The sequence below is a fragment of the Cupressus sempervirens genome, chromosome 1 (genome assembly GCF_028749045.1).
Source record: "Cupressus sempervirens isolate cs-2001-9-10 chromosome 1, ASM2874904v1, whole genome shotgun sequence".
Taxonomy (NCBI): domain Eukaryota; kingdom Viridiplantae; phylum Streptophyta; class Pinopsida; order Cupressales; family Cupressaceae; genus Cupressus; species Cupressus sempervirens.
In genome coordinates this window covers 321,945,295-322,233,652 of record NC_143118.1, presented here as the reverse complement: position 1 = coordinate 322,233,652, position 288,358 = coordinate 321,945,295, and the positions used below count along the sequence as shown (strand labels likewise).

The following is a 288,358-nucleotide window of genomic DNA, read 5'->3' as shown; positions in this document are numbered from 1 at the left end:
AAGTGTTTTGATTTTATAATCCAAGATGGTCTGTTATTCAAAGGAAGTTAGTTACTCATTCTGAGTAGTTCTATATGAGAGAATCTTATCAAGGAGAAGCATAGTGGAAGGTTGGTTGGACACTTTGGTAGAGATAAGACCATTCCTTTGGTTGCTAAGAATGATTACTAGCCATAGTTGTAGCAAGATGTGAAGAAGTTTGTTTAGAGTTGCAAAGTATGTCTGATGGAAAAAGGAGTGAAGTAGAATACTGGTTGTATCAACCATTACCTATACTAGAAAAGTCATGGGAGGATGCCAACATGGATTTCATTATTGTTTTAACAAGGACACAACATGGCCATGATTCCATCTTTCTAATGGTTGATAGATTTTTAAAAATGACATGTTTCATTCCATGCAAAAAGACTAGCGACATTGTTAGTGTCATGCCCAAAAATTGGGGCAAAAACACAACAACAATTTTTTTAAAAGGTAATAACAACTATGTTGAAAACATACTAACATCAAAAACATTACAGAAAGATGAAAAAAAGATAAAGTTATTTCAAGTCACAAGGTTTAGGTAATGATTGAATTCCGACTAAATTTCATAAGGATGTAGAGTTGATATCCAATAGACTACATTGGTTCAAAACATAAATTAAAGTGCTACATGAGCCCTTAGTTTGGGTTGATTAAGTTGGTTAATTAAAGAATATTTTCATATTTACTAAGGTATGATATCATGTTCAAGAAATGTTTTAGGTTTCCAAGTTCTAAGTTAAATTTGAGTTAGATAGGTTTAGTTTTAGCAAGGTTTGATTCACCGGCTCCACTTTCTGATATTAGGGTAGAAAAAACCTCAACATTGACCCATTTAGGTTTTATCCCTAATTAAAGGTTAATTCAACCTTACTTAAGTATATTTCATTTCACATTATTATTATATTCAATCAATTACATCATTTACATTAGGTTTTATCCAATATTGAACACTTCTTACATTTTACTAGGTCAATCCCCTTGCAAGACCAATTCTAAACTTATGAGGTTGACCTAAAAATTAATAATACTCAAGTCTAATTAAGAACATAACCCATAAGAACTTATTTAAACATTAAATATTTACCATTAAACTAATTATGCTATACAATTTATCTTCGAACATAATCCAAAACAACTATCAAGTTCTCTAGTCAATTCTAACCTATAACACATCTCAACCTAAAAAATAAACTACCCATTAACAACCTTCCAATTATAAATTATAGTTAAATTTAAATGCTTACTATCCTAATACTAAATTCATCACATAAATATTTAAAAATCCAAAACAAAACTACTAAACATCAAATTCCTAATCTAACCATTTCATTCCTACCCATTGCTTAACTACTAAGATAATGCTATCTATTAACCACTATTATTATTATCCCCTAACATAAAATTTTAATTCCCTAAATACAATTATAAATATTACAAATGACCCTAAACCCCTTTTCATTATATCTTATACATATACATTAACTTACAAAGAAATACTAATCCTCGTTAAGCACTAATATAAATACTCTTAAATCCCCACCTATCTACTCATTATAACTATAACAAATTACAAACTATATACAATTCTCCTACTATATATATTTAAAACAATCCTATTATCAAACATATAATGAAATTAAATCCTCTAATAAACAATTTCTAATATATACCACGCTATTTTATGCACCCAATAAAAAATACTAAACACTAAAATAAATCAACTAATACTAACCTAAATCAATAATAATCTCACACTATCCCATAAACCTTTACACAAGACAAGTGGGCCACTTGGCCACTAGAAAATCCAACTCCTAAACCATGCATGCTTCCCCAATGGTCTAAGTATGTTGCCCAAGGTTTGCAACCCATCCTCCAAGTAGTATGCATGTGGGGAATTAAATAAAGAGGTAAGTTATAACAAAAGATGGAAGGGGGTTTGCAGGTATAAAACATATGCTTCCCTAAGATGGAAGGACAATCAACCCTCACACCTCCCCATGTCCCAACATGGATAAGGGTGAAGTTACATTAATTGATCATTCCATGTTGAGAGAGAGAAGGGTGGTATTAGGAAGGAGGAAGAGTGTTGGGGGGTGTTAGGTGGAAAATGGGTTGGGTAGGTGGGGATTTAGAAAAGTGGGTATCTTAGGATATAGTTTATTTTTTTATTTTTTTGTGTTAATATTTCTTCTTCTTTTTCAAACAGCATTAAAGCTTGTGTTGGTTTTAGGGTGATTTGAGGGTGATGGGTGGGGTGGGACCCACACATCCCTATATTAAATTGACTGTGTAACATTGGAAATTTGTATGGGAAGGGTTTAGTATGCTCCCATACATTTTCTAGAGTCTTGAAGTGGCTCTTGGGTAGGATGTTTTTGGGAAAAATTATAAATGTTCTAATGGATTATAGGGATCTTTTCATTTTTTTAATAGTGGTATTGTTAGGAGTAAATAAAATTTTTTAGGGTGAATTAATAGGTAGTATGCAATAGTTTCAACTTGAATATTAACATATTGATTTACAATTCAATCTACTATGTCAAATTAAGGTGCAATTATAGAGAACTATATTAATTTAGAGAATTTGAACTTAATTAAGAACATTAAGGAAATCTATACATTTTTCATTTTGATTTCTCAATGAAATACTATAACTTTACAATAATTCAAATTCCTTTTCATCCATGATTGAATCCCAAATTTCATAAGAATGAATTATGAATTGAATTAACATTTGATACTTTTCTATTCAGATGTATTTCAAATTAGGAATTGAAGGTAAAACAATCTGAATCTTATTACAATCCTATACACCTTGTTCATAAAACAATCTTGAAAGTGAAATATACAATATTGAATATACTTCCATAGACCACAATGAGATAAAATTATTTCTTCAAGTAAAAGTATACAAGTTTCAACAAGAAAGATGAACAATAGAGAAGTCTCCAACACAAGGTGACACAAGAACTGCACCAAGAAACCCATTCCAAGTTTACTCCCTTATTTGAATCCATTAGAAAATTTGTAAATACACACAAGGAATACCATAGAGAGCTCACCACCTATTCTAGGCCTCAAGGAGGCCACCCACCAAGCTAGGAGAACCGGTAACCAACATGTGACAACCAATTCAAATCTCAGAACATGAAACACAACAAAAAAACACCCATCCAAGGCTTGTACAATTGGGTTCACATCGTACCCATAACATAGGGGTGAAGATGGACACCAAGTAGGAGACTGCTCAATGTAAAACATGCAATATACATGTCTTTTTGAGGCTAGAAATTCACATAAACTTTCATACTTTCTCCTCCTTATCCCCCCAAAGTAAGATCAATGTCATTGGCATGCAAGAACCCATACACCTTGTATTTCTTCCCTCTTATCACCACAAGAAGAGACTCTACACTATCATGGTGTCCAACTAACCCCTTCCCCCATATTGGTCACTTCTTCCATTACCCAAAAGGGTGAGTAATGCCATGCACCCTTTACAAAACTCCCTCATTCAATCAAGAAGAACACAATAACATGAAATCAAAACAAACCCCATCTCCTTACATAGAACAACACAAAACAAAATTATCATATTTATGTACGAGAATGAAAATACATAATAAGCTATTTGCAACAAGAAACAAGATTTTCCATGACAATGGGGAGACCAACCTTCACATGTGTTATGGTCTAATATTTCTTGAGAAGAGCTTAATCCTTCCTTTGCTTCTTTAGTCCAAAACCCTAATGTCTCTAAAAGTAGAGAGTGGGTGAACACCCTCCAAATCCTCAAAGAGCCTCTAAATAGGTTCTAAACCTCAACCACCTACAATGGCAAAAAATTCATCACTGACCCTAAGCCTCTTGGTTCCCAACTTAATCCTACCATAAATGCAAATCTTTTGGAAAGAGTAAGGATTTGGGAAGGATCATGAAGTGGCTCGATTTTCACAACCAAAGGAAAATGAGATATTTTGAGGGTCATAAAAGTGAATAGGAGGTTCTAGAAGGGGTAAAAAGGTGCCCAACCCATACCCTGACTAGATGGGTACTTGGTTTTCACTAAAATTGGTTTCTAGGACTCCTTTTTGGCCTCTACAAGTGACTAGAATTTTTTTAATTCAATTAACCTAATTGGTGGGACTATTTAATTACCTTAATCAAGGGGGTTTAATTAGGTTCCTAATTAGGTTAGATAGGTTTGGGGTTACATTACCAACCTTAGTAAACATGTCATTACATATACACATGACAACTGTCAAGTGATACTGTAAAATAACATTACACAACATTGACATGTCACTAATTAACAATGAAATCACCTAATACATACATACAATTTACAAATATGAAATAAGTCACTTAACAATGAGGTTCACATCTCTTCATTAGATTCAACGTTGGCTTTTACAATTTACACATATGGTTGGTTATTGATTCTCTAAAAATTTCCATGGTAACTTCGTGCACACTTAGTTTGAATATTAGTAGCTCAATAAAATCATGTGTGTGTGTACATATACATATACATATACATATACATATACATATACATATACATATACATATACATACATACATACATACATACATATACATGAAAATTTCTCATAACTTCACATTGTCATGCTCATATATCCATTAAAATCTCCTATAAAAGGTTTTAAAAATAAATTCATATTTAAATAAATAAATATGAGGAGTGGTCTTACATCCTTCCCCACTAGCCTTTGACTTCCTCTTGGAAGTCACACAAACTAAGATGTTCATCCCATGCTAGACCTTGTCTAGACTTATTCCAAAATTTAGTTTGATACAAGAGAATGATTTATAATTCACATATACACTCTAAGATGATAATGTATTTACCTAATTACCCTTACTAAAAGTGAAGTTCAACCCATAACTCTGACATGGGTGTGTTTCCTTAGGGTTGAACACTCCTAAACACATATAGGTCACATATATATAACATTATATATCGATATGAATATACTTATAGAGTCTCCTTTAACAATAATACCATAAGGTGTTCCAAACTTCCATATACTCACTCAATAGGGTAATAGTTGTATGAGACTCCCTCAAATAGGGTTTCCTTGAAATGAAACTTGGATCTTTATTAAAGGTTAGTCATTATTACTCTAGAGTTTTGATTATGTACTACTTTCTTGATAGGACACTTAAACAAGTCCATTTCTACACATGCACCTTTTGCATCTAAAAGTCTATTAGGTTAACTCGTAACATTAACTAGTCTTATGTTGGAGTGCAACTCATTACGCAATATAGTCAACAAATATTCACTAGTCCTATTATTGAAGTTCTAGGAGAGGGTGGGGCACAAATACTTTCACTAAGAACCCCATATCCTAATGCTATACCTCCACTTGATTGTTAGGAATCCCTTTGGTAGGCCTATCATATGTCACTTTGCCAACACAATTCACAAGAAGGTGCCTCAAAATTTAAATTCAAAATCAAAGATGAAATATTCAATGCAAAAGTATGAAACAAAAGAAATCAAGAGTGGCCACAATAGTAATTATTTTTAATCAAGAAATAAAAGCATTTCTTAGAGGCAAAATAGAACCATCAATAATAAATTTGGCTAAGAATCCCAATATGATATTGTTGGCAAGAAGGAATAATATATAAAAAAAAGTTGAAATCAGACAAATAAGGAAATAAATCCAATTGCTTACAAAATTTACATTACTGCCATACTGTGGCCATAGCAAGGTCACTGAGGGAAAGAAGGAATCTTAAATCTTCCAAATACATTGTAGGGATCTTGCATTGAAATTAGATGGTGGTCTAAAGGCCATATTTCTCAAATTATTTTTGATCCCACATACTAACTACGTAACTACCTTTATCACCATTACCCTATGGTTAGAGTTTATTGTACCAAGGGGTGTGTCTAGACTAGAAACCATATTATAGGATACAATTGTGAGGATAACCACAATGAGTTTCCTTCCATCCTCTTTTTGTTATAGGGGTCTCCTTTTGAAGAATCTAAAAATGTGGGGACATTATTGAGAGTAGAGTTATACTCCAAGTTGTATCTATAAGACCAAGTCCCTTATCCTCAATTGACCTTAATTACATGTTAAGGCATCTACCCATGATCTTTCTTAGGTCAAATTCACCATGATATATGAGTTGAAGTTCAAATCTACCAAATTTGGTAAGATCCTGTACACATATATAAGTATGTTCTATATTACTTCATTGGTTACAAAAATTCTAATTATAATTAGATAATGCAATGAATATTTCTTCTCTTATCAATAATCCATATTTCATGTCCCTTAGTCATAAATGATTTATGAATTCATCCTTAGATTGTAGGTTTGCAACTAGGTAGGTAAAAATCATTAGAATGATGTTGTTGATGTTTAGTTATCCACTCGTATAACTATCTCCCTACCAAGGTATAGGTCATCATCACTTTTCCTATCATGCATCATGGCTCGAATCCTCCTATCACTTAATTCTAAAACTTGAACCTTAATTTCATATTAGGTTGATAATCTCATCGTGACTTTAATTTCTCTATATTATAGGGTTAAAGTTGATCCAAGAATTTCAATACTAGGGTTTAAGAGTATACACTTGGTAGTTATAATTTAGTATCACTCATGCTTGTACGATAAGCCTACTAACATAAATAGATACACATAGACCTAACTTTGAAGTTTGTGTTTTCTATCTTACCAGTTTAATACTATATGATACCTAATTCTCACTATTTAGTTACATTTTTACCATCATATTTGGATAAATTGATTACCCAATTAGGGTTCTATTCCTCATAGTAGATTGAGATACTTCTATTATTTGCATGTTCATAACTAAATCGGATTTCAAAATAGCTTCTTGGATTTATCATCACATCATTCAGGTTTCCAATGGTTACTTGTAAACTTTCATTGAGTTCTTGTTTACTTTCCAAGGAATATCGAAATAATACATTTTAACACTATAATAGGTTGGAAGTATACTCATATCTTGATAACATTGTATATTTTTATAGTGTTACATTCTTATTCACTCACCATTTTATTTTATCTATCCAATATTTTAATCATAACAAACAAAATTAAATTATGAAGATCATAGATTTCCTTTATTTATGATAAAATATCCAATTCAATACTATTCTACTTGATCACCTCCATACTTGATATGAACTACAATAATTTTACGAGTGGCATGGTCAGGCATAATATGACTCCTTCTAAAGATGATGCTACACACTTTTTCTCTGATTACTAGGTTATTTACTCATTTCCAGACACATGATTGAAAGATGTTTTAGGGTTCTTAACTTAGTTTCCCCCCAAGATGATAGTTTTCAATATAATGTTGAATACTATATGAGATCATAATATACCTTAATACAAATACAATACTATTTCATTTAATCATTTGTTTCAAGTTATTAAGACTAGGTTATCTAATATGGTTGACCATTTACAATTGCTAATACCAATACCAAGTTTTATTTAGGTTTACTCATCAATTTCATAATTTAGAAAGATTACATTAGCTTCTTAAAATTTTGCAATGAGAAATCCTTACTTTGTATACTAACATTTAAACTTCCACACTTAACATGGACTCATTATTGCCAAAGTGTTACAAACTTAGGCTCTGATACCAAAATGTCATGCACAAAAATTAGGGAAAAAATATAACAATATTTAAAAACAAAGGTAATAACAACTATGTTGAACAAATACTAACATTTGAATACATTGTGGAAAGATGATGAAAAGATAAAGTGAGTTCAAGTCACAAGGTTTAGGTAATGATCGAATTCAAATTACATTTTATAAGGATGCAAAGTCAAAATCCAATAGACTATATTGGTTCAAAACCATAAATTAAAGTTTTACACAAGCCCTTCATTTGGGTTGACTAAGTTAGTTGATTAAACCATAGTTTCATGTTAACTAAGGTATGCTATCATGTTCGAGAAATGTTTTAGGGTTTCCAAGTTCAAAGTTAAATTTTAGTTAGATAGGTTTAGTTTTAGCAAGGTTTGATTCACCGGCTCCACTTTTCGACATGAGGGCAAAAAATACCTCAACATTGACCCATTCAGGTTTTAACCCTAATTAGAGCTTAATTCAACCTTAGTTAAGTATATTGTATTTAAAATTATTATGTTCAATCAATTACATCATTTACATTAGGTTTTATTTGATACTAAACACTTCTTACATTTTACTAGGTCAATCCCCTTGCGGGACTAAATATGAACTTATGATGTTGACCTAATAATTAATAATACTTAGTTCTATTAAGAGCATCACCCATAAGGACTTATTTAAACATTAAATTTTTATCATTAAAATAATTATGACATACAATTTATCTTCGAACATAATCTGAAACAACTATCAAATTGTCTAGTCAATTCTAACCTATAACACATCTCAACTTTAAAATTGAACTACCCATTAACAACCTTCCAATTAGAAATTCTAGTTAAATTTAAATGCGTAATATCCTAATACTAAATTCATTACATAACTATTTAAAAATCCAAAACAAAACTACTAAACATTAAATTCCTAACTAGACCATTTCATTCCTACCCATTACTTAACTACTAAGATACTGCTATCTATTATCAACTATTATTATCCCCTAACATAAAATTTTAATTCCCTAAATACAATTATAAATCCCTAAACCCCCTTTCATTATATCTTATATGTATATATTCACTTACAAAGAAATACTAATCCCCATTAAGAACTAACCTAAACACTTAAAAATCCTTACCTAACAACTCATTATAACTAGAACGGATTACAAACTATACACAACCTACCTACTGTATAGCTTTAAAACAATCCTATTATAAAACATAAAATGAAACTAAATCCTCTAATTAAAAATTTCTAATATATCCCATGCTGCTTTATACACCCAATAAAAAATACTAAACACTAAAATCAATAAACTAATACTAACCTAAATTAATACTAATAATCTCACAGTATCCCATAAACCTCTACACAAGACAAGTGGGCCACTTGGCCACTAGGCAGTCTAACTCCCAAGCCATGCATGCTTCCCTAAGGGTCTAAGTATGATGCCTAAGGTCAACGACCCATCCTCCAAGTAGTATGCATGTGGGGAATTTAACAAAAAGGTAAGTTATAAAAAAATATGGAAGGGGATTTGTAGGTATAAAACATATGCTTCCCCAAGATGGAAGGATAGTCAACCCTCACACCTCCCCATGTCCCAATGTGGATAAGGGAGAGAGAGAGAGAGAGAGAGAGAGAGAGAGAGAGAGAGAGAGAGAGAGAGAGAGAGAAGGAGAGGTGGTGTTAGGAAGGAGGAAGAGTGTTGGGAGGTGTTAGGTGGCAAGTGGGGTAGGTAGGTGGGAATTTAGAAAGTGGGTAGCTTAGGATATAGTTAAAAAATATAATTTGTATTAAAATTTCTTCTTCCTTTTCAACCAACATTAAAGATATCATGGGTTTTAGGGTGATTTGAGGGTGATGGGTGGTGTGGGACCTACTCATACCCTCCACTCTCATTTTATTAAATATATTTGCTCCCAATTGCCATAAAGGCATGATTTTGAAAATTTGACTTTATAAAGGGGTATATGAAAAGTGTCATTATATCCCTATATTAAATTGAGTATGTAAGTGTTGGAAATGATTGATATGATCATAAGAAAAGTTGTTGGAATAATATTTGGAACTGGTAAAAAATGTCCTCAATCATTGTTTTGTCATTGATGTCAAACTTGCTACTTGCAAGGATGACAATTTCTTTAGTGATCCAAATACTATTAATTAGTTGATTGTCAAGGTGGAGGCAATCAATAAGATGTAACTAGAACACCTAGAGAAAGGTTGAAGTTATGATGTTGCAATGAAGTACAAGGATCAGTTAAGCCATTGATGAAACAATGTATTGGATGACATATTAAAAGATACAAAGAATGAGCACATTGAAACATATCAAAGATCTAAGGTTTTAGCTAAGTCTTTTGTAAAGCTCAAACTAAGTTCATTAGAGAGAAGGAGCCAAGCAAGCTAGTAAGAGCCGAGAAAATTCCTAGTTAAAGTGCCGAGCAAGTTCAGGTGTCGAGCAAAATCAAGTGCCGAGCAGAATCAAGTGCCGAGTAGAATCAAGTGCCAAGAAAAATCAAGTGCCGAGAAGAACCAAGTGCCGAGTAGGTATAGGTGCTGAGTAACACAGAGGTGCCGAGCACCAGTAACTCAATAATGCCGAGTTGCTGCATTATTTTGGAAATCAAAGATTCGTCAAATCTAAGCCGACAAAGTTGTTATCTAAAAATATGTGAATTAAAAGGAAGATAAGAATGATGAGTTGGTGGCACAGAACACCATGTAGAATGTTTTTAAGATACAACTGGCGAAGTTTCTAGAAGAGAACAAGATATGGGGTAGATACATTGTATCCTACCTAATCCATTTTGAAACCCTAAGATTGGAAAGGAAAAATTGAGCGGCAAAAGGCAAATCAGACTTCTATATAAGAAGACATAAGTTAATAAAAAAAAAAGTGGAAAAGAGGGGGATAGTGAGAGAGAGAGCTGTGGTCAAGCATAAAAGCATGAAGTGCTGTAGAATGTGCTAAAGAGAAGAAAGAACAGGAACTCTGTTTAAATAGACGACCACAAGAATGATTGCATTGGAAAAATGAGTAATAAGACTCAAGGAGACGAAGCTTGAGAGGGAAACAAGCAGTTAGAGCTGAAGTGATTGAAGCCAAGCATAAGGATTGAACAGAAAGAGTGATATGAAATCTGCAAAGTATGTTGTAAGTTATGTCAGATCAAAAGACCAATATCATTACTTTCTAGAAATTGTAATAGTAAGATAAATCCTATGGACTTAGGTTGGTTTAACAGCCATTAGATAAATCCTTTAACAAGGTGACATTCCTAGTGGATGTTCTAAAGACCTTTAATCAGGCCCATTCCTAACAGTTTTGTAAAATCCTCTAACAAGGTCACATTTAACAGTGTGTTGTAAGCCTTTAACAGGGCACCACTTTAGAAGATTGAGAATCAAGTAGCACGTTACTGGTGGTTTTTCCCAAATTGGGTTTCCACGTAAATCATTGTGTTATGTATTGATCTTGAATGTTTTATCTTTGCATGTTGATTTATAGTAATTTGCTTATATGAATGATTTAAGTTTGAACAGATGAAAAGGGTATGGATTCATTAAAAAGGTATTAATAAGGCATTTGGACCTTGAATAACTGATTCACCCCCCTCTCAGTTATTCTAAAAGAATTCTAACAATTGGTATCAGAGCTGACTGCTGATTCAGTTTAAAGGGACTACTAGCAGAAAAGATCAAAATGCCAAAGAGAGAAGTTCCCAAGCTCAACAAAGACAACTTTGTTGCATGGCAAAGTTTGATGAAGCTACATCTTGGATCCATAGGAGATTATGCCCAAAATTCAATTGTCACTGAACATGTAGATCCAACAGGTGTTCCTACTGCTGAAGACATAAAAAACAAGCAAGAACACAACCAGACAATGCTGGAAATTGCCTCTACACTCAGCTACGCTGAATTTGATGATATCAAAGGATGTGACACTACATTCAAAATGTGGAAAGCCCTATTAGACATCTATGGAGGAGATCAGAATGTACAAAGAGCAAAAAGAGAAAGTCTCAAAGGAAAATTTGATGACATGAAAATGGAAGAAAATGAGAAGGCTGCTTAGTATGGTGCAAGAATAAAGGAAGTGGTAAGTGCAATAAGATGCTTGAATGGTCAACTGGATGAAGATACTGTTAGTAGTAAGTTCTTAAGAACCTTTCTCCCTATCTATGCTATTAGAGTATCAGCAATACAAGAGCTACGATGTATACCAGTAAATGATCTAAGCTTTGAAGGTATAATAGGTAGACTCATTGCATTTGAGTTATCTAACTTTGACAACTACAAACCTGAAAATGTTCAATCTGCTTTTAAGGCCAAGTTATCACTGAAAGATGACGAACAAGTGAAATCAAGGAAAGAAAGAAAAATGAAGTATGTATCTAGTGACAGTAGCACTGATGAGGAAGATGTGGAACAATTGGAAGCATTGCTCGCTAGAAGATTTCACAAGGGAAAAGGAAAATTCAAAGGTAAGATGCCTATCATTTGTTTCAATTGCAATGAAGTAGGTCATATTGCTGCAAGATGTCCACAGAAAAAGGATTCCAAGGAAGGCAACAAATACAAGAACAAAAGAGATGATGACAAAAGAGATTATAAAGAAAAAGGTAAGAAGTGTTATATTGTTGAAGAAAATTCTGATGACAATGATGATGAAGTTGTTTATGTAGCCATGAAAGACCAATTTGATGAAGAAGAAGCCACAACACTGTTGACATGTATAAACAAGAATGACAGATGGATCATAGACAGTGGATGCTCACATCATATGACAGGAGACAAAAGTAAGTTTGTTAACTTTACTCAGTATGATGGAAATAGTGTTAGATTTGGTAATGATGCTCCATGTCAAATCAAAGGAAAAGGTTCCATTAAGCTCACGGAACAAATTTCATGTGACAATGCATACTATGTTGAAGGATTAAACTACAATTTACTGAGTGTCTCACAATTAGGCAATGTAGGTTGCAAAGTGGAATTTGAAAACAAAACTACAAAAATCTATGACAATGATGGTAAACTGATAGGAAAAGGAGAACAAACAAAGAGTAATTTGTTTTACCTTGATATGGATGATGTTTCTTGTCTACTTGCAAAATTTGATGACGAATGGTTATGGCATAGAAGATTATGTGATGTCAACTTTTACAATCTAGTCAACATCAGTAGAATGAAGAAAGTCAGAGGTTCACCAAAATTAAAGAAGCCTGATAATATCATGTGCAAACAATGTCAGCTAGGAAAGATGACAAAATCAAGTTTCAAAAGCAAAAACTATACATCTAAAGAGATACTTGAGTTAGTTCACAGTGACTTATGTGGTCCAATGGAAATACAAAGCTATAGCGAAGATAAATACATAATGTTATTTGTTGATGACTATTCCAGGATGATGACTGTTATGTTCTTAAAACAAAAATCTGATGCTTTTCAAATGTTTAAGTGGTATGTGGCTAGAGTTGAAAAGGAAACTGGAAAAAGCTTGAAATGCCTAAGATTAGATAGAGGTGGTGAATTTACATTAAATGAATTCGAGATATTCTGTAATGACAATGGAATCAAAAGACAAACATCAACTCCTAGAACTCCCCCACAGAATGGAATTGCTGAAAGAAGAAATAGATCTATAATTGATTGTGCCAGAACATTAATGATGGAAAAGAATGTTGCTCTAAAATACTAGAGAGAAGCTGTAAGCGTAGCTATTCATACACTAAATCGAGTACAAGTCAAGAAAGCTACAAATACAACACCTTTTGAATTATGGTATGGTTAATCACCAAATGTAAAACATTTTAAAGTGTTTGGTTGCAAATGTTTTATCCTTAAAGATGTTAGAAATGAAAAATTTGATGCAAAAAGTGATGAAGGTATATTTCTTCGTTACTCCACTAGAAGTAAGGCATATAAGTGTTTGAATATCAACACTAACAAAATTGTGGAAAGTGCAAATGTAAATTTTGATGAGCACACAGAAGTCCAAGCTGAAATACCAAAGAAATGGAAGAATACAAAACCTTTGTATATTCTTATGAAGGAATGACTGCTGATGAGGATGATGTTAATCAAATTGAAAATCAACAACAAGTGTCAGTTTCAGCTAATTCACAACCAGTGAATGCTGAGTTGCATTCAGAAGCCGAGTTATAGAATGAAGAAAATGCACAATCTGAAGACAACATACATGATGAAGAACAACTTGACAATGAAGTACATAGTGATCCTAAATCCGAAAGATCAAACATGGAAACAAGGATAGAGCCAAGATTATCCAAATATGTGAAAAGACATCACCCTGCTGAACAAATAATTGGTGACAAAGATGCAAGACCAATGACAAGGAACAAACTAAGACATGAATCATGTCTAATTAGCCAATCTAAACCCAAGAAAGTACATGGTGCATTACAAGATGATGACTGGTATAAAGCTATGGAAGAAGAAATTGATCAAATAAGAAAAACTAAAACCTGGAGTTTGGTTCCCAGACCAAATGACAAAAATGTGATTAGCACCAAATGGGTATTCAGAAAAAAACTAGATGAAAATGGTGAGATTACTAGAAACAAAGCCAAATTAGTATGCAAGGGTTATGCTCAAGAAGAAGGAATAGACTATGGAGAAAAATTTGCTCTTGTTGCTAGAATGGAAGGAGTAAGAACTTTACTTGCATATGCTGCCTACAAAGATTTTAAAGTCTATCAGATGGATGTAAAATCTGCCTTCTTAAATGGTATATTAGAAGAAGAAGTCTACATTGAACAACTAGAAGGATTTGTTGATGAAAACAACAGGGATATGGTGTGTAAGTTACACAAAGAACTCTATGGTTTGAAACAAGCACCTAGAGCATGGTATGAGAGACTTCACAAGTATCTATTGCAAATTGGATTTGAAAGAACTGATGATAACAACAACATGTACATCAAAGCTAAAGAAGGTAAAGACATTATTGTATCTAAAATTTTTGTGGATGACATAGTATTTGGTGGTAAGGAAGTACTCTGCAAAGGCTTTGCTGACAAAATGAAACATGAATTTGAAATGTCTATGTTTGGAGAAATCAAATTTTTTGTTGGATTGCAAGTACATCAACTCAAACATGGAATATTTATTACACAATCAAAATACATCAAAGCAATTCTTAAAACATTTGGATTGGAGGAATCCAAAACAATCAGCACACCAATGGCCACAGGCAATAAGCTATCCAAAAATGATGAGTCAGCTAAAGTCAATCAAACAATGTATAGATCCATGATTGGAAAACTACAATATGTTGTACATAGTAGACCAGACATAGCATTAGCAGTTGGAATAGTGGCTAGGTTCTCTGCTAATCCTAAAGAAAATCATCTCATAGCAGTAAAAAGAATAATGAGATATCTCAAAGGGACTGATGACTTTGGTCTATACTACAAAAAGAATGGAAAATTTGAACTTAATTCATATATAGATGTAGACTGGGGAGGAAACATTGATGACAGAAAAAGCACAAGTGGAGGTGCATTATTTCTAGGCAAAAGGCTGGTTACATGGACTAGCAAGAAACAAACATGTATATCCCAGTCCACTGCAGAATCAGAATATGTGGTTGCTGCAGTCAATTGTACAAACATTGTATGGCTCACACATCTATTGAATGGAATGAAAGAAGAAGTAATGAAACTGGTGATATTGTATTGTGATAATAAAAGTGCTATAAATATATCCAAAAATCTAGTAATGCATGCAAAAACCAAGCATATTGCAATCAAGTATCATTATGTTAGAGAATTGGTAGAGGACAAACAAGTGAAGTTGGAATACATTCACACAAAGGAACAAACTGCAATATCTTCACCAAACCATTGCCCAAGGATGCCTATGAATATCTTAGAGGCAAGTTAGGGTTATACCCCTAAGTCAAGTAGTTTAAGGCAACAAGGAAGCTGCCTTAAATCAACAGGAATAAATCATTGAAATATTAATAGGTTGATGCAAAGGATGATAGCAGGAACAAAAACTCCAAATCAGTCACAAGCATGGTGACAGAGGGAGAAAAACAACAAGAAGCCAAAGCTTATATTTTGCATGATAAAGATGCTACATCTTTGGCATTTATGTCAAAGAGGGAGAAATATGCAGAAAACTGATCAATGCAAAGAAAGAGGGAGATATATGTGATCAATAGTGAAAATGCAGCAAACCAATACAATCTTGGTGGTAACTGAATTGATTAATTGATCAGTTTGGTTTGCCATCAATGCCAAAGAGGGAGATTGTTGGAAATGATTGAAATGATCATAAGAAAAGTTGTTGAAATAATATATGGAACTGGTAAAGAATGTCCTCAATCATTGTTTTGTCATTGATGTCAAACTTGCTACTTGCAAGGATGACAATTGCTTTAGTGATCCAAATACTATCAATTAGTTGATTGTCAAGGTGGAGGCAATCAATAAGATGTAACTAGAACACCTAGAGAAAGGTTGAAGTTATGATGTTGTAATGAAGTACAAGGATCAGTTAAACCATTGATGAAATAGTGTATTGGATGACATATTAAAAGATACAAAGAATGAGCACACTGAAACATATCAAAGATCTAAGGTTTTAGCTAAGTCTTTTGTAAAGCTCAAACTAAGTTCATTAGAGAGAAGGATCTGAGCAAGCTAGTAAGAGCCAATCAAATTCCTAGTTAAAGTGCCGAGTAAGTTCAGGTGCCGAGCAAAATCAAGTGCCGAGCAGAATCAAGTGCTGAGCAAAACTAAGTGCCGAGCAGAATCAAGTGCTGAGTAGAATCAAGTGCCAAGTAGAACCAAGTGCCGAGCAGGTATAGGTGCTGAGTAACACAGAGGTGCCGAGCACCAGTAACTCAATAATGCCGAGTTGCTGCATTATTTTGGAAATCAAAGATTCGTCAGATCTAAGCCGACAAAGTTGTTATCTAGAAATCTGTGAATTAAAAGGAAGATAAGAATGATGAGTTGGTGGCACAGAACACCATGTAGAACATTTTTAAGATACAACTGGCAAAGTTTCTAGAAGAGAACAAGATATGGGGTAGATACATTGTATCCTACCTAATCCATTTTGAAACCCTAAGATTGGAAAGGAAAAATTGAGTGGCAAAAGGCAAATCAGACTTCTATATAAGAAGACATAAGTTAATAAAAAAAAATGTGGAAAAGAGGGGGATAGTGAGAGAGAGAGCTGTGGTCAAGCATAAAAGCATGAAGTGCTGTAGAATGTGCTAAGGAGAAGAAAGCACAAGAAATCTATTTAAATAGACGACCACAAGAATGATTGCATTGGTAGAATGAGTAATAAGACTCAAGGAGACGAAGCTTGAGAGGGAAACACGTAGTCAGAGCTGAAGTGATTGAAGCCAAGCATAAGGATTGAACTGAAAGAGTGATCTGAAATCTGCAAAGTATGTTGTAAGTTATGTCAAATCAAAAGACTAATATCGTTACTTTCTAGCAATCGTAACAGTAAGATAAATCCTATGGACTTAGGTTGGTTTAACATCCATTAGATAAATCCTTTAACAGGGTGACATTCCTAGTGGATGTTCTAAAGACCTTTAATCAGGCCCATTCCTAATAGTTTGGTAAAATCCTCTAACAAGGTCACATTTAATAGTGTGTTGTAAGCCTTTAACAGGGCATCACTTTAGAAGAGTGAGAATCAAGTAGCATGTTACTGGTGGTTTTTCCCAAATTGGGTTTCCATGTAAATCATTGTGTTATGTATTGATCTTGAATGTTTTATCTTTGCATGTTGATTTACAGTAATTTGCTTATATGACTGATTTAAGTTTGAATAGATGAAAAGGGTATGGATTCATTAAAAAGGTATTAGTAAGGCATTTGGAACTTGAATAACTGATTCACCCCCCCTCTTAGTTATTCTAAAAGAATTCTAATAGTAAGGTTGGAAATTTGTATGGGAAGGGTTTAATTTGCTCCCATACATTTTCCAAAGTCCTAAAGGGCTCTTGGGAGGGATTTTTTGTGAAAAATTATAAATGTTCTAATGCATTATAGGGATCTTTTCATTTTTCTAATAGTGGTATTGTTAGGAGTAAATAAAATGTTTTAGGGCTGAATTAATAGGTAGTATGCAATAGTTTCAACTTGAATATTAACATATTGATTTACCATTTCATCCACTATGTTAAATTAAGCTGCAATTATAGAGAACTATATCAATTTAAAGCATTTGAACTTAGCCAAGATCGTTAAGGAAATCTATACGTCTTTGATTTTGATTTCTCAATGAAATACTATAACTTTAATATAATTTAAATTCCTTTTCATTCATGATTGAATCCTAAATTTGATAAGAATGAATTATGAATTGAACTAACATTTGATACTTTTTTATTTAGATGCATTTCAAAGTAGGAATTGAAGGTAAAACAATATGAATCTTATTACAATCCTATGCACCTTGTTCATAAAACAATCCCTTTTCCTATTATTGAAAGTGGAATATACACTATTGAATATACTTCCATATAACACAATGAGATACAATTATTTCTTCAAGTACAAGTACACAAGTTTCAACAAGAAATGTGAACAATGGAGAAGTCTCCAACACAAGGTGAACAAGAACTGTAGCAAGAAACCCATTCCAAGTTTGCTCCCTTACTTGAACCCATTGGAAAATCTACAAATACACACAAGGCATACCATGGAGAGCTTACCTCCCAACCTAAGCCTCAAGGAAGCCACCCATAGAGGTAGAAGAACTGACAACCAACGAATGACAACCAATTCAAATCTAACAACATGAAACACCACACAAAAAAACCCATCCAAGGCTTGTATAATTGGGTCACCTCAAACCCATAATATAGGGGTGAAGGTGGACCACCAAGTAGGAGATTGCTCAATGTAAAACATAAAATATACATGCCTTTTCGAGGCTAGAAATGCACATAAAATTTCATACTTTCACCTCCTTAGCCCCCCCCCAAAGTAAGATCAATGACATTAGCATGCAAGGGCCCATACACCTTACATTTCTTCCCTCTTCTCACCACGAGAAGAGACTCTACAATATCATGGTGTCAATCTAACCCCTTCCCCCATATTGGCCACTTCTTCTATTACCAAAAAGGGTGAGTAATGCCATACACCCTTTACAAAACCCCCTCATTCAATCAAGAATAGCACAATAACATGAAATTAAATCAAATCCCATCCTCTTACATAGAATGACACAAAATACAATGATCATAAATGAAAGAGAATGAAAATACATAATAATCTATTTGCAACAATAAACAAGAACTTCCATGGAAATAGGGAGACCAACCTTTACAAGTGTTGTAGTCTAATGGTGCTTGAGAAGAGTCTAGTCCTTCCTTTGCTTCTTCAATCCAAAACCCTAATGTCTCCAAAAGTAGAGAGTGGACCGTGAACATCCTCCAACTCCTCAAAGGGCCTCTAATTAGCTTCTAAAACTCAACTGCCTACAATGGAAATGAATTCATCATTGACCCTAAGCCTCTTGGTTCCCAACTTGATCCTACCATAAATGCAAATCTTTTGGCAAGAGTAAGGATTTGGGAAGGGTCATGAAGTTTCTCAATTTTTGCAATCAAAATAAAATTGGATATTTTGAGGGTCGTAAAAGTCAATAGGAGGTTCTAGAAGGTTAAAAAGTGCCCAACCCATACCCCTACCACATGGGTACTTGGTTTTCATGAAAATTGGCTTATAGGACCCTTTTTTGGCCTCTACATGTGACTAGCCAAATTTTAATTCAATTAACTGAATTGTTGAGACTATTCAATTACCTTAATCAAGCAGGTTTAATTAGGTGAGATATGTTTAGGGTTACATTGCCAACCTTAATAGACATGTCATTGCATACACACATGATAGGTGTCAAGTGATACTGTAAAATAATATTACACAACATTGACATGTCACTAATTAAGAATGAAATCACCTAGTACATACATACACTTTATGATTACAAAATAAGTTACTTAACAATGAGGTTCAAATATCTTCATTAGATTCAACCTTGACATTTACAGTTTGCACATATGGTTGGTTATTGACTCTCCAAAAATTTCCATGGTAATTTCTTGCACACTTAATTTGAACATCATTAGATCAATAAAATCACATGTGTATATATATTCAAATTGCATAATCAATTGACTAAACACTCTACATTCTCATTTTAATAAACATTTCTAGTTCTACACCTAATAACACATAATTGATTGCATGATTGAAATGCCATATCATATTCGTCAATTCAAATTAAAATAATGAAATAATCATCATCATGCATGCATATCCTAAACATCATAAAAGTCATAAATGGAGCATACTGAAATATTTGAATGCATATAGCCTAATCATCAAGGTACTATAAATAACATCATTGTCATAAGGTAAAACACTTCATAGCATCGTTAGTAAAAATTGATGTTTAAACAGTTAAACAATGTAGTAAGTCTCAAATCATAGGGTATCAAAACATGAACATATCAACTAATCTCAATTTCCATTAGGACACCTAAACCATAAAACCTTAATTCATATCCATTAGCATAATCATCTAAGTCCATAACTTTCTATCACCTAGTTATGCAGATCTATCCTAGAGAATACACATAGTGCTTATGATTTAAACCACAATTTTGAGTAATTGAATAACTCATCCAGATACAAAAGTATAACCTCTTGTACATGATAACCTAACAACCTTAACACATCATAATGTACTTATTGTACACTAGAAATGTGTCACGCTCTAAACCATTCTATCCAAACGATTCCATGAGTTGGAATGCTTAGATGCCGGCTTAGAGCTCCCTATCCACAGAGTGCAAGAAGTTAGTATTCAAGCATGAAGGCTCTCAACCAAGTCTTAGAAATGTACTTCTTGCTAGTAAACCATGCAACAGGAGGTTCTTTGAGACAAGAGCAAGAGTGCCAATATCTTTAAGGAATCCCTCAAGAATGCAATGCAAGTATGGAAACTAAGCTAAGATGATAATGCAAAATGCAACTATGCTAAGCATAGAGTATTACAAAACCAAATATTGAGCTATGTGAGATTATTGCAAGAATGAAAACTAAACTAACATGCAACTATACTAAGAATTCCATATGATCCTATGTTAATATGATGGAATGAGAGAATGTAGACAAAGAGTGAGAAGTTCTCCACACAGCTCCCAAGAAACCTGTTAGAAAACCTGCAGCATAACAATATTCAAAAGATGGATGGATCCTTTGAGGGAGAAAGCTCTCTCCCTTTTAAAGATGTACAGATGGTGGAGATCAAGATGAGGATGGTGGATGATCAACGGTTGAATTCAAAAATAGGAGTGATCCATGTGCACACACAAGTCAACCAATAGAATATAAGTTGACTTGTCACATAAGACAAAAGTCTCACAAGCCTTTTCTTTTAATTGTAAAATAGAGAAAGGAATTTATGTGTGCACTTTAAGTGGGTTAGAAGAATGGGGTGCTTTGTTTAATTAAAATGGGACATGTTCTTTTAATCAAATAATGAACTTAGGATAGCATAGTCAAATTATAGGTTATAATCAAATAAATTGATTATTAGTAATTTGGTCTAGATAAATGATTAAATTAATTTAGCCAAAATGTTGAGAAGGGGGCTAATACTCTAGATGACCATTTTTAGGTGATTACATTTGCCCCTCTTTGACTAATGCATGATTGATCTAGGAGCACATTATGTCAAAGAAAATCGAAGCCAAGTAGGCGATGATAGATATAGATATCTGATTCCAAAGAATGAAATGCAAAAATAGATAGCAAGTCCTGAATGCAAAGCCTGATAGCAGTAGTACTGAACATTAGGAAGATGATGTTAGGATCCAAAAACAATTCTAACATCTAGCAAAGCAAATAGATCGAGAGCAAGTGATAAGGTCAAACAAATGCTCCTAAGAAATAGATAGCTGTAACAATCATCAATAGAGTATTTCTACCCCCTTGGGATCGAAATCAAAATGAGGTAAGAGGAAGTAGAAAGTAGCTAGACATAAGAAAATCGAGAATATAGCAATGTCCAAGATGATAGATAGATGATTAGAGCCCAAGAATGACTATAAAAAAATTGATAAAATGCCCCTATTTGACTAGAGTTGACCTTGAAGGATATAACATAAAAATTAGGTCAAAATGAGTAGAAAGGTGATTTTAGACATGAAACAGTGAAAAGAAGTAGATGTGAAGTATGGAAATGATGAAGACATGAAGAAATGAAGATGCCCTAGTGATGACTCAAAGATTAGACCTCAAAAGATCAGCTAACTACTCAGAAGAAAGTAGAATTTTAAAAGACAATTTTGACCATCAAGATGAACTCAAATTTGGATTTTGATCCTGAAAATGAATCTAGGATGTTGAAATTATTTAAGAGGTCAAAAATTTATATAATGTGATGATAAGATAGAAAAGAGATGAAGTGAAAGATTAAGAAGTAAAGAAATATATGAAAGGAGTTAGCTGCTATGTCCACAAAAAGATGAAGAGAGAGCTCTCCCCATATGCAAGAATGCAAGACTAAGCTAGAAAATGAACCTAAAATGCAAGCTAATATGAAAAGTGGTTTACCAACAAGAAGTGTATAGCGTTTAGACTCTTAATTTCATCATTGAGAATTTATTAGGGACATCATGAGATCATACAACCATCACTAGTATAACAATGAGGATATGAATATTATCGATATCAGATAGGTATGTGGAAATCCAATCTAAGCATCAGAGACATGTAAGTCAAGATAACTACGTGATTAGATTCCCTAAGTTTAATTTAGCAAGATTACACCTGTATCAAGGCATAAGCGCCAGGATAAACCCTGAGTGTGGTCTTGCGAAACAGTCAAGGATGATACATTTGTAAGTCATAATGTTGAATAGGTCAAGCATAAATGCTTACAACACTATAGACAAACAAAGTATACCCACAAGCAGAAATCAAGAAAACATGCCCCATGCCCCCAGTCTTCTAGTCAATGACATCCTTGAAAGACTATTAGGGATGGAACATATAGTAAAGAAATCATCATAGAAATCACACAAAGTAGATAAAGATCAGCATAGCTTAGTCATTTAAGTGTTAAAGTGTGTGTGTGTAAGTCACTTGGCCATTTCTTCAAGACTTTATCCCGATAGTGAGAAATATCGTGACATCGAAGACCATAGGTAAACTCTCTAAGAAGTGTTGAGAAGCACTTGATGTCAAGGTGGGGGAAGTGTTGAGAAACACTATTTTGTGAGTGCTAAAGAGACCCTAATGCACAAGAATACCTCAATAGGCTAAGTAGCTATGCCCCTGAGATGAGGACAAGAAACAATTCCAAGCCAGGAAATGTGTAGCGAAGTGGATGATTGAGACTGATAGACATAAGTGTGAGGGTTTCAAGTAGCGCCTGTTTCCAGGTTTTCACCACTTGACAGATTTTTTCAGGACTTTTTATTTTTATTTATTTTTTATTTTTTTTGGTGATACATCAAAGTGCCTATTGCTAGGTTTTCACTAAGAAGATCTTTTTTTTTTAGGACATTTTTTGATTTTTAGGATTTTTTTCAGGATCGTAGATATATACAAGATAGCTGAGCGACAAGCCTCTAAGTATAGAACTTCTTCAAGTGTAGGATGTTGATAGGCTCTGCAAGTTCTTCTCCCTCTAAAGTAGACAACTGGTAAGCACTAGACCCAAATGCTGCTGTGATAATGTAAGGACCCAACCAGTTAGGTTCAAATTTCCCTTTCTGTTCTCAATTTTGCTGATTTTTGGGATTCTCTCTAAGCACGAGTTCACCAACTTGGAACTCACAGGGGTGAAACTTCTTGTTATATTGTGTAGACATGCACTTCTGATAAGCTCTCATGTGATCAAAAGTAGCCTTGCGACGTTCATCCAGAGTCTCTAATTCCTGTACTCGCATAGCTCTATGGTCTTCATCAGTTATTAACCCATGTAAGGAGATGCGCAAGAAAGGTATCTTGACTTCTAACGGGAGAACAGCCTCAGATCCATAGACTAGAGAAAAGGGTGTAGCCCATGTAGGAGTATGAATAGAGGTTCTATAGGCCCAAAGTGCTGGAATTATTTGCAAGTGCCAATCTTTCCTAGACTTGTGAACTGTGTGGTGTAAGATTTTCAGTAGTGTTTTATTAGAGGCCTCAGCTTGGCCATTCCCTTGGGGATAGTAAATGGAGGACCAATATTGCTTAATTCGAAACTTTTTGCATAGCCGTTTTAAGTCCTTATTCTTGAACTGCCCTTCATTATCCGTAACAATAGAGGATGGGATACCATATCAGCAAATGATGTGATTCAATATAAATAGGGCAACATGTTTTCCTGTAGCAGCAGATAATGGTACAACTTCAACCCATTTAGTGAAATACTCCGTTGCTGTGATGATGAATTTATGACCGCTGGATGAGCTTGGATGAATCTTTCCTACCAAGTCAAAGGCCCATTGCTGAAATGGCCAATATGTCACAGAAGGGATTAACTCTCACCCGGGTATCAAGTTGCCATGGAGCTGACATTTTTGACAGGACTTTGCATAGCACACAGCATTAGCTTGCATGGTGGGCCAGTAATAACCCGTCCTAAGTAGTTCTTGGGCAAGTGCAAGGCCATTAGAATGTGCCCCACAAATGCCATCGTGGACTTCGGCAAGTGCCTTCTCGGACTCTTCTAGCTCTAAACATCTAAGCAACGTTTCGTCTAGACCTTTCCTATACAAGTCACTAGAGACCAAAGTGTAGTGTGAGGTATTACGAAGGAGTTGGCATTTTTGGTTGCACGTGAGGGTTTCAAAATTAACCTGATCATGTAGGTAGGAGAAAATAGCCACATAGCAGGAGGAATCATGACCTACAATAGTGTAGATCACCTGGTTATCTGAGGAATCATAGGCTAGATGACACAATTCTTCCACCAGGAACTCAAATCGCGATTCATGTTCTTGTAATTGGAGGATAGATGCTAAGGTGGCCATAGCATCAGCAACCTTGTTTTCTGCTCTAGGAATATGTTGGAATGTTACAAAGGTAAAATAATTCCTTAGAGCGTCTATCAAATTTTTATAAGGGATCAACTTGTCATCCTTTGTTTGATATTCATTATTCACTTGGTTCACAACCAGTTGAGAATCTCCATAGATGTGTAGCTTAGTTATTTGCCATTCAAGGGCCATTTTGATCCCATTTGTTAATGCTTCATACTCTACAATGTTGTTTGTACATGGGAACAATAGTTTGTAGGACTTTGGATTTGTATAACCATGAGAGGAAACAAACAAAATCCCTGCTCCAACTCCATTCTGTGTGTAGGATCCATCAAAAATCATCTTCCATGTTTTGTCAATAATGTACATGATCGAGGTATCTGGAAACTCAATTTGCATAGGTGCTAAATCTTCAAGTGGGAAGTCAGCCAACTGGTCAACTATGGCCTATCCTTTGATTGCCTTATGTTCAACATACTAAATGTCAAATTCGAAAAGAATCATCATCCATTTAGCAAGGCGACCAGTAAGTGCAGCTTTACTTAATAGATATTTTAAAGGGTCTATCTTGCCAATCAAGTGAACTGTATGGGTCAACATATAATGCCAAAGTTTTTGGGAGGCAAAAACTACAGCAAGGCATGCCTTCTCTATACTTGTATAATTTAGTTCATAAGCCACCAAAGTTTGGCTGATATAGTATATGGCTTTTTCTTTACCCTTGTCATCACTTTGGGCTAAGAGTGCTCCTAGAGAAGAATCCATAGCTGAAATGTATAGAATCAAAGGTTTTCCTAGAATGGGTGGAATCAAAACTGGCAGTTTTTCTAAGTAGCCTTTGATTTGATCTAAGTTTTGTTGACAGTCACTGTTCCAAATATGGGTAGATCCTTTATGTAGATTTTTATTGAAAGGTTGAGCCTTATCAGCTAATTGAGATATAAATCTTCTTATGGATTGTAGCCGTCCATGCAGACCTCTAAGCTGACTGATAGTCTTTGGTGGAGGCATATCCATGATAGCTTGGACCTTTTCAGGGTCAACCTCAATGCCTTTTGCTGAAATGATATAACCTAGCAATTTTCCAGAAGTGACACCAAAGGCACATTTTTTTGGATTCAGCCTAAGTTGGAATTGTTCCATATGGTCCAATATCAAACTAAGGTCTTTGAGATGTGTGTCTTGTTTCTTTGATTTTTCCAATGTGTCATCAACATAGTCTTCCATGTTTTTATGCATCATATCATGAAAGATGGTTGTCATTTCTCTTTGATATGTAGCCCCAGCATTTTTGAGCCCAAAAGGCATGACATTCCAGCAAAAGGTACCCATGCACATGTAAAGGCTATCTTTTCTTGGTCTACTGGAGCTATCTTTATTTGGTTGTACCCAAAAAATCCATCCATGAGCAAGTACATCTCATAACCCGCAGTCATGTCCACTATCATATCGATGTTTGGTAGTGGAAAGTCATCCTTGGGGCACACTTTATTGAGATCTCTAAAATTAGTACAAACTCGTATGGATTTGTCATGCTTGGAGATAGGTACAATGTTGGAAATCCACTCGGCATAATCAATGGCCCTAATAAAGTTTGTATTCAATAGTTTTTCTAACTCTATCTTGACCAGTAGGGCCACATGTGGATGCATTTTTCTCAACTTCTGTTTGACAGGCTTGACATCTGGTGAGATTGATAAGTGATGCATGATGAGATCTGTATCAAGCCCTGGCATGTCTGAGTATGTCCATGTGAAGTTGACCTTCTTGTCTTGAAAGAATTGAGCAAACTGTGTCTTTTCTTCATTTGACAAAGATTGAGCTACATGGATAATCTGAGGACATTCTTCTGTTCCCAAGTTGATAGGCTGTGTAGGTTCAACTAGAACCAAAGATCTATCCTAGAAATAGCTTGGCAGACTACCAAGTACCTCATTTGTAGGTGCCTCAGAGAGGTTTTCACCATTAGATACACCTTTATTTTTACTTTTTTGAGGATCAGACACTGCCACAATGTGGTTTTCGCCATCTGATCGCTTATTTTTCCTTTTATTTTTTTGATTGAGGTACTTGATATTTGATTTTTTCATGTTAACCGTGGGTTTTCTGGTGGAAGAAATGACAGGTTCAATTGCGTTTAGATAACAACCAATCTCATAGTCATTTTGGAAAGATTGTATTTCAGGTCTTTGATTTTGGATAGAACAATCTATGAGATCTGGGTAAATTAGCAAGAGTGAGGGAGAAGTTTCAATGTGATTGATATGGAAGGAGTCGTCTCTAGTGACCTGTGAAGTTGAGCCTATAGAAAATGTCGCAAAAGAGTCCAACTCAGGAATAGTCCTGGAGGAACTAGCATGATCCATTGAGACATGTTGTGAGTCAAACTCATCCGACCCCATACTAGACCATTTGACTACATCGGGTTGGGTTGCATAGGCATGAATGACATCCACCCCTAGCTCACAAGATGCATCAGAGAGGCTTTCCCACTCATACTCATGAGAATCTATACTTTGACCCATAACTATGAGATGAGCAATAGTTTTCCTAATTCGTCCTCTATTTATGTCCTCAGAAGTAGACCCTTCTTGTTCTTGTTGTTTGGAGGTAGAAGCTTCTTCATTATTAGTAGTCACTATTTCTTCTCCCCAAAGGAGGGAAGTGAGAGGAAAAAAGTCTTCATCTTGTGCAGTAGTAGCAATTACAGGAGAGTCATCATCTTTTGATTCACTAGACATGAGCAATCTTCGATCACAGTTTGGTGTATTATTGTTTAGCCCAAAGCCTAGACCAGCGGTGTCTTGAGCATCACGACCTTGAGTCTGACTTAAAGGTTCAACTAGAGCATTCTTACAACCAGTTAAGGACCTGTGGCCCTAGTAGCCCATTTTTATCAAAAATTTATAGCCTTTTCCATATTTTTTGGGAGAAATAGGGGTAGTCCTTGTAACCTCCTCGTCTTCCTCTTCTTTGTAGATCTAGTCCCTAATGGCTTGTTCTTCCTTCTCTGCTTCCAATGGTATGGAAGATTGCACAAAAGTGCCAAAAAGTGTCATAGCAGAAGTAGAAGACTTCTTTGCAATAGTTGGTTTCCCATAGGACTGAGGGGAAATTGGTAAGGCAACAATAAAGTCCAAAGTGTACTCACCCATACCAAGGCTCATCATTTTTAGTTTTTGTTCACATTTTGTGAAAGATGGTGCTAGCTCATGAGAAGAGCGATTGTGCGGGACTAGCATTTCAGCAACAGGTAATGTGTTGATAGACATGGAGTTGTCACCGGGGACAACCACTTCAGTACCATTAAAAGGGAACTTAATGCACTAATGGTATGTAGAGGGTACTGCTTGCATATCGTGAATCCATGGTCATCCCAACAACAAGTTGTATGCAAGTGGTATGTCTAAGACTTGGAAAACGACATTCTTCTCAACTGGACCAACTCTGATTGGAAGTACAATTAGACCTTTAGAAGGCCTTTTGACCTCATCATAGGCCTTTATAGTGATCTTGCACTTAGGATCGATGGCAAATTTAGACATGCCCAATTGTTGGATTACATTAAACGAAATGATATTTAACCTTGCACCATTGTCTATCAGGACTCGGCGGACGCGGGTACGAAAGATTTGAACTTCGACATGAAGAGCAATGTTATGGGGATGACTGAGAGCTCAATCATCTTCTTCAAAAAAGGTGAGATAGTGAGGTCAGGAGATGTGGTTCACCATAGCTTGGAATTTTTTTGCATCAATAACTATGGGAACATTTGCAGAATGTAAAGCTTTCTCAAGGATATCCCTGTGCAAAGGAGATAACTCTAGCAATTCAAAAATGGAGATTTGTGCTTGTGTGCATTGCAGTTGGCTAACAAGATCATAGTTGGAGATCTTGGAAGTAATTGGTTGCTTAGATGATGAAGCATTTTTAGGATCATTAGCAACTTTTAGGACAACCTTAGATTGCCCCCTAGTGACAGCGTTAAGTGGTTCACCCTGAGAAGATGAAGACTCAGCCACTCGGAGTACCACCTTGGGTCTAGTATCAGTATTATCTTGAGGAGTGGATCACATCCTTAAGACCACTCTTGGTTGTTCATTTTTAGTATCATAATTTGGCCAGTTGTCATTGTTGGAGCTTGCCATACATATGTATTCAATGGGCTCAAGCATGCTTATAACATTATCAGTGTTAGCGTAAGCATAACTGATTTTAGTGTCATGATTCTTTTTGGTAGCTACCCTTGAGGTCTCACCCTTTTCGTATTCAAGTAATGGTTTTTGGAAAGCCTTATGATCAATATTCTTAACAAGGCCATCTATAACAACTTTTCTAGCTTCGATGAGGTCTTGAATTACATCTTTGAGTTTGAAGCAATTCTCTGTGTTATGTCCTTTACTTCGGTGATAGCTGCAAGTATGATCTTCTCTCCACCATGGGGGTCTAACGAGTGGGTCGTAAGGACATGAGTTGTCTGGCAAGGTAACCAATTTTTTTGCAATTAAGGTTTTTAAAACCACTTCATAAGATTCGATCATAGGTTTGTAAACACGTTGCTTTTTTGCAAATTTAGAGCATTTGTCAAAGGGTTGTGGTTTTGAACCTTCTTGTTGCTTTGCTACATGGATGGCATTGGAAAGGTTAAATGCCAGTTCCTTAGTCTTAGGAGTGTCCACTACCACATCATTGACAACATACTTGTTTTTGTTCCAAGGTTTGCCTTTGTCTTTACCGTTTCCACTGTTAACTCTATCCTTGTTTATGGCAATGTCACCTCTTTTGATAGCAACATCCTCAATGCGATATGCACTTTCTACCATGGCATTGAAGGATGTGAATAACTATTTTCTTAGATCAAAGTATAATTTGGGTACAAGCGTATTGACAAAAATGTCAATTTTTTCAGCCTCAGGCACTTGCCAAGGATACCGAGAGTATAAAGATCTCCATCGTTGAAGGTATATTGCAAAAGATTCTCCTGGTTTTTGTTTGATGTTGCATAAGTCTAGCATAGTCACAGGATGTTGAATGTTGTATGAATATTGATGGATGAAGCGTTGCACAAGTTTGTCAAATGTTTTAAGAGGAGGACTTAATTTTGTGAACCATTCCATAGCTTGTCCTCTTAGACTTCTAGGAAAAAAATGCATAAGAAAGGTGTCTTCATGCATAAAGTCCATGCTAATAGCATAGAAATGTCTCACATGGTCGTGAGGGTCACCATTCCCATCGTATTTGTCATACTTAGGAACCTCTATATCCTTAGGAAATGGCAACATGTATAGACTCCTATCAAATGGAAGAGTGCAAATTGATTCAACAAATGATGTCTTAGGTGGCTCTTTTGAAGTTTGCAGTTGTGCAAATTGTTTCCTTGGTTCCCGTATTTCTTCCCTTAAGATTTCAGTCTCAATGGGCTCTCGCTTTGGAATAATATGTTCAACATTAAAACCTTGAGGGAGTTTCCATCCCCTAGCTGTCATGTATCAGAAGTATTGGTCTCCATTTTCCTCTAAAGCTCTGAGCATTAGTTTTTGGGCGAAGCCATCTTGTTGAAATTTGATCACGTCTTCGCTAGTTACTTCTTCATCACTATCATGATGAGATGGTTTAGGTGAAGGACATGCGCCAGCGACAACTCTAGGAGTCCTTGGAGGCATTTGATTACCATCATTGTTCTCAAAAGGATTTCGAGGACAAGTTCCTTTATATCCTTCATAGCGTACCTGATTTTTAGTTTCAGCTTGTTGATTTTCTCTCTCCATAGCGTATATAGCCTCCAAAGTCTTTTGGGTTTCACGTGCTTGTTCTTCTAAGCGATGTTTAATTTCATCAGGGTGCACCATAGTGACTATACCACTCATATCCTCGAGTGTCTCAAAGGGTGTACCAAATGGATTTTCAAAACTATAAAGTGGATTGTGCTGAACATTAGCTGTTTGTGTTTGAGCAAATTCAAGATTCTTATCACAAGGTTGTTTGTGAGGACATTTGGGTGGTGTTTCCAATTGCTTGAAAATGAAAGGTGTGTGGCTACCGTTACCAACTTGATATCTAGTTGTGACCGGCATGTAAAGAGTTGTCTTTGTTTAGTAGGACAAGAAAAGTGAGCCGAATTTGAAGCTTTTACAATCAGGACTAGTCACTTGTCAAAATGTGATAGATGGCTTGTCAAACAGTGCTCAAGATCTTACAGCATGGGTGACTCGAGCAGAGCGAACGAGCAAGAAGCTCAATAGCGGATAGCTAGAATAAAATAATAGCTAAATTTTGACAAGTGATTCATCAAGAAATTTCAAGACTTACATTCGACAGACTAAACCCATCTTTTCAACCTAGGACAAATTCTTCACACACTGATACGTAGCCAGGATCAAGGGTGACCAGCGTGACGCTCCTTAGACCAAATAAATGCAACTGCAAACTCTGTTTTTGACCCAAAATGACTCTAGGCGATACTTTCTCAAAAGGAGGGTGACATAAGTTCAACAAATAGTGTCATGTGATAGAATTTCAGGAACAGTACGACATATTTTGTTCAAGCGACAGATATTTGAACTGAGTGCGATTGAATATTCCACACAATGTGACAGAATTTACACTGACATGCGACATAATTTTTTTGAAAAAATGTCATGCGATATTTCTCCTAAAAGCATGCGATAGAATGTTAGTTTTGTGCAAAAAAAAGTCAATTTTTGGTTTGAATATCGTTTTAATTTGTCAATCAGACAGTCGTTTCAATCAGACAGCCTTTTGTTTCAGTTTGTATCAGTAAACAACAAGGTTTGCAAATAGTAAGTGTTGTAACATGTCTCAAAAAAATTGATCAAGGGAAAAAACAACCTTATCAATATGCATTTGGGATATCAAAATGACCTTCCTAACAACTTTTTATCAGAATTTTTATGTTGCAAGAACATTAACACTAGTCAAAACATAAAAAATAATAGCCAAGCAATCTATCTTAGAGTCACAGTTCATTACTCAACAACTTGGCCCACGCTTGATGCTCCTTTGCCTCACACCAAGTGGTTTCCCACAAGAGATATTGGCTTTTTCATGGAAATGCCATAAACACAACCAAGGGAACACATATGGTGAGTGTAAATCTTGGGGTGATCCGGGTAGTCCACTAGGATCGATCCTTGCACCAAGAAATTGAGCGGCTAAAAAGGGTAGTTACTAACTTAGGGTTTTTAGATCGGGCTTCCGTTCATAGTGTTCCTCTTGCTCTCAATTATGGGACACCTCACCTTGCGATGAGTAACCGATCTCACAACCACAAGAGTACCTTAAGCATTCTTGCCTAGTGATCTCCCTATGGTCAAAATCCCATAAGTGATCACACTAGGAGAAGACAAACACTATGTCTACCAAGGTTTTGTGTCCTTGATAGCCTTGAGTTTATAGTGGGTTGGAAGAGCCGGGTAATCTGCTTGTCCCCACTTGGGTCGTTCCTCTCAGGTTGTCCAAGAGCAAGCCCTCTAAAAGATTCTAAACTACACAAAGTAGAGCAACTTTCGAAAGTTAAGATTTCTGGTTCACCACAAGGGTGAAGAGCATACTCTCCTATTCCAATTGTTTCCTCCCAAACACGCTAGGAAGATTCAATTACCCCTTGCTTTTGAAACCAAATGGCAAGTCAAGATTTTTTATTCACCACAAGGGTGAAGAGCATACTCTCCTATCACCAAAAGATCCCAATCACAAGTTTTATGTGCCTATAAAAATGAACAATTATTCAATGCCACACATAGAAACAAAAAATCAAGCAAGTTTGGGTTTTTATGCTTTGGGTAGCCCTGTAAACAATGTTAGTAGACCTTGTGTATTTGAAGCTTTGACATGCATTCTTTTGTATGCAAGGTTTCAATTTTTTTCTTCACAAAGAGGGTAACTTACAATCACAACTCGTTAGCCCACAAGTTAGCATGAAATAATCACAAAAACTATGAATTAAACCTCTGTAAAATAGCCTAGAACTCTACTTAAAAACAATAGTCATCCAACTAAGAAGAAATTTTATCAAAACCCTCAAGGAACGAGCAAAAAAAAAGTTAGGCGATACTTTTTGCTGAACAAATGTTGCGCGATACTTCACAGTATAGCGGGGCGACAGTTTTTGTTTAGGCGATACAATTCCTTCAGCCGTGCGACATAATTTTACAAAGAGGGTGACAGTATGTAGGCTACAAGTGCGACACTTTTTCCAAAAAAGTGTCGCACGACAGTATTGTGAACTATCACGCGATACTGGAAAAATGTCACCCAACACTGCGATTGTAAAAAAAAAAAAATGCAGAGCAGTAAGGGAAATGCAAGCGAAAATAAGAAAATGTAGGGCGAAACGTACAGTCCAGCCCCACGGTGGGTGCCAAAAATGTACACTAGAAATGTGTCATGCTCTAAACCATTCTATCCAAACGATTCCATGAGTTGGAATGCTTGGATGCCGGCTTAGAGCTCCCTATCCACGGAGTGCAAGAAGTTAGTATTCAAGCATGAAGGCTCTCAGCCAAGCCTTAGAAATGTACTTCTTGCTAGTAAACCATGCAACGGGAGGTTCTTTGAGACAAGAGCAAGAGTGCCAATATCTTCAAGGAATCCCTCAAGAATGCAATGCAAGTATGGAAACTAAGCTAAGATGATAATGCAAAATGTAGCTATGCTAAGCATGAATGAGAGTATTACAAAACCAAATATTGAGCTATGTGAGATTATTGCAAGAATGAAAACTAAACTAACATGCAACTATGCTAAGAATTCCATATGATCCTATGTTAATATGATGGAATGAGAGAATGTAGACAAGGAGTGAGAAGTTCTCCACAAAGCTCCCAAGAAACCTGTTAGAAAACCTGCAGCATAACAATATTCAAAAGATGGATGGATCCTTTGAGGGGGAAAGCTCTCTCCCTTTTAAAGATGTACGGACGGTGGAGATCAAGATGAAGATGGTGGATGATCAACGGTTGAATTCAAAAATAGGAGTGATCCATGTGCACACACAAGTCAACCAATAGAATATAAGTTGACATGTCACATAAGACAAAAGTCTCACAAGCCTTTTCTTTTAATTGTAAAATAGAAAAAGGACTTTATGTGTGCACTTTAAGTGGGTTAGAAGAATGGGGTGCTTTGTTTAATTAAAAGGGGACATGTTCTTTTAATCAAATAATGAACTTAGGATAGCATAGTTAAACTATAGGTTATAATCAAATAAATTGGTTATTAGCAATTTGGTCTAGATAAATGATTAAATTAATTTAACCAAAATGTTGAGAAGGGGGCTAATAGTCTAGATGACCATTTTTAGGTGATTACACTTATAATATTTAAAATTAAGCTGCTTTATGGTACTTATAGTGAGTTGATAATATTTTTCTTCAAATTTATAAAGATTTAGAAGAGGGTATGTATTAAATAATATCATTGCAACAATCATCAAATCATTATATGTAAGATAGTCAGAATTATCATAATGTCCTCTACATGGTTTCAAGTAATAACCATGACAATCTCTCATAATATTGCATTGTCATACTCATATATACATTCAAGTATCCTATAAAGGGTTTAACAAGAAATTCATATTTAAACAAGTACATTCGACGAGGGGTCTTACATAATGTGGCATAGTTGTTTTTTTAAAGAAGTGATGAAACTACACTATCTACCAAAGGGTATAGTTTATGATCAAGATACCAAGTTTGTTGGGTATTTTTGGAAAATATTGTGGAAGAAATGGAAGACAAATTTGAAGTTTAGTTCATGACATCATCCACAGGTTGACTAACAAAATGAAGTTGTAAACTAGAGTTTGGGGAATTTGATGAGATGCTTAGTTGGAGATAAAGTAAAGGGTTGGGATTTGATTTTACCATAGGAAAAATTTGTATACAATAATTCTATCAATAGTAGTACTAGTAAATCAACATTCCATATTGTATATGGGAGTGCTCCTATAAATTCTTCTGAATTGTGGTAGTTGGATAATATAGAAATAAGTAGTGCTGAAGTGGAAGATTTTACTAAACATTTGAAGAACATCCATGAGGAGGTGAGGAGGGACATTATTAAGATGAATACATAGTACAAAACTAAGATAGATGTGAAAAAAAGGTATAAGGAATTTCATATTGGTGATGAAGTCATGGTTCATTTAAGAAAGTAGCATTTTCTAGTGGGTACATATAATAAGTTGAAAATGAAGAAGTTTGAACCATGCATGATAGTGAAAAGGCATGATTCTAGAAATTCCTATGAGGTAGAGTTGTCTATTAAATTAAATATTTTATCATTATTTAGCATTTTAGATATGACATAGTATAAAGAAGGAGGTGATGGAGATAAAGTTGTAGAAGCATACTTGAGTATTCTAGTAGCTATTTTTTCTACAAAGGAGATTAAAGAGATATTAGACAACCATGTTAAAAAAGTACAAGGAAACAATTTATGAAGAGTGCATTGTGAAATTTAAAGGGAGAATAGTAGGATATTTATCATGGATAGCAAGGGAGAAGGTTAACCATCTTGGTTTTCCTTTAAATACTTGAGACGTGACAAGGTCATTTCTCAAATTACCTTGGGTTTCTAATGTAAGAGCATCCTTGTAATGCCCCACTTAGAGATCCTTGGAACAAGGATAAATAAAATTCAAGATTTAAAAAAAAAAACAAGTATGGATGCATACAACATTCAACATACGAGGATCACAAAGATCACAACAAAAGACTTAAGCAACAACCTAACAACCAATGAATCTCTAAAGGCCACTACTGACAGACACACTCAAACTAAAGGACAAAAACAAAGGATGACAATAGAATGTAAAATCTTTGATCTTTTGAAGCCTAGTAATTCAAGCAATCCCAAAGGGTACTTAAAGCACCAAATTGCGTTCTCTGAAAAATGACAGAGATGCCCCCTATTTTTCGTGCAAGAAATCACAATAGATAGTTTCGTGCAAGGAAGTAATCCTTCGCACGAGGAAGTACAAAATGCTACATAAGAAACTACCCTTTCATGTGAAGGAATGTCTAGCCTAGTAGCTAAAAACCACTACACTAATGCTGATGTTCATGCAAGGAAGTACTAAGAGCCACAAGAAGAAATGCAAGCTTGTGCATGAGAAAACACCAAGTCTTGTGCCCGAGAGAGTAAACTCTTGCACAAGGATTCACAAAAAAATGCAAGAAAAAACAAGATGAGAAGATAGGGAAAACAACTCCTTCACACTGGGGAGTATTGGATCCACAAATCAAGGCTTAAACACTTGAACACAACAACTGCAAGACAAAAATTGCATCTAACCATCTGAAACATAGCAGTAAAGGAAAAGCACTAAAAGAAACATTGCAATGAATGGACATAACAAAAGTTATATGTGGTTCCTCCCAACCATAATAGCATCATGAGACCTCAAAGGCCCTAGCCATTCCTATGCATAACATCCCAAACAACCAATTAGATAGTCAAAGTTGTCTTATGAGGGCATCACTACTAAAACATAATAACATCATAAGAACAAGAAATATAACATGCTAAATCAATAAGCAATAGACACTCCAACTAAGCCAATCACATCATCTAGTCTTATGCTAAACATCATAATACAGGAATTCATAAAATAACTAACATCATCTAAACATGATATCCAAACATTCCAATGAAAGCATAAATCACAAGGAAACATGCTCTAGATAAACCAAAATACCAAGTAAACATCAAGCACCAGTCGCACTAGAATAATAGACCGTCTCTATACGCTAGTCCCCAGTAGTGGTATAGGTAGATACACCTCCCAACCATGTGAAACCTATAGGTCCACTCCTATCGTGCTGATGTAGATAATGATCTAATCACAAACACACATAAAATAGACATCCATGGCTAACACTCATGCAAGACAATAAGATGACTAAAACCAAGATCATGAGACAATGCAAGTACTGTAAGTCCTAGTTAGGTACTCAATGGATAACTATGTAGGGACTTGCTGCATGGAGAGTCGCTTGGCATCGAAAAGCCCAAGCTAGATATTATGTGGTTCCACTTTTGAATGGAAGCATTTCACACTTGTACTTTTATTATCTTAAATTTATTACCACCCAATATTTTATTTAGTTATCAATTATTTAAAACTTCCTTTTCCAACCCTCGAGGCACAATGATCACTAGGTTGTGAGATAGAAGCCTCCTCCATGGTGCTACCCTATCCTACCCATGCTCATTCAATGATGAGTGCTCATAAGCATGCATATTCTGAACCCAACCCCAAGTGATCATAACTCCTATAAATACCATGATAGATCAAACCTCACAAACAACCTGACAAATGCGCACACACATGCTTTTGTGTAGTGCACCACCATCATGAAGATCATAACACAAGGACTAGATGAGAACCTAAGAAAAATATAACACTCAACCAAATAACAACTCAGGAGTATAGATGTGGCACACATCCAATGCAAAATAAAAGTGAAATAATGGTCTGACTAGCATCCTATGAATGATCCAAGTCCACAACCAACATCATGCCAAGAAAACCCAAGAAAACTGAGCGACACAAATTGAGTTAAAAACCCCAAAACTTGAAATCTTAGAAAATAAAACTCATTTGGTCCTTGGGAAAAAAAGCCACAAAAATCCAATAAAATTTAGGTTTGGACATTGTATGCAAAAATGACTAACATAACAATGTGAAACCAAAAACCCTCATCCTAAAAATAGGGAAAATGTTCAAACCCATTCAATTAGGCAAAACTAGTAATTAGAAATAGAGGGGAACACTAGTTCTCAGCCTCCTAACATACAAATACTAGAAACAAAAATAGAAATGAACCTGAGATAAAAATATGAGAGAGCCCTGCCTAACAGCCAAAAGGGCTAAAATGAAAAACAATAGGATAAAATAAATATCTCACAGAAATTTCCGAAATTTGTTGCAAAGCAAGGTCTCCCCAAGTTGGATCCAATGAAACCAATCTCACGAAGATCACACACCTGTAGCTCTTACAACGAACATAAACATAATCCTTTAGAAGAGGATTTTGGAAAAAGCTCTCAAATTTGTAATTTGCAAAAGTGAGAAGTCAAGAATTAATTTCCTCTTTGGATACTTATTCACTTTTTGAGTGAATAATTGATTAGAGTAAATAACCAAGAAACCTAGTTCGATCACGAATCAACACAAACAAAAATAGGCTATTCCAAGTAATTGGAATTCATCTATGAAAAAGCTACCATAAATTAAAATCACTTAAAATAATTTTGAAAACCCAAAATCACAGAAATTCCTTAACAACCTTCACAACAATGCAAACCTCTAAATACACAAACATGTTCATAGGTCTAATCACATAATGCAAATGAGTCTGGATTTAATAAAATCATTGGAAGGTTTAATTTGAATAATTAAATAAAATATGTCGACCATATAGGGGTGCCATTAGTAAAATATGGACCGAATCACTAACTCCACGTGCCATTGCCAAGGATATAAATCCTACACATTAAAACACATGATCAAGTGCAATTGCATATAGTAACATAGCCAAGGAAATAAATTTATTAAATAACCTAAGTTAAACATTTGTTTGACTCTACCAAATTAATCGATTTACATCACTCATGTTTGCATAAAGCATCACAAAGAAGAATGAAGTAAACAACCATAGAATTAAATCTACATATAACATAATTAGACATATGTCCAAATACTAGATAACTAGATATCATCATAAAACATAGTGTCATCTCAAAATGGCATCATCATGCAAATATGATCAACTGGACAACATAAAGATCTAACATCTATGATACTAAAATCGAAGTATAATATTTGACCCTCAGGTCCTCTCAAATGTAAAAATAGCATGAGTGCAAGTATCTCTCAGATCAAAATATAACAGGGTACAAACTACCAACACGAGAGGCACTACATCCTTCCCCACTAGGCATAAGCTTACTCCTAGAAGCTTGCAAAAAATAGGGGTACAAAACTCTCAATTGTGTAGCATCTTCCCAAGTAGTAGAGGTCTCATTGCTTGGGTCCTACTGGACCCTTACCTCCTCTATGTCCTAACCTCTCAAAGTTAGTCTCCAATGTTGAAGGATATGAACGGGCTCCAAACAAAGTAGCCCATCCTCCACTTGCAAAGTATCCAAATCAAGAACATGGGTCACATTGAGAATATACTATCTTAAAAAAAAAACATGAAAAACATCATGGATGCATGATAGGCTAGGTGGAGACACCAGTTGATAAGAAACATGACTGATCCTCTCAAAGATTTCAAATGGTGTGACAAAACGTTGTGCCAACTTAGAGCCTTTCCCATAATAGATGAGGCTCTACCTCAGATACACTCTCAAAAACACTCTATCACCAATAGAAAAGTGTGATCCAACCTATGGGCATCTACATACTTCTTCTGCTTGTCCTGAGCAATAACCAAATGCTCTCTAATATGACTAACCTACTGCTCCATATCTTGAAACATCTCTAGACCTAGAAGAACTCGGTCCTCCAAATGATCCCAATTCAAAGGAGTATAACACAGTCTACCATAAAAGGCCTAAAAAGGTGAACTCAAGAGAACTCTAATACCTGTTGTTATAAGAAAATTCAACAAGGTATAAATAATCCTCCCACTTCACCTGCCTATTCATCACATACATGCAAAGCATATCTTCTAGAACATGGTTCACTCTCTTAGTCTGACCATCAGTCTTTGGGAGATAAGCCAAACTAAAAGTTAGTTGCACACCCAAAGCATGCTGGAGAGACATCCACAATGTTGAAGTAAACATTAGATCTTTATCCAAAATAATCTGATTAGGGATCCCATGCAAACAAACAATATCGTCCAAGAAAACATGTGCTATAGAAGAAGTCATGTAGGATGTTCTCATGGGTGAGAAATATGCTATCTTGGACAAATTTTCTATTGTCACCATAATACAATCATGTCATCATGATTACATAGGAAACCATGTGATAAAATCAATAGATAGTGTATCCCATTTCCAATCTGGAATGGAATGTGGCTGCAAATGAGCTGTTGGATGATGATGCTTTGCCTTCACTCTCTAGCACTCAAGACATCGAGAAAAATAATCAACAACATCACTCCTCAGCCTTGCCCAAAAAGTAAAACATCTTAAGATTAACATACATCTTCTTGACGCTGGGATGTGTGGAATATAGTGCACAATGTGCTTCTGAAAAAACTAGGGTGGGAAGATCACCTAACACTAGTACATAGATATGCCTTGGTTGTTGTAGTAGTCCATCAAACTCAAGAAAATGATGGAAAAAACCTCCCCTCAAGGGTACATCTAAACTCAATCTTCATCCTCACCTCCTAATACTAGGTGTCACTAGGAAAATCCTCCAAGATACAGCCTCTTAAATCCACTCCCAATGAAAAAATTGATATCTCATGTCACCTTCAACTCAAGGCATTCATGATTACATTCTCTTTCCATTTAATGTATTAAACATCAAATTCATATTCATATAGGAACTCCATCCAGTGGCACTATCATGCATTTAGGTTTGGCTAAGTAAAGATATACTGCAAGCTCCTATGATCATTATGCAACTCAAACCTATGTCCCAAAAGGAAATGCCCCTAATGAACAAGAGCATGCACTACAATTGCAAGTTCCAAATCAAGAGTGGGGTAGTTAAGCTCATGGTCCTTGAGTTTTCTAGACTCATATGAAATCATTCAATCATCTTGCATCAATATTGCACCCACACCTTCCAACAAAGCATTTGTGCAAACCACAAAATCACCTATAGGATTAGGCACCACAAGGATTGGTGTACTGGTCAAACACTCCTTAAGAGAATTAAATGCTACCTTACACTGATATGGGCAAACATACTTCTTTCCTTTCCACTAAAGAGAAGTTATGTGATGAGCTACATGTGAAAAATCCTTTACGAAGCAATAGTAATAACCCACCAATCAGATGAAACTATGAACCTCGAAAGCATTAGTGGGTATGAACAATCCATGATAGCTCAAATTTTCTCTAGATCCACCACAATGCCATCACCAGTGATGATGTGCCCCAAATACTTTACCTCTAATTGGAAGAATCTACATTTACCCAAGCTTTCGTACAACTGATGGTCTCTCAAGAACTATAATACCTTGCATAAATGTACCTCACATTCCTCAATAGTCTTTGAATAGATCAATATGTCATCTAAGAATATAATGACACAATAATCAAGGTACATGCAAAATGCTCCATTCATCAGAATCATAAACACAGATGGTGCATTGGTTAACCCAAAGGGTACAATTGTGAACTCATAATGCCCATATCGTATACAAAAAGTTGTCTGATGAATGTTAGCCTCCTAAATATGAAGTTGATGGTATCCTGACTTAAGATAAATCTTGAGGACACTTATGCTCCCTTCATCTGATTGAACAAGTTATCTATCCTCAACAAAGGATACCATTTTTTCATCGTCACCTTATTCAACTGCTAGTAGTCAATGCATAAACACAATGATCCATCTTTCTTCTTCACAAATATGATTGGTGCACCCCACAAAGATACACTAGGATAAATGTGGCCCTTGGCCAATAATTCCTCAAACTATAATTTGAGCTCACTCAACTCCTAAGTATTCATGTGGTATGGAGCTCATAAAATTAGCTCCATTCCTGGTATGAGATCAATCCAAAAATCAATGTCATGCTACAGTGGCATACTAGGTATCTCAACAAGAAATACATTTGCATACTCATGAAGGAGTCAGTAACCATCTAGTGTCACCATATGACTCTTGACATCCTCAAGATCACTGACAAAAATAATAAATATTCAAAAAAATTTCTGCATACTCTACTTTAGCTGATTAGTTGAGATCATCCAAAGTGAGATTGGTCTCTTGACTCCTAACAACTCTACTTGCCCACCTATGTCATCAACACACTATACTAGCTTATGGTAGAAATCTATATTTTTCTAATGGGCAACTAACCAATCCATGCCCAACACAATGTCATACAATCATAGAGGTAGGATATGAAGATCCAATATGGTGATGAAGGTACTCAAGTTCAAACTACAACCAGTGACCAAGGAGTCTACAACCACTTTGGATCTTGTGGCTAAAGCAACCTACCACCTATCGACCTGATGTGTTACAACCAGCCCAAATTGTTGAATAAGAGATGGTGAAATAAAAGAACCTGAAGCACTTGAGTCAAATAGCACTGAAGATAAAATACCATGCAACGTACTTTTAGCCTTGAGTATGGTACCTTGATGCTTAGCTTGATGATTATCAAACCAGTGCAAAGACTTGATCATTCCTTCCTACATCTCCCATAGTAAGCTTTGATCTAGCTACACTTCTACCAGGTTTTGAAGATGATTTAATAGGACAACACAAAGCCTTATGGATGGGTTGGCCACAAGAATAATAGTTTCCTATAATTATGGAAGCACTTCCACAACCACCTTGAGCAACACTAGAATATGGTGCACTTCCCTTGCTAGAATTCTGTTGACTACTCTAAGAAGGGTGATCTAGCTGAGACTTCTGTCCAAGGCTCTAGTAATCCCCTTTCTTCCCTGAGGCACTAGAATTCTATGCACCCTTGGGCTAATATCCATGTTGATGATTCTTATGACGATGACCACCCTAAGAGGGTGTTGACTAGGTCTCGCCCTTTCTTGAGGACTGAGGGGCCTGAACATCTTGCCTTGAAGTTTGTACACTCTGGCTCTGAGAGCCTAATTTTCTACTGAACCCCCTAGCCACATTACTCTCAAGAATTTTTTCCTTCTCCATGAAAAGTGGAAGTTTCCTCAACTAGTGAACACAAACATATTAAATGATTGAGTCTCTAAGGCACCTAACAAAATGTTGGGTGAGGAGTGCTTCATCATGAGGGTAACTCAAATACTATCTCAACCCAAGAAACTGCTTCTCATATTGATCCATCATCATATTCCCTTGCTTGATCTCATGAAATTCATCAACATGGGCCTTACAGTAGTGTAGAGAAAAGAATTTCTCACTGAACCTCTCCTCAAAGATCTCCCAAGTGAGATTTGCCACATTGATATGGAGCTTCTTGCTCTCCATATCCCACCATATTGATCCATTGTTTCTCAATTGTGTAATAACATAATGTCCTTTTATGTTGCTCTTGTAGGATGATAAGGAAAAGAAACATCCCATATCTAGTAGCCAGGTCTCAACCTTGAGCCCTACCCTTGGCCATCAAACAGTGGTGGTTTAGACCTTTGAAGTTCCTGTATCATCTCCACTTGGATGAAGTCATCATCATCCTAATGATGACCCCTCCATCAGTGTCCTCTACCACCAGGTGGTGTACGATAATGTTCATGCTCACAACCACTTTCCTCTTCTCTATGCTCAAACCTATAGGAATCTCCATGATGATATTCCTCTTCCTAACCATTATTGTGTTGGTTTTCTTCTACCCAAGGTTCCAACCGAGCTATGATCTCTTGAAGGAAAGGAATCAGTGCCCCAATGCCACCTTGATCATTTTTACCTTGTTCTACCTCTCCTTTGTGACATCTCTCCTCTTGGTGCTTTTCTTCATAGTTATTGCATTGGTGGGTACCTCGATCACTAGGTCTACATGCAGGAGGCATCACTATGTAAGCAACAAGGTAGGTTTAGAATCAACATGACAAGAATATAGTGAAAAGCATGAACTGTAACAAGATATCAAAATAAGAAACATAATATAACAATACACATACTGATAACAATAACATAGTGGAAGCATAACACAAAAATCCTAATGTTGCAACATGGGCTCTGATACTAGATGTAATGCCCCACCTAGATATCCTTGGAACAAGGATAAATAAAAGCCAAGATATTAAAAAAAAACAAGTATGGATGCACATGAAAATCAACATACGAGGATCACAAATATTACAATGGAAGACTTAACCAACAACCCAACAACCAACAAATCTCTGAATGCCACTATTGATTGACAAACTCAAATTGAAGGACAAAAACCAAGGACAACAACAAAACATAAAATCTTTGATCTGTTGAAGCCTATTAATTCAAGCAATCCCAAAGGGTACTTGAAAAACCAAATTGTGTTCTTCAAAAAATAACAAAGATGCCCCCTATTTTTCGTGTGAGAAATCACAACAAAAAATTTTGTGCAAGAAAGTAACCCTTCGCATGAGGAAGTACAACATGCTAAATGAGAAACTACCCTTTCCAGGGAAGGAATTTCTTGCCCAATAGCCAAAAACCACTGCCTTGATGCTAAGGTTAGCATGAGGAAACACCATCAGCCACACAAAGAAATGTAAGCTTGTGTGCAAGGAAATGCCAAGTCTTGTGCCAGAAAGAGTACAATCTTGTGTGAGGATTCATAATAGCACACAAGAAAAACACAAGACAAGAAAATAGGGAAAAAACTAACATGCTAAATTAATAAGCAATAGATACTCCAATTAAGCCAATCACATCATCTAGTCATATGCTCAACATCATAATATAGGAATTCATAAAATAACTAACATCATCTAAACATGATATCCAAGCATTCCAATGAAAGCATAAGTCAAAATGAAACATACTCTGGATAAACTAAAATACCAAGTGAACATCAAGCACCAGTTGCACTAGAATAATAGACCATCTCTATACACTAGTCCCCAGCAATGGTGTAGGTAGCTATGCCTCTCAACCACGTAAAACCCATAGGCCCACTTCTATTGTGTTGATGGAGATAATGATCCAACTAGAAACACACATAAAATAGATGTCCATAGCTAACACTCATGCTAGACAGTAAGATGACTGAAACCAAGATCATGAGACAATGCAAGTACTATAGGTCTTGGTCAGACACTTAATGGATAACTATGTGGGGACTCACTGCATGAAGAGTCACTTGGCATTGAGAAGTGCAAGCTAGATATCATGTGGTTCCACTTCCCAATGGAAGGCTCTCACACTTGTAATTTTATTATCTTAGATTTATTACCACCAATATTTTATATAGTTATCACTTATTTAAAACTTCCTCTGCCAACCCTCGAGGCACAATGATCACTAGACTACGAGACAAAAACCCCTTCCATGGTGTTGCCCTACCCTACCCATGCTCATCCAATGATGAGCTCCCATAGGCATGCATATTCCCAACCCAACCCCAAATGATCATAACTCCTAGAAATACCATGGAAGATCGAGCCTCACAACTCATCCGAAAAATGCACGTGCAAACATTTGAATGTGGTGCACCACCATCATGAAGATCATGACACAAGGATTGGATGAGAACACAAGAAAAATATAACATTCAACCAAATAACAACTTGAGAGGACGGATGCGACACACATCCTAATGCAACATAAAATTGCAAAAATGCCCTAACTGACATCCTATGGGTGATCTAAGTCCATGACCAACATCATGCCAAGAAAACCTGAGAAAAATGGGCAGCACACAAATGAAGGTAAAAACCTCAAAACTCAAAAAATTTGAAAATAAAACCCATTTGGTCTTTGGGCACAAAAGCCACAAAAATCCAATTAAATTTAGGTTTGGATACCGTAGGCAAAAATGGTTTGTACTTGTCCAATTGGGCATATCTAGCAATCAAAAATGGAGGGGAACACTAGTTCTCAACCTCCTAACATACAACTACTAGAAATAGAAGTAAAAATAGAGCTGAAATACAAAAATGGGAGAGCCCTACCTAATAGCCAAAAGGGCTAAAATGGAAAACATCTAGATAAAATAAATATCTCACAGAGCCTACCGAAAGTCATGGCAAAGCAAGGTTTCCTTGAGCTAGATCTAATGAGATTGATCTTGCAAAGATCCCATGCCCGTAGCTCTCACAACAAATAGAAACACAATACTCCAGAAGAGGATTTTGGAAAAAACTCTCAAATCTATAATTTGTAAAAGTGAGAAATAATTAATTTCCTCTTTGGATACTTATTCACTTTTTGAGTGATTAATCAATTAGGATAAATACCCAAGAAATGTAGTTAGATCCTTAATCAACCCAAACAAAAATAGGCTATTCCAAGTAATTAAAATTCATGTATGGAAAAGCTGCTAGAAATTAAAATCAATTAAAATAAAGCTCAAAAACCCAAAATCACATAAATTCCTTTACAACTTTCACGACAATACAAACTTCTAAATGTATAGACACATTCACAGGTCTAATCACATAATGCAGATGAGTTTTGTTTTAATCAAATCACCGAAAGGTTTAATTTAAACAATTAAATAAGATATCTCGACCATATAGGGATGAATTAGAATGGTTGGATCACTAACTCCATGTGTCACTGCCAGGGATATAATTCTTACACACTAAAACACATGGTAAAGTGCAATTGCATATAATAATATAGCCAAAAAAGAAGAAGCATTAAATAACCTAAGTTAACCATTTAATTGATCATACCAAATTAATCCATTTACATCACTCACATTTGCATAAAGCATTACAAAGCAAGAATGAAGTAAATAACCATAGCATAAATTCACATATAACATAATTAGAGATATGTCCAAATACCAGATAACAATATATCATCATAAAACATACTATCATCTCAAAATGGCATCATCATGTAAATATGATCACATCTATGATATTGAAATCAAAGTATAATATTTGACCCTCAGGTCCTCTCAAATGTAAAACAACATGAGTGCAAGTATCTCTCAGATCAAAATATAACAAGGTACAAAATGCAAACACAAGAGGCACTACAATCCTAGGTGTAAGAGAAATATCATGACACCCAAAAATATTTTCTTTTTATTTCTTGAATAAGGGTTACCTTAGTGCATAGTTTCTTTTCGAGGAGGCTTTCTACTTAGTAAGTTAGTCATACAAGCTCAGAATGTCCTAATTTTAGAGGTGGATGTTTGTCTTGGATATATCATCCTACTAGTTGAGTTGCAATACCATATCATGAGTATTCATGAAGTTATTACAAATTTTTGGTGTGCAAATTTGGTATAAAAACTTTAGGCTTAGTTTTGTGTAGTGCCTACCCCTAGTTCACATTTTGTTTTAATTGCCAAACTCTTTTAGGCCAGTTTTATACTTGATGTTTAGTAGCATTACTTTCAGATTATCAGATGTTGTTTTACACTCAATTTATTATATGATGAGATTACTTGGTACTCTATATTTCATGCATGTATGATGATTATTCAACGTTTTCAATTATCGATGATGATTAGTTAGATGGTTTATTATCACATGTGCTTTCTTATGGATACTTACCCCATACTGCATGTGTATGGTGTGCGTGTTTGTTTTCTTTATGTATGGTGTTTCTGATGTGGTTAAGGAAGGGAGTCGTAGTCACCTGCTAGTCGGGATCTACACGATGCACCACTTCCTGCCATTTTCTATTTAGCTTAGAATATTGTGTCTGCACATGCGTGGATTTTATGCAGGTTGCAGGTACCGGGTATCGACTTCCCTGAATTGCCAGGATGAGCGTACCCTATCGCATTATCTCAATGGTAAGAGAGGGGAGATAAACTCTTAAGTCCAACTCCTAAACCCTTTAGCCAATTGTCCTAATTGATAATTAGGGCAAGTATCTGAGTTAAGTACCCTCCGAATACATCAAATGATGTTATTTCGTGATTATAACCCTTTTTGTTTGATTTAGTATGTATTTTTCTATGATGGATTTTCGTATGTTGCTTTATGAGTCCTTGATGTATTTTCTATTAATTAAGTTTAATTAAAAGGATTAATTAATGATTTAATTTAATAGAAAATTATTATGATATTGTAATATTTAATTATATTTAATTAATTGAGAAATTAATTAAATAAAAAGAATTAAATTTGGAAATAAAAATTTTAAGTATAATTTTAAAATGTGATAATATTTATTTAATTTAATAATAATATATATTTAGAGTTCATTTTTAAATAAATGCTAAATATTATTATTAATTGAATTAATCAATATTTTATCAATTAAAGTTTCTTAAATAAATTAAAAGTGGAAAAGATATTAAATTATTAAAGGTTTCTAGATGGCATGATCTAAGCATGAGTTTAAATATAAAAGAAATTAATTAAAATGATTAATTAATGATTTAATTTAATAGAAGATTATTATGATATTTTAATATTTGATTATATTTAATTAATTGAGAAATTAATTAAATAAAAAGAATTAAATTTGGAGATAAAAGTTTAAGGATAATTTAGAACATTATAATATTTATTTAATTTAATAATAATATATTTAGAGTTCATTTTTAAATAAATGCTAAATATTATTGTTATTTAAGTTAATTAAATATTTTATCAATTAAGTTCTAAAATAAATTAAAAAGTGAAAATATATTAATTATTAAAAGTTGTAAGATTGCATGATGCGAGCATGTGTTGAAAATAAAGAAATTAATTAAAAAGCTAAAATAAGAGGAAATTATAATGTTATTTTAATTTCATAAAGTGCGCATGGGATTAAAAGTAATAAAGATTAAAAATAGAAGTCAAGTGGAAAAATTAAATAAAGTTATTTAATGATTCATTTAATATGCATTAAAAAGATAAAGCAAAGATTAATAAAAGATAATTGGGAGTTAACTCAGTTGAGCAAAGAGTCCTCTCGGGTGAACGCACAATTAGTGCCCCGATTTGAGGAGAAAACTCCTTATCACAACTTTGGGGTTCATTTTTGGGGGACACGAATTTGAACCGTGAATTTTGGAGATAGGAATTTTGGAGAGAGTTTTTGGAAGCAAATTTGAGAAGGAGAATTCTAGGAAGGATTTTCAAAAGAAAGTTATTGAAGAGAAGCGAGTCTTCTTACAGTTTTGGGGATTGCATGTTAGCATCAGGTTCAGGTAGGGTCTGGTATTTTGACCCCTAAATGATTTAAGAAATTTAATATGATTTGTCTACTTCGTGATTGTAAGATCTTGTCTTCTCGTATGTGTGAATTATTCGTTCTAGATCTGTTGCTATTCGATTTCATCTGTAAACCTAGATTAGAAAAACTATTCAGAAAACCTCATTCGTAGGTAAAAAGGGAAATTGGATTAAATCGGGTTTTGGGTTGAATTAAATAGAATTGAGAAATTTAAATTTGGAAGGAGTTTGAATCTTTGGAAATGAAAATTTTAAGATGAAATTCGGATGGTAAATCGAATTTAGATAGTAAATTCGATTGGTTGATTGTTTTCTTCCTATCAGAGATTTGCTAGGTTTTCACAAAAGAAAATATGTTTATATAAAAATTAAAAATAAAAATAAAAAAAAATTATTTTTTTATTAATATTTTTCTTGAATTTATAAAAAACTCATTTAATAAAATGTTTTGTAAAAATATTCATTACAAGAAAAAAAAATTATTTTTAAAAAAGAAAATAATATTAAAAAAAAAATTATTTTTGGGTGGGGGCTATTCCACGCACCCCACCTACCTTTTTACTATCGCCGGCAGTCTGCTGGCGCAGGCCTTGCGTCAGCAGGCCTGCCGCGCTGGCCTGTTTGAAAGGCCGATGGCCTATAGTATTATATAAAGTATTATTTATTTATTTTTAATTTGATTTTAATTATTATTTTTAATAATATTTTAATAATTCTTAATTATTATTTAAATTATAATTATTAGCAAAGTTTTAATATTGTTTAATTAATTTAAATAATAATATATTTAAAATAAGTTTATTTTATTTAATAAAATTATTAGTAATTATATTATTATTAATAATTGATAATGCTAGAGTTGGTAATATAAGAACTTAGTTGAATTATCATTTGTTAATTTAATTAAACATTAGTTTAATTAAAATTAACCATTGATGAATATAGTTAAATGAAAATTGTAAATCTATAAATTACTTATTTATTTTGATAAGTATCTTGTCTTTAGATCATTTTAGAAATTTTTTAAAAAACCAAATTAGGGTTTTAGCTTGATCCTAATTAAATATAAGAATAGGTTAAGGGATATATTGTAAATCATAAGTACCTAGATTATACACTGGAAACGAGAATAGAAACCCGTACATTTGAATTAACATTATATTATTAAGATTAATTCAAATTGTGAGACTATTCTATATTTCTATGTGTTATCTGTATTATGGGGTGTTTAGGTTTTGTCCTAGTGTTGACCAGTCCTAGGTTGTTATCAGAGGCTCGGGGATTATGTGAATGTGATGTAATGTTGGTTTGATCTCGATCTTTTAAACCCAACCCTGGTGATGTGTTGATATGCTTTATGACATGTTTGTGATTATTGTTTGTTATTTCTTTCCAGTTTCCTCGTGTGAAGCTGAAGTGTATGTATATAAGATGCCTGACTTAACCATTTTTGAGTCTCGATCAGTTATATTTGATAACCATTTTTGAGTCTCGATCAGTTATATTTGGATTGCTTTTCGGTCGCTTGAGAGGACTGAAGTGTTTGTTATGTTCTTGATGATGTCATGTGTTGACTTCACCATTTTGGAGTCTTTGATCAGTATTGTGAATTATCATTGATGCCTTCAGTTGCTGATAGAGAACTATTGTGATCATATGATTATTATTTGATGCTTACCTGTTGCTCATGAAGAACTGATGTAATTTTGTGGCTTATCTTTTATGATGTTTTTCAGTTGCTTGTATAGGACTGAGGTGATTTTATTATGATGCTTTCATTTGTGATTTCATGAGCCTAGGGTAGGTTATCTATGTGTAGTGTCGGGAAGTGGCTTGCAATGGGGATCAGGGCCCTAAGAGGCTGCCTAGAGTAACCCATTGTAAGTTGTTTTAACAAGTGAAAACATCTCACCTAAATACTGACTTAAATGAACCTAATAAGATAATTGTATGTTCTCTCCCATGCCTTGAGTGCTAGTACAGGCTAGGATGGGGTAGAGAGAACGCTTGGTTACGACCTTGCATTCCGCAGTATGCCTCGTCAGTACGAGAGAATACTAGTGGCCACAGGAATCACTAGGGACCCAAGATTCCTAAGGGATTACTCGAGTAACTTCTACGTGACTTTTGTGATGACACTTTCCCACTTGCATAGCAGGTTTCCTACGTGTCTTTGTGGTGCCTCTGGGTCTAGATGTCTATCTATGTTGGAACCTTTGCGTTAGTGTACTTTTAGGATTTCCTAGACTTAGAGAGTACTTGTGTTTTGTGTTTTGATACCTTGTTTGGGACTTGAGACTATCTCCTCAGCGCGGTGGGAGTGGACCATCTAGGTTCCACGCGATCGGGTGGTAGTGCTTTTACTCTTACCATTGAGATCCATCCGAGACACCGTGGCTAGAGTATTACTATTAGCTTTTACCTTCACTATGTTCTTGGATTATTAGGATGGATGGTTAGATTTTATGATAGATGTTTTATCATTATGGATGTATGGATGTATCAGGTATGTTATTAGTTTCATTTATTCTACTGTACTTTGTATCATGGATTTGAGGATGATGTATCTTTATCTTTACATATGTATATTCTTTTAAGCCTTTCATACCCTGTGACATGTATAGTGGATGATTGAGCATTCCAAATTAATTTGCCAAGAGGCATTCAGAGCAAATGTATATTATGGACATTGGACTTTCTGATTATTCTTTCATATGTATGTGGTAGTTGTTAGACTTAGAATTAATTAAATTTAAATGTGACTCAACGTCTTGGGATCCTTAAAGAATGTAACTTGTGATGTATGTTTGTTGATGATTACATGTTATTTCTTCCGCTACTATGTGTTTGATGTGTATGTTATACATTCTTACTTTTAAAAAAAAAAAATGTTTAGCAAACTTAGTGAAACTCTAGGTTAATTCTTTTGGATCCCTTGGCGGGGCGTTACATCTCCAAATTTAATTCTTTTTATTTAATTAATTTCTCAATTAATTAAATATAATTAAATATTAAAATATCATAATAATTTTCTATTAAATTAAATCATTAATTAATCCTTTTAATTAAACTTAATTAATAGAAAATACATCAAGGACTCATAAAGCAACATACGAAAACCCATCATAGAAAAATACATACTAAATCAAACAAAAAGGGTTATAATCACGAAATTACATCATTTGATGCATTCGGAGGGTACTTAACTCAGATACTTGCCCTAATTATCAATTAGGACAATTGGCTAAAGGGTTTAGGAATTGGACTTAAGAGTTTATCTCCCCTCTCTTACCATTGAGATAATGCGATAGGGTACGCTCATCTTGGCAATTCAGGGAAGTCGATACCTGGTACCTGCAACCTGCATAAAATCCACGCATGTACAGACACAATATTCTAAGCTAAACAGAAAATGGCAGGAAGTGGTGCATCGTGTAGATCCCGACTAGCAGGTGACTACGACTCCCTTCCTTAACCACATCAGAAACACCATACATAAAGAAAACAAACACGCACACCATACACATGCAGTATGGGGTAAGTATCCATAAGAAAGCACATGTGATAATAAACCATCTAACTAATCATCATCGATAATTGAAAACGTTGAATAATCATCATACATGCATGAAATATAGAGTACCAAGTAATCTCATCATATAATAAATTGAGTGTAAAACAACATCTGATAATATGAAAGTAATGCTACTAAACATCAAGTATAAAATTGAACTAAAAGAGTTTGGCAATTAAAACAAAATGTGAACTAGGGGTAGGCACTACATCCACCCCCCCTAGACTTAAGCTTACTCCTGGAAGTGTACATGAATGATAAAACTAAGGGTCTCACTGTGTTGGTCAAATGGGAACCTTTCCCCTACAGGAGGATATGTCTCCATTGATAACACTCTTTGGGATCTATCCATATCACCAACCGTAGGTTCTGAAGTTGCGGGTCTCGGATCCAAGGGTTGAGGTTTCCTTTGAGGACAATGAGACACCTTGTGTCCACGTTGTCTACATATGAAACACTCTCCCTCGAAGCTCCTCTGAACTTTAGGTGCACTAGACTGCAAGAAACTACCCCCACTAGGATAAGGCTGAACACTCTGAGACTGTCGATCATACTGGTTGGGCTTGTTGTGATGAACGTTGTGATAGTTCCTAGCATTGGAACCATCGCCACCATACTGTGCTGGAGGATAAGTACCTTTTTGCCGTTGGTTACCCTTAGAAGGAGGTTTCCTATTGCCACCTACACCTTGATTACCTAGATATGGCTGGTAACGCTGGTGGCACTTATTACGCCATGCATTATGAGCTTGACGAGAGTTCATGCTCTTAGGTCTATGCTCAAGTCCTGCCCGAGGTGCTCTATCATGGTCATGAACAGGAGGTAGGCGATCAATGATGGTCTGCAACATTTGCCTCAGATCATCCTCCTCAGAGACAACTTGTTGCTCTCTACAGTGCTCTTCCTGATGCTCACTGACATGCTCTTCCCTATTCCCATCTTGGATAGGTTCTTCATGGATAGACTCATGGACACTGATAGCTCTGTCTCGTCCATTGCCTTCACCATGGTCTGGGCTATGGCTTATAATAGAAGATCTCACGCCAGATATCATCCTACAATAATATCCAGATACAAGATGGTATCATAAGCATACATATATAACTTTAAATCACTTAGAGCAATATAATTGTGGTTTAATAATAAACCGAAAACCATATTGATCCAACATGCATCCTTCCTAACAAATATTGAAATCGATCACCTAAACCCTCTAAACAAAATCAACATAATACTCCCAAGGATAATCAAAAGAACACTACTTTAAAACATAGACAACAGATACATGTTTTACAAACAAGCTAGTTTCAATTTTCAGTTTGCCTATAATTTTGGTTTAAGTATAATTTCAGTTTGAAGTCTAAGTGTTGAAGTATGAAAAATATGCAACTAACAATTTAAGTTATGTTTTAGTTCAACTAGTTTCAAGTTTTAGTTTGAAAGAGATACACATAATAGTTTAAAGTTTTCATTTTTGTTCAACTAGTTAACACTAGTGGCGTTCCAATATACCCAGAGCTCCCAATGTAGAAACTGGGCTCTGATACCAGATGTAACGCCCTGCCAAGGGATCCAAAAGAATTAACCTAGAGTTTCACTAAGTTTGCTAAACATTTTTTTTTTTTTAAAAGTAAGAATGTATAACATACACATCAGACACATAGTAGCGGAAGCAATAACATGTAATCATCAACAAACATACATCACAAGTTACATTCCTTAAGAATCCCAAGACGTTGAGTCACATTTAAATTTAATTAATTCTAAGTCTAACAACTACCACATACATATGAAAGAATAATCAGAAAGTCCAATGTCCATAATATACATTTGCTCTGAATGCCTCTTGGAAAATTAATTCGGAATACTCAATCATCCACTGTACATGTCACAGGGTATGAAAGGCTTAAAAGAATATACATATGTAAAGATAAAGATACATCATCCTCAAATCCATGATACAAAGTACAGTAGAATAAATGAAACTAATAACATACCTGATACATCCATACATCCATAATGATAAAACATCTATCATAAAATCTAACCATCCATCCTAATAATCCAAGAATATAGTGAAGGTAAAAGCCAATAGTAACACTCCAGCCACGGTGTCTCGGATGGATCTCAATGGTAAGAGTAAAAGAACTACCACCCGACCGCGTGGAACCTAGATGGTCCACTCCCACCGCGCTGAGGAGATAGTCTCAAGTACCAAACAAGGTATCAAAACACAAAACACAAGTACTCTCTAAGTCTAGGAAATCCTAAAAGTACACTAACGCAAAGGTTCCAACATAGATAGACATCTAGACCCAGAGGCACCACAAAGACACGTAGGAAACTTGCTATGCAAGTGGGAAAGTGTCATCACAAAAGTCACGTAGAAGTTACCCAAGCAATCCCTTAGGAATCCTGGGTCCCTAGTGATTCCTGCGGCCACTAGTATCCTCTCGTACTGACGAGACATACTGCGGAATGCAAGGTCGTAACCAAGCGTTCTCTCTACCCCATCCTAGCCTGTACTAGCACTCAAGGTATGGGAGAGAACATACAATTATCTTATTAGGTTCATTTAAGTCAGTATTTAGGTGAGATGTTTTCACTTGTTAAAACAACTTACAATGCGTTACTCTAGGTAGCCTCTTAGGGCCCCGATCCCCATTGCAAGCCACTTCCCGACACTACACATAGATAACCTACCCTAGGCTCATGAAATCACAAATCAAAGAATCATAATAAAATCACCTCAGTCCTATACAAGAAACTAAAAAATATCATAAAAGATAAGCCACAAAATTACATAAGTTCTTCATGAGCAACAGGTAAGCATCAAATAATAATCATATGATCACAACAGTTCTCTATCAGCAACTGAAGGCATCAATGATAATTCACAATACTGATCAAAGACTCCAAAATGGTGAAGTCAACACATGACATCATCAAGAACATAACAAACACTTCAGTCCTCTCAAGTGACCGAAAAGCAATCCAAGTATAACTGATCGAGACTCAAAAATGGTTATCAAATATAACTGATCGAGACTCAAAAATGGTTAAGTCAGGCATCTTATATACATACACTTCAGCTTCACACCAAGAAACTAGAAAGAAATAACAAACAATAATCACAAACATGTCATAGAGCATATCAACACATCACCAGGGTTGGGTTTAAAAGATCGAGATCAAAACAACATTACATCACATTCACATAATCCTCGAGCCTCTGATAACAACCTAGGACTGGTCAACACTAGGACAAAACCTAAACACCCCATAATACAGATAACACATAGAAATATAGAATAGTCTCACAATTTGATTTAATCTTAATAATATAATGTTAATTCAAATGTACGGGTTTCTATTCTCGTTTCCAGTGTATAATCTAGGTACTTATGATTTACAATATATCCCTTAACCTATTCTTATATTTAATTAGGATCAAGCTAAAACCCTAATTTGGTTTTAAAACAATTTTCTAAAATGATCTAAAGACAAGATACTTATCAAAATAAATAAGTAATTTATAGATTTACAATTTTCATTTATTCTACTGTACTTTGTATCATGGATTTGAGGATGATGTATCTTTATCTTTACATATGTATATTCTTTTAAGCCTTTCATACCCTGTGACATGTACAGTGGATGATTGAGCATTTCGAATTAATTTGCCAAGAGGCATTCAGAGCAAATGTATATTATGGACATTGGACTTTCTGATTATTCTTTCATATGTATGTGGTAGTTGTTAGACTTAGAATTAATTAAATTTAAATGTGACTCAACGTCTTGGGATCCTTAAGGAATGTAACTTGTGATGTATGTTTGTTGATGATTACATGTTATTGCTTCGGCTACTATGTGTTTGATGTGTATGTTATACATTCTTACTTTAAAATAAAAAAAAATGTTTAGCAAACTTAGTGAAACTCTAGGTTAATTCTTTTGGATCCCTTGGCGGGGCGTTACATTTTGAAGGCCTTAGAGGCCCCAGATGGGCTCTAAAATAGGGTCGACTGGAGCTTGCACATGGTGGGCCCTATAGGTTAAAAGAAAGAGGATTATAGAAAGGGGCTATAATAACCAATCAAAGAAATGGTTCCAAAGTTATGACCTTCCAAATTTGGGCCAACCAAAATTTCTCAAACAAGTGTCAAAGATGCATCAAGCCTACTCTATGTAATTTACATGCTACTGATGTGGATTCACTTGTTGTTGATGTAGTTGAAAAATCTACATGCTATTGATATGGATTTGGATGTTGTTGATTTCCTAGTGATTGACATGGCTAAGGATTTATATGTTGCTCTTATTATGGATTTGAGCTTACATGTTCTAGAGATACATGATGTTGCTGACATAGATTTCATGTTTGTAGATGTTACTATTGTTGGATATGATAAGTTGTAGGAATTGTTGGTCTAGAACTATGTTCACTTTGTTCCTAGGAGTGAGCATGTTGATTGGGTTGTTGAGATTCTTTTGATTTTGATGTTTAAATGGATGAAGAAGAGATGGTTGATGTAAAAATTTGTTCTTTTTTTCTGGGATGAATTAGAAGCCTTTGGTGAAGATGAAGTTGGATGCAGATATTTATTTTGGCATCAAAGTATGGGGCATACTTTTCTATCTACCTATTGAGTCTAATCCATGAACATCGAGCTTTGGTTTTGTCACCCTTCTAGTTCACATAGTTGGGAATGTGCTCAAGGAATATTGGTGGACCTCATCCTAAGTGTACATAATGATTGGAGTTATTATCTTGAAGTTAGAGCCATTTTGGTGGTTGTTAGTAATGTGTTCCTGATTTACTGGTAGACTTTGGAGATTATTTCTATGAGCTTTGATCCATGGGAGTTAGCTTATGTACTCTTGGATTTAGATTTTTGGATGGAACATGTACCTATGTCTAAGAGTGCACACTCTTATTTGGTCTTATGAGTTAGTTATGCATTGTAAACTTGGGGCTTATCCTAAGTATTTAGTTATTTCATGTATTTAATGTCTAGTGTCAAACTGACTTGTGGCTTGAGGGTTTATTTAATGTAACTTTTTAGGCCAACTTGTGGCTTGGTTTTGTATAAGTAGAGGGTCTTTTCTTGTCTAGAGTCATTCATTCAACATTGAGAAGATGGAGTAGCTGAGAGGGGAAAAGTTTAGCAAAGCTAGTAGCTATGTGTTGGCTTGGGAAATAAAAAGGTTTCTTGGTGGCTTGCGAGCACAATTTTAGATTCTTCTTGGGGTTTCTACTATATTGTAGGCTTGGGCTAGCTAGGGGTTTGGATCTTGTGAGGTCTAGTAGAACTGTTATTGTACTTGTTGGTAGATTTGGCCATACCCCAAAAGGCCTTAAAGCTAGGCAAGTTGGATGTAAATATTATGATTCCATTATGATAATTGGTGTTGTTTTAGATTTGGATATCTGTGGTATTGTTTATATTCCACTATGTGGTTATTTTTTGGGGGGTAGGACATCTCCGTTGGGGATTCTCTTGCCTTGTGCTTCATCACACTATCTTTTCCTTTTAGCCTTTTTAATTTAGTACTATTGCAACCAAGGCCAGTCTTATCACATTTGGGCTTTTGTTGTTGTGAATTCCCTTCAAGTTTATCATTGCTTGAATAGAGTTTCTCAAAATGCTTCTTTTCCTCAACAATGTCACCCTTGATTATATTGTTATACCTTTCAAGTTCTTAATAGGTAGATATTGAATCCTCAAGATCTATCTTCATTTTTTTAGGCTAGATATTCAAATCATGAAATTAGTTAGATTTGATCTTCAAAGATGCATCAATATTCTCTCTATCTTCTTCTCCCTTCTCAATCTCTTTGGCTATATGAATAGTAGTTATTTCATATTCATGTTGAAAAGATTCCTTTTCCTTTTGAAGTTTCTCAACTAGACCCAATGGTGGTTCAATATCAACTACCTTAGGCCCACCCTTCATCTTCCTAGAAAATTCCTTTCTTTTGATCTTTGAAATATCATTTTACTCTTTGAGTCTTCTACTATATTTTTTTGTGTTCCTAATCTTATTTTTCAACTTATCTTTGTCTGCATTTTCTTTATTGAAATCTTCAAGTACCCCTTCAAATTTCCTTTATAATCTTCTTGCATCCATTAAGATCCTCCTCAAGCTATACAAATTCTTCTAAGGAACTAGGTGATGATAGCAATTCTTAGGGTCAAGAAAAATTGGAAGGAAGGGTGGTTGAAGGGGGGGGAGGGCGAAGGGGGTCAATGTTGAATTTTTTATTATCAAATTAAACCTTTTATCATAGTACCATAAGATAACTAAAATGATAAAGCATAATAATAAAATATTCACCATAAAAGAACTTATAACACCATGATTTATTCTTGAGGAAACCTTGGCCAAGGGAAACCCCAATGGGGATTAACTCTACAACCTAAAGCACTAGTATAAATGTGTCCCTATTAGGAGACTAACCATGTTAGGAGTCAATACAAATCATTTAGTACATTAGTGCATGTTAAAGGACAAGTCCCCACTAGGAGACTGGACCCTAGTAAAGGTCCTCAACCCTGTTAGGAGTAGTGAGAAGAAAAATGAGCTCATTGCTTGAAGATGAAAGTTTAAAACACCTTCAAGGAATCTCATTGTTTATTACAATAGAATAATACATCAAAAGTTGGGTTGTGACCAATGAGTTGTACATAGCATCACAATGCTTGATTAGTTCCAATGAAGCCCACATCTAGTTTATTCTAACATCCACCATCAAGGTTCCCACATCACACCATCATATCATAATTTTCCATATCCTTGCATACCAAAGTACTTTCCTTTATACCACTTTAATTCTTTATCCAATCATCCTTATACCAAAAAAAGATCATGCTATCCAAGAATTAAGACCCTAGATGTTGTCCCTTTAATACTAAGTAAGTGAATTGGTAAACCAATTCAATTGCTAAGCAAACTTTTGCTTATCAAAACTATCTTATATCATTTCCTTCTTGGACTTGTATCACTTCACACCACTATATCTTATGTTACATCACATATTAACATTGATCATCATAATAGAAAACCATATACATCCCATATAACATAATCCTAGAGTTAGACCCGTCTGATAAATCCTTTGTTATCGCTTACCAAGATTGTCCAACTGTATCATGTGTACCCTCCTTGGACTTAATCATTTTTTTACTAAATTGACTCATCAAATCTTGTCATCAAGACTAGAAGCCATACTAGAGAGATATATTTTCATCAATGACAACACCTGTGTAGTCACTTGCCAACAACTCCATATTTTATCTTTTGATTCAAGATTTTTCACTTCTTAATGAATTTCCTCTTTTCAATTTGCCTTTGGTTTCTTAAGCATTTGGACATTTTATTTTCACCTTTCATTGTTTAAATATGTCTCTTAAATCTAGTGGTACTAAACATAACTTTATACTTACTTTGCTAGGCCATCATCCACACTTTATGGAAATGCCACATATGATAGAGCCCCATGTAATTTCTAGGCTATTGAGGTTTTTTCTTAGTAAATCCTTCATGTTTATTTTTATGATTTATTATATAGCCACTTTTAATGTATATATTGACTAAGAAGAATAAAATAAAGTCTCTAAAGAATATGCCAATTCTTTGATGTTAAACCTTGAGAGAAGCTCGTATGACAATCATAGTGACTTAAAGAACAATAAGTGACTCAAATTCAAAGTACTCCAAGATTTTCAAACCCTTACCAAAAATATTTTGATATTTGAAATGAAATCCATTAATCACAAATAAGAATACTATATACAAATTTATCTTTTAACAAAATATTTATTGAAAATACAAGATTGAACAAAAAACACAACTTAATACTTTGATTATACATTTTATATTATATGTTAACATTTTAATGAATAACCTTGCATATTTGTTCAACACCCAAGTTTAATGCACTAATATAATTTCAAACAAACAAGTACTATTTATAGATTAAAAAAATTAAGTACTCTATTTACTAAAACTTCTAACTTCACTAAATAATAAATGTGATTACTATACTTTAATTGATTTTTAAAAAAATGTTTATATTTCATAAAAGACCTTAATAAATATTTTATTAATTAAAAGGCCCCCAAAAAAATTCAACAATACTATTATTTCTCAATAAAATTTAGTAACGGTTATCAAAATGTTTATCATATAATTAGCTCAATCTTATTTTCAATTTATAAAAATCACAAAAGAATTCCTACCCTCGCCAAAACTAAGAAAATGTAGGAAATAGATTGTTATGAGTTGTCTTTCTCGTTATTTGTTGGAACGCTTCAAGTGGGATATAAAGTGAATGACACCCTCTTTACAACTACTTGAGTTGGTGTGATGGAGTTTTCAGCCGACTTGCACACTCTTTGCAGCCACAAACGTCAAAGACCAACAACAATGTTTGGTGAATAAAGCAAAAAGGTAATAGCATCGTGATACATGTCCCACTCTTTACTCAATGCTATATTTATCTAATATGAGCTATACATTGTTATTCTTCTATTTGTCAATGAAGTCATGTTAATGTCTACAAAATAGTTATCTATATTGTTGACATATTGATTCTATGATTATAGATAACGTTTGTTTCCCAATACTCTCTTGATGCAATCATTTGTTCAAATTTGCATAAGGTCTAAGTTTAATGAAAAAATAAATTTAAAGTATTACTTCAAAGTATTATTGGTCCTTGTAGTTAAGGCATGGGACTATAAGTTTTGATTGTCATTTCAATATTAGTTTGTTTTTGATAATTGTATAAAATCTATTAAAATTATAGTCTTATATAAAATTTATATTAAAGTAAATTTTCTTATCAACTAATTTCTAGTTTCTTGTTGGTTATCTCATTTTATCCCTATAGTCTTTTCTATTTTTTTGAGAAAAGATAGCTATAAATTTTGACATTCTATTAGCACTGGTAAGGTTTCATGATTCTTCTAGTTGTAAACATGTTTGTTCCATTTGTTAATGTGGCTTCTACATGTGAAAATAAGGTTTACAAAGGTAAGCAGTCTACAAATAGATGATATGAAAGTTGACCTGGATAGGAATGATGAGCAAATAGATGAATCCTAGCGGAAACTCTCGTATATGATAAGGCCAACATCCATGGAAACCTATGGTGTGGAGCTACAACCTAGAATGTGCAGTGTTGAAGAAGATTTAGAAGAGAGAACAATGGACATAGAAATAAGTAGAGATGAGGGGCTTGGTATGCTATTAAAAACCCTAGCTCAGTGACCCTAAGTAGCACCAAATTCTCCTAGATGAAATGTTATTACAGTTTAAAGTTACTTAATTTTTTTTTACCTATCTCACACTTCAAGATTTGTCTATATTATTTTTAGCTTGATTCAGTTTCTCCCCAACATCTAGAATGCTAATGCCTATGCAGACATTATGTACAAATGATTTTTTTAGCTGGTGAAGTCTAAATGCTAGTCACCACTTGTTAAACTTTAGTTGCAATAACAACTTCTCTCTAGTCACTCGATCAACTCCCACGACCAACACAAATCCTACTACCATCCTTGTTGGTCATTGATCATTTCAACAACAAGTTGTTGAACAAAAATACCTCCCCGAACAAGCCCCCTACAATGCATCATCACACAATAGAGTGAGTGTAGTGAACCAAGCCAACTGGAAGTAGAAAGACCTTGTTTGGAGACAAAGTGTATGTGCCGAATGAGCACACATGGAAATGCCATAACTAGTTGTGTTTGGAAAAACATTATTATCCCTCTCTTAATTCTCTACCTTACATTCAATTTGAAGGAAGTCAATGAAGAAGTCATCATTTAGGAAAATGACAACTTTTAACTAGATGTCCAAATAGCCTTACCAGGGAGGAGGCTTAGCAGGCTATTGTGTAGTTCCTTAACCAATAGAAGATAGTAAGACTACCTATGATTCTCTTGTCTTTGGACTACAATTTTTAAACATGATTCTATTTTCCAAATATTAAAATATCATTGCTAAGCTGGGACAAAAACTTTGTTAAAACAATGGTCGTATGCATGTGAAATCAATTTTTTTAAACAATACTTTTCACACACTCTAGGTGGCATAAAATAACGATATACAATAGAATAACATTATTAGTCAACGTTTTTTGAAGCCATGCGTCTAAGATTTTGATTTATGTTTACAATTTTGTGGCCAACATCCCTTTCCACCTACACATTTATGAGCTACTTTTACATTATCCATTTCTTAATACTTGGTTAGAGTTAACAAATAGGGAGATTTTTTTTGCCTATTAAGTTTGAGATTTTGGAGTTAGATTTCATTCAAGGAAGAGTAATTTATCAGAATACAAGTGAGGAGGTGACATTTCTCTTGTCTGTAAAATTCACTTATTGTATATGTTCAAATTGTAATGATTATTTTAAATTAACAAGTGTTTAGGACTCTGATTTGAGGCATTTCTTCTTCTAAATAAAGGTGATGTCAAAGTAACTTGGAATGTGCATGATTAAGTCCACACCATTTTCATTAATTTAGGTAAGAAGACCTATTTTTAAAAAATCTTCTAAAAATTATAGCTTAAATTATGTGCATCTTTTGAATTTTTTCTATTTTTTAAGACGTGATTTTTAATTTTAGTTTTTTCTAACATTATAAAGCTAATATCACATGACAATGTAAATCATTCTCCTAGTCTAGAATGGTTTTCTAGTTCAACTTTAGTGATTATTTAGGACGATTTGGTCCAAGGAAGCCTCAATTACGTAAACAAGGCGAGATTTATTTTAGAAACTTTCTTGTAAGTTTTTCTTCTTTTGACCAAAAAATCATGTGAATTTATTGAAGCAACTATCACTCTTTCTCATTATTACTATTATTTAATGATGGTACTATTGGGTTGGCTGCAGAAGTAGTAAAAATGGTGGTAGGGTTTCTACCAATTGTGTGGTCGTAACTAGTTCTAGTGGTGTGATGGCTTCTAAATCTGGCAAGGGCGCTGGCTGTGGAAGCAATAAAAATGGTACTAGGGCTTCTAGCAATGGTGCTGTCATAACTAGTTCTAATGGTGTGATGGCTTCTAAATCTACCAAGGGCGAATGGTGCTAGGGCTTCTAGCAATGGTACGATGGTTGCTAGATCTAGTGGTGTGATCAAGACTAGTGTAATGGATTTTGAATCTCATAAGGGTGTTGGTTGTGAAAGCAGTAACAATGGTACAAGGGTTTTTGGCAATGGTGTGGTGGTAACAGGCTCTGGTGGTGTGATCAAGACTGGTGTGATGGTTTTTGAATCTAGAAAGGGCATTGGTGATGGTGCTAGGGTTTCTATAAATGGTGCATTGGGTGCTAGTTTTGGTACTATGGCTTCTATATCTAGCAAGGGCACTAGTGTTGGTGTCAGGGCTTCTAGTAATGGTGAGGTGGCTTCTGACACTAGTTCTAGTGTGGTGGTTATCGATTCTAGTTTAGAATCTGCTAAGGATACTTGTACTAATGCTAGGATTTCTAGCATTGGTGTGGCGATTGCTGGTTCTAGTAGTGTCATCAAAACTAGTGTGTTGGCTTCTAATTCTAGGAAGAACGTTGGTGTTGGTGCCAAGGTTTCTAGTAATGGTGTGTTGGGCACTAGTTTTGGTTCTATGGCTTATGAATCTAGAAAGGGCACTGGCATTGATACTAAGGTTTTTGGTAATAATGTGGTGGCTACACGTGCATTAGATGTTAAGAAAGGCTTTTCATATGCCGAGTCCTTATGCAAGGGTAGGGGTTTGGAAAAGGCCACTAAACCTTTTGTCTCTTCTTCAATCCCTACTTGTAAGCCAATTTTTCTTAATCTGGGGGATGAGTCACTTTTAGAAATTGAGGAATGTACTAGGGATCTTTCCAAGGATTCTATTATTTGTCGCTTTAAAGGTTTTTGGCATGCTCTCTCGAAGCTCCATGCATGGATTTCAAAGCATTGGGACCCATTTATTATGGCTACTACTGTGATCTTCACTTTGGTCAAAGGTTTCTTCATTGTTACTTTTGTCAATTCTAAGGATAGGAAAACTATTCTTTGTGATCAAGTCTTTTCTTGGGAGAATCACTTTTTTTAAATTGTTAAACCATGGCATCTAGATTTTAACCCTCAAACCAAGTCTTTCAAAATCCCAACTTGGGTAAGGCTTCCTAATCTTCCTCTTCATTTTTGGGTGAATTCTATTTTTATGGAAATTGGCAAGGCTTTAGGGGATTTCTGTATGGTTGACTCCCAATCTTTTGAGCATTTCCGTTCTACTTGTGCTAGGATTCTAGTGGATATTGATGTTTCAAAGGGTCTCCCAGATGAGATTATTTTAAGTTATTCAAAGGGTTCTCGGACTCAGTCGCTTGATTATGAGGACCTCCTTTTTAGGTGTAAAAAATGTTTCAATACTAGACATATGGCTGCTAAGTGCGAGATTGGAAAATCTAGAAATAAATGACCCTCCTCTTGGTGGAAGGGTGTATTGCAACAACACTATTCAGTAGTCAAAACATCTGCTCTAGTGGATGAGGTTTCTAGATATGTAGAGATGGGGGCTCGATCCTCTATATTGGAAGTTATTCCTTCTGGTTCTTCTAAGATGGTGAATGCTTTTGATTCCAATATGGATGCCAAGGTTTCTTATAGGGTTGGTCCTTTTGTTGTTGGTAGTCTTAGATCCTTTCAAAAGGAGGTTAAGACTATTTCTAGTCAAGGTGTTAAATCTAGTGTTCTTGGTGTAGACTCTGGTCGAGATAAATCTAGTGGTTTTTTGTGTTGAGACTACTAATTCTAGACAAGGTAAGTTGCCTTGTGCTATGATTTTTTGATCTGGTCATTGTATATCTGCTAGCTTTAGTAATATTTCTTCTTCTAGTTCTGCTTTTGCTACTATTGGAATTGGTAATTAGACTGCTGCTATTAGTTCCAATCTGATGGAAGAAGTGATGGTAGATGGTCCTTGTCAAAAGGATGAGTTTCCCTCTATTGCTACTACTAGAATTGGTAATCAGATTGTTGGTATTAGTTCCAGTATGATGGAAGAAGTGATGACAGATGGTCCTTGTCAAAATTTGGATGAGTTTCCATCTATTTTGAATTCTTAAAATTGGCAGTCTAAGGCTATGATGGTTGAGGAAGGGTGGACACTTGTGACTAGGAAAGGATCTAAAAGGCCCTTCCTCAATTTGATATGAATTTACGCTCCCACAAAAAGGGAGTAAAAAGGAATTCTTAGTCCCCTTGTTGGTTGGCTGGTTAAGAGTTCTTGTTGGTTTCTTTTTTGGGTTCTTTTGTTGGTACTGCTAGACATATAATGTTTCTCTATTGCAACATGCTTCTAGTTTATAGATCTTACTTGGGGTATCTAGTCCCTGTATAACCTTTTTTTGGATCCCTTTGGGATGTTTAGACTTTCTTTCAATATCTTTTGGGTCTATGATGTAAAAGGGTTTTGGGTCCCCTCAAAACCTATTTTTACCTTAATCTAAAACTATCACTCTTTCTCTATATGTTGTGTTACAAAACCATCAAATTATATTTTCCTTTTAATTTAGAGTTAAGCTATATGTTATCGATCGTTGCCTACATAAAAGCATCTTGGTCATAATTGTTGAAAACTAATGTTTGAAGTCCTATTTCACAACCAAAGCTTATAGTTTTAATTTAGTCTATTTTGGTGTTTAATAAAGAACATGATGGCCTTTATTGCATGCATTAGATTTTAGTCAATTTCATTGCACTTTACTTTTAGTTTATAAAACTATTGTTACACCCCTTCTCCAATATGGAGGATTATGCATGTAGAATACATGTTGTATTGTTTAATTATATTCCACTCTTAATAATGTGTATGTTGTGGTTATGGGCATGAATAATCATCTTTCTTTAGAAAAATAGAAATAAACTTTTCATTTTAGTTTTCTATTACAAATAATATAGTTATTCATGTCTCTCTGACTCTTAAAATTTTATGTTTCATTCTTGTTGTTTATTTTTTTTCGTTGGGAGGGTTGTGAGAGGAGAGCTAAATTTTACAAGAATCTAGCATTTTGTCTAACTCAAGCTCAATCCATTGTGGGTCTTTTGATTTACACTTGTACACGGTAAGAATGTGTATTCATGAAACTTTACTATAGAAAAGAAAATGGACTGGTGACAAACTATACTAGACCCAAGACATTGTCATCGGAGTATCATCTCTACAAGTGTCTCATGTCTCCCTAACTACAACTGCTAAAATAGCTCTCAGAGCAGCCTTTTAGTGATAGTTCTAGAATGAGATATTGCTAAAAATGCAGATCTATGATTAAAAATGCAAGATCTATGACTATAATGCAGATTATATGTGAAAATGCTACTCCTAAAAATGCTCTTGAAATGACCATGCCATGAGCTAAACATGCAATAGATGAAGCTAAATGATACAAAATGATGCTAAATGACAAAATGATACTAACAATGCTATGAAATCACTATAATGAAAATGCCAAACAATGAGTCTAAATATGTCTATAGTGTAGATGTATAAAAACTTGGGTCCCTTGCCTCTTAGATTTCCTCCCTATTTATAGGATTTCAAAAGCGGTTGCAGTAAGAACCAGGATTTTCACTTTTGACTAGGGGTCAAAGTGAAACTCAAAATATCTCATAAAAGGCCAGGAGGGAGAGTTCAATAGACTTGGTTTTGAGGATAATATGAGGATTTTTCAAATTCTTTTAAATGGTAAAAGGGAGATTTTCAATCTTGTGAGGATAAAGTGATTTTATTGATTTAATAAATGATTTATTTTTAACACTTTGTCTTCTTCTTTCCTCCCTTTTTGAATTTTATTTTATGAATTTGAATTGTTTTCTTCCTCTTTCAAAGTTGATTTAGGTTTTATTGATTTAAAAGGTGATGAATGACCTTGATGCAATTTTTGATTTTGAAAGTCTGTTATGTTTCTTCTGATTTTCTCTTTAATTTGGTTTTGATTGATTGAGATTGCATGATTTAAGTCTTTGCCAAATTTTAGGTGTCTACAAATGCCCCTCTTTGAGCTAATATGTGAAGCATATTAGTTCAAAGGCTATCTTGATTTTTTGAGTTTAGGTCAAATTATGATGACTAGATGTCTATTCAATGATATTTTGTCATTTTGTCATTGTCGTGGTCTCTGTTCATCAGTGGCTTGATGTCTAGTCATTGATGATTTGATGTTCGATCATTGATGATGTTTTGATTGTCGTTGATTTGATGGTTGGATTGCAATGTTGATTTGATGATTTGATTGGAATGGTTTCATTTGGATACCTTGGTTTTGATGTTTGCAATTTTTTGGCTGGGGTAGGTCATTTTTTGGTATTTCAAATTTTTTTAATGCCCCAGCTTGGATGCCCCGATTTGATACAGATATACTAAATTTTTTGGCTAGGTTAGGACGTTTTTGGTATTTCAAATTTTTTTAATGCCCCAGCTTGGATGCCTCGATTTGATACGGATATACTGCCCCCTTAGAAATAAAATTGGAAGAAAATAAGAAAATGTGAAAGTTGAGGAGGTTCCAATTTTATTTCTGACATGGTGGGAAGGTTTGATACAATACCTAAGTCAGCTTTGGTGATAAAAAAGGTGCCAAAAGGGTGTAAATAAGTTGAAAAGGGTGAAATAAAGGCCACTTGGGGGATTAAATAGGTCAAAAAGACCTTTTACCCTTGTCATTTTCAGTATTGGCTTTTGCATTTGGTGATTTGGTGCTCTGAGTCAGCGAAGATGGTGGTTCTGTTATGGAGCACAGATTCAAGAGGGGCCATCGGTATGAGTGTCCAGTAGACTACAGTGCCTTGGTAAGTTGTTGAGATCCTTGTTGTTTCAGGTTTAGTGTGTTTACTTGTAGTTTTTGAGTGTTTGCGCAGATTTGTAGGGTAGATGTGTTTATTTTAGTACTTTAGCGCATTTGAATATTCAATTAGCACATTTGAATTAGTTTAGCACATTCGAGTAGTGTTTTAGTGCATACTTAGGGCAATTTAGCACATTTGAAAAGCCTAGATGTTTGGTGTTTTAGCACATAGGACAAAGTATAGCGCATTTGAGGAATATAATAGCACATTTGACCAAAATAGTGTATTCAAATAATTCCATAGTGCATACACATAGTGTTGTAGCGCTTTTGTTTATAATAGCGATTACGGGGAATAAAATAGTGCATATGGTTATTATTGTAGCATGTGCTGTAAAGTGCATTCGAGAGCTAAAGTGATGCATATAGATAATGTTGCAGCGTATGAGAATATAATAGTGCATCTGCCAAGTATAATAGTGCATATGGGATGCCGAAGCACATATGTTGTATAAAATGGCACTTTTTCATGGTGGAGTAGGGCAGTTGAATTTTGTAACTCATTTAACGGGATATAGATGGTTTGTTGAGTGTAAGACAATGCCAAAGATTAGAGTCTTGGTTGATCAACTGGGGATGGGCATAACAAGAAAACATTAGTAGTCCAGTATCTATAAAGTGATGTTTGTAGGATCAATCAAGTAATAGATAGGTAATGCCACATCTCAGGATACAGAGTAGGGAAGCCAACCAATCCAACTCAAGATAGAGAAAGATGAGCAATAGGTCCAAGATAGAACCAGTAGCCAGATGGCTAGATGTAATTAGGAGATTGATTTCTAATGATCACTTTGTGACAAAAAAATGATGCGTTGTGTTTGCTTGATGAATAATAGGTGCGTGGGTGAAAGCTCATGGTATGAGAACTCTATCCATGGCCCTTACAGTCAGTATGCCAATTGGATGACATAGATAGGTAGGTGATTGATAGGTGGGGCTTCACATATTTTTTGCAGATGCCCTAGTTCTGAGTGAATAGGGGATTATTGATAGTTGTGGCTGAGCAGTGGCACTTGGACCAGAACACATTCCATTTGCCAACGGGGGAGATGACAATGACTCTCGAGGATGTGTACAAGATTTTGTGGATCCTAACTATAGGGGATTTGGTGTATTATGATCAGACTGCCGGTGGGGCTGCGTTCCAAGACCTATTTGGAGATGATAGTGTGTCCTGGTTTCAGATGTTATAGTATGATGCATTACTCGATAGTATTGGCAGGACTGATAGGTGGATTCTTCTTGCCAGATCACTGAGGGCGAGGGTGTCTAGTTGGATGGGGTTGGCTAATTCAAGAGATGATTGATGAGCCATGGAGATTTGCTTGGGTAAGCTATATCTTGACTCATTTGTATCATGATTTACATTAGGTGGTGTATTCTGGGGCTTCGTCATTATCAACAGGGGTTATTTTGCTATAGGTATGGACATGGGAGTATCTACCCATTACATGTCTAGTGTGTGTACAATAAAGGCCACAGGGCATGCCCTATATGTATACTTATTCTAGTCCTATCATGTAGCCCCATTTGAGCAAGACATAGTACTGGGGGCAGATTTTAGATGATATTGATGAGGTCATATGGAGACCTTATAGATTTACAAAGTCATGGGTAGAGGACGATGATGAGATGGTATATTTCTTTAGTCTGAGGTATTTACTTGGTTAGATTCCTTTTGAACTAGAGTAGTTTTTCTTCAAGTGGGTGGTGAGCAATTTGGTTAGCGATAAGGCATGCCATAGGGGACTACACATTATGCTCGAGTTATGTTAAAGAGAGTAGTGTGGGTTGACTTTGGAATATGAGGCTTGTCTAGAGGCCTTTTTACAGATGATAGATACACCATAACCTTGGGCCTTGCGAGATGGGGTAACAGATGCAAGGATAGAGGGAGATTATGCACTGTGGTGTCAAGATCATCCCTTCCTAAGGTACACAGATCTGACCGAGCTGATGCTTGGTATTGATGAGCTATCGAGTGGGGGAGAGGATGATGATGATGAGGATGGTCTAGGGAGAGGTAGAGGGAGGTGAAAAGCTAAGGTCAGAGTGGGTAGAGTATGGGGGAGACATGGTTAGGTAGTTGTGGTGTTACTACAGAGGGGAGTGGCATGGGGCCTAGTGCAAGGACCAGTGGGTGGAGAGAGAGTCAAAGGTATCCATGTCTAGGGTGGTGCATGGATGAGAGGAGGGATGGTTGGACAAGATGATGGTACAGAGCAGAGGAGGGTGAGATTACTAGAGGATGTGTAGTTTGTCCACTGATAGAGGCCATGAGTTCATGGGCCTATCAAAGATCCACCAAGTGCAACAGAGGCACAACCACTAGAGAGGTTTGGGGGATTGATTAATTTAGAGACTCAGATGAGCACCATAGAGGCTCAGATGGGTGAGGTGTTGAGTACCTTGCAAACACTTATAGTAGTGATTACACCAAGACCACCACTGCCACCAAGGACAGATGGGGTATCGTCTAGTCAAATAGCTATGGTTGCACCTGTTGCATCATAGACATAGGTGACAGAGCATGCATGACGAGAGGATACAGGTGCCCCTAGTGTGTAGGGACTGTTAGACTAAGCACCCTCATAGGGATGAGTTTATATGATTGTACTAGGGCCTCATTCTCCATCGTGTATGATTATTCATGTGATGTTCACTGGACATTTATGTTGATGTACTTATTTGATCCTTGATTGATGTACTTGCATGTTATATAATCATGTGATTTTCATGTTGATGTATGTTATTTGTTGTTCAGGTGATCGTATCCTTCTGTAGGACTATCTGATTTTCATTTTTCTTTATTAGATATCTGAGCTTCTTTTTAGATGTGTGCACTTATTATATCATGGAGTTATGTTGTCATGTGAGTGTTTGATGTGATGATTATGTTGACAGTGGATGCAGATGTGTATATATATGAGAATGATTAATATAGATAGATTGTGATTTAGAATAGATGGTAGGCTATTGATGATGCAATGAGAATGTGATGCTCTAATATGAACGTAATGACATGAAATGAGATGAGATGTGATAATATGTAATGTAATTCAATGAACTGAATAGTGACATAAGATGCAATGAAATTAAATGAAATGTGATATAATGAAATATAACATGAAGTAATGTGAATGATTTGTGGATGCACTATAATGAAATGAAATGGAAAATGAATTGTAATGAAATGAATAATGAACTGAAATGTGTAAGGAAAACACAATGAAAAAAATGGAATGTAATAGATAACGAGATGAAATGAAATTAGGTGAATTGGAATGTGATAGTTAAAGAAATGAACTAAAATGAGTAACGAAGTGAAATGAAATGTAAAATGTTAGGAAATGAAATGAGATGGAATGAGAAATGAAAATGAAATGCATCATGTAATGAAATAGGATGAGTATGAAATGAAATGAGATGGAATATGAAATGAAGTGAAATGATGTGAAGTATGAAATGAAATTAAAGGATATTGATTATGAAATGAAAATGAAATAGATCATGTAATGAAACATAATGAAAATGAAAATGAAAATTCAATAGAATATGGAATGAAATGAAATAAGATAACGAGATGGAAGATGGAATAAAATGAAATGATATGAAATAGGAAATGAAAATGAAATGGAAATGAAATGGATTATGAAATGGAAATGAAATTGGTTATGTAATAAAATGAAACAATATGAAATGTAGTGAAATGGAACAATATGATATGAAATGTAATGACAAGACGACGAAATGAAATGACATGAAAATGAAATGGAATGGGGAATGAAACAAACATGAAATGGATTATGAAATGAAATGATGTGGAATATGAAAAGGAGATGATATGGCATATGAATTAAAAATGAAATGGGTGATATAATGAAACACAAAGGAGTAATGAAATGAACATGGAAAATGAAATGAAATGAAATGATATGAAATATGAAATGAAAATGAAAGATTGTTGATTATGGAAACAAAATGAGATGAAGGAGGGGATGAGAAGAAATGATATGTCATGAAATGAAACAATGAGAAATATGTTATGAAATGCAAGAAGATGAGTCATGAAATGGAATATGAAATGAAATTGTTTGAGATTCAAAGGCTTTGAGTTGGTATGTCAATATTTGCGATTCAAAAGCCACTAAATGAATGGATGAAATGGGGAAATGAAAGAGATGGAGAATGAGAAAAGGTGATGTAATGAATCAGATGAAAGTGGAAGGTGGTTAAATGAGATTGTTTGAGATTCGAAAGCCATGCAAGGTAGAAAATGAGGTGGTGCAATCTGATGGTGAATGTATGACATGTAACGCTAGTGTGGATGGGATGAAGAAACAAAGTCCATGAGTGCTCACAAGCTTGCTTCGAGTGTGATGTTGATGGTGTTGCACATGTTGTTTATAACTAGTCATGAAATTACTGAGTAACATTGGTGAATTGTACCCTAATTGTGTACTAACCATTTGTTTCTCAAGGAACCAAGATGAAAAATGCAAACTAGATGAATGCAACTAACTGTGACTTTTTCAAAGAGAGGCAAACTGATTGTCATCATAGAGCATGTGATAAAAGTGACTAAGTAAAACCACCACTAGCTCAGCTATAGTGGTATGAATACTTCATCATGCTGAGAAGTACCAACAAAGAGGAACAATGTATAAGAAAAACATGACAATCACTAAGAAATAGAAGCTATAGCCACAACATAACAAAGAAATAGGCATGCCAACTAGTCACATGTCAAAGAAAGGACCTCACCTAAGGTAATGCAAAAAATTAGTTGAGGTACACATGGCATTCCATCCGAGAGGAAGCTCTTATAAGTGGATGCTAGTATTGTGCAAAACCATAGGATCATAGGAATTAAATAGTGAAAAACCAATAAAACATCATGACTTTATCCTAGTATCTCTAGTCGAACACATGATTGAGATACTAAAAGTGTATGATAGCATAGAAAATAATTATGTGTGAACTAGGCATGCTTCCAGTTGTGTGCAATAGTACTACATTGTGTTGTTTTATTTGTTTAGGTTTGCTAGGGACTATCTAGTTCTATCAAGTGGATGAGAAGGCATGGGATGTGTCAGTGGTGATTTAGCATCAAGATCCAGTGGTTGGTGTGCATTGGCAAAAATTTGGGTGACAGAATGTTAGAGCTGAAGGTCAAATGTACCTGATACTAGTGTGGTAGGATGTAGAGAATGGATACATGGAAGACTAGTGTAGAACGAGGCTCAGGTGAATGATGGCTATAAGGAGGTGAATAGTATGATAATGAATCAAGGTGAAGTGGAGAGTAGAACATGATTATTGGAGATAGAGCGAAGTTGTGGGAATCATGCAAGTGAAAGTATGTTGGGCTCACCACATCAGTTGTAGAGAGAGGGTGATGTTAACCAGGGAAGGTGGATGAGGCAAGAGCGGAGAGGAAAATGTGTTAGGTGAACTTCCAAGGAGTGGGTGGAGCAACCAGAACTCCAAGTGGTAATTTTGGGTCTAGGTGAGACAAGCCAGCTAGGGCAAAGGCCTGCACAACCTGAAGGGGTAGGGATGGAGATGGAATACATGTCTTTGTCAGCACTAATGATGTTATTAGGGACTGCAGGGCAACAAGCATTGTACAGGGTAGTAGATGATGGGTCAATGACGTAGGTGGAGGATAGTCCATCTAAGAAGATGAAGAGTATATCAGGAGTGGAGGAGGAGGTGGGGGAAATAAAGTCTCCTAAAAAGTCTATGGGAGAAACTACAAAGGGGGTCTAGGTGAGACAAGCCAGCCAGGGCAAAGGCCTGCACAACTTGAAGAGGTAGGGATGGAGATGGAAGACATGTCTTTGTTAGCACTAATGATGTTATCAGGGACCGTAGGGAAACATGCATTGTACGTGGCAGTAGATGATGGGTCAATGACGTAGGTGGAGGATAGTCCATCTGAGAAGATGAAGAGTACATCAGGAGTGGAGGAGGAGGTGGGGGAAATAAAGTCTCCTGAAAAGTCTATGGGAGAAATTCCAATGGACATGGGGGTGTTAGTGGTGGTGATGTAAGGAGTGGAACACAGTAGTGGATTAGCCTCAGGACGCTTGGACGAGATTCAATAGAAGGGGGAATGAGTGTGGTAAATGCGGAGAAGCCATAGCTAGAGGTGGGAGATAGTGACCAATCATCTCAGGACATGGAAGGATTACAAAGATTGTTGGTGAGAGAGAGAGTGTGAGTAGAGAACATAGAGCAAGAGGTCACATTTTTGCTAGGATTGATGGAGAAGGCTCAGGAGGATGGGGCACAAATAGAGGCAAAGCAATTGTAGGCAATGATAGACACAGAGTGGGCACAGGTGCAATCATTAGAGATGGAGTTGTGTGTGGAACATGCACGAGCAGAGGGAAGTCTCAATGATTGTAGGAATTGATGAAGATGATGCAGGTGGGTTTGGAGAGTGCGCAGAATGAGCTAATGTTATTGCAATCCCAGTTGAAGTCATTTAGGGAAGCAATTGCAAAGGTGAACACCTTAGTGTTGAAGTTACAGGAGTGGTTAGCGTTAAGTGAGAGGAAGGTGAGGCAACTACAGTAGTGTTTGGGCAAGGCAAAAGTGGACGTGGAACATTGGAAAATGATGACTAATCAAATGCAACAAGAGTGGGATGTGGCCCAATGAGCAATCATTGCATAGGGGGTAAGCAAGTTGGTGGAGAATGTGTTCGTAGAAATGCACCAGATGGAAATGTACATCGGGAAGCTGCTTATTGGATGGGACATTATTATTAGGCATTCTCGCATGAGGACTGGTGAGAGACGTAGTTTATAGATAAAGAATTTATAGCTTTTTTAAATGCACAATTACGCAGTGGAAGGTTTCCAATTCCTATGGAAGCGGTATGGACACATAGGGGGTTGACACCAGGAGCTTCTTTGTGTGGAGTTAGGCCAAAAGAGACACCATTAATTGGACACCTTGTTGTGCCACCTCCCCTGGGAGGCCAGAATAAATGATCCACTAGACATCATTGGGATGTAACATAGTTAATGATATCATAGGTGGATAAAAAGTTTGTGTTGGCTATTGCAGTGATTGATGTTGATTGTAATGCATTTTCATGTTCATTTTGGTATTTTCGAAATATATTTAAATGCTTGGAAAATATTTGGAAGTTTTTGTGTTTTTGTCAAATATTTAAATGTTTTTGGGATGTTTAATAAATATTTGAATATTTTTGTATTTTTGTCATATATTTAAATGTTTTTGGGATGTTTGATAAATATTTGAATGTTTTTGTATTTTTTTCATAAAGTATTGGAATGATTTAACTCTCGTAAAAATGGGAACAAGACCATCCATAGAGTAAGGATAACCATGACTGGTTAGCAAGAAGGTCTGTGTGTATGTGAAGAATCAGTATAGACAATAATAATGCCAACAGGAGGATGTTTCTCTAGGTGTGTGACGAGACAGGCATTCTCGAGGCCTATGAAAAGGCATTTGGGGTCCAATAAAGGACACGTGGGTTTCAAGTAGGCAAAATAGGGCCGTGAAAAGGTGTGTTATCTTGAGAAAGGCATGTTGAGGACCCAAAAGACATTAGGGGTCTTGAAAAATGGTGAAACAAGGTCTATAAAAATGCGTTTGAGCCAAAAAAGGCATCTGAGGGGCCTAGAAAAGGTACTGGATGGGTCCAAAAAGGATGCTTGGGCCTTGAAAAAGGTGCTAGAGGGGCCTGAAAAGGTGTTGGATGGGTCCAAAAAGGACTTGGGCCTATAAAAAGGAGCTAGAGTGGCCTAAAAAAGGCGCTTTGGGCCTAAAAAGGTGCTAAAAGGGGTCCAAAAGGACATGTGGGCATTGAAAAGGTCACTAGAGGGGCCTAAAAAAGGTGCTTTGGCCTAAAATGGAGCTAAAGGGGTCCAAAAGGATGCTTGGGCCTTGAAAAAAGGTGCTAAAAGGGAGAAGCCAAGCTCATATGCTTACGCCTACTTATTCTATGCATCTGATGGAGTGAGGATGAAAGAGTCCAACAGATATCTAGGTTTTCGAGATAGCATTGACACATTTTTTGAAGGAGGCTAGACTAATCATGGCCACTACAACTTAAATAAGACTAATGATGCTTGGGGAATTGTTGCTCTTTACAAAAGGAGGAGAACGAGGCATCTCTTGCGATATCTGCATTGTGCTAGATTTTCTAAAGTCCTATGAAATGTTTCAAGACATTACGATGCTTCTACTTAATATTACCAAGACATGTTGGGAGCTGATGTCTTGTTGTATAGCCAAATTGAGAAGTTGAGAGGAATTGTAGGGTGTTGTTGACAGGAATTACCCCCATTTTGAATGTGTCGTGTGAATTTTTTTACTATTTTTAGATGATTTTTGAATTTTTTTGGACATGTTGGACAATTTTTAAATTTTTTTTTTGATATTTTTGGACCATTTAATTTTTTTTTGACATTTTTGGGCCATTTTGAATTTTTTGGATACTTTTTGGACAATTAAAATTTTTCTTTTGACATTTTTGGGCCATTTTTGAAAATTTAAATACTTTTTGGACAATTTTTGAATTTTTTTGACATTTTAAAGCTACTTTTGCATTTTTTGGCATATTTAGGCAATTTTTCAATTTTTTTGGCAGTTTTAAGCTATTTTTGACTTTTTTTGGCATTTTTGGATGATATTTGGAATTTTTTGGTAATTTTGGATGAGTTTTGGGTTTGTGGGGGTGAAACGGAGAATGTGAGCAAGATTTGTTGGAATATTGGGGTAACTAGGACCACGTGAGGTACCTAAAGAGGTAATGAAGGGTTTTATGACGCCAAATGGGTGGACTGAGGGCTAAAATATTGAAGATCATTGGGCAAGAAGGATAGAGGAGATGTGCATTTATTTTCCTGCAATTCATGTCTATGGTATCTCTATACATAATCATACTCCATGTGCTGTTGAATTTGTTGTGCTCCCCGCTGTTCCTATCATACTAGCTATTGCCACTTTTGTGTACACTCAAGCAAGGAAAAGGGCTTTGATTTACTCTTGTTATTGTTATTATTATTGCTGTTACAAGCTCTGTTTCCCTTGCTTTATTGTGGCTGGCATATTGGTTGTTTATGTTGCTATGAATCCATATTTGATGCCAAAAGATCTCAGAACTGTAACCCACAAATGTTTCTCAATTGGGTTTGTGAGAAATTAATTCTAGATCGAATACTAGCTTGATAGACTACTCTAGATTAGGCTATAAGCTTCTCAACCCCAAATACCTCCAAATAATTCAACTGTAAGTGCTACCCCTTTCTCTTATTCCTATCTTCTATTAACTGCAATGGAAAGCCTCAAAGAACCAAAATTTGTGTTAGAGACGGAGAATCAACCATTCAACTATAGCTCCTTTTTCAGCATTGAAGGCCTTGTGTTGTTTAGGGAAGTCCAAAGTGCTATCTCTTGCCCCCTTTTTAAACCAAAAGTGGTGTTCTCATTTCTTTTATACCATTTTTTTTTTGGGTATATTTTTGATGTTTTTGATTTTTTTGGTATTTTTGAGGTTTTTCCGAAAGATTTTAGAGATAGAACCGTTTGAGATGGATGCTATTGATAGGTTCTGCTAATTCTATTCCATCACAATCTGAAAGTTGATAGATACTAGTCCCAAAGGATTCTGTGATAAGGTACGGACCAATCCAGTTGGCCTCCCATTTCCCTTTTTTTTCTCTTGCTACTTGGTTCTTGGGGTTTTCTCTGAGCACTAGGTCACCAATCTGAAAGACATGAGGTTTAACCCTTTTGTTGTAATTCCTTGATAATTAGTTTTGATACACTTTGAGATGTTTATGTGCTATGCACTGATGTTCTTCTAACAACTCTAGCTATTCTAGATGGGCCACTTTGTAATCCTCATCTGATAGGACATCTTGAAGAGTAACTCTAAAGGAGGGGATCTCAACTTCTAAAGGGAGAATGGATTCACAACCATAAACCAAAAAGAAGGGTGTCACACTTGTAGGTGTCCTAAGATTTGTCTTGTAGGCCCAAAGGGTAGGGTTCAACTATAAATGCCAATCCCTACTAGTATCATTAATAGTTCTTTTGAGGATGTTGATGATAGTTTTGTTTGTAGCTTCTGCTTGGCCATTGCCTTGGGGATAGTAAATTGATGAAGAATGGTGTATAATGTGAAATTTTTCACATAATTCATCAATTATTTGGTTTTTAAAGTACAAGGAATTATTTGTGAGAATTTCATGAGGTATGTCAAATCGACAAATGATATGGTTAAGAATGAAAGAGGAGATCTATTTTCCCATAGAGTTTGCAAGTGGTGCCGCTTTGACCCACTTGGTGAAGTATTTGGTGGCAGTGATAATCCATTTATGCCCACCAAAGGAGGGTGGATGGATGGCTCCAATCAAATCAAAACCCCACTGATAAAAAGGCCATGGCGTGGCCAAAGGATTTAGGGTGAATGAGTTTACCATGGATTTGATATTTTTTACAGGTTTTGACAAAATCAATAGAATCCTTTTCCATGGTTGGCCAAAAATAGTCCATTCTAAGGATCTTCTTGGCTAATGTGAACCAACTAGAGTGCAACCCACAAATCCCTGCATAGACTTCTTGCAGAGTGACTGTAGACTCATCCTTTTTGAGACACCTAAATAAAGTACTGTCAAGACCTTTCCTATACAACGTATTAGCCACCAAGGCATAACAAGAGACTTGGTGAATGAATTATTGTTTTTGGTTTCATAAGAGGTTAGACAAAATGGTGTTGTCATGGAGGTAAGTGATAATGGTATCGTACCAAAGGGAATTGGGGGTGTTTAGATGGAAAATGATAAGGGAATCAGGTTGAGTAAACATATGTTGAACCACCTCTTCCACTAGGAACTCATACCACTCATGTTGTTCTGGGAGCTAAAGTAAGGAGGCCAAGGTGGCCATAGTATTTGCTACTCTGTTCCTTTCTCTAGGAATTTGTTCGAAAGTAATGTGAACAAAACATGCCTTGAGTGCATCGATTATATGTTTATAAGGCAACAATTTTTCATCTTTTGTCTGATAAGTGTCATTAACTTGATTGATGATTAACTGGGAGTCTCCGTAAACTTCTAAGGCCCTCAGTTTCCATTCCAAAGCTAGCTTGAGACCCAAGACCAAAGCTTCATATTCAGCCATGTTGTTGGTGTAAGGGAAGAGCAGTTTGTATGATTTGGGGATGGTCACACCGAGTGATGTGATGAACAAAATACTGATGCTTGACCCATGGTGTGTGTTGGAACCATCAAAATAAAATTTCCATGTGACTAGCTCTACTTGAAGGATGTGCATATTAGGGAAGTCAACTAAGATAGGATTGGAACTTTCTATAGGCACATCTACTAATTGATCGGCAATGGCCTATCCTTTTGTTTCCTTCCTATCCACATACTCAATGTCAAACTCACTTAGGATCATTACCCATTTAGCCAGTCTACCCATTAATGTTTTCTTGCTGAGAAGGTATTTGAGAGGATGAATCTTGGAGATAAGCTTGAATTTTTGTGTGAGGAGATAATGATGTAGTTTTTGGGAAGCAAAAACTATGGCCAAGCAAGCCTTTTAAATGAAAGATAATTAAGCGCATAGTTGACTAAGGTGCGACTAATGTTGTAAATGGCTTGTTCTTTTCCTTGGTTATTTTCTTGCACTAGGAGGGCTCCAATTGACTTATCCATTACAAAAATATACAATAGTAATGGTTTGTGTGATACCAGAGGTACCAACAAAGGAAAATTCATCAAATAGGTTTTAATTGTTTCAAAAGTCTTCTGACATTGATCATCCCACTTAAAATTTATGTCTTTACATAGTAAGTGTGTGAAAGGTATACAATTTTTTGCCAACTGAGAGATGAACCAGCACACTAATTGAAGCCTACCTTGAAGAGATCATAACTAATTCAAGTTCTTTGGAGGTTGCATACTGACTATGGCTTGTACCTTCTCAGGGTCAACTTCTATCCCTTTAGCTGAGATAATATATCCTAGGAGCTTGCTTGATTTGAGGCCAAAAGTGCATTTCTCAGGATTGAGCCTGACCTTAAATGCTTCTAGGTTGGTGAATATTTTGGCCAGTATGGGAAGATGTTCTTCTCAACTATGAGATTTAGCAAGAATTTCATCCACATAATCTTCCATGAAGATATGCATCATATCATGAAAGATAGTAGTCATGGTTCATTAATAGGTAGCCCTAGTGTTCTTTAACCCAAAGGGCATCACATTCCAACAAAATGTGCCCCATGCACAAGTAAAAGCTAGTTTCTCTTGATCTTCTAGTGCTATTTTGATTTGATTATATCCTGAAAATCCATCCATAAGTGAAAACATGGAGTGGCTTGTTGTGAGATCAACAATGGTGTCGATATTGGGGAGAGGAAAGTCATCTTTAGAGCATGCTTTGTTTAAATCCTGGAAGTCAATACAGATGCGTATGCTGCCATTCTTCTTCAATATTGAGACAATATTGGAAATCCATGATGTATATGCTAGGGGTCAGATGAAATTGGTACTAATTATTTTTCCAATTCTTCTTTCACTAACAGGGCTATGTGAGGATGCATCTTTTTGAGTTTCTATTTTACTAGCTTGACCTTTAGAGAAATGTTAAGATGGTGGAGGATTATAGTTGGGTCTAAGTCAGGCATGTCCACATAAGACCATGTGAAGTTTATTTGTCTTTCTTTGAAGAATTCAATGAATGCCTTCCTTTCTTCTAGATTCAAGGATTGCGCCAACTAAATGACTTTTGGTTCTTATTCTATGCCAATGTTGACTAGTTCAGTCGGCTCAATCAAGATAGAAGATCACTCCTCGAAATGTTCAGGCAAGGTATCAATTACCCCATCCACGGGTGCCACAGTTGGGTTTTCACCTTGGGATACGTCACTTCTATTTGTTTCCATTTTTTTATTATCAAGATTAGCCATAACTTGGTGGTGGTTACCAAGGTTGTGGGACACTTGACCTATCCTAATGTGACTGAGGTGATTGATACCCAACCCTACTATATGCTCTTCTTTTATTCTTCACTGATGAGATGGTTCAACTACGTTAAGGTAGATGAAAACTTTATGGTTGGTGTCAAAATGAGGGAGGTGATGAGGTTCAGTTGTATCCTAATTTATGAGCTCAAGATGGACTAGGGAAAGGGATTCATAGCATGGGAAGGGTTCGACAGGGTTTAAAGACATAACTTCATTAGATGGCTCATATGTTGTATTGGTCAAATCTATGACATGGGCTTCTTCTAGAGTGTTAGGGAAAGTAGAGCTTACAAGAGGCTCGTAGTAATAATCTTTGACTTCTATTAGAAAGAAGTCAGGGAATAAAGTTTGAAAGTGAAACCCTTCAATGTGTTCTTCATCTTCTAAGCCATCCTGATGTATTCTATTTCTTGGTGAAGTGGATCTTGAACTATGAGTTGTTCTTTGTATAGCTAAACTATCTAGGATGGGTGTGTGGACAACATCACATTCTTTATCATGGAGAGATTCCTTAGATAGTGACTCAAATTCCTACTTAGCAGAATCATCATCATCTTCATTATTGGAGGTATATATGGGTGGTTCTTCTGAGGAATGTGAACTTAAGAGAGCCAAATTCTTATTTATGGTATTAGTTGATACCAGAATATGATCGTCCTTTTGTTTGGGTACCCACACCAAGGTAGAAGGGGTTTGTGTCTTGTCGTGCCCATCATACCCTACCACTATTTTAGATTTATTAGACCTAGAATATGCCATCAAAGGTTTGATGATTCCTTTCCCTTTCCCTAAGGGAACATCTCCCGTATCCCATCTTTTTTATTAGGTCGAAGCCTTTCCCATGTAGGTGGGAGGAGATGCCAATGTTTTGTTGACTGATGTCTTCCACTGGGTTTGGAGGTGTGCCACTCACTTTGATAAAATGCACATGATATGGTTTGGTGGAAGTCAATTTTCCATGAGATCTCAGAGAGAGTGGGGGATCAAATAGGGAGACGAAGTACTTGCCTACCCCTTTACAGTGCAACTTACACTTTTTATCAAATTCCTTCATCAGTTTATCCATTTCTTCATAGTGTAGTTTTTTATGATCATTTGATGATGATGGCAGTGAAGGAGTGGAAGGACTTGAACAAACCACTTTCTCTTTACCCTTAGTTGATATTGATAAGTGGTTGTTCATTTGGTTAGTTGAGTGTGAAGTTCTTGTAATGATAGATTGACTACTGGCATTGATCGGTGTATCAACTTCTTCTCTATTATGAGGGATAAGTGAGTTACAATACTGTGCAAAGTGTTGATCTCTGGGTAAGGTTATCTCTTGACCCATGTATGGAAATTTAAGGCAATGGTGGTAGGTGGAGGTAATGGCTTGCATGTCATGTATCCATGGTCTTCCTAGTAGGATGTTATAAGTTAATTACAAATGTAAGACCTGACAAATAGTTTCTTTCACGATCAACCCTACTCTGATTGGTAATATGACCATGCCTTTGGAGGACCTTTCTTTATTGTCATAGGCCTTGATGGTAATATTTTTTCTTGGGTCAACAACATCCTCTGCATACCCAAGAGCTTTCACTAAATTGAGTGTGCAGATATTCAGATCAACCCCACCATCGACCAATGCCCTCTTAACTCGGTTCCTATGGATGAACACTTCTACGTGCAAAGGAGAATTTTGTGGCTATATGACATACATGTCATCTTGAGCTGAGAAAGACATGCAGTGAGGGGCAACCAAATTATTGACCATGTTTTGGAATCTACTCACATCTAGGTCATTTGGCACTAAGGCTTTAGTAAGTGTCTCTTTGTGCTCTGAGGAAATTTGCAATAGTTCAAAAATGGAGATGTGGGCCAAAGTCTTGAGTAATTGGTTAACAAGATTATACTTGGGCATGGAGGAACTTGTAGCCACTCGATCAGGATTTATCATAGGCCCAGGTAGGGTAATTTTGGATGCTTGACCTTGAGTGATGGCATTTGAGGACTGCTTTTTATTTTTATCATTGATTATAATGACATTTATATTGTCATCAAATCCAGAAATCATGCCAATGGTATTATTGTAGTGGTGTGCATAATTAACCTTGGTTTGTAGAGGTGTGTTTTGATTGGTCTTGGAAGACTCTCGCTTCTCATGACTCATGAAGGGGTTTTTAAAGGCTGTATGGTCTTCATTACTATTGAGATTTTTTACTTCAATGGTTTCATCATTTACTAATTTTTGGATGACCCCCTTAAGGGTGAAAAAATTGTTTGTCAAATGTCCTCGATTGCAATGATAGGCACAAGTGTGTTTCTCATTCCACCATTTTGGCTCGACTTGGGGTTCATATGGTTTAGCCTCTGGTAACATGATGAGGTCATTGAACGAGAGTGTTTGTAAAGCACTCTCATAGTACACCCCAATGGGTGTATACTCCTTAGGTATATCAGAAGATTGGTACCTTCATGGTGGAGGAGCTTGATTATAGGCAACTTGTTGGTTAGACATAGAGGGAGTCTTTGTGTTATGTCAGTAAAATGGGTAGGCATTATTTTGTTGAGGTGTGACATTGAGATCCAGTTGATTTAAAGGGGGTTGAGTTTGAGTTTTTACATGATTGGCCTCAACTACCCCATCATTTTTGACATTTTTATTATTGTTTCTCCACCATGATTTTTTTTTGTCCGTGGAATGATCTGAGGAATTGTGCATTTGTGTGGAATTGTTGGAGAAACCTTTACCATCTTTAGATAATTTGATTATGTCATTGTTTACCAAGGTTTCTTCCACTTGAGCTACATTTTCTAAAGTGGTTTAAAAATCTTTAGGTCCTTGGAGTTAGAGCCAATAATTCATCGGTTTGGAGAGATTTTTGATGAAGATGTATGTTTTCTCCTTATATGGTATGTCTCTATGGTATTTAGCAAACATGTGCCTCCACCGTTGTAGGAAGGTCTTGAATGATTCACCTGGGAGTTGTTTCGTGTTACATAAATCAATCATCGTAACGTTTCTTTCAATATTATAAGAATATTGGGTGATGAAAATGGAGGCCAATTGGTTGAAGGTTTTAATATTGGAGAGTAATTTGGAAAACCACTCCATGGATTGCCCCCCAAGGCTCTTAGGAAATAGATGCATCAAGTATGTTGTGTCATGGATAAACTCCATGCTTAGCATATAGAATTGCCTCAAGTGATCTTGTGGATCTACTATGCCAAAGTGTTTATAATACTTTGGTATCTTTACTTTGGGAGGAAAAGGTGTGAAGGTAATGTTTTTATTGAATGGTAGGGGACACACCTTTTCAAGGCTAAACTCCACGGGTTGTGTTTTTCCTCTTTTCATCTTTTCCATTTCTAGTTGTAAGTCTTGCAATTTTTGTGTGACTAGGTCTAAAGGTGATTCTTCTTCATCTTGTTTTAGATTGGTCACATCAAAATTGGATGGCAACTTTTCACCTTGTTGTGCTAACGTGAGTATGTATTGTTCTTTGTGTTTTTCCAGGATCTTGTCCATGATGTCAACAAGTTCAGTATTTTGTTGAAAATCCTCAATTTTGGATTCAATGCTTATGTCATCCCATGTGTGAAATGAGCCCATTGTGGCTAAGGATTCTAAATTTTAATCAAATAAGGGTGACTCAAGAGTAACTTCATTCTATTTGCAATCTATTTCTATAGTAGATTTTAGGAGGTTTAGAGGTTTTGTGCATTTGACAGTTCTACTTGCTATCCTAGCACTTACTCATATGGGTGACCATTTTGGTTTTGTTGGTACACTTTTTTTGCATGGTGGCATGAAAGGTGAGTTGGATTCTTTTAGTTCATAGGAATGTTTCAAAGGTGAAAGTTTTCATTGACCACAATTTGTTTGTAACAACAAGTTAAATTGGATAAGGTGTTTGCCAATGTTGATGAGATAAAGTCCACTTTTGTGAAGTTGGGTATGAATGTGTGTTTCCTAAATATTCCTGGCTTGATGTGCAAAGTGAGGTAATGGTAATTTTTAGGTTGATGATGATGTATCCTTACTTGTTTTCAAAAGATGTTTTCGGTCAGACAATTTTTTTTAGACTTTGTAAAATACCAAAACGGAAAAGGGTATCCAAATTTATAGTTTGTTTGCAAGTATCATGTCTACAAATAGTCTCTATTTCATGTTTTTCCTTAGATGCATCACATGCATGCTTAGATGCACTATTTTTGTAATCAAATGCATTGTTTCTTTTGCTCATATGCAAGATTTTAATCTCAGATGTGCTATTTTAACTTTCATATGAACTGTTTCCTAACTCAGATGCATTCTTTTATCTCAGATGTGCTATTAAAGGTATATGCATCATAACAAGAATCAAAAGCATTATAGGAATGTTTAGAAGCATTTTTTTATGTAGTATGTGTGTTATTTTAAGGATTGTCCAACAATGTATTCATTTTAAACATGGTTTTTTTTTTTAATGCCAGTTTGAGGTCTATCTTTTTCGAAGGTTATGATCCACATTGGTGTTAATTATTAAATTTTAAAACACTCAAGCACAATAGTAATGAGACCAAAATAAAATGAAAAATCACACATACGTAGAAAACAAAAAAATTGCTTCTTAGCAAGGTTATCTAAGGCCAGTGACTAATGGGTCTTAGTGTTCCAACTATGTTTGGATTTACCTCTCATGTAATAGAGAGCTTCCCACCAATGCTAGGGAGGTTTGGCGCAATCCCTTGTGGGACTACTAGAGGAAGGCTATGCATTGAACATAGGTGGCTTGAATTCGATTAAGAATACAAGATTGGGAGCAATCCCTCTCACTAGCCCTGCTAAGGTAACTTGGGAGGTAGCCCTTCTATGGCTAGATTATCCTATCTAGTGAAAACTGAGAAATGGAAGTCAATAAATAGGTCTGAGAATCTGATCACTTAAGAGAATGAGAGCATATCCTTGCTTTTTTGGCTCCCCAAAGATGTTAGACACAAAGGATTTATTTCCAGCCCTTATACTACTAAAAATAGGGGGCTCCTAATTAGACTATGTGTGGGTTCTTTTCCTCATTCAACTATAACTGATCTTTATAGAAGGTTAGGCATTCTGACTACATTTGTTGAGAGCATAGGCCTACTTCTTTATTAGATTAGTGATATTGAAAATTCTAATTAAACTATGTTTAAAAGCTTAGAATTGCCACACTTTTAATTGACAAGAGTAGTGGTCCACCTACCTTATTCGAAGCTAGCAAGGGCTAGGTGTATTTATGAGGGTCTTCATTCCTATTGTGCACTGTCTAGAATTTAAAAGCTTGTTTGTTGATGCAAAAGGGACCTATAAGCAAAAAATGTTCAGATTTGGGAGTTAGATTCAGGAAACTGCAACGTTCATCAAATGCGCTACAGAAATGCTCATATGCATTATAGAAAACCTCAAATGCACTATTCTATTATGCAAGTGCACTAAAAGAAAGTCAAATGCACTATGAGATGCTTCATATGCTCTACAAAAATGATTAAATGCATTACAGAACTCTTCAAAAGAACTATAAGAATATGTAGATGCATTACAAGACAATGCAAATGCATTACAAAATGATGTAAAAGTGCTACAATAAGATTAAATGTGCAAAAATAGAGTACATATGCGCTAGAATATTTCTTGGAAGTGTTGAAACAAAGTGCAAAAGCATTAAAAGACTCAGATCCGGCCCTTCTATGCTTGGGGAAGACTTAGGAATGTTGTTCTTACTGATGTGAGGTCTCCTGGATGTAGTAGAACTTGTATTTGATCATATCTGCACAAAAGAACAGTAAGAAAAACATAAATCTATACTAAAAATGAAGGATTAGATTGAAAAACTTGAACCTAGAGGGGCTTTTAGCTCAACCCCATGATGGGCACCATTTTGTACATGGTAAGAATGCATATTCATGAAACTTTACTATAGAAAAGCAAATGGACTGGTGACAAACTATACTAGACCCAAGACATTGTCATCAGAGTATGATCTCTACAAGCATCTCATGTCTCCCTAACTACAACTACTAAAATAGCTCTCAAACTAGCCTTTTAGTGATAGTTCTAGAATGGGATATTGCTAAAAATGCAGATCTATGATGAAAAATATAAGATCTATGACTTTAATGCAGATTATATGTGAAATGCTACTCCTAGAAATGCTCTTGAAATGACCATGCCATGAGCTAAACATGCATTAAATGAAGCTAAATGATAGAAAATGATGCTAAATGACATAAAATAATACTAACAATTCTATGAAATAACTATAATGAAAATGCCAAAAAATTAGTCTAAATATGCCTATAGTGTAGATGCATAAAAAATTGGGTCCCTTGCCTCTTAGATTTCCTCCCTTTTTATAGGATTTTGGAAGCGGTTGGGGTAAGAATTAGGATTTTCACTTTTGACTGGGGGTGAAAGTGAAACTCAAAATATCTCATAAAAGGCCAAGAGGAGGAGTCCAACAGACTTGGTTTTGAGGATAATATGAAGATTTTTCAAATCCTTTTAAATGGTAAAATGGAGATTTTCAATCTTGTGAGGATAATGTGATTTTATTGATTTAATAAATGATTTATTTTCAACACTTTGTCTTCTTCCTTCCTCCTTTTTTGAATTTTATGTTATGAATTTGAATTGTTTTCTTCCTCTTTAAAAGTTGATTTAGGTTTTATTGATTTAAAAGGTGATTAATGACCTTGATGCGATTTTTGATTTTGAAAGTCCGTTATGTTTCTTTTGATTTTCTCTTTAATTTGGTTCTGATTGATTGAGATTGCATGATTTAAGTCTTTGCCAAATTTTGGGTGTCTACAACACTCACCTACTAGAAAGATAAAATACCATTCTTTGTGATGTCCAATTTGATGCAAGATACTATAATAGAAATAAAAGATAATAATAAAAAGTTCTATGGTGAATTACAAAATACAACATAAATTTGAAGATTTCTTTAATGAAATCAGAATAACATGTGTGAGAAGAGAGTATTGGGGATATGATTTTCCATAAAAATATCTAGGATGAAAATGAATTAAAATAGAATGTGACACAAATTGTGACTAGAAAAATGGCCTCTTGATGGTTACTAAGTTTTCCAAAACTGCCATAAGGTTTTGTAATTATTTTCGAGGGACTTCATTGTTGTCTAATGTTCTCTACATCATTTTTGTATGTAGAGTGATTACTAGAAATTCACACACTTTGAAGCAATATTTTTAAGCAATGGTCAATGGACACACTTTAAGAGTCCTTTAGCAATGGCGAATGGCATTGCAAAAGGTTTTCCATCTTTGTGCACTATTATGTTGTGAATAATAATAAGTAGAAAAAACTCTTGGCTTCTATCCTTTGTTATGCTATATTAATTTCATTACTATATGGTTGTTTACAATGGAATCGACTCATTTTGAAACTAATTGTTTAGAATGGAATCACCCCTTTGTTACTAAGTAATTGTTAATGGTTTCTTATTGGATATGAATTTAATCCAAGATTTTTTGTCTCTAATATTTATTTCTATATTATTACACTATTCCATTAATTCTATTTTATTTATAATAGGGTGATTTGTTTAACTATCAATACTTTATATAATACTTTAGGTGATGGAAAATAATTTTACTAGACTTTGCAGATTATGTTCAGAATGGGTGGATCTAGAAAATGAAAAGGTAATTAAAGACATTATTTTATTTTATTAAGAATACAAATACTTTTATTTTTTGTTATATATATTTACTATTTGATCTATTTTATGTTGTGGAGATGTTTTAAAAATATTAAACTGTCATGTTTATAGCTATAGGTGACTTTGTGTGCCATCTAATATCTACATTGTATTCCTTTTATTATACAAAAAATTTATATAATAACTTGTTAAATATTGATTGAATATTTATATACGAGGGTCATGTATGCACTTACAAAAGTGTCTTCTTTTTGTATGAGAAGGCTATGTAACATGTGAAGGACGAGAACAAACAAACAAAGATTATTTGCTTGAGAAAATTCTCACAAAAATAAAAAGAGATTTTTTGGGAAAAATAGGGGTAAAAACTTTATTGAAACTTAGAATAGCTGAATACAAAACAAAAAAGGGCCAAAGCCCCAAGAACCACCAGAGACCATAGAAAAAACAAGAACTAGAACATCATGCCCCAATACTACTTTCATCTTCTACAAGAATCCTCTCTAGATCCTGACATAACTTGTAGAGCATTTGCTCCCACACATCAATCTTTTAGCCATCTATATCTTTTGATGCCCATTTTTCTAGACAATTGGCCTCCTTATTCCATTCCTTTGGAAAATGGGCATAAGATATTGAATCCATTAAAGAGCTAACCTTTAATATCTGCTGCATTAACATAGATAGTTGCCAACTAACATCAAAAATCTTCCTCTAAAGGAGTAGATTGACTAGGACTTGAGAGTCGGCTTCACAAATCGCCTTCCTCCACCCTAGAACATAAGCTTGCTTCAAAGCATATAGGATAGCCGAAACTTCCATCCTATTAATAGTTTGCACCTCTTGATTAGCCGAGAAAATAAAATTCACTAATCTAGAAGAATCCCTACCAATCCCACCAATCCCAGCCAAACTTGGATTACCCCTAGAAGAACCATTCGTATTAATTTTCAAAAAATCAGTGGGAGGGGGCAGCCTTTTCCCTATCCTTTGAACTTTATGTTTCACATGAGTACCTCTCCTAACACAAGCTGAGGCCAGAGATATCCCCTGTATGCCAAACCTATCAACCATCTCAAGATCACCTTTCTCTAGTGGTAAAATAATCTCACTCTTAGCTTCATTAGTTTCTTGGATCCTAAACTTTTTGCCTTGAAAGATTCTACAATTCCTTTCCAACCAAACTTGAAATAGCAAAAAGATAGGACCATCATACCAAACATTTTGCAAGAAGGGAGCCGAGGAGGGGGGCCTTCCCAATCTCATCCAAAACTTAGCCAGGGAGGATGCATGAATGCAATGACATTTCCAAACATCCCACCAGAAATGCCAAAGTTGTAGTGTGAAGGGGCAACAGAAGAATAAGTGCAGATAATCTTTCTCCCCACCACTACAGAGAACAAACCTCAAAGGGCTAGCAAAGCACCTCTTCCAAATATTGTCCCAAGTCAAGCATCTATTCTAGACCAAAGTATAAATAAAGTAATTACACTTTGGCCAAGAGAATTCATTCCAGACTTTCTTCTACCAATGAACTTCCCCCTCCCCCTGCAAATTGCTAAGAGAGCAACTCCTGATAACTAGAAAACACAGTGTATTGTAGTGCTTGCCCCTAGTTTACATTTTTCGAGCTACATTTATGATATGATTGCCAAACTCTTTTAGGCCAATTTATGTTTGATGAGTAGTATTATTATTTTAGAGATTATCAGAGGATGTTTACACTCAGTTTATTATATGATGAGATTTCTTGGTACTCTATATTTCGTGCATGTATGATGATTATTCAATGGTTTTAGTTATCGATGATGATTAGTTAGATGGCTTATTAGTTCATGTGCCTCTTATGGATACTTACCCCATACTGCATGTGTATGGTGTGCGTGTTGTTTTATTTATGTATGGTGTTTCTGATATGGTTAAGGAAGGGAGTCGTAGTCACCTGCTAGTCGGGATCTACACGATGCACCACTTCCTGCCATTGCCTGTTTAGCTTAGAATATTGTGTTTGTACATGCGTGGATTTTATGCAGGTTGCAGGTACCGGGTATCGACTTCCCTGAATTGTCAGGATGAGCATACCCTATTGCACTGTCTCAATGGTAAGAGAGGGGAGATAAACTCTTAAGTCCAAATCCTAAACCCTTTAGCCAATTGTCCTAATTGATAATTAGGACAAGTATCTGAGTTAAGTACCCTCCGAATGCATCAAATGATGTAATTTTGTGATTATAACCCTTTTATTTGATTTGGTATGTATTTTTCTATGTTGGGTTTTCGTATGTTGCTTTATGAGTCCTTGGTGTATTTTCTATAAATTAAGTCTAAATAAAAAAGACTAATTAATGATTTAATTTAATAAGGAATTATTATGATATCTTTATATTTAATTAATTAATTAATTAATTAAATAAAAGAATTAAAGTTGGAAATTAAAGTTCAAGATATATTTAGAACAGGATAATATTTATTTAATTTAATAATAATATATTTGGAGTTCATTTTTAAATAAATGCTAAATATTATTGTTATTTAAATTAATTAAATATGTTATCAATTAAGTTCTAAAATAAATTAAAAAGTTGAAAGATATTAATTTATTAAGAATTCTAGATCGCATGATCTAAACATGAGTTAAATATAAGAATTAAATTAAAAGATTAAATTATAAAAATTAATAATGTTATTTTAATTTCTTAAAAGTGCACATAAGATTTAAAGTAATAAATTAATTAAGAATTGAAGTCAAGTGAAATTTTAAATAAAGTTATTTAATAATTCAACTTAATGTGCATGAAAGTTGAATGCAAAAGAATAAGAAAAGATAATAAAAGTTAAATTGGAGTTAACTGAGTTGTGCAAAGAGTCTTCTCGAGTAAATGCACAATTAGTGCCCCGAATTGAGGAGAAATTGCTTATCACAACTTTGGGGGTTCATTTTTGAGATAGACGAATTTGGACAGGAAATTTTGGGGAGACAATTTTTGGAAGCAAATTTCAGAAGGCTGATACGAAGAAAGTCTTCGAGGGGAAGGTTATTGATAGGAGCAAATTCGCATACAGTTCCTGGAGATTGCATAATAGCATCAGGATCAGGTAAGGTCTTGTGTTTTGACTATCCATTAAATATGCAATTATCCCTTCCTGTCTTCTTCGTGTCTATGGTTTGTAGATCTGAATTCTCTGTGATGAAAGTTTTAACTGTTCAATATTGTGAATTTATTAATTGTTCGTCAATAATTTCTGTATCCATGAAGACTGGATGAATTATGAGAGCCCTTGTTTTCCTGATTTAAAAATTGAGATTTGATTAGGTAAGGGTTTGAGTGTAAAATTGAAAGTTTTTAAATAAATAAATAAATATATATATATATATATATATTTATATATATATTCCCTTTGGAGGGAATTGTTTTAATATAATTAAACTAAAACTAATTAAAATAAAACTTAATTTGTTTTTTAAAAAAAATTATATATACAAAAAAAAAATAATATATGAAAATTATATTAAAAAGTTTGAAGTGGGGCGGGGCCACCACTTCCCATGCCCCACAGCCACGCTGCCGCGACAGGTGGTACTGCTGCCTGCGGCAGTAGTAACACCTGCGGCCGCAGGGATTGGCAGGCCGGCAGGCCTTTAAACACGCCATTTTTTATTATAAAAAAATGAAATAAATTTTGACTTACTTTTTAAATTGTTTTTTTTAAAAATAAATGTGTTTTAATTAATATTATTATATTTTAATTTAAAATTTATTAAATTTTAAATTATATTAGAATTTTATTATTATTTATTAATAATTTTATAAATAAATAAATTATTAATAAATATAATATGAAGTTTTTTTTTTTTTTATGTATGTATCACTAATTAATTTTATTTAAAGTTTGATTTAAATAAAGATTAATTAAAATCGAAAACTTGTTTAAGCAAGTTTGATATTAGAATACTGTTTTCAATGAATGTAAAGATTATTATAATCAAAGATCAAAAAGTATTCTTATTAATTTAAATATTACCCTCAGATTGTTTTAGGACTCTGACTTAAGAACAATTAGGGGTAATTAGGTGTTTCATTTGGATATAGGAACGAGATAATTAGTAAAGGTGAACTATGGGTTCTATCTGTTTAAAACATACATTCAACTGGAAATGGAAACCTCACATTAACTCAATAGTATTTTATCAATCAAATTGATCTATAAGACTTTTTACTTGAAAATAAACACTGATAACTGAAACCTTATTGTTTAACTCAACTGTATGTTTTCAAATCAAAACCAATTGTGTGACTATGATGTTTTTCTATATATTGTCCATGCTTTGAGTGTTATGGGGTTGGTTTAGCGTTGACCAGTTTAGGTTGTTACCAGAGGCTCGGGGTTGTGAATGTGATGTCATGATGATTTGGTTTCGATCTTTCTTAACTTGACCATGGTAATGTGATGAAGTGCTCTATGACATGTTTGTGTTACTGTTTGTTGTTGCTTTCCAGTTTCCTTGTGTGAAGCTGAGGTGTATATATTTGAGATACCTAACTTAACCATTTTTGAGTCTCGATCAGTTATACTTGTATTACTTCTGGTTGCTCATTAGAGAACCATTGGATTTTGTGACCTATCATTGATGCCTTCAGTTGCTGATAGAGAACTGTCGTGATTACATGATTACTATTTGATGTTATCTGTTGCTCATGAAGAACTGATATAATTTGTGGATTATCTTTTTATGATGTTTTTCAGTTACTCGTATAGGACTGAGATGGTTTTATTATGATTCTTTGATTTACGAGTTCATGAGCTAGGGTAGGTTATCTATGTGTAGAGTCAGGAAGTGGCTTGCAATGGGGGTCGGAGCCCTAAGAGGCTGCCTTGAGAAACCCATTGTAAGTCATTTTTAATAAGTGAAAACATTTACACTAAATGAGAGAAAATGAACCTAACAAGATAATTGTATGTTCTCTCCCATGCCATGAGTGCTAGTACAGACTAGGATGGGGTAGAGAGGATGCTTGGTTACGACCTTGCATTCCATAGTATGTCTCGTCAGTACGAGAGGATACTAGTGGCCGCAAGATCAGTAGGGACCCGGGATTCCTAAGGGATTGCTCGGGTAACTTCTACATGACTTTTGCGATGACACTTTCCCGCTTGCATATTAGGTTTCCTACGTGTCTTGTGGTACCTTTGGGATTTAGATGTCGATCTTTTTAAAAACCCTTGAGTTAGCATACTTATAGGATTTCTTGGACTTAGAGAGTATTTATGATTATAGGTTTTGTTATCCTATTTGGGACTTGAGACTATCTCCTCAGCGTGGTGGGAGTGGACCATTTAGGTTCCATGCGGTCGGGTGGTAGTGCTTTTACTCTTACCATTGAGATCTGTTCCGTGGTCACCGTGGTTGGAGATTTCGTGATTGGCATTTACCTACACTATGTTCTTGGATTAGTATGATGGATGGTTAGATTTTATGATAGATGTTTTATCATTATGGATGTATGGATGTATCATGTATGGTGAATAGTTTCATATATTTTTACTGTACTTTGTATCATGGATTTGAGGATGTTTTATCTTGATCTTTACATATGTATATTCTTTTAAGCCTTTCATACCCTGTGACATGTACAGTGGATGAATGAGCATTCCGAATTAATTTGCCAAGGAGCATTCGGAACAAATGTATATTATGGACATTGGAGTTTCTGATTATTCTTTTATATGTATGTGATAGTTGTTAGACTTAGAATTAATTAAATTTAAACATGACTCAACGTCTTGGGATCTTTAAGAAATGTAACTTGCAATGTATGTTTGTCGATGATTACATGTTATTGCTTCCGCTACTATTTGTTTGATGTGTATGTCATACTTTCTTACTTAAAAAAAATAAAAAAAATAATGTTTAGCAAACTTAGTGAAACTTTAGGTTAATTCTTTTGGATCCCTTGGCGGGGCGTTACATCTGGTATCAGAGCCCAAGTTTCTACATTGGGAGCTCTGGGTATATTGGAACGCCACTAGTGTTAACTATTTGAATAAAAATGCAAACCTTAAACTAAAACTTGAAGCTAGTTGAACTGAAACAGTATATAAACTATTAGTTACCTATTTTATTCATACTTCAACACTCAAAACTTCAAAACTGAAATTATACTTAAACTGAAATTATAGGTAAACTGAAAACTGAAAATATCTTGTTTGCAAAACATGTATCTTTTATCTATGTATTTCAGTAGTATGTTTCATGGCTATTTTAGCATCTTGTGTCTTGGATATTATTGTAGGATGGTATCTGGGACGAGATCTTCCGTTAGGGGCCGTAGCCTTGGCCGTGGTAGAGGCCGTGGACAAGGCAGAGATGTTAGTGTTCATAAGTCTATCCATGAGAGCCCCATTCAGGAAGAGAATAGGGAAGAGCATGTCAGTGCGCATCAGGAAGAGAACCACGAAGAGGGACATGCCGACTCTGAGGAGGTTGATCTGAGGCAAATGATGCGAACCCTTATTGATCGCTTACCTCCTATTCTTGAGCAGGATAGAGCACACCAGGTTGGACATGAGCATAGACGCAGATCTAGGAGTCCTCAGAGGGATCGACATAGATTCATAGTATCTTCTCAGATGAAGGATCTTCAGAGGTCCAAGATCAAGCCCTTTAATGGGCAAGGTTCTGGGTATGTAGCTGAGTAGTGGCTTATTGCCCTTGACAGGATTTTTGCTATGCAGGACTTTGACAGTAATGTCAAAGCGAGGTTTGCCATTACCAATCTAGAGTTATTTGGAGCCACCTGGTGGACTATTGAGGAGAAGAAGTTGGGCATTGACATGGGTAGTGTCACTTGGGAGATTTTCTTTGAGAGTTTTCATGAGTGATTCCTACCAGAGGAATGGAAGCAACATAGAGCAGATGAGTTCCATAACCTGAGACAGTTCACTATGACCGTTGTAGAGTATGAGCGCAAGTTCTATGATCTCATGCCTTTTTCGGGATTCAGTGACAACCCAGCACAGTTGGCACAGCATTTCATCCAAGGCTTGAACAACCGTTTTATTGGGGGTGTTAAGGTATTTGAGCCTAAGACCCTCAAGGATGCGGTACATCGAGCTATCCTGGTAGAGCAGAGTGTCAACTTTGGGCAAGGAGGATTTGTGGGAGCGCCTACTATAGCAGGATCTAAGGGCAACCACAACTTCGGTGGAATTAGGAAGCCTCCCTTCCCTAGGAGGAATCAGCATTCTCAGTAGCAGCCTCAGCAGCATAAGGGATTTTACCCTCAGGCACAGAGTGGTGGCGGTGGATCCAACTCTAGGATCAATCGCAATGCTCAACGTAATAGATAGAATCAGCAATCTCGGCCTGCACAGAGCAGCCAGTCTTTCGCTAGTAGGGGTAGCCACCAGCGGTCGAATGCACCACCTATAGGGAGAGGATCTGGCAGAGGCACGGGATGTTATTCATGTGGACAGATTGGTCATATTGCAGCATACTGCCCACAGCGAGCATCTCAGTATTCAGGACCCAGGCCAGCAGCATCTGAGCCTACAGTCGGAAATACAGGTGGATCTCATAGAGTATTTGCAGCGGTGGATCACCATCAGGCAGACCATCAGGGGACAGTAGTTGAGACTACAGGAGCTATCCGAGGTACACCTCTCTCTGTATTATTTGATTCAGGTGCTACAGATTCTTTCATTTCTCCATCTCTAGTTGATAAGTGTAAGCTGGAGTCGGTTAAGCAAGATCATGGTTGGCAAGTGAAACTAGCCTCAGGCGCTAAAGTTTCCACAGATTTTGTAGTTCATAAGTGTGGACTTAGCATAGGAGGGTTTGAGACTTCAGTCGATTTTCAAGTTATTCCTCTTGGCTCCTACGATATGGTCTTAGGTATGGATTGGCTTGGCTCTCATAGGGCTAGTATTGACTGCAGAAAGAAGACCATTATGTGTCAGGATGACCAAGGGAAGGATGTTGAGATTGTGGGGATACCGAGGCCTATATCCCTACGGATGATCTCTGCTATGCAACTTAAGCGAAGCTTTCGTAAGGGATGTCAGGTATTTTCCGTTACGGTAAATGAGCTTGATGAGGAAGACTCTACGAGGAAGACCCTAGATCACCCTATTTTACAGGACTATGCTGATGTCTTTCCGAGTGAGATTCCAGGCATGCCTCCGAAGAGAGACATTGATTTTAGCATCGAGCTCACTCCAGGAGCGGAACCTATCTCTAGAGCTCCTTATCGTATGACCACTCAAGAGCTAAGTGAGTTGCGTTTGCAGTTAGAGGAACTTTTGGCCAAGGGTAGTATTCAACCTAGTGTATCACCATGGGGAGCTCCAGTGCTCTTTGTGAAGAAGAAGGATGGTTCTTTGTGCCTTTGCATTGATTATAGACAGCTGAATAAGGTGACAATAAAGAACAGGTATCCTTTACCAAGGATTGACGATTTATTTGATCAGATCAAGGGGGCTATAGTGTTCTCTAAGATTGATCTTAAGTCAGGATACCATCAAATTCGCATCAAGGAGGCTTATATTCATAAGACCGCCTTCCGAACTCGCTACGGGCATTATGAGTTCACAGTGGTACCCTTTGGGCTGACGAACGCTCCATCAGTTTTCATGTGCTTAATGAATGGGGTGTTCCATTCCTATCTTGATAGATTTGTTCTTGTGTTCCTCGATGATATTCTAATATTTTCTAAGTCCCAAAAGGAACATGAGGAACATTTGAGTTTAGTTTTGCAGTGCTTGAGAGATAATCAACTTTATGCCAATGCAGCAAAGTGTGATTTCTTTCAATCAGAGATACAGTATTTGGGGCACGTTATTTCAAGCAAAGGTATCTCTGTAGACCCTGTGAAGATCCAGGAAATAGTAGATTGGCCTGCACCCACTACTATGTCAGAAATTCATAGTTTCATGGGTCTAGCTGGGTATTATCGCAGATTTGTTCAAAACTTCTCCAGAATAGCACACCCTATTACCTCCCTTCAGAGGAAAGGAAAGAAGTTTCTTTGGATAGAAAAGTGTGTAGAAGCATTTCAGAAACTCAAAGAGCTTCTGACCAGTGCACCGATCTTAGCAGTACCTGATCTTGAAGGTGATTTCATGGTGTGTACAGATGCTTCCCTTGAGGGTATTGGAGCAGTTCTAATGCAGAATGGCCGAGTGATTGCATATGAGTCACGCAAACTCAAGGATCATGAGTTGAATTATCCTACACATGACCTTGAGTTAGCAGCAGTAGTTCATGCCTTAGTGAGATGGAGACATTTCTTGTTGGGACACAGATTTGAACTACATAGCGATCATCGTAGTCTTCAGTACATATTCACGCAGCCTAATCTGAATGCTAGGCAAAGGCGTTGAATGGAGTTTTTGTGCAAGTATGACTTTGAGGTAAAGTATATCCAGGGGAAGGAGAATGTTGTAGCTGATGCTTTGAGTCGCAGGAAACATGTGATATCATCTATGACTCTTAGTGTCAATTTGAGGTGTCAGATACTTCAGGCACTCCCCACTGATTCATGGTATCTGGAGGTGTGCAGTGAAATCAATTCAGGGAGACCCTTGGAGGGTAAGTTTTTAGGCTATGTCCTAGAGTCAGATGGCCTTTTGAGACTTTCAAGAAGGATCTATGTGCCGCTACTGGATGAGCTTCGCATATTGATCCTATCAGAGGCCCATCGTGCACCTTACTCGGCACATCCAGGTGTCAAGAAGATGCATGCAGATTTGCGACATTTATTCTATTGGTCCGGGATGAAGTGCGGCATTGCTGATTTTGTGGCTAGATGTCTTGAGTGTCAGAGAGTCAAGGCAGAACACCAGCATTCGGCAGGACTCTTGCAACCGAATCTCGTTCCTTCATGGAAGTGGGACATCATCTCTATGGATTTCATAGTAGGATTACCTATGACTCTTCGTCGTCATGATGCTATCATGGTCACCGTTGACCGGTTGACCAAGGTGGCACATTTTGCACCAATCAGGTCTTCCTACACTGTAGCTTCAGTAGCAAATGTCTTCATGCGTGACATTGTGAGACTACATGGTATTCCCCGAAAGATCATTTCTGATAGGGATCATGTTTTCACTTCCGCATTTTGGACATCACTACAGCATGATCTTGGAGCGCAGTTGAACTTCAGTTCAGCATATCACCCAGAGACAGATGGGTAGACAGAGAGAGTGAATCAGGTTCTTGAAGATATGTTGAGGATGTACGTGATGGATAGGCAGACTCATTGGGAGGACTATCTCTACCTAGTGGAGTTTGCTTACAACAATGGGTATCACAGTTCTATTGGCATGGCACATTTCCAAGCCTTATATGGATGCCCTTGTCGTACACCTTTGATTTGGGATAGCCTTGAGGATTGCATCCTGTTGGGCCCAGAGATGCTTCGTGACATGGAGCAACAGGTGGTGCGTATCCGAGAGCACTTGACAACGGCACAGGATAGGCAGAAGAAGTATGCTGATGCACATAGGTCAGATAAGCAGTTTGCTATGGGAGAGAAGGTTTTCTTGAGAGTACGTCCGCGGAAGAGTCCGATCCATTATGGAAAGGGCTCGAAGCTAGCACCTCGCTTTGTGGGACCATTCGATATTCTTGAGAGGATTGGTCTAGTTGCCTATCGTCTTGCTTTACCGCCCAGCCTTTCTTGCATTCACGATGTTTTCCATGTTTCAGTACTTAGACAGTATATTCCTGATGTTGTACATATTCTTGATTGGAATGCATTGCAGGTAGAGGACGGGCAACTGGCTTTGGAGCCAATACGTATTCTGGAGTAGCGGGAGTTGACCCTCAGGGGTCGAACCATAGAGCAGGTAAGGGTCCAATGGGACCCTACTGATGACTCTTCAGCTACATGGGAGGATGCATCTAGATTACGAGATTTATATCCCTATTTGTTTATAGGCTTCCAGGAGTAAGCCTAAGTCTAGGGGGGGTGGATGTAGTGCTTGCCCCTAGTTTACATTTTTCGAGCTACATTTATGATATGATTGCCAAACTCTTTTAGGCCAATTTATGTTTGATGAGTAGTATTATTATTTTAGAGATTATCAGAGGATGTTTACACTCAGTTTATTATATGATGAGATTTCTTGGTACTCTATATTTTGTGCATGTATGATGATTATTCAATGGTTTTAGTTATCGATGATGATTAGTTAGATGGCTTATTAGTTCATGTGCCTCTTATGGATACTTACCCCATACTGCATGTGTATGGTGTGTGTGTTGTTTTATTTATGTATGGTGTTTCTGATATGGTTAAGGAAGGGAGTCGTAGTCACCTGCTAGTCGGGATCTACACGATGCACCACTTCCTGCCATTGCCTGTTTAGCTTAGAATATTGTGTTTGTACATACGTGGATTTTATGCAGGTTACAGGTACCGAGTATCGACTTCCCTGAATTGTCAGGATGAGCGTACCCTATTGCACTGTCTCAATGGTAAGAGAGGGGAGATAAACTCTTAAGTCCAAATCCTAAACCCTTTAGCCAATTGTCCTAATTGATAATTAGGACAAGTATCTGAGTTAAGTACCCTCCGAATGCATCAAATGATGTAATTTTGTGATTATAACCCTTTTGTTTGATTTGGTATGTATTTTTCTATGTTGGGTTTTCGTATGTTGCTTTATGAGTCCTTGGTGTATTTTCTATAAATTAAGTCTAAATAAAAAAGACTAATTAATGATTTAATTTAATAAGGAATTATTATGATATCTTTATAATTAATTAATTAATTAATTAATTAAATAAAAGAATTAAAGTTGGAAATTAAAGTTCAAGATATATTTAGAATAGGATAATATTTATTTAATTTAATAATAATATATTTGGAGTTCATTTTTAAATAAATGCTAAATATTATTGTTATTTAAATTAATTAAATATGTTATCAATTAAGTTCTAAAATAAATTAAAAAGTTGAAAGATATTAATTTATTAAGAATTCTAGATCGCATGATCTAAACATGAGTTAAATATAAGAATTAAATTAAAAGATTAAATTATAAAAATTAATAATGTTATTTTAATTTCTTAAAAGTGCACATAAGATTTAAAGTAATAAATTAATTAAGAATTGAAGTCAAGTGAAATTTTAAATAAAGTTATTTAATAATTCAACTTAATGTGCATGAAAGTTGAATGCAAAAGAATAAGAAAAGATAATAAAAGTTAAATTGGAGTTAACTGAGTTGTGCAAAGAGTCTTCTTGGGTAAACGCACAATTAGTGCCCCGAATTGAGGAGAAATTGCTTATCACAACTTTGGGGGTTCATTTTTGAGATAGACGAATTTGGACAGGAAATTTTGGGGAGACAATTTTTGGAAGCAAATTTCAGAAGGCTGATATGAAGAAAGTCTTCGAGGGGAAGGTTATTGATAGGAGAAAATTCGCATACAGTTCCTGGAGATTGCATAATAGCATCAGGATCAGGTAAGGTCTTGTGTTTTGACTATCCATTAAATATGCAATTATCCCTTCCTGTCTTCTTCGTGTCTGTGGTTTGTAGATCTGAATTCTCTGTGATGAAAGTTTTAACTGTTCAATATTGTGAATTTATTAATTGTTCGTCAATAATTTTTGTATCCATGAAGACTGGATGAATTATGAGAGCCCTTGTTTTCCTGATTTAGAAATTGAGATTTGATTAGGTAAGGGTTTGAGTGTAAAATTGAAAGTTTTTAAATAAATAAATAAATAAATAAATAAATAAATAAATAAATAAATAAATAAATATATATATATATATATATTCCCTTTGGAGGGAATTGTTTTAATATAATTAAACTAAAACTAATTAAAATAAAAATTAATTTGTTTTTAAAAAAAAATTTGTTAAAAAAAAATTATATATACAAAAAAAAAAAATATATGAAAATTATATTAAAAAGTTTGAAGTGGGGCGGGGCCACCACTTCCCACGCCCCACAGCCACGCTGCCGCGACAGGTGGTACTGCTGCCTGCGGCAGCAGTAACACCTGCGGCCGTAGGGATTGGCAGGCCGGCGGGCCTTTAAACACGCCATTTTTTATTATAAAAAAATGAAATAAATTTCGACTTACTTTTTAAATTGTTTTTTTTTTTTTTAAAAATGTGTTTTAATTAATATTATTATATTTTAATTTAAAATTTATTAAATTTTAAATTATATTAGAATTTTATTATTATTTATTAATAATTTTATAAATAAATAAATTATTAATAAATATAATATGAAGTTTTTTTTTTTTATGTATGTATCACTAATTAATTTTATTTAAAGTTTGATTTAAATAAAGATTAATTAAAATCGAAAACTTGTTTAAGCAAGTTTGATATTAGAATACTGTTTTCAATGAATGTAAAGATTATTATAATCAAAGATCAACAAGTATTCTTATTAATTTAAATATTACCCTCAGATTGTTTTAGGACTCTAACTTAAGAACAATTAGGGGTAATTAGGTGTTTCATTTGGATATAGGAACGGGATAATTAGTAAAGGTGAACTATGGGTTCTATCTGTTTAAAACATATGTTCAACTGGAAATGGAAACCTCACATTAACTCAATAGTATTTTATCAATCAAATTGATCTATAAGACTTTTTACTTGAAAATAAACACTGATAACTGAAACCTTATTGTTTAACTCAACTGTATGTTTTCAAATCAAAACCAATTGTGTGACTATGATGTTTTTCTATATATTGTCCATGCTTTGAGTGTTATGAGGTTGGTTTAACGTTGACCAGTTTAGGTTGTTACCAGAGGCTCGAGGTTGTGAATGTGATGTCATGATGATTTGGTTTCGATCTTTCTTAACCTGACCATGGTAATGTGATGAAGTGCTCTATGACATGTTTGTGTTACTGTTTGTTGTTGCTTTCCAGTTTCCTTGTGTGAAGCTGAGGTGTATATATTTGAGATACCTAACTTAACCATTTCTAAGTCTCGATCAGTTATACTTGTATTACTTCTGGTTGCTCATTAGAGAACCATTGGATTTTGTGACCTATCATTGATGCCTTCAGTTGCTGATAGAGAACTGTCGTAATTACATGATTACTATTTGATGTTATCTGTTGCTCATGAAGAACTGATATAATTTGTGGATTATCTTTTTATGATGTTTTTCAGTTGCTCGTATAGGACTGAGATGGTTTTATTATGATTCTTTGATTTACGAGTTCATGAGCTAGGGTAGGTTATCTATGTGTAGAGTCGAGAAGTGGCTTGCAATGGGGGTCGGAGCCCTAAGAGGCTGCCTTGAGAAACCCATTGTAAGTCATTTTTAATAAGTGAAAACATTTACACTAAATGAGAGAAAATGAACCTAACAAGATAATTGTATGTTCTCTCCCATGCCATGAGTGCTAGTACAGACTAGGATGGGGTAGAGAGGACGCTTGGTTACGACCTTGCATTCCATAGTATGCCTCATCAGTACGAGAGGATACTAGTGGCCGCAGGATCAATAGGGACCCAGGATTCCTAAGGGATTGCTCGGGTAACTTCTACATGACTTTTGCGATGACACTTTCCCGCTTGCATATTAGGTTTCCTACGTGTCTTGTGGTACCTCTGGGATTTAGATGTCGATCTTTTTAGGAACCCTTGAGTTAGCATACTTATAGGATTTCCTGGACTTAGAGAGTATTTATGATTATAGGTTTTGTTATCCTATTTGGGACTTGAGACTATCTCCTCAGCACGGTGGGAGTGGACCATTTAGGTTCCACGCGGTCGGGTGGTAGTGCTTTTACTCTTACCATTGAGATCCGTTCCGTGGTCACCGTGGTTGGAGATTTCGTGATTGGCATTTACCTACACTATGTTCTTGGATTAGTATGATGGATGGTTAGATTTTATGATAGATGTTTTATCATTATGGATGTATGGATGTATCATGTATGGTGAATAGTTTCATATATTTTTACTGTACTTTGTATCATGGATTTGAGGATGTTGTATCTTGATCTTTACATATGTATATTATTTTAAGCCTTTCATACCCTGTGACATGTACAGTGGATGAATGAGCATTCCGAATTAATTTGCCAAGGAGCATTCAGAAAAAATGTATATTATGGACATTGGAGTTTCTGATTATTCTTTTATATGTATGTGATAGTTGTTAGACTTAGAATTAATTAAATTTAAACGTGACTCAACGTCTTGGGATCTTTAAGAAATGTAACTTGCAATGTATGTTTGTCGATGATTACATGTTATTGCTTCCGCTACTATTTGTTTGATGTGTATGTCATACTTTCTTACTTAAAAAATATTAAAAAAAAAAAAATGTTTAGCAAACTTAGTGAAACTTTAGGTTAATTCTTTTGGATCCCTTGGCGGGGCGTTACATGTATGTACCTTTGGGATTAGGGGACTAAGACAACACATGACTATCCATAAGGGAACTATAACTATGACAAGAAAGAATGTAATGAAGCTCAACACACTCTACCTCCAACCCAAAAATAGGCCACTCCCTTGGGGTCTTCCATCTTGCTTCCACCACTTGCCCATGAAGGGAAAAGGACTTAAAGTCACACACCCTAGTACATCTAGCTTCACTAAACCTCTGGGACAATATACTCAAGTGAGGATGTTGGGTAACTATGGGAGGGTAGCCATCCCAAGAATCATGCCAAAAATGCACCTCTATCCCACTCTTGCAGATCCAGAATAGGCCACCCTTAATGAGCACAACCCCTTTCTTGAGAGTAGTCCAAATCACTGAGCCTTTGCCTATCAAGCTATACCAAGGGATATCTTTCTTGGGGATCCCAAAAAAGTACTTATGAGACAAGATTCTTTCTCACACCTAGTCTTGTTCCACACACCATCGCTAATACAATTTAGCTACTAGAGTCGTACTAGATAGCAATGACTGCCATAATCCAAGACCACCAAACCTTTTTAGGCTACAAAAAACCTCCCACTTAATAAGGCTCCACTTAGTTTATGATAAATTACCAGCCCATAAAAAATATCTTGCTAAGGAATCAAGGTCCCTAACAAAGCTCATCAGTGCCACCTAAATCATACACCTATAGAGAGGAAGAGCCTACACCATAGATTGAAGTAGCTAGACCGGACTAGCAAAGGATAGCCAATTATGGGTCCAATGATTCACTTTGACATGGAACTTGTCTAGAATAACCTATCACAAATCCCTAGATTACCTACTAGAAATGATAGGGATCCCAAGGTCTAGCAATGGAAGATTCCTAATTTGGAACTTGAGTATATGAGCAACTCTTCGTTGAATGGAAGGTGGAGTATTGAAGAAAAAAATTGAAGACTTGCCCTCGTTAATTAACTACCCTGAAGCAAAAAGATAAACATCCAATACCTTGAACATATTAGAAGCCTCCCTAATGGTAGCCATGCCCATTAAAGCCGTATCATCCACAAACTGTCAATGGGATTCTACAGGAAGGCCCCCTCCCCATTGCCAGCCTTGAATAAAGCCCCCTTCAATATTCCTTTTAATCAACCATCCCAAACCTTCCACCAAAAGAAGAAACAAGTAAGGAGAGAGAGGATCACCTTGCCACAAACCTCGAGAGGCCCCAAAGATATTAGAATGCCCCCCATTAATAAAAAATGAGAAAGAAGTCGAATTCACACAACTCATAACCCAACGAATCCATTCCTTCTCAAAACCAAAGGCACCCAAAACCTTCTAGAGGAAGGACCAATGAACCCTGTCATAAGCCTTGGCCATGTCTAGCTTGATGAACATAGGCTTGTCTTTGGAATTGGCCATGGAATAGATAGTCTTTGTAGCCAAAACTACCCCATCCAAAATCTAACAACCCTCCACAAAGCCACTTTGCTCTTTAGAGATTAGCAATGTAACCCACTTTTTAAACCTTTCAGAAATCAACTTGGATATAATTTTATAAGTTACATTGCAAAGAGAAATATGGTAAAATTGACTTAATTGATCAACCCCCTCCCCCTTGGGAATGAGAGCCATGAAGGTAGAGTTCAGGGCCTAGAGCATTTGCTTATTCTTCTGGGATTCTTGAACAACTGCCAATAAATCTAATTTGATAATGTCCCAAAATTCTTGGAAGAACTCAATCGGGAAACCATATGGACTAGGAGCCTTTCCTTTTTTCATCTGGAAAAAAATCTTCTCTAACTCCTCCAAAGATATGGCACTCATAAGATGCTATTCCATTTCTAAAGAAACCAAAGAAGGAATACAAGAGAGGACTTGAGCCTCTGCAACCAAGTCCCCTTACAATTCCTCCCTAAATAAAGAAGAAAAATACTACATAGCTTCATTAGAGATATCCTTAGTAGAAGAGATGACCTCCCCCCTGTCAGTCACCAAAGATAATATAGAATTACCATGTTGTCTAGCTTTCACCGAATTGAAGAAGAAGGTAGTGTTCTTATACCCCTCTTGAAGCCACTCAATTTGAGCTTTCTATTTCCAAAAGATTTCCTCTCTCAGCTCCCATTCCTCCAATGTTTTTAAAGCCCTATCTTCTTCCTGCAACAAATACTCAGACATCCCCTCCTCCCTAATCAACCTAGTAATATCATTCAACTCCACTTGAGTCTCATTTTTTGCTTGGTAAATGTTCCCAAAGCATTGTTGGTTCCATCGTTTGAGCTGATACTTAACATATTGGAGGAGCTTAGCAAAAATATACATTTCTGTACCAAAAGCAAGCCTACCAAACTTCCACCATTCAGCTACACATCCATACAGTTCTGGGTCCCTAAGCCACATGATCTGGAACTTGAAAGGAAACTTTTGAGGAAAATGGGCTGAAGAAATGACAAGCTTTATGGGCTAATTATTCGAACCTCTCCAATCCAATATCTCAAAACTAGAAGACCACAATCCACCCACCCAAAAATAGGAAACCATGAAGCAATCTAATCGTTAAATAATGCACCTGTCAGCCACCCTTCTATTGTTCCAAATGAAGTGGCCATTACTAGGCTTGATATCCACAAGATTGAGTGCCAAAATATTATCTCAGAGCAAGATAGAAGAGGGCTCTAGTCTTGCATTACCTCCCTACTTTTTAGTTAAATCAAGAATAGTATTAAAGTCTCCAGCAATAATCAATGGAAAGTAAGGAAATAAACTACAAACCAAATGAAGATTATTCCATACAAGAAGTTTACCTTGGAAATCAATAGGAGCATAGACATTAGAAAAAAAGGATAGATTCCCACAACTCAATGCATAAAGAAACCATGGATAAGGATGACTTAAAGGAAATCTAGGACATAGGTTGGATCTTTCGTGGGTTCTAGAGACATGACACACCCCCCGAAGATCCCTGAGCTCCAATGCACTAACATTGATCATTCCTCCATAGCTTAGGTGCCATACTCATCATACATTCCACAAAAACCTTAGTTTCCTAAAGAAAGAGAACATCAAGAGAATGATTTCTAACTAATTCCCGAACAAATTTTTATCTAGAGCCACTGCTCAAGCCCCTTACATTCCAAGAAATAATGATCATTTCAAAGGAGTCAAAAAGTGGGAATCTAAGGTCTTAATAGATCCTGATTCCACCAAAGTCTCCCCTATCATCTTAATCTTCTCCAAGTCCTTCTTTCATCCCATTTTAACATTTTTCTCTAAAATCCCCTTCTTACCATCCTTTTGAAGAATGCCTAGATAAGGAGAAGATTTACCTCACTTATCTATATTTGAAACCATAGTCTGTACAAGAAGAGCAACATCCTCTACACCCTATCCAAAATCAAAATTTGGCTCTAAAATCATTTGAGCCCCTATCTACCCATCCATGACCATAAGCATGGTAGATTCCACATGAGAAGCAGAAGGAGGAATGGAAGAGCTAATCTCCAGTCTAGAATCTACCACAAGTTGATCTACACTAATTAATCCAGGATAAACTTCTTGCTAACCCAATTCATCCAATACCTCAAACTTAATAAAGGTATCCTCATCTTGTCACTCCATTAGAGTCCTCTTTTGACCTCTGTTTTGATTTTGAGCCTTAACTTGAACAAAACCCTTAGCATCCTTGTTCTCACCAACAATAGGCTTCTTCCCTTTATTAGCACCATGAGTGTTATGAGGAGGAGGCAGATGTTGTTGCTCCAATGACCCTGCCTTCGAGCATCTTCACAATAGGTGGCCATATTCATGAAAAATGCACATCAGAAAGGAAGGGTCTCATAATCCAGTTGTTCCACCTAGGAGTGTGAGCCCATACACATCTCCACCGCATTTGGTAGTGGTCTACCCAAATTAAGTTCCACACAAATTTGAGCAAAGTTCATAAATTTCTTACCCAAGGTTTATGTTGAAGACCCCACCGAATTTCCAAGCATCGATGTAAGCATATGAAGAACATCCTCTCAACAACATTCTATTAGAAATTTGGGTAACCAAACCCACACCAAAACTTGATTTGCAAGCTCCTCAGAAGGATTAGATCCTGCATGCCATGGTTTGACAAATAGCCCAACTTGATTATAAAAATAGGGCCCACCCTCAAAAACCCTGTTGTGATTAGCCAGGAAAATAAACATAACCATGAATTTTTTTTTTTGCAAGCAACATGACTTCTATTTCACCCTCAAGTTCCCACACTCTTTGAGCCCAATTCTCCAAAAATTGAAGAGAAACTCTTAATCCCAAAAATTTGCAATAAAAAAAATGCTTAGAGTAGTATTTGACATCTTCAATGATCTTTTCAAAAGGGATTACCAGTTTGGGTCTTTCTTTGCACCTCTTGAGGCAACCATTAATCTTCGTGATTTGAGATCCCCCAGTGAGCTCAAATCCATAGCACCTATAGTCTTAGAAAAGAGGGCATTTTCAAAAACCCTCGCTTCCTATCTTGACATATTCAAACCCACTACTTCATGAAAACTTATACCAGGCACAACCCTAGAAGGCTCACCCTTAGCCATAACCACGTCCTACCTTGGATAATCCATAACAATGGGATTTGTCTAGGCACCTCCACAGACCTGATTAATCTCAGCATAGAACGATGTCCAAAAAGCCCTCTTAGAACAAAATAGTGGCCAAAAAGAATAGTTAAACCAGTAATTTGACAACAAAAGCTATAGCTCCCCACCCCACACAAATGATCAATCGCCCCCCTCCTACACAAGCATAGATACTATAGAAACAAGCTAGGGCACGACTGCCCTAACTTAGCGACAAGTTGTAGACTGATCTCTGCTCAGACATCCCATGATCAAATAAAAAGAGATTAGACTCGATAGGTTATTTTTATTTTTTTGAAGAAGAGCTGAAAAGGCATGACACAGACACTTCATAGTATAATTTTGAGTAATTAGGAAATGACAAATTTAGTTGAAAATATTGATGTCCATCTCTAATGCAAAAAGGTTGGCTATATTGATTCCATTAAAATGTTGTGCCCATCTATATCTTGGCACTACTAATGACTTGTAGCCAACTATATTCATTGACTAGATATTTGTTCACATTTATAAATTTAATTAAAAATGTATTACAAAAGTCTTTTTATTTTTCATTTTATTTAATAAATTATGGAAATATTTCAAATTTGAAAGATTTAGTTAGTTGTTGAGAATTTTAGAAAAGATGTTGGCCACAAATCAAAGATAAAAGCAATAAATTCTTATGTATTGTCTCAACATTTCATTTAAGACTACAAGTAAAAATACTTTCCTAACTATGATAGTATAATTTTTAGATTTTATGTATAAAATTTAATGATTGTAATTATATTAAGATCGAGTAACCTCTATCTTATTTGAGAAGTTTTTTTATATATGGAGCAATAATTATTCAATGCATTAATCTAATGTTATAAGAAGTGAGGTTGAGATAATGCCCAATATTGATAGTTTAGATTTATTCATTTGTTATTAATTCTTTTACTCTTAGTTTTTCAAAGGAGACTAAATAAAGCTTAAAGAAAAACTTAAAAAATGGATTATTACCTTGTACTTTCAAGAATCCTTTAAGCCCGATTATAAATATTTTCCAAGAGAGTAACATATTGGTCAATGTTAGCAATAAAGGTTGGGTTTTAACTTTATTGAGCAAAAAAAATAAAAATTTAAAGAACAAGCAACCAAATTAGTAAATTCTTAATTAAACAACAAAGGTTCATTTTATGTTCATATAAATGCATTTTCTTAATTGTTCAAAATACAATTTAATTATAAATGGTCATTCATAACAAAAATATTTTAATAATGCATCATAATATGAGAGGAATTTATTAATTATATCTTGATATTTCTTGTAGTGTCTTTCCTATTTGATTTCTGCAAGTCATCCTGATGGATGCAACCTTGATGATCTTGCTTTGTAAGTGATCATGATTGGGACCTATGAGTGGCCTATGCCCTTGAGGTGATTTGATTATTCAATGCATGTTTTATCCTTGTGTTCTAAGGATCTCCAAGTGAAGCATTGCATCTAGTATCAGAGCCCATGTTCAATCATTGGGATCTCTATGTATATGTTTCCCACATGGTGGATGTTGTGATTGTGTGAGTACAATGCATTCCACTTGAGATTTTTTATATTTTGTTGGTTGGGTACCTACTTGGGATGGACTTTCTTATCCAATAGCTATGACTTAAGTAATGTGAGGAGAAGGAAGTGAGTCTTTCTTTATTATGTAGGTGGAATCGATGTGCCTTAGCATGGCTAGTTGCTTGTGTGACCCTCTTAGATAGAATCACTGATTGGTGTCCATGTGTTGTCTTTGAGCATTGCTTGTGTTTCTCTTTGTGGAGTAAGGAGTATTATTTTCCTTGTGTTCTTCTATTGAAAGTAAATAAATGAAATATAATTGTAATTCATTGTTAATTAATTATAGTAATTTTTTTTTTTTATTGAAATGAATGAGTGTATATTGTGAAATCATTAAAAAATAAGTGGGTGTTGAATTAGATCATTGGGGTTGATGAATTATGTCCCCAAATTGCTTGTTTCTTAAGCTTATGAAAAAGTTATAGTGATATTGTTGAATATCATAGTGTTGCATTGCATGGAAAAGAATTAAAGAAAATATAGTTATGCATATGCATGCGGTTGTTGACGGTGTAATACCTGATGTGCGTGAGTGTGTTCTCTAACAATGCTAGGAAGATGTATTCCTTACCACTATTTAATTTGTCTTGTGACACTGTTCTCAGCCACCACATGTAATATGATCTAGTTGATGCCTTATTTTATTTTGGTTGTGGAGCTTTCCACATGTTTTTTGGGCTAGCATTGGTTTTTTCTATTTTTTTTTTGCTTGGATTAGTCATCTCTCTCTTTGTGATAGTTGTCACACTTGGCTTATTGTTTAACTATGTGCATTTTAGATATTTAATGTTGGAATTGAAAATTCCCCTATTTGGGATTTTCTTTTGGTTTCATGGTGACTATTCTGAATGTCTTCTACTGCTACCCAGTTGTATGTTGTGGCTCTATCATGTTCTACTCAGACCTCTAATAGTATGTAGAAGAGATAACATTACAGGTAACATATAACTAGTGTGTCTATTCATAGAAATAGAGTTGCAAAGAAAATGCATTTTAGCTAAATTTAGATGAAATAAAAGAAGGTTGAATAAAGTATGAACTTGTTAAATGGTTATTTATTCTTGATGCTTTCTTAGAAAGTCTTTTATCTCTAATGTTCTCAACTAGTTGTAAGATGGGTGAATTAATGTTGGATATTTTTAATGAGATTATATGGCTTGAGAATGTGTTTTAAATTTCTTATTCGGATGTATGGTGTGTGCCAATATTCCTCCTCTCTTGTGGCTCTAAATACTTTGTTGTTGCATTGTTTGGTTATTTGGGATTCTGAGTGTTTTATTTTTCCTTGTAGTGTTGAGTTGTGGCTAGATGAGGTTTTTTTTGATTTTTTGGATTTTTTTTGGGCACTTGGGGTGCTTGGTCTCTATTATTGGATTGTAGACTTCCATGCGTACACCTATTCTTTGGGGGGGATGATGTAGTGCCTCTCCTATTTGATTTCCATAAGTCATATTGATGGATGCAACCTTGATGATCTTTCTTTGTAAGTGATCACAATTGGGACCCATGATTGGTCTATGCCCTTGAGGTGATTTGATTATTCACAAAATATTTTATCCTTTTTATCCAAGGTTCTGTCAATGGGGCATTACATTTCTTTTCCAAAGATCCTAAATTAAGTGTTAGAGAATAAATTACATAGTAATTGTGCATAAATAAACAAGAAATTATAGATAATATGAATGATAAGAATGACTATATGTATGATAAATATCTCACTTCAAATGTTTTCATAAGCTTTACTTCTATACATAAAAAACATAACACAAATGAAGACCTAAACTATTGAAGAAGATTGTTGATGTATAGAAAAGATAAAAATTGATGAAACCTACCATGGAACAGTCAATATTTTGTCATTGATGTCAAACCTACTACTTGCTAGTGAGATAATTGCTAATTTGGTCTAAATTCTATCATTTGTTTGATTGATGAAGAGGATTTGAAAAGAAAAGATAACAAGAGTAACTAGAGAAAGGTTGAGTTATATGGTGTATAAAAGGAGCACTAAGACCAAGTAAAACTTTGATGATATAGTGTATTGTTTATCTACTTAAGGCTACAATGAAAATATACTTGAGGAAAGACAAGAAGGAGACTAAGAAAAGAAATATGTCTACCAAGCCTGACCGAGAAAATAGTGGAAGTTGAGCAAGTCAGCTTAGGCCGAGTAGAAAGTTAGTTGCGACCAAGAAAATTTAGTATGTGCCAAGAAAAGGAAGTTTAATATGTGCTAAGCTAAGTAAAAATTAGTATGTATTGAGAATTAGAGGAATGCCAGTAATGTTCGAGAAAGTAAAGGTGTAGTGTATGCCGAGAAACCTAGTGTTGACCAAGCATCAGAAGATAGTTATTGCTGAACAAACATCATGTTATTATCAAGTGAGAGTAAAATGAGTTTGATCAAATATTTGACAAATCAGAGTTGACAAAGTTGATTTCTTGAATTATATGAAGCATGTGGAAGATAAGTATGATGAGTTGGTGGCATAAAATCTAAGATAAACCATTTTGAGGAGAATTTAAAGAGGATTGTAAGAGGAGTTTCTAAGGGGAACAAAATGGAAAAGAGGGTAGATTCGATGAATCTGACCTAACCCTAAGATGGGCGATTGTGGTTAAATGGAAAAAGATCAAAATCCTTTATCTAAGGAGATAACAGGCTAGAAGTAGAGTGTAAGAGTGTGAATCAGAGATAGACAAGGATTTTTGAGGTGTTTCTTCATATGAGGCCCAAAGGAATTAATCTACAGTTGACATACTAAGCATGAAGGCTTAAGGAGGTGAAGGCTTGAAGGGTGAAAAAGCTATCAAAGATGAAGGGGAATGAATGCCAAGAAGAATGGAGAATTAAAGAGAGATCTGTAATCTACAAGTGAGTTGTTTTGTTATCAGATCAAGTCCTACTATTACTTTCTAACAACTATATCAATTTGGATAAATCCTTTGGATTAAGTTTGACCTAACAGTCATGAGTAAACCTTTTAATAGGGTGTCATTCTAATGGAATGTTCTAAAGTCCTATAAAAAGGATCACTCCTAACAAGGTGATTGAAATCCTTTAATCAAGGTCACCTTTAACAATGTGCATTGTAACCTTTAACAGGGTTGGCTCCTCACAGAGCTCAGTTTAGAAGAGTGAAAATTGGTAGCATGTTACTAGTGTTTTTTCCCAAATTAGTAAAATCCTTGTGTTAAATTGTGTGATTCATTTTGTGGTATTTCATGTTTACATTTATGCAAAGTTCACTTGACCTAGGACATTAATATACTAAGGTTTGAGAAATTGGATGATCAACGCACACATGCATTTGTTAAGTACTAAAAAGTTTTATCTATACATTTCAACCTTGGATAACTGATTCACACCACTCCCCTCCTTAGTTATTGTAAAGTATTCCAAAAATTGGTATTAGAGTGTTTGGTGCTTGTAAAGGAAAAAGTTTGAAGGTAATTAAAGCTAAAGATCAAGATGTACAAAATGGAGGTGCCCAAGTTAAACAAGGAAAACTTTCTCGAATGAAAACATTTGATGATGTTCCATCTAGGAGGACTTGGAGATTATGCACAAACAACTATCACCACTGAACATGTTGAAGTAGTTGGAGCCCTAACTGTTGAACAACTAAAACAAAAGAAAAAACACAATTGGGCAATGTTGGAGATCACATCTCTCCTAAGCTATTAAAATTTTGAAGACATCAAAACATGTACTACTTCTAAAGGAATGTGTGATTTCCTACAAGAGATCTATGAAGGAGACAAGAATGTGCTAAGAGAAAAAGCAAAAAGTCTAAGAGGAAAATTTGATGAAATGAAAATGCAAGAAGATGAGACTATAGTCCAGTATTGTGCAAGAATCAAAGATGTTGTAAATGAAATTAGAGGAGAAAATGCAATTATTGAAGATGAGACTGTAATCAAAAAAGTGTTAAGAACCCTACTACCTATTTATGCTATTAGAGTCTCTTCTATACAAGAACCAAGATGCACTTCTAGTAGTCATCTAACCCTTGAAGGATTGGTTGGTAGACTCACTGATTTTGAACTTTCAAATTTTGATAATTTCAAATCTAAGAATATTGATTCTTCTTTCAAATCTAAACTGAAACTCAAAGAACCTAAAGGAAAGAAAAAGGTCAAGCATGTTGCTAGCATGATAGTGAAATAGATGATGAATATCTAGAAGAACTAGAACCATTGTTGGCTAGGAGATTTCACAGAGGAAAAATGAAATAAAAAGGTAAGTTAGCCATCATATGTTTTAATTGTAATGAAGTTGGTCATATTGTAGCAAGATGTCCTGAGAAGAAAAACAACATAAATGAAGACAAATCCAGAAGTAGAAAAGATGGGAGTAACAAAGGCTATAAAGACAAGGGAAAGAAAGCTTGTTACATTGTTCAAATAGAATCTAATGATGAATTAGATGATCATGATGATGACGTTTTCTATGTTTCTATGAAAGATGATTAAGATGAAGATGACGTAACTGCATTAGTATCTTATGTAAGAAAAAGTGAAAGATGGATAATTGACAGTGGATATTCTCATCAGTCAATAAGATTAACAAACAAGATCATGTGTGATAATGCTTACCATGTGGAAGGACTTAACTATAATCTATTTAGCGTGTCACAATTGAATAGTTTAGGATGCAAAGTTGAATTTGAACACAAGAAAGCTAAGAACTATGATGTTGATGGAGAACTCATTAGAAGTGGAGATTAGACTAGATGTAATCTATTTTATCATGACATGAATGAAGCTACTTGTCTTATACAATTTGATAATGTATGGATAGGACACAAAATATTATGTCATGTAAATTTTGACAACTTGTTTAGTATCAGTAAGATGAGAAGAGTCAAAGGTTTACCAAAACTAAAGGAACTTGATAATGTGATTTGCAAACAATGTCAGTTAGGCAAAATGACAAAATCATGTTTTAAGAGTAAGACTCATATTTCAAAAGAAATTTTGGAAGTAGTTCACATTGATCTATATGGACCAATTGATGTGCAAAGATACAAAGGTGAGAAGTATTTTATTATATTTTTTGATGATTACTCAAGTATAATGATAGTGATATTTCTAAGAGAAAAATATGATGCTTTTGAAATGTTTAAGTGGTATCTAGTAAAATTTGACAAGGAAATTGGTAAAATCTTGAAATGTATGAGATATAACAGAGGTGGAGAGTTTACATTTAATGAATTCAATAACTTCTACAATGATAGAGGAATCAAAAGACAAACTTCTACACCTAGGACCCCTCCACAAAATGGGATAGCTGAAAGGAGGAACAAATTTGTGATGGATTGTGCTAGAACACTAATGATGGAGAATAATTTTGCTTTAAAATATTGGAGAGAAGCTGTTAGTAAAATTGTCTATACCTTGAATTGAGTACAAGTCAAGAAAGGTACGAATTTCACAGCTTATGAATAATGCTATGGATACTCACCCAATGTCAAATATTTTAAGGTATTTGGAAGGAAGTGCTACATTCTCAAGGAAAACAAAAATAATAAACTTGATGGTAAAAGTGAAGAAGGTACATTCGTAGGATATTCCATAAGAAGTAAATCTTATAAGTGTTTAAATACTAACACTAATAAAGTTGTGGAAAGTGCAAATGTAAAATTTGATGAGTATACATAAATACATGAAGATGAACAAAAGAAGGAACCTAAGAATTACAAAACCTTTATGTACTACTATGAAGGCATGTATGCTAATGTTGATGATACTACGAACCAAGCTGCTAATCAACAAGAATCAGTGACTGTCAAGTCACATAGAATGGATGTTGAGTTGCATTTAGGATCTGAGATACAATAAGAAGCTGAGGTACATTTTGATGCTGAGATTAGTTTATAGGAAATAAATGTCAAGTTACCTTATAGAGAAGTACACAATGATCCTGATATTGAACTTCATGAATGACCTATTGTTGAAGAAAGAAGAACAGAGACAAGATTATCAAAATATGTCAGAAAACATCATCCTACTAAACAAATCATTGGAGAAAAATATGTTGGACTAATGACAAGGAATAGATTAAGGAATGAAACATGTATGTTAAGCATACATGAACCTAAATTAGTGAAAGATGCATTAGATAATGAAGACTAGAGTCAAGCCATGAAAGAAGAAATTGATCAGATTGAGAAGAACAAAACCTGGACACTAGTACCAAGACCAGAGGAAAAAAATGCCATTGGAACAAAGTGGGTGTACAGAAAAAAATTGGCTAAGAATGATGAAGTAACAAGGAATAAGGTAAGGTTAGTCTGCAAAGGTTATGCATTGGAATATGTAATTGATTGTGGAGAGACATTTTCCCTAGTTGCAAGATTGGAAGAGTAAGAACTCTTCTTGCTTATTCTTCCTATAAAGGATTGAAAGTTTATCAAATAGATGTTAAGTCAATATTTCTGAATGGTATACTAGAAGAGGAGGTTTACATTGAACAACTTGAAGGATTTGTTGATCCTAACAATAAGAACATGTTTTGTAGATTGCACAAAGCTTTATATGGTTTGAAACAAGCTCCCAGATCATGGTATGAAAGATTGCACAACTATCTTGTGAAGATTGGTTTTGAGAAGATTGATGACAACAACAATCTGTACTTGAAGATAGAAGGAGGTAAATGAATTTTACTAGCTGATATGTTTATTGATGATATCATATTTGGAGAAAAAAATGCATTGTGTAAGACATTTGTAGTGATTTTTTTAGTGGAGAATCTTCACCAATTGGCTATTCTGTCTCTTTAGGAAATCACAATTTGGAAAATAAAATCTACATATGGGTTCAACCACATCACTAAGATATTAAATAATTTGGGTCCAAATCGTAGGCTAATCGCTCACTAGTTTACACATAATTGCTCCCAAATCCCAGTTCAATCGCTAATGTAATCTACATTTAGAACATAATTATTTAAAAAAATTCGTCAGCCTTTCCCTAATGGCTTCTTATTAGAAAATGTTATTTCACCCTTAAAATAAAATAATATTTTCCCTCGAGTTGAGCATTGCCTACCATTTTACTGATGTGCATCTCTAGCTACCCCCGTTTAGCCGATTAGTTTATGTTTTTGGTCTTTGGGACACGTGTCCTAATTTCAAGAAGATTTAAACTTTATGGTATGTTGTTTAAAATTAGGCCCAAAATAGAGCTGAAGCCATTGATCTATATTACATCGACAATCCAAATTAATTCCTTTCACCATAAAAATGATAACATGAAAAGTGATGACGACCAAGTTGACAATAAAAAAGGACACATTATTAATTGAATCTTAATGGATTGACATACTACAAGTAAATTGTACAGTGTACACTTGGCATGTGGGCCATGGACCACTTGTGACTCTATAAATTCACCAAAAAATTAAATAATCGCTCTCTTTGGAAACTGACATATTAGCCAACTATATTAATATTTTATGTTATATGAAATAATTAATTACCTCTTACATTATGAAAATGTTTATGACCCAAAAAAAAATCACCTACATTTATTTGCATACCATTTTTTTCTTAAAATTTGCCTTATTATTAAATTTTGATATGGAAAGGAAAATTTTGCCAATAGAAAATAAATTTCTCCCTTGCCTTGAATGAAAAATCACCCTCAATTAGAAAATTTTCTTGCATATTTAATGTTGAATTTTCTAGCATTTTACATATTTTTCTGAGGAGGGGTTTCTCAAAGTTATCCCTGGACATTTGCAAATGAAATGATAAAAGAATTTGAGATGTCTATGTTTGGAGAAATAAAGGTCTTTGTTGGATTACAAGTTTATCAGATGAAATATGGTATTTACATTACTCAGTCCAAGTATGTGAAGGAAATCTTAGAGACTTTTGGTATGGAAGATTCAAGACTAGTTAGTACTCCCATGGTGAAAGGACACAAACTATCCAAAATTGATGATTCTGTCTAAGTAAATCAAACATTGTACCAATCTATGATTGGAAAATTATAATATGTAGTTCACATAAGATCTGATATTGCACTAGTGATTGGGATTGTTGCAAGATTTTTTGCAAATCCTAAGGAAAATTACTTAATGGTTGTTAAAAGGATTATGAGATACTTAAAAGGTATAGAAGACTATGGTCTATACTATAAGAAGAATGACAAGTTTGAATTGAGAGCCTATACAGATGTTGATTGGGATGGAAACATTGATGAAAGAAAAAGTACAAATATCAGGTTTCCTTAGACTAAGAATACCTCTCACTCTTTTATTTTTTCTTATCTTGACTAGGTTATCAAAGTTCACATGACACATCCTTTGAAAAGCTTTAGACTTATACCTAGCTAGATACCACTTGAACTTTTGAAAATCTTATCTTTTAGATACATTATAGTCATCATCCTAGAATAATCACCAACAAATAAAATGAAATACTTATCTCCATTGTAGCTCTCAATTCAAATAGGTCCACAAAGGTCTGTATGAACTAGCTCCAAGATTTCTTTAGAATGATAGTTCTTGCTCTTGAAACTTGTCTTTCCCATCTTACCAATTTGACAATTTTTACATAGACCCATATTAGGTTTCCTCAAACTAGGAATACCTCTCACTCTTTTGTTTTTTCTTATCTTGACTAGGTTATCAAAGTTCACATGAAACAATCTTTTATGCCATAACCAAATTTCTTCTACTTGAGCAATGAAACATGAACTTTCACTAAGATCTAGGTAGAATAAGTTACCCTTTTTTTGGTTACCAAACCCAACTAGATTTCCTTTTCCATCTAGCAGCTTGGCCTTCCCATTCATGAATTCTACCTTGAATCTAATGTTATTCAACTGTGCCACACTTAGTAGATTATGCTTGAGTCCTTCAATCCAATAAGTATTATCACATCTAAGTTCATTGGTTAGAGAAATATAACCTTTTTCCTTTTATGCAACAGGGTTCATTATTTCCAAATCTTACACTTCCACCATCATAGTGTTCCATATATTCAAACTTTGTTTTATCACCCATCATATGGCGAGAATAACCACTATCAATAATCCATGTATTATTTTTTCTAACATGAGAGATAAGTTCCATCTTATCTTCTTCATTATTAGATTCATCTTTTACAAAAATGTAAACCATTTCATCATCATCACTACTATCTAAATCTTTAGCTATGAAACAAGATTTCTTACCCTCTTTCCTTATAGTCCTTGTAGTTCTTGAAATCCTTCTTACCTTTATACTTGTTGCTCTTCTTTTCTTCTTTTTATTCTCTATTTTGACACCTTGCAATAATGTGACCAACTTCTTCACAAGAGAAATAGATTAGAGAAATTTTACCTTTGTACTTTCCTTTTCCTTTGGGATATCTTCTTGTAAGTAGTGCTTCAATGGCTTCAAGATCACTGTCAGAATTTTCTTCCTCTTCACTTTCATATTTTTTTCCTTTAGACTTTGAAACTTTCTTCTTGAGCGATAACTTGGCTTCAAATGCAGACTCAAGATTGCTAGAACTAGGAACATAGTTATTAGAGTTATCTAGCTCAAATGGTGTCAACCTTCCTAGTAGAGCATCCAAGGTTATCTTATTATTTGGATCACATCTCATCTCTTGAATAGATGACACTCTAATTGCATAGATAGGAAGAAGGGTTTTAATTACCTTGTTGACCACTGTCACATCATCAATTTTCCCTCCAAAGGCTTTGATTGCACTTACAGTAGCTTTGATTCTCTCAACATATTTTGCAATGTTTTCATCTTCATCTGATCAAACTGACCTCTCAAGTTTTTTTCCTTGGCTCTTCTCACATTATCATTACCTCCATAGAGGTCCTTTAGTTTGGTCCACATCTCATGAGAAGTAACATATCCTTTGACCTCATCAAACTCAACACAATTAAGAGTTTATGCAATGCCAATCTTCATAATGTTATGATTCTTCTTTTCAGAAATCTCCTCCACAGTCAATGTTCCAGTAGGAGCCTTGTACTAAGAATTCAAATATTTAGACCTAAATCATTGATGGTTACCAGATGTAGCTTCATAATCTCCTACCATGCATCGAACTTATCTTTGTTCAACTTGGGAATCTTTCTTTTGTAAGACATCCTGATCTTTAGCTTAGATCCTCGAAACCTTCTCTTCAAGCACCAAAAACTCTAATACCAATTGTTGGGAATATAAGAGAAGTAACTGAGAGAGGAGGAGTGAATCAATTACCACTGAAATATATCCCAGATAGCTTTGATGTTAGTACAAACCATAAAATCTGCTGAAATTGATGCTACTCGATTAACACACAGGCACTCGATTAAGAATAATAATATGTTGTAACTCGGCAAGCACTATAATATCAACTGTAACTTGAAAAATACTAAACATGAAGATATTAAGATATTAAATGTGATTAACCTTAATTAACTTAGTTTCACATAAAAGAAATAGCACAAACACAAGTGACACCAAGATTTAACATGGAAACCCAATTTGAGAAAAACCACCAATTACAACTAGTTATTAGTTTTCACTTTTCTGAAGTGAGCCCTATTAGGAGCCAACTCTATTAAAGGTTACAAAACAAACTTTTAGGTGTGACTTTGTTAGAGGATTTAATCACCCTATTAGGAGTGGCTTTGTTATAGGTCTTTAGACACTTCAATCTAGAAATGCCACCTTGTTAGAGGATTCACAAATAGCTATTAAGCCAACTCTATAAAGAGATTTGATACACTTCTTCAATGATTAGAGAGTAACAATGATATGACCTGATTGCTAATGCAAACTTATCTTTCCTAATTTTAGATCTTAATTCTGGCTTCAATACTTGATCCTTCTTGATCGAATGTATCTTTGTAGCTTCTTAAGAATATTCTACTTGTCCTTCCAATTCGCTTTGTCTAAGCCTCTTCTTAACTTCCACACATTTTTACACATCTTCAATCCTCAACTTGATCTTATACTTATATCATATACATTTTCAAGTTAGCTTGAATACACCTTAGAATAATTAATATTCATCTCTTCAGTCAGCTAGAACAAACAAAAAAATCAATTAAACTTAATATTCCAAACAAGAAAATCCTTTGTTAGCCAACCCTTCTCAGTAGACACTAACACTAAAATGATTTTCATGTGATAAAAAAGTGAACTTGGTTAACGCTGCATCTTTACAAACTTCCTTTGGTAACTGAGTGAGCTTGGTTAACACTACATCTTTGCAAACTTCCTTTGGTAACTAAGTGGGCTCGGTTAATATTGGTTCCATCCAAATTTTCCTTTGATAACTGAGTGAGATCAGTTAACACTCAACTTTTGTGAACTTCTCTTCAACACTCAAGTGAACTTAGTAGACATTGTCTTCTATACTTGGTAAACACTAGAATGCTAAGTAGACACATGAAACTGTCTTCATTGCCCAAGTGAGCTCAACATACATTGACTAGTAAAGATATGACATTTTCTATAACATCAAAGATAATATACAATTGATCAATTATTTTTAACAGAATGCATATCCATTCATTACATCTCAGATGTAAGATAGAAAACAAACATCAAGAAATGCTTTCCCAATACTCTGTCTCTAAAGCTATAACTTCCATATGTCTTTGACTTTAAATCCATGCACTCAACATCATCATCAAGACATAGTGTAGAACATGTCCATGATTGCACATCACCAGAAAATCAAACCATTTTCTGTACCATTAAGATCTATTTCTAGTACTCAGGCAATCTTTATAGAAACCATGCTACGTTGACATCAATGAAAAACACAGTCATGAATGGAACATGTCAACACTCTCCAATGCTTAGGATAGTCCCCCAAAATAGTATCATCAACATTCATGCTAACAATCTCCCTTTTTGACATTGATGGAAACATAGATGTAAAACGTCTAAGTTCCAAGAATACCAAGTAATATTTTTCTACTGTTGTTGTTCTCATGTTCTCAAATCCTCTCCATCAAGCAAGTCTAAAATCCTTTGGATTTTAGGACTGAAATCAATTGTTCACATGCTAAATAAATTTCAACACAATGGGTGCATATTCTTGCTTCTTAGACATCAATTGTTTACTTCACACTAAATAATTCACAATACATCAGATGTATATTCCTACTTCCTTTCATGAATCTTTCTGAAAATCTCTATTGCTTAGGAATTCTTCTCCTGCATAACCTAGGAGATGCTTTTCATGCATACTCTCCCCCATTGAAATCAATGTCAAAGTTCTCAATCTCAATGTTACTACATACCAATTGTTAAATACCAATTGCTAATATGTTGCACCAAGTCTTCAACCAGATCAAGTATCCAAAGAAATTGTTCAATACCAAATAACAAGAATCCTCAATGACTCAGATCATCACAGGTTCTACCCCATATGGGAAGCATCATCATTTAGTCAACACTAACAATAGTGATTTGTACCACTAAACTGATGCACTTACTACATTACTTACTTAGAAGTAGGCAGGGGAATAACCCCAAGCACATCTCTCAAGTACTCAAATGTATCTTTAGGAAAAGGGTCTATAAAGATATCTACAATTTGATCTTTAGTACTCAGATACTCCAATATGATCTCCTTTTTTGCTACTTTCTCTCTCAACACATGATACTTAATAGATATATGCTTAGTCTTAGAATGCAATATAGGATTCTTAGACATACTCATTGTACTTGTGTTATTAGAGTAAATGATAATAGGTTCTTCAAACTCAATTCTGATATCCTTTAGCATCTACTTCATCCACAAAACTTGATTACAGTTATTTGTTGCTGCAACATACTCTGCTTTAGTTACACTCTAAGAAACACAATCTTCCTTCTTGCTTAGCCAAGAAACCAATCTTCCTCCAAGAAAGAATGTTCCACCATTGGTGCTCTTTCTGTCATCCATACTACCTACTCAATCTGCATCAGTATATGCATATAGAGTGACATCACTTGATCTATCATACCAAGTTCTATAGTTATATGTCCCTTTCAAATATCTAAATAATCTCTTCACTGCTGCAAAATGATACTCCTTAGGATCAACTTAAAATCCGGTTATAGTCCCAAATGCATTTGCTATATTTGGTTTAGTGTGAGTCAGATGCTGCAAACCTCCAATCATGGATATGTGCTTCTTCTACTCTACTGTAGGTGTTTCATCTTTATTGGATAACTTGTGACCAGTTATCATAGGTGTACCAATAGTTTTACAAATTTCCAAACCAAACCTTTTCAACAAGTCATTCAGATACTTAGCTTGTGAAATGAAAATACCATCACTATTCTACACAATCTATAATCCTAGGAAAAACTTCATTTCTCCTATCATGCTTATATCAAACTCATTCTTCATCTCTTCAACAAACTTATCACTTGCTTCATCATTACCTCCAAAAATGATGTCAACACAAAATATTACTATTATTAGAAAACCATTCTACTCGGGTGTTCTTGATGAAGATAGTTGCCTTTTGATTCCATTCTCTTCACAATATATGTTAAACTCTCTAGAGGCGAATTTTCCTCTATCTAATCTCAAACACTTTATCTTAACACCAGATTCATTCTCAACTCTATTCTTAAATATCTTAAACTTCTCAAAGGCTTCAAATTTCTCTTTAATAAATGCTACCCACATCATTCTAGTGAAATCATCAACAAAAATCATAAAATACCTTTCACCATAGAATCCTCTTATTCTTGAGGGACCACTCAGATCTATGTGAACAATCTCCAACTTCTCTATGGTAGTGAAATTCTTGCAAGGAAATGATACTTTCTTCTATTTAGCCAAAATACATTCTTTACACACAACATGAGTAGGCTTTGTAATCTTAGGCAAGTCTCTAACTGCAAATGTGCTACTAACCTTCACAATATTATCAAAGTTTATGTAATTGAATCTTCTTTGCCACAACCAACTATTATCGACTTTAGCTACTAACATGTCATTTCATCAGGATTTAATTGAAATACATTACCTTTGGATGTTGTGCCAGCTCCAATCCATTTACCATCTTTATCTTTGATAATGCAGGTCTTCTTAGTAAATTGCAAATGATAACCCTTATCCACCAACTATCCAACACTCAACAAGTTATGCTTCAATCCATCAACAAAATAAACATCATCAATGTTAGTTTTACCATCAAGAGTAATGGATCCAACTCCCGATATATATGACAGACTGCATTGTTACCAACTCTAACAATACCTCCATCATGATTCTTGAACATAACAAACTTATTCATATCACCAGTCATGCAATGTGAACAACCATTGTCTATTATCCAGTCAAACTTATTTTCCACTTGGGAAACTAGAGCTCTTTCTTATCTAATTTTTCTATGAAGATCATCTTCCTTGAAAGCTACAAATCCTAATGTTAGAAACAATAGTCCACCAAGATAACTTGGGGGGGGCATTGTGAATTAGTTATCCAACAATTAATACGTTTATCTTCTTAAAAAAAGTTTAACCATTCAACCATAATAAGATGCACATAGACAATTACACCAGATATGTTGACTAGGCAAACCCTTGATTAGAGGGAAAACCCCAGTAGGAATGATGCCCACAAGATGATGTACTAATATAAATATTTGGTGTTAGAGGATGGACCCTATTAGGAGTCTATTATAATATTTAGTACATAGAGTCCCTATTAGGAAACTTTGAATCACTGTTAAGAGATTCCAACCCTATTAGGAGTTGTGCCAACTCTATTAGGAGTTGTAGTATAATGTATGCAAGATGAGCCCACTGTCCAAACATGCAATTTCAACTACCAGAAGAGCTCACTACTCAAACAAGTAATTTACTATTATGTTATTCTTTGTTCTATCAACTGAACCAATCATTGTTAGACCTTGTAAACTAGGTCATGAACCTTAGATCCACATATCAAACCTCAGATCACCCACTAAAACCTTGGCAATGAAGTTTCCTTCACTTCCACTCTTCTCTGCTCAACTTCACATTCATCTCTTACTGCTGCTTACAAATATCATCTACATCCATCCATGTGCATGTCGTGATAAAGGAAAATGTCCTTCCTTTATATTGAGTCCATAAAAAAATTCCTTCAGTCGGTTGTTAGACCTTCTCAATTAATTATTATAGGACCACATTAAGAACATGTTACACTTAGCGATAACATTAATCTTCCACCTTGCAACTTGAATAACTTTTCATAAATGTGATATTATGACTAACAAACTTAGCAATGTCATCACCAACATGTCTTCTTTATGTCCTCAACCTTGATTCTTATAATATCATCTCTACTAAGAGATATAACAAGTTTACCAAAACATGCCTCTATAAAGTCTATCTCAGAACAAACATCACCAAAACATACATAACTTCTTCTAGACTTATCATTTCTTCTTTTGACATTAACTTCATATATACTAGATACTTAGAAGTATCTCCCATAACCTTAGACAATTATAACACTCAACTATCCATCCATACCAACTTGATCTTTCCATCATTCTTTTGTTAGATACCACATAAAACTACTATGTTGACATCAATGACAAACTCAGTCATGAATGTTAACATATCATCATAGTAACATATCTACAATACTCGCACATAGGAATATCATCAGCATTCATGCTTCTAACACCTAATTCATCATCATTTTCACTTAGACCTTTCTCATCATATTCTTCATCTTCATTTGCATACAAAAAATTTCTATCTCTATCTCTTCTAGGCTTAAACTTTCCCTTATACTTTTTCTCCCTTTTAGGAAATTTAGATACATAATGACCAAATTTATCACAAGTCCAACATTTAAAGATTTTCTTACCATCTTTTTCTCTTTTCACAAGAAGGGATATTCCTTCCTCAACCTTCTTGTCTTCATCAGATCTATTGCTACCAACAAAAATCTCCATGTGTTCTTGCACTCCTTGTTAGATTAGGTTGAATGTTCAAGGAACTAATTTTTTTTTTGACTCTAACTACGTATCCAAACTATCTCAGATCTACTTCTGCAGATTCTAATCTTCCAAGCAACATTTCCTTTGTGAAATCCTTAGTGCAGGGAATTACTACTTGAATCATTTGAGCTACTTGTTTAAATGGTGGTGTCAAACTTTTCAAGATCTTCCATATTACTTCATCTTCTTCCTTGGTTCCACCATGAATGAATTCCTATAACAATTTATGATATTATGCCAATATAACTTCTTACAGATTCATCTTTCATCATTTTAGCATCTTGAAATGCACATATCCAATTTTGTAATCTCATTCTCTTTGCATGTTTATCACCTTCAAAAGTAGATTCTAATGCTTTCCAAATTTTATAAGTTGTTTCAAGTGAATTTACCTAATTGTATTCATTCTTTGGAAGAGTTGTTAGTAGAGCTTGTCTTACTCTCATGTTACACATGAATAGAACTCTTTCAGCTTCACTGCATCCTTTTAACTTTTCTTCTTAAACGATTATCTTCTTACTCTTTGTCAAGATCCAATATCTCAGACCCATGCACAACATATGAGTCTTCATCTTCTCTTTCCAACTATCATAGTTGGCCCCATCAAATCTAGGACTATCCTTTCTAAAAAGATTCACCATCAATCTCCCAAAGTTGTTAACCTTATCCCTCAAAGACCTGATGCTTTAATACCAATTGTTAGAATATATTCCATTAATATGACTAAGAGGGGGGGGTGTGAATCAATTATCCAACTATTATTACAAGTATCATCCTTAAAAAAACTTAACCATATGAGTAATATAAACTAAAACCACAACAAGATACTCATACACAATAACACTAGATATGTTAACTAGGGAAACCCTTGATCAGAGGGGAAAATCTGGTGGGGATTGTTAGAAACAATAGTCCACCAAGATAACTAAGAGTTGGGGGGGGAAGGGGTGAATTAGTTATCCAACAATTGAAACATTTATCTTCTTTAAACAAAATCAACCATTCGACCAAAGCAAATAGCAACCATAATAAGATGCACATAGACAATTACACCAAATATGTTAACTAGGGAAACTCATGATTAGAGGGAAAACCTTGGTGGGAATGATGCCCACAAGATGATGTACTAATATAAATATTCTTTGTTAGAGGATGGACCCTATTAGGAGTCTATTACAACATTTAGTACATAGAGTCCCTATTAGGAGACTTTGAATCCTTGTTAGGAGATTCCAAGCCTATTAGGAGTTGTGTCAACCTTGTTAGGAGTTGTAGTATAACGTATGCAAGAAGAGCTTCTGCTCAAACATGTAATTTCATCTACAAGAAGAGCTTATTTCTCAAACATGCAATTTACTGTTATGACCTACTTTCCTTTATTTTTTCAACTGAACCAAATAGTGCTAGACCTTGTAGACCAGGTCACGAACCTTAGATCCAAATATCAATCCTCAAAACATTCAACAAAACCTCAAAAATGAAATTTCCTTCACTTCTGCTCTGCTCTGCTCAACTTCGCATTCTACTCTTTTGATGCTTACAAATATCATCCTCATCCATACAAATCCTTATCATGATAAAGTAAAATTTCCTTCCTTTATAGTGAGTCCATAAAACAATTCCTTGAGTTACCTGTTAGACCTTCTCAATTAATCATTATAGGACCACATCAAGAACACATTATATTTAGCGATAACATTAATCTTCCATCTTGCAACTTGAATAAATTTTTGTAAACACAATATTATGATGAGTGATCTTAGCCACATCATCAACAACATGTCTTTTACACATCCTCAACCTTGATTCTCAAAATAATAACTATGCTAAGAGGTATAACAAGTTTACCAGAACATGCCTCTATAAACTCTATCTCAAAATAGACATCACTAAAACTTACATAAATTCTTCTAGACTTATCATTCCTTCTTTTTATGTTAACTACATATACTAGATACTCATAAGTATCTCCAATAACCTTGGATAGTTAGAATACTCAACTAGTCATCCGTACCAACTTGATCTTTTTACTATTATTCTATTAGATACCATAGAAAACTACTATGTTGACATCAATGACAAACTCAATCATGAATGTAACATATCTACAATACTCCTCCATAGGAATATCATCAACATTCATGCTTCCAACAATCTTGCAACAATCTCCCCCTTTGACATTGATGGCAACATAGATGAAAAACATCTAATTCCAAGAATACCAACAAAAGATTGTTAGTATTTCTTTTCAAATCCTCTTCATCAATCATTCTCCCCCATTGATATACCTCAACGTGCTTCTCATCAAAATATTTTTCCATGCTTTCTAGACTATTGTACTTGTTCTTCATGGAACTTCTCCCCCATTTATATTCTTCCCATAATGTTCTCATAATGTTTTTCATGCCAAACTTCTGCCCCATTGACATCAATGTCAAAGGTTTTAGCAACCAACTTCACTGCATCAAACTCTGTGACAACTGATTCTTACTAGCTCAAGTGTCCAAAGACACTGTTCAAAACAACATCCAACAATAGTCCTAGATGACTCTTTCCATCACAAATACTCCCCCATATAGGAAGCATCAACATTTAGTCCAAACAAAAATGGTGCTTTGTTACATTGGACTGATGCACTCTTGCATCTTCTACTTTCATGTAGGAAGGGGCATAACCCCTAGCATACCTCAAAAATACTCAAAAGTCTCTTTAGGAAAAGGCTTAGTGAATATATCTACAATTTGCTCTTTAGTGCTCACATACTCTAATATGATTTCCTTTGCTATAAATTTCTCTCTCAACATGTGATACTTAATAGAAATGTGCTTAGTCCTTGAATACAAAATTGGATTCTTAGACATATTTAACCTGCTTGTGTTATGACAATGTATGACAACAAGTTCACTGATTTCTATCCTTATATCCTTCAACATCTACTTCATCTAAAAAACTTGATTGCAACTATTTTTTGTTGCAACATATTCTTCTTCTACTATACTTTGTGATGTACAATCCTACTTCTTGCTTAGCTAAGAAACCAATCTTCCTCCAAGAAAGAAGGCTCCACCACTAGTGCTTTTTCTGTCATCCATATTGCCTGCACAATCAACATCAGTATAAGCACTTAGAGTAAAATCATTAGATCTGTCATGCCACAATCCGAACTTAGATGTTCCCTTTAAATATCTAAATATCCTTTTGACTACTACATAATGTTCTTCTCTAGGATTAGCTTGAAATCTTGCAACAATTCCAACTGCATTTTCTATATCTAGCCTTGTGTGAGTTAGATATTGCAAACCTCCGATCATAGATATATACTTCTTTTGCTCAATAGTAGGTGTCTCGTCCTTTGTAGATAACTTGTGTCTAGTTACCATAGGTGTTCCAATGGGTTTGCATGTTTCCAAACCAAACCTTTTCAATAAATCCTTCAAGTACTTAGTTTGAGAAATAAATATTCTTTCTTTATTCTGTATAATCTGTAATCTTAGAAAATATTTCATTTCTCCTATCATGCTCATCTCAAATTTTTTCTTCATCTCTTCTACAAACTTCTCACTTTCTTCATCATTTCCTCCAAATATGATATCATCAACAAATATTACCAAAATCATCAATCCATTATCAATTTCTTTCCAATAGAGATTACTGTCTGCCATACCTCTTCTATATCCAAGCTTTGTCAAATGCTTGTCCAACCTCACATACTAGGTTCTTGGTGCTTGCTTCAAGCCATACAATGCTTTCTTCTATCTGCATACTATATCCTTATCATCTATCAAAGGACATCCTTCAAGTTGTTCAATGTATACCTCTTCTTCAAGTTCTCCATTCACAAATGTTGACTTGACATCCATCTAATATACTTTGAATTTATTTTGTGCTACATAGGTTAAGAATAATCTTACTACTTCTATTCTAGCCACTGGAGCATAGGTCTCATCATAATCTATTCCTTCTGGCTATGAGTAACCTTTACATACCAATCTTTCCTTGTTCCTTACAACTTTGCCTTGCTCATTCATCTTTTTTCTGAATACCCATTTAGTTCCTATCAAATTCTTGTCTGCTAGTCCAGGGGCCGATTCCCATGTCTCATTCTTTACTATCTAATATAATTCCTCTTTCATAGCTTGTTTCCAATAATCATCTTCACATGCTTCATCTACATTCTTAGGTTCAACTTGAGATATCAAACATAGTTCTTCATTGACTCTAATTTTTGTGATCACACCCTTATCTTTTCTTCTGATGATCTACTTAGATGGGTGATTCTTTATCATATTCTTTCCTAAAGTAGGAGTTGCTATCTCAACTCTTTGCTCTACTAAAGGTTCTAAGCTTTATTCCTACCTTGGCTCTCCTTATTTTTGCAAATCATTGTTAGTCTCAAGAAACAGTTCATCATTCCATGGTTTAGTAAAAACATCATCATTTAAATTGTAATCAACTATTCTCTCTTGTATCCTAAATTTCTCATCAAATCTCACATTTACACTTTCCATAATAGTCTTAGTTCTCATATTATAGCATCTATAAGCCTTTCTTTTTAATGAATAACCAAGAAACATACCTTCATCATTTTTAGCATCAAACTTACCAATATAATCATCTCTTTTGATATAGCACTTACTCCCAAAAATTATGAAATACTTAACTATAGATGAGTGACCAAACCACAGTTCATAAGGTTTCTTGTTTATGTCTTTCCTAACTTGTACTTTGTTCATCGTGTAGACTGATGTATTCATAGCTTCTCTCCAAAATGTTTTGGAAACATCATTTTCAGCTAACATATCTCTTGTAGCTTCTGTAACTGGCAATGCCATTTTGTTCAGGTGTTCTCAGAGTTGATAACTGTCTTTTGATTCCATTTTCTTCACAAAACATGTTAAATTCATTTGAAGTAAATTATCTTCCTCTATCTAATCTTAAACATTTAATCTTCATACCAAATTCATTCTCAACTCTATTATTGAATATATTAAACTTATCAAATGACTCAAATTTCTTTTTAAGAAATGCAACCCACATCATTCTAGAAAAGTCATCGACTAGAATCATAAAATACCTTTCACCATAGAATTCTCTAGTCTTTGTAAAACCACTAAGATCTGTGTGTAAAATCTCCAATTTTTCTGTAGTAGTAAACTTCTTGCAAGGAAAAGAAGTTCTATTATGCTTCGCCAACACACACTTCTTGTGAATTGTGTTAGTAGGCTTTACAATCTTAGACAAATCTCTAATAACAAACATACTACTAGTCTTCACAATACTATCAAAGTTTATATGAAAAAATCTTTTATGCCATAACCAACTGTTATTTCAATAGGATTCAACTAAAATACATTACCTCTAGATTCAGTTCCTATTCCAATTATCTTTCCATCTTTGTCTCATATCATGTATGTTGTCTCTGTGAACTACAATTGATAACCTTTGTCTAAGAGTTGTCCAATGCTCAAAATATTGTGCTTTAAACCATCAACAAAATATACATCCTTAGTGTTAGTTTTTACCATCAAGAGTTATAGATCCAAAATGTTTTACTTGGCATGTTGCATTGTTTCCAACTCTAAAAATCCCTCCATCTTAACTTTTGAAGTCAAAAAACTTGTTCATATCACCAATCATATGATGTGAACAACCACTATCAATTATCCAATTAGATTTCTTCTCAACCTATGACACCAAAGCTACTTTTCCTAGACTTTCTTCTTTAATTGCCACAAATCCAATTTCATCATTACTAGCACTTATTGCTTGTCCATCAAAATCATTTTCTTCATTTTCATACAAACACTCTCTATTTCTTCTATGTTTCTAAATTCCTTTATACCTTTTCTCTCTTTTAGGACATTTAGATGCATAATGACCATATTCATCATAAGTCCAGCATTTAAAGATTTTCTTACCATCTTTTTCTCTTCTTATCAGAAGGTCTACTCCTTCCTCAATCTTTTTATCTTCCTCAAATCTACCACTCCTAGAAAAATCTCCTCTAGCACTTGTGATCCTTGATAAACTAGGTCAAATATTTAACGCACTAAAGGTTGTTTCTATTTTGGTCAAATCTCTGGACTGTCTAAGTTCATTCTCAACTACTTCAAATCTTTCAAGCAATGTCTCCTTTGTGCAATATTTGGTACAAGATATCAATAGCTGTATCATTTGAATTGCTAATTAAATGGTGGTATTAAAGTGTTCAATATCTTCCATATAACCTCATCCTCTTCTTTGGTTCTTCTTTGAGATCAAATACTTGCAGTAATTTTTGATATTCTGCCTACATATGTTCTTATAGATTCATCTTCCATAATTTTAGCATCTTGAAATGCACAAATCCAACTTTTTAACCTCAACTTCTTAGAATGTGCATCACCTTCAAAACTAGTTTCCACAGCTTTCCAAATCAAATGTGAAATTTACCTAATTTTATTTAATTTTAGGAAGTGCAATCAATATTCTTCTCTAGCTCTCATGTCGCACATAAAAAGATCTCTTTCATCCTTAGTATAATTTTCCAAATCTTTTAAAGCAATGATTGTCTTCGCTGATTTTGTCAAGATCCAATATCCCAGACCCATACACACCAGATGTGTCTTCATATTTTCCATCAAGCTATCATAATTTGTTCCATCAAACTTTAGACTATCTTTCCTGAACATGCTCGCTATAGATCTCCCAAAGTTGTTAAACATTTTCTTCAAGGACCTGATGCTTTGATACCAATTATTATAAATAATTATTCAACAATTAAAACATTTATCTTCTTTAAAAAAACTTAACCATTTAACCAAAGTAAAAAAAACCATAATAAGATGCACATAGACAATTACACCAGATATGTTAACTAGGGAAACCCTTAATTAGAGGGAAAACCTTGGTGGGAATGATGCCCACAAAATGATGTACTAATATAATATTCCTTGTTAGATGATGAACCTTGTTAGGAGTCTATTACAATATTTTTGTACATAGAATCCCTATTAGGAGACTTTGTATCCCTATTAGGAGATTCCAACTCTGTTAGGAGTTGTGCCAACCTTGTTAGGAGCTATAGTATAATGTATGCAAGAAGAGCCCATTGCCCAAACATGCAATTTCAACTACAAAAAGAGCTCACTGCTTAAACATAAAATTTAGTGTTATGACCCTCTTTCCTTTGTTTTTTCAACTGAACCAAAAACTGTCAGACCTTGTAGACTAGGTCATGAACCTCAGATCCAAATATCAAACTTCGGATCACTCAGCAAAACCTTGTAAATGAAGTTTCCTTCACTTCCACTTTGCTCTACTCAATTTCACATTCTGCTCTTTTTCTACTTACAAATATCATCCTCATCCATACATATCCTTATCATGATAAAGGAAAATGTCCTTTCTTTATACCAATTCCATAAAATAATTCCTCAAATCGGCTATTAGACTTTCTCAATTAATCATTATAGGACCACATCAAGAACACATTATACTTAGTGATAACATTAATCTTCCATCTTGCAACTTGAATAACTTTTTTTACATGCAATATTATGATGAGCAAGCTTAGCGACATCATCACCAACATTTCTTTTACACATCCTCAACCTCAAGTCTTAGAATAACTATTTTGCTAAGAGATATAACAAGTTTACCAGAGCATGCCTCTATAAACTCTATCTCAGAACATACATCACCAAAGCTTACATAACTTCTTCCAGAATTATCATTTCTTCTTCCAACGTTAACTACACATACTAGATACTTAGAAGTATCTCCCATAACCTCAAATAGTTAGAATACTCAACTAGTCATCCTTACCAACTTGATCTTTCTACTATTCTTTTGTCAGATATCACATAAAACTACCATGTTGACATTAATGAAAAACTCAGTCATGAATGTAACATATCATCATAGTAACATATCTACAATACTCCCCCATAGGAATATCATCAGCATTAATGCTTCCAATAATCTTGCAATAGGGATGGTACCCACAAGATGGTGTACTAATATAAATGTTCCTTGTTAGAGGATGGACCTTGTTAGGATTTTGTAAATACATTCAGTACATATGAGTCCATATTAGGAGACTTTGAATTCATGTTAAGAGATTCGAACCCTATTAGAAGTTGTGGAAGACAACTAGACCCACTACCCAAACAACTTCAAGGGAAAGACCAATGAACACATTGTCCAAATGATCTTTGTATTATTCCTTGCAAAATAATAGAAATGAAATGTGCTTCCTTCCTCTTCTTATGTTCTATCAATTGGACTTCTATTCCTTCTGATCTTGTAACCAAATCTCAAATCTTGCATCTAATTATCCCTTGGATCACTTACATGCATTCTATAAGTAATCTGCACCTTTTCGCACTTCACACTTCTTGCAACAATGAATACACATTACAAACAAGGAAAACATCTTTCCTTTATACCATATCTTCATAATAATTCCTTGAGTCAGCTTTGAGGACTTCCCAATTAATTATAATAAGATAATTAATTAATTACAATTACAATAGCATTTTCAACTCACAGTATACACAAAACTTTAAACATGTGATACTAGGGCTTGTGCACTCTCTGACATCATCAACTAACTGTCCTTTGTCACTACTTGACTCTAGGTCCCTTCATTACTTCTTAGATGTAAGATAGCAAACAAACATTAGGAACTACTTTCCCAATACTCTATCTCTGAACTGCTCTTTGTAAATCAAGTACAACTTTTGTATGTCTTTGACTTAGACTCTGTGCACTTAACCACATCATCAAGACACAGTGTAGAACATGTCCATGACCACACATCACCAGACAATCAAACCATTATTTGTACCATTAAGATCTATGTTTGCTACTCAGCCAATCTTTATAGAAACTGCGCTATGTTGACATCAATGAAAAGCACAGTCATGAATGTAAAATTTCAATACTCTCCAATGATTAGGATACTCCCCCAAAGTAGTATCATCAACAATCATGCTAACAAACATCAATGATAATATACAATTGAATAATAGTTTTCAATAGTAATAAGAACAAAGCAGTTATCACTAGGTGTAAAGAAACACAAGAAAAAGTTTTATTTTGTTTAATATCAGAGGTTGAACCTAAATTTGTGTCAAAATATTTTAGTGACCAAAGTTGGATTAATGAAATAAAGGAAGAACTTAATCAAATAGAAAACAATAAGACTTGGACAACTTGCACCCAAATAGACAAACATAAAAGTGATAGATACAAAGTGGGTCTACCAAAACAAGATAGATGAAAATGAAAAGGTACTAAGAAATAAGGAAATAATAATATTATATGGTTACTTTCAGATTAATAAAATTTACTTTATGAGATATATGCCCTTACTTTTCAGATGGAAGAAATTGGGATGTTCTTGGCATTTGCAACTTTCAAGAGTTTTAAATTTTATTAGATGTATGTCAAGTCCACATATTCTTGAATGGAGAATGTAACAAAGAAGTAAACATTGATCAACTAGAATGATTCAGATCTAGAAAAGACTTTGATGTAGTATGTAGATTGAAAAAGGCACTACATGGATTAAAGACAAAACCTAAAGTCTAGTATGATAGATTAGATAAGTACTTAATTAATCAAGGATTGATAGGATGGACACAAAATAATATATGCTTCAAGACATATTTAGATAAGGTATTGACTGTTGTAGTATATGTTGATGACATCATCTTTGGAGGTAAACAAGTTTTTTGCAAAAACATTTCTAAATATATACAAGAGGAGTTTTAGATGTCATTGATCAGTGAGTTGAATTTCTTTCTTTGATTGTAAGTGAATCCAAACAGTAAATGACATTTTTATTTCTCTCTTTTTTTAGAAAATTCAAAACTACTATGTATCCCTACTTTCATTGGTTGTAAGTTGGCTAAGGAGAATGATTCACCAATAGAAGATATAAGTGAGTACAAATCAATGATTGGAGGAATTTTATACCTAACTATTACTAGACTAGATATCATGTATGCATTATATTTGGTAGTTAGATTGGATTTTTAGATACCTAAAAAGAATAGAAGATATGAGATTATGGTATCCAATATGATCAAATTTGACACTAAAAACATATACAGATGCAAATTGTGCATGTTTCTTGGATAACCAAAGGAGTACCAACGAAGGAGATTTTTTTCTTGGCTTTTGATTAGTTACTTTGTCAAGTAAGAAGTATGACTTTTGTACTTTATAAACTATCAAATCAAATATTTTTTAGCACCCTCATGTTGTACTTAGGTATTATGGATGAACAAACTTTGAGGGATAAAGGAATAATTTTTGATGGACCTATTCCTATTATATGTAGTAACTATAGTGCTATAAGTATGTCAAAGAATCCATGGGAATGTATTGCAAGACAAAACATGTATATCCATCAAATATCATTTTATTAGAGAGAAGGTAGAGGAAGGTGAAATTAATCTTGAGTATATGCCCACAAAGGAGAATATAAAAAATATATTTACCGAACCTTTGTGCTTGAATACTTTTGAGTATCTTAGGGGTACTTTGGATATTTTCCCCCTTCCTAGTGTTCACAAAATGCATCGATGTGTGCATTGTTCTAGTGTCTTGCATGCTATATTTTATGGATTAGTGCTTTGTGGATTCCTCTCAAGTGGAGAGGAGTATGGTAGTAAGGTTGATATTTTTGGGCCTTTGTCATTATTTTCAAAAGGGAGAAAGTTGGAGACCAATGATCCTTAATGTAAATATCATTTTTGTGTTATTCATGCTTTGTTATTGATAAATGTATTTACTGATGAAAAAGGGGTTGATTGTTGGAATGTGAGGTTGATTTTATCCATGATATTTTCATTGTTGTAAACATATTCATATTTCATCCTCTTGACATATTAGTTGGTGTACACTATTAGATTTTGCATATCAGTTGATGTGTACTGATAGCGCATGTGTATAAGTAATAGCGTTCACCAAAGAATGTCATTCAATGTCTTGCCCTTATTAATTTCATTATTTGATATTTTTTTCATGACACATATGGTAGATCATATATTTCTGGTTCATCCTTGTTGTACTATGCTATTTGTGTTTTGGTTTAAAAAGTTCCTTTGTAATGAATGTTCATCATGATTGTTGGTAGCAAAGCCTAAGGAGTTAGAGTTGTGTGTTCTATTGCTTGAGGCACGTTTTATTATTTGTGGGGTCCACATTTCATTCCTTACCATTGTGAGAATGTATTGATGAGTAATATGAGAAGTGAGTAAAAATATATTATGACAATGTTTATGTATTGATGCGAGTAGTAACAAACTGTATTGTTGAGTATCGACATCTGTGTGTTCAATGGTGAATCCAAGTATCATTTCTTATATTTTGGCTATAAGCCTAATTGTATTGGAAATGAGCCTAATTTGTAATATTTGTGAGCCTTTCTTGTATTTTTGGATAGTTAGCCATACTAGTAATGAGCTTACCTACATTCACCCTTGAACCATAGTGAGAAAAACTAATAGTGAGCCTCTTGTAAAAAATCACCTTACCTTGTGTCACCCTAACAACTATTGATTTCTTGAGAATTGGCTTCTTAATAGTTTTTCCATTTTGGTTTTCCATGTAAATATTAGCACTCTATATGTTTCATGTTTGCATCTTCTATGAATATTTACAATGCTTACCAATAGATCATAAGTCGTAACAGCTAATCATTACGTGTTTACTGAAAGAAGAAAAATCTTATAATGCGAGTGAGAATAACTTATCCAACCCTCTCAAATGATGAGTGAGAGCTCTAGAGGAGAGAAGTAGGTTGCAAGGTTTTATTGAGGAGGCAAATCCTTAGAGGTGGGTGACACTAAGGAGTCCTCAGATGAAGAAGATGATGGGGGTTTTTCCTTAGTAGGGTCATTGATATTGGCTCTCCTAGCTTTGGTGTTTTCTATTGTGGTTTTGTGGGCTACGTGGATGGGCAGTTTCCCCTCCCATGGAAGTCACATCATTTTGTTTGTGGCTTGGATGGAGACTTATCCCAAGGGTTTTGTGCTCCCTATTGGGTGGGATTTCCTCTAGCGGATTTGTGGGGTATCTCCACATTTTAAATGTTGTTGCACATACTTTTATAGGCATGAATGCTATGGTGTGGAAGGGTTTGGAGTTTGTGGGTGGAGGTTTTTTTTGTTGGCACCCCTGTTCCCCACTTTGGGATTTGGATGTATTAGAATTTTTGGCCTAGGTATGTTGATGGTCTTAGCCATTGGTGGGATCTCTTGTATTTGGAGTTTGTTGGAGAGGAAGAAACATATGAGTTTGGATTGGATGACTATGTGTAGTGGCTTCAAGTATAGTGCTTCTCCTTGGGGCCTCTTGTTATGGCTCATGGGGCTTTTGTGATTCCTAGGGTTCATAGGAGCTTGGATGCTGATGATCTAGTTTGTAGAGGAAATATTGTCCCTATCACTACTATTAATTCTATTGATGGGTTTTTTTCCTTATATCAGTCTTCATTTTCATGGGCTTTCCTATTTGTAGCTCCCCTCAAATGGGCACTTTTTTGGAGTACACTTTTGTTCATCATTTGGGGATTCTATTGCCTCTTCATGCTTTCTTCTTTATGGTTTCCTTTGGTTTCTCATGGTTTGAGGTGAAGGCTTCCTCTATTTGGTGGTGGAATCTAGTTGAGGCAATCATTTCAAGGCTTTCGATGCCTATGTGGTGGAGGTGTCCTATGTTACATTATTTCAGTTTCGTTCTACCTATTGAGGTGGAGGACCCTATTGAGGTGGGGGCAAAGCTTATGGAGGTAAACGGTTGCTGGGGGAAAGTGGCAGTGAATGAGTTCAGTAGGTACTCTCCTTCTGTTGTTTGTGAGTATCTCTTTCTTATTACAAGAGATCTAGCTAGACAGAGCATGTTTGGACAATGCATTTCATGTGGTGAAGAAGGGATGACTTTGTAACTAAACACTTTGGTGTAGAGATGTGTGTTACTTCCTTTGAGGATGACATGTGTCTTCCTCTTTGCTTCTATGTTCACAACTCCTATTGAGGTGGAGATCATATTTGGGTGTTGGGAAGCAGAGGAGACTCCTATCAAGATGATGTGTACCTATGTTACCTTTAGTAGATTTGTTAATGGATGAAGAGGGAGAAAATCTTACCTCTATGGTTTGGTTTTTATCCTCCCTACTTCTCTCATCTCTATTATGGTGATATGGGAGTTTACAAGAGGTTGGAAGACTTTTGATTATGTTTGCCAAGGCTAGAGGTTGAGCCTTTCCTGGACCCATGGTTGGAAGATATGTATAGTGTTTGCTAAGGTTGAAGGTATAGTCTTGTTTGGACGTATATTTTTTCTTAGAGTTCTAAAAGGCATGGTTTGCCTAAGTTTATTCTCTTGTTGTTATGGTGATTTCTTGTTTTAGTTTTTCTTTTCCCTATGATCAAGTGGATGTTGGCAGTTTTAAAGGGCACACTCTGATCCTTTGTTGTTGTTTTCGGTTTAACTCTATAGTCATTCTCGGGGCTTGTCCCAAGTTATTCATTGACAACACTGATCATGGTTGGTGAGTCAGTCACTTGTGGACCTTCATCTTTGATAGAGGGATATCTGATTTATCTACATCTTTTATTACTAGGCTTTGGTACTGTTATGTTACTGGTGTCTAGAGCTTTGATTGTACTTTGGGTTAGCACCTGTTAATTGTTGCTTTTCTTAATAAAAAAAATTCCAACCCTCTCTTAGTTATTAAACTTGTTCAACTAGTTCTATGCTACAAGGGTACATATTTTTTGTTTATATTTTTCATGAAACTTTGATCTTGTTAAATTGTCTTTGGTGATGTATGTGTGCAATACACATAAGGTGCTTCCTATTTGAGCTCCCTTTTTGCATAAGTTTTGTCTATATGTTGTTTTCTCCAATGTGATTTTTTGTGGGTTATGGTTGGGAGCTTCTTTATTATGTACAGTGATAAACAAACCTCTTGTTTTTGTATACTAGGCTAATAGATGTTAGGATAAGGAGATGATGCCTTTGACTTTGATTTGATAGCTATGTTTTGTGGATTTGGATGGGAGGGTAGGAAGATGTAGAGATGTTATATGATTTTTCAATAGACTTTGAACTTTATGTACTTTGAATCACAATCTAATTATTAATGATAAAATCCTTTTTATAGACCAAAATTAATGATAACAAATCATCACTTCTAATTAGAAATAACCTAGCAATACTATGATATAAATATAGGACATATGTATTAATCTAAAAGAAACATATGGATTACATATACAACATGTATATAATGAAAACAATGAACATGAACACAATAATAGTCAAAATATAAAATTATCCATAATGAATAAAGAACAATACAAATCTTATTGATGATGTATGTTAGGGGAAAAGTACAAATAGCCATTAAAACTAACTTTCAACTCCCATGGAGCGTAAACTATATATTAGATTTCAATGATTCTTTTTGTTGTTGTCTATACATATGTAACTAAACTACTTAAAAAGTATTCTATGGCTTTTTGGGTAGTAACGATGCTCCCTATAGAATTTGTGAAGCACAAGAAGGTAAAAGAAATGGTTATTTTTAAGTACCGCCTAATACCTACTTAAAGATACCCAAATAAAAGTGTGTTCAAAATTGTTAGTACTTATGAACAAATGTCTCAATGGTAGTGCACAAATGAGCCAAATATGAACCAAAAGAAGTAAAAAATGATCGACTATTAATACACATGAAAATTATTAATAACATTTTAGTTATTATATTTTAAATTCGATTAAAATTAATTAACTAAAGATTGAATGTACACACATATGTGACTATAATGTGCTAGTCTAGATACACTTTTCCCCTAATGAGAACCCAAAATATAATGTATAGGGGAGAGGACCCAATAGTCATGCACCCTAATTTTGGGCCCTTCAAAACATATTGTAATGATGATAAAAATGACTAATTTTCTTTTGTCATCTTCTTCCACTACTGAAGTGCTTAAACCAAAGGTTTCGACTCACTGCCACAAAAATTGATGTCAATTTTATTTGTTATAGTATAAAGTGTGCAATTTTTCATTTTTTGGGCCTCCTATCATTTGTAGTTAACTACCACCCCCTATCTTTAATTGTGGAAGTCCCATTACTTGAGCATTCTATCATGTTAGTTTACAATATATAAAACCTTATATAAACATGTAATATGTATTAGTTACATAATATAACATTTATATATAAGTGAACATGTTCTTCATTTAATTACTAAGTGTCTATTTAATTAACAAATATTTTTATATTATCAAATGCTAAAAGTCTAATAAATAATTTGTAAAAATCATTTTATTAAAATATTTTAAACCTAACCCTAAATTCCTATTCCACCTATTAATCTAACATATGTCAATCCATTGTCGCTGCCACTCATTATTTCACCACCATACCATGTGGCAAGGTTTACAAGAAGGGAGATGACATGAAATCACATCTACTTATTCATGAGACAAGACATGGAGGTGTTTCATGGAAGGTTGCGTGCTTGCAAACAACCTGGGATGGTCTAGACTTAGCTATTTAAAAAGTTTCTTTTTATTCATCATGGAAGCATTCATTGATTTATTGATTTTAGTTGAAGTAGGTTAGTGAAGTTGAAGTCGTATCTCTTTGGCTAGAAGTCGTTGGTTTATGGTGAATTTTGGAGAATAGATATTGTGGCTTTTGCAACTTTCCTTTTAGATTTGCAAGGGGTTTTTGATGTTTTTCATTAAAAAATCACAACTAGTTTCTATTGGAGGATTTTTTGTTTTTTCTCACAAAAAGCCTGCATGGTTTCCCTTTTTTGTCACAAAAAAAATATTGAAAGGGTTTTTTTATTTTGTTGACAAAAAAAATGGAAGGGTTTCTCGATTTTATCCTGTCAAAAACTCATGGGAGGGTTTTTCAAAGTTTTTCCTCCAAACTATGGTGAGTTTTTTTTTCCAAATTTTTGGTTTCACAAGGTTACCGCTATTTGACAAAACAAAGAAATAGTTGGCTGAGTTTTTCCACAAAAAAATCATGGTAGGTTTTCTCCAGATTTTTGCATTAATGGGGTTTTATCATTTTTCCACAAAAACAAAGGTTTTTGCTGATTTTTTTTCACATTTTCCAGCTCCAATTCCAAAATATTCGATGGAGATGGGGATATGTAGGCATTAGACCTGTATCTAAGAGAAGCTCCTATGGCTCTTTGAAATGCATGACTAAAGGGTGAGTGTGATGAAGTTATCTTTCCCTTGACCTTTTGGTTATGTTTTCTAAATTCTTTAATCCAGCTTAAGGTTCAAAGAAAGATCATTTTTTTGGAAAATTTCTCTTCAATTTGCATGCCTTTTGACTAATTTTTGTATTTGTGACATGATGAACTTATTAAATTGCTTCATTCTTATTTGGAAAATAGAGGAGGTGGACATCAATTTTTACAAATGTGTCTATGGACATACAAAAATCTAAGGGATTTGGTACATTTTGAGCAGGTAAGGACTTTCTTGGACCCTATTGGGCAAATGACCCATCTATTCTTTTCTAGCAATTTTAGAACCCTTTCATATGAATTTGTGATCTTTTTACAGTGAATTTTGCTGAATTGATGTCTTCATTTACAATCCATTTTTAGATGTAATAATTGTGTTTTTGAATAGACATTCAATGTTTGATCTCTCACCTCAAATTTGGCACAAATTTTTCTAATTGCCTCTTCTAGCAATTTGTTGTTGTAACATTTGACGTAAAAATTATATAATGTTTGGAGTAGACATTCAATTTTTTATGCCTACAACTATTTAAAAGAAATGAGTTTACATCATATTACATTTCTCTACAATGTAGTGCTTATAGAATCATTCCTCTATCATTTTTATTGCTAACTATAAATTTTGGAACCCCAACATTCAATTTTTTCAGAACAAATATCTCTTCTATTAATGAATTGGAACACCAACATTCATATTTGAAGACTTATCAAGTTGGAAACATTCTACTGGTTGAAACATAAGCATGCAAGACAAAATTACATAGTTAAAAATAAAAGAGGTGTGACATAATAACTAGTCAATAGAACATTACAAAATGCCAAACTTGCAATCGAAAAATAAGCTCGGACTGCCCAATAAAAAGTCATAGTTGGAAATAGAAGTATTATAGAAGATGACTAGCCTGTAGGGAAATAGAAGTATCTTAATAAATGGCCAATCTATAGGATATAACAACAAAATGACTAGCTTGTGAAAATATAGATTCTTCTACTATAACAAAATGACTAGCTTGTGAAAATAGAAGTACTGCAGGAGAAAACCTATCTATGGTATCATTAGTTCAACATAAAGCCAGGGAAGGGTTTTGGTTCCCCCTCAGTAAAATCTATTGTAAGATTTTCTAGACTTGGTGAAATAACTTGTGGGGTGATGCCTGAGTCATACACTCAAACATATTTTCATCTAATAGTTTTACTGATTGGGAATTGTTTGATTGGAGAATAAGGTGGGCTTTGGCTAGTAGTAGCTTGGATATTATGAAGGGATGCATAGGTAGGGGATAGAATGTTGTACATATCCCTCAAAATTTGATGATGCTCAGGTAAGAGGATTGTTGGAGTTTTTGGGATAAAGATAGAGTAACTGAGAGGGGGGGGGGGGTGTGTGAATAAGTTATTACAAAACAATTCACAGATCCCTTAGCTGTCTATAATGCTTATTTACTATTGATACTTAATAAATAATGTAGGAATACTATAACTCAATAAGATAACTAGTTACTGATCATTTAGCATTCATAGTTATTAAAAGTTAAATAAAATGAACACAAGAGACACCAGATTTAACGTGGAAACCCAATATGGAAAAAACCACCAAGTAACTAGTCACCAATTTTTCACTCTTCTAAAGTGAGCCCTATTAGGAGCCAACCCTGTTAAAGGTTACAATACACACTATTAGGTGTGACCCTATTAGAGGATTTAATCACCTTGTTAGGAGTGGACTTGCTAGAGGTCTTTAGAACAATTCAACTAAACTGTCACCTTGTTAGAGGATTTACAAAATGGCTATTAAACCAACTCTATTAAGAGATTTGAAATCATTGCTACAACGGTTAGAAAGAAACAATGAATTGACCTAAACAAGATACAACTGAATTTGCTGGCTACAGGTCTCTATTCAGCATCATTAGATCCTCCTTGATCAAATATAGCTTTGTTGCTCATCAATTATCTTTGATCATCCTTCCAATTCACTTTTACAATAATCAGTCCTCATATCATATCAATTTCACACATCCATTCCCTTAGAATTCGCAACTTGACCTCTTACTTATACCATTTAGATTGTCAAGTCAACCCATTTACATGTTACATTTACTAATAAACCATACATCAGTCGGCTACAGATATTACTCTAAACAAATAAATGTTATTTCATAAAACAATGAAATCCTTTATTGGCTGACCCTGCTTGGTAAATACTACTTCCAAAAATTTCCTAAGTTAACCTTCTTGACTCAATTAACATTGCAATATTTGTAAAATCCTTTGGCTGCTGAGTTTACTCGGTAAGAACTATGTCTGCCACATTCCCTTTGATTGCTGAGTGAGCTTGGTAAGAACTATTTTAGCCACATTTCCTTTGATGACTGAGTGAGCTCGGTAAGAACTATTTCTACCACATTTCCTTTGATGATCGAGTGAGCTCAGTAGATTCTGTCCTTTTGCCTCGCTAACCATCTGAGCTTGGTAAACACTATCCTTTGCCTTGCTAACCTTCTAATCTTGGTAGACACTATCTGATGACTGATATGACATTTGTGTGACATCAAAGACAACACATAACTTGAACAATTGTATCCAACAATTTCCCTCTTTGGGATTAATGGCAACACAACATGTCATAGCAGGATGAAATTTGAAAATAGGTATTTTATTGACATAATACTTCACTTTATTTTTCAAATACAAAAAACTCCCTCTTTCATAATAATCTCTCCCTCTTACACAAACTCTTATTATTTTGCAAATTTCAGAAAGATATGACAGTATCAAACTCTTATTATTTTGCAAATTTTAGAAAGATATGACAATATACTCTCCCTCTGTGACAACACATGCCAAAGACAACTCAAAACAACTGAATAGCATTGTACTTGATGTACTTATTCATATGCAATGTCTTCATTGGTTTGCTGCATCAACTGATAGATTTTCAATTCCGTTTCTGTTGATGCATCACTGGAACTGTATTTTAGTGAGCTTTAGATAGGGGAATGACCCCTAACTTACCTCTGAGATACAAGAATGCATCCTTAGGTAAAGGCTTTGTGAATATATCAGCAATTTTCTCCTTTGTATGGACATATTCCAATCTTATTTCCTTTTCTTGCATGAATTCTCTAACAAAGTGATACTTTATGGCAATATGCTTGGTTTCTGAATGCAACACTGGATTCTTGGAGATGTTAATTGCACTTGTGTTATCACAAAACATAACGATAGGTTCTTTGATTTCTTGCTTCATACCTTCCAATAATTGTTTAAACCATACAATGTTTGAGCAATTTACTGCTACTGCAACATATTCAGCCTCTATTGTGGATTGAGATGTACAATTTTTCTTTTTACTTGTCCAATAAACCAACCTTTTTCCAAGAAAGAAAGCTCCTCCACTTGTGCTCTTTCTATCATCAATATTTCCTGCCCAATCTGCATCAGTGAACACCTTTAAATTCAAATTTCCTCCAAGTTTATACCATAATCCATAGGGAGTTTTGAATGAGTCCTTTTATAGATATACTTGGTTTAAGGTATGAACTGTAGTGTTGATAGCTTCCTTCCAGTATTTGATAGCAATGCTCTTTTCAATCATTAGGGTTCTTGCACAGTCCATGATAGATCTATTCCTTCTTTCAACTATTCAATTTTTTTTAGGTGTTCCTAGTGCTGAGACCTATCTTTTGATTCCTCTTTCAATGAAAAAGTTATTGAACTCATGTGAAATAAATTCACCACCTCTGTTAGACCTTAAACATTTTAGTCTTTTGCCTATTTCCTTTTCCACTATGGCCAAATACCATTTGAATTTTTCAAATGCCTCTGATTTCTGTCTTAGGTAAATGAAAGTCATCATTCTTGAGTAATCATCAACAAAAAGAATGAAAAATTTCTCACCAGTATAACTTTCATTGCCAATGGGTCCACACAAATCAGTATGCACAATTTCTAGAACTTCTTCAGACTGATAGTTCTTGCTCTTGAAACTAGTTTTTCCCATTTTTCCAATTTGACAATTTTTGCATAGACCAACCTTAGGTTTCTTAATGTTAGGAATGCCTCTTACTTTCTTGAATTTACTTATCTTTACCAAGTTGTCAAAGTTTACATGACACAACCTTCTATTCCATAACCAACTTTCTTCAATTTGAGCAATAAAACATGAACATTCACCAAGTTCTAGATAAAATAAGTTACCTTTTGTTTGAGTGCCTGATACAATCAGCTTTTCCTTTCCATCCAACAATCTTTCTTTTCCATGCATAAATTCTACTTTGAATCCATTATTGAGTAGCTATGCCACACCGAAAACATTATGCTTTAGTCCTTCTACCCAATATGCATTATCACATACAAGTTCCTTGGTTAGTGAGATTCTTCTTTTTCCTCTTATACAACAAGGTTCATTGTTACCAAATCTTACACTGCCACCATCATAGTCTTCAAAGTGTTCAAACTTAGTTTTATCACCAATCATGTGATGAGAACAACTACTATCTATGATCCATGTATCATTTCTGCTCATATGAGAAATAAGTGTCATTTCCTCATCATTATCAGATTCATCTTTCACAACAATGTAGACAATTTCATCTTCATCATCATCATTAGAATCATTAGAATCTTTAGCCATAAAACATGTTTTCTTTCCTTTGTCCTTGAATGATTTGAAGTCTCTCTTGCCATTGTACTTGTGACCTTTCTTCTCATCCTTGTTTTTCTTATTTGGGCACCTAGTAGCAATATGTCCAACTTCTTCACAAGAAAAAAAGATTAGAGGAATCTTACCTTTGTATTTTCCTTTGCCTCTTGAATATTTCCTTGCTAGCAAGGCTTCAACCACTTCAAGATCACTATCTGAACTCTGTTCGGATTCTTCATCACTATCTTATTGAGGATCCTTTAGCTTTTTGCCCTTTTCTTTGAGTGAAAGCTTGGCTTCAAATGTTGATTCAATGTTTTTGGCAGCTGGAACATAATTGTCATAGTTGTCTAGCTCAAATGTAGTCAATCTTCCAACTATGGCTTCTAGATTCATTTTATGATTTACTTCACATCGTCTTTCTTGAATTGCAGAGACTCTGATTGCATAAATGGGAAGTAGAGTTCTAAGAACTTTACTTATAACTGTCTCCTCCTTGATATCTCCTCCAGATGCTTTGATTGCACTAACAAATGCTTTAACTCTTTCAACATATTTTGCAATGTTTTCATCCTCTCTCATCCTCATTTGATCAAATTGTCCTCTTAGACTTTCTACTTTAGCTCTTCTTACATTATCATCTCCTCCATAGATTTCTTTCAGCTTGTTCCACATTTCAAAGGTGGATTTGTAGTCCTTGATGTCATCAAGTTCTTCATAACTCAGAGAAGATGCTATAACTATCATCATATTGTTGTGGGTCTTCTTTTCAGCAATATCATTGAAAGATAATGTACCAGCAAGTTTTTCATATTTTTCATCAAGGTACTTTAGTCCTGTATCTCCAATAGAAGCTAGATGAAATCTCATCAACCCTTGCCATGCTGAGAAGTTGTCCTTGTTAAGTCTTGGAATTTCCCTCTTATAAGACATCCTGACCTTTGGCTTAGATCGTTGAAATATTTTCTTGAAAGCACCAAGAGCTCTGATACCAATTGTTGGGATAAAGATAGAGTAACTGAGAAGGGGGGGGGAGGTGAATCAATTATTACAAAACAATTCACAGATCCCTTAGATATCTATAATGCTTATTTATTGCTGATACTCGATAAATAATGTAGGAATACTACAACTCGGTAAGATAACTAGTTACTGATCATTTAGCATTCATAGTTATTAAAAGTTAAATAAAATGAACACAAGAGACACCAAATTTAATGTGGAAACCCAATATGGGAAAAACCACCAAGTAACTAGTCACCAATTTTTCACTCTTCTGAAGTGAGCCCTATTAGGAGCCAACCCTGTTAAAGGTTACAATACACACTATTAGGTGTGACCCTACTAGAGGATTTAATCACCCTATTAGGAGTGGCCTTCTTAGAGGTCTTTAGAACAATTCAACTAAACTGTCACCTTGTTAGAGGATTTACAAAATGGCTATTAAACTAACTCTGTTAAGAGATTTGAAATCACTGCTACAATGGTTAGAAAACAACAATGAATTGACTTGAACAAGATACAACTAAATTTGCTGGCTACAGGTCTCTGTTCAGCATCATTAGATCCTCCTTGATCAAATATAGTGTTGTTGCTCCTCAATGATCTCTGGTCATCCTTCCAATTCGCTTTCACAATAATTAGTCCTCATATCATATCAATTCCACACATCCATTCCCTTAGAATTTGCAACTTGATCTCTTACTTATACCATTTAGATTGTCAAGTTGGCCCATTTACATGTTACATTTACCAATAAACCATACACCAGTCGGGTACAGATATTACTTAAAAAAATAAACGTTATTTCATAAAAGAATGAAATCCTTTACTGGCTGACCCTGCTCGGTAAATACTACTTCCAAAAATTTCTTGAGTTAACCTTCTTGACTTGGTTAACATTACAATATCTGTAAAATCCTTTAGTTGCCAAGTTTACTTAGTAAGAACTATTTCTACCACATTCCCTTTGATGACCGAGTGAGCTCAGTAAGAACTATTTCAGCCACATTTCCTTCGATGACCGAGTGACCTTGGCAAGAACTATTTCTGCCACATTTCCTTTGATGACCGAGTGAGCTTGGTAGATTTTGTCCTTTTGCCTCGCTGACCATCTGAGCTTGGTAAACACTGCCCTTTGCCTTGTAACCTTCTGAGCTCGGTAGACACTATCTGATGACTGATATGACATTTGTGTGACATCAAAGACAACACATAACTTGAACAATTGTATGCAACAAGAGTACTATGGTAGCTGGCTTTGTTTGCATTTAGTTCTAAAATATTGTTTCCATAACCAAGTTGCAGGGGGGATATATCCACAATTCCTTTGCTGGGTTGCTCTTTTGCTAGCCTACCTTTTCTAGAATCCATCTTTTCTTTCTTTTTTAACTCACTCTATTTTTTTGTTGCAACCTTTCCTCTTGTTTCTATTTCTTTATTGCTTGTGTTTTAAGTTTCTGCTCATCTTTCCTTTTTCTCAACTCAGTTTGAAGTATTTTCTTTTCCTCCAATTGTTTTTTCTTCCTTTTTTTCAACTCTTGACTTGTTCAACTTTCTTTGCTTCTTGCTACTCTTGCAACATTATATACTCATTAGATGTAAGTATTTGGGATTTTCTTCCCAATCTTAGAGTAGCATTATCAGATGGAACATATCTTTTTGTAACCCTTTCAAGTTGTAGCTTTAAAAGAACTTTTTAATGACCCCTGACTACATAAAATTTGTTTGTCTTCTATTTCCAAATCTATAGATGCATTTAATGCATCTAGATAATTTTCAAATAGTCCATCTTCATCTTTAGTATATTCCAAATTAGAAGCTTCCAGGTTATGTTCATTGTAGCCAACTTCATCCTCATTATGATTTGTAGCTTACCAATTATTTGATTTAGCATAATAATGAACCACCTATTCTCTTGGCATGTAAGGTGGATAAGGAATGGATAATGAAATATCTTCATTTTGAAACTCAATCTGCACTTCCAATTTCCTTGTTTCTCCTTTAACCCAATCAGGTGGATCAAATTGTGTTGGAAAACTCATAACATCATGCAGTTCATTTTAGATTTGTGTTGATAACACAACATCTACTGGTTGAGTTTTCTTTTCATTTGCATCATCTTTATGTTGGTTTTTCATTTCTACAACACAATTTTCAATGGCATCATCATCATAACCGACCAACCTTAAAATACTTTCAATTCCTGTAGCATCATTTTCATCTTTAACATTGAATGCATCAGTTGGCTTCATGTCATTATGAAGAGCATCTCTATTCAATGACCAAATTCTTCTCCTTCGAAAACCAACTGTAATATTATCAGGTGCAAGGGTAAGTTTGAAAGCTTTGCTTGCTAGTTCTACTAATTTTGTTCTCCTTTTTCCCAAGTGTAGATGTCTAGCCATCCATTTTGACCTCTTAGATTTGAAATATGCCTTGAATGGAGAAAATACACTTACATCTAAAATCTGAAGTCGATCACTAGTGTGAGTAGGCAATGTAAGAAGATCTATGCCTAGAGATCTTGCCTCTTGAAATGTGGCAGAGAAAACATGGCTTCCATGTCCATAAAAAATAAGGAGATTCCTATTTTTGGATTAAGCACCACCTAAAACAAGTCTAGCAAAATGATGTAGCCAATTTAAGAATAATTCTTTTGTCATCCATGCATGTGCTTGTGTTGCCATACACGCTCCAGCTTCAAGATTAACAATGTAATTTCTAATTTTTCTTTTTTCTTTGAAAAGGTAAAATCTGAGTATGTTGTGACCTTCTGCATTGATACAACATAATGTTTTAATCCATTCTCTACTTTTATCTAAGATTTGAGGCACACTTCTACTTCCCAACTTTGTAATCACTTTCATCCAACAGTTTTTGCCTGCTTGCATTCTTGTTTCATCAATGTTCCAAATATGTGTTGGTTCATAATGATAAGCATCATACAATGTTTTTAAATGAGTATAGAATCTGCTAAAATACTTGGTTGTAGCATCGCTGCTCTATCCCTATCTAGATGTCTTTTATGGAATCCAACCCACCATGATCTACTAGGAAACCTATTTTTGAATGCATTTGGCCTTGTTTGGCAGACGTGAGCCACATGTGACATCAGCTGAATTATCTCCAATCCACGACCAAGTTGAACTAAATCTTTAAACCACTCAACAACTTCTAGCTCTTCTTCCAAGGAGAGAATCATTGGTGGTCCCTTGCTTTTTGGTGTTGTCAGTCTTGCTAGCCAATACGATAAGCTACTAATAGGGATTCCCCACTTCTTTGTTGCTCCTCTTATTGAAAAAAATTATCTTCAACATCTTCAATTGCATGTTCCATATCCTCTTCTATCCATTGATTTCCTTGGAATCTTTTCTTATTCTTTTGGTGATCAGAGGATTTGGCAACACCATCTACACTGCTTGTGTTACCAAGAGTTGTCTTGGCTAAATTGTCCCCATCATCAAAGTCAACATGATGTAAGTTAACACCTCGTGGATAATGAGGTTTCAATTTGCTGGCAGTTCTTTTACTTCTTACCTTTCCTGCTGTCATACTGCCTACATAGAATAAAAACATACATTAGATGATGAAAACATTGGAGAAGATTTTATTTTTAGAGTAGTTTGTGACAGAAATGGTATAATATATTGTTATTTTTACATTAAATATGAAAGAATAACATTCTAGAATGATTTTACTACAACATTTGAAAAGAATAATAGCATACATTGAAAAGAATAACTGCATACATTAAATTTGGTGTTTGAAAAGAATAACAACATACATTAAACATGATGCAAACATTATGTGGGTTGTAACATATATCATATATGTTCAGTGAATTATGACATGGATGGTATAGTATGTTGTTACTTTTTACAAATGTTGTATGTTATTTTTCCAATCATTCTTATAAATGACAACATACATTATATGATGGACTACAAAAAAAATCTATAATGGATTATGAAAAAAAAGGTTATAAATGACAACATACATTATATGATGGACTGCAAAAAATTTCTATAATGGATTATGAAATAAATGTCATTATGACACAAATGGTATAGTACATTGTTCTATTTACCTTTGATCTTACTAGAACATGTGAAAAGAATAACAACATATAACATTTGAAAAGAATAAAAACATATATTACATATGACTTTGATCTTACTACAACATCTGTAATGAATAACAACACACATTAAATATGATGTAACTTAGATTATATGGACTAAAAATATTTTTGTAGTGAATTATGATACAAATAGTAGAATATGTTGTTATTTTTTTTCAAATGTTGTATGTTGTATGTTGTTGGTACATAATTGAAATGTGATGGACTGTAACAACATACATTGATAGAATAATATAATGGACTGTAACATTATTTAAACATGATGGATTGTAACAACATACATTGATAGAATAACATAATGGACTATAACAACATACATTGATAGAATAACATAATGGTAAAATACCTGGATCATCTAATATCCTGAGAAATTGATGTTACTAGGCCCCCTGATATTTTAAGCAACTTAGTTCTATGTAGTCAAATAGCTTGAGTTCATCAGAGAATGTAAACACATTTGTAAAATAATTCTTTCACCGCAAGTCATATAAATAGAAAATTTCCCCTCCCAAAAAATTGACTTTGAATTTGGAAAAGTGATATTTTCTATGGCTTTCTTTTCAAAATTGGGCCTTTTTCTAACAATTCTCAGAATGGTTGATCTGTGGCTTTGAAACTCTATAATTTGATTGGATGTGGTTTCCTAGGGAAGGTTTTGATTTGTGTTACATTAATTGTTAATTTTCTTGGAGTGAATTTTGAATTGTGTTATACTAAGTGAATTTTGAATTGTGTTATACTAATTGTTAGATTTGGATGGATTGGGGAGCTCAGACATATCCATCAATGTGATTACAGGTACTTTAACTTATTACAGGTACTCCAACTTTTCTTGTTAAAGACTCCACATTTACTTGTCAAAGACTCCAATTCCTTCACTTGGGTTGAAGATTTGTCAGAGTTGGGTTGAAGATTTGTCAAAGATGGGATGAGCTATCAAAGATATGTTTATTTATTTATATCTGTATATGTCTTGGAAGTTGAACAAATCTACACTAGTCATCACATAGGCATCAAGTAATGAGTTAATGTCTTGTCCATGACTTTGGAAATCTATTTTGTAAATTATTATAGTTTGAAATATAATATTTATGAAGTGTTTCTTTAAATTGTGTATAGAGTAGTTTGACTAATGAAAGCTACTATTTTATATCAAACACACAATGAATGTTTTTGTCTAGTACTAGTATGAACTTTAGTAAATCAATGATATATACAAGAAAAAATTATAATGATTTAATTCTAAGTAATTATTGATAAATAAATACATCCAAATTAGTTTCTTATTGTTCAATCAATAGACTATATTGATACCATAACTGGTAAATAAAGTCTTAACTGCCCTCACAACTATTAACACTTGTTCAAGCATGGAGTCCCCTCCCCTAATGATAATACATTTTTTTTTAAAATAAGAGTCTAATACATGTATCCAAAGGACAAACTCCTCAATGGGAAAATGAGGGTCCAGAATCCACTAAAACATCTTTCATTTTTTCACTCGTGGGCTCATACGTTTCAAAAATTAAGTTGACCCCTGTCAAACATAATTTTATATAATATTTCTTGGTCAAACTTATCGTTTAGAAATATTGACTTTTCTTTTGCAATATTTCCTTGCATTGTGGTTTGCTTCTCTTTATATACAAATGGTAGATGAAAAAAAAGGAAATCCAGAAGGATAAATTATACACAACCAACGACATGATTTCTAAATAGGACATGAAAATGAAAAACACAATGCTCTTCCAGAGCAACCCACTAGAAGCCACCTAATATCTGATGGTGGTTCAAAATCTGTAGAAACTAATGGAAAATTTGTCCATCGCAGATAATAACTCTGCTAAGATGATCCATGTGGAGAACCTAATGCAGATGTCGATGGCCCATCTCTGGAATGAGTTTCACAATATTCTATTATCTAACAGTAATCTCGTTGACTGGTCAGGCCAATTCTCTTCCAATTCCACCATGGAGGGGAGCGGGAGGAGGTTGAGTAGCTTCTCTTTTGACGAAGACAACGTCAGTGACTATAGACACCGAAATTTGATTACACCGCTTTAGTAATCCTATTTAGTTATCTCTAAAGGCATCATTAATTAAATTTTTATTTAATTAATCCTTTGCCATCCCTAGTTGATTAATTTAATTAATCATCTATAGTCCTAATTGATAAATCAAATAACCTATTATTTATCAATTAAATCCTATTCTTCTATCTAATTCCAAAAATCCCCATTTATTAAATAAATCTATTTGATAAATAAAATCCTCAAATCTAAAAACCCCTAACTTATCCCTAATCCTCCATTTAGCCTAATCCACCCCATCCACCCATACTAACCTAGCTTAGCCACTAACTCACCCAACCTCATTAATGCCATCCACTTGCACATCTCTAACATCTCTAATCTAATCCTAAACCCAAGCCTAATCCACCCCCTAATGTTGTCACATTCCTTAAACAAGTTTAAGACTTCCCTAATCCAAACCAAAGTCTCCCCTCAAAAATCCCAACCACCAAGTCATGAGTGCTCTTACAAACCATAAAAGACTCTTACAAGCCCACTCATGACTCTTACATCCATCTTCCACACTCTTCTGTCTTCCACACTCATTCCTCTTACATCTCTCTTACATACTCAACCCCACTCATCATGCCTTTAACCAACCCTTTACCCTACCCTCTCACACTCATCCTCCTTGTGACAAGTGTCACCTTCCCATTGGTGCTAAACAAGCACAATCCATGTGCTCTCCTTTGAGTGCATCCTAGCCCTCCTTAAGCCTTCATCTCTCCTTGCATCTTAGCCCTCCATCCCTCAAGCCTGTAGCCTATAAATTGGATCCCCTCCCAAGCCATTTCATCAACAATCTTTGAGCTAAAGTTAACATGCTATTTTGAGAACCAAAGACATCAATCTTACCCTTATAATGCCAAATTGAGAGCTCACAAAGCTACCAATTTTCCATTACCCAACTCCATTGAAGAAGCTTTTGAGCATCTTGAGCATACATCCACATCAAAAGGACACATCTACAGAATCAAGAAACCATGGAGTGTTTTCTCTTGGGAGGTTTGCACTTTTTGTTTTTCTTTTTTTTGTCTAAACATATATGTGAATTTAGTTTTTGTTTTGTGAATGTTTACTTTATTTGTTAATGTTCTTTGCATACTAAATCTTGTTCTACAGTGACGAAAGTAACACCCCAATTTTTTTGTGTTCGTCAATTGATAGAAATTGCGACCTGGACACATTTCCATTTGGCACTGTCACAGATCTGAGGAAGATAGTGGAGAGCATGGTGTGTATGAGGTACAGGAAGGATTGCATTCAAGTCTTTGTAGTAACCAAAAATTTGGTGGTGGAAGAAAGTCTGTACAATCTCAGTGTGGAGAAGGTGACTCTGCATGATGTTCAAAAAATGGACTGGGCAGCCCTGGAGGACAAGATTAGGAAATGGATCTACGCCACCAAAATCAGCATGCAACTTTTATTTGCTTGAGAAAAGCAGCTGTGTGATTAGGTATTCAAGGGTTATACACAGTTGAGAGATTCCATCTTTTCTGAAGTCATGATAGAACTAGCTAAGAGGGTTCTTGACTTTGTTGAAGCCATGGCAACGGGAAAGCCATCGCTGAAAAAGGATGTTCAAGGTTCTTGACATGTATGAGACCTTGATGGAGATAATCCTTGAAATTAGTGAAATATTTTATGAAAAGCCCTACTAAGGCGTATAGACACAGGGAAAAAATTGCATCACTCTACTCGACGAGGTGGCATGGGGGATTTTAACAGAGTTTGAGAGTTCCTTAGAGAAGGAAAATTTGAAGGCAACAATTCCAGGTGGAGTCGTTCATCTAGTTATGAGATACATGGTCAATTATGTTGCTTACCCATATGATTACAAGGACACCTTCGTAAACCTAATCCCTGCTGACATGCCCTAGAACCTGGTGCAAAATTTCACTCTTGAGCTCAATGATGATGTGGATTTTGAGTCTGCTCCACTTTCGATCCACGTTAGATGGATTGCTGTGCTCCCATAGTGCAAACTTGACATGAAGGCCACACTATACAAGGACCCAGCACTATCGTACCTATTTCTAATGAACAACCTACACTACATGGTGGAAAAGGTGAAGGGGTCAAAGGTGAAATCCATGTGTGCAGACAAGTGGTTGAGGAAATAGAGTAATATGGCAAGGTAGTATGTGGCTAATTATAAGCGAGCGACATTGAGTAAAGTGCTATCATTTCTGATGGAGGAGAGGAGTTGTAGGGCTTCGCAACAAGTTTTGAAGGAGAGAGTGAAGGTGGTGAATGTGGCAATAGAAGGGGTGATAAAGAGGCATGAAGGGTGGGTTGTGTCAGATTTGTGACTATGGGAGGAGCTTGTGATATTGATATTGTAGAGGGTTATGCTGGCTTATATGTAGTGCCTCTCCCATTTGACTTCTGTAAGTCATCCTGATGGATGCAACCTTGTTGATCTTTTGTTGTGATGGATCATGATTGTGACCATGAGTGGTCTACACCGTACAGGTGATTTGATGTATCAATTTATTTGATTATGCTTATGGCTGATTTATGAGATTATGATGTGATTTATGGTTCACTAAGGTTTGTGCCAGTGGTTACCAGGACTGATGCAGTATCATGATGTTATTCCTTGATTACCTTGAGATGCGTGTAGAGATTGCACTATGTACTATTACCATGTTACACTGGACTAGGTTCCTGTAGCAGTGGTTAGTCATGTTTAGGACTGTGTTCACTTATGTGTTTTAAGTTCCTTTTTGTTGTTCTTTAATCAACCTTTATTAAATGCTTAAATGATTAGAAATGGATTGTCCATGTTGGATTCTTTGGTTATGTGCTATGGATATTTACCTTGTTATATTTTGATTCAAGATATATTTGTTACTCATGTTATGTTTTACATTTGAGATGACTTAAGGGTTAGATGTTATACTTTGATTTCAGTATCATAGATGTTAGACTACTATGCTGTTTAGTTGATCTTATTAGTATGATGATGCCATTTTGAGATGACAGTGTGTTTTATGATGACATTTGGTTATCCGATATTTGGGCATATCACTGATTATGTTATGTGATGGATTTAATGCTATGGTTATTTACTTCATTCCTTCATTGTTATGCTTTAAGCGAACATGAGTGATGTAAGTAGATTATTTTAATATAATTAAATAAATGGTTGAATTAGGTTATTTAATGCATTTATTTCTTCAACTATGTTATTATATGCAATTGCACTTGATCGTGTTATTTAGTGTGTAGGATTTATATCCCTGGTAGTGGCACATGGAGTTAATGATTCAACCATTCATATTTTACCAATGTCATCCCTAAATGGTCGATGTATCCTTAATTAAATGTTTAAATTAAACCTTTCAATGATTATTAAAATTGAACTCATTTGCATTATGTGATTAGACTAGTGAGCATGTTTGTGCATTTAGAGTTTTGCATTGTCACGAAAGTTGTTTAGGAGATTTCTATGTTTTTGGGCTTTTTAATTGATTTATTTTAATTTCGGACAGCTTTTCCATAGATGAATTCCTATTTCTAGGAATAGCCTATTTTTGTTTAGATCGATTCAAGGTTTAACTAAGTTGGCTAGTTATTTTCCCTAATCAATTATTCACTTGAAAAGTGAATAAATATCCAAAAAGGAATTTAATTCCTCACTTCTCACTTTCAAATTAGAAAGTTGGAGAGTAAAACCCAAAATCCTCTTCATGAAGATTTACTGTTTTGTTCGTTGTGGGAGCTACGAGCATGAAATTGTCACAAGGTTGAGGTTGTTGGATCCAGCTCAGGGAAACCTTGGATTACCATGATTTTTAGCTACTTCCTTGGGCTATTTATTTTATGGTTCAGATTCTCGTTTTGCCCTTTTGGCTGTGAGGTAGGGCTTTCCTATTTTATTGCTTTGTCTCTGTTTCTACTTCCATTTTTCATAGCTATTTGTTTGGAGGTTAAGAACTAGTGTTCCCCTTCATTTTTGTATGCTAGTTCTACTCGGTTGGGTGGGTACGAACATTTCCCTATTTTTCGGGATGAGGGTTTGGGGTTTTGTATTGTTATGTTGGCTATTTTTGCATATGGTGTCCAAACTTGATTATTTTTTGATTTTTGGGGTTTTTGTACCCAAAGGTCAAATGGGTTTTAATTTCAAATTTTTTTCTAAAATTTGGGGTTTTTACCTCATTTTGCATGTCGCCCTATTTTCTCGACTTTTCTTGGCATGAGTTGCATCATGGAGCTAGATTATCCATTTGGATATTAGTTAGACCTTTGTTGCACTTTTATGTTTGCATTAGGATGTGTGTTGCTTTCGTACTCTCAACGTTGTGTTTAGTTGAGTGATTTTATACCTATTGTTTTGGTTTCTTTGGAGCTTTGTTATTGTTTTGTGGACATTAGGATTCATGTAGAATCCATACTCTCGGATTGAGGCCAATTGAGTGAGTTCATAATGTTTGGTCTTGTTGCACCATTGGGATTCGTGTAAAATCCGTACTCTCGAGTTGAGGCTAGTAGAGTGATTTCATGATGTATGGTTTTATTATCTTTGGGATTCATGGAGAATCCATCCTCTCGAGTTCTTTTTGGTTGAGTGATCTTTTGAATTGTGTTCTCATCCATTCCTTGCATTATGATCTTCATGATGGTGGTGTTCCACACACGAGTATGTGCACGTACATTTGTCAGGTGACTTATGAGGCTCGATCTTCCATGGATTTGCTGAAAGTTATGATCATTGGGGTTGGGATGGGAGTATGCATGCCCATGAGCACTTGTTGTAGGATGAACATGGGTAGGGTAGGGTAGCATATGGAAGGGCTTCTATCTAGCAACTTGGTGTCCATTTCTTGGTTGACAGAGGAAGTTTTAGATAAGTGATAACTAAATATAATGTGTGTTTGGTAATAAAACATAAGATAATTAAAAAATTGGATTGTGCACCTTCCGTTGGGAAGTTGATGCTACCGATACTAGCTAGGGCTTGTCGATGCCAAGCGAATCTCCATGATGTTAGCCCCTACTTAGTAGCCTATTGAGTGTTTGACTAGGACCTGTACTCCTTGCATTGTCTTAGGTTCTTGGTTATAGCCATCATACTATTTGGCGTGAGTGTTAGCCATGGATGTTGTTTTTGTGTGTTTGTGGTTGGATCTTTATCTCCATTAGCATGACGTGTGTGGACCTACAGGTGCCATGTGGTTGGGAGGCATAGCTACCTATACCACTGCTAGGGACCAATGTATAGAGATGGTCTTTTATCCTAGTGCAACCATTGCTAGATGTTTTCACTTGATACTTTGGGTTTCAGAGTATGCTTTCTTGTGATTTATGCTTTCATTGGAATGCTTGGATATCATGTTTAGATGATGTTAGTTTATTTGATGCATTCCCATATTATGATGTTTAGCATATGACTAGATGATGTGAATTGTTGTATTGGATTATCTATTGCTTATTGGTTAGCATGTTAGATTTCCTTATTAGGATGATTAGCATGTGATAGGTGATGTTATCTACTAGTAGGATTATCTTATGCTTTACTACTAGCATGTTAGATTTCTTTATGCTTATATTGTAGCATGTTTTAGTAGTGACATCCCTATTACAATAGTACCGATGATCTAATCAATGGCTTGAAATGTTACACGCGGGGGGTGGCTAGGATCCATGACGGTCTTATGATGCTATTGACAGTTGGGAGGAATCACATACTTAGTTCATTGTTCAGTTAGTGTGATGTTATTTCTATATAGTGAGATGTTGTTTATGTTCACTAGGATGTTACTTTCAGTACATCCTTTATTGCTTTGGTTTAGATGGATAGATGTTCCTCTTTCTTGTTTCATTGCATCTTGTTGTTTTTGCACTCGAGTGTTCACTCCTTGATGTATGTGGATTTGTTACTCCCCAGTGTGGAGGTTTGTTTGCCCGTTTCATTCCTCATTTTGATCCTTAGAGTGGTTTTCTTGCTTTCTTGGGTGACCATTTATCAGCATGGTGCAATACAATATTGTATCATATGCCCATTGATATTGTATTGTGCGTCCCCTAATTCTATCACACGCCTCTTAGAAAAATACCATGTGATACTTTCTAGTATCGCACCTCCTTGTAAGAACTATCATACGATACCCTTAAAGTATCGCATGCCTTCGAGAGAAGTATCACCCAGCCCTTGAAAGTGTCGCCCTCCATCCTTAGGAATGTTGTGTGTTACTTTCTAGTGCTGTATTAAAGTATTGCCTAGATTTTTGCAAAAACCTATGCAGGTAGACAATGGGCACTTTTTGGTTTGATCCGAACTTTTTGGGAGTTGTTTGGGGTACCCTCTTAGGCATTCTTCAGTCCTTTGGTGTTGTATTTTGAATTTAGAATGTGTTCAATTCGAATTCATTTTTGTGTTCTTTGTCATCAGTCATTTTAGTTAGTAGTGGCATTTGGAGATTCATTGGTTGCCATGATGGTGGTCAAGTCTTTTGTTGTGATCTTTGTGATCCATGTATGTTGTTGTCATGTGAACTTACACTTATCTTAAAAAAATATATTCTAGCTTGTATTTCATCCTTGTTTCCAAGGATCTTTGGGTGGGGCATTACATTAAAGGTCATTCTTGGGTAGATTTGAGAGGCAGCTGGAGAGAAAATATACGGCAGATGATTTGGAGAACTTTGTGCTCGATCTCTTCAATGGTGGGAACTCATCCATGAGCTCAAAAAGAAGCCAAAGATGAGAAGGTTCATTAGCCCCTTGTAATGTGTTCGGTAGTAGAGCTCAAAGAGCATAGAGGGCATTTACACCATTTCAAAGAAGAAATTTGACAAGAAGTTTTGAGGTCGTTTAGCCAATTAGTTTACGATTCATTCCTAAAATGAATCCATCTAAATTATTTTTGGACTTTGTGTAAATTGTGTTCGATTTGTCATCGACTGGCTCGAAAATTCATTGGCATGTCATATTCGACTTTAATAATCTTGTGTGTATATATTTTGTTGAAAGTCGATAGGCATTTATGTGGTCAAAATTAATATAAAATCATAAATCGTTTAATTTGAACATAATTTTTAGTATCGTTAAAACTAAATCACATTTATTGTCTAAAATAGAAACATGTTAACGTTCGGCTTTGTTTACCATTGATTTCTTATGCTTTTTAACAAATTTGTTAAGTCTTTATAGTGTTGCTATGGGTTATACATTTTAGCATAATTATGATTTATTTCAATAATTGAAAAAGTTGCTATGGGTTATACATTTTACATTAATTATGATTCATTTCAATAATTGAAAAAGTAAGTTGGTGGAGACTGAGAAAATTTAGCTTAATATTAAGATGTATATGCATTAAAACAAGTTAAAAAAAATATTCAAAATATTTGGAAGGTTTCTTCAATGTCACATGGAATATTTCATGAACAATTGCATGAGATTTTACATGTGTAGATTCTAGATTATGTAAGACTTAAAAAAAGTGGATGCATTATAATTATAAGCTCTAGGCTTCTACTTTCATGGTTTACAATTTATAAATAATTTTAATATTTGTCACTAGCATCCTTCACAACTAGACCTCTTTACCATCTCAGTGGTAACTAGTTGTTCTTTTGTGTCTTTTCATCCTTCTTACCCCAACATGGAGTAAAACTCCCAATTAATCAAAAGTGGAAACAAAGCAGTTAGGTCTCTAATGATGATATTGACACTCTACACCAACTACATAAAATTAGATAAATTCATCATCTCAAGTATATATAAATTTGATATTTATTACTAGAAATGTTGTAGCGCAAATTATAACAATTAAAAAAACTTAAATAGATATATGTATATGATGTAGATTTACCTAGTTATCTCATATCTATGTCCACAAAGTCTTATTCTTTAATTTTTCAAGGTTGTCAATACAATTTCTCAACCCTTCATTTCTCCTTGATTGAATAAATCTTAGCTCTACCCAAGATAATAAATTCAATGGAGAAATATTTGATTGCAAAGAAAATTATTAAATATGTATACAACACAATATGTTAAATGCCAAAAAAATTATTTAATCATGATGAAAAATTGGTTAACCCAAAGGAAATAACTTTTATCTCATAAAAAACAATAAAATTTCTTAAGTCAAACTTAAAACTACAATACTCAAATAATATCCATAGCTTTAATCTACAAGCCACTTCCTCCAAGATCCAATTCCAATTTCTAAAGAGAGTTAGTTGCTCAATAGATAACCCATTACAATAAATTATAATACACTATAATGATTATCCAAAAAGTATTGTCCATAGTCCTTAGTTATAGTATCATCAATGTCATCAAATATAATGAGCTATTTCTAACATTTACTTTACAAATGAGAGACTCATAAATAATTGAACTTGGTTTCATAATGATTTTACTATTTCTAGCTCACACTTTTTTAATTTTTTTTGTTTTTTAGTTGAGATTGAAATAACAATATTGTTGAATATATACACTCAAACTATGTTCCTTTATTGTTGTAGTAAGATGCAAGTTTGAATTATTTTTACTTTCAAAAGTATATTAATGATATATGCCCAAAACAAAGCCGATTTTGAGAGCATGTTTATGTATTTCGGTAACATTTATTGATAGTCATCTAATAGTTTGTAATAATTATCTAATACTTATTTGAAAGTAATTGAATATCTATAAGTATTACTAGGTTCATCATGTGAGTTTTGCAAAGCCTCAAGAATAGAAGATCTTAAGATCATGTGACTGGTAATTGGATATCTATTTGTATTGCTAGGTTCACTCACATGAGTTTTGCAAAGCTTGGAGAATAGAATATCTCTAGATCATGTGACAAAATCTTTTCTATTGGCCATTAATTTAGGATACATGTTGATGAGACAACAAAAACCTCTAGCAAAATCTTAAACAATAATTGGAAAAACCAAAACAAGCAATTTACTCTAAGGATAATAAATTATGTCTAAGATATTGATCCAAACCAATTCAATTGAAAATATTAAAAAAAGGTTTGTATTTTAAATGAAATTGATAGATCTATAAAACTACAATCTAAATCTTTGTCAGCTATATAGCTGTCATGCCCAAAAATTGGGGCAAGAACAGAACACCAATTTTTTTTTGAAAAATAAAGACTTTATTTAATACATACTAACATCGAATACATTGTGAAAAGATGACGACAATACTAGTTTTGGTTTATAAAGTTTCACAATTAGTTTAAAGAGTTCAAGGATATTAGTCTCTGATTATAACCTTGATTAGGGTAAAGGTAAGTTGAAGTACTCATAGAGGATTTCATTCCTTGATTCAAGAGTTAGATAACCATTTGGACTTCAATTACATTTCATAAGGATATAGGGTCGATATCCAAACACACTGTATTGGATTCAAGGCCATAAATCATAGTGCTGTAGGAACACTTAGTTTGGGTTGAATGAGTCGATCAATTTAGCATTAGGCTCAAATTACAAAGGTATGACATCAAGTTCAAAATTCATTTTAAGGTTTCCAAGTTCTTAAGTTGATTATGATACTATCCCTTATTACAATATGCTAGGTCAATCTTTAGGAGGATCTAAATTTTGCATTGAAGGGGTTAATCTATCATAACATACTAATACTTAATTCTAGATATTATCATAACCTATTTAGAAATAATTAAAAACATGAAATATTTACCTTAAAACTATTTATGACATCTAACTTCTCTTCTAACATAACTTGACTCATCTTATTGAGTTATTTAGTTGATTTCACTCATCATACTTTCAAACATTCTCATCTTCTATTAAATAAAAATTATTAAGTTATGTACCTTGTACCTAATTATTACTATTTGTTAAATGTTGTCCTAATAAAATCAACATATCTATTTCAAGTTCATAAAACCACAATTTAACACTTTTCAACTTAAATCACAATTTCATTTTCATCTTTAAAATACATTCTTACACCACTATCAGGTTATCTACATAAGACCCCTTCAATAACTCCCCAAACCTATACATTAGGAATTCAAATTTAAATAAATCCATAATTAAATACATAAATTTATTATAAGACATTATTCAAAATGCCTTCCTAAGTAAAATAATTTAATTCTAGATGATAAAACATCACTAACTTAAAATTACCCCACTTGCTTACTTACTTACTATATACTCCTAATTCCTATACTTGGCCCCCTTAGCCAAAGTTACATCCTATTAAAAATAATCTTTATTAAAATAATTTAAAATCCATTTTATTTTATTTTTAAATACCCAATACACTTAGCCCTATCATAAAACATTACATTTTATATTAAACTGAACTAAATCAATCCTATCTCCTATCTAACTACTCCTAGTAACATCCTACTCCTAACATCATAATTTAACCCTCTAACTACAAACACTTATATTATATTACTCATGGAACTAGAATAACTTAATAAGTCAAAATATCCAAATTAAATATTAAATAATAATATCTCAAGTTCCTAAACTTATTATCTATTAAGTCTGATTACTATCTAAACTGCACCATAAACATTCCTAAGTTACTTAACCCCTATCCTAAGTCTACCCCTTGCCCACTTAACAAGTGGCTGACCCACCTTTCTAGGGACTCCTCCCAAGGGAGGCACATGATCACATTCAAGGTTGGACACTCACCATGGTTGCAGACCCAAGGTGGATGGTGGTATTGCATGGTGAGAGGGGAATCCAAGGTTAGTTTTCTAATAAAGTCAAGGAGGAATAAAACTGCCCTTTTTCCATTAGGACTAGCTATCCTCCATCAAAATCGTGCATGCCTAAGATATACATATTTCCTATACATCAATGCTCCTACATCAACACTAGTACCCTAGTACTTAAGGATACCGGCTACAAAAATGTCAGTAGTTCATCAATGCATTTGACATGAGTATGAGAATTCACCAGTCATTAGGAAATATGTTGTCATCCACCAAAAAATGTTGTGTTAACTGTAGCATGAAATAGATGGTCTGCACACTCTTAATCATAGTTTGTTACCTGATTGTGGTTACCTAACTCGATGGTGTTGAATGGGGATTGACGTTTTGGTTGGGGATTGACAATTGTGCACTTGATTGGCAGCTGCCAATTACCTAACCCATATCTCATATCTATGAATTTAAATCATCGATGGGCTTCTATGGTGTGTCCATTTGGCAATTATTTGCATGCTTAGCATTTGCGTGAGATTTGCATATTGGACAATTTTGACTTAAAGAATTCCATAGACAAGCATCAGGAGTTGAGAAGCACAAGGGTGAGTGTGGGGAGGATTCCCTCCACTTGCTAGAACTCCAATATCACCATTGACATGCCCAACCCATCCAATGTCAAAAAAAATTTCACGATCGCTTTTGTCACTTTTGTTGCCATCTCGCTTGTAGAATATAAACACTATACAAAGAGGGAGTTCTGGATGTTTGGGTGTGAAGGGAAGTAGTGTATTAATAGGGTTACGTTGGGGAGAAGTTTGTGGACTTCGATTTGTGAAGTCAACTTTATTTTGGATTTCTTCTCCCTCCTTTTTCCGTCAGTGGAACCCATCCTTTGACCAAGAAGCCTAAGTTTATGTGTCTTCTATCCCATTTTTACTATTTTCATTTATTTGATCTAATTATTTGTATTATCTATAGATTGTCAATAAAATTGAAATTGTCTTAGTTTTCTAGTCCATACCTACAATATGCAAAGGCATTGGGCATTGCCCATTTGAAATGATTAAAATAATAGTTAGTTCTCCCCCATTATCGAGATAAAAAAATATTAGGGTCATTTCAACACACTTTTTCATCTCTTTTGATAACAAAGATAACTCTTCTTTTGATAACTGTTATAGAGAGGAGGCACTGGCATTAGAGGAATGAGAACAGACAAAAATCTGTCTTCCAAGTAATTTACTTATTTGATCTATATTTTATGATCTTTGCATGTTTGAGTTGTTGTGATGGGTGTTGCTAGAATTTTATAATATTTGTGTGATTTTTTATGTTTGCAATGGTTAGGATTTGTAAATGTCTACATGTTGTGATTCTTCAGTAATTTTACCATTTGTAGGCTGTTTTTACCCTTTCTTTTGTTCTTATAGATGAATTAAAGCTCATCGTAGAAACTTTTTAGAGTTTCTTGACGTTGTATTTATGTTAGAGTTTTTGTATCACCTTTATTCGAGAGTTTTTCCTATCTTTGACCTCATCATAGAAACTTTTTAGTGTTCTTGATGTTGCAATTTTTTTAGGGTTTTTGTGTCACTTTTACTCAAGAGTCTTTTATATTTTTGACCCCTTTTATATTCTTCCATTTTAAAAGGTAGGGTTTCTTTCTTAAAAATTTAGTACTATTTCATTAATCTTTTTATAGCTTCAAACCCTAAACAAACACATATCAACAAAGATTATAGTTTCATATAAACACCATTTCAACTCGACACCTTTTTATAAAACCCCCATTTGTGGACTATTGTTGGCAATTTTTTAACTCAATTAAATCTAAGACTACAGTTAATAATGTAATAAACCTAAGGCATTCACATAAAATCCCCAAATTTTCTCCCAAACATTAAACCTGAGACTGTTGTTAAACCAATGGCATTTGCATTAAATCCTCAGTTAAATCAAGGTCTATACCTCTGTAGTTAATAATGTAATAAATACAACAAGTGACACTCATACTATACAAATAGCCCAATTTTAATTATGTTATATCAACTATTCTTTTTTCTCATAGTTCATATGCTTGGACAACATGCAAGAAACGTGTTAAGGAAGACTAATTTTGAAAAGGACAATATAAATTTTTTTGCTCATTCATAATTAATATAATCACCTATTTAAATTTCACATTTCAAATATTAATGCAAATTGAGTGAACCCTTTAATGCATGATGCATGTGGACTCTTGAGTGTCATCTTAGGCACTTCTATGTTTCCAACCTATAATATCTATAATATAATATATATATTCTCTCTGGGTGGCACTCAAATGATATCATGCATACAATCCACCAATTCATCATTTATTATAAGAATTCATGCAAATCATCTACATGTTCTAATTTACAATTTTTCTCTATCTTCCACTACTCTGGTATATAAAGTTGTTCAATGAGGGCTACAAATTTAAACTAGGCTAAGATTGAGTAGGTGCTTTCCCATATTTTTTGATCTACTTTCCTTTCTTTTGAAAGCCCTCCTTGCAAAATAACCTCTGACCCATAGAGTCACATCTTCATTGATCTTGATCATTATGAAAAATATAATCCTATAAATAATAATCATACTCAATAACACTAAAAGATCCCACCATTTTGAGCACTTAATGTCTATTTGAAATACTGTAGAAACCACATTTTCGCCTGATATCTTGGGATAGTAAGGGTATTGGTTATCAAATTCTAGGCCTAACAAATTGTACTGGTAATGACCCTATTAAATTGTCAAAGATACCTATTTCAGAAAATCCCATAAAATCTTTTTGCTATTTATTGTAGCTTATAAGCCAACACATATATGGAGGGATTCCATAGTTTTCAAAGTGAAAATTTTCTTCAATTGGAAATTATGCATCATAATAATGTTAGGCAAGGTTTTCTTACCTGTAATGCCCAATAGTGGAAACTGATGTAAGACATGGGATATCACCACACAAGCTTTGGAATATCTTTTGGAAGCCTAAAATATACTGATACTAGCATGAACATTCCATGAAAAGAGAGTTATATTAATATTTTTTAGATACTTCTCAGCTCTATTTAGGAGAGAAATTAATTACAAGGAAAATAAATGATGAAAAAATCCTAAATAGCTAGCTTGTCAAAGATGTGTAATCTTTGGCACTAACTATTGTACACTAATGTGAGCAATGTTTTCACAATTTCACATTTCCTAGATGTTTAAACAAGGGCAAGGATCCAAAAATTCATTTTGCGAAGCTTTAAAGGTGGACCATAAGATTAGACCATAAATAAATGAATACTCAAAGTAGATGGCAACAAGAATTTTAGCAAGACTTCCATGGTTGGACAGGAAACTTTCTAGCATTACAATCAAGTGAAAGGTAGTATATATCCTACCTCAAAGATTTAGAGGATCTAAAGAGGGCCACTAGATTCATAGAATAATAAACTTGCTGAAATTGGTTCTTTACCTTTTTTATCCTAATATTCTTGTAATGCACTTAAATCTTGATCATCACAACATAGTCAAGATGATCCAATCCTTTGCATGAAAATAATTATGATAAAGATGAATAAGTAGACACCACATAATGAATATTGCTAATGGATATTAGTGATATAGCCTGTGATACAGGAGACTAGGCCATGGGTATTAATTATTTAGTTGAATTTTCTCTCAAGTCTTGAAACATATATTTATTTCTTTACTATCCTTCTCTTTCCTAATGATGGAGCATAGAATATGATCTAAAACAATACTAAAAAACATACACAATTGAATTCAAAAATTAAATTCCATATTAGTTTAGTCTTGTCCAACTTTATAATGGAAGATCTTTGGATCTTATTCCCTTGATATTTTTCTAAGGATTTTTTCTCAAGAAAAAAAATAAATATAGAAAGTAATTACCTGAATGCTAGCACCAATGATAATAGCCATGAGGAAGTTAGGCACAACTCTAGCTATGACCATCATGAGACTTTCCACCACTGTAACACTTACATATAGGCACAACACAAAAAAGGCATAGTGGATGAACCCAAGATGTAGCCTAACCATGTAATAACAAACTATCCCTAATATTATTGAAATCATAAGCAAATATGACATCTGTAATAGAGTATTACCCACCATGAAAGCCACAACTCCATAATGCCCATTTATCCTCTCTCATTGAAATACCTACATCACACAACAAAAATAACAATTTCATTTAGAATTATGAAATTTCCACAATCCATAATGATCTAGTTGAAGATAATTCCATTTAGTTCACCCAAGCCATGAAAACATGATGCAGTGCAAGGCAGGAGAATCCCCAAAGGAGATTTCCTAGCCCCCAACAACTAACCACACAACGGAAACTGAATAACAATGCAACACGAATGCAAGATCTAATACCAAATCACAAAATATTCAAGATGATCCAATCCTTAGCATCAATTGGTTTCATGTCATTATGAATATCATCTCTATTGAATGGTCAAATTCCAATCCTTCAAAAACTAGCTATAATATTATCAGGTGCACAGGCAAGTTTGAAAGCTTTGTTTGCTAGTTCTACTAATTTTGTTCTCCTTATTTCTATGTGTGAATGTATAACCATCCATTTTGACCTCTCAAATTTGAAATATGCCTTGAATGGAGAAATTAAACTTACATCTAAAGGCTGAAGTCAATGACTAGTGTGAGCAAGCAATGTAAGAAGATCTATGCCTAGAGATCTTGCCTCTTGAATTGTGGCAAAGAAAACATGGCTTCCATGTCCATCAAAAATAAGGAGATGCCTATTTTTGGATGAAGCATCACTTGAAATAGATCTAGCAAAATGATTTAGCCAATTTAAGAGCAATTCTTTTATCATCCATCCATGTGCTTGTGCTGCCATACACGCTTCAACTTCACAATTGACAATGTAATTTCTAAGTTTTCCTTTTTCTTTGAAAAGGTAAAATCCCAATTTTTTGTGACCTTCTACATTGATACAACATAGTATTGTAATCCATTCTCTACTTTTAGCTAAGATTTGAGGTACACTTCTACTTCCCAACTTTGCAATCACTTTCATCCCATAGTTTCTGTCTTTTTGTATTCCTATTCCATCATAGTTCCAAATGTGTTTTGGTTCATAATGGTTAGCATCATACAATGTTTTCAAATTAGTATAAAATCTTCCACAATACTTGGTCATAGCATCACTACTCTATCCATATCTAGACCCTCTGTAGTCCTTATTCTCAAATCTGGATGTCTTTTGTGGAATCCAACCCACCATGATCTACCAAGTAATCCATTTTTGAATGGATTTGGTCTTGTTTGGCATATGTGAGCCACATGTGACTTCAGCTGAATTATCTCCAATCCACGACCAAGTTGAGCTAAATCTTTAAACCACTCAACAACTTCTAGCTCTTCTTCTAAGGAGAGAATTATTGGTGGTCCCTTGGTTTTTGTTTTTGTTAGTCCTACTAGCCAATACGATAAGCTACTAATAGGGATTCCCCACTTCTTTCTTTCTCCTCTTATTGAAAAATAATTATCTTCAACATCTTCAATTGCATGTTCCATATCCTCTTGCATCCATTGATTTCCTTGGAATCTTTTCTTATTCTTTTGGTGGTTAGAGGATTTGGCAACACCATCTACACTACTTGTGTTACCAGGAGTTCTCTTGGCTGAATTGTCCCCATCATCAGAGTCAACATGATGTAATTTAACACATCGTGGATAACGAGAATTCATTTTTCTAGTAGTTCTTTTACTTTTTCCCTTTCTTGTTGTCATACCAAATAAATAGAATAATAACGTACATTAGATGATGGAAACATTGGAGAAGATTTCTTTTTGTTGTTTTGTAGTTTGTGATAGAAATGGTATAATATATTGTTATTTTTACCTTAAATATGAAAGAATAACATTCTGGAATGATCTTAGTACAACATTTGAAAAGAATAATTGCATACATTAAATATGATGTTCGAAAAGAATAACATCATACGTTAAACATGATGCAAACATTATGTGGGTTGTAACATATATTATATATCAAAGATTATGTGGGTTGTAACATATATCATATATGTTCAATAAATTATGACATAGATGGTATAGTATGTTGTTATTTTTTACAAATGTTGTATGGTATTTTTCCAATCATTCTTATAAATGACAACATACATTATATGATGGATTGCAACAAATTTCTATAATGGATTATGAAATAAATGTCATTATGACACAAATGGTATAGTACATTGTTCTCTTTACCTTTGGTCTTACTAGAACATGTGAAAAGAATAACAACATATAACATTTGAAAAGAATAAAAACATATATTACATATGACTTTGATCTTACTACAACATCTATAATGAATAACAACATGCATTAAATATGATGTAACATAGATTATATGGACTGAACATATTTTTGTAGTGGATTATGATACAAATGGTAGAATATGTTGTTATTTTTTTCAAATGTTGTATGTTGTATGTTGTTGGTACATAATTGAAATATGATGGACTGTAACAACATACATTGATAGAATAATATAGAGGACTGTAACATAATTGAAATATGATGGACTGTAACAACATACATTGATAGAATAACATAATGGACTGCAACATTATTGAAATATGATGGATTGCAACAACATACATTATCAGAATAACATAATGGTAAAATACTTGGATCCTCTAATATCCTAAGAAATTGATGTTACGAGGCCCTTTGATATTTTAAGCAACTTAGTTCTAGACAGTCAAGTAACTTGAGTTCATCAGAGGATGTAAACACATTTGTAAAATAATTCTTTCACCACGAGTCATATAAAAAGAGAATTTTCCCTCCGAACAATTTAAATAAATGAATTTGGAAAAGTGATATTGTTTGTGGCTTTCTTTCCAAAATTGGGCCTTTTTCTAAGAATTCTCAGAATGGTTGATCCGTGGCTTTGAAACTTTGTAACTTGATTGGTTGTGGTTTCCTAGGGAAGGTTTTGATTTGTGTTACATTAATTATTGGCTTGCTAGGAGTGGATTTTGAATTGTGTTCTATTAATTGTTAGATTTGGATGGATTGGGGAGCTCAGACATATCCATCGATGTGATTACAGGTACTTCAACTTTTCTTGTTAAAGACTCCACAGTTACTTGTCAAAGACACCAATTCCTTTGCTTGGGTTGAAGATTTGTCATAGCTGGGTTGAAGATTTGTTAGAGATGGGTTGAGCTATCAAAAAGATGTTTATTTATTTATATCTATATACGTCTTGGAAGTTGAACAAATTTACATTAGTCATCACATAGGCATCAAGTAATGAGTTGATGTCTTGTCCATGAGTTTGGACATCTGTTTTGTAAATTTGTACAGTTTGAAATATAATATCTATGAAGTGTTTCTTTAAATTGTGTATAGAGTAGTTGCCTTATGAAAGCTACCATTTTATATTGTTTTAAATCAAACACACAATGAATGTTTTTATCTAGAACTAGTATGAACTTTAGTAAATCAATGATATATACAAGGAAAAACTATAATGATTTAATTTTAACTAATTAATGATAAATAAATACATGAAAATTAGTTTCTTATTGTTAGTCCCTGCCTTATATAAGGCAGGGAACTAATGTTCTCGGATTCTCCCTACAATTAATTTTAGGAATCTAAATAATACCCAGATCTAAGATTTGCATAATAACTATTTAATAAATAAATTTTCTACAAATTTTCTAATTTTATGATTGGTGAATGGAAAATTTCCTGGGGTTTTGAACATTTATAAATGAAATTAATAAAAAGCCAAAATGCTATCCAATGATAGCTGTAAATGGGTAATGCATTGGGCAAAGATAGTGAAAAGATAAGGACGGATTTAATGCTCTTAGCAAGAGGGTCATTTGAAGTTGTAGTCGATGACTAGATGTGGTGACTGTAGCATTGGCTAATTTTTCCATAAACCATTTACTCTCCCATCATTTTCACAAAGCATGTCACTAAGTTAACACCACCAAATTTGGAGGTGAAAGAATGTATTTTAAAAATAGCAGATTTAACCTTGATATATCTCTCATGCGTTGATTTGTGACCAATCGCAATACCATTAGAATAATATAGGTCATCTTAGATTTATGTAAAAAATTTTATTTTAAATGTGTCCATGACATACCGAGGATGACAAATAAGAACGAGTTGTAGGTATCTTAAATTTGAGTATTTTTTTTGATATATCTTTTATAATATATTTTAATATATTTATTATTATTTTAATAGATAAGCATTATTGTTATTGTGAAATTATATATTGACTTAAATGCATATTTTCATATATTATTATTTTTAACATGAAATCATATATTAGCTTTAAATGTATAATTTTATAGAATATACTCAATATATATTAAATTTTAAATATTTTTGATGATATATTTAATATTAAAATTATATTAATTAAAAAATCTAATAATATATTGATAAGTAGGAGATGATTTCCACAGCTAGTCAAATTGTGATGTGAATATCAGGATTTAACTGTGTGATTTTTGAGTCAAACTCGATGACCCATGTTTCATGAGTAGTGATTCAACATGAATCCATCTCTCATGAGAATAAATGGAACACTTAGCACTCATTGGATCTAGGTGATGCTCACAGGGGTGAAGCACCGGGACTTCCCGGGAGGTCACCCATCCCAGTACTAGTTAAGCGCGCTCAGGCTGGAGTAGTACTGGGATGGGTGACCTCCCGGGAAGTCCCGGTGCTTCACCCCTGTGAGCATCACCTAGATCCAATGAGTGCTAAGTGTTCCATTTATTCTCATGAGAGATGGATTCATGTTGAATCACTACTCATGAAACATGGGTCATCGAGTTTGACTCAAAAATCACACAGTTAAATCCTGATATTCACATCATAATAATATATTTTTAATATCTAAATATAGATTAGTGTAAAGTATATTTAGTAATTATATTTTTTCTTCTTTAAATTGATATTGAATAAATGAATGTTAAATATTAATTTTAAAATTTATTCTTACTATTAATTTAGAATTATTTATTATACCACATTTAATAAAAAATTATAATAAAATAAAATTTAATTAAAAAGAAAATACAAATATCAATATTTTACCATAATTTATTAAAAATATATTCATGAATATGAGAATATATTTTTTTAGATGGTTGGAATATGCTTTGCTTAGATTTAGTTTTATGTTGTTAATGCTATGTTTTTGGACTTTAAATTTCAATGAAATAGTATAAATTCAATATTTTTAGCTTATTCAAATAAAATAATTTATCCATAAAATTAAATTATTCTACTATAAAAATAGAATACAATGTCAGAATTAGATCATATATTTAAAATTTTATAGATTTTATGTTTACTAATATAATTTTTAAATTTTATTTGACATTTTTAAAAGGTTTTTTCAACTTTTTCACCATAATCTACATTGGAGTCTATTATATCCAAAAATAACATTCTCATTACTAAATGACAACCACCATTTGTATAATCTACATCTCAAGCTCTCTTAGAGCCCTTGTTCAATCAATAGACTATATTGATATCATAACTAATAAATAAATTCTTAACTGCCCGTACAACTATTAATACCTGTTAAAGTAGGGGGTCCTCTCCCTTAATGATAATACATAAAAATTAAAAGTTATAAATAAGTCTGGTACATGTATCCAAAGGGCAAACTCCTCAATGGGAAAACGAGGGTCCAGAGTCCACTAAAACATCTTTCATTTTTCCACTCGCGGGCTCATACGTTTCGAAAATTAAGTTGGCCCAGTCAAACATAATTTTATATAATATTTCCGTGTCAAACTTATCGTTAAGAAATACTGACTTTTCTTCTGCAGTTTTTCCTTGCGTAGTGGTTTGCTTCCCTTTATATACAAACGGTAGACGGAAAACAAGGATAAGAAGCAAGAAGGAGTTGAGCAAAGCATTTGTCTGTTTTCCACAAGATGACCAGAGATAAGCATGCATCCCCAGATACACAGGAAATCGAGAAGGATAAATTACACGAAGCCGAAGGCATGATTTCTAAATGGGACACGAAAACGATAAACACGATGCTCTTCCAGAGCAACCCACTAGAAGCCACCCAATATCTGACGGCGGTACAAAATCTGCAGCAACTGATGGAAAATTTGTCCGTCGCAGACAGCAACTCTGCCGAGATGATCCGTGCTGAGAACCTGATGCAGATGTCAATGGCCCGTCTCCAGAACGAGTTTCACAACATTCTGTTATCTAACAGCGATCCCGTCGACCGGTCGGGCCGGTTCTCTGCCAATTCCAGCACGGAAGGGAGCGGGAGGAGGTCGAGCGGCTTCTCTGCCAATTCCAGCACGGAAGGGAGCGGGAGTAGGTCGAGCGGCTTCTCTGCCAATTCCAGCACGGAAGGGAGCGGGAGGAGGTCGAGCGGCTTCTCTGCCAATTCCAGCACGGAAGGGAGCGGGAGGAGGTCGAGCGGCTTCTTTTCTGACCAAGACGACGGCAGCGGCGGCGGCGGCACCCCGGTTTCCGCGTGTCCGTCAATTGACAGAAATTGCGACCTGGACACATTTCCGTTTGGCGCCGTCGCCGATCTGAGGAAGATAGCGGAGAGCATGGCGTCTGCGGGGTACGGGAGGGTTTGCGTTCGAATCTTCGCGGTAACCAGAAAATCAGTGGTGGAAGAAAGTCTGTACAATCTCGGCGTCGAGAAGTTGACTCTGCACGATGTTCAGAAAATGGAGTGGGCGGCGCTGGAGGACAAGATCAGGAAATGGATCTACGCCGCCAAAATCAGCATGCGACTTTTATTTGCTCGAGAAAAGCGGCTGTGCTATCAGGTATTCGAGGGTTATACACAGCTCAGAGATTCCGTCTTCTCCGAGGTCGCCAAAGAGCCGGCGGGGAGGGTTCTCGGCTTTGCCGAAGCCGTGGCGGCGGGAAAGCCGTCGGCGGAAAAGATGTTCAAGGTTCTCGACATGTACGAGACCTTGAGGGAGATAATCCCCGACATTAGTGAAATATTTTGTGAAAAGCCCTGCCAGGATCTGCAGACACAGGCCGCAAATTGGGCCGCTCTGCTCGGCGAGGCGGCGTGGGGGATTTTAACTGAGTTTGAGAGTTCCCTGGAGAAGGAAAATTCAAAGGCGACAATTCCAGGTGGAGCTGTTCATCCTGTTACGAGATACGTGGTCAATTATGTTGCTTACCTGTATGATTACAAGGACACCTTCGCAAACCTAACGCCCGCGGACCTGCCGCAGAACCTGCTGCAGAATTTCGCTCCTGAGCTCGAAGATGACGTGGATTTCGAGTCTGCCCCGCTGTCGATCCACGTCGGATGGATCGCCGTGCTCCTGCAGTGCAAACTTGACGCGAAGGCCACGCTTTACAAGGACCCCGCGCTGTCGTACCTGTTTCTGATGAACAACCTGCACTACGTGGTGGAAAAGGTGAAGCGATCGGAGGTGAAGTCCGTGCTGGGGGACAAGTGGTTGAGGAAACAGAGTAATATGGTGAGGCAGTATGCGGCTAATTATGAGCGGGCGGCGTGGAGTAAAGTGCTATCGTTTCTGACGGAGGAGGGGAGCTGTAGGGCTTCGCAGCAGGTGTTGAAGGGGAGAGTGAAGGCGGTGAACGTGGCAATAGAAGGGGTGATAAAGAGGCATGAAGGGTGGGTTGTGCCGGATTTGCGGCTGCGGGAGGAGCTTGCGATTTCGATATCGCAGAGGGTTATGCCGGCTTACAGATCGTTCTTGGGTAGATTTGAGAGGCGGCTGGAGAGCGGAAGGCACTCGCACGCGCAGGTCAAATATACGGCGGATGATTTAGAGAACTTTGTGCTCGATCTCTTCAATGGCGGCGCCTCGTCCATGAGCTCGAAAAGACGCCAAAGATGAGAAGGTTCATTAGCCCCTTGTAATGCGTTCGCTAGCAGAGCTCAAGAGCATAAAGGAAGTTTTGAGGCCGTTTAGCTAGTTAGTTTACGATTCATTCCTAAATTGAATCTGTCGAAATTATTTTTGGACTTTGTGTAAATTGTGTCGGGTTTGTCATCGACCGGCTCGAAACTTCATTGGCATGTCATACTCGACTTGAATAATCTCGTGTGTAGATATTTTGTTGAAAGTCGATAGGCATTTATGTGGTCTAATTTAATATACTAGCAATCAATGGGTACGCCGCTTTATATCTCTTCTTCTCTACCACTCCTTTATTTCTATCACTATAAATTTCCCTAAATCTCTTTATCCCCCTATATCTCTCCCTTTCTACCTCTCTATATATCACTTCTAAATATATTTTTATCTTTATATCTCCACCTCTCCATTTGTCTTTTCTATATATTTATATCTTTCATGCCACTCTCTTCCACTTATCTCTTTTTTTATTCTCTCCATATCCATTTTCATCTTAATCTACATCTCCATACCACTCTCTCACATGCAATCTCTCCATTTGGACATATCTTTATCTCCCTATCCATTCCTTTCTCTTCCTACCCTGCCCATCTCCCCCCCCTCCCCCCTTTGTATATTCTTAAAAGAGACAATAATGAGAAATATATTTTATGTAATGTCAATAGTTTGATTTCTTTCACCACAATTGTCCGATGATATTTTTAGATTGACCAACGTTACTATATTTTTATTGAAAATTCTCTTAAGTAAAGAGAAGAACAAATAAATGTATGTATTTACTATTAAAGAAAAAGAAAGAACTATTCTTTAGTACATTTAAGAGATATTGATGAGAAATATGTTTTATATATTAATTTTATATAATGTCAATATGAAATTATTTCAATTTCCATTAATACTTCTCTTACGTGAAGAGAAACAAATGTATGCTAAATTTGGTATATTATATTTTCTGATTACTTCTCTTCTCTAAATCTAATGTCACCCTATATGTCTTTATTTTTAGCAATGTCCTCTTGCTTGTCCCTCTTTCTATATTTTAATGTATGTATTAGAAAGTAAGATGAAACATTGGAAAGAAAGTAAAATGATTTCAAATTTTGAGTATGTATTTTTATAATCATCTTTTAGTATCATAGTAAGGATTTTTCATGTTTTCAATATTAAATATTATTTTAGATTAATTTAAAATAATTCTCAAATATTCTAAAAGAAAAAATTATATAGAATATAAATAATTTTAAAAATATATCATAAGAATATTCTTAATAGTTTTCAAATAAATATAAATTTCTATGCTATTAATATGGTATTACTAAAAAATAATAATCAAAGATTAAATTTGGAAATAAATTATATATGAATAAAAATAATCACATCAACTATTCTCTAAAACCAAAAATATGAAAATTCTTTCAACTATCTATAATATTTTTAAAACAAAAAAATTATTTTTAAAATATAATACTTATATTGTTTATATTTGTAAACTTTCCATGACTAAATTTGTCTCAAATTATCATAATTACAAAAATAAATTTTAAATAATAATTTAATATATTATATTCATATTAAATAAAACTATTTAAAAAAAATCAACCTAAAATATTCATACTTATTAGATTTTTATACCAATTTAATTTATAAAAAGCATTAAAAAATTCTTCTCATATAATGAGCATCAAGGTTATCGTAGGAGGTTCAGTGTTTCTTTTGTATATAAGGAACATTCCTTAGCTTCTTTGCCATGTCTTCCGAACATTTCTATCATCTTCACCGAGAAAGTTTTTGCCAAGAAGTTGTAGTGCAAAACAATGTAGCTTTGGATCTGGACAGTGGGAATCACGGAAAGCATGGAATTTATAACTCTAGGGCATGTTCTTGAGGAAGCCTCCTACTTCGTACATTTCATCAACACTTGCCAATTTTAGAATATTTTGATTCTGAAATGTAATGAGAAAATAATCTGAAGCCCTTGAAATTTTCCCCGAGAGCTTTCAGCTGCTCAACACTTTGAATGCCATCCAACAGGAGATCATCTCTCTTGATGAAAATATAACACAACAGAGAACAAACAGCGGAAAGAGAAACTAAGGGAGAAACCATGAGAGACAATGTGCTCCCTCTTTTAAATAAAAGTGTAAAATATTGTTAAATATTATTGCTCAGTCTGGACTTTTTAGAGCATCATCCGGCTGCTCAAGCAAAAGAGGAATTTAAATTATTTAGTTTAAGGTCTTTTTGTTCTATGCTCTGGCAGATGAATGACCATAACGACAAGCTCAGCCGTCCATCCCTACTCTGTCCATAGCTGTAATTTTTGAGCATTACACAATTAAATACGATGAGAGTCGTAAGAATCAAGGGTTCTTTCACCATCCCTGTCAGTGCAACTGCCTTTTATTAAGCTCAAAAAGAGACAAAAGCCACTGGTGACAAAGTCAATATCTTCGGCAGCAAAAACGTAATGTGAATAGCTATCCCATTGGTGTTAGTGAGAAGGTTGTAAATGTCTAAATATCTCCACACAATGCCTGTCAAGTTGCTTAGTGCATGCGTTTGGACATCCTCTCACTGCTATAGCGATGATGCAATTTCTCAAGCCATTATTATTATATGGGGCTATCGACGGTTAATATTGACTGAATTCAATGTAAGAAGATAGAAATGCTGGAAGCCGTCGGATCTTCTAGAAATCACTTACTTCCTTTAGCCATTAGTTGCAGCTCGCCTGAGCAAAGAAATGGATCGAGTGTTTGCAGGAAGAATGCCAAAACTGATTACCCTCCACTCCACTCCTCTTGGCAAGCCTTCAACCTTAATCGCCCACCCTGCTTGTCCTGGTAATCCACTTTTTCCCAAACAGGTTGGAGCATGGATCGAGAGAAAACGTGACTCTATATACGAAGGAAGTGACAACTGAAAAGACAGAGATCATGACATCAACAGTGAAATGAAAGTAGGCTTCAATGCCTTACCTAAACCAAATGTCATACAAATGAAAATGTTGGGCTTAGAGGAGATAAAAATACAATTTCAAAATCGGACGATGCTCAAGCTTCCAATGGTAGTCCACTCTCGTGCAATGCTAGAAACTGTTGATCTACAAAGTTGTCACTTCCACTCATTTAGTAAATGCAACGAAGAAAATGGGAAAAAAGAGTACAAATTTGACGTGTGAAGTAGAGAAAAGGCGCACCAAAGATTGGTTTAAAAAAGATCAACGGTTGAAAGCGTCTCAATGGCAGTCATTTTCTCTCCATGGCTGTCAACCATTGGATGTCAAACTGAGCCTCTCAACTTCATAGAGGAAATGCCTACGGCGTAATAATACTAGCAATTGCACCTTAGTGTGCAATAGGTACGCTGTAAGTTATGTAAGTCCAATAAGTATTTGTCCATTTATCTCTCTCTCCCTCCTTGCCTCTCCATTTTATAATGTCCTTATATTTATTCTTGTTATCTTTTGATGAATCTAATTCACCATCTATATCACTTTATATCTCATCCCATCTATATGTCCCTCTCTATGCATCCTTCCAATCCTCATAGATCTCTTTCTATCTTTACCTCTGAATCTATCTGTATCTCTCTATACATCCACCTCTCCTCATTACACTCTTCCTATACCTTTAAATCTCTACACTCAATCTCTATCTCCACACATCTCTCTCTCTCTCTCTCTCTCTCTCTCTCTCTCTCACACACACACACACACACACACACACACACACACACACAACTCACCCTCTCTTTGTCTTCAATTTTTTTGTCTCTCACTCTCATTCTTTCCTTATGTCTCCTTCATATATATTTAGTCCTCCATCTTACACTCAATCTCTATTTGTACACATCTCTCTCTCTCTCTCTCTCTCTCTCTCACACACACACACACACACACACACACACACACACACACACACACACACACACACAACTCACCCTCTCTTTGTCTTCAGTTTTTTTGTCTCTCACTCTCATTCTTTCCTTATGTCTCCTTCATATATATTTATGTCTACCATATTTGTTTATCCTTTTATATTCCCAATTTATGTATTTGTTCCTTCTATACATAGCCCTCTCCTCCATACCCATGTCTATATCTATCTATGTCTTCATCTTTATTGTTAGTTTCTTACCTCTTTCTCTCTCATGCTTACACCTTCAATATCTACCTCACTTCCTCTATTTTCCAAATGCAACATGATCATGTTGATAAACAAGTTATAAAATTATTCATAAAATGAAGTCTATTTCATTGTTTTAAATTTTTTTCATATATTTATGAAAAAAATACAAAAACATGAACAACCGCAACAAAAATACACACACAAAAAACTCTATCAAAATAAGAAATAAGAGAAAACAAAAAGCTTAAATAAAATTTAAAAAACTAAGAATAAAGTAGATAACTACCCAACCTAAGGAATACAAAAGTAAAACAATAAAACTAATACCATTAAACCTATAAATCTATATAATTATTGTATTTAATTACTAAAATTTCAATTATATAAATTAATTTATAATTATATTTATGTAATTTGTTAATTAAATTAGAAACATATTTTTTATTGATTAGAATTTAGTGGGGTTTTTCTTCTTTCCTAGTAATTTTTGTACAACAAAATCTCCTAATATGTGTTTTGTCAATTTGTAGTTTTCAAAATAATTTTTACTTAAATTGATTACTAGAGTGGGAGTATTAAAGATATTATGTTTTCTTACTTTAGTTATAATATACCACCTGGATAATTTTGTATTTTTTAATTTCACATGTTTATATAAATATAAGGAGATAGATGTAGAGAAAGATATGTATATATAAATGAAATAAAGATAGACAAAGATGGATAGATGTAGCTAGAGCTAGAGGAATCGAAAAAAGCTAGAAAGAGGTAAATATTATAAATAGGTAGATAGAGTCATAGAAAGAGACACAGAGTTACTCACAAAGTGTAATGTCATTTTTCATTATTTATCCCTCTCCTTTTCACATATATTTTTTCGTAATTGATCTTCAACATATCTTTGGCATACTTATTACACATAGTCTACAACACATTAATAAATTTATGAGTCTCTTATGTGGGAGGTCTTAGGCTTGAGTCTACTCAAGCTAAATAAATAATAATAATTAATCATAACACATAATAATAAACAATCTTAGCTTGAGCCTCTTATCAAATTTTTAAAAAAAATCACACAAACAAATCCATAAATTATGTGCACTTAATTAGTAATACTTTTCAGCTAGTTCAATTATATATTCTTCTTATAAACTGAATAAGTCGATATTTTTGAATTCTACTATTAACAGAAACAAAGGATTATTATTTTTGTTATGTGTTGTTAAAAATAGGACATGAAAATACACCGACATAAAAACTATGATATCTAAGAAGTCGACATTAATAATAACACGACCATTTGTCCACCCCTAATAAAAGAATCCTAAAGAGGACGATATGCCATTTCTATTAGAATGTAATGATTTAATTATTGAATATTATTCTATGATTTGGGTAGTAAGTTGATTCATATTTAAAGAAAATCACAAAAGAGCCTACATAATTGAAGTGTGTAATGTGGGTTTTCAATACATATAATTTAAAAATTTGTTGTAGATCTGTGGTTATTTTGGGAACAAGATTTCTTTGGATCTCATCTTCATCCTCCTTAAACACTAGGTTAATTAATTTTGTAGTCTTCAATTAATTTTAAATTCATTAGTTCATTGAGCCATATGTATTTAGAGGTTTCTATCAATAAACTAAATATTATTAATTTAACAACAATAGCCTAATAAGATTGTATATCTGAAACACAGGAATACATCATCATATACTATTTTGAAAATCACATCAATATTAAATCTAGAATTTAAATATCTTATTTTATTTGTAATTTTCTTATACATTAATCAATATATTTCCAAATCATATTCAATCTACAATTATTAAGAAGATTATTATTTTCATACTATTATGTCATTATCAATCTCTACTACTTGTTAAATTACTACGAATATACTTTTATACCATAATCAATTTGAAGTAGTGAGTTGCACAGTACTCATGCTAGAGAAGGGTGTGGCCAACAATTTCTCCATTTTTTGTGAAGTTTCAAATCATCCTGGTAGAGACTATTGTTATAAGGTGACGAATGTGTTTGTTAGAAAATTCATTTTAAATACTACATTTCCTTAAATTTATTGCTTAGGTTTTTGGATTGGATGGTTATGAACTCTACAATAATTTTCATGATTTAAATCAAGGGAAAACAATCAAGTTATCTATTGAACCTAGGAGTTGTTAGATAGTAGAACACACCTGCAACACAACCTCCAACTCCCTGCAACAAGGACTCTAGGAGCTACAGCTTGTTAGGATTTCCTTCCAAAGATAGAGGAGCAGAAAAAGTGTTCCTTGGATTCTTAAGAATTGTTCAAAGTTCATGAGGAATGATAAAAATGTTTCTTTTATACTTTGATACTAATGGTGCATTGTTGCATTTGGATTCTCTTGCAAAACCGTAGGGGTATAATGGAGATGTCGAAATTCACATTGCAAATGTAATTTGCTAAAAAACAAAAAAAAAATCAATGGACAAACAATCTTCAATAATCGATCACCGACCTTCAACTTCCAACCGCTGATGTGCTCAAAACAACAAATAGTAAAAATTGTAGTCCCATGTTTTGATTCTTCTAGGATATGAATCTAGTAAAATTTACAAGGTTACCAAAAATTGAAACTTATGTTGAGGAATGAATGCTTCAAAAACTGCAAGGTTGTCCTTCTCTTCCATGCACTCTTTTAAAGATACCACAGAGAGACTTGAATGTAAGCAACTCCGTAAGAGATGAACAAAGAAGAGATTTAAAGGGAAGGGATACTCAAATGTCTTATAACACAACATATGATCTCTCTCTCTCTCTCTCTCTCACACACACACACACACACACACACACACACACACACACACACACACACACACACATCATATAATCACACACACAAACATACACATATTTACAAAATATAACGAATTTAATTTTTTTAACTTTCTTACAAATATAATTATTTTTAAAAAGCTATATTATTAATAGAATAAGTACCCAGTGCTAAAAGAACAATTTTTCTCAAATATAAATGCTTCTTTAAATACTTTAATCCTTGTAGCCTTGTTTACTAATTAATCTTTGAGCTTTGAGCTAAAACTTTTAACCAATTTTATTTTAAAATATAGTTTATTGACAATATGAAAAATAAGATAACATTGAAAAACCATTCAATCCCTAAGATCAACTTCAATTATATATTACCTATTCATGGTAGAATAAATCTTTCCACTAGTATGAATAGTTCCACTATTGTTGGTGTTGGCTCTAGAATATATAGAGACCACTCACTATTGTATAGGCCTTAACCATACAAATGAACAAATTTGGGAACTCTCACTCCGCTCGGCATCTTCAGATGCAACGGCTCAATTTTAGGGTGATATGAGAAATCGACGTCTGCCATGGGCTCGACTTCATTAAGACCTGTTAGTTGGGAAATCGGTCAAAAGGCGAAGTGAGGCATTGAAAATCTCTGAGTATGCCTAGCTTTCAAAATGGAAGGCAATGGAAGTGACGATTCCTCTGCTGCAATTGTCCGCTGAGAGATGTTGAGTAATAGTGAAGAGTTCGTGGGAATCATAGAGACTACTCCCACTGTCCCACACAGGCGGTGACTCGATCTTAGGTTGTGTTGATGTTGAAGTTCGTCTACAGTGGAAATTGTGCTGATGCGCCATTGGATTTGTGTACTCTGATGGCGCAAATAAGAGACTACAGAACAGAGAGAAATGGAAGAGAATGATGTGCCCCATGTAATCGCTTTACTTCACAATCGGTTTGCCCTCCTCATGGGTCTTTGTAATACACTTCCCTTGTATTTGGTCCATTAACTAATAGCAGTCTTTAATGCTCGACCACTATTTATAGCTTCATGATCGAATACTTGTGGAGGATGAATGCCCAGCTCATCATTAATCGTTAATTTATTTTGACCAATTGTACACTAACTTCTCCACAACCTCCTTCAATAACACATAATTTAAACAAACAGAGATATTTCCAAAGCCTGGGAGACAGTGGACGACCATTGCGCAGTCTTTAACCGTCGATTATTATACCAAATATATTGATTGATGTTGTACTTTGCCATTGACGCCTGCCTATCCATTTATTACGGCAAGAGGAGAGTAGATGGTTTTTAAGTGTACAGATTGATAATTTACAGGTTGGCAGGCTTGGGAATTCGCTTGCTGATGAGAAAAGCTAAAGAGTTACAGATTATTGACTGAGTGTGGAATCCAAATGAGTTATATTTAGTGTTTTCCGTTTTAGTTCCCACCATTTATTTATGCTGACGTCGGTTCTCTCCGTTCCGGGTGTTTCAGATATGATTGTTCTATCTGCTGATTAATTTTCCAAGGGCAAAGAGATTTATTGCTTTCTGAAGTTAGCGAGGTTCGAACCAGGAGCCTTCTTTCAGGTTAGTATCGTTGTTCTCTAGAGGCCCTTCAGGACCATTGATCTGCTTTCCCATTAATTGAGATGAATCTGGTGGTTCTGTCGACCATCGGAGGATTTTGTTTACCTTGTTGAGTAGAACTTTCCAAGGATGTTTTTGGTTTTCATCATTTTGTTTAATTGAAGCAAAATCAATCGTTTGCTTGGCATCAGAAATTTCATTATTCTGTTGATTTAGGTATTATTTGTAGTTCGGCTTCTATCAATTGCCGTGAAATTGATCGCGGTTTGCCTACTATAGCAGCGTTTTAGCGATATTGAAGTGCGCTTTTCATTGCTTAGGTATACTCAAAACTTTTTCTTCTATTAATTGACATATTTCATCGTTCCTAAGGATCCTTTGAGATGGATAAGAAAATTCCACAATAGTTTTGCAATAAATAAATAAAACCATTACCATACACGATCTGCTTTGGTCACTCCGGATAAGAAATGATCTGTTTGGCCATTTAAGTCTTGAAAAACCCAAAAATACAATCAGATTTGGGCGTCAACCGATTGTCTTGGTCGTGAGCTATGAGTTGGCCCATGAGGCTTTTGTAGTAAAAGTCTCTCTTTGCCAGCAGATCACCCTTACGCTGAATCCACAGTGTTTTGTACGTCATGCGCTATGATGAAAAGGTGAAAATCGATCGACGGTTCAAATTTTTGCTCCTCACATTCAAATAGGGAACGCCTATGGCGTAAAAATCATAAATCGTTTTATTTGAACCTAATTATTAGTATCATTAAAACTAAATCAAATTTATTGTCTGAAATAGAAACATGTTAACGTTCTGCTTTGTTTACCATTGACTTCTTATGTTTTTAAACAAATTTGTTAAGTCTTTATAGTGTTGCTATGTGTTATACGTTTTAGCATAATTATGATCCATTTCAATAATTGGAAAATTAAGTTGGTCTAATTAAGGTGATTGAGCAAATTTAGTAATATTAAGATGTATATGCATTAAAACAATTTTAAAAAAATATTCAGAAGATTTGGAAGGTTTCTTTAGTGTCACATGGAATATTTCATGAGCAATTGCATGAGATTTTACATGTGTGGATTCTAGATTATGTAAGACTTATAAAAAGCGAATGCATTATAATTGTAAGCTCTAGGCTTCTAATTTCATGATTTACAATTTATAAATAATTTTAATATTTGTTACTAGCATCCTTCACAACTAGAGCTCTTTACCATCTCAATGGTAACTACTTGTTCTTTTGTGTCCTTTCATCCTTCTTACCACAACATGGATTTAAACTCCCAATTAATTGGAAGTGGAAACAAAGTAGTTAGGTCTCTAATGATGATATTGACACTCTACACCAACTACATAAAATTATAGAAATCCATCATCTCAAGTATATATAAATTTGATATTTATTACTAGAAATGTTGTAGCACAAATTATAACAATTACAAAATCTTGAATAGATATATGTATGTGATGTAGATTTACCTAGTTATCACATATCTATGTCCACAAGCTCTTATTCTTTAATTTTTCAAGGTTATCAATTCAATTTCTCAATTCTTCTTTTCTCCTTGATTGAATAAATCTTAGCTCAACCCAAGATAATAAATTCAATGGAGCAATATTTGATTGCAATGAAAATTATTAAATATGTATACAACACGATATGTTAAATGCCAAAAAATTATTCAAACATGATGAAAAATTGCTTAAGCCAAAGGAAATAACTTTTTATCTCATAAAAAACAATAAAATTTCTTAACATGTACACTTTGCCAAATTTCCACATATAAGGTTTTAGTCAAACTCAAAACTACAATACTCAAATAATATCCATATCTTTAATCTACAAGCCACTTCCTCCAAGATCCAATTCCAATTTCTAAATAGAGTTAGTTTCTCAATAGATAACCCATTACAATAAATTATAATACACTATAATGATTATCCAAAAAGTATTGTCCATGGTCCTTAGTTATAGTATCATCAATGTCATCAAATATAATGAGCTATTTCTAACATTTACTTTACAAATGAGAGACTCATAAATGATTGAACTTGGTTTCATAATGGTTTTACTAAATTTCTAGTTCACAATTCTTTGATTTTTGTTGTTTGTTGGTTGAGATTGAAATAACAATATTGTTGAATATACACTCAAACTATGTTCCTTTCTTGTTGTAGTATGATGCAAGTTTGAATTATTTTTACTCTCAAAAGTACATTAATGATATATGCCCAAAACAAAGCCAATTTTGAGAGCATGTTTATGTATTCTTGGTAATATTTATTGATAGTCATCTATTAGTTTGTAATACTTAACTAATACTTGTTTGCAAGTAATTGAATATCTATAAGTATTACTAGGTTCAATCATGTGAGTTTTGCAAAGCCTCAAGAACAAAAGATCTTGAGATCATGTGACTGGTAATTGAATATCTATTTGTATTGCTAGGTTCACTCACATGAGTTTTGCAAAGCTTGGAGAATAGGAGATCTCTAGATCATGTGACAGAATCTTTTCTATTGGCCATTAATTTAGGATACATGTTGATGAGACAATAAAAACCTCTAGCATCATCTTAAACAATAATTGGAAAAACCAACACAAGCAATTTACCTCAAGGATATTAATTTCTTTTGTCTAAGATATTGATCCAAACCAATTCAATCAAAAATATTAAAACAAGGTTTGTATTTTAAATGAAATTGATAGATCTGTAAAACTACAATCTAAATCTTTGTCAGCTATATAGCTGTCATGCCCAAAAATCAGAGCAAGAACACAACAACAATTTTTTTTGAAGAATAAATACTTTATTTAATACATACTAATATCGAATACATTGAAAAAAGATGACGACAATACTAGTTTCGATTTATAAAGTTTCACAATTAGTTTAAAGAGTTCAAGGGTACCAGTCTCTGATTATAACCTCGATTAGGGTAAAGGTAAGTTGAAGTACTCATAGAGGATTTCATTCCTTGATTCAAGAGTTAGAAAACCATTTGGACTTCGATTACATTTCATTGGGATATAGGGTCAATATCCAAACACACTATACTGGACTCAAGGCCATAAATCATAGTGCTACATGAACACTTAGTTTGGGTTGAATGAGTCAGTCGATTAAACATTAGGTTCAAATTACAAAGTATGACATCAAGTTCAAAATTCATTTTAGGGTTTCCAAGTTCTTAAGTCAATTATGATACTATCTCTTATTACAATATACTAGATCAATCTTTAGGAGAATCTAAATTCTGCATTGAAGGGGTTAATCTATCATAACATACTAATACTTAATTCCAGATATTATCATAACTTATTTAGAACTAATTAAAAACATTAAATATTTACCTTAAAACTATTTATGACATCTGAATTCTCTTCTAACATAACCTCACTCATCTTATTGAGTTATTTAGTCGACTTCACTTATCATACTTTTAGACATTCTCATCTTCTATTGAATCAAAATTATTAACTTACGCAACCTGTACCTAATTATTACTATTTGTTAAATGTTGTCCTAATAAAAGTAACATATCTATTTCAAGTTCATAAAACCACAATTTAACACTTTTCAACTTAAATCACAATTTCATTTTCATCTTTAAAACACATTCTTACACCACTATTAGGTTTTAGATTGGGCAATTGGTAAGGTAGCAGCTAAATTGATCCTGGAGCTGCAATAGTGGCACTAGGGTGGGTTCTTTGATTTGGTGCCTATCTGGTATTGGTCGTTGGTTGGGGACTCTGGTCTTGGTTTCTGGTTTTTTATAGTTTAGACTGTTTGTGGTTCCAGGTCCCTGTAAAACTTGGGTTAGTTTGTTTTTGGACTTTTCTAGTGGTTTCAGGTCCCTGTAAAACCTGATTTTGGTACTGTTCTTCAGTTTGTTGCAGGTTTTTTCCTGGTTGGGCTGTCTTGCTTTATCTTTCTGGCTTTTGTTAAAGGGTTTCAGGGTCCCTTCAAAACCTGCTTTTACTGTAATCTAAAATACACCACTATTAGGTTATCTACATAAGACCCCTTCAATAACTCCCCAGACCTATACATTAGCAATTTGAATTTAAATAAATCCATAATTAAATACATAAATTTATTATAAGACATTATTTAAAATGCCTTCCTAAGTAAAATAATTTAATTTTAGATGATAAAACATCACTAACTTAAAACTACCCCACTTACTTACTTAGTTAATATAGACACCTAATTCCTATACTTGGGCCCCTTAGCCAAAGTTACATCTTATTAAAAATACTTTATATGAAAACAATTTAAAATAATTTTTAAAAATACCAATACACTTAGCCCTATCACAAAACATTACATTAATATTAAACTAAACTAAATCAATCATGTCTACTATCTAACTACTCCTAGTAACATCATAACTTAACCCTCTAACTACAAACACTTATATTATATTAATTATGGAACTAGAATAACTTAATAAGTGAAAATATCCTAATTAATTATTAAATAATACTATCTCAAGTTCTTAAGCTTATTATCTATTAAGTTTGATTACTATCTAAACTGCACCATAAAGATTCCTAAGTTGTGTATCCCCTATCCTAACTCTACCCCTTGCCCACTTGACAAGTGACTGGCCCACCTTTCTAGTGACTCCTCCCAAGGGAGGCACATGATCCCATTCAAGGCTGGACGCACACCATGGTTGTAGACCCAAGGTGGATGGTGGTATTGCATGGTGAGAGGGGAATCCAAGGCTAGTTCACTAATGAAGTCAAGGAGGAAAACTACCCTTTTTCAATTAGAACTAGCTATCCTCCATCAAAATTGTGCATGCCTAAGACATACATATTGCGTATACATCAATGCTCCTACATCAACACCAGTACCCTAGTACTTAAGGATACCACCTACAAATATGTCAGTAGTTTGTCAGTGCATCTGACATGAGTATGAGAATTTTCTAGTCATTAGAAAATATGTCATCATCCACCAAAAAATGTCATCTACACTCTCTTAATCATAGTTTGTTACCTGACTATGGTTGCCTAACTTGATGGTGTTGAATGGGGATTGACCTTTTGGTTGGGGGCTGATAATTGTGCATTTGATCGATAGCTGCTAATTACCTAACCCGTATCTCATATCTGTGAATTTAAATCATCGATGGGCTTCTATGGTGCGTCCATTTGGCCATTATTTTCACGCTTAGCATTTGCATGAGATTTGCGTATTGGACAACTCCAACTTAAAGAGTTCCATAGACAAGCATTGAGAGTTGAGAAGTGTAGGGGTGAGTGTGGGGAGGATTCCCTTCGCTTGCCATAAAATCCAGTAGTGCCATTGAAATGCCCAACCCATCCAACATTAGAATTTTTTTCACAACTGCTTTTGTCACTTTTGTTGCCATCTCGCATGTAGAATATAAACATTGTAGAAAGAGGGAGTTCTGGATGTTTGGGTGTGAAGGGAAGTAGTGTATTAATAGGGTTACATTGGGGAGAAGTCCGTGGACTTCGATTTGTGAAGCCAACTTTGTTTTGGAATTGTGCTCCCTCCTTTTGTCATTAGTGGAACCCATCTTTCGACTAAAAAGCCAAAGTGTATGTGTCTTCTATCCCATTTTTAATATTTTCATTTATTCGATCTAATTATTTGCAATATCTATAGATTGTCACTAAAACTAAAATCGTCTTAATTTTCTATCCATACCCACAATATGAAAAGGCATTGGACATTGCCCATTTGCAATGGTTAAAAGAATAGTCAGTTCTCCGCCATTATGGGGATAACAAAAGATTAGGATAATTTCAACACACTTTTTCATCTCTTTTGATAACAAAGATAGCTCTTCCTTTGATAACTTTTAGAGAGAGGAGGCAATAACAATAGAGGAATGAGAATAGATAGAAATCTTCATCTTCCAAGAAATTTATTTATCAGATCTACATTTTATGATCTTTTTGTGTTTGAGTTGTTGTGATGGGTGTTACTAGAATTTTGTAATATTTGTGTTGCTTTTTATGCTTGCAATGGTTAGGGTTTGTAAATGTCTGCATGTTGTGATTCTTTAGTAATTTTGCCATTTGTAGGTTGTTTTTACCCTTTCTTTTTTTCTTATAGATGAATTAAAGCTCATCATAGAAACGTTTTACAATTCTTGATGTTGTATTTGTTTTAGGGTTTTTATATCACCTTCACTTGGGAGTCTTTCCTATTTTTGACCTCATCATAGAAACCTTTTAGTGTTCTTGATATTGTATTTGTTTTAGGGTTTTTGTATCACCTTTACTCGGGAGTCTTTCCTATTTTTGACCCCTTTTATATTCTTCCATTTTAAAAGTTAGGGTTTCTTTTTTAAAAATTGAGTACTATTTTATTAATCTTTTTTATAGCTTCAAAACCTAAAAAAACACATATTAACACAACTTATAGTTTCATATAAGCACCATTTCAATAGAGACCTTTTTATAAAACCCCCATTTGTGGACTATTATTGGCCGTCTTTTAACTCAATTAAATCTGAGACTATAGTTAATAAATTAATAAACCCAAGGCATTCACATAAAATCCCCAAATTTTCTCTCAAACTTTAAACCTAAGACTGTTGTTAAACTAGTGGCATTTGCATTAAATCCCCAATTAAATTTGGGTCTACACCTTTGTAGGTAATAATATAATAAATACAACAAGAGGCACCCATACCATACAAATAGCCCAATTTTAAATTATGTTATATCAACTATTCTTTCTACTCATAGTTCGTATGCTTGGACAGATTGCAAGAGAAATGTTAAGGAAGACTGATTTTAAAAAGGACAGTATAAAAAATATTGCTCATTCATAATTAATTTATAATCACCTATTTAAATTTCACATTCCACACATTAATGCAAATCGAGTGAACTCTTTAATACATGATGCATGTGGACTCTTGAGTGTCATCTCAAGCACTTCTAAGTTTCCAACCTATTATATATATATATATATATATATATATATATATATATATATATATATATATATATATATATATATATATATATATATATATATATATATATATATATATATATATATATATATATATTCTCTCTAGGTGGCACTCAAATCATATCATACATACAATCCACCAATTCATCATTTATTATAAGAATTCATGCAAATCATCTACATGTTTTAATTTGCAATTTTTATCTATCTTCTACTGCTCTGGTATAGAAAGTTGTTCAATGAGGACAAAAAATTTAAACTAGGACGAGATCAAGTCCTTTCCCATTATTTTTTGATCTACTTTCCTTTCTTTTGAAAGCCCTCCTTGCAAAATAACCTCTGACCCACATAGTCAAACCTTCACTGATCTTGATCATTATTAAGAATATAATCCTGTAAATAATAATCATGTTCAATATCACTGAAAGATCCCACCATTTTGAGCACTTAACGTCTATTTGAAATATTGTGGAAACCACATATTCACCTGATATCTTGGGATAGTAAGGACATTGATTATTGTTGTCACTTAGGTTTGCACCCTTGTCCAAGGCCTATTCGTGAGGACAACCTAGTGAAACATGGAAACAACCTCCAAGCTGTGGGACTTGAACTACGAGGTTGAGTCTCCGAAGAAGGCTGGCTTTCTCTTACTATTAGGGCACACCTATCTACTCTTGGAGAGGAAAAGGGAGAAGAAGAGCATGAAAGTAAATCTACCTAGTCTAATCTAAGGAGGTGATGCACCAAAATAGAGTGTTTGGACTTCATTTCTGCCCATATATGCACTACAAAACTAGGATAACATTCAAAAGACATACACACCCAGACTTATATCAATCAGTAACCACATACAGATCGGGAAACCAAACTAAATAACACAAGGAAAGGATTTCACTTATATATTATCCAATAGGCCGAAAATAGACACAATATGCGAGCCACAGATCTCAACAATACACCAATGAGAGGCAAGACAGATGCACATACACATCAATGGCTGAAGGAGATGATACAGAATGTTATACAACTCAGAGACAAAGGGAATTTTACACTGCAGACCTGCGAGAAGTAGCAGAGAAAATCAGAAAAGGAGTCCTCCAAACAAAAACAATAAAATCTGCCTTTATAGCTCAGGCATAACTAAGATCTTTTGTTGCTGAAGTGACCCTGTAGCTACCTGCCATTAAGTCCCCCGGAGGAAAATCATGGAAATCTGAGGAAAATTTGATCTTGTTGCAACAGGTTTCCTGAGAGGACTGAGAATGACGCCATCGATGTTCTGACTGGGTAGATGGATCGACTGAGACGACGGAGTGTCTCCCTATGTTTCGCATTCATTTCTGGTAGGTCGAGATTGATCATGAAGATTAGATCGCAAGATAAAATCGATCACCCTCGCCCCTTAGGTTCATGAATCAGCAGGGGTCAGAGAGTCAACCTAGTTCCACAAGCCAACTGGGCCACGCAAGCCAATCGCTTCTTTTTGTTCTACCACCTGGGAAGTCCTCCGTGGTTGACCTTCTGTTATTGAACTAACCACGCCACCCTCGAACTGTTATCATTAACTATGGTGATTACAACCTGATTGCGACATTAATTGCCAGCCGCTAACCGTCAACTCTGGTCTGCCAGCGAGACACGCGTCAACAGGATGCTATGTCGCTATGGTAAAGGTCTCACAACTTTACCATAGCGAGATGATGCCTCCTGTTGATCTATTCTGATCTGACGATTGTGAAGACTCATCATGCTCCGTGCTGTCCTTACCTCGAGCCCATCATATCTGGTGCTGCCTCAGCAATCGCACTACACCCAAACGACACCTGGCAATATCTGACCGACGTACCCTAGCGAGACTTGGCCCCGCTGACACGTGGCGAAAGGGTGCCATGTCACTATGGTAAAGATCGCGTAACTTCACCATGGTGACATGGCACCTTTCGTCAATTTTCTTTGATCCGACGGCAAGCAAGATAGATATTGTCCCTTGCCCCTCAGCATATCAATTAATGAGAACCAACCACGTGCCAACCATCTATATTTCCTTCCAAACTTGGACCCACGAGGACACGTGTCCTCAGGGCACCATCTCGCTAACGTAAATCTCGCGTGGCTTCTTCATAGCATGATGGCGCCTACTGTTGATCTCTATAGATCCGACGGTGGAGATCTTAACCTTTGACTGCATTGACTGCGCTAAAGATCTGGTCCCATGCTCTGACTGTATTCTGACCTGGCATACGTGGCTGTTCCCCATTGGATTAATGAAGCACCACCTTGGTCTGACAAGGCACCAACCTAGAGGATCCGTACTGCCTTGACCCTACTGAGGGACATGTGTCAACCAGGCGCTATGTCGCTAACAAAAAACTCATGAGTTTTTTGTTGGCACCATGGCGCTTTGCCGTATTTTGAAACTTTTCAGCCTGTGAAACTGATCGCCCGCCGCTAACTTTTTTGGTGACCCAACTTGCCTGCTGTCAGACCTTTTCGTCGGGTGCTATGTCACTATGCAGATTTTTTGGCCAAACACAATAGCGACATAGTGCCCACGGTGTCGTGGAACCTTTTTGACCTGCCGCAAAACATTTTCGTCGCCAAAATATGTTGCCCGACCCGTTGGACCCACTGGACACATGGCGAAAGGGCACCATGTCAAAAACATAAATCTTGTACAACTTCGCCATAGCGAGATGGTGCCCTCCGTAGATCTTCTTCAGATTTGACAGCAGAGAACCTGCGGGCTGCAAAATATAACATAAGGCTTGGCATTAAAATAATACTAACTTTGGGAGTTAGCCATTGAACAAGCTGAGTGTTTGAAATTTGAATCTTTGGCGGGTGAACAAATGATAACATTTCTGGTGACTCACAGGGGACACAAGCCTGCTATGTGTATGACCAGTGGCCTCATGTATCCATTGGGCTATGGAGTCAAAAAATGGATCTGTGCATACTGTGAAACCCTAACCTGTCTGTAAGGAGATCAAAACATTGAAAACCCTATCTCTGCAACTTCAACTGGAAACAAAAAAAACAAAACTTCCTCTACAACCTGAGACATCTCAAAATTTTCCACCTCACAGGGAGACGGTTGTGCCCGTGCACTTCTTGAAAAGCAGGAAACAATAGAAAAGAAACTAAACTACCTATATATAGGAACTCGACCTTCATCAGAAACAAGCTTTAAGATAAATCACATTGAATGGAATGGGAAAAACTTCACCATTGGGTCTGCTCAGCTGGAATGCATTAGCTGTTTGCAACTGGCAATTAGATAGGGGCCACTCCATAGTGCATCAAACTTGGAATGTCTTCTTGGTTTTGCTCTGTCAGAATCCCACTTTAGAACTAAATCTCCTTCTCTGAAGGTTCTGACCCTAGCTCTCTTGTCAAAATTCCTCTTCATCTACTGCTGATGTATCTCTAGGGTTTGCATAGCCTTATTTCTCTTTTCTTCTAGTTCAATCAACTCTGCCATTCTTACTGACATGGCATTATCTTCAATCAATTCCAGCTGATGAGCCAACTCCAAGGATGGGAATTCTAATGAAATTGGGAGTCTGGCCTCCCTACCATATACTAGCACAAAAGGTGAATTCCCAATAGATCTCTTGGGTGTTATCCTATCAGCCCACAGAGTAGTTCTTAATTTCTTATGCCAGACCCTCTGATTGTCTTCTATTGTTATCTTCATGATTCTGATCAGATTCTTGTTGGAAGACTCAGCCAAACCATTACCCTGGGGATAGTAATTTGATGATGTGCTCAGGTAGATATTGTGATTCATTGCCCATGCACAAATCTGGGTTCCAACAAAAGACTTAGCATTGTCTAAGATAATAGTAGAAGGAGCACCAAACCTAGATACAATCCCATCAAGGAATTCAACAACTGATGGTTCTGTGGCATCCTTCAAGGCGACTGCCTCTGTCCATCTAGTGAAATAATTAGTAGCAGCCAAAATCCATTTATGACCTGCACTAGATGGAGGATTAATGGGGCCTATAAAATCCAAACCCCACTGGGTAAAGGGCTGATCCACCTGAATAGGACGAAGGGGGAGAGCTGCAAGCCTCTGTTTGCCTGAGAAGAAAGCACACTTCTCACATTTCCTCACATATCCATAACAATCATGGAACAGAGATGGCCAATAATAACCAGCCCTCATGATTTTCATGGCAGTTGTTCTTGCAGAGAAATGGCCACCATTAGGGCCATCATGAAGTTCCTTAATCATCCTTTCAGCCTGATCCTCTTCAATACATCTCAACAGGGTCCCATTAAAATCCTTCCTAAATAGGATACCATCAATCACAACATAGGGAATGGACTGCAGTCTATATTTTCTTCTTTTAGCTCTGTCCAATCCCTGAGGGTATCCATTCCCTGATAAGAAGTTCTTCATGTCATTTATCCAGCGCCTTGGACCATTAACATTTCCTTCCTCCTGCTGCTCTATTATTACCATAGCAGTCTCTTCATCAGAATCCTGGCCTGATAACATTTCTTTGCACAATCCTTTCCCTCTTACCAGCTTGGTAATCTAAATATCAACATCATACTCCATTACCCTAGTGATCCATCCAACTCTCTTTTCACTGATATCCTTGCTTAACAGGAAGTCTTTTACATTGGCATGGGGCACCAACAAATGGATCCTATTGTGGGATAAGAGGTGCTTGAATTTATTCAAGGCTCTAATGACTGCAAGGGCTTGCTTCTTTACATAACTGTACTTATCCTCATATTCCTTGAGCCCTTCACTAAAGAAGGCTATGGGCTGCTCCTCACCCTTGTCATTTGTTTGAGTCAAGACAACAGAGATACTTGACTCACCACCTAGAGTGTAGAGGATGAAATCTTTTTCAAAATTTGGGTTCATGAGAGTAGGGGCTGAGGCTATGGCTACCTTGATTTCTTCAAAACTCTCCTTCCCTTCCTTGGTCCATGAGAAGACCATACCTTTCTTAAGCATAGCTATAAGAGGTTTCACCATGGTAGCAAGATTAGGAATAAACCTTCTTACAAAATTTATCCTACCAAGGAAACTTTGCAGCCCCTTCTTGTGTTTAGGAAGAGGAAGGGAAAGTATTACCTTTGTTCTTTCTGGATCAATGGTCAGCCCATCCTCAGATACAATGTGTCCCAATAATTTTCCTTGGCTTGTAGCAAAGACACACTTGGCTGGGTTGAGGGAAACCCCAAACTCTCTACATCTTAGAAATACTTGTCTTAGATGATCAAAATGATCTTCTACATTCTTTGAATATACAGTTATATCATCAAGGTATACTAAGACAAACTTGGCAATTAATTTTTTGAAGGCCATCTCCATTGCCTTCTAAAATGTGGCACCTGCATTTGTTAGCCCAAATGGCATCTTGCAATAAGCATAGGTGCCCCATTTAGTAGTAAATGTTGTCTTATATCTGTCAGATTCTTTAACCAGCACTTGATTATAACCAGAGAATCCATCAAGAAAAGAGAATCTCCTTGAACCACTGACCTTGGACAGAATCTACTCCATGGAAGGGAGAGGATGGTGATCTTTAAGAGAAGCCTGATTAAGATCCCTAAAGTCCACACAGAGTCTGATTTCTCCATTCTTCTTCCTTACAGGGACAAGGTTAGCTACCCATGATGAGTGTTTGATAGGAAATATTATATTAGCTTCTATCAACTTGGATAGTTCTTTTCTCATTAGAGGTTCAATCTTAGGATTCACTAGCCTCTATTTTTGCCTTACTGGCTTGGCCTTATCAATTAAATCTATGGTATACTGAAACAAACTAGGATCGAATCCTTTTAAGTCATCATATGTCCAAGAAAATACATCATTAAATTCTTGACATAACTGAATGAAGTTTTTTTGCTCAGTTTTAGAACATACCTTCCCCATATTCAGAGATTTTCCATCAGCAATTGTAACTGGGGCATAGTCATCCTTTTCTGCAGCTAGATTCATTCCTGTACCTCTTGTTTGATCATCAGGATTAAAGACACTCTTCAAGGTAATGAGACCCTTGGGAAACTTGTTAGAACTAAGATGAATGATCTGATCACCATACTGATCTTGCAGTCTTGACTGGTTTCTATCTGAGAATTCTGCCTCATTCTGCAAGAAACTCACAATTTGCTCATCAGAATCAAACACCTGCCAATGAGTGTTGTTGTCAGGGATGGCAGGCCTCACTACCACCCTTATTTGTTGCTTCTTCTCTTCTTCAAGATTCCCTGGTACATCATAAGCTGCACCCACTGCTGCAAGTCTATCAACATGTCTATTTTCTTTCCTAGGAATGCTCTGAATATTAAATGCATTGAAGCCCTCAAGCAAATCCCAGACTCTGTGTTTGTAAGACTTGAGCAGGCCATTTTTAGTGATATTTTGGTTTCTCACTTGGTTAACTACCAACTCACTATCCCCATATACTCTCAAGGCTTGAATTCCTCTCTTTTGGGCAAGTGAGAGACCTTGAATCAAAGATTCATACTCGGCCACATTATTGGTGCAACTAAATTGGAGTCTAAAGGAGAAGTAGTATCTTATTGTGCAGGAGAGATCAACATAACACCAGCCCCTGATCCATTTCTATTCCTTGAGCCATCAAAGTACATACTCCATGTTTCATTTATATCATCATTAGTCCCAACAAGATCAGGAACTTGAACATCTTTCTCTATTATGCAATATGTACTAAGGCCTGTCTCAAGAGTTTTTGACATAGGCTCAAACTGATATGCATTTGCCCACTCATCCAAGAAGAAATCAGGAATCTCTGCTATGGAAGTGGCAGGCTCATTTACTATGTCATTTTCATCCATCTCTAGAATAGGGCAATTCATGTTGATGGGATTGGGGGTGTAAGATTCAGTGTGATGAAGGGCTTGAGGTTCTGCTCTAATTGAGGCATTGGCTCCATGTCTGGTCTTAAATGACATATATGACCAATCAGCAGATATGAATCCACCAATTTGAGCAGTGAAGTCTCTTGAAAGACAGATAGAAAAATAGGGCTTGACTTCAGCAACAAATATGTCTTGAATCACAGTGCAACCAGGGCATGCATGTAGGGCCATCTCCACATTCCTAAGGATACCTATATTTTTGACAATACTACCATCTAATTGTAACACATCCCTAACAATGGGCTCATATTTCATTCCTAAAGCATTAGCAACACACCTAGGCATTACTGAGCTACTAGCCCCTGAATCTATCATGCAATTGTGGACTAATTGGCCCCCTATAATTAGAGAAACATAGAATGGAGGAGGTCTAACCTTTTTATCTGTCTCCACATCCCCTGCTGGTTGTACTAGACTTATGGCATTCTCCATGATAGATGGTTGATCTTTGGGTTCAATCTTCTCTAACTCTTGCTGCAGCATCCTCTTTTGTATTGGTATGGTAGCAACAACATCCCACATAGAAATATTCACATTGGTCTTCTTCATTTGATCTACCATACTGAATGGTGTATTAGGAACTTTGGTAGAAACTTTGGGAGCTGCACTTATAAGAGGTTGAGATGGGGCAACATAAGGATCACTTGCATCTTTCTTTCTAGAATCTTTCTTTTGCTGTTGTGAAGTACTTGTTTGTTCATTTGCTGCACGTATATGAGGTGTAGCACTTGAAGTTGAGGCCTGCTTAGGAGAAGGAGGGGCAGCATGTTCCATAGCTCTCTTCTTACTTCTAGTGTTATGAGCAACAGAGTCTTGGTTTACATTAAAATGCTCCCCAATCTGATGATTCATGAAAGAGAAATCATCACGTCCTTGAATATATGAGGCCTCCTTGGGATGATCCTTCTTGTATGATTGCTTTGTTGCAGGTTCTTTGTCAGTCAGGGCCAAATAAGATTCTACCTTCTGGCACATGCAATAGGTATAAGAATAGTTGTAGGAAGGATAGAAATCTTGATCTTGGGCCAAGTTATTTTGAGGGACTATAGCTCTGTTATGATTTGAGCTTGAAGCAGAAGCATGACTATTTTGCCTACCCTGATCAAAAGAGCTATTCCACTGATTAGGAGGCCTACCACCATTTGGAGCTTGATATTGCAATTGGGGAGGCTTGCCACCTTGAGCTTGCTACCTTTCTAAGGCCACCACCTTGTTACTCATTTTTTGTATTATAGAAAAACTATCCTCTAATCTCTTCCCTTGGTCCTTCAACTCCCTCCCCTGCTCTTGCAATTTTTTATCCAGGGTCTTCTCTCTTTTATCTGTATTCAACACTAGACCTTGGAGCATCTCTTTGAGTTCATCTATCCCATTTGAGGATGTGGAAGCTTGGGGAACTGGAGTAAGGGCTTGTGATGTAGAAGTTGTAGGAAGAGGGGCTATTGCTAGTTGGTGGTTGGGAACATCAAGAAAGAAAGGCAGAGGGGGCCTTGGAGCCAATTTCCCTCCTTGTATCAAGATGTTCTAAGCTTTTATGGCTATCTCATAAGCATTAGGTAAGGTATCTCCTCCCATAGTTTGGATTGTAGTGGCAATATCACTGTTAAAAGCTCTAAGGTAATGCAAGAAGGCATTACCAGGGGTAGGTTTCACTGTAGTGGGTATTCTATCCCATGTCTTTTGAAATCTATAATTAAAATCAGTCATACATTCATGGGGGGCTCTTTTTATAGTAGTCAGCTGCTCTAAAAGTGACAGATGGTCACTTCTATCTTCAAAATGTTTGCATAATCCTGCTCCTAGTCCATCTCAATCAGTTATAGAACCATGAGCTAAGCCTCTATACCACTGTAATGTTTTTCCTTTCAAAGATGAGGCTAGAAGTCTGACAACAACATCATCCTCTGTGATACCATGAATATTACAGACATTTGCTACTTCTTGGATATGTTCTAAAGGAGAGATGGAAGTTTCACTAGTAAAATTAGGTATACTTTTGAGTGCAGATACTGGTATATCATGTCTTTGGGCTAACAATAGAGGACTTCCACCATTAAATGTGGGAAAAGCATGAACTCTTGGTTGTGCCATGTAAACAAGTGTTCTATTGATGAGTGTTGATGGCAATCTAGGCTGAGTTCGAGCAACAGGAGGAGTAGAGACAGATCTTATAGGTATATTAACTGTTATTACACCCCTAACTGGTGATAATGAAGTTCTAGTCCTCCTTCTTCTAGGATTTGAAAGAGAAAGCTCTTGATATTGAAATTTACCTCTAGAAGACGCCCTTGTTTCAGCTTTGGGCATGAATTTCTGCAACTTTGGCCTGGAACCAGATTTGTTGATGTTCAGAGTCACCAAGTACTTTGAAGGATCAACCTCTTAAAGGCTTGAATACTGAAGCCAACACTACCTCTTTAGCATTAATATCTGAAACTCTTTCTTCTTGACACCATTAGACTTTAAATTTTGTTTGAAAAAGCGTCCCATTGGGCGTGCCAAAAATTTTTGGTATGACCGGTGGAGGTTTAGAACTAATTTGAATCTTTGATACAGTCCCACTGGGCATGCCAAAAACTGTTGGTATGACCGGTGTAGGTTCGGAACTGATTTGAATCTTTGATACAGTCCCACCGGGCGTGCCAAAAACTGTTGGTATGATCGGTGGAGGTTCGAAACTGATTTGAATCTTTGATACAGTCCCACCGGGCATGCCAAAAACTATCAGTATTATCGGTGGAGGTTTGGAACTGATTTGAATCTTTGATACAGTCCCATTGGGCATGCCAAAAACTGTTGTCACTTAGGTTTGCAACCTTGTCCAAGGCCTATGCACGAGGACAACCTAGTGAAACATGGAAACAACCTCCAAGTTGTGGGACTTGAACTGCGAGGTTGAGTCTTCAGAGAAGGCCGACTCCCTCTTACTATCAGGGTGCACCTATCTACTCTTGGAGAGGAAAAGGGAGAAGAAGAGCACAAAAGCAAATCTACCTAGTCTAATCTAAGGAGGTGATGCACCAAAATAGAGTGTTCGAACTTCATTTCTACCCATATATGCACTACAAAACTAGGATAACATTCAAAAGACATACACACCTAGACTTATATCAATCAGTAACCACATACAGATCAGGAAACCAAATTGAATAACACAAGGAAAGGATTTCACTTATATATTATCCAATAGGCCGAAAATAGACACAGTATGCGAGCCACAGATCTCAACAATACACCAATGAGAGGCAAGATGAATGCACATACACATCGATGGCTGAAGGAGATGATACAAAATGTTATACAACTCAGAGATAAAGGGAATTTTACACTGCAGACCTGCGAGCAATAGCAGAGAAAATCAAAAAAGGAGTCCTCATAACAAAAACAATAAAATTTGCCTTTATAGCTCAGGCATAACTAAGATCTTTTGCTGCTAAAGTGACCCTGTAGCTACCTGCCATTAAGTCCCTCGAAGGACAATCATGGAAATCTGAGGAAAATCTGATCTTGTTGCAACAGGTGTCCTAAGAGGACTGAGAATGGCGCCATTGATGTTCTAACTGAGTAGATGGATTGATTGAGACGGTGGAGTGTCTCCCTATGTTTCACATTCACTTCTGGTAGGTCGAGATTGATCATGAAGATTAGATCGCAAGATAAAATTGATCACCCTCGCCCCTTAGGTTCATGAATCAGTAGGGGTCAGAGAGTCAACCTAGTTCCACAAGCCAACTGGGCCATGCAAGCCAATTGCTTCTTTTCGTTCTACCACCTGGGAAGTCCTCCGTGGTTGACCTTTTGTTATTGAACTAACCGCGCCACCCTCGAACTGTTATCATTAACTGTGGTGATTACAACCTGACTGCGACATTAATTGCCAGCTGCTAACCGTCAACTCTGGTCTGCCAGTGAGACACGCGTCAACAGGATGCTATGTCACTATTGTAAAGGTCGCACAACTTTACCATAGCGAGATGACGCCTCTCGTTGATCTATTTTGATCTGACGATCGTGAAGACTCGTCATGCTCCGTGCTGTCCTTACCTCGGGCCCATCATATCTGGTGCCGCCTCAGCAACTGCACTACGCCCAAATGACACTTGGCAATATCTGATCGATGTACCCTAGCGAGACTTGGCCCTGCTGACACATGGTGAAAGGGTGCCATGTCACTATGGTAAAGATCACATAACTTCACCATGGTGACATGGCGCCTTCCATCGATTTTCCTTGATCCGACGGCAAGCAAGATAGATATTGCCCCTTGCCCCTTAGCATATCAATCAATGGGAACCAACCACATGCCAACCATCTGTATTTCCTATGCCTCCAAACTTGGACCCACGAGGACACGTGTCCTCAGGGTGCCATCTCGCTAATGTAAATCTCGCGCGGTTTCTTCATAGCGCAATGGCGCCTACCGTTGATCTCTGCAAATCTGACGGTGGAGATCTTAACCTTTGACTGCATTGACCGCGCTAAAGATCTGGTCCCATGCACTGACTATATTCTGACCTGGCATACGTGGCTATTCCCCATTGGATTAATGAAGCACCACCTTGGTCTGACAAGGCACCAACCTGGAGGATCCGTACTGCCTTGACCCTACTGAGGGACACGTGTCAACCAGGCGCTATGTCGCTAACAAAAAACTCATGAGTTTTTCATTGGCACCATGGTGCCTTGCCATATTTTGAAACTTTCCAGCTTGTGAAACTAACCACCCACCGCTAACTTTTTTGGTGATGCAACCTACCCCCCGTCAGACCTTTCCGTCGGGTGCTATGTCGCTATGCAAATTTTTTGGCCAACACATGATAACGACATAGCGCTCACGGTGCCGTGGAACCTTTCCGACCCACCACGAAATGTTTTCATCGCCAAAACATGTTGCCCGGCCTGTTGGACCCACCAGACACATGGCGAAAGGGCGCCATGTCGCGAACATAAATCTCGTACAACTTTACCATAGCGAGATGGTGCCCTCCATAGATCTTCTTCAGATCTGACGGTAGAGAACTTGCGGGCTGCAAAATATAACATAAGGCTTGGCATTAAAATAATACTAAATTTGGGAGTTAGCCGTTGAATGAGCCGAGCGTTTGAAAATTGAATCTTTGGCGGGTGAACAAATGATAACAATTATCAAATTCCAGACCTAAAAAATCATTTTGGTACTGACCTTATTAAAATTGTCAAAGATACCCATTTTAGAAAATCCCATAAAATATTTTTGATATTTATTGTACCTTATAAGCCAACACATATATTGAGGGATTCCATAGTTTTCAAAGTGAAAATTTGCTTCAATTGGAAATTATGCATCATAATAATGTTAGGCAAGGTTTTCTTACCCGCAATGCCCAATAGTGGAAATTGATGTAAGACATGAGATATCACCACACAAGCTTTGGAATATCTTTTGGAGGCTTGAAATATCCTGATACTAGCATGAACATTCCCTAAAAGAGAGTTATGTTGAACTTTTAAAGATATTTCTCAGCTTTATTTGGGAGGGAAAATTAATTACAAGGAAAATAAATAATGGAAAAAATCCTCAATAGTTGGCTTGTCAAAGATCTGTAATCTTTGGCACTAACTATTATACACTAATTTGAGCAATGTTTTCACAATTTAGTATTTCCCAAATGTTTAAAGAGGGGCAAGGATCCAAAAATTCATTTTGTGAAGCTTTAAAGGTGGACCATAAGATCAGACCATAAATAAATAAATACTCAAAGTAGATGGCAACAAGAATTTCAGCAAGACTTTCATGGTTGGACAAGAAACTTTCTGGCATTACAATCAAGTGAAAGTTAGTATATATCCAGCCTCAAAAATTTAGAGGATCTCATAATGGCCACTAGATTTGGAGAATAATAAACTTGCTGAAATTGGTTCTTTAGTTTTTTAATCCTGATATTCTTGTAATGCACTTAAAATATCGATCATCACAACATAGTCAAGATGATCCAATCCTTAACATGAACATAATGATGATAAAGATGAATAAGTAGACACCACAGAATGAATATTTCTAATGGATAATAGTGATATAGCCTATGATATAGGAGGTTAGGTCATGGGTATTAATTGTTTAGTTGAATTTTCTCTCAAGTCTTGACACATATATTTATTTCTTTACTATCCTTCTCTTTCATAACAATGGAGCATAGAATATGATCCAAGACAATACTAAAAAACATACACAATTGAATTCAAAAATTAAATTCCATATTAGTTTAGTCTTGTCCAACTTTATAATGGAAGATCTTTTTATCTTATTTCCTTGATATTTTTTTGAGGATTTTTTCTCAAGAAAAAAAAAAATATAGAAAGCAAGAATAGAAAGTAATTACCTGAATGCCAACACCAATGATAATAGCCATGAGGAAATTAGGCACAACACTAGCTATGACCATCATGAGAATTTCCACCACTGTAACACTTGCATATAGACACAACACAAAAAAGGCATAGTGGCTAAACCCAAGATGTAGCCTAACCATGTAATAACAAACTATCCCTGATATTATTGAAATCATAAGCAAATATGGCATCCCTAATAGAGTATTTACCACCATGAAAGCCACAACTCCATAATGCCCATTTATCCTTTCTCATTGAAATACCTACATCACACAATAAAAGTAACAATTTCATTTAGAATTATGAAATTTCCACAATCCATAATGATCTAGCTAAATATAATTCCATTTAGTTCACCCAAGCCATGAAAACATCAAAGCTTCAATCTTTAGCACATGAATTTATCTTCATATCTTCAACAAAAGATGGGAAACCTCTAATAGACATGAAAGTAACAAAGCCAAAAATGAAGGACGCACTAGCTCCTCTGGCCTGGACACATGTTTTACAACATGTTTAAGTGAAAATATTGAGTAGCACAAAAAATGCGTCCATAAAAATCTCACAGATGACATGAAAATGAAGCCTTACCAGTATGGAATTAGAGGATGTACCAACATTCAAGTAGATTGTTCCAATAAAAATTGTGAGAAAAATGTAGATGACAAGGCCGAGCCAATAATACCCAACATCTTTGCTCATATTAATAAATGACCTATGCATTAAAATGTACCACTGCATCAAGAAACTAGCTTGGCTACCCCCTGAATCCAACATTGGTCCTCTCTGCAAACCAAAACCTCAAATCACAAAATGCTTCTTCAAATTCATTTCCTTCAATATCAAATTAGTAAGATTCAAACAAGGGAGCTTACTATTTGTGATATTTCATGTACTCTGACCTATGCCGCCTGATGATGCTCAGAGTGCTGATACTTCTCCACGAGAGTTTGTGCAGCTTGGCTTGTTGTGATTTTTTTGAAAAGGTCATCTGATCTATCGATCTAATCACATGAACAAAAGCTTAATCTTCATGAAACAAACACCTTTCAATGAATTGTAAGATTCACAACATCAAATTAAGATCCAAGATGTAGAAAGTACCCACAGTCTGATTGATCCTTTTAGTGTAGCTTTAACTTTGTCAAAATATGAGTTAATACATCTCAAAAAGTGATCAGATGGGTTCTAGAAAGGTGGGCAAGGAAATTCTACTTGCTCAAAAGACTACAAACATCGAAATAATTCTTATTTGTGAGAATCCATGAATCCAGTTTAGATCAATATTCAATACCATAGGAATCATCAATCAATGTAGCAATTTTTTTAATAGGGAATTTCATTTGAAGGGTATTAAATAAGCACATTCCATCTAGGGAAATATATATTTAAAAATAATAGTTTTAGTTGTTTAAGGCTATTGTATTTGTTTCTATTTTTTATGCTCAAACCCTAGATGGGTCACCACTCTACAGTTTTGAGTTTTCTCTAGATTCTTTTTCCTTGTTAATATGTATGCTATTATTTCATAAATGATAAGTAGTTTTGATTTATATAATACAAATAATTTTTAGATAATATTAAGAATATTTACTTATGTAAGATAAGTATGTATATAAAGAACAGTCTCATAAATATGACCATTGACCATCATTTATAAGACTATTAGATTGTTCTAATTCATTCAAAATAGTTTAAACAATTGACATTCATCTTGTCATTTTCTGGTGAAAAAGAAATATACTTTAATAAATGAGGAAAGTTGTTGTATAGTGCATAGTGCACCTTGTAGTTTTAGCTATATATAAACATTAATATCCATTGAATGTATCTACCAATGACCTCAATTGTCAATAGAAATTTGCAAAGAATTCATTTGTGATAGAAATATTTCCATCAACTTATTCTTCAACTACACTCTGATCCATGTTTAACTCCTTTATAACTTCAAAAAAACTTGTTCCTAGACTAGTAGCAGCAACTCAAATACTCTTAAATACAACAAACTACCATCTAACTAAGTTTGGTGACAAGAACTCTAGTATTCTTAAATATGGCAACCAACCATTATAGCAAAGCAAGCTTACCTCACATGCCTAAGATGCCTTGCCAAAGTAAACAGTTTCCCCTCTAGAGAGCAAGTAGAGACTATCAAAGAGTTCAAACACCTCATTTCTTGGTTGATGAACTAAAGCTATAATAGTATGCCCATCCCTGGCCAAACTTCTTAATGTTTGGGTAACAAAAAATGTAGATGTACTGCAATTAACAATTCACCATATATCAATACATGTAACTTTAAATTAGTCATAATCAACAATTTCAATTATTCATAACCACTAGCAGTTAGTATTCTATGGTCTACAAAGAACAATAAATTCATTAATGAAGTGTTATGTGGTCTATGAGGAACAATAAAAAATCATTAAAAGCCAATTTGATGTTATTTTGGATTCAAGATCTACCACTAATTAAGAATTAGAGTGATTGATTCTTACTTGTCTAAATTGCTTGTTGGTTCATCCAGAAACAACAACCTTGGCCTCATGAGGATTTTTGAGCCAATGCTACCTCTTCTCTTTTCTCCACCACTGATTCCCCTCAAGTGCCAATTTCCAATGAGACTGTTGGCACATTCTTGAAGACCCATTTCAACAAGTGTAGACTCCACTAGTGTCGATTTCTCTAACCAGGACATCTTATCAGGGAGTCCCAAATGAGAAGAGTATGCTATAGCCTCCCTTATGGTCAAGGTTCCAATCAGAGTATCATCTTGAGTTACATATGCCTACAACCAAACATAGGAGAGAGAAAAATAGTTAACATCAAACATCAACAATTCACCCAAAAATAACTTGGCCCTTGTTAAGTACTATTAAGGATCAACCTATGATTAAATCATACTTCTATTTTGAAGGAGTGCTTTTCCTTGTGACCATTCAACTTGATAGATCTAGATTGAAATGCATTAGCTACCAATCTACTTGATTTCCATAAACAAATAAAAAATGTAAAAGGAATCATCAATAGTATGTTATGCAGAAAAATTCCATCAAGAATGCAACTCCATATAGATAGATACAAATTTGAATAAGTTTAAATATAGATAGATATAAAAGATTGGATGAACTTCGTATTTAATGTTGTAGACAATGAAGCAATAATTTATTTTGTGTTTTATGAAAAGACCAACATCACAAAACTATCAGGATTTGTAGGGCCTTGGATGTCTCAGGAAGTTGTGTTCAGTAACAGTCTTGTTATATTATTGTAGACTATATATGATGTTAAAATTAAGCAAGAAATTAAAATAAATTAGTGATTCACTTTAGACACCCTACATTCTGGAATGAATGAAGCCTTTTCTTGATATGAAAGAGGTGCTCTATAGAAGGGAAAGGCCAAATATGAAAAAGATGCTGGTAAGATGTAGTGGTTTGAAAACACCCAAAAAGTAGATTATCTCCGAGTATAGGGAACGATGTTGAAAATGTTTAATTCTTTTATTTCCTTTCTTAGGGGAGCAAGGTTGTTGTGCTAAGGAATTCTCCCAAGTTTACTAGAGATGGCCATGTGAGTGTGACAATTGAAGTCATTAGCATTTATAGTCATTTCAACATCGTATAGTTAGACCGAATGATGTGTGGACAGTTCCATTAACTTACAGTTAATTTTAGATACAAAGAAAGAAACCTAGAGTGGTGGTTATTCCATCGAGGGAAGCAATGGGAGATGTTTCAATTTGCAAGTGTGATACTGATGTTGCTAGTGACATGTCCCTCAGTTGCACTAAGGTTCAATTTTTTTATTCATTCTTGATAAATGATGTAATTTTTAGGAAGATAGCACTTGTATGTATTATAGTTACATGCTATAAGCTTTCTTGTATGGTAATGCTTATATTTGTGTTATGGTCTTGTCTATTTAGGGGAGGGGTCAATATAGAATTGAAAATTCCACCCAAAGGAGGATATATTACTACCTTGTTAGAAGTTGTTCTATAGATTGGAAAAAGAAGTTTTGGGACATTGCACGGATGAACCTACATAGGATACAAATTCACAATCTCCCATTTATTGAGGCACCTTGTCATGGGTGGCCTTTTGTAAGGAATACAAACTGATGTCGTTATGAGTCAAAATCAAAAGGATACATCTTTAAGAGGGCCACAAGTATTGATTACCAGATGATGATAAGGTCTAATGCCCAAACAACACATATACAAACAGTAAGGTCTCCTTAGTTGAACTCCTTCCAAAAGAGAGTCTGGCCAAGATTGAAGAGGAAATGCATTACTACAAGAGTGATGAATTGAGTAAGGAGATATTAAAAGGGTTTGTAGCATTGGTGAAGAGAAGAGAGATCATGGTATGATCAATTTGATATAATAGTTTGTTCTTTATGCAAAAAATCCATGAAAACATGTGAACCACTTTAGAGAATTCTACTAATATGTATTAAATGTGTCATTGACAAGGAACTCCATCTTTAGCCAATATGGCTTATGTGGATGACATTGTTGAAAGATCAACATATGCAACACCTTCCACCTTAGTTGTACATGATAAGAGTTGCATGCAATGATCTTGTGCATAGCGGAATAAGTCTAGTAGAGGGAGAACAACCTTTGTAAGTGCTAAAAAAATTATTAACTTTAAGGACGTTATAAGGGGGATCCCTTCTAGAAGTGAGAGGGTGGAGGTAACAAAGAACACAAAATGTTTTTTTTTAAATTTCTGTAAGATCAAATAACATATTAATTTTTTAATTTTCACAAGTCATGTATTTTGTGGTTGTGAACATTTTGGTTTGATATCTAAAATATGGAATGAATATTTTATTCTATATCAATCATCTGCCATGAAAGACACTGTTGCAACAAAATTTGAGTGTGAAGATGGGTATTTCCTTTCTCTCTTAGCTTCTACATGTAAGTGTGTTAAATCAACATTGGTGAAATGCAAGAGTGGTAGTAAGTCTATGTTAGGAAAACACAGACAAACAATGTTGGTTGATGAAAATGACATTGAAGTTCAAGTAAGTATTATGTGGTTGGTACAGGCAATGTGTTATTCAACACATGTTATTGGTGTTTTTAATTTCATTATAACCCACTCTTAATGGTAATGGCGGTGTTTAGGGGTGTGTAGGACAACAACCCGCACTTGAAAATCTTAAAGAAGTGGTATGCTTACATTCAATTTAGTGATTGGTAGAGGCTTTGGTGTACAAAATGTTGGTGTCCATGTGACTTAATACCTATATTATTTGGTTATATGCAATGTAGGTCGACACGGTGGTATTTCCTTTAACACTCCATCCATGATGGAGGCCCTAGATGGATATGTACCTAATATATTTTGGATTATTGCCTAAAGGAAGACTAATTTAGAGTTATTTTAATGTGATAAAGCATTTTTCTATTTTTGTGGGCCCGAACATAGTGAGGAGAGATGTTGTGATGTATCATGATTCCTTGGTTGAGCAATCCATAAGGCTAGTTGGAACTATAAGATTGCACCCATCAGACAATCAAAATCCTACACCTTTGGAAATGGGCATGGAAAGTCAGATAGATGCACAAGATAAGTCATAGAGTCCTTGTGAATCAGTAAAAGTGACAGATATATCCTTTCTTTCTATTTGTAAGCAACAATATAATCATAATTGGGACAGAACAACTAAATTTCCTCTAAGCATATTTTACAATTGCAGGGAGTGGATGATGATAAGGGAGGTAAAGAGGAAGCAGTTTTCTCTTATGCTATTAGTAATCATGTAGACCAACGATGTCAGGGTATATTGGTAGGTAAAGGTATCATCGAAGGTGTGGACAGTGATGTAATGTGCCACAACAAACCACTTTGTGTAGGGGCTGCAAAAGTCAAAATTGTAGAGGTTCTTGACTCAACTACTAGGCTACCATACCCTCATTCTTTTCCTAAAGTTTTAAGAGACTTTTTAAATTCATTTGAAGCATGATACATCTATGACCTATCCTCTAATATAGATTAGGAGCAACATAAGGTATTAGTGTCTCTCTTTTTTTTGCCTAAGCTAATAGTTTATTGATGTCTACATATATTGATGTCATTTATTTGGAGGCTACACTCATCCAACTTGTGTGCAAAACTTTAGGCTAAAGTGCAAGAAACATTGAAGATGGACGAAGAATCTAGTGATCCCCTTTCTACCCATAAAAGACATAGCCTTAAAATTCATATGTTAGGTATCACCCCTCCAATAGTGCACAAGGACCCCAAGAGGTGTCATAGATTTTATGAAATAGTTTTCTATGTTGTCCAAAATAGACAATGGAGGAGGGGTAAACCAATGTCAAAACATTAGGGATTGCTTTATATGCCACCATAACTGGCAATGGTCTCCAATTTTTTCATTGAATAGTGTACACAATTTTGTTCATAGGGTTACTAAGCATTGTTGATGTTATTGTCAAAATCTACCCTTCTTCAACGAAATTGGAATTGATGCTTATTCCAAATGTGCAATCATTTCCATTATTTTTGTTTAATTCTATACTTTTTAAAGTCCTTATTTCTATTTCTGTTGGACCATTTAAACTATGCTTTTTGATTTATGCATTGCATATTTTACACATGTTGATATGTTGCACATTTTTGTTAATGTACAACAAGGGAAATATAAATTTGTCTAGCATATTTTTCATAATTGGTTGTTATCATATTGTGGTTGTTCTATGGTGTGATTCTACTTTAGATGTAATTATTTTCTTTTTAGTTGTGTTTAGTCTATTGGTGATGATTGAATAGGATTAACTATTTTTATAGAGTATTATTTCAATTTATAATGTATCCAATGTTTATTTCAAATGTACAATAATTTCTATCATAAATTGTTGAATACTTTTCTTCAATTTGATGGATGTTTTAATAAATTGCAGATGATTTGATCTTATCATTGTATTTAGTGGATACTCCTACTTCCACTGAACAATATTGACTAGGTATTCTGCTATTTTGTGGAACATTTTATATTCAATCTGTTTGCAAAATGCAATTTTTGTTTTATTTCTAAGGGATTCTTTTATTAAACTTTATTATTGGAATGTAAGCATAGTTCTTATATGTTGATGTATTCATGGGTAGTTGCAAAGATATCCACAAAAAGGAAGCTCCTAATCAATCACCATCTAATATCCCCATGACTACAACTATAGGATAGTCAATGTTTGCTACTTCTAGGAAGTGTAGAAAGATGAATGAATCATAGAATGAGAGGCAATGATAGAGTTTAGATAAGTACATTTGTTGGGTGTATCAGATACTTGTGGTGTGGTGGGGTCAAGTAATAGTCATGATAATGTAGGCTCAGATGATCCCAAACTAGATGACAGCTTCAATAGCTAAATTCAAGAGAAACATAGTCAGCTTTAAGAGAAACATATATCTTTGTTGTCAAAGAATTTGGCTACATGTAAAGTAGATAATAAGCACTCAAAGTTATAGAATATTGAATTGGAGATGAAAAAATAAAGAGCTTGACATGTTTCTTATAAAGGTTAAGGAGAAAAATATGGAGTACTATCTTCAACTACATGAACAATAGTTGATCAATTGCAATTTGGAGGATTCATTTGCTTTCAACAAGAAGATGTTCTTTGAGTCAATCCATACATGTGAGGACATGTTAGATGTCTTCAGAGGTTATAGTGAAGGGTAGAAGGTGAAGTACATTGGCATGGCTGGTTTTCCTTTTGATAGAGGGCAATAATCAACTTCCACCCCATCTTCAATGCACAGATGTGAAGGTGCATGAAAAACATGGTTAGATAAAATGTAATTGAATATTTTGAGCCACATGTGGTTGTTGTTCATTTCAATGACAAATCCCTATTGTAGCAAACAATGTCATATGAACCTAATGTTTGGATATATAAACTAACATCTTCCAGAAAAAAGGAGACCATTGGCACTTATATTTGACAATTTGGTGCATCAATAATTGATATCTAAAATATATTTTCTACACTATTAATGTTTATAAATCATTATGGATCCACTTTAATTGTCAATATGTTAATAGAACGCCATTGTTATATACATATTGTTGCTCTTAGTTTGCAAGGACTAAATATAGTAAATGTCATGGATGGATTTAAGTTTTTTCTTATTAAGTAAATCTTTCATATCAAATGAATTTCAATCATAATGTCACATGACCTATAATATATTATAATGAGGTGCACTACTACTCCTTTCATTTCATACACTACATAATGCAATAAATTCGATGAATGGATGCAACAAATTGCAAATGAAGTATTTATTTGCTATGAAATTGGTATGTGTTACTTTGTTTTCTATGGTTGGTTGAATGTAGGCATTATTTTCCTTTTTGAAAATTGTTTGCATGGTTTTGAGGCTACAAGAAACCAATAATAGTTGACATGAAATGGAATATGTCTTCTACAATAGCAGACAATTGCAATTCAATTTATTTCAATTAGATGCTATCAAAATACAATAAAGGCAAGTATTGCTTTGTGGAGAGAAACCATATCAAAATAAATTCAACAATACCCTTAGAAGAAACTATTTAAATTAAGCAATTGATCCTTACCAATTAATAGGAAGTATACCAAATTCATAAGTAGACTTTTAATTTGTAAATGGATTTTCTGTACACAACTTCTATATACATGGTTGAAAACAAGATGCATTCCCTTTTTGTGGCTCTAATAATAGAAAAGACATAATGTCAACAATCTCTACATATATTGCGAAAAAGCATCATTACTAGCCTTTGAATTTGCCAAGAATTTAGCTACATTACGTAGATGTTTGGTATAGTCATCATCCTTGCAAATGTGCACACATTTTGTTGACACTTCCATTGAAAATTCTTGTCGGGCCATTCTGCCTATTATCACTGACACATGATAAGCCATGTCATCTATGGTCTTTAATTCTGAGAGACTGTTTGAGAAACTGCCAACAAAAAATGATCTCCATTTCTGTACTAGCATTGAAAAACCATCTTTGAGGATTCTAGGCAATACATGTGTAACATCACACTCAAGTTTCATCATATCAAAGCATAACTTCTTAGCCTAGTCTGTATTTTGTTTTAAGATGTTGTGTCCAAACCATTCACGTCCTGAGTTTAGATGATCATTTTTCTTCAAGTCTTCTTTAATTCTGACCTTTAATCTCTTGTTCTCTCGTATATTTTCAAAAGTGCCCAAGAAAAGGACCCAATATTTGTCCACCATCTTCATTAACTTGTGACATCTATTTAAAAAAATTCTAATTGCCAAGTCATCCAACTAATCAAGTCTTTTCGTAAGTATGTAATCCAATTTCAATGCTTTATTGCACCAAAAACGTACACCCTCCATTCCATCCATTTCTCTTTGTCCCTAATTGTAGTCTGCAATTTCAAAATTAAAGCCTTTGCATTTCCCTCCCTCCAACATAATAGCTTTTTGTTTCCATGCTTCCTTTTCAATCTTTGAATTTTCAAACAATGATTTGTACTTGCTCATCATTTTGAATAACTAATCTACCTAAGTGTGGTTCTTCATTGCAGTGGTGACATTCAATGATGCCATGTGTCTTGGGTTGTTATGCTTAGTTTTTGGATTTTTATTTGACACAAAGCTTCATTACCATCCATAATAATTGGTCTTTCATTTGTGTCATACAATCTCCATGGTAAGATGTGTTATCAAGATCTCTAGAATCCTCTCATTTACAACCTTTTACTCCATCTTTGTATTTTTCAAAACATTCATGCACTGCTGCACATTGAAAATGGAAACCTTGGTATATTGAAACACCAACATTATCAACTATTTCCCTAGCCTTATGTGGAGTTTTGTCTTCAAGTTCCTTTTGCACCTTATCCTATAACATTTCCTCCACCATTTCACTATCCAACTCATCAAATTTTGGTTAACTACCTTCATTTTTATTGAAATAATAAATATCTAAACTCATTGGAATATATGAAATTATCATTACATATGAACTAGTTATGTTTAATTTCTTGAATATCAAGTGACCATACTATATAGAGGGGCTCCAAGCTCAGTTCTTTAGTGACAATGTCCCTTGAAATAGATTGATGTTCACCACAATTTTCTTCTCTTTCTTCTATGCTCTCCATTTGTATGTATTGTTGACATGATAGATGACCAATGACAATTGCTCATTCTTGCAGAAAACCAATGGGAACATTACTCAAAATATCATCTTTATCTTCTAACAATTTGAAAGCTCTGCTAAGTGGATCTATGATACCACTAAGAAGGTCTATATTAATCTTCCCTTTTCTTTATTTCCACTCAAAATCTCCCTCCACATTTGTGTACATCTTTATTCTTATAGCTTCATCCCTTTCCAAGTTCCTAATTAGATCATCAATCAATACCACCCTATGTTCAATAGGAAATAATTTCTAAGAAGCTCTTGCCCTTGCTATATATCCCACTAGATTGAATGCTCTCCTTGACTCACCCTAACTTAGTCCATATCTACTAAGTTTCTTTGTAATACAATCCAAACTCTATAATGTCTTGACCACAAAATCCCCAAATGACATTGTGCTAGGCAAGAATCTTTGTTTTCTCTTTGAAGTCAAGCACTATGTATTGGAGACTTCCATTTTCCACACAATTTCTAGATACATGATTCAACTAGGTACTATAATGGGGAGGTTGATGCAGGAGCATCTAGAGGTATAAGGGAAATCCTGTGTCACCCAAAAAAAATGTACTTAGACTTAGTTTCTATTTCATGTCTTTTCATTTTTGGATACCCATTTGGGTCAAATAAAGGTTACAACTCTCATAGTTCCACTATCAGTGTTCTAGGTTAGAGTATTTGAACACCTTGGGATACATGTAAATGCCAAAAAAATAGGAGTATGTAATTGATCCATCATTTTGGTGAACTAGAAGGTGTAATTTGGCTAGATGAATGTAATTGTAATTTAGAGCATTCGAGAAAAAGAATTAGGTCAAAAGGCCCCACGGTTTGAAAGTTATCACAACTTTTTGATTTCTGGAGACATCCTAAGATTACTTCAAAGTTAGGTTAGGGGCATTAAATGACCTCAAATGGGGGCAAAAAAGGGGGGATGAGTGAGGCTTGTCCATAGGGCTATAGAGCACTTTGAGAGATTTCCAAAAATGTAAATGGTTCGTCAATCGGAGCTACGGTTCAAAAGTTATGCCTCCCAAAAGTTCGGTTACCATTTTTGGATTCTTCTAATTTTGTGCCAACTTCTAATGTGACTTCTGGAGCCTTCTATTTGGTTAGTGGATGCCAAATAGCACTTTATAGGATGTATTCCTAATCCTTAACCCTCTGGGGTCTATTTAAGAACATTTTTGGCATTGTAAAAGGCAGTTCAGAGTGGAGTTTGAGAGGAGGTACTGAAAGGAGAAATTATCTCCAGATTTATGCTATTGTAAGCCCATAGGGCATGTTTTGGAGTTTGTTTCTCTGCACTAAGTGTACTAGCATATTTTTACAGTTAATAAAATTTCCCCCTTTCTTGTTGTGTCCATTATGTGCTTGGGTCGTGTCCCCATCAAGTGGTATCAGAGCTAGTTTTTCTGAGTGTGTAGACAGAGTGCCGACTATGAGGTAGTTTGCACCAGGACTGTGTGGTTGTGGGTTTGAGTTAAGAAGATGCCTCCATGAAGAGAGCATGGTGGAAGGGCCAGAGTTATTAATCCTAAAGAGGTTAGAGCCCTCCAAAGGCAAGTACAAGCGTTGTAGGAGGAGCTTCGTAGGGGAACAAATGTTGCTGCAGGTGACAAAAGTGAGGATGACAATAAAGAAGAAGAGATTGGAACAGAAGGGGAATTTGATAGGGAAGTTCTAAATCAGGTAGAGGAAAGGCTTTTTAGGGCCATTACTAAGTTTGGGAAAAGACCTAGAATTGATGTGGGTGTATTTTCAGGAAATTTGAAACCAGATGAGTTGATCGATTGGATCAATGAACTAGAAGAATACTTTGAGTATGAGGATATTAGGGACCCAAATAGGGTTAAGTTTGCAAAGGCCAAACTGAAAGGACATGACAAAATTTGGTGGCAAGAGGTTCAATTGGAAAGAAATAGAAGAGGAAAGGAGAAGATCACAATGTGGGATCACATGGTGGACAAACTAAAGAAGTAGTTCATTCCTGTTGACTATGAGCTTGATTTGTTTAAGAAGATCGACTTTTGATTAGAGCAGGGCATGTAGAAGCAAATAAGGAGAAGGTTGCTCATTATATCAGTGGGTTGCGACCTAGCATCCAGGAGGAATTAAGTCTTGTCAGAATGACCAGTGTTGAAGAGGCATACCAATTTTCCTTGTGAGTTGAAGAGAAGTTGAATAAAAGGTTTGAAGGGAGACAAAGAGGGTGCGATCAAGGAGGAAGGGGTAGTGGTAGGTAATTTGGAGGTCGAAATGAAACCCAAAAGAAAAATGAAGATATGGGTACTAGCAGGAACCAAAGGAACGAGGCTTTCAATCGCTCCCATGATAAAGACTTTGGAAATTAGAGGGGAAGAGGTAGAGGATGTGGACAAGGAAGAGGAGGCTTTCGTGGTACCTATTTCCATTGCAATGAAGAAGGTCATCATGCCTTTGAATACCCTCAACGATAAGGAAGGACAAATAGGAGAGCTGAGGGTCAAGCTAGGGTTGCTCATGTGGATGAGGATGCACAATCATCACATTCAGAGGATGCAAAAAGAGGAGAGACTTTAGTAAATGAAAGGGTCCTACTAAGTGGTGGGATTGAACCAAGCCAAAGGAGGAGTTTATTCCGTACCCGGTGCAAGTGTGAGGATAAATGTTGTGATGTAATCATTGATGGTTGTAGTACTGATAACTTAGTATCAGAGGAGATGGTCTCTAAGCTAAAGCTCAAGAGGGAGAAAAATCCCCAACCCTATTGGATTTCTTGGGTGAAACATGATCATAAGGTCCTGGTAAGTGAACAATGTTTAGTGAAGTTCAAAATTGGGAGTTACCATGATGAAGTTCTCTATGATATTACTCCAATGGATGTTTTCCATCTATTGTTGCGAAGACCGTGGCTATTTGATAGGCATGTAGTACATGATGGTCATGCAAACACATACTCTCTAACAAAGGATGGAGTTCACCACAAACTGAAGCCCATGAAAAAGGAAGGCAGAAAGGTATGTAGCAGTGCTAGAATTTGTCTTGTTGATAGAAAGAAGTTTTTAGATGGCATGAAACATTAGCAAATGTGCTATGCTTTGATTCTTAGGAAAGATAAAGAAGGTAGTAGTGAAATACCACTTGAAGTTTTAGATTTACTAGGTGAGTTTGGAGATATTATCTCTGATAATGTTCCAAAAGGATTGCCACCAGTAAGGCAAATCAGTCATCAGATAGATTTAATCCCAGGAGCTAGTTTGCCTAACAAGGCTGCTCACAGGATGACTCCTACTGAAACTGAGGAGCTAAATAGATAGGTTCAGGAGTTATTGAGGAAGGGATTGATTCGGGAGAGCTTGAGTCCATGTGTAGTACCTATAGTACTAGCACCAAAGAAGGATGGAGAGTGGAGGATGTGTACAGACTCTCGAGCTATAAACAGGATAACCATCAAGTATCAGTTTCCTTTGCCAAGAATGGATGATCTTATGGACTACTTGAGTGGAGCTCAGTACTTCACAAAGATAGATCTCAAGAGTGGCTATCATTAGATATGAATTCGAGAAGGAGATGAGTGGAAAATAGCCTTCAAGACCAAGGAGGGTCTTTATGAGTGGTTAATCATGCCCTTTGGATTGATGAACGCCCCAACCATCTTCATGCAGCTTATGAATAAGGTACTTAAGATGTTCTTGGAAAAAAATATTTATTGTCTATTTGGATGATATTTAAATTTTCAGCAAGACTTTGGAAGAACATTTATTGCATATTCGTAGTGTCCTTGAAAGGTTAAGGGAAGAGAACCTATTAATTAATCTGAAGAAGTGTACCTTTGCTAAAAAGGAATTAGTTTACTTGGGGTTTGTTATATCAATTGAAGGTCTCAAAATGGATCTAGAGAAGGTAAAACCCATCTTGGAATGGCCTACTCCAAGATCTTCTATTGAGGTAAGATCATTTCATGGTCGTGTTAGTTTTTACAGGAAGTTCATTAAGAATTTCATTGGCATATGTGCACCCTTGGATGACACAATAAGAGGGGATAGAAAAGAGTTCAAATGGACTGCGGTAGCTGTGAGAAGTTTTGAATTGCTAAAGAAGAAGGTGATAGAACAACCTGTGTTAGCACTTCCAGATTTTAGAAAGGTGTTCCAGGTGGATTGTGATGCTAGTGGTAGCACTATTGGGGCTGTATTAAGCAAAGAAGGTAAGCCTATTGCATATTTTAGTGAAAAATTGAATGATGTGAAAAAGAAGTATTCTATTTATGATCTAGAGTTCTATGCAATAGTTCAGGCCTTAAAGAAATGGAGGCATTATTTATTGCCAAAGGAATTTTTTTTATATACTAATCACCAGGCATTACAATACCTTAATAGCCAAGGTAAATTGAATCAAATGCATATGAAGTGGGTAGAGTTCTTGTAGAGCTATACATTTGTGTTGAAGCATAGAAGTGGAAAATCTAATAGGGTTGCAGATGCATTAAGTAGGAGATAGTTGTTGCTTATAGTAATGCAGGTTGAAGTAGCTGGGTTTGATGAAATCAAGAATCTGTACCCTAAGGATCCTAATTTTGCTGAAGCGTGGAAAGCTTGTAAAGAACCTGTTGCTGTAGACAGAACCAAGTGGCTAGACTATTTGATTTAGGATGGTATGTTGTTCAAGGGAAGCCAATTATGCATTCTAAGGAGTTCCATGAGGGAAAATTTGATTAAGGAGAAACATAGTAGAGGGATGACAAGACATTTTGGTCAAGATAAGAGCATTGCCATTCTCAAAGAACATTATTTTTGGCCTCAAATGTCATAAGATGTGAAGAATTTTGTATAGAGTTGCCAGGTTTGTCAAGTGGCCAAGGGATTTAGTCACAATACTGGACTATATTAGCCATTGCCTGTTCCACCAAAGCCATGGGAGGACATAAGTATGGATTTTGTTCTTGGATTTTTGAGGAAACAAAGGGGTAATGATTCAGTATTTGTGGTGGTTGATAGGTTCTCCAAAATGGCACATTTCATTCCATGTCACAAAACTCATGATGCTGTCCATATTGCAGACTTGTTTTTCAGAGAGGTGGTGAGACTACATGGTCTCCCAAGAAGTATAGTTTTTGACAGAGATACTAAATTTGTAGGGTATTTATAGAGAACATTATGGAAGAAGTTGAGAACATACTTGAAATTCAGTTCCACACATCACCCGCAGACTGACGGCCACACAGAAGTGGTAAATAGAAGTTTGGGCAATTTACTGAGATGTTTAGTTGGGCATAAGCCCAAAGGGTGGGATTTGATTCTACCACAAGAAGAGTTTGCTTACAATAACTCTATAAATAGGAGTATTGGAAAATCACCATTCCAAATTGTATATGGAAGTAGCCCAAGGACTGCACCAGAATTGAGGAAGATAGAGCAAGGGGAGAGGACAAGTGCTGAAGCTGAAGAATTTTCTAAGCATATCAAGCATCTACATGAGGAGGTTCAGGCACACATTACCAAGATGAATCAAGAGTATAAAGCTAGGGCTGATCAAAGGAGAAGACATAAGGAATTCCAAGTAGGGGATCTAGTCATGGTACACTTATGAAAAGAAAGATTTCCAGCCGGTACTTATAACAAGCTGAAGATGAAGAAATTTGGCCCCTACAAAATTATGAAGAAACATGACTTAGGAAATGCATATGAGGTGGAGTTACTAGATGGAATTCACATTTCCCCTATCTTCAACATTGCAGACTTGATAAAGTATCATGATGATGGTGCAGATGAGGAGTTGGTGTTAGAGCCATGTTCAATTCCTACTTCTAAGAAGGAGGAGATAGAAGGCATTCTAGATCATTGTGTGGGTAGGAGTACCAGAAATAGGTAGTATGAAGAGTATCTGGTCAAGTGGAAAGGACGGTTGATAGAGGACTCAACTTGGATATCAGCAGCTAAGGTTTCCCATTTGGGATTTCCTCTACCATTCATAAAGTGACACGGTCACTTTTCAATCTACCCTAGGTGTTTGATGCAGGAGCATCCAGAGGTATAAGGGCAATCCTGTGTCACCCAAAAAAATGTACTTAGACTTAGTTTCTATTTCATGTGTTTTCATTTTTGGATACCCATTTGGGTCAAATAAAGGTTCCAACTCTCACAGTTCCACTATCAGTGTTCTAGGTTAGAGTATTTGAACACCTTGGGATACGTGTAAATGCCAAAAAAATAGAAGTATGTAATTGAGCCATCATTTTGGTGAACTAGAAGGTGTAATTTGGCTGGATGAATGTAATTGTAATTTAGAGCATTCCAGAAAAAGAATCAAATCAAAAGGCCCCACGGTTTGAAATTTATCATAGTTTTTTAATTTCTAGAGACATCCTAAGACTACTTTGAAGTTAGGTTAGGGGCATTAAATGACCTCAAACAGGGGTAAAAAATGGGGGACAAGTGAGGCTTGTCCATAGAGCTATAGAGCGCTTTGAGAGCTTTCCAAAAATGTAAATGATTCGTCAATCGGAGCTATGGTTCAAAAGTTATGCCTCCCGAAAGTTTGGTTACCGTTTTTGGATTCTTCTAATTTTGTGCCAACTTCTAATGTGACTTTTGGAGCCTTCTATTTGGTCAGTGGATGCCAACTAGCACTTTGTAGAATGTATTCCTAATCCTTAACCCTCCGGGGTCTATTTAAGAACATTTTTTGCATTGTACAAGGCAGTTCGGAGTGGAGTTTGAGAGGAGGTACTGAAAGGAGAAATTATCTCTAGATTTATGCTATTATAAGCCCATAGGGCATGTTTTGGAGTCTGTTTCTCTGCACTAAGTGTAATAGCATATTTTTATAGTTAATAAAATTTTCCCCCTTTCTTGTTGTGTCCATTTTGTGCTTGGGTCGTGTCCCCATCAGAGGCTGTGAGGGAATCCTTCATAACCATATACTCTAAATCTAGCGAAATTGTCAAATATTGATCACCCTAATTGTGGTCTATTGGGCTTTGGTTGAGTTACTATTTAGACCTTAGGAAAAAATCTATCTCCGGTGACAGGGTATGATTGTACTCCCCCATTAGCAATTTCATAAGTGGTTTCACAATGTGCTCTTCAAAACATATGTAGTTTGAAACTGGGCATCTCCAATCCCAAACCTTGAGCCATAATTGTATAGGATACCTAAACCCCTGAATATCATACTCTTGAACTAGTAGTCCTTCTTCCCAAGCATTATTCTCTTGGCAAAAGAAAGACAACATATGCGTAAAAAAAGAGTAATGCTTGAAAAACAACTTTGAAAAATATTTTTTTAATATGAGCAGGTCCTTGTTTATCTTGTTAGCAAAAAATGCTACAAAATCAAAATTCCTAGGCTAGTTTGATTGAACATCAGTTGCAGCAACCATCAATGAAATGCCCATTAATGAGGGGCATCAATTCCAAATACATGTCCAACTAACGTGTAAGTATACTATAGGTGAGGGTGTAGCATTTTCATATCAAACTATGGACTGCCATTGCTCTTTAGTATAGCTCTTGTACCTCCAATCTTTGGGCGATGGATAGACAACAAATAAACCTTGTAGAAGATCTCCATAGATAAATACTCCTCTCTTAATTTTGGTATATTAAAAATTATTTTGTGACCCATCTCTAGTTGAAAAACTTTCTCAATTGTAGGTTTCATAATGCTAATTATTGCTTTACCAGACTGTGATTTGACTATCTTTGATTTTGGATCATATTTGTTTATAACTTCCTGCAACAAGTCAATATTGACAAATACATTTGGAATGATGAGTTTTCCTATATTCACTGTTTGTACTTGACAAACTAGGCGCCTTTCCAATCTTCTATTGTAATAAAATAAAAACAATTCATATCTCATCTTCATTGTCCATAAATCCTCAAACTCCCCACACCTATCTTCAATTCTCACCTCCCCTGCCTTCACTCTTTTTGAATTTTGATAAGATAGCGGTAGTTGGTCCAATAGACCTTGTTTCAAATGCCTCCCCTCTGCTTTATGCCTATTACATTTGTGTTGTTCATTGGATTGCAACATTTGAACATCAATTTTCTTCTTTTCCATTTTCTTTTTGGGTGATGAAGGTTCCATTTCATTTAATTTGTTCAACTTAATCTACAAAAAAAATAACGGTCATGACCAGATTCAAATCTAAGTCTTGCATTGCCAAAAAAAATCCATTCATTTGTTTTTAGCAACATCGATTAAGTATTCTAAATATGCATTCAACCAAATTTCAAAAAATTGAAAACATCATGGATTTTTCTAAAAATTTCAGCATTTAATCTTCATGATGTGCATAGTTTGTAGTCAAAAACAACAAAAAAATTGGAAAAACGTCACTATGTTTTCGTGAATCTATAAAAATTTTTTTTACTTTATTTTGTATTTAATGCATTTTTTCTAGAGATTAGTGTGTCTTGAAAACCTTTACTTTAATTCATTTCTGAAATCTTGAGTGGAAGGTGTAATTCACCTAAAAGTTGTGGTTCCAAATCCATTTCCACAACTTCCACAAACACTGACAATCCTAATTCAACCAAACATCTATTGGATGATACAAAAACCTATCTTTCGTTGTCAATATCTTTCTTTGACACCCTCCCTCACTCAAAATTAGAGGTTCAAAAACATTTAAGGTTACTTGTCATGGTGGACACCTTCGAAAAAAGGAGAATGTTATAGTTAATGCGATTTATTTTTGTTGCATTAGAAACCTCAATCGATAGAAATGTTCTTTCTTGGTTTGATGTTTCTTTTCAATTGTGTATCTATAGGTCCCAATATTTATTGTTATACTTATATTTTCTTTTGACAATATAAATAAAAGGTTTCACACCTTCATAGCTACAGACAATTGAATGTTCAAATAGGCTACAAACAAGCAATTTATTGTAAATTTGTTAAATATTTTTAGCCAATTTGAGTATTATCAAAAATGCATTATAATTTCATCCCTATTTGCATACCATTATTGACTAGTTAGGATGATTTGTCAAATGCATTTATCCATATTTTCATTATGTAATGCGATACAATATACAAATTTTTATTGATTATTTTTAGGAAGTTTTGAGTTTAGGGTTTAGGATTTATGAGTATTATCAAAACCATAGTTTCATGCACATTTATATATTGTTAATGATTTATAATATAAAAAATGCATAACAATTTCATCCATATTTTCATTATGTAATCTGATACATTTAGGGTCCATATAGTTGTACGCAAAATAATTTTATCCAAATCTTTCCTTGACTTCTCTGTATATTTCTCTGGCACCCCACAACACTCAAACCATCAAATAAGAATTGGAATCCATCATTCAACATTTCATTTAACCATTAATGAGATTTATTTCACATAGGCACATCATAAAATTCAATCGATAGAATTGTTGTTACTTCGTTCGATGTCTCATATACCACTAGAGTTACAATGAGGGGTGATAAAGGAGGCTTATCGCTATAACATATAGTGATCATCGACAAATGGATAAAAAGTATCTTAACTAATTTACCACCCACAATGTTGTGATAACCATTTGAAGTTAACTATCAACTTGATCACAACCTTGCAACTTAAAATTTTAACTCATCATTTAACCTTGCGAAGCCACGATTATGAATCATTACCAATTCACAACTGTAATCCAATGTTAACTTTAACTACATGTGATGTTGTGGTAACCTAAAACTTGATTTTTGTGGCTATCCTCCACATCATCACAACTTGAAATATCTTAAGCTTAATTCAGTTTGTAACCTTGCGATCTATAGTTTATCACCTCTTCACACCCGTTAATGAGATTTATTTCGCATAGGCATGTCAAAAACCTCAATTGATAGAAATGTTTCTTCATTCAATGTTTCCTATGTTTGTATAGCTACAACAATTAGGCTTCATGAGTCAACATACACTATAGAGATCGCAAAAACATGTAAGTTAAAATGGTTATCTTAAGTTGGGAAATTGTGAAGAGTATCTGATGGTCAAAGTCTAGACTATCACAACATTGCTAGCAGTTAGATAAACCTTGAAGGCAGAATTGTAAGGATGCAAAAGATAGTAGTGGTTATATTTTAATGTTATTGCATGCTCATATATGGTTAAGAGAAACCTCAGGTTAAGGTGGTGAGTCTACGAAAGCTTGTAATCGTGCCTTCGTAGGGTTAAGAAAATAGTTAATTATTCTAGTTGCGATGTTGCAATGACATCAAAAGGTTAATATTAAGTGGATATCACACTATCATAGGTTAGTTAGCATTGAAGGGATTTCAAGTCTTGATGTTGTGATTATGAAAAAATGGTTAAATTCAGAAGGTCATCGCAAGATCATACAAGGCTGAACAATTAAGAGTGTCGAAGTTGCGAAGGAGGGAACAAAGAGAATTGCAACATCATAGGCTAGAATTAGCAGTTAAAGAAAATAGGAACAAAGTTTCTAAATAGTAGTGATATCCCTATTCACAAGGTCTCAACCAAAAATAAAAGAAGAGAGGAAACCATGGCGAAGCAACGATAAGGTGGTCATTGCATCATCACAACTTTAAGTTTTAATTTATAAAATAGTTTTCGACGGATGATCATGTTTGAACTAGATGAAAAGAACATGAGCTATAAGTACAAAATATGAAAAAGTGAAGATTATTTTAGCTTTTCAAAGATTGATATGTGCTGATTTAATTTCCTTTAATGAGATGCTCCTATTGTAGAAATAGATAAATTAGAAGAAGCACAAAATTTTCATTACCAGTTATAGAATTTGTCTGAGTTTTCAGAAAATTTGAAGTTGTAGAGTGATTTGAAGGGATTTATAAAACACACAACATTCAAAATTGGTTAAATTACTTGAAAAAAAATGGCTTAGAAGGAAGGTGAATTGATTGCATAGGAACAAATTGAAGAACTTACATCAGAAAGAAAAAGCCTTGGCTCATTTGTGAAAGAATGGATAAATATTTCTCCTGGTTCTACTAATGTACAAGTTGAAAATGATCACACCTTTAGAGATCCCTATACATTCTATAGAGATATCAGGGTCTTGGATAGGAATGGATATGAATTGTTCTAGTTCTTCTATAAGAATAGAATGGAGAAGGTTCCAGTTTGCAACCCTTGTGTAAGAAGTTTGGGCAAATTGATAATGCTAGAAGTATTTGTGGATGTGGACCTTGTAAAGAAATTAACCAAGTGTTATAATCAAGTTAGTAAGTCATTCCACCAGAGAGATACAAATATTTTCTTGTCCCTAGATAAGAAAATATTCATAGAAGCATTTGATCTAGGAGGCCTAATGTCATTGTCTATTGACATTGACGACCTAATTGAAAATTTCAAGAGCCATAAGAGCTTTTATATGGGTAGGGAAATGACAAGACACATCCCTTTGTCTAGAAAAGAAAAGGGAGCCAAAGAAGAAGGAAGTGGAGAAAATCATGCCTCTTGAATTATTTTAGAGGTATTTCAAGAATACTATCTTTGGCCTTAACAAAGTCCTATGTTTAGATGGAACCATGAATGCCCTAGGAGGACACTATGTCATGGAATATTCAAGACCCCAAAACCAATGTTGGGTATGAATATGTGGCATATATCATCAACAAGATCCATGAAGAGATTGTTGATGTACAATAAGGACAATTGGAGAACTTTAGGTTCCCTCATTATTCAATGATCATGCATTTGATCCTATTCAAGAATATCAATTCATTTGATCAAAGCTTTTTTGAGTGCATAGAGGAATGGGGATAAAGACTACTAGTGCAAAGGTGGAAAAGGGTATGGAAAAGATACTACCCATACTCAAATGTTATTTCCTTTTATAATGATTTTATGCATCTTGTTTTAAAAATGGTAGGATTGGCTAATGAAAGAATTCCTAGAAGCAATAGGAAGGTTGTTAAGACTAAAATGTGTTCTGATGCTGGAAAACGATTGACATATGATTAAGGGAGTGTTTTTCTATTTGAGGAGTATAATCTTATCAAGATATATGGGTGCCCTCAGCCACCTCACATTCTACCCAAATATGTCCCAGCAAGACTAGGGTTTGTAGAAGTATTTCATCAAGACTAAAGAATTTAAAAACTTCTTGTTCAAATTGAAACAAAATGAGTTATCTCTACAAATAAAGCTAGGTGATTCTAATGGGTATGTGCAAGATCATGGTGTACCAAACTATGGCCTTAAGTGGCAGTGAAAAATCAGCAAATCAGGTTTATGTCAATTTGACACATAATTTTGAAGTGGTTATGGACTTTATATCAAAAAGTTGTAAGAAAATAATTTGTAGAAAATTGAATTTAGTTTCTAAACTACTAGGCCTTATCAGGAGAAAAAAATAATTGATTGGTCAAAAGTTTGAATTTTAATGCAGTACTAAGAAAATTTCAGAGCAAAAATAAAAAGTAGGTGTATGTCTGACCACCTTAATCAAAATCAAATCATAATATTTTTTTAATATAATTATAGATACAAAAAATAGACTCATGCCCGGATGTGATGCATATTTTTTGATATTTTTATTCCAAATAAATAATTAAATATGAATTTTCTACCAAAACTTTTTCGGATTAAAAAAAGTCCCCTGTCTGACCACCCTAACTAATAGAAAATTTGATCAGATTTTTCTTTTTTTATTTTTTTCTTATACTAGGCGAAGTATAGAATGTGACGCAACTTTTAGATTTAAAAAATGTTATACCGTTTGAAAGTTATAGCTATTTTTCATTCAGTATGTCAATCAACACTTTACAATAATCTTCATTGATAATTAACTAATAAATACTTATCAAACTTAGAATTTGACAAAAATTATATTGATGGAATCTAGAGAGCGATATTAAAAAACCCATTTCGTTTCATTCAATTTCGATCAAAATAACATTGTCAGACGGCTACCCGAAGTCTGAGTATCACTAAAACTCTCTATAAACACGTCTTTGGGGTTGACCAGGCAGGCTTGGTAAATACCAAGCCTGATCGGATATCCGATTTGACATCGGATATCCGATATGGCTCGGTAGTCAAATTCCAAAAATCTTCAAATTTTGGAGGGAAATTCGATTTAAACGTTCTAGTTTTTTATTTTTAAATTATTTCACTTATATTAATATGTAAAGGCATATTTTAATATATTATATATATATAATAACGTAATGTAAACATACAAGATATAATCTAGTAATATATAATAATATTTTATGTTAATCTTATTACAATCTATAAATATAATATATATTATTATTATTTTTACTAAATATAATAACGTAATTTATATATATATATAAAATACGTATTATATATTATTATATTAATATGCATAATAATATAATATTTATATAACAACGTAATATTTTTATTAAATATAATATATATTATAAATATTATTATATTAATATGTATGTTATTAATATATTTATATAATAGCGTAATATTTTCCTTAAATATAATAATGTAATATGTATATGTATATACATATATATATATATTATTATATTGATATGTATATTATAAATATATATGTATATTATTAATATGTATATTATTAATATATAAGAGTCAAAGGGGGTCATAGGGTGACCTATAACCCTCTTTGACCCATTAAACGACGATATATGTCTCTAGGGGTCCTAGGACCCCTAGGGACATATGTCATCCTTTAACGGGTCAAAGGGGGTCCCTTTGACCCATTAAATGATGACATATGTCCCTAGGACCCCCAAGGATATAGCCGAATCGTTCATATCGGTCAAAGGGGGTCATAGGGTGACCTATGACCCCCTTAGACCCATTAAACGACGACATATGTCTCTAGGGGTCCTAGGACCCCTAGGGACATATTTGAATGGGTATTATGGGTAAAAGGGGGTCATAGGGTGACCTATGACCCTCTTTGACCCATTAAACGATGACATATGTCCCTAGGGGTCCTAGGACCCCTAGGGACATAGTCGAATCGTTCATATGGGTCAAAGGGGGTCATAGGGTGACCTATGACCCCCTTTGACCCATTAAATGACGACATATGTCGCTAGGGGTCCTAGGACCCCCAGGGACATAGTCGAATCATTCATATGGGTCATGACCCCCTTTGATCCATTAAACGACGACATATGTCCCTAGGGGTCCTAGGACCTCTAGGGATATATTCGAATGGGTAATATGAGTCAAAGAGGGTCATAGGGTGACCTATGACCCTCTTTGACCCATTAAATGATGACATATGTCCCTAGGGGTCCCATATTCCAATCGTTCATATGGGTCAAAGGTCATATGGTGACCTATGACCCTCTTTGACCCATTAAACGACGATATATGTCTCTAGGGGTCCTAGGACCCCTAGGGACATATTCGAATGGGTAATATGGGTCAAAGGGGGTCATAGGGTGACCTATGACCCTCTCTGACTCATTAAACGATGACATATTTCTCTAGGGGTCCTTGGACCCCTAGGGACATATTCGAATTGTTCATATGGGTCAAAGGGGGTCATAGGGTGACCTATGACCCCTTTTGACCCATTAAACGACGACATATTTCCCTAGGGGTCCTAGGACCCCTAGGGACATATTCGAATAGGTAATATGGGTCACCCTCTTTGACCCATTAAATAACGACATATGTCCCTAAGGGTCCTCAGACCCCTAAGGACATATTCGAATCGTTCATATGGGTTAAAGAGGGTCATAGGGTGACCTATGACCCTCTTTAACCCATTAAACGACGACATATGGCCCTAGGGGTCCGAGGACCCCTAGGGACATATTCGAATCGTTCATATGGGTCAAAGGGGGTCATAGGGTGACCTATGACCCTCTTTGACCCATTAAACGACGACATATGTCCCTAGGGGTCCTAGGACCCCTAGGGACATATTCGAATCGTACATATGGGTCAAAGGGGGTCATAGGGTGACCTATGACCCCCTTTGACCCATTAAACGATGACATATGTCTCTAGGGGTCCTAAGACCCATAGGAACATATTCAAATGGGTATTATGGGTCAAAGTGGGTCATAGGGTGACCTATGACCCTCTTTGACCCATTAAACGACGACATATGTCCCTAGAGGTCCTTGGACCCCAAGAGACATATTCGAATGGGTAATATGGGTCAAAGGGGGTCATAGGGTGACTTATGACCCTCTTTGACCCATTAAACGATGAAATATGTCCCTAGGGGTCCTAAGACCCTAGGGAGATATTTGAATTGTTCATATAGGTCAAAGGGGGTCATAGGTCCCTTTGACCCATTAAATGATGACATATGTCCCTAGGGGTCCTAGGACCCCTAGGGACATATTCGAATGGGTAATATGGGTCAAATGGGATCATAGGGTAACCTATGACCCTCTTTGACCCACTAAACGATGACATATGTCTCTAGAGGTCTTAGGGCCCCTAGGGACATTTGAATTGTTCATATGGGTCAAAGGGGGTCATAGGGTGACCTATGACCCTCTTGACCCATTAAACGACGATATATGTCTCTAGGGGTCCTAGGACCCCTAGGGACATATTCGAATGGGTAATATGGGTCAAAGGGGGTCATAGGGTGACCTATGACCCTCTTTGACCCATTAAACGACAACATATGCCCCTAGGGGTCCTCGGACCCCAAGGGACATATTCGAATGGGTAATATGGGTCAAAGGGGGTCATATGATGACCTATGACCCTCTTTGACCCATTAAATGACGACATATGTCCCTAAGGGTCCTAGTACCCTAGAGACATATTCGAATCGTTCATATGGGTCAAAGGGGGTTATAAGGTGACCTATGACCCCCTTTGACTCATTAAACGATGACATATGTCCCTAGGGGTCCTAGGACCCCTAGGGACATATTTGAATCGTTCATATGAGTCAAAGGGGGTCGTAGGGTGACCTATGACCCCCTTTGACCCATTAAACGACGACATATGTCCCTAGGGGTCCTAGGACCCCTAGGGACATATTCGAATGGGTAATATGGGTCAAATGGGGTCATAGGCTAACCTATGACCCTCTCTGACCCATTAAATGACGACATATGTCTCTAAGGGTCCTACAACACCTAGGGACATATTAAAATCATTTAGATGGGTAAAAGGGTGTCATAGGGTGACCTATGACCCTCTTGACCTATTAAACGATGATATATGTCTCTAAGGGTCCTAGGACCCCTAGGGACATATTCGAATGGGTAATATGGGTCAAAGGGGGTCATAAGGTGACCTATGACTCTCTTTGACCCATTAAACGATGACATATGTCCCTAGGGGTCCTAGGACCCCTAGGGACATATTCGAATGGGTAATATGGGTCAAAGGGGGTCATAGGGTGACCTATGACCGTCTTTGACCCATTAAACGAAGACATATGTCCCTAGGGGTTCTGGGACCCTAGGGACATATTCGAATGGTTTATATGGGTCAAAGGGGGTCATAGTGTGACCTATGACCCCCTTTGACCCATTAAACGACGACATATGTCCCTAGGGGTCTTAGGACCCCTAGGGAAACATTTGAATCGTTCATATGAGTCAAAGGGGGTCATAGGGTGACCTATGACCCCTTTTGACCTATTAAACGACGACATATGTCCCTAGGGGCCCTCGGACCGTAGGGACATATTCGAATGGTTCATATAGGTCAAAGGGGGTCATATGGTGACCTATGACCCCCTTTGACCCATTAAACGACGACATATGTCCCTAGGGGTCCTAGGACCCATAGGGACATATTTGAATCGTTCATATGAGTCAAAGGGGGTCATAGGGTGACCTATGACCCCCTTTGACCCATTAAATGACGACATATGTCCCTTAGGATCTTAGGACCCCTAGGGACATATTCGAATGGGTAATATGGGTCAAATGGGGTCATAGGGTAACCTATGACCCTCTTTGACCCATTAAACGATGACATATGTCTCTAGGGGTCCTAGGACCCCTAGGGACATTTTCGAATCGTTCATATGGGTCAAAGGGGGTCATAGGGTGACCTATGACCCTCTTGACCCATTACATGATGATATATGTCTCTAGGGGTCCTCAGACCCGTAGGGACATATTCGAATGGGTAATATGGGTCAAAGGGGGTCATCGGGTGACCTATGACCCTCTTTGACCCATTAAACGACGACATATGTCCTTAAGGGTTCTAGGACCCCTAGGGACATAATCGAATGGGTAATATGGGTCAAATGGGGTCATAGGGTAACCTATGACCCTCTTTGACCCATTAAACGATGACATATGTCTCTAGGGGTCCTAGGACCCCTAGGGACATATTTGAATCGTTCATATGGGTCAAAGGGGGTTATAGGGTGACCTATGACCCTCTTGACGCATTAAACGACGATATATATATATATATCTCTAAGGGTCCTAAGACCCCTAGAGACATATTCGAATGGGTAATATGGGTCAAAGGGGGTCATAGGGTGACCTATGACCCTCTTTGACCCATTAAATGACGACATATGTCGCTAGGGGTCCTCGGACCCCAAGGGATATATTTGAATGGGTAATATGGGTGAAATGGGGTCATAGGGTGACCTATGACCCTCTTCGACACATTAAACGACGACATATGTCCATAGGGGTCCCAGGACCCTAGAGACATATTCTAATCATTCATAACTTTGACCCATTAAACGACAACATATGTCCCTAGGGGTCCTAGGACCCCTAGGGACATATTTGAATTGTTCATATGAGTCAAAGGGGGTCATAGGGTGACCTATGACCCCGTTTGATGCATTAAGTGACGACATATGTCCCTATGGGTCCTAGGACCCCTAGGGACATATTCGAATGGGTAATATGGGTCAGATGGGGTCATAGGGTAACCTATGACCCTCTCTGACCCTTTAAATGATGACATATGTGTCTAGGGGTCCTACGACCCCTAAGGACATATTCGAATCGTACATATGGGTCAAAGGGGGTCATAGGGTGACCTATGACCCTCTTTGACCCATTACACGATGATATATGTCTCTAAAGGTCCTAGGACACCTAGGGACATATTCGAATGGGTAATATGGGTCAAAGGGGGTCATAAGGTGACCTATGACCCTCTCTGACCCATTAAACGATGAGATATGTCGCTAGGGGTCCTAGGACCCCTAGGGACATATTCAAATGGGTAATATGGGTCAAAAGGGGTCATAGGGTGACCTATGACCCCCTTTGATCCATTAAATGACGACATATGTCTCTAGGGGTCCTAGGACCCCTAGGGACATATTCGAATGGGTATTATGGGTCAAAGGGGGTCATAGGGTGACCTATGACCCTCTTTGACCCATTAAATGATGACATATGTCCCTAGGGGTCCTCAGACCCCAAGGGACATATTAGAATGGGTAATATGGGTCAAATGGGGTCATAGGGTGACCTATGACCCTCTTTGACCCATTAAATGACGACATATGTCCCTAGGGGTCCTAGGACCCCTAGGGACATATTTGAATAGGTAATATGGGTCAAAGGGGGTCATAGTGTGACCTATGACCCTCTTTGACCCATTAAACGATGACATATGTCCTTAGGGGTCCTAGGACCCCTAGGGACATATTCCAATCGTTCATATGGGTCAAAGGGGGTCATAGGGAGACCCATGACCCTCTTTGACTCATTAAACGATGATATATGTCTCTAGGGGTCCTAGGACCCCTATGGACATACTCGAATGGGTAATATGGGTCAAAGGGGGTCATAGGGTGACCTATGACCCTCTCTGACTCATTAAACGATGACATATTTCTCTAGGGTTCCTTGGACCCCTAAGAACATATTCGAATTGTTCATATGGGTCAAAGAGGTTCATAGGGTGACCTACGACCTCCTTTGACCCATTAAACGACGACATATGTCCCTAGGAGTCCTAGGACCCCTAGGGACATATTCGAATGGGTAATATGGGTCAAATGGGGTTATAGGGTAACCTATGACCCTCTTTGACCCATTAAACGACGACATATGTCCCTAGGGCTCCTAGGACCCCTAGGGACATATTTGAATCATTCATATGAGTCAAAGGGGGTCATAGGGTGACCTATGACCCCCTTTGACCCATTAAACGACGACATATGTCCTTAGGGGTCGTAGGACCCCTAGGGACATATTCGAATGGGTAATATGGGTCAAATGGGGTCATAGGGTAACCTATGACCCTCTTTGACCCATTAAATGACGACATATGTCTCTAGGGGTCATAGGACCCCTAGGGACATATTCGAATCGTTCATATGGGTCAAAGCGGGTCATAGGCTGACCTATGACCCCCTTTGACCCATTAAAGGACAACATATGTCTCTAGGGGTCCTAAGACCCCTAGGGACATATTCAAATGGGTATTATGGGTCAAAGGGGGTCATAGGGTGACCTATGACCCTCTTTGACCCATTAAACGATGACATATGTCCCTAGGGGTCCTTGGACCCCAAGGGACATATTCGAATGGGTAATATGGGTCAAAGGGGGTCATAGGGTGACCTATGACCCTCTTTAACCCATTAAATGATGACATATTTCCCTAGAGGTCTTAGGACCCCTAGGGACATATTTGAATCGTTCATATGAGTCAAAGTGGGTCATAGGGTGACCTATGACCCCCTTTGATCCATTAAACGACGACGTATGTCCCTAGGGGTCCTAGGACCTCTAGGGACATAGTCAAGTTGTTGATATGGGTCAAAGGGGGTCATAGGGTGACCTATGACCCTCTTGACCCATTAAATGATGATATATGTCTCTAGGGGTCCTCAGACCCCTAGGGACATATTCGAATGGGTAATATGGGTCAAAGGGGGTCATAGGGTGACCTATGACCCTCTTTGACCCATTAAACGACGACATATGTCCTTAAGGGTTCTAGGACCCCTAGGGAAATATTCGAATGGGTAATATGGGTCAAATGGGGTCATAGGGTAACCTATGACCCTCTTTGACCCATTAAACGATGACATATGTCTCTAGGGGTCCTAGGACCCCTAGGGACATATTCGAATCATTCATATGGGTCAAAGGGGGTCATAGGGTGACCTATGACCCTCTTGACGCATTAAACGACGATATATATATATCTCTAGGGGTCTCAAGACCCCTAGGGACATATTCGAATGGGTAATATGGGTCAAAGGGGGTCATAGGGTGACCTATGACCCTCTTTGACCCATTAAATGACGACATATGTCCCTAGGGGTCCTCGGACCCCAAGGGACATATTTGAATGGGTAATATGGGTCAAATGGGGTCATAGGGTGACCTATGACCCTCTTTGACACATTAAACGATGACATATGTCCATAGGGGTCCTAGGACCCTAGAGACATATTCCAATCATTCATAACTTTGACCCATTAAATGACAACATATGTTCCTAGGGGTCCTAGGACCCCTAGGGACATATTTGAATCGTTCATATGAGTCAAAGGGGGTCATAGGGTGACCTATGACCCCCTTTGATGCATTAAGCAACGACATATGTCCCTATGCGTCCTAGGACCCCTAGGGACATATTCGAATGGGTAATATGGGTCAGATGGGGTCATAGGGTAACCTATGACCCTCTTTGACCCTTTAAATGATGACATATGTCTCTAGGGGTCCTACGACCCCTAGGGACATATTCGAATCATACATATGGGTCAAAGGGGGTCATAGGTCACCCTATGACCCTCTTTGACCCATTACACGATGATATATGTCTCTAGGGGTCCTAGGACCCCTAGGGACATATTCGAATGGGTAATATGGGTCAAAGGGGGTCATAAGGTGACCTATGACCCTCTCTGACCCATTAAATGATGAGATATGTCGCTAGGGGTCCTAGGACCCATAGGGACATATTCGAATGGGTAATATGGGTCAAAGGGGGTCATAGGGTGACCTATGACCCCCTTTGATCCATTAAACGATGACATATGTCTCTAGGACCCCTAGGGACATATTCGAATGGGTATTATGGGTCAAAGGGGGTCATAGGGTGACCTATGACCCTTTTTGACCTATTAAATGATGACATATGTCCCTAGGGGTCCTCAAACCCCAAGGGACATATTAGAATGGGCAATATGGGTCAAATGGGGTCATAGGGTGACCTATGACCCTCTTTGACCCATTAAACGACGACATATGTCCCTAGGGGTCCTAGGACCCCTAGGGACGTATTCGAATAGGTAATATGGGTCAAAGGGGGTCATAGGGTGACCTATGACCCTCTTTGACCCATTAAACGATGACATATGTCCTTAGGCGTCCTAGGACCCCTAGGGACATATTTTAATCATTCATATGGGTCAAAGGGGGTCATAGGGTGACCTATGACCCTCTTTGACTCATTAAACGACGATATATGTCTCTAGGGGTCTTAGGACCCCTAGGGACATATTTGAATGGGTAATATGGGTCAAAGGGGGTCATAGGGTGACCTATGACCCTCTCTGACTCATTAAACGATGACATATTTGTCTAGGGGTCCTTGGACCCCTAAGGACATATTCGAATTGTTCATATGGGTCAAAGGGGTTCATAGGGTGACCTATGACCTCCTGTGACCCATTAAACGACGACATATGTCCCTAGGGGTCCTAGGACCCCTAGGGACATATTCGAATGGGTAATATGGGTCAAATGGGGTCATAGGGTAACCTATGACCCTCTTTGACCCATTAAACGACGACATATGTCCCTAGGGGTCCTAGGACCTCTAGGGACATATTTGAATCGTTCATATGAGTCAAAGGGGGTCATAGGGTGACCTATGACCCCCTTAGACCCATTAAATGACGACATATGTCCTTAGGGGTCCTAGGACCCCTAGGGACATATTCGAATGGGTAATATGGGTCAAATGGGGTCATAGGGTAACCTATGACCCTTTTTGACCCATTAAATGATGACATATGTCTCTAGGGGTCCTAGGACCCCTAGGGACATATTCGAATCGTTCATATGGGTCAAAGCGGGTCATAGGGTGACCTATGATCCCCTTTGACCCATTAAATGACGACATATGTCTCTAGGGGTCCTAGGACCCCTAGGGACATATTCGAATGGGTATTATGGGTCAAAGGCGGTCATAGGGTGACCTATGACCCTCTTTGACCCATTAAACGATGACATATGTCCCTAGGGGTCCTTGGACCCCAAGGGACATCTTCGAATGGGTAATATGGGTCAAAGGGGGTCATAGGTCACCCCTATGACCCTCTTTGACCTATTAAATGATGACATATGTCCCTAGGGGTCTTAGGACCCCTAGGGACATATTTGAATCGTTCATATGAGTCAAAGTGGGTCATAGGGTGACCTATGACCCCCTTTGATCCATTAAACGACGACGTATGTCCCTAGGGGTCCTAGGACCTCTAGGGACATAGTCGAGTTGTTCATATGGGTCAAAGGGGGTCATAGGGTGTCCTATGACCCCCTTTGACCCATTAAATGACGACCCTCTTTGTATTATATATTATTATATTAATATGTATAATAATATAATATATATATAACAACGTAATATTTTTATTAAATATAATATATATTATAAATATTATTATATTAATATATATGTTATTAATATATCTATATAATAACGTAATATTTTAGTATATATAACGTAATATTTTAGGATATACTATTTATACTATTTTAAGATAATAATTATAATATAAATAAACACTAAATATTTATATTATTATATGTATAGTAATAATAATAATACTATTGTAGCTATAAGAATAATATATATTAATACTATATATTGTAGCTTAATATAAATAAACACTATATATTTACACTATTATATCTATATTAATAATATTAATACTATTATAGGTATAATAATAATATTGATACTATAGGTATATTAATACTATTTTATATTAATATTATTGATATTTTATACTAATACTAATATACTATTAACTTAGTTATAAATTAAAGTCGTTTGCCTCCAAATATTTTCATAATATTAATATTATTGTGGCAAAGGAGGGAAACCTTAGCAAGTTTTCCCCCCAAAAGTCATTTTCCTATATCGGATATCCGATTATACTGGCATCAATTTCAAATATTTGATTGTCCCTATAGACCCGACAACATTACTTTTTAACCTCTTTTTTCACGGGATTTGTAAAAAGTCATGTTTTGGGGCCCAACCAATCGAAAAGAATTTGAAAATATAACATTAGGTGTTCGAATTTGTCATCTGAATGGGGAGCAACAGTTGTCGAAAGAATAAACGTAAAAAGAAGATATCCAATGAAGACATTGTAGCATATAGGGAAAAGGACAAAATGAAACACCGAAAAAAAAGACAAGGTATGCTAAATATCAATCAAGTTGACGATGAATTAATAGAAGGTGAAATCATAGAGTCAGATAATGAAAATGTACAGTTGGGGAATGAAAATGTACCTATTGAAAATGATAATGCGAAAATTGAAAATGTAGAGATTGAAAATTTTGAAGAAGAAATGCCACCAAGTCATAATCCAAATTGCATAATTGACCATGTCGAAGATGACAATGCACAGGAGCTTAATGCACAAGAACCTTACATATCTCCTAATTATAATCGACATGAAGGTTCTAAAACACCAAAATGGATAATTGAAATTGATGAAACGATTATGACTAGTTTGGAAGGAAAAAAATCAAAAAGAACCATTCGGTTATGGGCTTCAAGACTATATCAGATGTTTTTCGGCAACAAGACAGTGGTAGAGCAATGTCAGCTTTTCATGCACTTATTAAAGATGCAAAAGATGATACCTATGCTTTCCAAAATTAAAATTTGTGTCAATAAAAAGTTGGAAAGAAATGCCATTATTGTGAAGAATCTTTTCAGTGCTCTCAATAGCGTTGGGAAAAATAGCAGAGAGAAGGATAATAGAGCTGCTCGAAGGGTTATTACAACCTCTTTGGTAAGTCATCATTTGAGAAAGGGTAGATATATGAGACAAACTTGTATTTATTTGAATCTAAATCGTACTACTTTGAGAAGAGCACTTAGTTGACGAAAGAAAATTGATGATCCTCTTCAAAATGAAACATGGACATTTGGTGGGAGACTTCCACGTTTTGATAAGAAGCTATCCGATGATGTGAAGGAAAAAATTATACAATTTTGGCACTCCAACTCACGAGTATCACCCAATGCTAAAGATGTCTTAAAGTTGAGAATTGGCATCAGAGACCGCACGCCACATCCTAAACACTATTTGGAGGTAAGTCAAAATATGTTGTTCAAACAATTTAGAGAGAGTCATCCAAGTGTTCATATATCACAAAGAGCTTTTGAATCTTTGAAGCCATTTTATTGTGTGCCACTCAAAATTCGAAATACATGTTGTTGCAAATATCATGTTGAGTTTTCTATGCACCATGAACTATTATGCTCCATCTGTTCTACTTTGCATAGTAAAGAAATGTTGGAGGATTGTGGGGCTAGTGGGCTTCCAAAATCATCAAGAGACTTGTTAGATCAACTCTTATGTCGTAGAGTTGATGGTTGTTCCTTTTATAAAAATGCTTGCTTAAATGAGAAGTGTTCAGAATGTGGTGGCTTATCCAAGTTTGACACATGTTTCCATGAGGGGTGTGAACAAGATCTTGGAAAAACAATAGTGAAAAAAAGGGTCTATGAAATGGTGAAATACACATTGAAGAGTGGGAGTGAGAGCTCTAGATGTGAATTGGTTGGAAAAGATATCAATGTGGCTAATTTTATTTCAGATTTCAAGGCAAATATTTTTTACAAGTATGCAAGACATAGTCACAGGTCTCAGTGGTTGGATCAACAATTTAGAATGTGTAAGGAGACTTTTCCCATTGGCACTATTATATCAGTTGTTGATTTTGCTGAGAACTACACATTGCAATCTCAAAATGAGACACAATCTCAGTATTACAACTCTATTCAGATTGCAATTTTTGTTCACATAACATATAGACATGCCCCTGATAGTGCGAAAGATAATCGAAAGGTTATTAGAGAGTATCATTTTTATATGAGTGATGATAGATCTCACTCTCACGAGTTTGTACAACATTGTTTCGAGAATTTTTTTTATTTCTTACACGAGCATGCAATTGCTATGGATAGACATATCATTTGGTCAGATAACTGTACAGGTCAATTCAAGAATGCTCGCATGTTTTATTGGTTGTGTAGGATGCACGTAGAGAGAGGGGTGCCTCATATTTGGAGTTTTTTTGAGTCTGACCATGGAAAAGGGGAACATGATGGAGCAGGGGCATGTGTGAAGAGAGCTCTAGTTAAGGAGCAACTGAAGATTTCAACAACAGAGCTTCTTGATGCTCGTAGCATTGTTGATTGGTGTAGTTTAGCATTATCACAGGGGGGGACTCTTAATTCAGTGGTACGCAGGTTCTTTTGGTTGGTTGAGGAAGGGTCCATAGGTGATAGATCAGATTGTGCTACAGTGACAGACTCATCAAAAATGCATTCATTTCGGAGCTCTAATTCTAGTACATGGACCATTTGGACACGACAACTAGCTTTTTTTTGTCGTACTTGTTTTTAATGTGATTGGGATCACTTTGAGTCAAGTGAGTGGGTGGAAACATGGGCTCCACATTATCTTACTCCATTGTCTATCATACCCTCTATAAAAAATGATGACATGGAAAGTTCACTTGAGCATAATCATCTATCAGATCTACTTCAGCCAGGACATGTCTTTGCATTGGTTGCACCATAGGGGAATGATGAGAAATCCGATTATTGGTTAGCACATTGTGTAAGAGGAAAACAAAAACTTGCACAACCGATCACAGATGATGATGGATTCACGTATCCTACTGGTTCAGTGGTTGTTGCTGGAACATGGCTACGGACATACATGCTTAGAAGGAACGGAATTCCTGCATTCGAAGACTATCAGAAGCACAAAGTAATTCTCACATATTCGCATCTTATTATAGCAACAAATGTAAAGTTATTGAAGTATCAAGGAAGACCAAAAGTAAAATAACTTTTTACTATTGCTAATGCTGATCATGAAGCCTTGTTGGAGACCCTAAAATAGAGAGAGGACCCTATTGGAATACTTGACTAGGTATATATACTTCTTATGTTATTTTCTTCATAATGATTTAATGAATTGATGATTATCTTATTTAATACAATAAGTTACTAATTTTTGTATGATATTGGAATGTAGGTACATCATGAAGAGTTGGAGGGGGGTGGTATTGGGGAGAATTTCTAAAATTTATGATGTAAAATGTGTAGTTTTTTGTATATGGTTTTTGTATTTTGGTAGCTTCTTTGTAAGGAATTATAAGAGGAAGATATTGAACAAGTTCTTCCAAATCATATTTGCATGTGATACAAGGCTACAATGACAATTTTAAGAGCATTTATAACTATATGAAAGATAATTGCATGCGGATATCTTATTACAAATTTGGTTGTTTCCTTATTTGACATAAAGCTGAAATTATGATTATTAAAACTATTTTTATCAAACTAATCAAATAAGAAAAATCCATAAAGTACGGATGACCAATTAGAATACTTGATTTCTTCCATTTTACAACCAATCATAGCATTTGAAAGCATAAAGAGTCATAATATTGTATAATGTTTTGAAAGACTTTCATATTGAAAAGTTGTATGAAGCACATTTGGGATAAGCCATAAAATCCATGAAAGAAGATAGCATGTAGGATAAGAAATTAAAGCCAATAAGCAAGATAACACATGCATACTGACATGATATGAAGTTGGATATGAAGGCTATGAGTGGATGAGTCATTACAGGTATCAAAAATCCCATCATAAATGAGATCTTGGATTTTATGTTTCAACACTATGGAATCTTTAGTTTTATGAAATTTTCTTCCATGGAGATTAATTTAAGAATGCCCCGTGTGTATGTAAAGGTCTTAAGGGAGATTAATTTAAGAATGCAATATTCTCCTCTAACCTTTTCTCAAGTTTAGAATTGATTTCTATCATGTGCTTAGAGAGATGAAGGTAAGAAAGATTATTTGTCTCTTCTAGCTCTTTGTATTGAACATATAGAAAGAGAGATGACAAGTGAACAAATTTAAGTGTAGTCAATAGATCAAGGAAACCATTTAGTGAAAGAAATTCTTAGTATGCATATCATAGACCATGAAGTTAGAAAATACCAATAGCTCTAAGATCAAAGAGCCATTTTAAGTATGTTCAAGCACTAGAGACATAGAAAATCAAAGTCAATTTATGAAACTCCCCTTAGCAAAAAATGCAAACAAATATTTGCATTTGACATTTTGACTTGGTTGAAAAAGTTTGACAATAATTGATAATATTGCAAGCTTGATGTTCAAAAGCAATTTTTTTTCCAAGAAAGATAGTGACACATGGAGTAGTCTTCAAACAATCATCCATCATTTGCAGCCACCCCATACCGAGGAGTCTCCAAGGTGCTCTAAGTGCATTTGGAGGTCGATCTTTCGAGGGTCATAACTCAGAGCTCGTGAGGGCTATTGATGAATTGTCAAATGCTACAGGATGATGATCCTGAGGCCTAAAATAACCTATCTCATTTTTGAGAGATCACATTCCGTTTGGTATCAGCACAACGATCTTGCTCGATGCCAAAAATCGCAGTGTGCCTCAGTTCATAGGTGCACCACAGCATAACTTTGAAACTGCTGATCTTGGCATCGAATCGTCAGTGCCATTAGCTCCAGATGGGTGGTTGAACCCTAGTTACACCCTTGTTCTGGCCATGAAGACCATCCATCATTTGCGGCCACCCCGTACTGAGGAGTCTTCAAGGTGCTCTAAGTGCATTTTGAGGTCGATCCTTCGAGGGTCATAACTCAGAGCTCGTGAGGGCTATCGACAAACTGTCAAATGCTACAGGACGGTGATCCTAAGGCCTAAAATAACCTATCTCATTTTTGAGAGATCAAATTCCGTTTGGATTCAGCACAACGATCTTGCTCGATGCCAAAGCTCACAGTGTGCCTCAGTTCATAGGTGCACCACAGTGTAACTTTGAAACCGCTGATCTTGGCATCGAATCGTCAGTCCCATTAGCTCCAGATGAGCGGGTGAACCCTAGTCACACCTTTGTTCTAGCCATAAAGACCATCCATCATTTGTGGCCACCCTGTACCGAGGAGTCTTCAAGGTGCTCTAAGTGCATTTTGAGGTCGATCCTTCGAGGGTCATAACTCAGAGCTCGTGAGGGCTATCGATGAACCGTTAGAGGAGACAAGTTCGTAAGGATGGAGTGGCTTAGTGTTTTTGCTAAAATAAGTTAGTGGGAAGGCTTTATTAGAGGGTCTTGGCCAAACTAGTGGGGTGTTTGCCAAAATTTCTTGTTTTATTTATACTTGGTTTTGTTTTCTTGTTTTGTGCTTGAGTATTGTTATGGGATTGGGACTTACACTCACCCTTGTGGGAAGGGAAGAGAAGTCCAGGGTGAAGGGCTTAAGTTGGGTTCAAAAAAGGTATTGAGAGCCTTGGAGTATGGGCTCCATTGTATGCCATAACATTTCATATCTTGCTGGGGGTGATAAGGAAAGTATGGTGTAGAAAGGAAGTTTGAGGAGTTACAGTTGATGGTAGTGGGTTTGGAGGAGGAAATGTGGAGGCCCCGAGAGGGCATTAAATGGTTCATTTATGATAGCCCCGAGAGGGCATGAAATTTGGTGAATTATGATAGCCCCGAGAGGGCATGAAAATTGTTTATTGCAAATATGGTTTGGTATGGCAAGTCTCCATTTTAGAACACACCTTCACCCTATGTTTATGGTTCCATCTGTGAAGCCATTGTGAAATAGTCTTGGGGGGAAATTGTTCAAGTTTGACATGTAATGTTTATGCATTGAAAGATTGTATGTGTATCCCAGTTTGAGCCTTGTTCCCTAGCGTGGGGGTGGTCTCTTTGAGGCCTATGGTTGGGTGGAAAGCACCCATGGTCCTTGTTATTTTGTTGTGTTGCATATGCAGATTTGTGTCCAAGGGAGCAATGGAAATGGCTTGGAATGATCATCTTGCAGATTGATGTTGGATGAGAAAACTTGACATTGTGCCCTCATTTGTGAAGGAGGATTCACCAGCTTGTTCATGTTCTCAACGATCATGTTGGACAATGTTCATGCTACTCATTGTCCATATCTTTCAATGTACATGTTCCTTATGATTTTGAAAAGTCCCTTATGTTGCCCCATTGTGATGGAAGGAGATTGTATCATTGTTACCTAATGTACGTGTAGAAGAAAATATTGATAAGGTTGTATATGCATGTTTCATTTGGAGTTTATATTGTTATGAAAGCATTGGTATGAGTCACAGATTTGCTTTGACATCATTGTTATCATTTGAAAATGTGAAAGAAAGTTTTCTCCTTGTGGTATTGTAAATGACTAGTTGATAATAACAATCCATAGATGTTATGTGATACCATTGATTGTATAAATTTAAAACTTAGTAGATTGCTTACAATCTTGTTGTGCACTCAATAATTTGGTGAGGAAGTAATGTTGATAGATAATGAGGATATAGTAATATACTAATTATCACATTAATATATATTGTAATGATTAATGAATGTGTGTACATTGGTAATGAGGATAATAAGTAATTCTGATCCCCTTCCCTTACATGCTAGAATCACGACCTAGTCCATATGATACAATTGACAGACCCTAATAGAATATTAGTATTAGAGGCTTGTTAGGATATGAATTACCTCACTAATTTATGAGTGTTGTATCTTGAACTTGCTCATTTGACTCGTGATGCTAACTTGAACTAGACTGTCATCCAATCTATTTGAAAACCACCTGTGACTAAAATGTTAACACCTTCACACTATTCACATGAGTCTTGAACTCCTATTCAATGATAACCTTGTTTTACAATATCTAATTTCTTATGCAACTTCATAAGCTAAAAAAAAAAAAAATTGTTGTGTTTTTACTAGTAAAATTTAGGGCATGACACATGATCCACGATAAATTGAACAATACTAGATACTAAATTAATATGTATATCATTGTGCACGTAAATGATAAAAATATATATCAAAATACATGTATCCATAGAAAAAATTTTACACAAATATATATCAAAGATCATGTATCCATAGACAAAGTACTCAAATATATATATATCAAAATACATAGATCCATATACAAAATGTGGCTGATCCTGCCATCAGAATGTGTATAATATCAATGTTTCTATATACAATGTGGCATATGCCATCTCAAAATGTCTCATGATGCATCCTACGAAAACTATACTATCCTAGGGTGCTGGTGGATGATCAAAATGCAGCCTCTTCGCTGCACTAGGTGGATCGGATGCCTCCTACATAAACAAAAAAGGAAAACCCAAAGTTAGACTACTAAATTTATATGATTCTACGTATCTAACATTGAATTACTCAAATGCATAATGATCTTTTTCGTATTGGAGATTTATACTATCAAAATTTCATAATAAATACCTCTCTCGTCGACCTCCTGCGCCAGTCAGGAGTCCTCTCGTATGCCCTCAACAATGCTGGTACCTCTGTGATAGTGGGCTGTATATGTTCAAATACCTTTGTCAGATGAATCTACAATTTAAACTATAACATTATAATTCATAGCATGCTAAATTTATAACATATTTAATCATGAATTCAAACTACAACTTACTATTGTAGGCTCCTCCTCAGGAGTGAGTGGCTGCGTCATCAAATCTACATAACTGTCCCGTCGAACCTCATGTGCACTAGGAGTCTCCTATGAGATACAAAATAGTAGTTGTTAATATCATGGAAATTAGTTTTGAATTTATTTATGAAGATAAGTGATGCAAGAGCATTCCATGCTCATCAGGGGAACATTGAAGATCCAAGGCATTACAGAGGTCATGGAACATCTCTTGAAGTCAATTGGACAATCCTTGCACTAATTATGGCTCATGGAAGCATACAAAGTTATAATGTTGGACTCATATGTGGAAGAAAGTTGTAATTGGGCATGAGATAGGATTTTAGGATTTCATATGGTAGATGTGTCATTTGATAGGTTCATGTAGGTTGTCATGATCATATCTTGTCATTAGACAAGTCAAAACGTTCTAGAATTGAGTTTTGGGGTTTGAACAAGCAAGCCCTGGTTTTTAAGCCATTTTAAGGAGGTTTTTGAAGTTTGGGTGTTTAGGAGTGTGACCAAGACCTATAATCTTGAAAATCCTTAGTGTGTTGGTCCCTTTGTTGAAGCCTTGGTGTGTCTAATTCCTCCTTGTGTGTCCCAGAGTTGAAAGGTACATAAGTGGTGTCCAGAGATTTCTTGGTGAGGAAAGAAAGAGAATCAGTGAGTTGGCCCTTGGGAAGGAAGAAAACTTGTTGTGAAAATGCCTCCTAAAAATCAAATGGCTAGAGAACTTGAAGAATTGAGAGAAGAGTTGGCAAAAGAGAAAAGAGAGAGGAGAGAACTTGAAGCATCTAGAGTGAGGGAAGAAAGATAGATGAGAAGAGAGAGGCTGAAGCTTATTGCAAGGATAGAATCCTTAGAAAAGGAAAGGCAAGAACCTAGAGGAGAAGAGGTTAGAGGAAGAAATCATGGAGAGAACCATGAAGAAGAAGAGGTTGGTAATGCAAGGCAAGAGCATGAGACAACAGATGATCCTGAAGAAAGGAGATTTATGAGAATCATTAAGGAAGTACAAGGTAATGGTGGGAAGAACCATATTGATTTTCCAATATACCAGGGTAAAATGGATAGTGAAGAAGTGCTAGGGTGGATAGATGCCCTTGAGAACTACTTTGATCTTGAAGACATAGAGGCAGATAAGAAGGTAAAAGTAGCAACAACAAGACTGAGAGGAACATCACTCACTTGGTGGACTAGTGTTCAGAATGAGAGAGAGGAAAGGTGGTGCAGGGCACCTAACCTATGTGGCAGGGGGGAACAAGTATCTCTGTCGCCGGACACCTTGCCACTCCATGAAAGCGAGGATTCAAGTAGATTAGGAAGTTGGAATAAAGGTTTGGTCCATATTTTACAAGTTGGTCTATGTTTTGTAATAAAGGCACATGTAAGGCCCACAAGCATTTTGGTGTGGTTATAAACCAAGTGACTCCATGGGACCAAAAGGCCTTAGAATAGGGTATTTAGAGTCTAAACAGTATTAGCAAAAAGTGGTTGTTTGTTTGTTTTATAGTTGGGAACGCCTATATGGTTGTTCCAATGATCATGTAGACCTTTATATATGTCATATGTGATCTCAGTTGAAAGGGGGAGATCAAAGTGTACGGTGGTTTGGAGAAAAAATAATAAAAACTTCAATTTTCTGGAAATTTACTTAGTTGCATTTAATAAATCCATATGACCAATTTTGAGTCAATGGAATAGTTTAGAAAGTTAGGGAATGCATAAAAACTATAGTTTGAAATTTGAATTTCAAATTAAAATGTTCATATTAGTTTTGGAGGGAAAGTAGTAATTTGGTATTTGTTTCATTAAATAAACCTTTGTAACCAACTTGGTCGGTTGGACAGGTGCATATAAGCCTATTTAAGTTGTAATGAACATATGCAAGACATGAATCATTATTGGTATGAAAAAAATCATAGAAATTGTATAGAACAACAATCATACTTTCCTCTGCATCAATTAAAAAAATAAAAAATAAATGATACTTATACATACAATAGGGCTCTCTGTGCGAATGAAAATCCCTGATGATCTAGGACGCCGAATCTGTACAGGCTCATCGCCAGTAGCCACACCCTATATACAATAAATAATGTAATTAAATGAGATTACCACAAAAATTTTACAAGAATGCATCAATATTTAATCAATTAGAAAACATCTAATTACCTTTCCTTTGTCAATGCATGCTGGCTCACCCCCCACACTTTGTCCCCCCGGGGCAGGTGGTATCTGCAAGATAAAAGAAAGATTAGCAACCATATATGCTACAATATCAAATAGAAAAAAGAAATGCGAACACAACATAATGTACCATAGATGTCTCAAGGCCAAATGAAATGGCTGAGAGTGTAGCATCATCTATCTGTCTGAGCTCCTCCTCGGTCATCAACTAAACATGAATGAAGATCACATACATGTAAAAGTCAGTATGGCTTAAAAATTAAAATTACTCTATTATAAAAATTAACTTTAAATCACATATGTCATAACAAAAAAATGTATACATGTACCGACACCGAAGGAGTCCATGCCTCTACATTCCCCTCCTCTCTCGCATCAAGGTCTGTAGCCTCTGCACTTGCTTCTGGTGTATCCTCGTCTAATACAAAATGATACTCAAGAAGATCACCTATGGGACCTAGGAAAATATTCTTGCATGTAATGCAAGTGTGAGGCACACAAACGTGTGATGAGCTAGCCGATGATGAACTGGCACCAACATCATCAACACGAGGAGGCAAGACTGACCTAGCCTGAGATATCATTAGGCTACTCAGCCTATGAATGGCTCTGATGGTCTGAGAGCTAGCCTCTGCCATAATATTTGGATGCTGCACTCGAGGAGGGGGGGAGATATCAGGGGGGGGGACAAAAGTGCCAAGTTTCTTCCGCTGGGAAGAGGGTCTATCCTGAGGAGCTCCTAGTCCTTAGCCCATGTTGGGCTTCATGCTCCAATAGTTCACTTTAAGTTTCAACACAAATTCTGCATATAATTTTTTAAGGAAATAAAATGGTATGTCTAAATTGCCATGTGGAGGGATATCAAAGACCATCCACCAACGGTCCCAAAAATTTGCACGTATGGCATCATTTGTGCACCATTTAATCGATAGTTTGGTTTTTTTTGGGTCAACTGGTATACCCATTTTTGGGTTAGCAAAAAGGCTTGCCAAATCGTCTTTGGTTATGTTGAGGGCCGCGACCTCATCATAATCCAAACCATCATCAAACATCTGGTGCATTTCATCACGCCAACGAAGAGCGGAATTTTGTTGGTTTGTAAGAGTTTCAATGTTATCCACTATGGTGTTTAACGTGGATAACATAGGAGCCAGTGCAGGTACATTATTGTATGTTCTATGCAAACCTCTCAACTCAATGAGATTTTCATTTATCAAATCCTCGATTCGAGGAGGGTTTTGAGGAGGTAGAGGATCATTTGGTGGACGATTTTGTGGGGATACTGAATTGTTTGGTGGTGGGTTGCGAGGAATATTATTCCCTACCTCAGTGTCATCATTTTGATCATCCATTCCTATTGAATTGCAAAACGTAATATATATTAAAAAAAAATCTAAATTTTAACCATTTTTGTCAAAAAAACCCTAGATTCAACTAAAACAAACAAAATCTTGTTAAAATCTATTAAATTTAGGTTAAAAATGAGTCGGGGGGGGGGGGGGGGGAACATACCTGATATCTGATATCCGATTTGCTATCTGATATCCGATTTATTATTTGATATCCGATCTGACTGGCCCAAATTCGCGTGAAAATAAGGGCCGCGGGTCTGTGATTTTGTGTTTAATCCATGCATAGGTATCGGATATCCGATATTATATCGGATATCCAATATTATAATAAATATAATATAACATATATATTACATTTTATATATTTTTATATTATATTTTTTTATTTATTATATTAATTTACTATATATTATAATATAAAATATTATTATTATACTATATTATTATAATTTATAATATATTATACTTTTTTATTATATATTATATTATAAGATATTACTTTTTATTATTATATTATATTATATATATATATTATATTACATTACTATATATTATAATATATGAAATATTATATTATATTATTATAATATAATATGTTATTATAATATTATTATTATAGTATAATATTATACGATTATAATATAATAATAATAATATTATTATATTATAGTATAATAATAATATAATAATATTATTATATTATAGTATAATAATTATTATAATAATAATATTAAATAATATATCATACTATTATATGATTTTAATTATTAGTCAGATATTGGATTTAAAATCAGATATTCGATATCAAATCGGATATCCGATATGATATCGGATATCTGATAAGGCTCAGCTTAACCTTCCAGGTTTGGTTCTTGGATAGGTAAAAAAAAGTCAGAGCGGATTTTGAAGCGCTTTTAGGTGTCTTCAAACTCTTTTTTTTTCACATCGCCACTTTTTGGCACACCATGATCCTGCACATACCCTAATGAGGTACTTGCTGGGTTAGTATAGAAAATGCAAGAATATGATCTTGCCAATGAGAAGAAGTAGCATGATTGTTTCCCAGGATGGGAGATCAGTTCATCTTTTCTTCTAGACCATATGAGAAGACAAGGCCAGTCTATCTCATTTGAGGATGAAAATTAGCTTGGAGAACTAAGAGGGTTAGGTTATAACATTGGTGCTCAAATAATGGCAATATGGAGTTTATCTCTAGAGGATCAAAAGCCCACCCTTATGGAAATAAAAGAATCCCCAAGGGGGAATGTAGTATTTTGGAATGTGCACTCCACCTCCAAAAAACCAAATTTATGGAATGCACACTTCAGTGGCTTTGTTGGGTAAGAACAAGATGAATGTTCTTCAAGAACAATTGGAAGGAGCTTATTAAAGGTATATTAAAACTAGGAGGTAGTATAAGGAACAAATGAAGAAGACTTATGTCTTAAAACAAATGACCCTCAAGTTGGAGAATGAAATAGTAGCACTAAAAAACATTGTTTGATCAGCTACAAAAATTCAAGAAAGAGGTGTGCAAATAGAGGGCCATGTGTTGGAAATATAAGAGGAGTAACTAAGAGGGGAGGGGTGAATCAATTACTGCTAAAATAAATCCTAGATCCCTTAGATGTCAGTACAAAATAAACTTTGAAGACTGAACTCTGCTGAAGCTTGACAAACACACAAAAAATGCTATAACTCAGTAAATACTAAAAATGCTCAATAAATACTTAACATGAAAAATATTAGGATGTTATCTGAGATTACTATTAGTTTAATTTAGTTGCAAACACATAAGAAAAATATCATGAACACATTTCACCCCAAGATTTTAACGTGGAAACCCAATTTGGGAAAAACCACCAATTACAACTAGTCACTAATTTTTACTCTTCTAAAATGAGTCCTATTAGGAATCAACCTTGTTAAAGGTTACAAAACACATTGTTAGGTGTGACCTAGTTAGAGGATTTAATCACCTTGTTAGGAGTGGCCTTGTTAGAGGTCTTTGGAAATTCAGTAGAAATGCCACCTTGTTAGAGGATTTACAAATAGTTGTTAAGCCAACTCTGTTAAGAGATTTGGATCACTGCTACAATGGTTAGAGAGTAATAATGACATGACCTAATTTCTGATACAACTGAATTGCTGATTAGAGATCTCAATTCTAGCTTGTATACTTGATCCTTCTTGATTGAATATATCTTTTTAGCTTCTCAAGGATATTTTTCTTATCCTTTTAATTTGCTTCTTCTTAGCATCATTAAATCTTCAATTATCTTCCATGCGTCCATACATTCTAATCCTCAACTTGACCTTATATTTATATCTTTTGTATTGTCAAGTCAGCTGGAATACAACTTAGAATAATTAATATTCATCTTCTCAGTTGGCTAGAACCAATAGATAAATCAATTGAACTCAATATGCCAAAACAAGAAAATCCTTCATTAGCCAACCCTACTTGATAGACACAAACTCAAAAATAGTTTTCCTGTGTTAACCAAGTGAACTTGGTCAACACTACATATTTGCAAAGTTCCTTTAGTAATTGAGTGAGCTTGGTTAACATTGGTTCCATCCAACATTTCCTTTATTAACTGAGTGAGCTTGGTTAACACTCATCTTCCATAGAATTTCCCTTGGCATTTGAGTGAAGTTGGCAGACACTAACTTCTAAACTAGGAAAACTCTAGAATGCTTGATGGACATAGAAAATTTACCTGAGTGAGCTCGACATACACTAACTGGTGATGACACAACATTTTGTGTAACATCAAAGATAATACACAATTAATCAATTTTTTTAACACCATGTACCTAAAATAGGGGATGCATTAGGTTAGGCAATGTAGATTGATGAAGAGGATCTTGAGTCAGGCAAATAGATTGAAATTAAAACAATCAAGAACTTGTTGAGTCATAAAATAAATGCATTAAGACTAGTCTCTTAGAGTGTACACAAAAATTATCTTGTGTTGTAGGGAGTAGAGTATAGATGTTCAAAGGTAGTTGCCCTATTGTCTCCACTTTCCACCACATGGGGTCCTTATACTCTATTTTTTTATAGTTTGGTATATTTTTTGGCATAGAAGAAGGATCTTCCTAAAGTAACTATTATAAATACTAGAAAGATGATCAATAAAGTAAGAGATTTGAGTGGTTTCTTTAATGGAAAGTTGCAGCTATTTCAGAATAAAATAACACCCAATTTTATGCCTATAATTTTGGAGAGTGATGGAAGAGTTAAGGATTGGGTGGAATGGTCAACATCATTTGATAGCATTTTGAACCATCCTAGATTCCTAGCATACTACAATGATGAGCCAGGTGTAGTAGTAGTGTATGACTTGATTGACATGCGCTACAAATTAGAATCATAAATGTCAAAATTGTAACTACAAAGGTTAAGGTAATAGCAGATGCCAAGTGGAATGAATACCTTGAATAATTAGATGTGGTTAGGGATGCCACCTAGCCTGATATAGAAAAAAACATAACCATTTGGGAGATCATTGGAGATATAAAGGTGCTACCATCCAGGGAGAGTGATTAGATAGTGCAAGCATGCAGTTAGAGGAAAAATGATCAAAGAAAGGCAAGGAAAGTGATAAGAGGTTAAAGAAAAACACAAATATGCTAAAGAAACCTGTTGAAAATGCCACCTGCCAATTTTGTAACTGCATCCACAATTTTGATCAAGTACAAAGAATGTTGTAATGTAACTGAATATAAACTATCTTTGTATTTTTTTTTCCAATAGGATGTTGACATGTGTCCTCCCATCTGAATCTTGTTGCAATCCTTTCTATAAAAGGATTTCCAAGATGTGGAGTGATGGTTCAAAATTTGTACAATTATATTTTGCAGTTGGTCTAATTAGTCTTTGTGTCAATTTTTTTGATGTATTCATTTTTGCAATCTAGGAATGTAAATGAATCTTGAATGATAGTCTTGTCATAACTGGAGTTTTTCTTGAGTATATACCAATGATGTATTGTTTTCAAGGAAGATTAATACAAAGGAGTCTTTTGGAATATGTGTATCTAAATTTTGTCTCTATTTTCATATGATGGTTATTTTGGGATTGAATGAGCAAGGTTCATGTAATTTAATGTAACTAGGATATGTTGTATATCAATTTATTATTGCTTTTAATTCAATTTATTAAGTAGGCGTTTCAATAAATTAGTAGGGTTTCTAATCATATGAGAAGGAAATCATAAGAATGGGATTTAGGGTTAACTACTAATGATTTAATTACAAGGAAATTAAATAGGTCAAGTTTTGCCAAGTAGACTCTGTGTAGCAATGGATAAGGCATTGATCATCAATTTTAGATGCATATTGAAAAGTTTATATGATTGTACAAAGCACATTTGAAATCAAATCAAATTTACTTTTCTATACTAAGGAATCAAAGATAACTACAGAGGTTAAGTCAATAATAGATGCCAAAGGGAACAAATTCCTCAAGGAGTTAGATGTAGTTAGAGATTCCACCTTACTTGATATAGATACAGATATTGCCATTTGGGAAGTCATTGTAGACATAAATGCCCTACCATCTAGGGAGAGTGATTTGGAAATGCAAGATGCAATTAGAAGCAAAAGAGACAAAAGGAACAAGGAGAAGGAAAGGAAAGTGATAGGAGATTGAAAACAAACACAATTATGTTAAAGACACCTACTAAAAGTGTCACCTACTAGTTTTGTAACTACATCCAAAATTTTGATCAATGTACAAAGAATGTTTGCAATGTAATAAGAAAAATATCTTTTTCTTTGTTTTCCAATGAACTTTTAGCATGTGTCCTCCCATCTGAGGGTGTGTGCACCAAGTTGGTGTACAAAAAAGTGGACACCCCCTCCCCACAAAAAGAATTTTTTTTAATAACCCCATCAGGTTATTTAAAAGTGAAATGTTGGCCAGGCTTAGTATTCAAGCTTGGCCATTATACTTTTTAAAACCTAATTGAGTTATTAAATAATATATTTCTAAAAACCTCATCAAGTTTTTTGAAATATATTATTTAATAACACTCAAACAACAACAAAAACATCGATTATAGAGGAGAGCACCAAACCCCATTGGGTTTAGCATAAAAAAGAAATTTTGATTGCGTCTACATCCATGGCATCCCACAAATGAGGTAAGTCTTCATTGTATTAATCATTTATATATTTTTTTATCAAATATTGTAATGTGGTTTGTAATTTATATGTTTTGTAATTATTTTTAAATTTTTTTAAATATACGCTTTCATCTCTTGTTACCTTATCTTTGTTATTTTCTTTATTAACCCTTGATTAAATTAGGAATTCATATAGTTGCATTGTAAGGAAGCTTGTATCCAAGTGTCCTCCCTTAAGTATATCAAAACTCATCTGGCTGAATTACAAAAGCTAGTAGATTATTGTGAAAGTGATGCTAATGCTAGAACTTAGCCTAATGTCAACTCTACCATTAGCAATGACCAACCTCAATTGGATAGTGGCCCACTAGCTAATGAAGAGCCTTTTTTTCCTATGCTCTTCAAAGAGAAAGAAGCATCAATTTTTAAATTTTTATTTTTTGTAATTATTTTTTAAATATTTTTTTATCAAATATTGTGATGTGGTTTGTAATTTATATGTTTTGTAATTTTTTAAATTTTTTTAAAAAATATAGATGCATCAAAGACTCGAAGAAAATGAGGGAGAGAAGAAAGACCACCTCCTACACAATCAAACTCTCCATCCATCATGACACAACCACAAAACCTCAATCCATCATGATACAACCACAAAACCCTCCACTCAATATTATCATTCAACAAAAACCACCTACTATAAACCATCCACACATACAATTACATCATTTAAGTACTACACAAGAGGACCTCATAAACTACCTCTCACAAAATAGTTCTAACATTACCCAAATGGTCAATAAGTCGGGGTCATCTTCACTTTCTCACCACTCAACCCTAGCGAATACACTTGAACTAATGACCCAAAATGAAAATGGAGTGTCTAGGGAGGTTATGAAATGAGGTACATGGAGGAACAGGTGTCATGTATTTTATGCCGATGGGTTATCATATCAGCAAGTGAAAGATAAAGACATAAAGAAAGATGCTATATGTTCTCTTTTCATCGATCTTATATCTGATGACTCCCTATTACACATGAACACAACTTTTTCTATTCATTGGTGTACTCATGCTAGAATCAGATCATGTTTTTGGAATAGGTGGTATATGGTATTTGACCTACCACCATGTAATAATTATGAGGTGCCTCTATATTTTTTAAGAAAGCTATATTGTGATTTCATCCTTGGTGAGAAGCCAAATTACTTTGACATCTATTAGTTCTAAGGTAGAGGGAGAGGCTCTACACATGATAGACCCAAGGCTCGTAGGGTGGTACCAAAAATGAGAGGAGACATACAACATGAAAAACCATGCCTCATGTTGTGCTCCCATCAATTGTAAAGGAGTCAATTGATTTACAAACTCTTCATGTTGTTGCATCATTGATAGATGTTATCATTTAACATGGCTCATAGTTAGGTGATTTTCCTTCACTTATGGCACCCTAATCATCATCAGATGCACCTTTAGCGTCATCAAAACATGTGACAACTCTATCATCATCACCTATGGCACTAGGGTCATCACAACATGTGAAAGCTCCATCATTATCACCTATGACACCTCAGTCATCATATCCTATGATAGCTCCATTAGCATCACTTGCACCACTAATGTCATCTTTGCTTGTATCACCTATACCACTAGAGTCATCTCCTCTTGTATCACCTATACCACTAGTGTCATCCTCACTTGTACCACCTGCATCATCATCCCATGCATCATTACAGTCTTTGGGGCCTAATTAACATTTTTGTTTTAGCTATCAACACATGTGTGATGGGATAGATATGGAGGCATCTTAGGATGGAGTGTCATCTCATCCATGTGTACATTGTGGGCACACATGTTATCCATATAGAGGTGGGGATTTCACACTCACAGATGATTTGATGGTGATGGTCTTTGGTACACATGATACATAGGTTTGTTTGTTTGAGTTTTGACATGATATTATTTAATCACCTAAACATTCTAAAAGTATATATATTTTAATTTATATATCACTCTAGATTGATATGTGAACAATATGTAATACAGGGTGCACCAAGTAGTTCAAGAACAACACAGAGTACTCATTTTGCTAGAGGTGTGAGGCAAGGAGCAAGAATATCCGAGGTAAAGTTTTTTAAATATTCTTAAAAAGTAAAATAATACATTAGCTTTAAATTATTGTTTCTTAATTCGTATGACATTAACAAACCACTTATAGATCCTCTTCCATCTCCTACCAATGTTGAAACCCTCCCATTCATTAAATCTATCCAATTCCCATCCACATCTCTTGCTCCTGGCATTACCCAAACCTCATCTAATGAACCTCATAAGTTTTGACATGATATTATTTAATCACCTAAATATTGTAAAAGTAAATTTTTATTGTATTTTATAGAGCACTTTAGATTGATAAGTTCAAACAATATGCAATGTAGAGTGTACCCTAGTAGCACGAGAGCACCACATAGTACTCATTCTAATAGAGATGTGAGGCTAGGAGAAAGAACACCTAAAGTAAAGTTTCCTAAATATTCTTAAAAGTACAATAATACCTTTCTAATATTTTCCTTCAAGTCCTTGTGTCTTCTTTCCCTCCTATGATCTTCTTGTTGTTATTGTGCGTTCTTTCCATTTACAACATTATCTAATATTTATAGCAATACTCTTTACTATTTCATAGGGCTTGTTGGCAGCTAAAATTTCTCAAATTGATGATGCCACGCATTCTGCCATTAACTTTGGCCTTGAGAGCTATGAAGTATCATAGCTTGCACACCTATCAAGTTTATGATTAGAGTTGAACTCATGATGTGTCTTATTAATTCTTCTTAGGTTATATTTGTTTCTTCTTTAGGGTACTCCACATAGCTTAAGGTCTGGAGGAAAGGGAAGGAAATCAAAGAAAACACCTAAACAAAAAAAAGGTATTAAATACAAGTTAATTTTTTATTTTAAAATTTATTATGAGTAAATGTATATACATGTACTCAATATTGATTAATATGTGTTGACTTGTTTGTTTTATATATGTAGAAACAATTTAGTTTTGTAGAGTTGATGAATGCATCTGAGACTGCCGATGTTGAGGCAATGGAAGAGGTAAAATTTCATATTTTCCTTCTCACAAATTTTAGGTTATAGTATGCATTTGTTATATATACATATTAAACAGTTGTATTTACAAATGAGTACATGTTTTTTTTTAGTTTTATAGTAATCATCAACAATTTGTCTTATTAACATGTGCTATTTATCTTTTACCTATTACAAAACTCTTCTAGACATCGTGAAAATCCTTTCACATTTCATTTTGTTAGGAGTCTCGAGCGTCAAAGAGAGGTCAAACACAAAAAAGGTCAAAGGTATGTATGTAGAGTCTTAGTTGAAGCCCTCTTGTGATCTCAAATTGGATTGCTTGTGTGTGTGATAGAAATCCCTAATTCCTACTCTGCAATTCTAATATTTTATCGCTTAGCATACAAGTTGTGCCTCATACCAGTATTGATTCATCAATGGTTGTTCTTCCTACTAGCATAGGATATCCAACTCAGGATGTTGTATGTTTTATTATTTTTTTACTCTAATTGGAATCCCTAATGCCACTCTATAATGCTAACATTTTATCACTTACCATACAAGTTGTACCTCATACTAGCACGACTTCATTAGTGGTTGTGCCTCCTACTAGCATGAGATATCCAGCTTAGGCTACAATATGTTTTTTTGTTTTTTTTTACTCTATTTGGAATCCCTAATGCCACTCTATAATGCTAACATTTTATCACTTACCATGTAGGTTGTGTCTGATACCAACACTACTTCATCAATGGTTGTATCTCCTGATAGCACAAGAGATCTAGCTCAAGTTGTTGTACATTTTTAAAATTTTTTTTTACTCTATTTGGAATCTCTAATGCCACTCTATAATGCTAACATTTTATAACTTCCCATACAGGTTGTGCCTCATACCAACACTGATTCATTGGTGGTTGTGCCTCCTGTAAGCATTGATTCATTAGAAGTTATGTCTCCCATCGTCACTCTACCTCATCACTTTATTAAGACCCCCACCCATCAACAAAGGCACCCATTACCATTATCATTTAGTCCAACTATGGGACAAAGGGATGAGGTAATGAACAACTCAACTATCCACAATTTAAAACCCAATTATTAATTATAGATAAGATATTTGATAGTGTATTTTAATATTTCTTTTGTAGACACCAAGTGAACCACAAATTGTATCAAAGAGACTCAATTTTGATGATCCTGCACAATCATAGATATTGATAGTGATATACATATGTAGTTGTGGTCATCAAATTACCGTGACATATATTCAACTTTTGTATTGTATATATTCAAGATTTTTATTGTGCACATTCGACATTTCTATTGTATACATTTGACATTTGTCAAGTATTCAAATTTTGTATTGTATATATTCTAGATTTGTGTGCACATTCAACATTCCTATTGTACACATTTGACATTTTTTGGGTACTCAACTTTTGTATTGTAACGATGAGACATAATATATTTTTGTAACTATATGATTGATATGACATAATACGTAGCTCATTTTGATATACATTAAACTTGGATTTCCATCCAACTTGTTCAATGCGTGCATACAAACTTGTATTTCAACTTACTTTCTTGCAATTAATCAAACACATGAACGTTCATTATTTTATACATAAAACGTAACATGTTTATCAAATTCATTATAACATGTAATCATATGTCACTTATTTTGATGTAATAAGACATGAAAAGTAAAAATATGTCACAATTTTTGTATTTATGTCAAAGATCACAACCTGATAGTGCTTAGAGACCCTTAGGGACACTTCCATTCAGTGTGGTTGATTCTATTAGAGGGACATTTTGGCTGAAATAAGGTTGGTCCTAGGCTAAACCTGACCAACTAGAGTTAACGGAGTAAATGATTTGATCCTAGGACCAACCATTTGAAATATACACAACCTTGCTCATTTTAACTCAACAACATTGCAACTTTTGGAAATAGGTGAAATATAGATGCCAAATCCAAATAAAGTCAAATCTCTAAAAAATAATTAGGTTTTTATAGGCCTCGATAATGTGACCTTGTAGCATCTAACAATTTCTGTGCTTCACCCTTGTTAGCATTACCTAGATCCAATGAGTGTTAAGTGCTCCATTTATTCTCATGAGATATGGATTCGTGTTTAATCACTACTCATGAAACATGGGTCAATGAGTTTGACTCAAAATCACACAGTTAAATCTTGATAGTAATATAACAATTTGACTTGCTATGGAAATTATCTCCTACTTATCAATTGATGAGCTTAAGGGGCTTTCTAATGAATGGTTCATAAGGCACAAAACTTGGTTAATTTTTTTCAAATGGGATTGCAAGCTTTAGGTTTAACCATGTAGGAAACTTTTTAGTTAAGTGTACTTAGGCTAGAGTCGTACTGGGATGGGTGACCTCCTAGGAAGTCCCAATGCTTCACCCCTGTGAGCATCACCTAGATCCAATGAGTGTTAAGTGTTCCATTTATTCTCATTACAAATGGATTTATGTTGAATCACTACTCATGAAACATGGGTCAATGATTTTGACTCAAAATCACATAGTTAAATCTTGATAGCGATATCACAATTTGACTTGTTGTGGAAATTATCTCATACTTATCAATTGATGAGCTTAAGGGGCTATCTAATGAATGGTTCATAAGGCACAACACTTGGTGAAGGTTTTGAAAATGGGGTTTCAAGCTTTGGGTTTAACCATGGAGGAAACTTTGTAGTTAGGCATGCTTAGGTTGGAGTAGTACTGGGATGGGTGATCTCCCAATAAGTCCTAGTGCTTCACCCCTGTGAGCATCACTTAGATCTAATGAGTGTTAAGTGTTCCACTTATTCTCATGAGAGATGGATTCATGTTGAATCACTACTCATGAAACATGGGTCAATGAGTTTGACTCAAAATCACACAATTAAATCCTGATAGCAATATCACAATTTGACTTACTGTGGAAATTATCTCCTACTTATCAAATGATGAGCTTAAGGGGATTTATAATGAATGGTTCATAAGGAACAACACTTGGTGAAGGTTTTTCAAATGGGGTTGCAAGCTTCAGGTTTAACCATGGGGGAAACTCTATAGTTAAGTGCGCTCAGGCTGGAGTAGTACTAGGATGGGTGACCTCCTAGGAAGTCCCAATGCTTCACCCTTGTGAGAATCATCTAGATCCAATGAGTGTTAAGTGTTCCATTTATTATCATGAGATATGGATTCATGTTGAATTACCACTCATGAAACATGGGTCAATTATTTTAACTCAATCACACTGTTAAATCCTAATAGCAATATCACAATTTGACTTACTGTGGAAATTATCTCCTACTTATCTAATGATGAGATTAAGTGGCTTTCTAATGAATGGTTCATAAGGCACAACACTTGGTTAAGGTTTCAAAAATGGGGTTGCGAGCTTTGGGTTTAACCATGGAGGAAACTCTGTAGTTAAGTGTGCTCAAGTTGAAGTAGTACTAGGATGGGTGACCTCCTAGGAAGTCCTGGTGCTTCACCCCTATGAGAATCACCTAGAGCTAATGAGTGTTAAGTGTTCCATTTATTCTCATGAGAGATGGATTCATGTTGAAACACTAGTCATGAAACATGGGTCAATGAGTTTGACTCAAAATCACATAGTTATATCCTGATAGTAATATCACAATTTGACTACCTGCAGAAATTATCTCCTACTTATCAATTGACAAGCTTAATTGACTTTCTAATAAATGGTTCATAAGGCACAACACTTAGTGAAGGTTTTGCAAATGGGGTTGCAGGCCTTGGGTTTAACCATAGAGGAAACTCTGTAGTTAAGCACACTCAAGTTGGAGTAGTATTGGAATGAGTGACCTCCCAAGAAGTCTCATGCTTCACCCCTCTGAGCATCATCTAGATCCAATGAGTGTTATGTGTTCCATTTATTCTCATGAGAGATGGATTCATGTTGAATCACTACTCATGAAACATGGGTCAATGAGTTTGACTCAAAATCACATAGTTAAATCTTGATAACAATATCACAATTTGACTTACTATGGAAATTATCTCCTACTTATCAATTGATGAGCTTAAGAGGCTTTCTAATGAATGGTTCATAAGGCACAACACTTGGTGAAGTCTTTGCAAATGGGGTTGCAAGCTTTAGGTTTAACCATGGAGGAAACTTCGTAGTTAAGCACGCTCAAGATGGAGTAGTACTGGGATGGGTGACCTCCTGGGAAGGCTTGGTGCTTCATCCCTATGAGCATCACCTAGATCTAATGAGTGTTAAGTGTTCCATTTATTCTCATGAGAGATGGATTCATGTTGAATCACTACTCATGAAACATGGGTCAATGAGTTTGACTCAAAATCACAAAGTTAAATCCTAATAGCAATATCATGATTTTACTTGCTATGGAAATTATCCCCTACTTATCAATTTGTCAATACCTTGGATGAGCTCAGAGAAAAGCAGGATCAAATATCATAGCCTGATGGTGCTTAGATACCCATAGGGAATCTTCTATTTAGTGTGGTTAATACCATTGGAGAGACATTGTGGCTGAAATGAGGTTGGTCATAGCCTAATCCCAACCAACTAGAGCTAATAGAGCAACCATGGATTGCTAGGAAAAGCCAAAATTTCTCATTAGGTCCTAAGTTGGTCAAAAGCTTCTCAATGAGCCAAAAGTTTCTCAATAGGTTAAAATTTTTTAGGTATGGAAAACTAAGGTATTATGTTACTTAATAGGTCCTAGGAATCTTCATTGCAGTCCTAGAATATTCCTAGATGGACCCATTTGACCAAAAGATGTCAAGAGCAAAAATTGCCCAAAAGTTGTAAAGTTATTCAAAAAGTTGCTTGAGCAACTTTTACAATTTTTAAAAAAATTTGGAGATAGAGGTTTGGGATGTTGTAACTACCCATGCTTAGATTTAAGAGCATGGGAACATATTTTGTAAGGTTATAAGGTTTCTAGTTAGATTCCACACCTACTGGAGAGATTGAGAGGTGTTGGGTTGGTTGGTTTGAAGACAACCATAGAGCATGGGGCATGGTTGAACGCATGGATAGAGAGAAAAGGAAGAGAATTCAGGTTGTGGAGTCTAGTTAGGGTCATTTAGTCATTTCCCAACCAACTTTTGCACTGGGTTGTGCATTCTTGACAACTTTTGCAAGAAATTGCAAAACTTACACTTTTGCAACATTTTCACTTTGCAAGTTTTTGCAATTCTCTTCTCATGCTTTATATAGGGTGGTTGGGTGGCTAGTCAACCTTTAGGACTCCTCTTCAACACTTTGCAACTTTCTTGCCAAAAGTTGCTCAAGAAACTTTTGAAAGTTGCACAATGCAACTTCTACATTTTTTTGTAATTTTTCACCAATTTGGTCAAATTAGTTGAAGATAATTGAATATTTTGAAGATAATCCATATTCAAAAGACAAATCCATATAAGTTGAAGATAATTGAATATTTTTTTAAGGATATCATCAAAACCATAAAAAAATAGTTCAAGAGACAAATTTATAACAATTTATAACAATAATGCACAATATTTACATCTCTTGTCAGTTTTATATACCAAATCTGGCATCTAAATATGCACATGTTATATGTCTTCTCTTTTTTATATATAAATTTGGCATCTAAATATGCACATGTGACATCTCTTATCAAATTTGTATACAAAATATGGCATCTAAATATGCACATATTACATCTCTTATCAGATTTATATACAAAAAATGGCATCTACATATGCACATCACCATGAAGTTGCAACATTTCACATAACATATACACAAAATTTTAAAAATTATTCTACCATATGTAGAATGATTTAACTATATAACATACAATCAATCAAGGGAACCTTCTGGATAAACTCTAACCCTTAATGTATCAAGTATTTCCTCGTGATTAGATTCACATACTTTCCATAACTTATTGTTAAGAGGCCTACCACAATACAATATCAATTGAATATTTGTTGCAACAATTTAAAGTCAAAATTGATACATTATACATGACAAATTGACTTAAAGAGATATTCATGGAAGGGGACAAAAATATACTACCTTCTAAGCTATGTGTCTATCACAATGATGAATCCTACTGGGTACTAAATATACTCGTCATCAATTATTGTAGCTATCAATTTCTTTTTGGGCTCAATACATCGACATAGAAAGTAATATGTTCCTTCACCATTATTCTCATATGCAATAATTGCATATACATGAGATGCATTATATAGAAGGATAAGTTAATGGAAAAATTGGAAATATTATATTTTAGCCAAGTACTAAATTGATAACTTAGCACCTAGTTCAATTAGGTTGGATACATGCTCAAAATATGTTGATGCTTCAACCTGGTTGACTTGTAGTGCTATAGGAAGTTGATATGAATCAATTGGATGCAAAGATCTAAAATACCATTGGTCAATCCACTCTTTTGATTCACATTCATCCCATAAATGATGCATACATGAAGAGCAAAACCATGCAAGCTTTCTAGTATGAATATCTAGTGACGTTGCATTTAAACTTTGAAATGAATGCATCTCACTTGGTCCTGTAAGTGTACAGTAATCTTGAATATTTTCAATGTTAGGTTCATGTATCAACCAAAAATATCTAGAAACCATAGACTTACTTGTATTACCTGGTCCCATCGTAGAATTGCACCATTGGATAGTTATTTCAGCATTTTGTAATATTGTGTCACCTTCGCACTTTAATTCCTCTCTACTAAGGGCTCTTTTCACACATTCCCCAACACCATCATGCTCTCCCTTTCCATGTCCCACCTCAATGAAATTCCAAAAGTGTTTCACTCCATTTGTCCCATGCATCATACTCAACCAATAGAATATCTTTAGATTCTTGAATTGTGTGGTGCAATTGTCTAACCATATAATGTGCTCATTGTATCTTTCATCTCTTTCCCTCAAATTGTCATAGAAAACTCTAAAACATCCTTGCAAAAATTTTGATGAATGAGTTTGATCATCACTGATATAGAAGAGATACTCTCTTAATACTTTTCTAGTCATCCTTTGTGCTATCATGTGCATGAATAAATGACATGTATACAAAAATTGACACTTGTATAGAGTTTTAATACATTGGTTGCAATTCATTTTGAGGTTTTAGTGTATAATTTTTAGAAAACTCAACAACTGACATAATTGTACCTGAGGGAAAAGTGTCCTTACACAACTTGAATTGCTCATCTAACCATCTAACTCTATGTGTATGACCTACGTAGTCACAAAATATTTTATCTTGAAATATTTTCATAAAATCAACTATACATACATCACTTTTCACTAATCCATGCCTCTTTAATTATTTTCCATCTTTAACACCATATATAACTAAATTTTACTTTCCACGAGAAACTAGTGTCTTACCTATTTCATGTGTGCTATCTAGATGTAGGCATCTATGCAACTTTTGCAAACCACCACATTGAGGACAAAAACCTTTCAAACACATGGTCTTATAATAAATACACCCATCATCTCATCTACATGGTACACTTGCAATAAATTCTTTCAGTGACTTAGGAGGTAATTGTAGACAACATTCCTGAAATATTTCATTAGTATTAAAAGTGCAACATATATAAAATATCATAATGCATAGAAAACTCAACATAAAACCTATAACAACATGTAATGTGTGTATGATTTATCTTAACATAGAATGGTTTTGTCATCTCAAAAAACCTTTGGCTGATTTTAATTTGAGGAAATCTTTGAAGAAACATTTCATAAAATTGTGTTTGAATCATATCCAAAAAAAGTTTTGCATGTGGCTCATAGTTTGTTTTTTCAATTTGTCTTTGACAACATCTTTTTGGTTTGGTGAAGCCCTTGCATGTTTTCTATTAATGTTCTTAGTTTATTAAATAACTTTATCCTTATGTGGGAGTCTACATTGGAATGACCAAAAAATAGTCTCATTAGAATTCTCAATTTTCTCCAGCCTCACTAAGACTTTGAGTAATGTTGTTCTACTTATCCTTAATGATTTACTTGTTTTTCTTACCGCATGAGCTTTTGCCATTTCCTTTCCCATTATGGTTGATGTGAGGACCCATCAACTTGTATTAGAATCTTAAGTATGTGCTTTTGAACCAATGGATTGGTATGCATCAAAGAGATTTCTAACAATGCTCTTTCACTACTATTTCAGATGTTCTTAACCCCAAAATTCTCATTGTCTCTCCAAATTTCAGATATTTAACCATTTCAACAAAAAGTTGGCATCTTCCAATTTTATTTAAATTTTCAAAATAGTTATTCCAAATCTTTTAAACATTTCTCCTACAATTTCTTTCTAACATTTTATCATGCATTGGCTTTAAAATATTTTCATCAATGTCAATTAGAAACTTTGGTTTTCTATGAATTATTCTAGGAGATGTTGATGTATGCTACATTTTAATTACTTACATCATGTGCATTCATCATCTCAACTTGAGATGTTGCATTAGGGGCATCAAGTGATGTAAGTGTATTTGTCATAATCATTTTAATTGGGGTATGTTGAACATTTTTGTTTGTCCAATTAGGTGTGTTTGTGACATCAATATCAATAGGTAGATTTTTATAACTTACATTGGAAACATTTGATTATGCACCTTCATGTAATCTTTGTAAGAATCTGCCTTAGGGTAAAATCAAGCCAAGATCAAGAAGCACAAGACACGCACAATATTGACCAAATAATATATGATCAGAATAATTATATGAGAATGAATAATGTTCTCAAATATTAAATACAAGTACACTAGGAGTGCCTAAATATAAAGGCCTCTAGACTGACTAAGAGTCAACTGACTAGGAGTCAACACACTGATAAGTCTTACAACTAGGCACATATCTACCAGAAGTGGATTATACTCCATTAAGCACAAGAGTTAGTGAGATGATGAGAGGATAGGCCTTCAAAGGTGTAACGCATAAAATTATGTTGTAGACACCATGTGTTAAAATAAGAGTGCGAATAACTGTGTTGTCAACATGACAACTCATATGAGTATGCAAACTCCTAAGTTTCTAACCTAAGAAATAATACATTTATCCTAATTAAACTTAAGTAAAATGTAAATAATAATTATTTACACTAACACCCCCCCTTAAGTGTAACTTAGGGGAATGAACTTAAGCTCACAAAAGCAATGATGAAATGCATAATGGGTCCCGATTACTAGGCCATGTTAGGTACCCATGTACAAATGCAATGTTGAACACATAATGAAATGCAATCTCTTGACAAATAGGGAAAGAGGGAAAACCTCATGGGAAAAACCCTCCCCCCAAAAGAGAGAAAATTACAATAAAGAAAGATGCATGAATGGATGGAGTAATGAAGACCCCCCTATTATGACATACATCATGCATATACAATAGAGAATCCCTCGATGAAATCCCCCCCTTAGTGAAGGATCTTGTCATGATGAGTGTTTGGAGACAAAAGAAAATCCAATGTTGAAAAACAATGTTTCTCCCTTGAGGAAGAAGATACACCAAGTATAGGTGCAAGTATGCCTCATACACTCCCTTGTCTTTTCCATTCACACCTCTCATTTTTCAATCATTCCTCTCTTGTTCTTTCCAATGATTGTAGATGTAAATTACTCTACAAACAATAAAATATGAAACTAAACAAATTTGCATGATTATTTTATGCTCAATCATAAGATACTAACATAAAATAAGATGTTGGCACATGAAAAATATAAAATTTAGTATTCCCAAGCACAAAATATCTTACACTTGCATACCTGGTATAAAAATACATGTGAAACAATAATAGATTGTGGTGGACCACCTATAAACAACATAATAACCATTGACATGTTGTTTTATGGATAGTTTTCAATAACCTAATTGGTTATTTAGCTCTAACTGCATTGTTCATATGGACAAATAACCCGATGGGGTTTTGTATAACCCAGTCAGGTTTTATAAAAACTAACCAGGTTATACAAAACTCGATTGAGTTTTGTATTTCTACTGCACAAAGGTAGATTGATGGAGGGAGAGAGTGATGGAGAGAATGTGTGTGTGTGTGTGTGTGTGTGTGTGTGTGTGAGAGAGAGAGAGAGAGAGAGAGAGAGAGAGAGAGAGAGAGAGAGAGAGAGAGAGAGAGAGAGAGAGAGAGAGAGAGAGAGAGAGGATGAGGCTAGGATAAAGAGGTAGAAGGGGATATGAAGAGGGTGAGGGAATGAGAGAGAGATCGAGAGAGAGAGAGAGAGGGGGGGGGATTAGGGGATAGGAGAAAGAGAGAAACATATGATGAAAGTATTAGGGGATAAGAGAAAGAGAGAGAGGAGATATGAGAAAGATAGAGAGGGGATATGTGTGTGTGTGCATGAGAGAGAGAGAGAGAAAGATATATATATATATATATATAATGGGATATGAGAGAGAGATTAGGGGATATGATAAAAAGAGTCAGAGAGAAGGGGATGAGAGAAAGAGAGAGAGGGGATATGAGAGAGAGATTAGGGGATATGATAGAGAGAGATGGAGAGAGAGAGAGAGAGAGAGAGAGAGCGAGAGAGAGAGAGAGAGAGAGAGAGAGAGAGAGAGAGAGAGATTATGATGCAGGAGCATCCAGAGGTATAAGGGCAATCCTGTGTCACCCAAAAAAATGAACTTAGACTTAGTTTCTGTTTCATGTCTTTACATTTTTGGATACCCATTTGGGTCAAATAAAGGTTCCAACTCTCACAGTTCCACTATCAGTGAGCTAGAAAATCTTGAAAAAATAGGAGCATGCAATTTGGCCATCATTTTGGTAACCTAGAAGGTGTGAATTGGCCAGATGAATGTAATTGTGATTTAGAGAATTTTAAAAAAAGAATCAGGTCAAAAGGCCCCACGGTTTGAAAGTTATTACAGTTTTTTGAGTTTTGGAGACCTCCTAAGAATGCTTCAAAGTCAGGTTAGGGGCATTAAATGACCTCAAAAAGGGCCGAAAAATGGGGGATGAGAAAAGCTCGTCCATAGGGCTATAGAGTGCTTCGAGAGCTTTTCGAAAATGTAAACGGTTTGTCAATCAGAGCTACGGTTCAAAAGTTATGCCTCCCGGAAGTTCGGTTACCATTTTTGGATTCTTCTAGATTTGCACCGACTTCTAACGTAGCTTCTGGAACCTTCTATTTGGTCGGTGGATGCTTACTAGAACTTTCTAGAATGTACTCCTAGTCCTTAACCCTCCGGGGTCTATTTAAGGAGATTTATGGCATTGTAGAAGGCAGTTCGGAGTGGAGTTTGAGAGGAGGTACTGAAAGGAGAAATTATCTCTAGATTTATGCTATTGTAAGCCCTTAGGGCATGTTTTGAAGTTTATTTTCCCTGTACTATTTGTACTAGCTTATTTTCTCAGTTAATATATTTTCTCCCTTTTTGTTGTGTCCATTCTATTCTTGGGGTTGTATTATTCTGTTCTTGGGTTGTGTCCCCATCAAGTGGTATCAGAGCTGGTTTTCCTGAGTGTGTAGACAGAGCGCCGACTGTGAGGCAGTTTGCACTAGGACTGTGTGGTTGTGGGTTTGAGTTAGAAGATGCCTCCATGAAGAGAGCATGGTGAAGGGCCAGAGCTATTAATCCTGAGGAGGTTAGAGCCCTCCAAAGGCAGGTACAAGCATTGCAAGAGGAGCTCCGTAGAGGAGCAAATGTTGCCGCTGGTGATGACAGTGAGGATGACAATGAATAAGAAGTTATGGGACCAGAAGGGGAATTTGATGGGGAAGTTCCGAATCATGCAGAGGAAAGGATTTTTAGGGCCATTACTAAGTTTGGGAAAAGACCTACAATTGAAGTGGGTGTATTTTCAAGAAATCTGAAACCAAACGAGTTGATCGATTGAATCAATGAACTGGAAGAATACTTTGAGTATGAGGATATCAGTGACCTAGATAGGGTTAAGTTTGCAAAGGCCAAACTGAAAGGCCATGTCAAAATTTTGTGGCAAGAGGTTCAATTGGAAAGAAACAGAAGAGGAAAGGAGAAGATCACAAGATGGGATTGCATGGTGGACAAATTGAAGAAGCAGTTCATTCCTGTGGACTACGAGCTTGATCTGTTTAAGAAGATGCATGGGTTAAAGCAAGCAGGAAGATCAGTCCAAGAATATACAGAGGAGTTTTACCGACTCTTGATTAGAGCAGGCCATGCAAAAGCAAATAAGGAGAAGGTTGCTCGTTATATCAGTGGGTTGCGACCTAGCATCCAGGAGGAATTAAGTCTGGTAAGAATGACCAGCGTTGAAGAGGCATACTAGTTTGCCCTACGAGTTGAAGAGAAGTTGAATAAAAGGTTTGAAGGAAGACAAAGAGGGCATAGTCAAGGAGGAAGGGGAAGCGGTAGATCATCTGGAGGCCACAATGAAACCCAAAAGAAAAATGAAGATGTGGGTACTAGCAGGAACCAGAGGAATGAGGGTTTCAATCGCTCTCGTGATCAAGACTTTGGAAATCAAAGAGGAAGAGGTAGAGGACGTGGACAAGGAAGAGGAGGCTTCTATGGTACCTGTTTCCATTTCCATGAAGAAGGTCATCATGCCTTTGAATGCCCTCAACGACAAGGAAGGACAGATAGGAGAGCTAAGGGCCAAGCTAGGGTTGCTCATGTGGATGAGGATGCACAATCATGACATTCAAAGGATGCAGAAAGAGGAGAGGCCTTAGTAAATGAAAGACTTCTACTAAGTGGTGAGATTGAACCAGGACAACGGAGGAGTTTGTTCTATACCAGATGCAAGTGTGAGGATAAATGTTGTGACGTGATCATTGATGGTGGTAGCACTGATAACTTGGTATCAGAAGAGATGGTCTCTAAGATGAAGCTCAAGAGGGAGAAACATCCCCAGCCCTATCGGATTTCTTGGGTAAAAGATGATCATAATTCCTAGTAAGTGAACAATGTTTAGTAAAATTCAAAATTGGGAGTTACCATGATGAAGTTCTCTGTGATGTTATTTCGATGGATGTTTTCCATCTATTGTTGGGTAGACCATGGCAGTTTGATAGACATGCAGTGCATGATGGACATGCAAACACATACTCTCTGACAAAGGATGGAGTTCACCACAAATTGAAGCCCATGAAAAAGGAAGGTGAAAAGGTATGTAGCAGTGCTAGGATTTGTCTTGTTGATGAAAAGAAGTTTTTAGATGGCATGAAACATCAGCATATGTGCTATGCTTTGATTCCTAGGAAAGATAAAGAAGGTAGTAGGGAAATGCCACTTGAAGTTTCAGATTTACTAGGGGAGTTTGGAGATATTATCTCTGATAATGTTCCAGATGGATTGCCACCAGTAAGGCAAATCAGTCATCAGATAGATCTAATTCCAGGAGCTAGTTTGCCTAACAAGGCTGCTCACAGGATGACTCCTACTGAAACAGAGGAGCTAAATAGACAAGTTCAGGAGCTATTGAGGAAGGGCTTGATTCGAGAGAGCCCAAGTCCATGTGCAGTACCTACAATACTTGCACCAAAGAAAGATGGAGAGTGGAGGATGTGTACAGATTCTCGAGCTATAAATAGGATCACCATCAAGTATCAATTTCCTTTGCCAAGGATGGATGATATTATGGACTACTTGAGTGGAGCTCAGTACTTCACAAAGATAGATCTGAAGAGTGGTTATCACCAGATACAGATTTGAGAAGGAGATGAGTGGAAAATATCCTTCAAGACCAAGGAGGGTCTTTATGAGTGGTTAGTCATGCCCTTTGGATTGACGAACGCCCCAAGCACCTTCATGCGGCTCATGAATGAGGTACTTAAGAAGTTCTTGGGAAAATTTGTTATTGTCTATTTGGATGATATTTTAATTTTCAGCAAGACTTTGGAAGAACATTTATTGCATATTCGTAGTGTCCTCGAAAGGCTAAGGGAAGAGAAACTGCTAATTAATCTAAAGAAGTGTAACTTTGCAAAAAGGGAGTTAGTCTATTTGGGGTTTGTTATATCACCTGAAGGTCTCAAAATGGATCTGGAGAAGGTAAAAGCCATCTTGGAATGGCCTACTCCAAGGTCTGCTACTGAGGTAAGATCATTTCATGATCTGGTTAGTTTTTATAGGAAGTTTATTAAGAATTTCAGTGGCATATGTGCACCCCTAACTGATACAATAAGAGGGGATAGAAAAGAGTTCAAATGGACTGCAACAGCTATGAGAAGTTTTGAATTGCTGAAGAAGAAGGTAACAAAATAGCCTGTGTTGGCACTTCCAGATTTTAGAAAAGCGTTCTAGGTGGATTGTGATGCTAGTGGCAGTGTTATTGGGGCTGTATTAAGCCAAGAAGGTAAGCCTATTGCATATTTTAGTGAAAAATTGAATGATGGAAAGAAGAAGTATTTTGTTTATGATCAAGAGTTCTATGCAATAGTTCAGGCCTTAAAGAAATGGAGGCATTATTTATTGCCAAAGGAATTTTTTTTGTATACTGATCATCAGGCATTACAGTACCTAAATAGCCAAGGTAAATTGAATCAGAGGCATATGAAGTGGGTAGAGTTCTTGTAGAGCTATACATTTGTGTTGAAGCATAGAAGTGGAAAATCTAATAGGGTTGCAGATGCACTAAGTAGGAGACAGTTGTTTCTTACAACAATGTAGGTTGAAGTAGTTGGGTTTGATGAACTCAAGAATTTGTATCCTGAGGATCCTGATTTTGCTGAAGCATGGAAAGCTTGTAAAGAACCTATTGCTGTAGATAGAACCAAGTGGTTAGACTATTTGATTCAGGATGGCATGTTGTTCAAAGGTAGCCAATTGTGCATTCCAAGGAGTTCCATGAGGGAAAATCTGATTAAGGAGAAACACAGTGGAGGGATGGTAGGACATTTTGGTCGGGATAAGACCATTGCCATTCTTAGAGAACATTATTTTTGGCCTCAAATTTCATAGGATGTGAAGAAGTTTGTACAGAGTTGCCAGGTTTGTCAAGTTGCCAAGGGGTTTAGTCACAATACTGGCCTATATCAGCCATTTCCTGTTCCATCAAGGCCATGGGAGGACATAAGTATGGATTTTGTTCTTGGATTTCCAAGGACACAAAGGGGTAATGACTCAATATTTGTGGTGGTTGATAGGTTCTCCAAAATGGCACATTTCATTCCATGCCACAAAACTCATGATGATGTCCATATTGTAGACTTGTTTTTCAAAGAGGTGGTAAGACTACATGGTCTTCCAAGGAGTATAGTTTCTGACAGAGATACTAAATTTGTGGGGTAGTTCTAGAGGACATTGTGGACAAAGTTGAGAACAGACTTGAAATTCAGTTCCACGCATCACCCACAAACTGAAGGCCAAATAGAAGTGGTAAATAGAAGTTTGGGAAATTTGCTGAGATGTTTAGTTGGAGATAAGCCCAAGGGATGGGATTTGATTCTACCACAAGCAGAGTTTGCTTACAATAACTCTATAAATAGGAGTACTAGAAAATCACCATTCCAAATTGTATATGGGAATAGCCCAAGGACTGCACCAGAATTGAGGAAGATAGAGCAAGGGGAGAGGACAAGTGCTGAAGTGGAAGAATTTGCTGAACATATCAAGCGTCTACATGAGGAGGTTCAAGCACACATTACCAAGATGAATCAAGAATATAAAGCTAGGGCTGATCAAAGGAGAAGACATAAGGAATTCCAAGTAGGGGATCTAGTCATGGTGCACTTACGAAAAATAGATTTCCAACTGGTACGTACAACAAGCTGAAAATGAAGAAATTTGACCCTTGCAAAATTCTGAAGAAACATGACTCAGGAAATGCATATGAGGTGGAGCTGCCAGATAGTATTCAAATTTCTCCCATTTTCAACATTGCAGATTTAACAGAGTATCATGATGATGGTGCAGATGAGGAGCTGGTGTTAGAGCCATGTCAAATTCCTGCTTCTAAGAAGGAGGAGATAGAAGACATTCTAGATCATCGTGTGGGTAGGAGTACCAGAAATAGACAATATGAAGAGTATTTGGTCAAATGGAAAGGACGACCGATCGAGGACTCAACTTGGATTTCAGCAGCTGAGGTTTCCCATTTGGGATTTCCTCTACCATCCATAAAGTGACACGGTCACTTTTCAATCTACCCTGGGTGTCTGATGCAGGAGCATCAAGAGGTATAAGGGCAATCCTGTGTCACCCAAAAAAATGAACTTAGACTTAGTTTCTATTTCATGTCTTTACATTTTTGGATACCCATTTGGGTCAAATAAAGGTTCCAACTCTCACAGTTCCACTATCAATGAGCTAGAAAATCCTAAAAAAATAGGAGCATGCAATTTGGCCATCATTTTGGTAACCTAGAAGGTGTGAATTGGCCAGATGAATGTAATTGTGATTTAGAGCATTTCAGAAAAAAAATTAGGTCAAAAGGCCCCACGGTTTGAAAGTTATTGCAATTTTTTGAGTTTTGGAGACCTCCTAAGAATGCTTCAAAGTCAGGTTAGGGGCATTAAATGACCTTGAAAAGGGCTAAAAAATGGGGGACCAGTAAGCTCATCTGTAAGGCTATAGAGCGCTTCGAGAGCTTTTCAAAAATGTAAACGGTTCGTCAATCGGAGCTACGGTTTAAAAGTTATGCCTCTCGGAAGTTCGGTTACCATTTTCGGATTCTTCTAGATTTGCACCGACTTCTAACGCAACTTTTGGAACCTTCTATTTGGTCGGTGGATGCTTACTAGCACTTTCTAGAATGTACTCCTAGTCCTTAACCCTCCGAGGTCTATTTAATGAGGTTTATGGCATTGTAAAAGGCAGTTCGGAGTGGAGTTTGAGAGGAGGTACTGAAAGGAGAAATTATCTCCAGATTTATGCTATTGTAAGCCCTTAGAGCATGTTTTGAAGTTTATTTTTCTTGTACTGTTTGTACTAGCTTATTTTCTCAGTTAATATATTTTTCTCCTTTTTGTTGTGTCCATTCTATTCTTGGTGCTATATTATTCTGTTCTTGGGTTGTGTCCCATCAGATTAGGGGATGTGATAGAAAGAGTGAGAGAGATGGAGAGAATGAGAGAGAGAGGAGAATGGGAGAAAGAGATAGGGGATAGGACAAAGAGATAATGAGAGAGAGAGGATGGGTTGGAGAGAATAATTAGAGGATATGAGAGAGAGAGAGAGAGAGAGAGAGAGAGAGAGAGAGAGAGAGAGAGAGATTATGGGAGATTATGGGGATATGATGGAAAGAGTGAGAGAGGTGAAGAGAATGAGGGAGAGAGAAGGGGATAGGAGAAATATAGGGAGGGTATAGGACAAAGAGAGAATGAGAGAGATTGAGAGAGGATGGGATGGAGAGAAGAATTAGAGAGAGAGAGAGAGAGAGAGAGAGAGAGAGAGAGAGAGAGAGAGAGAGAGAGATTAGGGGATATGATAGAGATAGTGAGAGAGAGGTGGAGAGAATGAGTGAAAGAGAAGGGGATAGAGAAAGAGAGAGAGACAACATGAGAGAGAGATTAGGGAATATGATAGAAATTGTGTGTGTGTGTAAGAAAGAGACATTAGTGATATGATAGAAAGAGTGAGAGAGATATGGAGAGAGAGAGATTATGTGATAGGAGAAAGAGAGAGATTAGGGGAGATTAGGGGATATGATAAAAAGAGCCAGAGAGAAGAGGATAGGAGAAAGGGCGAGAGGAGGTATGAGAGAGAGAGGGGATATGAGAGAGAGAGATTAGGGGATATAATATATATATATATATATATATATATATATAGAGAGAGAGAGAGAGAGAGAGAGAGAGAGAGAGAGAGAGAGAGAGAGAGAGAGAGATGGGGGAGAAAAATTATGGGATAGGAGATAGAGGGAGAGAGATTAGGAATATGATAGAAAGAGTGAGAGAGATGGAGAGAATGAGAGACAAAGAGAGAGAAGAGGATAGGAGAAAGAGCGAGGGGATAAGACAAAGAGATAATGAGAGAGAGAGAGGATGGGATGGAGAGAAGAATTAAAGGATATGATAGAAAGAGTGAGAGAGAAGGGGGGAGAGAGAGAGAGAGAGAGAGAGAGAGAGAGAGAGAGAGAGAAAATAGGATAGGAGAAAGAGGGAAGGGGGATAAGAGAGAGAGGATGAAGAGAGAGACTAGTGGATATGATATAAAGAGTGAGAGAGAGAAGGGGATAGGAGAAAGAGAGACAAGGATAGTATACAGATCAATGGGGATAAGATAAAGAATGAAAATGGTAGAGAGGATGGGATGGAGACAAGGATTGGGGGACATGATAAACACTTGTTTAGTATAATATATAACCTGATTAGGTTATTTGAATCCACAAAACCCGATTAGGTTATGGCTTGGTGATAGCCTAGGAAAACAACCCAAAGGCTTGGGAGACTAGTTTCCCTCCATTTTTTCCCTCTAGACATTTTTTCATCTTCTAAGATGAATTATCATCTTTGGCTTCATCAAGTATGCTAATGGTGAAATGGATATCTCTAAAATCACCACCATAATCTTACAAGTCTTCTTAGCTTTCTAGCCATATATTTTTTTCCTTTTATGGACAACATTAACATTGTAAACTTTAATTACTTTTACCAATGCCTTGACATTCCTTAGACATATGTCTAACATTTTTAAATAAATTTTGATATATTTAACAAAATTTGAAATATATTATATATTATTGTTCTACACTTGATTCTATACACATTTTAAAAAAAGTTTCAAATTATTTTTGATGCAAGTTATGCTCAGCACATGAACAAGTACCAAAATTTTAGGATGTAGTCTATTCAATAATTCAAAACAAAAAAATACTCATCATAAAATTACAAAAAAATACACATATTCTAGATATGACTCTTAGCTATCATCCTACCAAAGGGATATGCAAAATACTAAATATAACTATGTCTTTTGTGTTGCACATGAAAACAACTATGTTATATTTTCTAAAAAAATTAGGAACTATTTTTCGTATGGATAGTGTTTGACCCTCCAAATCTTATCTATTTTGTAAAAAATCTAGTAGTTTAGAAAGTAGATTCAAAGTACTACAATTTATATGTTTTATACATCTTGTCATTTTTAGTGGATGATCCTCAAATGTCTCAACCAAGTTTAGGTTCACTTGATTTCAGGAAAAAGGTGTCCACTTATACCACCCTTTTTGTACACCATCTTGGTGCACTTACCCATGAAGCTTGTTGCAATTCTTCCTATAAAAGGATTTCCAAGATGTGGAGTGAGGGCCTGAAGTTTGTACAATTTTAGTGTTTATGCTATTTTGCAGTCGATCCAGTTAGTCTTTGTGTCTATTATGTGTTGTATTCAAATTTTGCAAATATGAGAGTACAAGTGAATATTGAATGAAAATTTAGTCATATCTTGAGTTATTCTTTAGTTTATACTAGTAATGTATTATTTTCAAGGAAGATTAATACAAAGGAAAGTTCTGCAATATCTGTGTCTCTAAGTTTTGTCTCCATTTTCATGTGTGTATAACTTTGAGATTGAATGAACAAGGTTCTTTCACTTTAATTCAACTTAGATGGGTTGTATATCTTTTCATTGATTGATTTTAATTCAAGGATTTAAGTAAATGCTTTCATGAATCTTTCTTAATTGTGAGACATTGTGACTGATAATTTGATTGTCTTCCCATTTATCGCACCCTCATAATAACCATGAATCTTAACCACAATTCTAATCCTGTGAACGAGCGAACAAAGCATTTCACAACTTCACCACCTTAACCAAGGGTTACCCTTAACTACATGCAAAGATGCAAAAACTATTTAACCTAATTTCTGCTCAACATCACAACCTCACAACTTGAAATACTGAAGCCTATCTGATTGCTTTTGATGGAGTGATATTGATTCAATTTATCTGCTTTTATTTGACAAGGCACTTCTTCAAAACTAATTACATTAACTATCTCCTAACCCTATGATGATGCGATGAAGGAATTCACCACCTTGCCACTTTGCCCCTGGGCTAAACTTAACCATTTGTGATGATGTGATACCTATTAAAATTAACTATTGTTGTTGACTTTTGCATCTTCACAACTTCAATTCCCTTAAGCTAGAATTGATCTGTGATCATGTGATTGATGGTGAGTTACTCCTTCACAACATGAACTTGAAAACTAGCGTTAACAACCATGAAGCTGTGCTAATGGTTAACTTCATTGTGTGCATCCATGCAACCCTAAGAATAATTAGATCTCAAATCAAAGTGACAAGGCAATGCAAGGCCTTCACATGATTGCAACTTGAAATACTGAATATAGCAATGAGCGATAAAGGCTTATCACTATAAGATATAGAAATCATCAAAAAATGAAAACCATATATAATCATTATAGTGATGAGCAATAGAGATTTTGTATTGCTATACGTAATGGCAATGAGTGTTTCCAGTGATAAAAAATGATGAGATGTTGAAAATGCATAATAGTTTCATCCATATTTTCATGATGTAATCCAATACATTTGTACAATATGTGTTGAATGTTTTTGGGTAGTTTTAGTTTTATCGAAATTCCATTACAGTATCTATGGGCCAATGTGCAAATAAAAGATTTTGAACTTTCATGGCCACAAGATAGACAATTAACCATGGCAGCTTGTCCTCGTACGTGTATTCATAAATGTTGAAGTTAAATTTACGAAAGGTGGTGAAAAATTTGTTGCATTAAATGAAACTACATTAAAAATATTTATGACAATTCATATGGAAAAATCACTCATAATGGGAAATACATGAAAAAAGTAGACATTTTCAGGTTTTGCTCTAAACTATAGAGAAAGTGAAAAGCAATTGTCACCAAGTAGGTTTGGGGTTATGATTTGTGAAGAAACCGATAGGTGCATTTATAGTTAAATATGCTTAACTACTACATTTTAGGGGCATGTGCAGTGCATAATCATGGGGAGGAAACAATATCAGATCAACTTATCGATAAGGAAAGGTATGAATCAAAAAAATGTGTACCCATTATTATGCTTCCAATATGATAATGATGTGTAAATTATTTGCACGATTCCATTTTTTGCATTCCTTATTAGTCCCTGCCTTATAGATAAGGCAGAGAACTAATGTTTCTAGTTGTGGGGCTTAATTAATTTTTATATCTAAAACTGTTCTTTTGCTAAAGTTCAAACATTGATTTATTTTTAAATTAATTTTTAGTCAATAATTTCTTATTTCTAACCGACTCTTTGAAATTTTTCTAGGAGTAATATTGATTTATTGATAAAAAAATTACCAAAATTTAAATTCTACAAACTTCCAAGCATCCGCAGTTGCCCTATTTATAGATGGCCAAACCACTATATAGATAAAAACTAGGCACCTATTGAAACTGAAACCCCAAACCTACAAGAAACTGTACAGTTGACCAATTTTCAAAAAAATTGAAAACATCATGGATTTTTCTAAAAATTCCAACATTTGATCTTCATGATCTGCATATTTTATAGTCCAAAACAATAATAAATTTGGAAATAAAATACCATGTTTTTGTGAATCTGGAAAAAAAAGCTTGACTTTGTTTTTCCTTTAGTGTATTTTGGATGAAGATTAGCCTGTCCCTATCTATAATGCCAAGCGGACAGTGACTTCAACTTCCAATAGGTCAATTGCAGCGACATCCCACATATTCTTATCAACATTCTCATAGCTTCAATTTATGTATGTTGGGCCTTTGATTGGCCATTACAAAGGGAAAAAAACTTTTATAAGCTTTAAAATAAATCTCAGATCTTTGCATTGATTCAGTGATTTTATTTCAGCCAATGTTTGGTCAGTTATCTATCTCTACCTAGTGATGTCTTAAGTTTTTTCTAGGAAATATAGTTGTGGATTGCCTCACATGGACAGATATAGGAAAAGTGAATCTCTATACTCAAAGTTGCTGGTTTCCTAAGCTTTGTGTCATTGTCCACTTGTAGAATCCATAAAATGGACTAGATTATTCTAGATTGTGATCTATGGCCAAAAAGTCATGGTTAAATTTATAATGATATTTCAAGCAATGACAACTTTTTAATACAAACTAGTGATAGATGAACATAAAAGGTAAATAATATCAACACCAATTTTTTAGTACAAATTGGGGATAAATGAATACAAGTAAACATAAGAGGTATAAAATACATTATATATTTTCAGCTTGAAAATAATTTCAAGAATTTTGTGTCTATTTTTAATTTCAAAATAATTTCACTAATTTCTACGTGAGTTGGATGACTACCTAGTTGTATTTTTAATTGTAAATAATTTTTTTTTTGTAAAAACAAATTTTAGTTTAATTTAAAGATTGATAATTTTTATTGGCTTTTATTTTATTATTTATTTACATTAGTAAAGTTTGATATAATATGAAAATTATCATTAAATTTTTTTATAATATAAATAAGTTTATAATATGTATCTTATACTTGAAATTATATTAAATCAATAAAACAAATTAAAGTTAAAGATACAAATATATCTAATAAATTTTGACAATACTAAAGTTATTACTAGACTATATTATATGCCTAGAATTTTAATTTAAGGTTTTGTTTCTTAGTTTCATTTGAACAAATATCATTTTTAATTCAATTAGACACTATTTATTATATTATTAAAACCAAACATTCACAATGCTCACCTTTGCATGTAAATATGTTTTAGGAAATTGTGATTTGTGATCTTTGGAGCGCATCCACAATAATAAAACTATATATTTACAACAAACATTTAACAATGTATTTTCTATTTTATTTTTATATTATGAATCACTAACAATGCAAGGTAGGGACTCAAGCTCTCTCTTAGAGCTCTTGTTGAACATAGGTCATCACAAAAATTAGAGAGTTTCTATTAGTAGCCACAGTTCTTTTTGTGGTAAAGATATAACTTTATATTTCAAATTTGAACAAAAAAATAAATGCAAGAGGGATAATTTTTCTTGCAAACTACAACTCAGGTATTAGATATTGTAAAATAGAGAGCACTGAAATGACTAAAAACATGATAATAACATTCATTTTATCCAAATTTAGACCCTCCACATCCCTATCTTGGAAATCCTTTTTATAACATAAGGATTACGACAAGCTTCAGTCATGGGACAATAATGAAACATGTCATATTTCTATTTGACAAACTTAACTTGTTACATTTAAGACAAAACAACAAGAAATGATATTACAAATAGATTCCCCTATCTATTGGCTCTTCATGCTTTGTTTGAGCTCTATTCAGTCACTATCTCCATTAGGTCCCTATACTTGTGGACAATGAATCGGTTAAAAAATGAAGAGGCATGTTTTTTTGTTTATAAAATTTATCATAACCAGCCAAGTAGTAACTAAGTATTACATGCCAATCGATTAAAATAAATTTACAAAGGGAATTGAATTCATTCAGGCAATTCTAATGCTTTTTCTTCAATAAAATCATTGCATTGCTTGATATGCTCCTGATATTTTTCATCCTCAAGAAAGTCTACATATCGAGCTTTGAAATCCATCTCAATCATCTTCTCCAACTACTCACTCATCTTTGTCAATTCTAGTTCATTACCTTCTTCAACACTGCATGACAAGTCCTGATCCATATATCCTGGTTGATAATCTATCCATCTTGATCATGCCATATCAGTACTCTGTACTCTATCACTAGATATTCCAACATCTTTGAAGTGTTGTTAAATTCCTTATTAAACACCATATGATCATGAATTAATCTATTAGTTTCCTGGATATCAATGTCTTCAACCAATTCATCCCTTTCCTTGGTCAATTTGTTTTAGATTTCATTTTGTTTTAAAGCCAAAGTTTTTAAAGCATTGTATAATTCCCACACACATCCAAGCTTGTTCAACAATATTTTGAAGCGGTTTCTCAATATAAAGCCTGATACTTCTCTCCTAATCATAGTTGTATCCTTTGATTTCTTATTTTCCTCTTGCAATCTCTTGAATTCCATATTCATGGCATCATTTGGTGACTGAATCATAGGTTGTATTTGTGTCTTTCCCATTTTCAATAGGCTTTCATACATTGTTCTCCAGTTATCTCTTTCAATTGACACTTGCTTCATCTGAGCCTCATTGAATTGGGCCAAACCCACTTGCATGTATGATGATTTATTAGGGTCTATTACCACTACCTTCAAGGTCATCAAGTGTCTAAATGCCTAATCAATATCAATAATCTATGACCTCTTCTATAAAGGGTAAAGGGTCCATAGCAACATAGATCTCTCATCCTCAACAAACCTAGAACCAATAATGACATCTTTCACTCCCTGCACATCAAGCTTCATATCTTTTTCCCAAATTTCATTAAGTTGTCAAATATATAGGATGCACTACTTGATCTCATCCAAGCAAAACTATGATGCTTGGTTCATTAAGCAATTGTCTCCCTCTTGCCAGAGTCTTGATATCTTCTTTAAGTCTTTCCATCAACTCCTTTTCATTTTTAGGAGTGATGTGTGGAACACTTTGCCTAAAGATTTTTCCTTTATAATTGTACAGACAAGTCATGAATTCCTTTGACTTTATAAATTCATCATCACCTATAAATTTATTTGACTCAAGGATTCTTTCATCCTTTTCCATGTTAACCCTGCCAACTACTTGGACATCATGTTCCAATGCTTGTATCTCGGGTCTATCCAAAAGCTCTAGTCATGGTACAAGGGAGTTTGGTGCAATCTTTATGTCATCTCTAAGTTTCTCAAACTCTTTCTGCCTTCTTTCTTCCAACTCCCTATTTTGTTCTTGCAACTTTTGGTGAATTTCCAACCATTCCATGTTCTTATGTTCTTCCTCAGTTTTAACAATTTTACGAATATAGTCACCCAATTTCCATGAGTATCTATAGTCATGGATATAACCTTCAAGATCATAATGGGTCCAGGGATCCATGGTGTGTTTATGATACTCATTTTGCAATTTGTCCCCAATTTTTTCATAAGACTTGTTGGCACATATAGTAAAATCTCCAAAAGACAGAGTAACTGGGAGAAAAGTTTGTTCCCTCTGCTTCCCTCCAAAATGTTGTTTGCTTAACTTTGACATCTATCTCATAATTTCCAAATAAGAAATCCTATCTAGTACTAAGGCTGGTAACTAGTAGGGAATCCCTTCAAATCCATATACTCTACTACAAGTGAAATAGTTATAGGCATTCCAATCACCCTAGAATTATGTTTAATCTTTTCTCCTAGCCCATTATCTTTATGTCTTAGAAACCTCTTTATGTTAGGGCTGATGGAAGGGAAAGCTTGATATCCAAATAATGATTATAAATGGTGAATAAAATAATCTTGAAAGGTGAGGTAACATGAGGCACTGTATCTATAGTCTCACACAGAAGTCCACATCTAAACTAGCTTACTCCATTAGTTTCCTTTATATTTAATTTCAAATTCTTATGCCACATATCTCTCCATTGACCATAATAAAACATCATGTGCATGAGAAAAAAATAATGCCTAAAAATAGGAGTATCAACATCTTTGAAATTAACAAAACAAGTATGAATGTTGTCAACAACATACTCATCATAATCATAGGGCCTGGGCTCCAACATTTGGACATTAGAAGCCCACACTGTAGGTCCAATCTCCATCATGTCAAGAACCTCTATTGCTCCAACTTGTCCACAATACTGATATCTCATGTCAAAGTATGTTTTAAACAATTATATGATAAATGGTGGCCCATTTTCTTTAGTAAATGACTCTTTCTTAACCTTGTGTAACATTAGCTTCCATTGCATGTATGATATACTTGACCTCTCATATTCATTCTTTATTTCCTTAAATGATAGCCTTTTGGTGAGCCCATCCATCATCTTGAAAATTTCATTTAGAGAATCAATTGAAATCTCCACGAACTTTTTCCCCATACCATCATATACACACACACACACACACACACACACACACACACACACACACACACACACACACATATATATATCTGTCATCAACATTGTATATTCCAATGATAACATTCCATAATTTGACATTCACAAACACATTTGGCATAGTCAATTTCCCCAAATTTATCACCCATGGATGACATTTGGGCCCCTTATGATACCTTCTAACATAGTGATATAGGAAAAGTTCATATCATTAGGTTGTTGTCCATAAATCACAGACTTCACTCTACTTATCTTCCAGTTTATCTAGAGAGGCAAATTTACTCCTTCTAGATTTATGCCCGACAAACTCCATTTGTTCAATCAAGTCTTCATTCAACTTCCTTGGAGGAATTTCATCTTCTATCTTCTAATTCTTTTCTATTTTCCCCTTCTTTACCTTCTCAGCCATTCTCTTTATTGATGAACTGGAGCCTTCCATTTTTTTTCAAATTGTTACATTAGGAAGCTCTAGAAAATCTCACAATTCTTTACAAATTTTCTTCTTGCATAATGCATGATGATTAATTTCTTGGTAAAAGTGCCTTGAGTTCAGGGAGTCCACAAGTTCATGCATGTCCTTTATTCATTTCACCACATTGATTTCTATAATTAATATTTTTTATCATTGTAAGTGTGTCAGTAGTTATTTATGGTCACTATTCACCCACGTCATAAAAAATATTCAAATAAATGATCCATGTAACTCCTAGCCAAAAACATTTGCACACCATCGATTGCTTTATCTCATTATTCCTAATAGTGATCTATCACTTTTATCACTATAGAAACAACTATAACCCTAACTCTCATCATCATATCCATTTTCCTAGAAATGATTTCTGCAATCAAAATTGCCTTATCGCTATAATCTATAACAATCCTTCTTATAGCCATACTGCTTTGTCATCATAACACATAGAGATATACATCTCTTCATCACTTTTCACTATCTCCTTTGATGAACAAAGCTACAAATCATTGCAAGATTGCAACAAGGAGTCCCTTTACTTCAAATAGTCTTGTGATCCTACACAAGCACAAAAATGCACCATAATTCTCAAACTGCAGTAATCCTACACAAGCACAAAAATGTACCATAGTTCTCGAACTAAAGAAAGATATTCATTTGATATTTTACTCACTCAATGCAACTCCTTTAATGCATAAAATTGCACAATGTTTAAAGCTATAATGGTATATGAGAAAAGTATAGGAATGGTTTGAATGACAAAACCTTTCGAGGGTTGACATGAGATACATATATATATTAGCATATGAGTTTTAGAGAATGCTTATAAAATGTCTCTTACCATGAAAACAACTAAAAAAATATTGCAACAAGCATCAAAAAACTTGGTAGGAAGGCAATGATCATGAATTCCTAAATCTTTGAGTGTGTTTTTATGTGGCTTTCCATATTTTATACTTCCCCTTTGCAATTGCACTCTCCTGCGATGGGGAGATTTGTAAGTAGCGCTTACTTATCAAACTTGAAGTGTAAGATGAAGGTGATGGAATCAAGCCTTTTTCAATGGATGAAATTCAGTCAACTATATTTTGGTCTAATGAAGATGTGAAAACTGAGTCACTTGCAACTATTCCACTACATAGACTTGACACATTTATCACAGGGGAATCAAAGAGGAAGAGGAAAGATATGAAATTTGGTTTTGTCTATGTGAGACATAACAACAACAACCATGCAAACTAAAAGGAAGGCAAAGTGAAATTATATTCTAGGTTATTATAGATGCAATAAGTAGTTTGTGTTTGTTATGAAATTGTACCATAAACTTTACGAGTTAAACTTTGGTTGACTATTCTTTATATGCAAATATTGGTGTTCTATTGGGCTAGATGATAACATGACCAAATTACTGGCAAAGAAACACCACCATTATTTTATTAAGAAAAGGGGGTGTCAATGCCACTTCAATGTAAAGGTTATGTTTGGTAGACTATATGTCACTATTATTAGCTACATTGATATGCTACACGTAGATGATGAAGGTTTGATTTGTCTTGGGAAATATGATCCAAGCAATGAGCCATAGGCTAATCTATCCCCAAAACTATCTTCTAAATGCAAGGATTACATAGAGGCCCTTTTGGAAATGGATATGAGTTTGGATGTTGTAATTGATAGACATTTGAGAAATCCATATTTTGTGGCTATATTGTAGAGGGATACTTGCCTAACTTAGAAAGATGTCATGAATGCTTGAAGGAGAGTTAAGTGTGGTTGAGAAAAAATGCATGTCAATGATATAATTAGTATTATAAAATCTAGAGAAGAGAACTAAACTAATTTCTTTTATTGGTAGAAGCCACAGATAAATGACACACCTTTCATCATGGGTTTCCAAACCCCATGGATGCTTGATATGATGGTCAAACACTCTCATCATTATGTGATATCCATAGATTCCACTTTTGGAACAAAAAAATATGGGGTGAGACATGTAAAGTTTTTTTTTAGCATTAACACTCTATTCTTCTTCTTAATTGGCAATAACATGTCACAAGTCATTTTTAACTACTTAGTTGATTATAGTACCAACTATATTTCCTTGTCATCTTTCATGAACATCAGTTAGAGGTTCCAGTTGCATGGGATGTCTCATCTTGTAAAAAGATTGAGGACATCAAATTTTTTCTCTCTTCCATCTATAAATGAGGAAAGCAAGCTAGAAATGAGTGGGCAGTCAATGCCTTCCCGATTGACAATGCAAGTGTTGAAATACAAGCAATTGAGTAAGGAATGCAACAATATATATCTTTGACTACATGTTTGAATTTTGTTAACATTTATATATTTAAATTTTTCCACTAGCAAAGGAAATGAATTTCATCTTCGTGTTCACTAGGGCTACTTTCAACTATCATGTCATTCTATGCTTGGCACGTTTGTCGGGCATGGTTGAAGAATGTGCTGAAGTATGCATCAAAATATAGAGAAAAGTCAATGTTTGAATGGCTTGGGATGTTATGAACGTAATGGGTGAGAATGAGGATACCACTTATAGGCTATTGGATGATATTTTTGTTGAATTCTTTGATCAACATGATTTCTTAGTATACTTCCAAAGGACATGGTGTGAAGGGGATGATCGTATACATAAGACATTTTGCTCTCTTATTTTGAACTATTGTTACAATAAAATTTATCTTCTCTTTTCTACACTAACTTTGCATGAAATCTTGTCCCCCATTACACACAAAAAAAGGTGGGCCAAACTATTTAGAATCTTCCCACATGCAAACCAGGACACAAATGCTACTATTGAATCTTATCATTGCATGTTGAAGATATGATACCTTTGTGACCATCAAAAGAAATGTACACATCAAATGGATCATCTATACTTCACCTTAGTTTATAGGATAAAACCCTAAATCATTATTCCTAATAGTGATCTATTACATTTTTCACTTTTATCACTGTAGAAACAACCATAACCCTAATGCTCATTGTCATATCCATTTTCTTGTAAAAGATATCCATGATCAAAATTGGCTTATCACTATAATCTATAGTGATCCTTCTTATAGATGTACTACTTTGTCATCATAACACATAGTGATATAGATCTCTTCATCACTTTAAAGTATCTCCTTTGACACACAAAACTACAAAACATCATGAGATTGCAACAAGTAGTCCCTTCACTTCAAATAGTCCTACAATCCTACACAAGCACAAAATTGTACCATAGTTCTCAAACTGCAATGACCCTATAGAAGCACGAAAATGTACCATAGTTCTTGAACTATAGAAAGATATTAATTTGATATTTGACTCATTCAATGTAGCTCCTTCGATGCAGGAAATTACACAATGTTTAAAGCTCTAGTGGTAAATAAGAAA

The 288,358-nt window shown here is 35.2% G+C and overlaps 1 protein-coding gene and 2 pseudogenes across 1 annotated transcript; 2 read left to right on the top strand and 1 right to left on the bottom strand.

The window, feature by feature from the left end:
* The first annotated feature begins 63,401 nt into the window (after window positions 1-63,401).
* LOC149577452 (exocyst complex component EXO70A1-like) lies at window positions 63,402-161,271 on the top strand (annotated as a pseudogene).
* A 6,402-nt stretch (window positions 161,272-167,673) lies between these two features.
* Window positions 167,674-284,241, bottom strand: LOC149577450 (ABC transporter G family member 11-like; annotated as a pseudogene).
* Window positions 175,191-177,526, top strand: LOC149577451 (exocyst complex component EXO70B1-like). Its single transcript, XM_089787175.1, has one exon. The coding sequence runs from the start codon at window positions 175,224-175,226 to the stop codon at window positions 177,153-177,155; it is 1,932 nt and encodes a 643-aa protein (XP_089643301.1). The 5' UTR covers window positions 175,191-175,223; the 3' UTR covers window positions 177,156-177,526.
* Window positions 284,242-288,358: the final 4,117 nt, after the last annotated feature.

Excerpts from the sequence above, each read along its gene's own strand:
- LOC149577451 (XM_089787175.1), top strand. The coding sequence starts at position 175,224 with ATGACCAGAGATAAGCATGCATCCCCAGATACACAGGAAATCGAGAAG.